General features: G+C 40.0%; 1 protein-coding gene and 1 long non-coding RNA gene across 4 annotated transcripts; both read right to left on the bottom strand.

Annotated features, from left to right (window-relative positions):
• Positions 1-17,404: 17,404 nt before the first annotated feature.
• Positions 17,405-25,713, bottom strand: LOC142842575 (uncharacterized). The gene is made up of 3 exons (XR_012909403.1): positions 25,439-25,713; positions 21,963-22,258; positions 17,405-21,872 (listed from the first exon to the last, which is right to left on the bottom strand). It is a non-coding gene; the product is annotated as an uncharacterized LOC142842575 (long non-coding RNA).
• Positions 25,714-119,621: 93,908 nt separating this feature from the next.
• Positions 119,622-251,931, bottom strand: Adgrg6 (adhesion G protein-coupled receptor G6). Of its 3 annotated transcripts, XM_075948572.1 has the most exons (26): positions 251,348-251,931; positions 242,260-242,360; positions 182,503-182,844; positions 180,419-181,042; positions 172,145-172,213; positions 169,886-169,969; positions 164,511-164,596; positions 162,704-162,756; positions 161,492-161,557; positions 157,955-158,097; positions 154,798-154,912; positions 153,758-153,813; positions 152,983-153,193; positions 151,563-151,734; positions 150,060-150,200; positions 147,693-147,812; positions 145,999-146,044; positions 144,634-144,740; positions 141,062-141,189; positions 139,692-139,960; positions 138,498-138,594; positions 136,264-136,547; positions 126,293-126,394; positions 125,540-125,692; positions 124,757-124,802; positions 122,440-122,514 (listed from the first exon to the last, which is right to left on the bottom strand). In XM_075948572.1, coding segments are annotated over exons 1-25 (3,585 nt in total). In that variant the 5' UTR covers positions 251,350-251,931; the 3' UTR covers positions 122,440-122,514; positions 124,757-124,788. The 3 variants fall into 3 exon arrangements, with proteins under 3 accessions (XP_075804665.1, XP_075804676.1, XP_075804687.1); XM_075948550.1 differs by lacking the exon at positions 124,757-124,802 and having other exon boundaries at positions 119,622-122,514; positions 251,348-251,923; XM_075948561.1 differs by lacking the exons at positions 124,757-124,802; positions 169,886-169,969 and having other exon boundaries at positions 119,622-122,514; positions 251,348-251,923.
• Positions 251,932-288,358: the final 36,427 nt, after the last annotated feature.

The following is a 288,358-nucleotide window of genomic DNA, read 5'->3' as shown; positions in this document are numbered from 1 at the left end:
ATAAAGAAACTGCCTTGGCCTTTTGATAGGGCAGCACTTAGGTAGGCGGAATAGACAGAACTGGATGCTGAGAAGGACAGACAAGCAGATACCCTGAATCTCTCAGAAGGCCTGAGACGGACACAGGTTAGAATCTTGCTGGTAAGCCACAGTCACATGGTGAACACAGATTAATAGAAATGGGTTAATCAAGATGTGAGAGTTAGCCAATAAGAGGCTAGAGCTAATGGGCCAGACAGTGTTTAAATGAATACAGTTTCTGTGTGATTATTTTGGGTGTAAACTAGCCGGGTGGGATGGAGCAGAGGGCCCTGCTCCCTACTACTCATCACCTCTGCTGTGTCCATTCTTTGGTTGAGGGACATCTAGATCATTTCCAGGTTATGGCTATTATGACTAAAGCTGTTATGAACATGGGTGAGCAAGTATCCTTGTGGTGTGATTGAGCATCCTTTGGGTAAACGTTCAAGAGTGGTACAGCTGTGTCTTGAGGTAGATCAATTTCCAGTCTTCTGAAAAGCCATCATAGTGATTTCCAAAGTGGCTGCACAAGTTTGCACTCCTAGTAGCAATGGAGAAATGTTCTGCCTGCTTCACATCCTCTCCCGCATGAGCTGTCACGTGTGTTTTTGATCTTCATCATTTTGACAGGGTATAAGGTGGAATCTCAGAGTCATTTTGATTTGCGGTTCCTTAATGGCTAAGGATGCTGCAGTTCCAAGTTTCTAAAGCGACCACTTACTTCTTCACTCTATTCCAGACTGGATGCAGACAGAAGAGCGAGAGGAAGGAGCCAGGTCAAAGTGTAGCTTCCATGGAAATGTACCCAATGACCGGTTGGCTTCCTCCAAGACTCCATTTTCCATAATTCCATTACCTCCCAGTATCTCCTTAAATATTTAATACACCAACGGATAAAATCATTCATGTACCGGCACAAAATAAAGGCAATGCAGATATCAAAGAATATTTACCAGTTTATTGTTAAACTTACTGAACCAAAGTTCCAGCGTAGCACAGGTAGCGAGGAACAAAAGGGCCGAGCCGCCTCTCCGCGCACCTTTTATTGGCAGGCATTCGCCTGAGGCAAACCCCGCCCTCTAAAGGGAGCTGATTTAACCCCTTTATCTCCCCCTTTTGTCTAAATAAGACACAACTAAACCAAATATAACTATAACAATAATAACAAATGATAAATATAACAAACAATATTGAGAGCAAAAGTTTTGCTAAAGAGTAACTACAATTAAATAATCTTCAACTCCATCAAAGATCTGAGAAGGGAGTAAATATTACTTAACAAAAAAGAGATATCCAAAATGTGCAACAAAAGACAGAGACAACTGACTGCCTGGGCAATCACCCAAAATCTCGTTTGCAATGTTGAGTCAACCAACTTTGGCTAAGGCCTAACATAACTGACATACCATTCTCAAATGCAAGGAACTTTCTTAGGATTATCCTACCCTGTCTTGGCAAGATAAGACAATCCTGTTTATATCTTAGTCAGTAGTTGAGGTATGGGTTTTTCTTAACCCAAAGGCCAGTTCTGCCAGGAAGACAAGCTCCCAGTGGAGTGTCTTTGGTGCTCAACGTTCTCTCGGGAGTAGAGTGGTGTTGCCAGGAGTAAATTGTGTCTCAATGGCACATAATTCTAGGTTAGATTAAAGGCCATTTTCTACAGCTCTTCAAAGAGGCTGAAGATTATACTATCTATACTGAAAATAATCTCTATGTATCTAAAAGACCTGATTAACCTAAAAATAATATGACAAACATGTAATTCTCAATACCTATCTAATTTGAAAACTAAGGGAATAAACAATTGTGCAATGTATGAAGACAATGATCTTCACTTGTAAACAATGTCATTACTTATCAAATGTAAACAATGTTATTACATAAATAGGACCAGAGGTAGAAATGTACATTGTGATATGATAGATGTATCCATACAATATAAGCATACTCTTATACCAAAATAGAGGTAGGAACACTCACATTCAATATTCAATATATCAATATACAAGAAACAGTACCAACATAATTTTCTAAAAACAGTAAGTCACAAATACCAATCATCCCATCAACCCAGTTAATCCCCCTCTTTTTTTTTTTATATATATATATATCCCTAATTCCATACAATATCTCCCCATCCCCTCACCCCTAAACCAACCACTAAAAGATGTCCCTAACCCTGTGGGCAAACTCTGTTGGGAGAGGGGACGTCGTCCTCTTAGATTGCTTCTAGCTGACATGGGGGCGACGTTCTTCTTAGGGGCCCCTGTGAAAGCAAACGATGGTAAAATTCCCAAATTAACCTTTGACTTAAGAAGACTATAACTAGTCTCTGTGTGTTTCGAGAAGGTCCGGCCAGAGCGTTGTCAAAAATGTGCATCATATGAAATTGTCTCTTGCAATTGGTACCAAAAAACAGATCCAAAATTAGTGCTTAAAAAAAATTCATGACGTCATAAAAACCAGATTGAGTTGATGTTGTGGGGCCCCATCTTCATCCTGGAAACTTCAAAAATTACTGTAGGAAAATATGTTGCTTGTTATGGGAAATTTAAACATTAACAACAAGGACTCATACTGACATATAAAGAAAGACACAGATGTGAGGGAAGGCAAAGAAAGTTTATCAAGTATAAAATTATTCTTATTCTGTCCCATTTCATGGCTCCTGACCTGAGACAGAAACTTTGAAATATCTCTTATCAACAGGCTTGGAATTGAAGAAGGACTGAGCCATAGTCCAACTCCAAAACCAGCTCTACACATTTATAAAGAAGTGTTCAATAAAACATATAAATATACATAAATATATATAAAACCAATACTTACGATACGTATAGAATTTTATTGTTGATGTTTAATGGGTCGTATCTATTTTCCATCCATCAGTAATTAAATATTCAGGGTCCCTCAAATTCTTTGGAGATGAATATTTTCCTGTGGAGATAAGAAAAGAACCCTGCCCCCATCCTATTAGTAATCCTTACCATCTGTATGTCGGTCATCCTTGTGAATGAATTGTTATTTATCTTTTCCAAGTGACTTCTCTTCCTCAAACCGAACCTTTATTAATTTTGACGGTATCCATAATTTTTCCTCACCTGTGGAGATAAGAGCAAAACCCCTTCCCCAACGCAGCACATCTCCTGGCTTCCATTGTGAGGTTAATACATCCTTGAAATAAACTGGTTGATTTAGTTCAGCAGACTTTTCCATTATCCAATGTCTTTCTGCAGCCGTCGTTCCCTTCTCGTTAGCGTTGAGAAAATTCAAGGTTAACAAAGCATTATGTAACCTATTTCTAGGGGTGTTTTCCACCCCTTTCTGTTTGTTCAACATATCCTTTATAGTTCGATTTGATCTTTCTATGACTGCTTGACCTGTAGGATTGTATGGTATACCTGTAACATGCTTGATATTGTAATGATCAAAAAACCGTTTCATCTTCCTAGAGACATAAGCAGGACCATTATCTGTCTTTATTTGTGTAGGTATACCCATGATAGCCATGACTTCTAATAAATGAGTGATTACTGAATCAGCTTTTTCTGAACTTAAAGCAGTTGCCCACTGAAAGCCTGAATAAGTGTCGATGGTGTGATGAACATATTTCAATTTGCCAAATTCTGCAAAGTGGAACACATCCATCTGCCAGATTTCATTTCTATGAGTGCCCTTTGGATTAACTCCTGCTGGCAGTGGCGTTTGGTTATAGAAAGAGCAGGTAGGGCATTTCTTCACAATCTCCTTAGCTTGTTGCCATGTAATAGAAAACTCTTTCTTCAAACCTTTGCTATTAACATGATGTTTTTTATGAAATTCAGAGGCTTGAAGCACACTACCAATCAATAATTGATCAATTTCTGCATTACCTTGTGCTAGAGGACCTGGCAGACCCGTATGGGATCGGATGTGTGTTATGTACATAGGGCAAAGCCTGTTCCTGATCAAATCTTGAACCTGGATAAACAATGAGGTTAGTTCTGTATCATCAGGTATAAATTCAGCAGTTTCAATATGTAAAATAACTCTTTCTGCATATTGTGAATCAGTAACTATATTAATAGGTTCTTTAAAATCTCTTAGTACCATAAGAATGGCATATAATTCTGCCTTCTGGACAGAATCATAAGGACTTTGTTCCACCTTACCCAAGTCTTCTGATTTGTAACCTGCCTTCCCTGATTTATTGGCATCAGTATAGAATGTACGGGCTCCAGTTATTGGAGCATCACGGACTATTCGAGGAAGGATCCAAGAAGTTCTCTTTATGAAGTTGAGCCGCTTGCTTTTTGGATAGTTGTTATTAATGTCTCCCAAAAAATTAGCACAAGCTCTTTGCCATGGTTCATTATCTTCCCATAATTTCTTTAGTTCATCAGCAGTGAAAGGCACTATAATTTCTGCTGGGTCTATGCCTGCTAGTTGACGAAGTCTCAGCTTGCCTTTTATAATTAACTCAGAGACTTTTTCCACATAAGTTTTCAGTTTCTTACTTGGTTTATGTGGTAAAAAGATCCATTCCAAGATAATATCATCTCTCTGCATTAAAATTCCTGTAGGAGAAATTTTCGATGGTAATATGACGAGAATACAATCGAGCTCTGGATTCACTCTGTCCACATGTGCCTGTTGTAATTTCTCCTCAATCATTGTCAGTTCCTTTTCTGCTTCAGCTGTTAATTCTCTGGGACTGTTTAAATCTTTATCACCATCCAAGGTCTTGTTCAAATGAATTATTAGATCAGGTGTTATCCCAATAGTTGGTCGTAAACTGGAAATGTCTCCTAACAGTCTTTGAAAGTCATTAAGAGTCCGTAAGCGATCTCTCCGAATTTGTGCCTTCTGTGTCTTAATTTTTTGCAAACCTATTCTATAACCTAAATAATTAACAGAATCTCCCTTCTGAATCTTTTCAGGAGCAATTTGCAATCCCCATTTAGGTAACAGTATCTGTATTTCTTCAAACAGCCTGTTCAAGGTATCTATGTTTGAATCAGATAACAATATGTCGTCCATGTAATGGTATACAATAGATTTGGGAAATTTCTTGCGTATTATTTGCAATGGTTGGTTCACAAAATATTGGCACAGGGAGGGGCTATTTAACATACCCTGGGGGAGGACGGTCCAGTGGTACCTCCTCGAAGGTTGAGAATTGTTATAAGTAGGCACTGTGAAGGCAAATTTTTCTCTATCTTCTTTTTGCAAAGGTATAGTGAAAAAACAATCCTTCAAATCAATAACTATGAGAGGCCATCCTTTTGGTAATAAAGAGGGCAACGGAATTCCAGATTGCAGAGGGCCCATAGGTTGAATAACCTTGTTGATGGCCCTGAGATCTGTCACCATTCTCCATTTACCTGATTTTTTCTTAACCACAAATACAGGAGAATTCCAAGGGCTGGTAGATTCTTCTATATGTCCAGCATCTAGTTGCTCTTGTACCAGCTGTTCTAAAGCCTGTAGCTTTTCCTCAGCTAAAGGCCATTGCTTTGTCCATATTGGTTTCTCAGTCAACCATTTTAGAGGCAAGGCTGTTGGTATTTCTGAAGGGACATCAATTGCTTGTTCCTGCACAGCCCTAATGGCCGGTTTTGTCCTTTTGTAATAACTTTTAATATTCCTTTCAGAAATATGGGCTCTAGAAGTAGCAGGAATGTTAATTTGAGTATTCCATTGTTGTAATAGGTCACGACCCCATAAATTCATTGCAATATTGGCTACATAAGGCCTTAATTTTCCTATTTGTCCCTCAGGCCCTATACATTCAACCCATCTCGTGCTCTGCCTTACTCGAGATAGGGTTCCAATTCCCAGGAGCTGAACATTTACATTCTGAAGAGGCCAATATGGATGCCAAGATTCTGGGGTAATGATACTTACATCAGCACCTGTGTCCAGTAGGCCAGTAATAAAAATGCCATTTACACACACTCTCAGCTTAGGTCTTTGATCATTTATAGAAGTTTGCCAAAACACACGTAACTCATCTTTCTGATTACTATTGCTTGTAACAGTAGGCATGTGGCTTTCTAATTGTCCTGACGAGGCATGTTCTCTGCAGAAACTGGGAATGTCTGAACCATGTTTGCCATGGGGGCCTGAGAGGCCCCCCCTCTCACGTTTCCCGTCTGTATCAGGTTGCCTTGTCTATCTCTTGTAGACCTGCATTCATTCGTCCAATGTCTGCCCTTCCCACATCTTCTACATAAACCTGAAGGCTGATTCCTTCTATTCCTGTTATTTCTAGAAGACGCATTATTATTATTTCTGAAAACCCGTTGTTTACAATTCCTTTTCATATGACCCATTTTGCCACAATTAAAACATTTGGTATTCTGGTGTCTCCTTTTACCATTGGAAATTGCTTCTTCTACCCATGCTTCAGTGCCATAGTCAAATGTGTCAACATCTAGTGTATGCAAGACCCATTCTTCCAAGGACGCTGATCTGAACATTAAAGGCCTCAAGATCCTTTTGCATTCCACATTAGCATTTTCGTAAGCCAAAGACTCAATTATTATACGTCTTGCTTCTGGGTCAGGTATCCCCATTTGTACAGCCTTAGTTAATCTTTGTAAAAAGTCACTGAAGGGTTCTCTCTGACCCTGTTTAACTGTGACAAATGATTCCATTCTCTGTCCTGGGTCTTGTACTCTGTCCCAAGCCCTTAAGGCTGCTGTAGTACACATAGAAAGTATGTTTTCATCCAAATTAGCTTGTTCCTGAGGGTCTGAAAAGAGCCCTTCACCTAGAATTTTATCTAGGGAAACGTCAATTCCCTTCGCCTTTTCCTGCTGTTCTAAAAGTCTAGCCTCTTGCCTGAATAAGCATTTCCATTTTAAGTGCGGTCCACTCTCAAGGACCGCGGAGCTCAGCTGGAGCCAGTCCAAGGGGGTTGCTTTGCTTGTTGTGGCCCAAGATTTTAGCATCTCTTTAACAAAAGGGGAGTGCATCCCAAAAGACATGATGGCCTGTTTAATTTCTTTGAGATCATTCATACGGACAGGCTCCCATGTATCTTCCTTGATGACCCTAGGGTTTCTGGAACCAACCACCTTTTCTGTTGTTATTACAGGAAAGGCATGTAGGGCTGTAGGTAGAGCTTTGTGAAAATTGTCCCGGAGGGATTTATCCACAGATGTAGTTAAAATTTGCCTTTCTACCCTTTGCTCTTCTTCTTCAGAATTTAGAAATTCCTCAATCTTTTCAATTCTATTCACCATTGCTTTTTGTAATGTCTGAATCTCCTGCCCAGAATTATGTTCTAAAGCCTTCATTGAGGATTCTAGAGTATGAAATTTGTCCAGTAGAGATAACTTGTCATCTTTGGACATAATTTTTATGGCATAAACCGTGCCTTCTTGTATTGACAATCTTTCCGCCAATCTGTCATAAGCTTTAGACAAAATTCGATTGTCACATTCAGCAGTTTTGATTCTCTCAGTTAACGTTTCAGTTCCTACAGAAAGGGACTGCTGAAACTTACGATCTAATTCAGCTGTTCCTTCTTCCATAGTAATGAATTTCTCCTTAACATCAACCTGTACTTTTTTTAGATTTTGCTCAGTTAACCGAGTCATGTTAAACAAAGATTTGTTTTCTTCCTGGAGAACTTCAAACTGATTCTTGAGAAGATTGTTGTCATTCTCAATAGTTTTTAAACGTTCAACCTCTGCCTTAAGAGATTTGATCATTTTCCTATTATCAAACCAAATAGTGCTAAGGAAAATTAAGAATCCCAGGAATATCCATATATGTGGTGTGGTAGACACCTCTTGTAAGATCTCCCAAATGGTGCATTCAAAAGAACTATTGAAATAGGCTGAGGTCACGTTGTCAGACATTATTTAGAAAAGAAAAAGTTCTCTTACCTATAATAACTGGTTCCTGCCAGTGGTGGCGAAAGAGCCCAGTTGAATCCACGTGTCCTAAATCTGAAATAAAAGGACTCAAAAACAAAATTGAAACAGACACCAAGCTGATAAGTATTTTTTGCCGGGGCTCTCAGGCCGCGGTCACGTGACCTGAGCGCTGGCGGCGGTGGGGGTGGGAGGGGGAGCAGACACAGGCAGCGCGCGCTCCGGCGGGCGGTTGCGCACGGGAAATCTGGCCGGGGCGGCTCGGAACTGAGGCTTAGGCGCTGTTAAAAAGGCTCTGTCGAATCAAACTCACTGCTTGATACTCTAACAAGCAGCAGGGAAAATCGAGTCGCTGAGAATCTCAGCTGTTTCAGCGCGCGCCCAGAGAGACCGCTGCAGCGGCTCGGGGTGCAAGAGACTCCAATTCGGGGCCGGTTCTCGGCAAAGCCCCACGGGGGAGGCGCCAGATGTACCGGCACAAAATAAAGGCAATGCAGATATCAAAGAATATTTACCAGTTTATTGTTAAACTTACTGAACCAAAGTTCCAGCGTAGCACAGGTAGCGAGGAACAAAAGGGCCGAGCCGCCTCTCCGCGCACCTTTTATTGGCAGGCATTCGCCTGAGGCAAACCCCGCCCTCTAAAGGGAGCTGATTTAACCCCTTTACATTCATCTGGTCAGAAGCTCAATATCCAATTGTCTTAGAAAACCCTCACAAGGAGATGTGCTCTATTAATCCTCAGTCCATTCAAGCTCACAATGATTATTTACCATCACACTTCATTCTAGATTATTATATGAGCATTAATAAAAAGTATATTTTTCAACTAATGCAATCAAGCAGTAGAGATAAATGTTAGGTTGCTTTAAACAAAACTCCTTACACTCCACAGTCAAAGTTTTCCTGCATTTCTATCATTTATTTTTAGCATGCTTTTTATTTAAATACAATAAAGTTGAAAGTCATCATAAATGGTTGAGAGTTTTTTCTTTTGGTGTGTTAAAGGTGGTGCCTTTCTTACACTGTATCTTATTAGATATTTGCAATCTTCCTTAATCATATTTTTCCTACTTGAGGTTTGTCTTTTCTCTCCATCTGCTTTTAAATTGCTTTTATTATTTCTGCCTTTTAGGTTTTATACACTGAAATTTGCTTCACCAAACCTTATCTTAATGTCCTAACCCCTGATGAGAAAGGATTGTTTGCCCTCCTAAGAAGAGAAAGAGTGGGGCTTGGTACTTGGCTCAGTGACTGAAATGTTTGCTGCACAAGCTTGAGACATGAAGTTCAAATCTCCAGAACTCCTGTAAGTACCAGGTCAACTTTTGATGTCTGTAATTCCAGTGCCTGGGAAACTGAGAGGAAATCAATGAAGCAAGATGGCTAGTTGGCCTAACTTTATCACCACGCCCTGTGTTTAGCTGAGAGATTCTGCCTCAATAAATAAAGTGGAGAGCTAGTGAGGAAAACTCCTGATGTCAGCCTTGGCACTCCACACACATGTGTACATGTATGTGTGTACTCCCACACATGGGAACAACTATATACACATGCATACACACCGCTACCACTTATTTTAAAAGGAAAAGAAAAGAAGAGGACATAACACTCTCTATTCACGCAGCTCCATCCATATGAAGACATGGAAACTGGCTGTCTGCTGCTCAAGGAAAGTGTCCCCACTAGACAGTGACTCCACTAGTCTCAGATTTCCAAAGAAAACAAATTAAAGCTATGTAAACCTCTCAGACTTTGATATCTTCTTTTAGCAGACTAAGCAGAGTAAGACATTAGCAATCTGCTTCTGTTATTAATTGATAGAATGGTTTTCATTCTCTGTATATTTGGAGCTCATTGAGCCTCTGGGAAATGTAAATTTATCATTTTCTTTAAATGCATAATATGTTTTGCCATTCAGTTTTTTTCCAACCTAATATTTTTATTGATTATTTGGAAATTTCACATAATGCATCATCCCATGACAGTCATATTGTAGTCCTCCCAGGTCCTCCCACTGACCCCTGTGATATCCCTCCCAAGTATAAAGAAACATATACCAAGTCCTATTTGTATTGCCCCTATATTCCCTGGAGCATGATCAAACTCTCAGCGACCAATCCCTTAAAGAAAACAGTCTTTCCTCACCCCCAGCCGCAGCCAGAAGCCTTCAACTGTGAAGAGCTTCACTTCATCTTTCCCACAATTTTTAAGAGTTCTCTTTAACAGCATCCTGTCCAGACTGTTTCTTTTTGAGGGATGGGAGTGGTGGCATGGGGGAGAGGTTGTCATGGATGCCTCTGTCTCTCATTCTCAACTGTGAGTCTGCAGTCACAGCAAAACAAAACAAAACAAAACAACAACAACAGAATTTTCTTGCCCCTTACAGTCAGCAGCAGCTTGGATCATGGCCTTCCGCATGGTTTCTAGTGACCACATGGACCACACACATCCACATGGCCTCCAGCATCAGCATGAGGCTTGGATCCCATGGTGGTACAGACCGTGGACATCAGCATGGCACCTTGCTGCATGATGGAACACTGACACCACCATTGCCCTCAGTGATAGTATAAGCTATAGACGCTTTCAGGTGGCAGATTGGTAACTCAGGCCACAGGCATCAATACATCCCCTGGTTACAGCAGGTCCGTTAACACCAACATGATCTCCGGTGGCAGCATGGGCCACAGACATCAACATGTATGTGTTGGTGGCACAGATCACAGACACCAATATCGCAATCAGCAGCCGCACAGAGCCACCACACAGACCACAGGCATCAACACTAGACAGGGGCTTCAGCATGGACCACCGACACCAGCATGTTCTTGGTTGTGGCACACACCATGGAGACCAACATGGACTCTGGGGACAGCACAGACAATGAAGATCTTTGGAGGAGGCCCGATCCAGAAAATAACAGACATCCCGTCATAGCTCAGAGTGAGGGAGGTCATGTTCCCCTGCCCAACACAGCATTCTCTCACATCTGTCCGTCACCACCGCCTTAGCATCTCTAGGTCCACCTCTCTTTACCACACATACTTCTTTTGTTCCCAAACAGCTTTACATGCACTCATTCCAATGAGTCGTGTGGTCAGCTTCAAGGTTTCTGGTTTCAGATAAATACTGGACCATTGCCAAGACTTATCTCAGATATCCTGCTGTTGCCCAGAGTCAGGGTGATCTTGCAGCTCCCTGCCCTCAGTGCTGGCTACCCTGAGGATCACCAGACTCGACCTTCGTGCTGGCAGCCCATGGACAATGCCGCAGTCCTGTGCTACCCTCAACCATTGTGCTTTCCTTCCCCCACAGTGCAATCAGCAGTGAACTACCGCAGTGGCAGCTCCATGCTTCGGACAGAGGCAGGCTGAGAACTGGCCCTGTTCAGTAATGGCATGCTTCCAACCCTGTAGCCCACTGGCCACGACTGTTGTGATTGCAGTCTGTGGGTTGCTCCAAGGTCCCAAGTTCTCCTTCCAGCAGGGCAAGCAGCAGTACAGCTCTATGCTTCGGGGTAGTCCGAAAAATGTGAAATATTTCAAATGTGTTTTCTCAATATTAGAACTCCATATACTATATCACATGTGTTATATTACGCAAATGTTGTATCAGAACCTTAGAATTCTATGTACTATATATAAATTATATATATATTCATGCCATTATCCATAGGGAGACCTATTATCTATATACATATATTTAATGCAGCTATACAATACTGAAGGATGATGCTCCCCTTAGAAGTCATAGATTATCTGACCAAAGCCCCAGCGCCAGTCAGAGGATACCACCCTGTGAGTCATTGGTAAAGCAGGGGCTTCCAAGAGATGCCCAGACAACATGCTATTTTGGTTGCTTGCCAGAACATCAAGGTAAATCTCTATTGATGAAGACAGCCCATACATCAGACACAGGACTTGGAGAACCCTAGCTGGTACTGACCTGGAAGCTTCCTCCTTGAAGGCTAGGTCTCAAAGTGTCACAAATTCCATGCAAGCTGCCAAAGGAAAAAAACTTATCAACAGTCTTGCCTAGTTGTAAAGCCTGAGAACCACAAAGAAAGGACGAGAATGATATCCCAACTGGTGGACTGCGGCACTTGCATCTTGGGGCAACCAACAGCTTTCTAATTATACCCAAAACCCACTCAGTTGGAGGGAACCCATGCCTGGGCTGTAAATCTAGCTAGAACCTGTAGATGAAGAAGTTGCAGGTCCTAGAGGAGAGCCTACCACTCCCATATTGCCAAAGTAATGCAGCTTCTAATCGCCTGCTGAACACTCATCCTTGTACCCATAAGTAGGTGTGGCTCTCACATTTCATTAAACAAAAAATAAAAAAAGTCTTTTTGAAGCAGATTGAGACTATTAGAGACCTGGCAAAATTACAGAAAATAACCAACTTTGGGGTGCCCAGCCCAAAATGGAACATCTGTAACAGAACCCCTACACCAAAGGCTTGGGAACATGACAGGAGGGGCAGAAGGAATGTAAGTCAGAGGAGCAGGGTGGTTGCTGTAAGACAGAGTCTTCTGAACAGGACAGAGATGTTTCTCTTGTCAACTCTCAACAGCATGGTTGCTGCACAAGACCTGCAAAGACAACACGAGTCCTCATGCAAACACGAGTAGAGGAAAAGTTCACAAGGCTCCACCCATGGATGGAGAGGTAAAGACAGTCAATGTCTGCTGAGGGAGGGGAAACCAATCCTAAATGGTCAACCCCCAAAACATGACAATTAGGGCAACATTAACATTCACACATATATCCACACATGTGGTTATACATATGCATATCTACAAGAAAAGTAGATGTAGAGGAGGTCATGAATTCAAGGTGACCTTGGTTGGGGGCCATAAGAAGAGTTGGAACAGGGAGGAGTGGTGTGAAAAGGAGGCACATACAGTGTACAAATGGATGGAATTTTAAAAATTGCTATATACTAAATTTTTGTGCCCTTCCTTTATATGTTATTGAAACATATAAACTGTGATGATATTTTGAGACTAGCCCTTTACAAGATAAATGATTGACGGAAGTAATAAAGTTGGAGCATATAGGATGGGACTGATAACCTTAATACATGGATAAAGAGGCCAGTGCTGTCCAGAGCCCATAGCATAACTGCACCAGGAAGCAACCATTTACAAGCCCGCATGGCGACCTGATACAGAATCTCCCACCTGTCATTCTCCAAATTCCCTGTCTCTAGAATTATATGAAAGGCCCGTCATCCACCTATGGTTACAGCACCTTGAGCTTACTAATGCAAGATTCAGTGTAATCACTGTGTTAATGTTTTCTATCAATTTTGTCATTGTAATTTCTGGATCTTTTCAATTGATCTCTCTTTATCACAAGTTATATTTTTTATACATTTAGTAATTTTCACTGGGAGTCAAAGTCACTGTGAGTTTTGCATTGGTGCATGCTAGGTATTTTACTAAAAACATCTTTGAATTTTACTCTGAGACAGAATAAAATTATTTGGTAATAGTTATTCTTCTGAGAGTTATTTTGGGCTTTATTGTATGGATGGGGGTAGCTGTAGCTTTAATCTTCATCTTTGCTTCAGTTTTGTCCCATTATAAAACAATATCTTTTGTATTCCCTATTCAGTGCCCTTTGAATTATGTAGTTTTATCCCCTCTTCTTGGATAAAACCCAACCATTTCTACTCTGTGTGAGTTTACAGATTACTTTTCCTAAAACTTTTTTTCTCCCACATCAGACCATTTCCTCACAGTTCTCAGCTAGAGACTCATCAGGATGCCCTAGGGCTCTCTGTCTTTGTGCAGACAACCTTTCCCCACCATCTGCCCAGCAAACTCTCCCTGCCTTGGCCTGTCTGGAGTTTCAGCTCAAAAGTCTCAGCGTTCATAGGTATCTGTGTTTAATTAGAGTTTTCTCTCCTGAACTATGATCAGAAAACTCCTTCCCAATTGCATGTTGTCTAGTTCATTAGGTTTATTTTGTCTTTATCTGATAATTGCTACATAGAAGTCATGATTTCGTGTACTCTGAAATGACTCTTTTTTGTTTGCTTGCTCCATTTTGGTGAAAAGAGAAGTTAATTTAATCTTATTTATTTTTGTTCTTCACCTTATAGTCACAGACATTTCATTCTATCCTTACTAACCTCCTTCCCTCTTGTTTTAACATAAACAAGTTCAGTTCCTTAATTGTCAGAGCCCACAATTTTGGATCTTTTTTGTCTTGACTAAAGGTCAGAGAGTTCAAACCTATTCTTGTTCCTCAAAGATAAACAAGAGTATGTTTGAACCAAGGTGTGGCTACTGGATTATTTGCTCCTCAAAAGCCAGACGTCAGGATTTATGATTTAGGGTATGGTTACTAGGTGATTTTGAGATGTAATTACACTTGCTTGTTGTTTGTACCATGGAAGTCTTGTGTCCTCCACTTTTGATTGGGGTGTATAAGGACTATGAGTAATAAACTCTGGGCCTTTTGTTACAACATTCACTGGAAGCCCTCCCAACTCTCTCTTCTGTTCTCTGTCTATTTCTTTCTTCAATCCACACTCCTCTCCTCAGGAACATACAGACAAGTCAGCTGGTCCTGACAATTAAGAGTCTTCAGAGAGACATAACTGATATGTAGAGAAGAGAGTGGATGATGTAAGTACAATAGTGACATAGATATATGTGGGAGAACAGCTTCTGTATGGGAATGGCTACATAGCTGTGGGGCACAGGTCCCTTGATATGTTGTCTACAATCTGGAGAACAAGGACAATAGTGTCAGTTCTGAACCTGAGAATGGAGCCTGAGAACCCCAAGGACCCCAAGGATGCTGAGGACACCGAGGGCTTTTGTTTCAAGTTCTACAGCCCATGACTGGAGAAAACACAATGCCAATGTCCACAATGTCCAGAGTCTAAGAGCAGGAGAAGATATTCCAGCTATGAGGGAGAGAAAGATAGAGATAGAGAAAGAGATAAAGAGAGACAGAGAGAGGGGAGACTGGTATAGGAGGTTCTTCTCTATTTGTGTTGCTTTTATTGGTTGAATAAAGAGGCTGCCTTGGACTTTTGATAAGGCAGCCCTTAGGTAGGTGGGAAAGACAGAACTGGATGCTGGGAGAAAGAAGGCAGGCAGAGAGAGCCTCCATGGAACCATCTTCCAGGTCAGACATGCTGAATCTTTCCCGATAAGCCACAGTCACATGGTGATACAGAGATTTAATAGAAATGGGTTGAATCATGATGTGAGAGTTAGCCAATAAGAGGCTAGAAATAATGGGCCAGGCAGTAATTTAATTAATACAGATTTCCATGTGATTATTTTGGGCATAATCTAGGTGGGCGGCCAGGAGCCAGGCAGGACGCAGCTCACTCCTCATACTACAGGAGACATATAGAAAGATAGTTATATAAAGAGAGGGAAGTTATATATGAGACTCTTTCTTCTGTTTTTTTTTTGTTCTATTAAAGCCTTTACTGAATTGGATGGATAGATGGTACCCACACATCATGTTGGACAACAGTAGATCTTCTTTACTTAGTCTGCTAATATGAATGTCAATCTCTCCTAGATACATTTTCATAGACATATTCAGAACTGATATAGTGCTAATGAAATCAAATTGTACCTAATTAACCTTTATAGTTAATAAACTTTTAAGGTTGATTTGGCACTTTTCTAGTTTATTATTGTCCTTTTATTTGTTTTCTCTGTCTGTCTGTCTGTCTCTTTGTGTGTGTGTGTGTGTGTGTGTGTGTGTGTGTATGTGCATCATGACGGCATGCATATGGAGGTCAGAGTTCAACTTCTGGAGTTAGCCCTATCCTTCTGCTATGTGGGTGCCTGGGTTGGAACTTAGATAATCAGGTTTAGTGACAAGTCTGTTTATCCACTGAGCCATCTTGCTCACTTCAGTACCATTTCCTTAAATGTTGCTCTTAAGACCCAGGTGAATTTAACCTTGCAATTAGTATTTCAATCATATAATTCTGAGGGCTGTGGAAATAGACCAGTCTATAAAGTGCCTGTGCGTTTCAATTATTTAATTCTAGATTTTTCTTATGTAATATAGTAGCTACTTCCCCTATATGGTTGTTGAGTGTCACAGGTCCAAATTGAGATGGGTCTTAAATACAAACACCTTTAAAATAATTTCTTACATCTGTTAACATTTGAATGTATGTTACATATAATGTTATATTTCCTTCCACCCTTTCTTCAGTGTTGAATGAGTGTGTTAAAAATAAAAAAAAAATTAGACTGTGGTTTGCATTATATTTCTATTGGGTGGTGCCTTCCAGAACAGTTTGGAAATAACTTGAAAACATCTGTTCTTCATCCTAGGATGGAAGTCTGCACTTGGAGTAGAGAAAATGTTTGACAATGCAAAGATGACTTGAGTTGTCAGCTCAGCTGTCTAAGAAGACATCCAGTGGCTTTCACAGTAACCTTGCCACTTTCCCATGGCTCTTATTTTCGGCCCCTTTAACCAGGCAATCTTCGTCTAGCCTTGCATCTTCTGTGTCATGTCAATCTAAATACCCCCGCTAGGAGAGTGTTTCACCAAGTGTGGTCTCTGCTGCAGCAACAATAGAATTATCTGGGGATTTGTGAGACATGGGAATTCTAACACAGAGGAGATTCAGAAACTGCTCAGGTAAGGCCTGGACCTCCCACTGTATAATTGTGATTCATACCAATGCTTAAGGAGCCTCTTCTAGGAACTGGTGTTCAACATACCTCACACTTGTTCTCCCCGAGTTCCTCATTTCTGTTAGCCTTTCCTCCTATTACCAAGGCAACCCATCCTGGCTCTTACACTCAGACTCTACCCCACAGCAAGTCATCAGCTCTAACCAGTCCGCCCTCCAAAGTCCTTAGCTTGAACTGGGTTACTCTTACTTAGTGTTTCTGTTGTCTTCCTCTTTACTCTCATTTTGCTTCTTTCTGGTTAAACTGAACTTTTTTCTTCAGTACTCCCCTCAAAGATCCATTTCTGTTTTCCTTGCAAATTCCTGTCTACCGATAAGAAACTGTGCTTCCACTCCTAAGAACCCACTGGAACTCCCTTCCTGAAGCTATGCTGAAATGCTGCTTCTGGATTGGTCTGCATTTCCCCACCCCCACACATCCTATTTTTCCAAGTTAAAGAAAAATACCTACCTCTTTTGAGTTATAATTTACTTCTCCCTCTTTTTATTAGAGTGGATGCTTTAACGAGTTTCTTGAGGGAAGGATTCAAGTCTGAATGATGGTGTTATTCTTGTTTGCAATTGAGGAAGATAAACTAATACTTCCCCCACAGAGCCCATTGACCTAGAGATTTTACACTTTCTCTTCTGGCTCAAATATCCCACTCCCAACATCCTTCTGGACCTTTTCTTCAATTGTTTTTAGTCTCTTTTCAAGCATCAGCTGTCACCTAGATAAATCTTACCCCATACCTTTCTTTAAAAAGAGTTTTCTTCTATTTTCCCCATGCTACTTATTTCTTCCAGGTTTGTATTTTTTCAAGTAATCAGAAACACAATTATTTATTTATGTGCATTTATGTATTGAATGAATGGGAAACATCCTTGCTTCGTGAGCTTCGATAATATATTTAGTGTATGGACAAATAGACTTAACTATTAAACGTTGAGGGAACAAGAGGGGTAATGAAAATACACCACATGCCATAGCATCTTGTACATCATGACACATAGTAACTGAAAACCATTATTGTTGCCATTATCAGTTTCTTGAAGACTGTTTTAAGATTCCTGCTCTTTCTCTCTGACAAACTTTATCAGGTATGATAACTTTGGATAATGAGTTTTTGTTCATCAAAAATGAAAAAAAAAGGAACATGACACAACCTAGCTAGATTTCAGGGTCTTGATCTGTAAACAAGGGAATGAAAACCTACTACATCCTTTTGGCCCCAGTGTCTGATTAGGGACACTCTCGACAGAATAGGCTCCTCTTAGTGACTCATTCCCTCTCTGAAACTTCACAATATCCTCAGAGAGATACAGTCATGTGCTTCTCGGAGCTGATGTTTACCAAAAGGCTCTAAATAGCCTCTTTCCTTTCTCTATAAAAATACATAAGTATAATTGTCTCCATTTCCTCCTGATTGAACACAGCTCTTTCTGTTTTTCTGGCCCCCACCCTCAATGTATTCTCATGAACTGACTTTTTATAGACCACAGAAATCTTGGTATTGCTATGCATTGTGCTTCAGTGTTTCTGTCACACTGTGTGACAATTGGGGTCTGTCATCTGCATTCTATATTAGGGATTCCAAGTGGGTTAACAAAGCCAGTTGTTCTCAGAGCTAGGCTAACATTCTTTCTCCACTCACGGGCAAGCAGGCACTCCTCATTGCTGAAATTTCAGTGAACTTTATTGCCAGCCCCTGCAGATTCTGCAGTCTGCCTATCTGACCAAAGACATCTTTGCCAGTTTTCTTGTGCCGTGCCATGGTTTCATCACATAGATGGTAGCTTGGTTGTTTGGGATGTGACCTTTCATTTGGATTTTCAGAAATGTCAGTAATGAGATCTGAGTTGTAATTGATTTGACCTGTCTGAGAACAGAAAGCAAGCAAATGGCCATTTCTGACTAAAAGGAGATTTTCTTCTTGGAATACCTGTAACTCTAAGATTATAGATGTCACCTTAGATGGACACAGAGGGTCAGAGCAGCATGTCCGGAGGCTTTTATGAGTCAGAATAGTGACAGAAAACTGTAGAGAGGGTTCGCCAAACAATTCTTTGATTCTCATTTGACATCCCTATGAGCCTGTGAGATTGATCCTAAAGGACAAGACTTACATCACAAAAGATTTCCATCCGATTCCATTGGCATATCTGATACTATTCTCTGCTTTAAAGATATTAATACATTAACCACATGTAAATGTATAAATATATTTATGCTTAATAATATACCCGGTCAAAATATTCAGATAAAAGTCACTTAACATACTTAAGTGCTCTATTTTCTCTCAAGAACAAACCATTTTGGATTTTTATCTTTTCTCCACTTTTGTCTGCTTTGGAGCTGTTCCATTTGACTTGAAGCACTCCCTCTTGGAGGAAGCAGAGAAGCTCACATTGCAGATGGAGGTTCATTAAATTCAGAACGTCTCAAGATCCACAAGTTCCCTCACCTGTGTTCGACATCAGATAGTAATTACTTCAGAGAGGAGGCTCTCTGGGCAGCACAGCTTCCTGTGAACCGTTGAAGGCAAGAACCTATGTGAGCTGTCATCCATGTCTGGAGGGGCCTTTTGGTAATAGGGCTGACTCAGCCATGGGTCCTTTGGTGATGCGGCTGATGCAGCGATGGGTCCTTAAGTCATCCTGGATCCTTGAAATAGCTCAATAGCCTCACTGGCTCTCTCATGTGTACTGGGTGGGATTAATTCCTAAGCCTGTCCATTTGTATCCTGTCTGGGATGAATAGGCATTTGTTCCTTTCTCCCAGGAAAGGCCACACAACATAATCTTGTAAACTCGTTTCCAGTGGCATCGATTACTTTACACATGTTGGCATTTAGAAAATCCACATAGAATTTCATCAAGTATAGTTTCTTCCACTTAGAATTTTCTAATTTGCTGTTCTTTCGGCCATATCTAAATTTCTGAGGTTGAAATTTGCCTCTGTAAATTTTAAGATGTTTGGTTTATTTTTGCTTATTACACTTATTTTGTGTATGCGTGTGTATGTTTCTGTGAATGCGTGTGTACAAACCCAAACTCACAGACATATGTGTGTCCATGTCATAGCAAATGTGTAGAGGTCAAAGGATAAATTTGGGGACTCAGTTCCATTCTACCACCATGTAGGTCTTAGGGACTTGAGTCAGGTCATCAAGCTTGAGGGTAAGCTTCCAAGTCAAACTGACCATTTGACTGTCCTGCAATCTTTACCTTTTCTAAAAATCTTTTATGATAAAATGTATAAGTTCATCTAGAAGTTTATATTTTATTATATGGTATCTGCATTAAATATATTTTGGATCCAATAAAATTCATTATGAAGCAGATAAGGGACCACTTTTGCTTGCTTCTTTAGTAAGTTTGGTAGAATATTAATGAGTTGTTTTCTCTATATATTTCACAATTGGGTTATTTAAAGGATTTAACAATTATATTATTAATCAGTTTTTTTTTTCATGAGAATCTGATCTCATTGTATGCCATGAATTCATTGTTCTTGATGGAACAAAGAAGCAATATGTCCAGAGAAGTGTAAGTGCAGCATACAACTGCACCTTAGACTTTTGCAATGTTTCTTTTCAGTGTAATTGTCTTTGGAGCTCGTGGGCATTAACTCAACACATATTTATTGAGCATTGTCTATGTTAATACTTCACTTTCAAATTATGTTCGTGGAAGACCTCATAGGTGATCAGGAAGACAATGCAATGTCACTCCTTTTAACATCTGGTGAATGGTATAAAGAAAAGGCTGGGTGCAAGGGCTGTGAAGCCTGACATAACCTAGTGGCCAGAGAGGACTTTCTAAAAGAAGGATATCTGACTGAGCCTGAAGGATAAGGAATAGCTACCCAGAAGACAGGAAAGGGAGGAGTGATAGAAGGTATGGAATGATCAATAGATAGAACATTCCAGGAAGTTCTATTCCCAAGTCATGGAGTGAGTGGAAATCTTGTCAAGGGATGAGCTTGGAGAAAGGGGACAACTGAGATCATGGAAGGTTACATTAATTATGATAAACTTTGACATCTGCTTACTAGGTGATGTGTGCTATGATTACCATTAATGAATAAAGAAACTGTGTTGGCCTGTTGATAGGGCAGAACTTAGGTAGGCGGGAAGGACTGGACTGAATGCTGGCAGAAAGAAGGATGGAGTCAGGGAGACGCCATGGAGATACAGGAGATAGATGTACTGAACCTTTGACAGTAAGTCACTGCCACATGGCGATATACAGATTAATAGAAGTGGGTTAAATTAATATAAGAGTTAGCCAATAAGAACCTAGAGCTAATGGGCCAAGCAGTGTTTTAATTAATACAATTTCTGTGTGGTTACTTTGGTTCTGGGCTGCTGGGGCAAACAAGTGGCCTCCTCCTACACCTAGGTACTGTGAAATGTCATAATTGTTTTTAAAAGAATGAATACTTTAAAAAGAGTGACATAGTAGACTCTAAAACCTATAAAATAAAAGAGCTGAAAAGTTCAAACTTGGAAACACAGAATCTAGTGAGGATTGGCTGCTATTGTGAAGTTGATAATGCTGGCCTGGCTTGCAGAGCAGAAGGAAAGCTGGATGCAGGTAGACCAATGAGAATGATATTTAGGGAGTAAGAATGATATTTAGGTGGCTGAGAAGATGAAAATCTCTAGGAATATCTTCATTTAGAATAATATTTACACATTTAGAGGGACTTGCTTTTGCATCTCACTGAGGCAAAAGCTTGTATTTAGTAGTAGATAATACCAAGTGTGGTTTACATAAGCATCTCTTGGGTTCTCAGTAAAGTCTTTGAATTCACTTATCATTTTCCTGACTTAATGTCACTTTATCACACCTGCCTTAAACCATGTGCTGCCACCCTTTAAGTTAAACTTTTGTGGGCAGGAGAGAAGAAAGGAAGAGATGAGAGAATTTGTTCCTGAACTTCAACCTAGATTCTTAACATAGAGCAAAGATTCAGAAAACATCCTAAGTTAGACAAAATCAGAAACTTAATCCTTTCTTCTCATCAGAGAACATATGGACCATCTTAAACAGTATTGTCCATTCCAGTTTTATATCTTACAAACCAAGTCAAGCGTTTAGCAAGGATTAGGAGGAGCAGTGAAATTTTGCAATACAGACATTTGAACTCATAATTGTGAGACCATAATGAATTCATTTGTCTGCCGAATCTGTTGAGCTGTGAATGGGAGCTGCCCAAGTCTTCTTCACACAGATATCTGAGAGGGAACCATTTGCTTGCCATGGAGCAGTCTCCAGTTTTCAGTGGACGTTCTAGCCTTACTGTAGAAAGAGAGTGAGATAATAAACAGCACATATAAACCACGGTTTTAAATAGTGATTTTTTTTCATGCTGTATTCAGTGATTCGTACCTGTGAGCTTAGTCTTGGGGAAGCTAAAACAGGAGAATCATAAATTCGAGGTATTCCTGGTATATATAATGACACTCTACAAAAAGAGAGTATAGATTTAGAGAGAAAATGGCCACTCATTCTCATGCAAAAGAGAAGAAAAGGTGGGGGAGAGTTGAAGGACTGGCCAGATGGTTCAATGGTTAAGCACATGGTGCTTTTCCAGAGGACTTGAGTTCAGTTCCAATCACCACAGCAGAGGGCTCACAACTGTCTGTAACTCCAGCTTTGTGGGTACCACACTCATGGGCACATACCTGCAAACACATAATTTAAACAAATTAAAAAAATTAATCTGAAAAAAACCCATCCTGGCTCTTTTATGAATGTATCAGATCATTATCTTAATACCTCGTTCATAATCTTTACGTTTTGGTCATTTAACACTAGGTCTCCATGTAGGTTTAAAAGAGGGTATTGATTGGCATTCACATAATATTTCAATCTCTCACCCATAGGACGGTCCCTCTAAAGTTTCATATAGAGGTCTCTGTCGAATTAGAAACAAAGTACAAAGCCTTCTCTATGCCTCTGACTCATTTCAGTGGAGGTCCTCGAAACGCTGGCCGAGTATCCTTCTCCAGGGCTTTTATTAAGGGGAATAAGTGCTCTGACTCAGGATAAATAGAGAGTTGGATATCGAAGGGAGGAATTAGATCCAGGGAAATCAGAGAAAACACTGTGAGAAAAGAAGCTGTAGTGTACTGGCTGACAGTTTTCCAAGCTGCTTTTGGTTTTAAACACATAAAACACAACTTATTATTTTTTTAATATGTAGGTGTTGGGAAGCATTTCCTCCCTGAGTGGGGGCGATTGGCTTCTATTTGCTCCCTCCAGAGCTGTGAACTCCCTCTAACTTGGAGACCAGTCTCCTCTCGCTATGTATCATTTCCAAACTTCTGGAAAAATGAGGTGTCAGACACCAACATGGTTTTAATTTGGCAAACAGTTCGGGAAACTGATTGCTTTGAACATCTCCGTCCCGAACAGCGCAATTGAGCACCACAGGAATGACTATTCATTTTAGAACAGGAAATCTAACCAATAGTTCTGAAAATATTTTTGATGTTCTTAACCTGGCCAAAATTGGTGTCTGTTCCCCTTCATGTCATCCTGGACACATTGCTCCATGAAATTGCTTCTAGTTTCCATTTGATTTCTGATATATACCTACAAACATTGACCCTCTTCCTTCCTTCCTTCCTTCCTTCCTTCCTTCCTTCCTTCCTTCCTTCCTTCCTTCCTTCCTTCCTTCTCTCCTTTCTGTCTTCTTTCTGTCTTCTTTCTGTCTTCTTTCTTTCTTTCTTTCTTTCTTTCTTTCTTTCTTTCTTTTCTTCCCCTCATCTCTCTGTTCTCTCTCTCTCTCTCTCTCTCTCTCTCTCTCTCTCTCTCTTTTGACTTTCCCCCTTTTTTTCCCTTGTGGCTTAGTCAATGAACAATCCATTCCTTCTGGATATGAATGAGGGCAAATGATATTACTAAGACAAAGAGTCTGCAAATGAAAAGAGAGCCTTTGGAATGCTAGGGAAAACAGGCATGTTTATAAAAGAATGCAATTTGGGGCAAAGAGGACAGATTCATGATGTAGTCATAGCTTTATAGCTGGGGATTTTCAGATCTTCAAAACCAAGTAAATTTGACTTGGATGCTTTCTCTTGAGTTTTGTGAGCTTCTGAGAGGCAATTTGTGCTGTTTCTCGGGGATCTACAGCTTGGACTTTCACCTTTGGAATTTATTATCCCAGATTTTCAGCCTATAGGTTTTGTTTATCTCTTTTGTGATGTCTTCCAGAAGTGCATGCAACCTCTGTTCTTTTTTTTTTCTACAGCAATTCTATTCACAACAGGCCTTCATATATACAGCACATTTTGCTAAATGTAACAAACTTTGATTTTAGGAGCTGAATGGACGTGCTATTTTTGTTTATAAAGATCTAGTGAGGGCCTGAAGAGATGGCTCAGAGGTTAAGAGCACTGCCTGCTCTTCCAGAGGTCCTGAGTTCAATTCCCAGCAACCACATGGTGGTTCACAGCCATCTGTAATGAGATCTGGCGCCCTCCTCTGGTGTGTGGGTATACACGGAGGCAGAAAGTTGTACATAATAAATAAATAAATCTTTTTTTTAAAAAAAAGATCTAGTGAAACTTATATATATCTTCTCCATCTTTTCTGCATTCTCCCATCCTCTCCTACTTTTGACTCTTTTATATAAGATAGAAAACCGCAATCTATTTTAGCCATGATCAGGCTTTATTCTTATGTTAAGTGCTATTTTTTGTATCAAGCTATTAAGCTGAAGATTTCTAATTAGTCTTTAGATGTGATATTCCTAGTTCAGGTGTTTTGTAAAAGACAGGGTAGGAAGTAGGTTTGCAGACTGAAGAATTCATCTGCCTTATAGGTCAAAGCTGAGACTGTGGAGCTCTGGTAGGTGGAGGTGGAGTAATGACACACATCCTATGAACAGGTGAACAGGGGAGGTGACATCCCAGTGGGAAGTGAAGATGGCAGAAAAACAGGTTTCTGGGCTGGAGAGATGGCTCAGAGGTTAAGAGCATTGCCTGCTCTTCCAAAGGTCCTGAGTTCAATTCCCAGCAACCACATGGTGGCTCACAACCATCTGTAATGGGGTCTGGTGCCCTCTGCTGGCCTGCAGGCATACACACAGACAGAATATTGTATACATGATAAATAAATAAATATTTTTTTTTAAAAAAACAAAACAGGTTTCTAACAAGCATGTTGTAGTGAGAGAGACTAAGCTAGGTTCCGTGGCTGGGCTCGATGTCTACGTAGGATACCAGATTCAGAGACATACAGAAGAGCAGAGGGGCATGAGGAAGAGTGAAAAGGACCAGACTCTGCAGTGATGAAGTAGAAGACGGAGGATGGAACCGTGAGCTAAGGCATGTGGGCAGTCTCCAGAAACCGGCAAGCACGGGGAAATGCTGTCTCCACTGCGTCTGGGAGAAAGAAAGTCGTGCTTGAAAAAAATTTAAGGAAGGATGTGTTCATCTGGCTCATGGTTCCAGCAGACACAGTTCGTCATGGCAGGAAAGCTACGGTGAGGAGCAGGAGGAGGCTGGTCACAACGCACCCACGATCTGCCATGAGGGCATCATACTGGGTACACAGACAAACACACTTGTGTCTTTCTGAAATGTCAGGAACTATTGAAGAACAATAAATTCACAAGGTTTATGGGTTTCGATGATAACAATTTGTTATTTAATCCGTCTACTTTAGCAGCCTGGCCAACGTGGACACACACACACACACACACACACACACACACACACACACACACTTCTCCCTCAGGCCAGCTGCCTGATATGTTCTTGGACCTGGTTTCCCTGGTACATTTTTAACGCACCACGTGCCCCCTACAGTCTTAATTTACCCCAGCGAACCCACCGGCCGCCTCTGTTTCTACTCACTCAGCATGCCAATTCTGGCTCCGCTCTGCGGCTGCTCTTATCCTTCTCCTTAAAAATGGGGCATAAAACGGAGTCTCCCAGGGGAGGACACAGCCTGGGGAAAAAAAGCAGTTTTCTACAACATGGAGAAACGTAGAGCAGGGTGTAGTAGCCTGAGTTCGACAGTCCGGAAGCAGAGAACGATGGCCTTAGATTTCTCCTTTCGATTCCGTCTCCAGCCCTGGTACCACCCACATTTATGGTGCGCTGTCATGGAGACCAAAGGGCCAACACTAATGTGTTACCTTGTTTCTTCTGAAGGCCTCTTCTTGGCAGGCAGAGAGCTGACCTCTCAGTGTTTTCTTACATCAGCTCCCCGTCCTCCACGCTTTAATCTCCTCTCCTTAAAGGGATATGAGCAGCTTGTGTCAAGACCAGTCTTAATGTTTAACTTAATTACCACTTTCAATGCCCTTTCACCACGTATAGTCACTTTGCAAGGGGCTGGAGATTAGGGCGAATAACACATTGGGATTGATAGGGCTCAACTTAGCTTAAAATAATGGGTAACTGTGGTTCAGGTGCAGGCAATGCAGGTCAGAGGAATAGCTGCAGACCATGCCAGTCAGAAGAACAGATAGGTGAACTCAGGCAGAGGCTCCCTGCTAGACTAGAGACCACACAGGCTGCCAGAACTCTAGATAGGTGGGCCACCCTGGGACTTCCTCCACTCTCTCCATGCCCCCCCAACACTATCCCCAATCCCCACTCCCCTCCTTATCACTGTGTTGTGTCCCCCCCCCCAATTCAGGAGGAGAACCCATGCTGGACCAGAGGCCTTGTTTGTTGCTAGAAGCCGAGCCTCCAGTTAGGATGGATACTGATTGCTAGTTGCCAGAAATCCAGATCACAAAGACTAGAAGACCAAAGCAGAAGCAGAAACCAAGAAAGAAACACACGTTTAAAAGGGACAAACTCAGAAATAAGCACCTAGACCTATAATCACCCCAAACTCAGATGCCTAGATGCCAGTATAAGACACAGTCAACACTAACCAGGGCAATATGTCACCACCACAGCCCAGCTATCCTACTACAGCAAACTCTGAAAATTCTAACACTGCTAAAGCACAAGAAAATGACCTTAGAACCAGCTTTATGAAGATGATAGAGGTCCTTAGAGAAGACATGAATAAATCCCTTAATGAAAGCCAGGAAAACACAAATTGGAGAAGATTAATATATCTCTTAAAGAAGCCTAGAAAAAAAAAACAGTTGGAGGAAATAAATAAATGTACAAGACCTGAAAATGGAAATAGACACAATAAAGAATACGCAAATCGAGGCAATTCTGGAAGTGGGAATTGTAAGTAAGTGTTTTAGTTAGGTTTCTATTGCTGTGAAGAGACACCATGATGATGAAAACGCTCATAAAGCAAACATTTAATTGTGGGTCACATACAGGTCCGAAGTCCAGTCCACCATGGTAGGGAGCATGGTGGCCTGCAGGCAGGCATGACACTGTAGAAACAGCTGAGTGTCCTACATCGTGCAGGCAACAGGAAGTCACACCGAGGGAAGCTTGGGAAAAAGACTTCAAAGCCCACCCCCACAGTGACACACTTCCAACAGAATGTGTAGCAGGTTAAAGGTGTGCCCTTCAGTCTCAAGGCCTGGATCAAAGGCACGTATCATCCAGCTTCCTCCAAAAACACCACGCTTTCCTCAACAAGGCGACACCTCCCAGTAGTACACTCCCTATGAGTTTATGGGGGCCAAATACGTTCAAACTCCCACAGTAAGCCAACAGGCAGGAGAGATGCAAGCATCATCAACAGAATATAAGAGATGGAAGAGAGAATCTCAGGCACGGAAGATATGATAGAAGAAAGATACACATTATTCAAAGAAAATGTTAAATCTAAAAAAATTCTAACACAAAATATACCGTAAATCTAAGAAACTGTGAAAAAGACCAAAACCTAAGAATAATAGCAATATAAGAAGCAGAATAATCTTAGCTCATAGGCCCAAAAAATATTTTTAACCAAATCATAGAAGAAAATTTTCCCAAAGAAGGACATGCCTATAAAGATACAAGAAGCTTACAGAACATCAAATAGATTGGACCAGAAAAGAAGTTCCCTTGCCACATAATAATCAAAACACTAAACACAGAACAAATAAAGAATATTAAAAGCTGAAAGGGACAAAGGCCAAGTAACATACAAATGCAGACCTATTAGAATTACACCCGATTTCTCAACAGAGACTCTCAAAGCCAGAAGGAATTTCTCTAGTTTTACATCTTACTTTGTTTGTTTTACAGTGACTTTGACAGTTTTATTTGAGAGTAACATGTTACTAAAGTTGTAAAAATTTTTTAATTTATTGAATTGCTGATGTAGATCATCCATAAGAAGATATGACATAAAATATTCATACTGATTTAGAATTTCATGGGGCTGGAGAGATCGTTCAGTAGTTAAGAGCACTTGCTGCTCTTGCAGAAGACCCAAGTTCAGTTCTCAGTACCCACATGGCGGTTCACAATGCCTGTAGCTATAGTTGTTGAGGACCTGATGCCCTCTTCCGAAATCTGTAAGTACCTGCACACACACTGAGCACACATAGACACACACACATGTACACATAAGAATAAATTTTAAAATCTCATATATTTACAAGACATGCTATAAATCATACACGGAGACAGTGTTTGCTTAATGTATTTAGAAAGAAGTCAGAATACATGGCATCTATTGCAACCAAGTAGCAATAATTAAATAAACAGTAAAACGTTGGGGATCATTTTGAAGCATCCTTAGAGGGCTATGTGGAAAATATTGAGAGACTGTAATCAAAGAAGAAAGAGAATACTAGTTAATCATTAGTAGAATTCTGCATATGTAGATCTGGCAAGCCTTTAACATACAAAGATCCTCCTGCCTCTGACTCCCCAGTTTGGGGCTTAAAGGTGTGTACCAACATTCTCAGGGTTTTTTTTTTGCATTTTTAAATTTTAATTTTTAAAAATTTGCCTTTTTCTTATGTTCTCCCTTTGTAACTTTGTGGGGTTTTTTGTTTGTTTGTCTTGTTTTTTCTTTTTGCATGGTGGCCATGGAGTCATGCTTCCTTTAATGCCACTAAAAAAAAAGGTATATGCATTTTTTATTTGTCTATTTTTCAATGACCAATTTTTCTCTGAAAATCTTTGGGACCATGTTTATATTCACACCTACTGATGAACCAGAAGCCAACTCTCAGCAATAAAAAATAAGATGGTCCTGCAGGAATGTTATTTGGTGTTAGGTAGGCCTTCTGTTAAAGACACCAAAGGGAAGATTGCTAGGTAGTTGGCTGGAAATTGACTTTAATTCATTGTGCTTTCTCTAATGGTTTCTTCACATGCTCTTGTATATAACCTACATAAATATGCTTTATTTAAAACTAGGGTTAATGTACACTGAGTAGTGGATATATATTCAGTCCTACCCAAGAAAACCTGAGAACTGGCAGTTTCTTTTGTCAACTCTAAAAAAGAGAAACAGATTTTACTTTGTAAAAATATTTGAAAACATAACGAGAAGGCATCAGACAGCGATAATTTGCCAATAGAAATGCATGAGTTTAAGGAAATGAGTTAGGAACCCTCTCAAGAACTCACTCATTGCTCTCTTGCCTTCCCAACCCTGGTGCTCTAACTTCCCATTGACTAATTCCTTCCCAGAACTCCAACCTGGTGAGTTCCAAGCACACAGAACAGCTTGTGCCTTTGACTATGGGCTCTCTGAAAAGTGCTGTGTACTTGAGCAGGGTGATGTCATTTCCTGGAGAATTCAAGGAGTCATTTTCTTCTAATTCTTTTTCCAACACTTCCAAAATGAGCAAGGGTTTTCTGCATCATCCTTTACTCTGAGGTTGGCATGACTAAAACATCTGTAACAGCAAAGGAAAACTAAAGCTCAACAAAGCCCAAACTCAAAGCCAGACTCCCAATCCTCGGGACCCAGGATGAGTGAAGTCTGTCATGCGATTCTGTAGCTGGAAGGGCTGTGAGGTGATTTTCAGGTAGGCTTCCCGCTGACATCAGGTCAGGTTGTCAACTCCATCCACACACTTGCTTTAAAGATGGATCAATGAGATCAATAGCATTTATCATGATGTCCACTACTTTATTTGCCTTTCATGTTGGGGGGAAAGTCAGAAACTTGGAAACATAGGCTTTGAATTTCAACGGGTCTTACCATACCCTTGGAAAGAGCCTGCTCCCCTTCCCCTGCAATCTCCTTTCTGGCAAACTGCAAGTCCTGCAGGAAAGTGGGTGCTTCTGGGGATGGTGAGCAGAGAGCAGCCAGGAGATGGTTTGGAAAACAGAATAGGATGTGGAATTCAGAACAAAGAAGTGACTGTCTCCACCCACTTCAGAGAAGGAAGTGGTTTAGTGACAAACATCTCAGGTGTGGGAAGGGAGCAGCGATGCCTGCCTTTGATTTTGTAGTGTGAGAATAACAGGCTCCTCATCATTCAGCCGTGCAGACTCCCCCACCCTCTCTCCTCCTTCCTGCCTCCTTCTCCTGCCTTGTAAGCCCAGTCCTTTAGAAGCAAATCTTGCCGCTCTAGCTCTAGCATGTTCTGATGTGCCATTGCTCAGCAATAGTCGGGACCAGGAACACAGCTCATCAGTAATTTAGATATTAATCATAGGTTCTGAACTTGAAATAGATGCCTGAACTCTGAAAAGTCTTGGCTTAAATAAATAAAATGTACCTAAGGGATTTCATCTGTCGTTCAAACTTTATCTTGTTCATTTGGTTTCCGAGGATGTGCATCCAATATGTTCTCTGGGGGCGCTTTGCATTTCGGTACTGGGATTAAAGCGGGACGCAGAGAATACATAAGGTTACCACTTTATGGTACCTCACTATGTAAAGTCTGTGAGTTTCAAAAAAAAGGGGCCACACTGAAGTTGCTCGGGGTCTTTTCTTCTGGGATTCACACCCATTGATAAAGCAGAAGCTGACTCTCAGCACTGGGAAAGCAAATGGTAGCGTGGGAACTTTATTTAGTGCTAGGTAGGACTCTTATTCAAGAGACCAGAAGGGAGAAGGCAAGGTAGCCGGCTAGAAATGCAGATAAAAGACGTTTCCAGAAGGTGGGGGGCAGACACTCAGCTTTTCCTCATGGTTGCTAAGTTATGTAAGAAGCAAGATCACAATCAGAATACTTCCGTGGCAAACACAGAACTAGGTTTAAAGGGGGATGTGAACGGTTCTCTAAAGAGTTTTTGACTAAGAGATGAGCAGTCTTGTTTACAAGGGAGGCCTGAGGGTGGCAATGGCCAAGAGTTCGCTCATCCACTTGTCCAGAACTCGCAAAGCCTGGCTCCAGCCTTTCTCCTAACGTTGATGCAGATTGTTTATGGGCGGTACACTCAACTTACTTTCTGAAGTTTAGAGCTCGACAGATTTATCCAGCAACCCCAGAAGGTTGCTGACTAGGCTCTGAGTTAGTCCTCCTCAACTTCTGGAGCACTGACATTTGAGAGGGGTTGCTTTGGATTAAAGACACCCTGCGCGTTATGGAAAAGCTTAGTCTTATCCTTGGCTTCCCCAAGACCGGAGCTCTTACAAGCGGACACCAGAATAAGGCAAGGGCCAGCTGGGGTTCCACGTTCTTGTGTCCCTCGGGCAGAGAGAAGCAGATAGGAATGGGACAGAGACAATGCATCATGTTTTACCCGCATTTTACCCTGCATGCCCTTCTAGTTCGGACCTGTATAAGTCAAACGTAGTCGGCACTCTTTCTGCGCATGCTCTTTAACATTCCAGTCTCGGTGGGGATGGGTTTAAACTGTTTTCTTTTTCTGTGTTAATTTTGTCCTCACTTTTTGCCCTCCTGCCACAATGCCAGTACCATTCTCTCCCCATCCCACCAGGTCTTAGCCAAAACAATGGGTCTAGAGTTTCTACGGCAATTTTAAGACACCCGTAGACACTTAAAATCTATTGGATGTTTTAGGGCGTCATGCCTCTTTTTCTGCTGACTTACTGTAATCCCTACAATCTATTTTTGAAGAATCAGAATTCATTGTTTCAAGCCTCTAGATTCCCAGCGACAAAGCACAGAAGAGAATAGAATATTTGATGCAGTGTTCAACGAGATAGGACAAAATGCACACTGTGCTGATCTTTTTTTATGAGCGGCAAATCTAGTCTCTAAATCAGATATTTATCTTTTTTTCTGTCTTCATGCATTTTAACTTCAGTTACTCTCCCTCGCTTGACACCTTCTCCACCAAATGCTGCCTGCTACCTGCCATCTTGTCTACCTGATATTCGTCCCAATCTGTTCCCGGAGCCCATTTTCAGGCAGGCACCGTTTAACAGTCTCAAATTCTCCAGCCTGCTTTCTCTTTATGTTAGTCATTTTTTGGAGAAAAATCTGGATGCCTTCTGAGGGAAAAAAAAGTTCTTTCTTTGCTTGTAAGCCACTCTTTTTTGTAGCACTGAACACATGGTATTGCCGACTTATGGGTCTCTTTCCCCGGAGAGAAAGCCACTTGAAGACCATGCTGTGGATATGTTTCACATCACCAAGTGAAGTGGTTAGCTTAGGGGTGACACTGCAAACATTATGAAATGGATTGCGGTAGTTCAGCTGCAATTGAAAAATTCATGGAGGCTGTATCATATACTAGAGGCTGCAGCAGAACCTGGCTGGCTTGGTTAGGAGTCACGGTGGCAAACTTGTCTTTCTTTCTCTGCCTTCCCATGAAGCCCAACTCCTCTGCTTGCTCCAGTTCATATGCTCAAGGGCAATGCAGCTTTGGGGGTTAGGGACTGATATGGTAATTTAGAAGTCAGAATTGCCTAGGTAGAGATAAACTCTATCCAGTTTAGAATGAAAAGTAGATAAAAGCCCAGATCCTTAAAATATAGCTGATTTCAGATTAATACTGCAGAAAAAGAAAGAAAAAAAATCAAAAGATAAATATTTGCCTCTGTAAAATACAACTTTTTACATATTTGTGTGTGTGTGTGTGTGTATGTGTGTATGTTTGTATATGTGTGCCTGTGTTGGAAGGCCAGAAGTTGAAGTAGGGTGTGTCCCTCAGCCCCTTGGTGAATATACACCTAATTGGATTAGTTTAGCCAGTCTGGCATGAGTCCTTAGTCTCTGCCTACCGAACACTGGGCTTTCAGGCAACACACTAGTCTGGCACATACATGAGTCCAGAGAAACAGAACTTGGTCTTCATATTTATAAGGCAAAAGCTTTATTCCCATAGCCGTCTCCTTGGCCATCCAATCTAACCTTTTTCAAAGGCTTCCTGTAGTGTTCATGAAATAACTAAAGCTCAGAGACTAGTTAAGGACAAAGCCTGTATGTTACTGAAAAGAAACTTAGCATCTAAGAATAAAATCTGTTAATAGAGGCTCAAAGATATGCAGAGCTCTAGACCTGAGTAAACCTGGCTGCCTTACCTGTAATGTGAACAGGTAGAATGGCTGACTAATGAGGTATATCTTTGCTCCACATCCCTTGAGATTTGGAGTCAGTGGAGGATGATTTGATTTATAAATAAATCAGGCAACCAACCAACCAACCAACCAACCAACCAATAAAAATTTTCCCCAAAGACTCTGCCATTCCTCTCAAATTAAAAATAAAAAGCCTACTTTCTCACGTCTGCTATATACTCTAATAACTGTGTTCTGATCAGGTGTCTTTGACTACAGTAGCGCTATGTGGCAAGTTTGAGAGCTATGCTGGCTAACACAGGTGTATCTTCAGAGTGGGGTAACTTGGCAGGAATTTATAAGAGCAAGACAAATACCAGGCATCCTACCTGGACCGAATACAAATGGAAAAAGGAGAAAGCCAGCTGAGTGCTAAGGTTCCCGGCTGCTGATGTGCTAGGATAAGAGAAAGGCGCTGCTATGGGGTCCTACTGCCTTGGCGCCATAGTCTGCCATTCCACTCCTGACCACTGTGCCTATGTAATGATTGCCTGCGCGAGGTGGATCCCATGTGGAGGACAAACATGCCTTCAGACAGTGCTTGCATGGGAAGGAAGTTTATTGGGAAGGGAGGGAGAGAGAGAAAGAGAGACAGAGTGTCCTGCCTCATCAGAGAAAGGGCAGAAAGAAAGCAGGTTGATAGACTGTCCTGTGATCCTAAAAGCTTTCATTCCTTGAAGTTGTTTCTTGTCAGGCTTTCGGCCACAGCCACATGAAAGTAACTGATGTAGTTATCAAGGGCTAAGAGTCATAATTTTTGTCCTCCAGAGAGAAAGAACATTTCCAGGTGAGGAAAAGCCCGTATCAGAGGTTCATCAGGTATGGCCTATCATACAGAGGATCATGTTCCATTACATACCACTGCCCTAGGGAGCATGCTCAAAATCAGGTGTCTATTCTACTCTCACAGATTGCCACTTAGAAATAGGGATGCTGAGCCCAGAGCTTAGAACGTTTAGCCAGCCATCCCAATAGTTCCAAAGCAGGTGGTTGTCTTGGACAGATCCGGTCTAGACGTTGAGTTGATTCTTGCTTCTCCTCCTTGGCGCAGGCCCTTCAAATTAGGCCCATTTACATTTTTTCATCTGCTCCTATTTTGATGAAGCCAGTTTTAGAATAATAATTTACTTCGAGCATGTACTTACTGTTATTCAAAATAGGATCGTTTGGCAAAGTGGAAATGATTTTGAGAAGAGGGAACATAAAAAGCTTTTGGAGAGAAAGCCAGATCATAGGATGGACTCTGGAGTAGCAGGAATAGATACGACTCTGAGGCAGTGGAGAACTGTAGCCAATGGTGGCTGTGAGGAACTGACTGAGGGAGGCTTGGGAGCCAGGGGGAAAGGAGACAGCAATGTGCTCTCCTCAGGAGTGAGATCAAGTGTTTGTTCTGCTAAAAAGCCTTGTGACACAGGGGGAGCCAGGTGCCTGGGACTAGGGCCTGCTCAACACAGGCCTTTATTCACTTAAGCAGAAACCAGGCCAGCTGGATTCTGGTTTCCAAGCCGGGAAGGAACATCCAGGGGGAAAAAAGCTGCCTGGATTTACAGGAAATCGAAAAGCCTTTGCGTTGGCATGTTTGGATCTTCGGTCAGAAAAGCTGAGCGACAGATATGTGTTCCCCATTATTAGAGGCATGCAGGGTGTGTAATGATCCAGGAAAGAGCCTTGAGCCAGCACACGAGGTGTGACAAATATTTGGAAGGAGCCACGTACAGACTGAGAGAGATGTTTGTGTCTCCTTTTCCGTGATAATAGTTTTAGTAAAACAAACAAATACGCAGATGCATATGAATTGACAGTTGGCTAAAATATGCCAAGAAACATAAAGAGTAGGGCAAAGGCCGAAGAATACGTCTGCAGACTGTTCTAGCAAGAACAATATTTGAATGCACAGTCACCCTAGGAAATGAGGACTAATTCCTATTAACACAATTTAAAAAAATAAATAACAGAGGCTGCAAACACTCCCAGTCCCAGTCATCCCTTTGTAATACACACTTAAAAAGGAAAATCTCTAGTTACTGTTGGTAAACCTCTAGTAACTTTTAGTACCTTGCCTAGGTCTCCGCTGTCTCTAGATCGCCATCTGGTGGTCACTACTGACGCTGCACTTCTTTTTCAAGCCTGCATAAAGTCCATCTGGGATTCTTGGAAGAAAGACTGCCCTGGGTCTCATTTCCAGAACAAGCCAGTTGTTTTCAAATACCCTTAGCAATGGCCTCTTTCCTTAAACAGCATCTCACTCAGAATCCCAGTTCGTAAAACAGGAGGGAGAAAGAGAGAGCGAGGGAGAGTGACTAGATATTCACCTGTTCTCCAACTGGATGCAGTTCCTTAGGGCACGGCTGGGCAAGCCCTGGGTTGAAATACAGGGACAATAGACTGGTGCTGGTCATCTTAACAGACATATTTTTTGTCTGAAGGAGCTGTCTTCACAGAAGCATGACTTCATCAGAACACTTTAGGTTGAAATGAGCAGAAACCAAACTCAAGCTATTTACAGAATATGGGAATCTTTTGGGTGCAGATCTTGATAAGGTTAGAGTATGTTCTGAAGGAGAATATGTGTAAGGACTTAAAGTGTGCATCATTTTGCCTTTGGCCATTTTTTTTTGTCCTTCTGCAGCACCCTTCCTGGTGCAAGGAAAAGGACTCAGGGGGTTCTGGTTCAGCCCCTCACTGCATGGGATCCTGGGTGATAGTCTCACTGAGGCATGAGCGGTGCTCCCTGTGGAAGAAAAGTCAACCTCCTTATCCCTTTTAATTATTGGAAAGAATAGATAATACAGAGTTAGAGTGAGCGCAGAGGTGACTGGGGATCCAGAAGTCAACACTATTGCTAGATATGCGGCTCCATGTCTGGGCTCTTGGAACTGCCTTCTTCATCGTTTCTGCTTGGTCTCTTAGATGACATCACATGTGCTAAGATAGCTGTGGGGGACCCTTAGGCAGGATGCTCTTCATTCAAATCACCTAGCAGAAGCCCCGGGCTGTGGCTTCTCTTTAACTAGATCAACCCAGGGAACACACATATGTCTGAGATGACCCTCATGGGAAAGACTGGAACATGGCTGGCTGATATGAAGAGCTCAGTGGATGTATTAGTTATGAGCTGGGAGGAAAGGAAGGAGGGGAAAGTGGGCTGTTCTTACCGTAGCGAGAAAGCCAACTTCACACAAAGAACAGAAGCCATTCGTGTTTGTGGGAAAAGCAAAAATGCCAGAAAAATGTATTTACAAAGATTTCTTATTCCTGTTTTGTGAGCAAGGGGAACAAAGCCAGGAGCCGGTGTGTAATTTCCAACCAAAATCCAAAACCAAGTAACCACAAAATCCCAAAAACAAACCAACAAAACCCTCAAAGATTGCAACCCAGATCAGTTTGGTCATAAACTTTGAAATTACTTCATGTGTGACCCAAAGAAGTCACACCCTGTGATAGCAGCCATTCTTACTGCCCATTCCGGATCAAGACTGACTTTCTCTCTTTCAAAGCCTTACAGGAGCCTTGCCTTGAGCTCCTCAAATGGGAGACAGTTTTAGGAACAGGTTACATTCACTACTTTTGAGGAGAGTCCCTGAGTACAGGAAGCCTTTGGTCTAAGTCAGCTTGGAACATATTGCCTGGGTGATGATGCTGGGAACCTGGAGAACAAGTTTTCAGCACAATCTCGGAGGAGAGAGCTTTAGCAAAGGGAAGAGTCTAGAGAATTGATGTACAATATTAGCAAGACTCCCCAGTATTCTAAAGGGATGTCTAAATTGACAGAGTAGCAAGAGAGACCTTCCAGACAAACAACAGCTTTCAGGCTTCCTTCTTTTTTTTTTTTTTTTTCAGGGAAAGTGTTTCAAGAGTCCCTCAGAAGAAGCTGCCATCCTCCAAACCCCAGGGAGCAGTTCAGTGCAAGGGTGGCTGCCTGGGGCTTCTCCCTCCATCCTTGATGGCAGGATTTGCCCTTCAGGCTCTTGAGTTTCCTGGGGGTTATCTCTGCATAATGACTCTGTGATCCAAATAGCTGATTAGAGACCCTGCAGTCCTGTCTTTGTCAACACGTTCTGCTTGGTGCTGCCAAGCACAACAGCTTTTTTAAATTATTAAAATGTTCGTCATGGTAGCATTTAAAGTGAATTTCAGGGCTGCGATAGTCACATTGTGAGAAAGGCATATGTGTTTACGTGGGAAAGTGTTACCCCTAGTGACTTCTCCGTTGTCCCAAAGATTCTTTCTAAGGATAACTAACTGTAAAGCTGCACCAAAGATCACAATGACTATGTCTCTGTGGACTGATGAGAACACTATTTCTCTCTCTCTCTCTCTCTCTCTCTCTCTCTCTCTCTCTCTCTCTGTGTGTGTGTGTGTGTGTGTGTGTGTGTGTGTGTGTGTATGTGCGCGCGCACGCCCACGTGCGTGTAGAGGAGCCACTAACCCCATTCTTATCATTTCATGTCCGCTTTCTTTTGTCAACTCCAGAGTCATCCAATGCAAAATCAGCTCAGCATATGCTATGGATGATTTGAATGTGATGCCCCAAAGTTCATCTGGTAGCATCCCATTCTGTAAGGATTCGAAGGCAGGGGATTTTGGGAAGCGGGATTAGTATCTTTATGGGAGACCCCAGAGAGATCTCTTATGTCTCTGTCATGTCACATTAGAGTGAAAAGATGGGCAAAGTGGTCATCACCAGGCACAGACTCTGCCAAGGACTTGACCTTTAACTGTCTCCAGAACTATGAGTGGTAAACTTCTGTTATATAGGAATGTACCCAATCTGTTTATTTTGATAATTTGTGATGGCAGCCCAAACTGAGGAACACAGTAAATATTATTGGTATCTGAAGCCTTTGTAATCAAATTTCAGTAATTTGAGAGTGTTCTGTTGTCAGAATAATACCCAAAACTCATTATAAACATTATATCTGATATGACCGTATGTATGTGTTCATGTGTATGTGCATATTGTATACATGCATACATGCATGTATATACATGTCTGTGGAAGCAGAGGGTGGTATCAGGTACCTTTGTTGATTGTTCTCCACTTGGTTCTTTGGAGAGAATATCTCTCATAGACACTGGAGCTCAGTGATTCACCATGACTGGCTGGCCAGGAAGTCCCAGGGATCCTCTTGCTCCCTCAGAACTAGGATTACAGGCATACACTGCCACACCTGGCTTTTGAAGGGTGTTAACACAGACCATCTTTGATAAACTGGTATTTTACTGACTATCCTGTCATGTAGATGGCCATGTCTGATTTCTATGAGGAGTCAGAGGGAAATTATTGAGAGAAAATTAAGCAGAAAAAGGCACTTTTTTTTCCTTTTAAAAATGTTTTATTTTCTTATGAAGAAATTCTGGCCAAGGTAAGTTGATCTAAAGACAGGGAGAGGACTCATTGTCTTTTCCATGGCTCATCTATTCCACCTGGAGACCCAACACTAACGGTTGGCCATAAATGACTAGCTGATGCTTCTGTATTGATTTGTGGTCTACAGCAACCTTGCTTCCTCCCCTTGGTGACATCATTTTCCTGTTCGTTTCCCACAGTTGCATATGTGGGTTTATGGGATGCAAGCTAATCCAACAAATGGAAGAAATTATACCTCGTGTCGGAGAGCTTTCATGCCCAGAATTTGGAACAAAGGAGCCAATACTTGACACATCCATAAAAAACCAAGAGAGTGATGAGATAATGGATGAAGAAGGCTTCTTAGCCTGAGACGAAAGAGTCCTGCTCGCCCAACGTGGAAGTGAGTGGTGTGGGGGTGTTCCTTATTACCCTGGGTCTCCATTCTCCTCAATATGGACTTCTGGGTCAGCGGACACATTGGACTAATGGACAGATGTTTATTCCACAATGCCCAAAGGGTTGATCAGGATTGAATATCCATCAGCAAGACTGAAGAAGGCTTCTTAGAGGTAATGTGGTGTGGTTTCAATGAACTGTAAAAGAATAAAATTCCAGAAACTATGATAATTAGACTTGTGGAGAGAGATAAAGAACGTTTAGAATGTTCTGTTCGGTCAAAAAGCTTTTACAGCAGAACTGTCTCAAGCTGCCAAAATTTCTGAAGTCACCAACTCCGACAGCTTCCCTCTTCCATGATTCCAGAAACAGTCTGAAGTATCAGGGGAGTGTCGCGGATGTCTCTGGACTAATGGCTCTTATACAGAAGGAGTCCCCCTTCTTTATTGTCTTTTTCTGCTGCCTGATGCCCCTCTGGAGACTGTTGGCTGAGGTCTTCTGCTGCACTTGCTCCTGGCATTCAAGCACCGTTGAACCAAAACTCTAGCTTTTTGCAGTGTGTCATTGCTGTTTGATGTATACTCATGCCTTAGGGTCCTCATGCATGAGGCACTATAGTGCCAGGAACTAGATGTACTTCCATTCCATGCTAACTGCTTGCACGAAGCCCACTTACCAAACAATTTTCACTCAGAGCTCACAGGATTGTCCAAAAGGGAGAGCACCTTTTAGAAGTTAGTGTTAGAGCTCCCCAAATGATGTCTTACTATCATGTGGCATTCACAGAGACTTAAAAAGGTGAGTGTCACGTGGTATGGAGCCTTGTTTGACCATGGAAAGATTCCCGGGTTATCAGTACATGGAATAAGAAAACTAACGATTTAGGTATCAAGTCCGTACAATACCTGTAAGTCATCTGTGATCTGTGCAGCGTAGGACAACGTGTAGCAAGGAAGATGGCATGAAAAGCAGCCTGGATAGGGCCTAGCGGGGATCTTCAGGCTGGGGCTGAGATACTCTCAGAGGGGATAGCAGGTGTCCTTGCAGTTGATGGAAAAAGTACCGCCTTATGCAGCTCTCTAACAGAAAGTGAACTCTTTGCCATTGGGAGGCAGAGCTTTGTGGTGGACTTAGGATCTTCACTTTACTCACCTATAAAGTGGGATAAGTCCTACAAGATCAAAACAACCACCAAATAAGACAACTGCAATTGTGAAAGCATTAATTTAATGGTTAATATTGTCCTGCAGATTTTCCTGTGTACTATTTAGATGTGTCGGTAAACACATGTTCATCTTCATCAGGTAAGGAAGGAAGATTTGGAGAAAAGAGTGAACATCTATTCAGTACATAAGGCATCCATAAGGGATGCCATGCTATGTACTGCTTGTGCTAACCCAGTGAGGTGGGAGTCTGTGACTTAGAAAACTTGTTTGCATCTCAGAGTGCTCAGAAGGCAGTAAGGGATGAATCCATGATTTAAATTCAAATTGATCGGATCCCCTAGCCTATGTTTTGCCATTTGAAACATGATACTCCCACCCCGTGGTAAGTGAAAATTGGGTGAGAAGTGTCTAGAATGGTTGGCTTTTCTACTTTTAGCGTTCAGTTGGGGGAAGGTGATTTTCCACCTGCTTTCAAGAGCCTCACATGAGAGAAAGGTGTGGGAAGCATCACAGGTAACATCATCCTGCAGCCGGTCAAACTCATCTTTAAACCAGTTCTTCTCCTTAGGAAGAAACAACTAATTTCTATATTTCACTATCAGGATTTTACTAAACTCCCATTTTAGCCATTTTTGAAGCACTCAGGCAACTGTAAGACAGGTTTTTATTTTTTGCATTATTTAAAAAATAAATTTGCAAGTATTGCTTTTTCCAAAAAGCCTTCCTTGTTTTTTAGGAATAAAAGAACTATCTATGGATACACATATGAATGTATATATGTTACAGAACTTAGTTTATTCCTATAATTCAATTGCTTTGCCAATATACTCATAGACAGGCAGACAGAAAGACAGATAAACACACAGACATACATGCTAACAAGAGGGGGTGAACAAGGGAGAGAGAGAGAGAGGAAGTGAGTGAGGGAGGGAGGGAGAGAGAATTCTATTCTAGAAATATTCCTGAGATATGTTGTAGAGAAGGGGTCACTTGTTGGTTCCCAGCTGCTTAGCCCCGAAATAATCACACAGAAACTGTATTATGGTAAAGTAATCACAGCATATAGAAGGAAATCCCACATCAGAGAAATGCTCAGAAAAAATTTTATTGGAAACCTAAAAATTCCTTGGCCTTATTAGTATTAATAAAATGTATACATGCACATAGAATATGCATGTTTATCAAGAATACACACACACACACATATATATTCCTGCATTTTATGATATTTAAAGACCTAGGAAAAAATTTGTCTTAATAATGTACAAACCCATTCCATTTTGAAAGCATCTGTTCTTTTACCTGTTAAAACTACATCTGCCTCTAGGCAATACGCTTCTGGGAAGATGACCCTGCCCTTTTGTTTTGAGATTATCCGGTCCCAAAAAGAGGAACATGAGATGTACTCACTCATAATTGGTTTCTAGTCTTAAATAAAGGACATTGAGCCTATAATTCGTGATCCTAGAGAAGCTAAATAAGAAGGTGAACCCAAAGAAAAACATATAGTTATCCTCCTGGATATTAACCTTCATCAGGCGATGAAAGGTGACAGAGACAGAGACCCACATTGGAGCACCGGACTGAAACCCCAAGGTCCAAATCAGGAGCAGAAGGAGAGAGAGCACGAGCAAAAAACTCAGGACCACGAGGGGTGCACCCACACACTGAGACAATGGGGATATTCTATCGGGAACTCACCAAGGCCAGCTGGCCTGGGTCTGAAAAAGCATGGGATAAAACTGGACTCACTGAACATAGTGGACAATGAGGACTACTGAGAACTCAAGAACAATGGCACTGGGTTTTGATCCTACTGCACGTACTGGCTGTGTGGGAGCCTAGGCAGTTTGGATGCTCACCTTACTAGACCTGGAAGGAGGTGGGAGGTCCTTGGACTCCCCACAGGGCAGGGAACCCTGAATGCTCTTCAGGCTGATGAGGGAGGGGGAGTTGACTGGAGGAGGGGGAGGGAAATGGGAGGCGGTGGCAGGGAGGAGACAGAAATCTTTAATAAATAAATAAATAAAAGATTATCCGGAGGCTCTTCTTGTGCAGAATCCCTCTTATTTTGTTTCAGAGGCACGAAGGGTGCAACCCACTCCTAGCTCTGATATTTAAGTGAGTGTGGCGCCTCTTCTTTAAATGAAGAATTGATGGAGTTGAAGACTGGCACAAAACAACCAAAATGAAGTCACTTCTGAGCTTCTCCATTTGCTCCTCATGCCCCTGGACTCTTTAAGAAACAGCTACCAACTATCCAAGCTCCACATGAGGGACGGAGGTGACAATGGTTCTATGCCAATCGTAGACTTCAGCATCTAGCTTTTTGGAGAAGCTTCTATTCCACTATCAAGGCAGGATCCATAGAAACTGCCACAGCCACTACCACTGACAAACCTGTACATTGAATGACGCCCTGCATCTCGTCACCATTGTTCACTTGTTATCCTCTCTAGGGTGATGTTGACAGCTTGTTTCGGATGGATCATTAAATCTGAGCTGACTGAATCGACCACTTTCTACATCATCTCTCTTAAAATATTTCATTCTTTATGAGTCATCTGTCTGCAGCAAAGATTTTCTTTTCAATCTCTTCCCTTAGAACTGGACAACTTTTGGTGGGTGGGCCTTGAGCCACATGTGAGAGAAATAAATAGACCAGAGCTGACTATATACTTCCCCTGTCCTCTGAGGATATGAAAGGGAATGCGAAGTTCAGACTTCACCACCACCACTATCAAACACAATTAGGTGTTCGCCTTCACCATTGTCACACTCAAACCTAACTTGTGAGCAAGCTGTAACAGAGCTCCCAAGGTTCTACTACTGTGAGTGACTTCTGTGTCATGATGAGCCATCACCCATGATTGTGACCAAATAAGCCCTTTCTCCCTTATGTTGTTTTTGTCAGAATAGTTAGCCATAGATGCAGGAAAAGAAACTGAGAGAGAAACTGGTACCAAGAAGTTGGACTATGAAAAACTGAACCACAGAAACTGGACCACATAAAGGACCACAAGGTCCTATGGAACAGGTTTGTTGAAGGGGTTTGGAACTTGGGGCTAGAAGTTCTACGTAGTCTAAAAATATTTAAATGCTGGAAGCAGAAATTAGTGGGCCTTTCTGTGGGGAGCTTTGATACCAGTAATGTTAGGAAAGACAGGAAAAGTGGAGATCATCAGGTTTCAGAGGGTAACAAGGACTGTGTCAGGAACTGGGCTAAGGGTTGTTTCTTGTGATATATTGACCAAAAATCTAGCTTCATTTTTTTTAGTGCACTGAGTTTGAATGAAGTTGAATGTGGGAAAAAGGGTGAAGGTATGGGTTAAAAGAGTTATGTTTGAAAGTCAAGTTGACAATGGGTGGGGTTGGAATTATTAACATTGACTGTCAACACCGCACCTATGAGACAAGCTTTCAAGCACATCTGTTAGGGGTTGTCTTGCTTATCTTAACTGGTGTGGGAAAAAGACTCTTTTAATCATGGGCAAGGTCATTGGCTGGTTTGAAGAGTCTGCACTGCCCCAAATGGAAAAAGCAACCTGAATACTCACATGCAAGTCATTCATTTGCTATTTTTATTATTAACGGTAGATGAAATATGACCAGTTCTCTGAAGCCACTGCCACCGTGGCTACCTTGCCACAAGGGACTCTAAGCTGGAACTGTGAGACATGTCACTTCTCTCTTCGGTTGCTTTTGTTCCTATTATATCACAGCAACCGTAAGGTAAACTAAGACACAGGGTTTGCACACGGTCAGAATCAGTCACCTCAATGCTCAGTTCCACGTTGCTAGGAGATATTAGATCATAAGAGTTGCCTGGTGCTTTGCTGTGGGTCCCACACCAAGTGAAGTTAAGGACAGAATGGTGAAATCTGTTACACACTTAATTGGAGCTTCGTGTTTGTTTGTTTTTCAAATCACGCACACTGAGAAAATGGCATTCTGAAAAAACAAATATAGACACCAGGCAATCAGCCCAGCTCCAGATTTTTACCTGCCTGCCATTTACAGGATGCCTTGGCCCACTCATAGCTTTGAACTTTGACGATATTTAAGAAACACTGATCTAAATCATCAATGGTATTCCACTTCTCATGGTTTGACTTAGGAGTTCTCAGCTTTGCGGTGATAATGTATCTTCCGTTTTATTTGCCTCCACGTGTAGTGGAACATGCTTTCCAAAGATGCTGGGAAAAAGCTACCTGTAGTTCCCACTCAACCATCAGATCACGAGGGGTGCACACTTGATGTGCCATGGGGTGCTGTCTCGCGAAGTAAAGATGCTTGCTGGGTTGTGCATATTATAATATACTAAATGCATTTCAGCTTAGGATATTTTCAACCTATTATGGGTTTGTCAAGAACAAACTTTATACTTAGTTAGCGAGCATCTGAACATATTGAACCACATGTGTACCTGCTGAGAAACCACTCAAGCCTATATCATATTTTATATGTCCCCAAATTAATGAGTGAACATAAATATTCTCCAAACTCCTAAGTGTCATTATTGTTCTGAATTTTAGCAGTTTTATTGACCCTGAAGGCACAAGGAGACCTCAGAGGAGCAGGGAATTGCACCCAAAACATATACTGGGTATTACTAAACCACAAGCTCCTAATTTAGCTGGACATTTTCTGTTTAATTATCTCCAAAGGATAAACCCTAGGTGATCCCAGAGAATAAATCAAGTTGACCTCAGAGAGAATCTCGAGGAGAGGAGGCCACAGAGCTTTGTCAAGGGTTGTTCCCACGACAGCAGCACTCAGGGGTTGTTTATCGTGGTTATGAGGGGGTAGACACAAACCACACCTTCCAGAAGAGTATTGCTCAGGAATGTTCCTGGGAGAAGTTCAGATTCTGCACAATAGAAATTTATTCTCCATAGCTCTGCAGGGTTGAGAAGTTCAAGGGCAAAGCGCCAGCATGGGTGGTTCTAGCATAGGCCTTCTTGGGGGTTTCTGACTGCCACTTCTCCAGAGTTCTCACACAGGAGCAACAAATGTGCTGCCCCAGAGCTCTTTATGAAGATGCTGACCTCATTGGTGGGGCGCCTCTCCAATGACCTGATCACTCTCCTTAGACCCCACTCCTAATGACATCGTTAGAGGGCTAGAACGTGAGCATATGAACTCAGGGAGGGCGCACACACAGACCACAGGGTCTAACATGATATCCTTCAAGAAAACGATGGAGCTGCTTCCTCCTAACAATCTCTCCTTTAGGCCTTTCTCAAGGAGCATGTTCTTCATTTTATAATTGTCCTTCATGTATCACGTGGCAGCTGTGTCTTCGTGTACCACATGGCAGTTGCATCTTCATGTACCATGTGGTAGCTGTGTTTTCATGTATCTTGGGGCAGCTTTGTCTTCATGTATCATGTGGCAGCTGTGTCTTATGTATCACGTGGAAGTTGTGTCTTCCTGTATCATGTGGGAGTTGTGCCTTCCTGTATCACATGGGAGTTGTGTCTTCAGAGTGCAAATTGCTTAAGGACTGGGACCATATCTCATATACCTTTTAGTCCAAAGTATTGCGCAAGTATCCAATAAACTATCAGATAATAAGGGACATGAGATTTGACACACTCTGTTGGATCCTATGGATCATGTCACCACGGCTGATAAGCTGACATGCTACAGTAGTTACAGGCTGCTCACTGTCTACAAACTTTCCGGTCTGAATACTCACTTCATTAAGTCATTTGTAGAGAACGTGAAGGTTTTTATATACCAACCACAGTTTCCCCTCTCTCTTCTCCTTCCTTCCCTGTCCCCATCCACTCCTTCTCGCTCTCTCCATTAAATGGGGCAAGGTCTTCCATGGGAATCAACAAAGCAGGGCATATCAAGTTAAGACGGGATCAAGCTCCTCCCCACTGCATCTTAGAGAAACGTTCTCATCAAGGTGAGTAGCTTCCTACCTAAGCTATGCAACTTATAGTAACTTAGACTGTTATAGGACGAAGACTAAACTAACAAGTTTAAAATCTGGATCCAGGAATGGCAATATCAGAATGTGTCTGTCTGCTCTTACCTGTACGTGATTGCTTCCTAAATGTCTTCGGAAGGACTCTTTGATAATCTACCTTTATCTTAAGGCATTGTTTAGTCTAATCTGAGATCTAAACTGTCCCTAAAAGTGCTGAACTTTAAGAATACCCCAACAAAACCCATCCTAACATAGATTTTTCTTGGTGTACAACATGTCATACATGTGCAGGACACGTTAATCAAAACAAGCCGCACAAGAAGGAATGTCTTGTCCATGAGAGGGTCCTCTGGGCTGCTCTGACTCCACAGGTTCTTCCTGGCGTTGAGGAGCTCCGGGCTCTCTCAGGGCTCTGTTATTTCATTCTGACTTTCCTGGAAACAGAGAGCATGTGCTGCCTGTAGCCTGGGCAGCAGTGACCCTGTGCGCCCCGCCTACATCATTTATTTATAAGTCGGCCAGGAAGACGTCTGGTACTTTCTGTGCTGAGGGAAGCTGACTAACAGCCCCTGCTCCGACACAGCCCTGGAATGTCGATGCTCTCCACCTTCAAAGGGCAGCTCCAGCCATGCCTGCCACCAGTCTGGAGGACCCTGGGGCTTGAAGGCTTGAGTTAATGACACACCATCACATGGTTGTGGTTACGGGCTGCCTTGCCAAAGTTGTACAGCTGGTAGCCTGTGTGCTGGAAGATGCCGGTGCCCCCTGCTGTACCTGAAGTTGCCAGAGGAACGGTTTCAGTGGAGTTTAAAGAGAGCTCAATTTATCTTTTCTCTGAGGCGCCCTTGTTCCTTGGCTTCTGGCAGGCCTCAGTCTGCTCGGTTGCGGTTATGTCTGTGTTAGCTACTAAGCCATCTGTCTTCCCCAGGGGCAGGGCTGATTTATAAGGCGAGGCTATAGACAGTGGTTGGCACTGTCCTAGCCTGGATTTTACTTCAGACTGGAACCTCCTCAATATTCCACAGTGTTCGCTTTCTTGCATGGGACAGGCGTTCCATGTGAGTCGGGTTTTTTTTTTCCAGGGTTGGAGAATTTCAAGTGTTTGTTTCCTATAGAGTTATATACACCACTTTAGCCATTTTTTTTTCAGTTCTTCTGATCTTCTCAAATGAAGTTTGATTTTACCTGCTCATCAGATTCTTTCTCTACAGCTAACTGAAGCTCTTCAAGTCATGCTTTTATTAAATATTTAAGCATACATTTCTAGGGAAGGAATGTGTTCTTCGCTCAGAGTAGCGCCAGAAGATGAATCTCCTCCACTGGAGGGGAGCTGGGTTTATGGAAGGCTTATGATATGTCGTCACATAATCCACCAGGAAATAGAGATAGAGACGGCTCTGTGTTATTTGAAGTTTCAGACAGGCCTTTATTCCTCGAAGATGCTTGGTATGCAGCAGCCTGGCCGGGCCATGAAATTCTAGGTCAACACGACAGAATTAAAACAGATGAATAATGCATGCGGACTTAAAGGAGAATCTGTACCTTCCGAAGAAGTTGATAACATTTAAATTCTTGCAACTCAGGCACACATCTTATATTCAGCGAATGGGTTCCCGCATGCAAACTTTGCAAATAAGAACAATTTTATCATTTATGGGAATGATTTGTCCCCCACTGTTCACTGAGTACCAGACATGTGCTTAGCCTGGTAACAGAGAAGGGAAGGATAGAGATACAGTATAAAGAAGGGTCTCTGGGATTTGGCTAGTGTGTCAAAGGCCCAGTCTAATCTTACTAGGGCATCATATGTTTTCTGCTGGGCTTTTCCCTGTTTTTGTTCACAGTTCCCAGAGTAGGCATTGCTACGTCTTTATAAGGAAAACACAACACAGAAGATGTGCTTTGAGAGAAAAAGAACAAATAGGATACAGGCATCATTCATACATGACATACACTGTTGTATGTATGCATAATAGAATGTATTATATACCTACGTACATGGATATTTATTGTAAGATATTAACCTGCATGATGGTGGAGGCTAAGAAGTCCCATAATCTCTCATCCACAAGCTAGACACTCAGTGTAATTGATGGTATGACTGGGAGGTCTGAGAACCAATGACAGAGCTCCGGTCTGAGTTAAAGTCTGAGAACCAAAGGAGGCTCTCTATTCCAACTCCATCATTGGACAGAGTGCACATTCATACTGCCTCTCTCTTCGTACTCTGTTCAGGCCTTCAGCTGATAGGATGAGGCACAGTGAGAACTCCCATTCCCACACTGTCTTTCCCAGTTGTTTAAATGCTTAGCAGTGATTATCTTTCTGGGAAATGCTACCCCAAACATACCTAGAATTACTGTTTGCTTCACATTCCAAGGCCCCTTCAAGTTGGCACAAAAAATTTACCAGGAAAGGAGAGGAGGACAGGAAGTTTGGTGTCCAATAAGTCAGCACCACTAGAAATTCCAGAAATTACATATAGCAAGAGAAAGAAGACAATCTTCAAATAAGCAAACTGACTTACTTGGCGCCCTTTAACATATCATACATTTAAACGTCCTAAGATGACAGCTCAAAGGACATGGTCATGCCAATCATCTGGGCAACCTCCTGCTCCCAAACCAGTTCCCTTTTTCATTACTCACAGGTTTACCCATCTGCCTGGACCGAACACCGTGGGGCCATTGATCCATGGTTGGAGATTAGTTACAACGTTCAGTCCTACCCTTGAGGTCCATTATATAGTGCGCAAACACCTGCTTTAAACCTTGAGCCAGCATCTTGCCTGCCCCTTCCAGACCTTTAAGAAGCTCTGTGTTTACTCTCATCTCCATCCCCGTGAGTAACTGTTAAGAGTTCTTCCTGCTGGCCCTTAACCTACCTGTCTGCTGCTCCTCGTCTGTCACTATGCCTTACAGCGCCTCGCTTTTCCCATGTCTGTTTTTCCCATTCTCAATTTTCACTGCCAGGTCTTCACTCCCAATACACAAAATACATTCTTTGCTTGCTATATAAAAATCTCTTGGTAAGATATGGAATGACTTAAATTAGATTTAATTCTTTCTCTACAACTAGTTGTTAGATATTGCCCAAAATCTTCAGCCCAAAATGATTAAAGACTCTTAAAAAGCTACAAAACAATTTTTTTGCATGGGGTTCACACACTTTCTACCACCTTGGGTTGCTTACTTTTTGTCTTATGAGGTTCTCGGTGGCTTTTCCCTGGGATCTCAAAAACCTTCCTCCTAAAGCAGTGGTTTTTTTCAGCCTTCGACTGCTGTGACCCTTTCATACAATTGCTCATGTTGTGGTGACCGCTCCCATAAAGTCACTTCCATCACTCCTTCAAAACTGTCAGACTGCTGCTGTTAGGAATTATATGCGAACATCTATGTTTTTTGATGGTCTTAGGTGACTTTTGGGAACCGGTGGTGAAACAGTCACTTGACTCTGAAGGAGTCACAATCTACATGGTGAAAACCACCTCCTAGATTAAAACAGCTCCTCTGAAGTGTCAGCTCCTCGTCCCAGAGCAGACCCCAGCTCTGAGGTTCTGTGTCTCATGTCTGATCACTGCCCTGGAAAGTCTAATGCTTATCAGGCCTCCGAGGATCAGTTTCCAGTGACGGTGAATGATGTAGCATCTTTGAACAAGTCCAGAGTAACTTTTACAGCAACATATGTTAATGCAAATTTAATTTCACACAGAGATATATTAAAAACAAATAACTTTTCTCACAGTCTTTTATTAATCTACTTGAAGAGACGAGCCTCTATACATGCATCAGTTCTGTGTGAGGGTGCTAAGTGAGGTGTGAAATCACACAGCCCTGTCGGAAAGAAACCAAGAAGAGCAGGGAAGTGTTAGAAGGTGGAAACAGGAATGGAGCTGGAAGAGCAATAGCAGGCCGAAGCCATCAGAGGCTGGCCAGAAGCAGTGCGGGTGTACAACTCTATCCGGGAATTCTCCCAGTCTTTCCCAGGACTTCGAAGGGGGGATTTAATCAGTTGAATAAAGGGAAATGAGGGCATGGATGGAATGGGAACATAAAGGGGCAATCCTGAGACAGTGAGAGAACCTCAAATAATAGAGGTAAAAGAAATGAGAAGGAGTTGAAGAATTCCTTGGGAGGAACCATTGTCAAAAATGTCAGAAGATGGGCTGGAGGGATGTCTCAGAAGTTAAGAGCGCCAACTGCATTTCTAGAAGGCCCTGTCTATTCCCAGCACCCACATGATGGTTCACATCCATCTGAACTAGAATTCCAGGAAAGCAGAGGTACTTTCTAGGCTCTGAGGGCATCAGGCACACACTTAGCACACAGACATACATGCAAGCAAAATGCTCATATCCATAAGAAAAAATAAAAATAATTAAAATTAAGCCCAGTGGTGGTGGTGCACACCTTTAATCCCAGCATTCAGGAAGCAGAGATAGGCAGATCTCTGTGAGTTCAAGGCCAGCCTGGTCTACAGAGTTGCAGGACATGCTCCAAAGATACAGAGAAACCCGTATCTCGAAAAACTAAAAGAAAAAGAAAAAGTCAGAAGATATAAGAATATACAAAACCTTAATAAGTATTAACTTTATATTATTTTATCAATGTGTTACATGCATTATAATCATGCCGGCAGCTGGTGTGTATTCTTGAACATTCTAGAATGTCATTCTTCACAGTTCTCAGAATGTTGTTCTAAGTTATTGCCTCTTAACAATGGAACAGTCTTCTTAGAGCATAATTTTCATCTGCAAAACAATGATACACGGCCGGGCAGTGGTGGTGCACGCCTTTAATCCCAGCACTTGGGAGGCAGAGGCAGGCAGATCTCTGTGAGTTCGAGACCAGCCTGGTCTACAGGAGCTAGTTCCAAGACAGGCTCCAAAACCACAGAGAAACCCTGTCTCAAAAAACCAAAAAAAAAAAAAAAAAAAAAAAAAGATGATACACATTTTAAAGAACTTTTCACCAATTAGAAAACAGGGCCATTAACTGATCACATAATGGGAGATAGGGAGAGACATAAAAATGGGACACAGTTTGTAGGATGAGGACAATGGAGAGTTCTATAAGAATTCAGGAAATTGAAGAGAGTTTTGTTGTTGTTGAGACTGGATCTGGTCTCTCACCCAAGGATCAGCAGCAATTTTAGTTAGCCTAAGTGGAAGTGCCTAGGAGCATGATCAGGGCACAGAGACAATTCTTGATCTGTGAGCTACTGACCCAAGTATGACCTCTCCTTCCATGTATTATAATTTCATGGAGTAAGTTGTGAGCATGATTTACTTGAGTGACAAATGTCATAAGACTGCAAATAGGACGGTACTATATATATCTGTGTTTACTCGGTTTTTGTTTGTAAACGAGTACACCTTATTAAAAGTACGAACTAAGTCCCTTAACTCTACTCATATAACTGCCACTAGCAAGCATACTTGCTCCCAGTTTCTCTACTACTACCCACGTGAACTTACAACAGTTTTCTATGGAGTAATCTACCAATCTGGATTCAATAGGGACTGACCAGGTATAAAATGGGAAAGATTTAATTTTCCCTGTTAAATGATGCCCTACTGTATTTCATATTGACTCAGTAAAATAATTAAGACATTAAAATTCCATCATTCGTGAGTATGTTCATAGGCCATATCCTATCAAGGCAAGGCATAGTCAACAGAGGCATGTCCCAAGGTCCTTCCTGAGGATCATTATTGGAGCTAATTGTCATTAGGGCAAGACACCAAAGACCTGGGCCTTGTCATAGCCAACAATATTGGAGCATTTTGGAATTTTGGCACAGTGCTATTTATACATATAGGGAAATTTTGGGTTCTGCATTTTCACCAAAAAAAAATAGCAATCAAGATAGTTTCATTTCATTTTTTTTAAATTTGAGTTTTATATTGTTCAGCTGACTGTAAGTGCTCACACACAAAAGTGAGAGTTTCTGCAGAGGCCAGAGGACAATGTCAGATATCCTGGAATTACAGGCAGTTCTGAGCTGCCTGATGTGGGTGCTGGGAACTCAACTTGGCTGCTCTAAACGATCAGCAAGGGCTCTTGCCCAAGGACCTGGCTCTAGACCCTCAAAGACTGCGAGATTTTATAGGGTGTCTTTAGACAACTCCCCATTGGGGAGCCCATATCCACACTTGGTGTATGCCTTAGTCTCTGTATGTCTTTCTGGAGAAATTTCTGCCCATCCTCATAGGTGCCTAGGTGCCTTGCCTTTCTCTTGAGCATGTCTCCATCTCCCAACCCTCTTCTTTATGTCTAGATTAAAATACTTCATCAACCCCCATTCTGCTTCAGTTATTTCAGAAGAAAAGCTGACACCAGAAACATGAAGACTAGAGGATATTTTTGACTTGGTGTAGAAGAAACACTGTATTGTAAATCAATATGAGAAGTCTAGATGTAGGCTTATTGAAAGTAAATGTTGAATTTATAAATCTATATCTTCTATGCTTAGGTGAGCTTGGGGAGTATACTTTGAGGCAATTTCAGCCTATTCAATAATTAAATAATCAAGAAATTTGGAATTTAGTGTATTATAGGAAAGTCAAAGTCTATTATTCATTTATCTATTTCAAGGCATAGAACTTGTGTTGCAGTAATTTGGATGCAGAATTGGGAATCCTAGTAGTTTTGAACCAGTGGTTGAACGGAGGGGAGAAATTCACATCCAGACATAAGACAGCCGCATTACCTCATAGAAGCCTCTCGCCGATCTCCTTAATTTACCCAAAGTGGCATAGCTATTATGAGTCAGACCTGGAATCAGATTTTCTGGGTCTCAAACATCAATTTCAAACTTTATATCATACCTTCACCCTGCCTGATCCTTTGACTCCCTCTGTAAGATCACTATGAATCTTCCTCTGTACTGCTCTCTGGTAATCTTTCAGAGCAGAAACTCAGGATGGTCAATACTTCCCTGCCATATGCATTTAAATCAGAACATTCATACTCATGCAAGTTTGCAACTTTAAGCTCAATGATGTGTACGTTTCTTTAACTAATAATTGAAAATAAGAATCATATGTCGCTCCAAGAAATGCTGCTATAATAGACAAATGAACTTTATCTTTCATGCCTATTGTTAAAACTAGTAAATAGTATTCAAGTAGTATCATGTTACCTTGGGTTGCTTCGGCAATTAATGAATTGCCTGCTTACTGTGGTTGACCTACTGTTTTCGTACACCGGAGGGAGTTCTTGCTAGCTTCTGTATCTATAAGTGCCTAAACTCTGTTAGCTTCCAGGGAGTGGTACAACACTGTATTCTGGGGAGGTGTAGGAAAAGGAGAGGGAGTTTGTTGACGGCAGTAGACCAGTGCTAGTCCCAGCTGGACTGAACTCAATGTCAAAACAGGATTTTTGAGACTGAAGAAACAAGACATAAAGGCCCCTGGTGCAATCTCACCTACAATGCAGAGAGAGGGAAAAGTTCAGGAGGAGGAGGAGGTGTAAATGAGGGCTGTCTGACAGGAGCTGCTGCCTCTTGGAAACAGACAAAACTGGGAGGTGAAAGAGGAACTCTAACAACCTTGCCTCGGTGTGGCAGCAACAGGTCAGGACCAGGAGAACCCAAACTTCTCTTGCTCCCCTTAGGCTCCTGTCAGAGTCTTCACATGGCTGACCCAAGCAGCAAGGGTGGCAAGGGGTTTGGGATGTAAATCTGGTGATCAGGTTCCGGGGACACTTAGAGAGGAAGGAGACCTGGGAAGGAGTGCAGACAGCCGCCGGCACTCGGAACTTGTGAATGCTGCAAGAAGCCCAGGCACATTTGTCTCTTTGTGATGTCTTCACTGTATCTGTTGACAACTGTGTGACAATTATGTTCTAAGCCAAAAGCTCTGCAGGGTAGAATCCTGTGGCTGATAACACACTGCCTTCTGAGGAGCAAACACTGCTGTCTTGAACCTTAAGTTTGGGTTACCACCAGTCTAACCTGCTTATCCACCGAGTGCCCTGGGTCTTTAGATATAGGGCTCAGAAAAGGGACCAACAAGGAATTGGTCACTTCTAATTCTTTTAGGGAAACACAAGAGTGGAATGAGTGTAGCTAATAAAGAAGGGAAGAGTTCTTCCCACTCAAGCTTCTATCTCTTTATAGTATTGGAAATGAAAGAGTTGTTTCTAGTCTGATTTCTTACAAATGAGCTGACAATATTTCCTTAAAATCAACTAGACTGGGCTGGGGATATGACTCAAAAGTAAGTTGTCTGTAGAGGGACGACTTGAGTATAGATCCCTAGCATCTATGTTATGAAAGCAAACAAAAATCCCGGTGAAACAGCACCCTTCTCTAACCACAGAACTGGGGGTGAGGGAGGCAGGTGGATCCATGGGGCTTGCTGGGCAGACGAAATAGTGAGTTCCAGGCTGAGAAAACATGTCTCCAAAAAGTAAAGTTAGGGAATAATAGAGCGTCCACTTTGTTCACACGTTACGCACTAAAGATAGACACACACACACACACACACACAGAGAGAGAGAGAGAGAGAGAGAGAGAGAGAGAGAGAGAGAGAGAGGGAGAGAGAGAGAAAGGAGAGAGAGAGAGAGAGAGAGGAGAGAGGGAGGAGAGAGAGAGAGAGAGAGAGAGAGAGAGAGAGAGAGAGAGAGAGAGAGAGAGAGAGAGAGAGAGAGAGAGATCCAATTAAACATCCCTCAGACTGAAAATAATTGCACACAATGGTTTTCTCATTTCAAATCAAGAGTTTCAGGTTCGTTTGTGAGAAATCAATGTAACCACATTTATCCTTGGCCTAGTATTGAGAGAAAAAAAAAGAGAGTTACAGTAAAATGATTTTGGTCTTTTAAACTGTGGGTAACTTGAGTGATTCTGACAGAATGGAAATTTCAGACTTGGGAATATGAAATTGCAATTCAGTAATGATGTGGGATTTTCTTCTGGAAGGTACATTTAATCTATAGCTGTGTAGGTAATTTATTTCCAAAAAAAAAGTAACTATATTCCAGGAAAGGATGTGACCCTGAGATGTCCATGCTGTGGGCTTGGCCACATTTCACAGTCCAGCATACTTTTAGTGCTATTAAATAAATGCTGAGGAATAAGGATCATGTTGATGACGGCAAGTCTTGCGAACACAGACCCAGGGTGCGGTGTTCTCTTTACCTCCTCTCAGAAAAGGGTGCCAAGCACTCATTTGCAATCTATGTCTTAATCTGTTTTTCATTGATGGCTCAACTGAGAGAGTTTTCACTTGGAGAAAGTTGAGCAGAGTCAAACTTCGTGCTCAGCAAACATAGAGTGGATATTAAAAAATTAGAATTTAAGCATATGCTTTGAATTTAGCAGGGGAATTACAGACTGAAAGGCAACTACTATCCTTAAATCACCCTGGGTGAGTGCATGCACACACACACACACACACACACACACACACACACACACACCTTGAACTGCCGTCTCTGCACTGGCTTCACAAGTGATCCCCTGACAAGGCTAGAATGACAGTTCCTATACACTTCTTAACAGATCCTGGCTGTTAGGGATACACAAGAGATAAACTCACTCTAAGTATGCTCTGAGAATTTGTACAAAGTTCAATAAGCATATCAAAGATTTCCCTAAAGTACCTTTAATCCTTAACACTTGAATAAATATGTCATTTTAAAATAAAAACAGGGGCCTAGAATAGAATATCCTGAAACCTAACACATTCATCCCTAACTGCTGTGTGCGTGAGAAAAATGGTCTGGATGAAGAGCAGGAATAAGAGGAACTCTTTCTAGAGTTATCTTGTATCCATTGCATGGTTGGTTGAATTCAATAACAGCAGCAGCAGCAGTAGCAGCAGCAGCAGCAGCAGCACTGGCTGTTTCTTAGGTTCAGGCCGGGGAAGGTCTATACACCAAGCTGGAGTTTCTCGTTGTGTTTTCTATATGTAATGTGCATCTGTACTTGGTAGATACTCTGCTGCTCTCTCAATGGATAGTTGTGTGGGGCTGGCATGTCTCAGTGAGCCTTTTCTGTAGCAAGAGTTACAAGTTACTGCCTCCTTCTACAACCTAACAAATATTCTTTTATCAGCTCTATAAAGTGGGGGGGCTTAGGAGATATGGCCTTGCTGGAAGAAGTTTGTTACTGGAGATGGCTTTAAAGTCTTGAAACCTTATACCATTACCAGTTCTCTCTCTCTGTCTCTCCCTGTCTCTCTCTGTCTCTTTCTCTGTCTCTGTCTCTCTCTCTGTCTCTCTCTCTCTGTCTCTCTCTCTCTGTCTCTCTCTCTCTCTCTCTCTCTCTGTGTATGTGTTTGTGTGTGTGTGTGTTTGTATGTCTCCATCACTATCTATTGTTAGGGTTTCTGTCCTGCCAGGTTTCTGCAATATTTAAGTCCCAAAGAAATCACACAGAGGTCTATATTAGCTATACACTGATTGACCCATTAGCTCAGGCTTCTTATTAACTCTTATAACTTATATTAGCCCATTATTCTTATCTGTGTTAGCCACATGGCTCAGTATCTTATATGGCAGGGCAGTCACATCTTGCTTCTTCTGTGACTGGTACAGGACTGCAGAATAGGACTTTTTTTCTTCCCAGAATTCTCCTGTTCTCGTTGACCTGCCTCTACTTTGTTTGGTTGTTCCACCTGTATTCCCTGCCTGGCTACTGGCCAATCAGTGTTTATTTAAAATATAATTGACAGAATATAGACCATTGACTCACACCATCTGTCTCTCAGTTTTGTGCTTGTGGTTGAAGATGTAAGCCTTCAAGTTCCTTCTCCAGTCACCATGCCTTTGCTCCACCATCATGTATGTTAACTCTCTGGAACAATAAGCCTTAAAAAACCTCTTTCCTCTACAAGTTGCCTTGGTCAATATGTTTGATCACAGTAATAGAAGAAAGGGCAGATATGGAAGTTGTTACCAGGAATAGGGTTTTTATGTGACAGGTACAATCATGTTGTTTTTGTTGGTGTTGCTTGTTTCATTGTTTACTGTTGGAGAGCAAGATGAAAGCAAGAAGACACACTGGGGAGCTACTTCAGTGATGTGGGATTTCCCTCTGTATGCTGTGAATACCATTGGTTAGTAAGAAAACTGTCTTGGGACTGTGCAGGGAATAGAGATAGGCAGGGAAAACTAAACTGAAAGCTGGGAGAAAGGAGGCAAAGTCAGAGAGAAGCCATGTAGCCTGGCCAGAACCAAGTGTAACTTTACCTGGTAAATCACAGACAGCGTAGTGATACACAGAGATCACTAGAATTGGGTTAAATTAAAATGTAAGAGCTAGCTGATAAGACGTCAGAGCTAATGGGCCAAGCAGTGATTTAATTAATATAGTTTCTGTGTGATTATTTCAGGGCTGAGAAGCTGGGAAACAACAAGCAACTCCTTACAACGCTTCAGGAATCCAAGAAAGAAAAGGCAGTATTTCAAACTAGAATTATGTCATTTCTGGAAATGACTTTACTCCCAAGTAGCTGTAGAAGTTTGAATGAGAAATGTCCCCCATAGACTCTATTTGAGCACTTTGTCTCCAGTTGGTAGATTGGGGAAGTTTGTGGGATTTTTAAGAGGCAGAGCCTCACTGAAGGAAGTGTCACTGGGGGCAGGCTCTGGGGGGTTAGAGCCTCACCCTGTTTCCTGTTCTTTCTTTCTGCTTCCTGTCTGTGAAGAAAAATAGCTTCCACTATGAAATCTTTGCCCATAAATGGAAGCTAAAGCAAGTTCTTTTTTAAATCGCTTTTTGGTCATGTTGTTTTATCTCAGTATCAGAAAGGTCATGACATTCAACGTCAGCTTGAATGTCAGCTCTGTGGGTCCATCTTAGCTCTCCATCCATGCTGGGACAAGTGTCCCTGATATTTGCTACTTTAGCTCCATTTGTACTTCTTATATTATTGTAAGTATGCCATTATATTTGGATTCATACATGTGCTGTCTTTTGTGAAGCCTTCAACCAAAAGTTATTATGAATGTTCAGTAATAAATGACCAGGGGGGAATTAAATGTTTATTCCCGCTGTATTGAGTAGCTGCTTTTACACACTGGTTTATGAGGTGTATCCCTGATTTGCACTGGCAAAGGCTGGAAAATGCCAGGAGAACCATCCTAGAGAAAATTCTCTGCTGCTCAGGATGGTCGTACTGGGGAAGAATGTGGCACGGTATTGTATCCTGCTTCTTGTAAAATGTGAGCCAGATAGGGAGGGAAAAGATGTGTCCTATGTGACTGAAAGGCTGGCTCCTCTGGGGACTGCTCTTGTCCGTCTCCTCTCTGACTTAGCACCTCACAGAGAACAAAGCATCCGTTCTTTCTAGAATTCCTTCACATCTGCTTGGAGCTGTCTACCTCACTCTGAAAGCCATTTCTTATCTGCAGGTCTTTAATTTGCTGAGATTTTTGGAAAAGATTTATAGGTTGTCAAACAATTCATGTTTGAAGGAGCTAATATCAGCGTTGTGTGTTTGCTGAATATTTAAAGTGTGAAACTAAGTGCTAAAAAGAAGATGAAATCATCTTTTGAGTCTTTCAAAGGATGAATTATGCAGGAATATGCAGTTCTTAATCTGCCAGGCATTCTGATTGTTCAAGTGGTCTCTTAAAATGATCAGTGTCTCAAACACCCTCTCTCGCTCCTTCCTAAGTTCTTCGTTCTTCCTCTCATAGTCCCTTCATCCTCGACAAATGGGAAGACATAAAGAACCATAGATAATAAAAGGCTTAGCTTTGGAATGATCAGAGAATCAGGATTAAGAAGATCCTGGTTACAGAACTGGGGGGTGAATATATGGAAATCTAAGGAAGTTGAAGATCCTTGAATTTTTTCCATGTAGTCTATGAAGAGAATCCTCTCTATAGAAACAACCCCAGCAGGCAGGACAGAATAGGGCAGTTGACATTGTCTATGCTAATTAGAGTCCAGCATTCAAACAACAGTGCTGGATTTCTGGAAGACAGAATGAAGTTCATGCATGGAGCCATCAATACATTATCCTGCTTCAAATTATTGTTCTAGTCACTCTGACAAAAATCCAGCCAACCAAGGACAGAGACAAATCTCTGGTGGTTTGACCTTCCACCTTCATTCGGTAATAGCATTAACATTTAATACCAACCACTTACTTGGTATGAAACTGAGTGTATTAACATCTTCTACTCTGTGAAGATGTTGGAAGGAATTAATCCACATTTCTTATGCAGGTTTACCATTCTTGCCAGCAGAATGTCACTGTCTGACAGCATTAGCATGTCATTACCCATAACGACATGGTCAGCTCTACAGCATAAAGTGGGTAAGTATTCTACAGAATCAAAACCCATCAGACTAATAGAGCGACAGAAACCTTGAAGAAGGCATAGTTGAGGAAAGCTGGGTGACATAGCCTAACAAGAATGGGACATCAGCCCTCTAGATATATGGAAGACATACACTAATAAATAGCCTGTATGTGTTTCTGTATATCCCCAACGGGTAAACTATTTGAGAACCAAAGCAGGGAAGCAACAATAACCTCTATTAGCACCAACTGATAAATGAGTTTATGGAATTTGAGTCTAGTTTAGATTCTGTAGGGTTTGAGGTCCTGATCCCTAGCGGGATATTCTTCTGTCAGGGAATACAACAGACATTCGTTTGAAGACAAGGCTAAAGCTACCATTTAGAAGCATCAGGCTCTTCATGTTGAGAAACCAGTAGGTAAAAGACTATTGTCTTCTGAAGGTCATCAACACTGGAACTGGTTATATACAATGAAACAGAGGGGGTATGCCTAATGTCTTACTTGAAAGTAAGACTGAACTCCCACCATCTTTGTTGATAAGTGAAAAAAAAATACATTCAGGTCAGTCTAATAAAGGCATGGTGATGAGGGCATAGACTCATCTGGAAAAACAGCGAATGTTACTATGCCTATTTTTATTCGTTCATCTTCTTGCTAGTCTGAGTTTTCATGACCAGTTATTATAAAGGGAAAATTAATATATAAAACAATTCAATATGGATTGGTGATTGTGATTGTATTGTTGTGTTTTGTATTTAATTAAATGGTTAGTTTAATAGAAAATTCAAAGGGTACTTTATTTAATAAATATTATTATTAGTCATTACTAAAATTTGCGTTACTTTTACTAAAATGTGCTAGGACTAGGAAGTAAGTAGAAAGAAGTAAAATAACGATGTCCTTATTTTCACAAGAGCTTATTCTAGAAATACGCTGATTTACATGAAGGGGAGTCAAGGGTTATGCTGAGAAAAACTCTGAAGAGATAAAATGGTGAAATAATTCACCGTCTGCAGAGCAACTTCCTGAAAAAGAAAGGGGAAGCTTCCTTGAGCTAACTGAAATAAGGGCCCACAGTACAGCCATCTCACAAGAATCATGACGTAACTGACCCAGTGAAGCACACAAAAGGACAACAGCCAACTTTGCAGGCTGATGTCACAGATGATGTCACCAAGAATGTTTTGGACTTATCCATAAAAGAGGAGGGTGTATCACAGGTGGACCTTGAGCAGACTGCATTCCAGACTCTTAAAAGGTGAGGGCGGGAGATCACCAGGGAGTAGAGGAGGAAGGAGAAAACACTGCCTGGCTCAGCTGGGCCAGAGGGGAGGCTCTGAAAAGAAAAGCTGGGGGAGCAGCCTGGAGACTCAGGTAAAAGCGAAACCTACACAGGAAAACTAGGCATTCTACAGCACAGATAGCCACCGAGGAACTGTCAGCAGGCCAAAAACATGAATGTGTTAGAACTTTAGAAGCACACTCTGATGCCTAAGCGGGAAATGGGCTGGAGATGGCAGAGTATAAGGTTCTAACTATATTTCACAATTAAGGATCCATCTGGAAAGCCATTTGGAATTGAAGGATTATATAAACGATGCTTGTTATGTATCTCACTTGTTTTTTTTTTTCTTTTTCCAGCAACAGACTCCATTTCATTCTTATAGCCACCTCCAGGGGCTGGTTGTTTGAGTATGGTTTGATTGTGTAACTCCAAAATACATACCCTGGAATATGTACTCTCAGTAGCTTTAAGTGTTGATTTATTTGAAGATAGGGTTATTGCTGATATAACTAGTAAGGATGAGGTCATATTTGAAAAAGAGTAGGTTTTTCAGTCAATATAGCTGATGTCCTTATAACAAAAAACTGTGAGCACAGGCATAAACACAGAGAGACCACGAATGAAGGTAAAGGCCCAAATTAGGGTCAAGTGGCAGATAAGCAAGCCACAAAAAAAGGAAGTGTGAAAGACATTGTCCCTCAAGGTCTTCAGAGGAACCAATCTTGCTGAACCTTTGATCTTGAATTTTAGCTTCTATTGTTTAAGGCAACCAGAGGTGGACAATTTGATATGGAAGTCATAGCAAAAATGGGTGTGGTCACTTTCCTCTGTCGTACGAAAGAAGAAAATGAAGTAACATACTCCTCAGATGCAAGGAGAATCCGAACGTGAACTGGCTCCCAACTTATCCGTGACTGTCCTATTTCCATCATCATAACATGCAACAATGCATTGCCAGTTACCATCTGTATAGTCAGCTCCACAGTGTTGCCCGAGGGGTCAAACTAGGAACTGTGGATGCTGGATTCTAGCATCCTAGGCAGCCACTATGTTGTTAGGATATGTTTTTCTCTTTAGTTTAAAGAACTATTCTATGTCTGTGAAAAACAGTTTTGTGATTTGCTACGAGCTTCGCCTAGCCAGAGATTTTTGATTTTTGTCCTCAGAGAGCACCCTTTGCTCTACCTAAGTGGCACTACATGCCACTCAAATCAAAGAGTGCGGCAGGAGGATGATATTTAATTCAACTCTCTCATTTCCATGTCTTTAGGGCTTTTGTTCTAAGCCTTGGGTATAATGCCAGCAAACGCCAACTTTGAAGATGGCAGAGGTTTCCTGTTTTTACCGAGTTTCTTTCTTTCTTCAAAAAAAAAAAAATTCCTTTCCTTTTGCACATTTACAAACCTAAGCTAGCACTTCCAATTTCCTGTAGCAAGAAGTCTGTCTCTTCACAAATAATATGGCTTGCTTTAACGAAGCCCCCAGAGCTTGCCAGCTGTCCTCCTTTATTTCAGATGGGTGGTGAGAGATGAAGCGAATAGGTGATTGATGGGCTCCTGTGGGGAGAGCAGGAAACATTCCCAAGTTTAATTTATTAGGCTTCTATTGACAAAGAAACTGTAAGCTCTTAAACGCTTATTTTATTCACATATTATTTGGCTGAAGAAAAGTCTCCTGGTTGCCAAATAAACATGCTTCCCTTATTTCTCCCACTTTTGCTGACATATAATTTCTTTTTGGAAAGAGTTAATTGAAATCAGAAAGCAGCTGATTCCGCCAGAAGTGTTGATGGGGACAAGGTGTTTGGTAGCTGGCTCGGGCTCGTGATTTTCCTTTTTTTTTTTTTAAAGATGTGATTTGCTATAGATGGGAATGAGGAGGTGCAGCTCTTTGGCATGAATGATCTCCCTTCACCCTTCAATCCTTTCATGATCAGGGAGAGGTGAAAAATGAGAGCTGCATACTCAGCTCCTGCCAGTGGGTACTGGTGACCTTGGGATTTTCAGAAAAATGAACCTTAGACTTTACGGTTTTTGGAATAACTACTGCAGTGGAAAAAAATTAATCCCTTATTAGGTTTTTTGTGCGTGTGTGTGTGCTTGTGCACATGCATATGTGTATACAAATGAGTGCAGGTACCCACAAAGGCCAGTAGAGGGCACTGAATTCTTTGAACTCCTGGAGGTGGAATTTCAGGTACATGTGAGTCACATAATGTGGATGCTGGGAACCAAACTTCTGTCCTTAGGAAGAACAGTGAGTGCTCCTAACCACCAAGCCATCATTTCTAGTGCACAAAGTGCATTTTGAAATCTTTCAGCCTTTCACATAGATCCAGAAAGAGTTAAAGATTCAGAGAAAATCTGTGATCATGGGTTTGGAGACAGATGTCAGCTTGTCCGTGCAATGCAGGAAAACTCTTATCTGTATGTAATTCCTTCTTGTATGACTGTTGTTCTTGATACTCTTGTATTGAGAACAATGTAGATAGTTCACTCGTGGAAACCAAATGTGTCCTTGGGGCTGGATAGAGGGACTGTCTTCAAAACGAAGGTAGCTGAAGGTCTGAAAACAATTGGAGAGGTGTGCAGTGCCAGTCATTCTGACCACCAAAAAAATCAGCCAAGTGTCAAGTGGAATTTTTCTTTTCTCTTCCAAAACATGGCCTCCTTGAACCTTTGTTCCCCATTTTCTCCTGAAGAGCTAATTTTTTTTTTCTGTGTGGCCAATGGCTTTTGTGTGTAGCATCAGGTGCACACACTCCCTCAGGCTTCACCTCAAGTTAGCACCTCCAACTGTCTTGGGTTTATCATGAATATTTACAAGAATGTGGGTTATCACTCTGTAGGTGCCATCTGATTAAGTCAGTAAAATTGCTTCCATCCTGGGGTGGGATACATGGTCAGCCTTGCTATGGTACTATTGAGCATCCTGGGGTGTAATCCCAACAGGTTGTGACTTTGTTGAAATAGCTGTATTGGAGGAAATGTGTCAAAGGGGATAGGCTTTGAACTTTCAGAAACTCAAGCCTGTCCCAGTGTCTTTCTCTCTTCCTATTGCCTTCCAATTCAGATCTAGAACTCTCAGCTCCTTGTGTGCTGCCATGCTTCCTACCATGATAATAATGGACTAAACCTCTGAACCTGTAAGTCAGGCTCAATTTAATGTTCTTCCTTGTAAGCATTGCCGTGGTCATGGTGTCTCTTTACTGCAATGAGCAATGACTAAGACAGGGATATTGGATCATGGATTAGTAAGTTAACTCTGCTCTAAATGTTATCCGTTGATGTTATCTCAAACGTTACTCATTCTTTGTTTAAGAGTTCACTGAAGCTGGTGGTTTGATAATAGTACATTCCAAAAGGCTTTGCCTGATAGAAGGATGTTAGGCAAGACATGGAGGTGGCCTATGGATGGTGAGTAAACAGACTAAAGATAACCCAAGATAATCCGGATATGGACCTGGAAGATTCCAGCTCCCACAATCATGAAGAATTTTCAGAATAGGGGTGTATTTTTCTAGACACTTTGGTCCACAACCAAAGTGATATGTTGCTTTTCTGACTGTGTCTGTAAAGGGGACTCCATGTTCTGTGTCTGAAATGGGATACATAGACTTCATACATGTGTTTTCCCCTTAGTTAGACTTGGGTACGATTTTAAAATACTGAAAATTGTAATAGTGTAAAAACGTGTATCTCAGGAGAAAGAAGACCCTATAGTTCCAGGGATGCAGTGGGATCTCAACATCAGAGCAGCAGGAATGGAATCCAGTGTTAAGGGGCCTCAGGGTTGGAAACACAGCTCTAAAAATAGAAACGTGAGTATGGGTGTCATTCCAGGAGACCACCGGTCCCCAAGGTTGTACTCTGTTTTAGGGTGTCATCCCAAAGCAAATAGCATAAATCACTGGAAATTATTCTGTCACAGTTCAGAGGTGAGGAGTCGGAAACTCGATGCTTCAGTAGTGTTGGTTCCTTCCAAGGTCCTGAGGGGAATGCTCCAGCCGCTTACCCAGTTGGCTTCTGCCTGTGGCTAAAGGTCCTCTGTCTTCCCTGCGAAATCCTGGAAAAGTGGCCATCCACTAGGATGCCACAGCGGCTGATCTGTCTTCGAAGAATGAGTGGTGAAAGATAAGCTAAAGGAAGAAAACTGGGACACAGAGACAAATGGGGCCAAGCAATAGGAATCACAGAAAGGAAAATCATTAGCCACCTCTCCCAGTGGATAAGTGTATAAAACCTGATTAATCATTAACACATTAATCTAGAAACGCATCTAGCACAAAGAACAGCTTAGCTCAGAACTCAATGTTGGCTCAGTATTAGAATCTGAGCCTGGATCCCCAGCCTTGTTATCAAAAAGGACAATGAATAAGAGCCTGTAATATCAGCAGTGGGGAGGCAGAGACAGGGATTACCTAGAGCTCACTGGACAGCCAGTCTAACTAAATCACCAAACCAGGTTCAATGAGAAAACTTGTCTAAAATAATATAGATGTCAAGGGACTGAGGAATTTATCTGACATAGATCTCTCACCTCCACAAGTGCACACATAAGCATACACTCATGGAAGTGCAAACACATACACACAAATAGATGCAACTTCACATACAGACACTACAGCAAATCAAAATACTTTAATATCGTAGTCAATATACAACGTTTTGAATTAAATTGAATGCCCTGAAGTGATTACACACACATACACACACAGACACACACACACACACACACACATACATACACACACATACACACAAATACACACACACACACACAGGGGCACATAATGAATTATGGATACCCTTAACAGATGGTTAAGGAACAGGTAGAGAATATATGACATTTCAGCAAGTAATACCTCCATGAGTGAAATATTCAAGTATTTTTTATTCTCTTTGAGACAGTTTTTCATGGCGTAGGCTAGGCGAGCCTGAAACAAGTGCTGAAATTGTGTGTACATGCCGCCAGACACAACTTTTGTGTTCAAGTTTTCCTGTAAGGTCACATATAACCTAAGGAAGCCAATTAACATACTTTTAGTATTGTTTTAACTTAACGCTGTACTTATTTTAAGCTTACAGAAATGTTGAAAAGTTAATACAGAGATTTTTCTCCATTTCCCTTCCTGAAGCTGCATTGATGACAACACCTCATATGAACACAGCGCAAAAAGCAGCATCAGACATGAACACTGGCATGTACACCCAGCTGAAGACTCTTAATTTCACCCGCTGCCTGACTTCTTTCTCTGTCGTCACTTCCTACAGGGAATTCTACACTACATTTTATGGTTTCCACGATGGTATGTATTTTCAGTGACATTTCCTGCTGCTGTGGTTAAATGCCCTAATAAAATTTTGATAGATTTAATTGGATACACAGAGCATTTTACTTGAACGGACGTTAGAAAAAAAATATTCTTTCAATCCACAGCACCAATATATTTTCTGTTTATTTGTATCTTCTATGGCTTCTCTAAATTATTTTACTTCCTTGACTAAATTTATTTTAAGTTAATTTTGTTTGATTGAATATAGAAAAACAGAGGTACTAAATACTTAATGTTAAAATATGCCATAAAGTTATAGTCATCCAAACAGCACTGGGATGACAAAGTCAGAGAACTCATTGGAACGGAATTAGTAGTCAAGAAACAAATCCTCATATTTATAGCCAAATGGTTGTTTGACATTCATTGCCAAGGATGCACAGTGAATAAAGAATAGTTTTTAAATAAATGATATCTACATTCCAAAAAGTGAAATTAAGTCATCACATTGCACATCATATAAAAATCAACTTAAAATGAACCAAAGACTTGCATACAAGATGTAAAATCATGTTTTTGATGAAAACCAAACATAGAACTAAAAGCTTGTAACATTAGACAGTTATTTTTAAAAGAAATTCAAATACAACCTCTAAAGCACAGATGATAAGGGTAAAGATGAATAAATGAGATTTAATAAAATGAGAAACCTCTGAATGTCAGTAGAAACAGTAATGAAAGAGTCAACATACATAGAGAATGTGATAAAATGCTTGCAAACTACATTGTGTGTAGAGTTACTATCCAAAAAATTAAATAAATAAAGTACTCAGCTCAATAATTAGAAAAGAAATAACCCAATTTAAAATGGACAAAATATCTGAGCAGAAATACCTCAGAAAAAGATATATAAACAGCCAAAGGTATGTGAAAAATAAATATGCACCATCATTAATCAAAGAAATGTAAATTAAAACCACCACAAATGTCACCTCAGACTTGATAAAAATATGATTATAAAAAATAAAAATAAGCATTTGTAAGGATGTAGAAAAATGAAACTTATACAGTGTCCATAGGATGTTAATTAGTATGACAATCATGGGTATAACAAGACTCAAGTAATTAAAAATAATCTACTTCATGATCAAGTAGTCTGTTTAATAAATACAATCCAAAAGATGTCAGAGAGATAGCTATGTTCTGATGTTCATGGCAGCAAGAGTCACAATTGCCAGGATATGAAATCATCTAAGAACCCATCCATGGATGAATGATAAGGAACATATAATGTGCAAACCAACGGAATATATAGTACATAGAGACAGTATGTACACACAGATGTAAAATATACCCATACATTCAAGTATCTGATATCTATCATACATAAAATAACTTTGTTGCTTTGAAAAATGTAAAGCAAAAGCAGCTGAAGGAAAGAAGAGTAAACTTTGGTTTATGGTCCCAGAAGGATAGAATCCATTACGGAAAGGAAGGCCTGGCAATAGACAGGAAGGGAATATGTTTAAGTTAAAGAAATTGTATCCTGGGGCAAGAGAGATAGCTGTTAAGAGTGCTGACTGCTCTTCCAGGGGAGACAGATTTAATTCCGATCACCTTCAAAAGTGATTCCCCTCTGTATACTGTGAATACCATTGGTGAATAAAGAAACAGCCTTGGCCTGTTGATAGGGCAGAACTTAGATAGGTGGGGAAACTAAAGTGAATACTGGGAGAAAGGAGGCAGAGGCAGAGAGAAGCCATGGAGCTGCTGCTGGAGACAGAAGCACTGAAACTTTGCTGGTAAGCCAAAACCTCATGGTGATACACAGATTAATGGAGATGGGTTAAATTAAAATGTAAGAGTTAGAATATAAGAAGCTAGAGCTAATGGATCAAGCAGTGATTTAAATAATACAGTTTCTGTGTGATTATTTCAAGGCTGAGTAGATGGGGGAAAAACAAGTGACTTCCATTACAATACACGACCATTTGTAACTCCAGTCCTAGGGGATCTGATACTCTCTTCTTGCCTGTGTGGGCACTGGGTACACACATGGTACATAGATATACATCCAGGAAAATCACCCATATACATATAATTAAAGTAAATAAAACATTCTTTTAAATAAATTATTTACCATGGCAGGGATATAGTCCAGTGGTAAAGGGCTTGCCCAGATGAATGAGGCCCTTGGGCTCAGTTCTTAGAGCCACAAAGAATAAAGTTTACCAATCATGTGTTCAATAGTTACTAAATGCATCAATGCATTAAAATGTTCCTGGTGGCTTATGTAGCAAAGTATCCCCATTTCCCAGACATGTGGATTCATGAGTGCTTTTTAACATTTTTCTGCTTTTTAAACTTTCTATCTTGTTTATATAAATTCTCTACATTTATGAAATGAAAATGTATTACTTTTAATTTTTAGGTGTTGTTCATGGAGTGGGAGAGGTTGTCTGCCTACGTGATAAACTCCCACAGCCAACAGGATGCCAACGTGGCCCAAGTCCTCCATCACTCACCCTAGCAGAGAGCTTACCCTCCATCTCTCACACACAAAACACAACGTCAGTGTTAATCTTCTCTGAAGCAAAATTCTGTCCCTACAGTGCGAGTCCTCATCTGGAAGTCACATAAAAGTGTGACAAGAATTGGTTATTTTCCAGTCCAGATCAGGAAATGGATGTGCCGTGATCTATGTCCTGCCCACATTGAAAGTCTTCAGCGGTCAGGTGGCTGCTCCTTCAAGTGGGAAGCTGCTGGCCATTTATTTGCTCATAAAATTTAATCTTCTCCAAAGCAAAATTAACGTTAAAAAGAAGACTCAGTCTTCTAACTGAGAAAAGGGAAAGCTGATGAATGTACTCTGTCTTTTTCCCCCTTTAAATTTTTTTTTTTTTATTGAGCTCTACATTTTTCTCTGCTCGCCTCCTTGCCTCTTTCTGTCTTAATACAGCATCTACAGTATGTTTGAAGGGCCACTTAGGATTATCCCATGATTGGAGTTAGTGTTTCCCAGTTTGATTACCTATAGGTAAAAGTAACCATTTTCAATTTCATGTGCTTCATGCCCTCCAACTTAGCTATCCGGCATTTCCACTGTAATCATCTCCAAAATTAGCCTCCAATAGAACACAAGCTTCCTCTCCAAATATAGCCTCCACCACCATCAAAATAGCAACTTTCTCCCCTTTCCTAATTTTTTTGGTCATAATCAGAGAGGAGAGAATATAGTAAAATTCTTCCCCATGAAGAGCATGCTATGCATAATTCAGATCCCACTGGGAAAATGACAAATTGTTACAGATGTGTAGCTGGCAGGTTTCTACCTACTACTACTTCATATGGTCACGGTTTCTACAGCTCTAGAATGGATTTTGGTTAACTGTGGGGACTTTTCTAGAAGCCAGCTGATGGGGACAAGGTTCTCAGTTCATTTCCTCCGTCTTTTGTCATTGTTATGGGCTTGAGGATAAAACCAATTTTGTGATGCAAAGCTTTGCAATGAGGAAGGCATGAGTAGAAAATCAAATTTAAAAAGTAGAGTAAGAGATGGGAAGAAGTGTCACGTCAATGGGGGTGGCAGAAGTGTTAACATTAACTATAAACACAAACATGGAATAAGATGGAAAGAGCAATTTTATCAGATAAGGCAAGTTATGTGTTGGATGACTGGCTCATTCGGCAAATGCCAGCTGTAGCCAGAGAGCTGTAGGTACAAAGGAAAGCTTTACAGAGGGATCCCAGGATAGAACATTAAGAACAGAAGGCAAAAGAGCTACGAGACCCCGTGCAAACTCAGATGCAGTACCTTTTTCTACCCTCAGAAGGGGGAATGTCATATTGAAACCAGCAGAAGAAATGCAGTTTTGGGATTTAAGAAAGCTTTGGAAGGAGCTTCTCAGGGTGATTTTCTTATGCTACCACATGCAGGATACTGATGCTTCCCCAGTGCCTCTGCCCCAGCCCGAGTCTCTGGTTTTTCTTGTGTGAAATGGGCATGTAGCACTCATCTCTGTGGAATGTAATGTCTGAAAGTGTACATCTCAATGCTAGATCTATGGCAAATGGTCACCAAATCAAACTTATGAGCATAGCAGAGCCTTAAATGTAGCTTTCCTTGAGTATCTCTGTTTGTTTTGACTTTGGAGAAAAGAGTTTGGAGAGTATTTTAATGAATGTCACAGTCGGCATTCTTCTCTCTAAAGAAATTGGACATGATTCTTTATAAATAAATATGCTGGAGAATCCATACAATTCACAGATGAGTTGAAGCATCATGATGGGTGTTAACTACTTTAAAAATATAAATATATTTGTTTTAGTTTATTGTCACTGAGGCTAAAAATAGGAAAGAACAAGATAAAGTTTTGCATTTGACTTGGGAGAAGATTTTTTTACACCCCATCCTCTGCTTGCCTAAGTCTCAGCAGTGGTGAGGTAGAACATCTTATTTATCAGGGCACATGTGAGAGAAAGCTGCTTACTTTATGGGGGGCAAGAATCAGAATGAAGAAGGTACAGGGAAATTGATATAACCTTCAAAGTCCCTAGTGACCTGGTTCCTCCAACCAGTCCCTACCTCCTGGAGCTTCCACAATCTCCCAATGTCATCTCCAACAATGCACTGATTCTCAGCACACAGGGCTGAGAAAGATGTTTCATTTTCAAAAAATAGCACTACACCCGAAAGACAGGCTCATGGCCACTTTGTGATGTGAAATGCATTTGGATGGCTCCAGGAATCCCCAAAATCTTAATGTTTAGGCTCCCCTGAGACTCTTTGCTGTGAGGTCCTATAAAAAAAAAATGACAAATCACATATTTCAATATTCAGTGGCACACAGCAAATATTCCAGTTCCAAGAAGAAGGGACAGGGCCATGGTAAAGAAGGATTGCATCATACTAAGCCGGAGATGCAGGGAGACAAGCATTCAATCCTGTGCCTACATGTCCTACAGCTGGGCTGGCGGTGTCACGACATGAGCAACAATGGGCTGGGTCAGCCCCACCCTGACAGCCATGCCATTTGCTTGCCACATGTCCTCGTCCTGGAGTGTCTCCACTCATTGTCTGGTCTGCAGCTTTTCTTGGCAGCCCTTCCCAGTTCCTGGCACCTCCACTGCAGCCTAGGCTTCATCTTCACAGCTTCACACATTGCTTCTCAAGAGCTGTCTCCAAGGACGCCAATCCCATTACACACTGCCTGGCCTTCCAGGCCTGCTGTTGAAATGTGGGTAGAAGTCTCCGAGGCCTTGTAACTCTGCACGTCTACACAGGCTTCACATGGACCATGCCAAGGCCTGCTGCCAGCCTGCCCAGTAGCTTCTTGCTTTGGACTATGACTGAAACAGCCACTGGTTAGCTTAGCTTGACCACGGTAAGAAGAATAACAGAGAAGCAATCTCCTTGGCACCTCTGGTACACAAGGCGACTTGAAAGCATTCTCTACTCACAGGAAATTCCTTCTAATGAAGCTACTCTTTCATGATCCTGACCTGCAATTGGCAGGGTGTGGCCACTCCCTGAGATGCCTTCAAAGCATTTTTTTTCTATTGTCCATATACAAAGAGCTTGGATTCATTTTTAAAACCAGTAATCTCTTCAGAAGCCATGGTTTCATTCGGCCCAACTTTCCCCCAGCCTTTCTAAGCAAAATTAAAAATGTAAAAGCCTTTCTGCTCTGATTTTTCTCCCTCCCAGTCCTTCTTATAAACACAGCAGAAATGCTGTGGTTTTAGCCCTAATTATGGGATTTCTTCACATTTTAGTTTAGATACATGTTGGTGACCACATTAGTTACATATGGATTGTTACGACAAAGCACCTGAGAGAAAAATGTAGGGAAAAAGGATTTATCTTAGCTCTCGGTTTCTGTGATTTCAGTTCCTGATTGCTTGTTATCACCTTCACATAGACAGAAGGTGCAGAACAGGATGGCAAAGAGAAGCATGTTGGGGAGGAGGCTTCCTACTTTATAGGGGCCAGGAAGCATAAAATAAGGAAACCGTTGGAAATCAGGTATAACCTCCAAAGTCATGCTCCTTAGGTCCCATTTCCTTTAGCTATGCTTCATCTTCCAATATTCTCACAGAGTCCAAAAATGGCACCTGATGGAGGAAGGTCATTGGTTAAATAAAAAGAAGCTGCTTGGCTCTCATTGGTTAGGAGATAGGTGGGAGGAGTAAACAGAACAGAACTCTGGGAGGAAGAGGAAGTGAGGTCAGACTCGACAGTTCTCCTCTCGGGAGCAGACGCCTTCAGAGAGACACCATGCCCCGCTCCCAGGCAGACACATGCGAAGCTCCGACCCAGGATGGACTTAGGCTAGAATCTTCCTGGTAAGACTGGTGCTATACAGATGATAAGAAATGGGCTAGTCCAGGTGCAAGAGTTAGCCTAGAAGAGGCTAGGTAGAAATGAGCCAAGCGGTGTTTAAATGAATACAGTGTCTGTGTAATTATTTCAGGGCATAAGCTAGCCGAGCAGGTGGCTGGGGTGTTGGGGACGCAGCCCCGCCGCTCTTATTACTACAATTGGCGCCCAGACGTGTGGCTAACTGCTTCCACATAAAGCCTGAGACAGCTTGGGAAGTAATTCTAGAACAAAATGACAACTTTGTGCATGGTTTCTTGGTAGCAGCACTCTCTCGGGTCTACTCTGCTTGCCACAGGCAAGCAAGCGCCTCATCTAAGAGAGGCTTCCTGACTCAGCTTTAGCTGCAAAGCCTGCAGCTCATTAAGAGGTCCTGCCACAAAACACTTAAATGGTGTTGACGAAAAGCTGAACACATGCTTTTCGGTTTTCAGCCGTAGCAGGAAAAAAGCTGTGCCATTTAAAAATGCCGGCTTTCTGGGCCATCCTGCCAGGGTAAACTCTGACTGTTTGAGGCAGGAGGCCCCGCTTCCGAGAGAGGATTTGAGTGTTGTCTGTTGTAGCTTGCTGGCTGGCAGGGACCTTGAAACGCCATAGAGGTGTGGCTATAAACATGGCTGCGGCCTATATATCCGCCATGAGGCTGGAAAGCTAAGGAATGTGCTACATCTAGCCCGCAAAGCCACGCCTTTAGTCCTACTGAGATTGCTTGGTAAATTAAAGACTCATGTGGTCAGAAAAAGAGAGATATACAGTAAAGAGAGATTCAAAGACAGTGAAAATTTCTGAATGGTTTAAAGTGTGTTAAAAATATATGCAGACTAAAAGTTAAAATTCTTAAAGTAAATCTCTGAGTTCAAGGTGTAGTAGCAAACGCCTTTAATCCCAATGCATGGGAGGCAGAGACAGGCAGATCTCTGAGAGTTCAAAGACAGCCTGGTCTACAGGGTTATTCCAGGTCAAATATATGCGCTCAAAAAGCAAAAAGTTAACCTAGGAATGTCACAGCTTAGATTCTTAAGCGCCTAGTGATTTAAAGGTGCAAATCAAAAGTGCTCCTGGATAGTAAAAAATTGCAGATTCACAATAGGACAGATTCAGACCACTAAATGAGTCACACTGTTGGATGAATGTACGTTGGCTTGGGAGAGAGAAGAAAAAGAATATAGAGAATAAAGTTAATGGTTTAAAAAAAAAGGTAAAGTCTTTAAAGAGTTTCTTATTTTGTTTTCACAGAGGATGAGACCCTGTTCATTTCTTCTATTCCGATTTGGTATGATAGACCACGACCTCCCGAAAGGTTCCTGTGAACTCCCTCAGAAAATTGCTTCACTCAACTGCCAACTGAGATGACCCTGGCACACAGGTTATACCATGAAAGACCTAATTAACGACGCCCCCATTCAGCAGGTAGCATGGTGTCTCTCCTGCGTCTGCTCCGGAGAGGAGAACTGTCGAGTCTGACCTCACTTCCTCTTCCTCCCAGAGTTCTGTTCTGTTTACTCCTCCCACCTATCTCCTAACTAATGAGAGCCAAGCAGCTTCTTTTTATTTAACCAATGACCTTCCTCCATCAGGCACCAGCAGGTAAAGATCAGCATTCAGCATACAACCCTCTGGAAACAGTTTCATAGTCAAACCATAAGAGTGACCATGGATAAAAGATGATGGATTCATGTCTTTACCTTGACTGGGGCAGAGTTCAATGCTTATATAAAAGTAACTAAACGGTCCAAGAGGAAGAATTGAAATGTCTCATGAGAGCATACACCCTCAGAGACTTGCCTTTCTTTCACTAGTTTCTGCTTCACTGAGGTTTTACCTCCTCATAACGCCCAGGGTGGGAACCAAACCTTCAGCATCAAGCTGTTGAGTAACATTCAAGATACAACAGACAGAAAAGTAGATACACATGTGCACACAGAGATCTGTCCTGCCAGTAGGAATGAGTAGTGAAGAGGTTGCACACCAACTGGTCTGATCAGTGAGGCTCCTGTTTTTCTCAACCCCAGTGTTTGTGATTATCTTGTACCATTGCTTGTATCTACCATGCCAAATTAGGATTGAAGCAGACACTCTCCAGGTGTCTCAGATATGACCTGGAATTACTAGTGGGCATTAAGCAACTGCTTGGATAATATCTGACTTACCATGTCTTTCAGTCTATTAATTATCTCCTTTCAGCCTAAGTGACAAGGCTACCAGCCTTCCTTTCTTACATCCCTGATCTCACGAGTTCAGCCCAAACTGTCGCTCATATCCCTACCTAAGTAATTTGTACATGTTCACTGGATCTCAACTTCAATGGTGGTTTTTCTATGATGGCCTCTCACTTTCCAGCCTCAGTCATTCCAAGGTATTTTCTTTTACACATAACTCTATCATAGTGTTTCTCATGCTATGTGCAGGCCTGAACTGTTTTCTAAATGTCAAGGTTTAATATTTCAGGATGAATATCATAATAGTATAATATATGAGACACTGGGCAAATGATGATTGTATGCTTGGGTAAGAAACCAAGAAAAAAAATCTGCCTTTCTTTTGCCAATGGAGGTTAAAATACTCTCTCTCTCTCTCTCTCTCTCTCTCTCTCTCTCTCTCTCTCTCTCTCTCTCTCTCTCTCACACACACACACACACACACACACACACACACACAAAACCTTGAAAGAATTTGTATCGGCTCAGGACCCCCAAGACCAAAATCTCAGCACAAAGGAGATTTTATTTTCCCCAGAAGGACAAAGGGCAGGGAATAAGAGACAAAGACAGGAGACAGAGGATGAAGGGAAAGGGACAAGGGAGGGGGATAGGGGTATTTATTCCAGGGTGTTTGGGGTGGGAGGGGACTTCTGTGTGACCCATAGAAAAATGGCAATTCAAAAAGGTAAATGGGAAAACCTTGTGTTAGGATATGGTATTTAATTTTAATTAGGCATGTTAATTAAGGCAGCGAAAAGGGGGCTTTGGATTGCTGGAATTCAAAATTTTGATAGCTGACCTTGGTGGTTGATCTAGGAAGGAGCAAATAGCCAAATACAGAAACAGACCTTGGTAGCTAGCTTAAGGAATGTAATCCAGCAGTTTTTAGCAAGGCAAAGGGAAGGGAAGAGAAGGACAAGACCTGCCAGAGCCATGTTTGCTCTGCTCAGGCTGGCTAGCGTCCCTTCATATCTAAGGCTTCAGATAGAGCTCAGTGAATAAACGGCTTGTTGTATGTTGTGTAATGGGTAGAAAAATCCCATCTTGAAGAGGCATTCTTTAAGCAGGAATGTAAACAACTCAAAATAGCCAGGAAGTCCCTGAAACTGAGCAGATTCACAAGACCCCTCCCTACCAGAGGAAACAATAAAAGCAGTGGGATTTTCCCTCTCAAAGACGTAAAGCCTCCCAAAGGAGCTGGACTGCCCAGACTCAAATAAATTGACCTGCAAATAAGACTCTGAGGGGAGAAACTTCAAAGGAGACCCTGAGACAAGACCAGCTACCTGGAAGAGGTTTAGAGCCACTTTTGAGGCACCTGGAAGAAATGCCCTCCTGATGGAGGAAGGTCATTGGTTAAAAAATAAGAAACTGTTTGGCCCTGATAGCTTAGAAAATAGGTGGGTGGAATAAACAGAACAGAATGCTGGGAGGAAGAGGAAGTGAGCTCAGACGCCATGCAGCTCATCACGAAGGCAGACACAATGAAGCTCCGACCCAGGATGGACGTAGGCTAAAATCTTCCCGGTAAGCGCACCTTGGGGTGCTACACATATTATTAGAAATGGGCTAGTCCAGGTGTGAGAGTTAGCCGAGAAGAGGCTAGATATAATGGGCCAAGCAGCGTTTAAAAGAATACAATTTGTGCATTGTTATTTTGGGTAAAGCTAGCCAGTGGCTGGGAGCTGGGTGGCAGGAACACAGCCACCCTCCAACTTGTTGAGCTGCCTGAAGACTGTGTGCTTTGCTCCCGGTTTTCCAGCTTTTGTGAGCTGTCACCCTTGCTGGGGTGCGCTTTGGTGATGATGCAGCTGTCTTTGAGTCATTTCTGCTCCTGTAAGTAACCCCTCAACATGTTTCTGTAAATTACCACAATGCAATTCACTGGTTCACCAAGTTGGACTTTTTCTCCATCCTTTAGTCTGCCATACTGGAATGAGTAGACATGTATGCTGTCTGCTCCCAGGAATAGTTTGTCAGACAACACTGACAGAAGGAGGTCCTGAGTTTGATACTCAAGAGAAAAAAAAAAGCCTGGTGTGATTCCACCACTGGGAAGGTGGAATCAGGAGGCTCCCTGAGGTCAGGTAAAAATTCCAGGTTAGTAAGAAACCCTGTGTCAAAAAGACAACATTGATAGCAATATTCTTAGAACAAAAGGCAAGGTGTTTTTTTGTCCTCTACATAAACATGAACACACATGCCCTTGCACATGAACACATGCACACACACACACACACACACATAGACACACACAGAAAACATGTTTACAGCTTTAAACGAATACTTAGCATCTTGTATTCTCCTTTTAAAAATTGATCTCACATCATCTTTTTGCCTCCAAATGAGAATATGGAATTGCAGAGCTGCACCTAGAATTCTTAGGTAATGCTTGGTTCCTTTCAAAGGTAGCAATTTCCAACAATTACGAATGAGAAGTGTTCTTAAGAACGAGACAGCACCCCAAGAGCATTGTTGAGGTTAGATGTCAATTTTAGCAAATAAGTGAAAGATTAGGAAATCATCTTAATTAAAGTGCAATGAGGGGGGGAGGGAGTACTGAAGAGCAAACCCAAGGCTTTATGTGACTTAGGCAAGCTCTCTACTGCTGAGCTACACCACTGCCTTAAATGCATCTGTTTTGACAGCTATTTTAAATGAGTTTCCCTTCAATTTCTCTTTCTCCACATGAATATTTTGATGTAGCCATTGAAATTTTTTCTATGAACTTAGTAAAATTATTTACATTTTTAAATGATTTTATTTCCATATATTTTAAACCTGACATTTTCTAAGGTCTGAGAGTAGCAGTATTACATTAAGTAATTAGTTCAAGGATTATCTCAATTGTGTATTTTCTCATGAACAGAGGTTGCTCATCTCTTTTCTAAACTTGAGTCTCCAGGGATGTCATTTTGGCTAAGAAGGCTCGGTTTCAATGCTGAACATAAGAGGAGGGGTTCCAGTCTTTAATTTTAATTTTTGTACATAAGCTTACAGTTATTGTAAATGTTACAACTCCAAAGGGAAAGTTTTCCCCAGTAGAAATATGGCAACTCTGAGGGGAGAGGCTTCCTCTGCGCAGGTGTTACAGCTCAAGGGAAAGCTATCCTGGCTGTCAGAGAGCCACAAAGTCACTCAGCACAACAAATTTCACACAAGAGCTTTATTGAGAGCACACAAGTGGGTGTGCTCAGGCGAGAAGCAGCAGGGAACTGAGCAGGGGACAAGCTTATATAGGGTTTCTTGGGGGAGGAGTTTTCCAGGGTGAGGACTGGTGAGATTTCAAGCTCTGAGCTTGGGGCAAATCCAGGCATTGGTGGGATTTCAAGCTCAGGGTTTGATGGGTTTTTGGAAGGTTTTTCAAATCTAGCTGTGGGCTTAGACCTTTTACCCTACAAGGAAAACATTCCTTTATTTTTCACCTCAGATGACTAAGGTATGGGATTGCAGAAATTAAGATGTTAGATATCATCTGTCAGTAATGAAACTGGTATTAGTTAAGAAAATGTCCACCTTATAGCATGGCCAAGTGTCCATTTGGTACTGAAAGGAGGTCTAAGTCGTTTGTTTTACTCAGGGACTTTGGGGGAAAGAAAACTTGACAGGGATCACCTACAGGCGTGGTCACACTAATAGCTGAAGAATCTTCCCACATGCGCATGCGTACTTCAGCCTTGTTTCAGATTTGAAACTAAAATGCTAACCATGAGGTAGGAGAGACACAGCATCATAACTAGTATTTTCCTTTCTATTATCACAGATGCTAAAAATTAAGAAGTGAATAAAACCGAAAAGAGTGCTCTTCCCCCAAGAAGTTTCCTATCTAGGTAGATAGGTCATGGAGAACTTACTGGATGCGTGAATATAATTTTATTTCATTTCAAACATCTGTAGCATCACAATGGAAACTAGGAAACTGTGATTTTAGAGAAAGCAACCTTTGGATGTGGTAGTGATAATGGGATTAATGTAAGCTGTTCTGAGAGAATCCTCAACAGGGATGTGGAGGTTTCAAATGAGAAAGTCCACTACTAGGGCTTCAAAAGGGTTAGGATTCAGGTTAGGAAGAGTAGACGTGAGGAAAACTAGACCAGTTGGGACAGAATGAATGTGACTATGGTGAGGAAACGACCAGATCATGTGACAGACAGACACACAGAAACATGTGTGTGTGTGTGTAACATATATGATGTATTTGTATGGTAACATACTGTGTTGGTAAGTATACATATATGATTTCAGAAATATCCTATTTTATTTCTCTTAATAATACACGATCTGGATCTAATTATGAGAAAAGACTAATCAAAATTCTTCAAAAACAAGTGATACATGATCTTTTAAAAATCTCAACATGAAAGACAAGGAGAGGCTAAGAAATTATTCTAGATACAAAAAGCCAAAATAGGGCTGGAGAGATGGCTCAGTGGTTAAGAGCATTGCCTGCTCTTCCAAAGGTTCTGAGTTCAATTCCCAGCAACCACATGGTGGCTCACAACCATCTGTAATGAGGTCTGGTGCCCTATTCTGGCCTTCAGACATACACACAGACAGAATATTGTATACATAAAAAATAAATAAACATTTAAAAAGAAAGCCAAAATAACTTCAATGAAAGGCAATGTATAATTTGGAGAATGGACTCTATATTAAGAGATATAGAGTTGTTATAAAGAACATTGTTGAGAAACTGACAATTAAAAGGAAATATAGGTGCAGTATTGTTATATTTAAAGTTCTAAGTTTGATCATTATATGCAGGAATAATTTTTAAAGATATCAATGTTCTCAGTAAACTGAAAATGAAGTATTTATAGAAAGGCATGAGAGAACAGAAACATGAGTGTTGGGATATAAGTCAGTGGTATCGAGCGTGCCTAATAGGTATGGGTTTGATCTCTATCACTAGAAAAATGAATGTGGTGACATATTAGTAATTGATAACTTAAGTAAAGTTAAATAGGATTTACCGAAGTATTTCCATTTTTCTCTGAGTTTGTTATTAGTTCCCCTCAAAAAAAGGTAAATAGACTTTTGCTCGGCTATTAGGTAGGGAGTCTAAGAGAAGAGTAGCTGCAGAAGAACCAGGAGAATTTGGCTGTAGTCTTTCATCTGAAAGTGTCTATAACATCTATGGTGATATTGGTAGCAGCAGAAAGGAAAGGGGGTAGAATATAATAAATCAAAACTTCTTGAGTGTTAGATGGGGTAAGATAAGGAACTAAGGAAAGGCAAAATATATAAACATCTTGAGTTAGTAATGGTACCATGTACTGCCACACGGTCTCTGTTGAGCTTGACTCTACACACATGGGCTTGATCTCTGAGAGCAATTGGATTGCCCTGTAAGAGGACACAGTGCCAGTGATGGAGAACAGGAGATCATTCTGGTAAACAAGTTCTCAAGGGGAAGAGAAAACAGGATTGAGTATATGTTGAGGGGTTGTCTTTCTACAAGAACAATGGTATTCTCAATGCTGTGGTGCCAGCAGAGTTGTATGGTCAGGATTGCCTGATTCTTCTGTTGATGGCTTAACCACAAACACTTCAGAATGTGACTGTTAGAAAATGGGACTCTTCAAAGAGGCGAAAAATTATGCCATATGAGGGTGAGAAGCATCAATTCAGTGTAACTGATGATATCATAAGAAAATATTGCCAGTGTTGGAGATTAAGAGTCCTGACGCTCCCTGCCCTTGTAGAGAACCTGGGTTCAGTTCCCACATGGTGGCTCACAACCACTTAGAACTGCAGTTCAAAGGAACTAATATCCTTTTTTGGTTTCTGTGGGCACCAACCATGCATCTGGTGCCTGTAGACATATGCAGGCACTCACATGTAAACATAAAATAAATAAATCTTTGTTTTTTAAAAAAGATATCCAGTGCCGGGCAGCTGTGGTGCAAGCTTTAATCCCAGCACTCGGGAGGCAGAGGCAGGCAGATCTCTGTGAGTTCGAGACCGGCTTGGTCTAAGAGCTAGTTCCAGGACAGGAACCAAAAAGCTACGGAGAAACCCTGTCTCAAAAAACCAAAGAGAGAGAGAGAGAGAGAGAGAGAGAGAGAGAGAGAGATCCAACCACAAATGCACAGAGAAGGGTAATAATCATACAGACTTGCTAACAACTTCACCTTGGTCTTCTAGGCTCAGGTATTGGGGAAGAAACTCTTCTGTTTCCTAAGACATCCACTCTGCGATGCTTTGTTGGGCTAGCCCTAAGTGACTGTTATCTGCTGTAACAGAAAAAGAGCATGAAGAGAGATCCAGGCCAGTGTATAGATCTAATGATAGGAAGTGAGAAGATTTCCTGTATGATTGTGTCTATGCTTTATGAAACAGGAGGTCAGAGCATCAGTTAAAAAATAAGGATAAGAGAAGTCGTTGAAAATTAAAGGAGGGAGGATGGTCAATCACGAAAACAGTACCTGCCAATCTTCAAAAAGTCAGTGAAAAGATGTTTTTCATGGGGTATTTTTATTATTTTGTTTATATCCATTTTTTGCAGATAGGTAAGAGTGTACCTTTGGACTAGAACAGAAAGAAATCCTCCCTCCCCCCCCCTGCTTTTTGTGACAGGCTTTTACTATGTAACCATGGAGTGCTTTTGGTACTCACTTTATTGGTCAGTGATGCCCTGCTTCTGATTCTGAGTGCTTGGATTAAAATCATGCACCGCCATGCTGACTTAAGTATCTCAGAGGCAGAATATGGAAACCTACCTCCTATCATATGAGCGATGCACAAGTCAGTGTGTACAAAATGTTTACCACTCTCTTCTTTACATGGACAGCAGCTGATAGATGCTGGTGAAAGATGAGTCCCCCACTACTACAGCACAAATTAAACAGCACCCAGGGGCCTGTAGTTATGGATGTAGAAATCCCAGTAACCTTTCGAAAACTGTTTATCTGATCATCTGTTTCGGTCTTTCTCCCAACAAAACATTTCATTTCTTTTTAATGGTATGTAAGAATACTAAAAAACTTTTGTTATTATGCACACGTACTTAGAAATTGTGGGTATTTTCTCTGGTGTCGTGATTTTCCCTTCACGGATTTAGACATATGAACACTCTATGGCTGTTTTTGTTAATAGTTTATTAATAGCTCTCTTTCCTGTCATGTCCCTATCTAGATCTCACACCGGGCATGGTACTCCCAGTGCCAGAAATTCATGGAGAGTAAAAGGATACTCGATTGGAAACCAGTAACAATGTCCAGACACACAAATTGGGGGTGAAGAAATCTGGACAGTTCTGTGCCCACCAAAATTTTTACAACATACAAAATTGCCTTGTTACAGCAATTTTAGTTATTTTTAACAATAAATGTTACAGTTATTTTTCACTCTGCTGTTGTGTGTAGCTTCACCTGACAACCCTTATAAACACATTAAGTCAGCTGAAGGGGACTTGGACAGAAGTTATCTTTAAAGGTACATCACATTTCATTCTGTACAATCTTAATTTCTTTTATATCTGTTACCTATAGCTACATCTTGTTTCCATAGTTACAGCATCTAAGTAAGTTATGTCTCCAATCCTAGATGTAGTGTTATATTTTTTTATGTCTTATCAAAGAACATTAACCTTGGGGTTTGGGGCTAGAGAGATGGCTCAGGGGTTAATAGCACTGACTGCTCTTCCAGAAGACCCAGGTTCAATTCCTAGCACCCACATAGCAGCTCACAACCATCTATAATTCCAGTTCCAAGGGACCTGATACTTATGACAAAACACCAATGTGCATAAAAATAAGACTAAATAAATACAAAACATTACATTTTCTGCAGAGAAGATATGTTCATAAGCAGAGTCACTTGACCCTTTTGCATCAGGCAAGAATAAGGGATAGCTTTGCAAGCCAGGACTCACACCTGCGGCAAACACCCCCCCCCCACACACACACCTCTCACAAAACAGATCCACCAGTCTCTTTGCCCTAATAAGTACCAATAGCTCCCTAACGACTCCTCTTTGCAACAAAACAGTCTGGAACATATCCTGGAAATAGAGGCAGCTACTCAGTCTATCCTGACCTGACTTGGGGTACATGCACAGTAAGTTCAACTTTGTCTTCTAAGAGAAACTTTAGGAAAAGTATTTGCTGTCTTACACATGGAAAGGATTGGACATGGGAATGATTAAAATCTAATGCATCATGGGAAAGGACATGAACTGTGAATGGCGTATATGACCCATGTCTATCAATCAAAACAGAAAACCATTGCACCCCTGATTATCAATTTCTCCACTTCCTGGACCCGGAAAAGAGAAGCTCCGAGCAATAACTCAGGGTGCTTAGGCAAATCTTGTTCAGATCCACTTCAGCCTGCAGTGTCCTCTGTATTTTAGCCCTGGCTTTTAAATAAAACCCCTTGCTGCTTTGCTATTTGTGTGTACTTGTTCGGTTCTTTGGCTAAGAGGTCAAGAGCCTGGAATCTTTCTTGTTCAGTCAGTGATCCCAGTGGCCCAGACATCAATCTATTTGGTGATGTAATTAGTATCTTCTCACACTTTTCATGAGGAATTTAAGAATCCACAAAGTCTGATTTTTCTTAAATACATGCAGCTGGGGAGTGGTAGTACCACACTCAGCCTGATCCTCCATGTCCCACCATTGGAACGTTGGGTGTTACTATATTAAACCTAGTATTACAGTAATGGAAAAATCACCAAAGACGCCAACCTAAAGAGAGATTTTGAAAGTATTTGTTGTTTGCACTGATAATGAGTGTCACAACTGGGATTAGAACACACAATTACAAATGAATAGCACTTATTTGACTACACCAAATACTCTCCAAATCCCAGTGGGCTAGGTGAACTACAAGACTTAAGGATGCATTGAAATATTTAAAAGTCACATTCATTCATTTAATAAAATTGCTATTTGTTGGTAAAAGATGTCCTTTTCTAAAAATCTAGGAAATTTTAGCTTTTCCACTAGTATGGGCAAATGTTTGAGACTAACAGCCTCATATAAAGTCTTCTGGTCAAGTCTTAATTTTCATATGAAAATGTCCACATGGAAGAATCCATATTTCACAATTGGAGTAACTGGGATTTAACTTATCCACCCACTGGAAAAATAAGGAAAAAAATCTTTACACAGAAAGCATGGGTTTTGTTTTGTTTTTAAAAATCTCTTGACAAAAGACAACTAAGAGAGTAATTCTTGAGACATAAGAATAAATAAAATCATTTTTATGACTACCTCAGCCTGTGGTCTAGTGGGATACTACCTATGGTCTAATGATGATATCTCCCAAAATTTGTATGTTAAAGCTTAATCTCCAAAGTAATAGTATCAATAAGAGACCTAAAGGAAATGATTATGCCAAGAAAGCTCTGTCTTCATGAATGGAATCTGTGCCCTTATGAAAAAGACCCAAGGAAATCAGACATAAAGGAATAAGATGATATCTGAAGTAGAGCAAAACCCCTCACAGGACACCAAATCTTCTGATACCTGATATTTTATCTAATAATTTTAGAATTATACAAATATAAATTACAAATATTTTGTTTATATGTGTATGTGTGTGCGCATATGTATGTCTTTCCCTGCTCTCCCCTTTCTTTCTCATTTTCTTTCTCTCCATCTCCCCTGCCCTTCGCCATCCCACATCTCTTTCTCTCTCTCTTTCCCTCCCCCCTCTCTGTCTCTGCCTCTGCCTGCCTGCCTGTCTGTCTGTCTGTGTTGCACACAGAAGCCCGAAGAGGCCATTGGACCCACTAGAGTTTGGGTTATGGGCAGTTGTGAGCTACTTTACATAGGTGATACAAACTGAACTTCAGTTGTCTGGCAGAGCCACAAGTGTTTTTGTCTACTGAGTCATCTCTCCAGTGCCGTTTGCATTACTTTTAAATTGCTCAATTCATGTGACTTTGATATAGAATCCCAAATAGATGCAGACAAAGGTTTTTCCAGGCTGTGGTGTAGGAGAGAGGAACGTCAAAGGAGCAGAAGAACCTCGGAGACCAGGAGATGGAACTTAGAAGAGGAGGGCATCTAGTTCTCAGAGAAAAGTGTCGGTTGGAAGAGCACACAGCACCAGATATGAATCTGAAGGTTTAAGAGTCCAGATGAGAACTATGCTGATCAAATGCATGAAAGGAAACTACCAGAAGCCATGAGGACTGGCTCATGGGAGAGCTTCAAAAGAACTAGTCTCCCCTGCTCACATGGGGCCAGGGACAGTGAGTGTCCGATGCCACCAGTCAGACTGAGAAACCTCATCATTCATGAAACCCTTTGCCAAATGTTCAGAAGCTCTTAATTAGCTTTAATGAAATAATTAACCTCGTAGCAGATGCTGCTGTCTTCCATTTTCACTTTAAACGTGTGCCATTCAAGGATTGAAGCATTCCCAAGTAATTAAGCCATATTCTGGAATAAAGCTCAAGAACTTTTATGAGCATATCAATTATTCCATACACAGCAGTGTGAAATTTAGTATCTCTCATTTACCAAAAGACATCGAGCATGCAAGGAAGCAAGGCCCATACTGAGGAGAAAAATACATAAAAAAAATGGTCGAATTAGTAGGTTAGAGCATGGTAACCATCCTAACTGTGTACCATGGGCTCAAATGTGAAAGAGAAACATGGTAGCTGTGAAAACAAGAGCTTGGTGACTTTTTCAGCCCAGTCTCCTCAGGCATGGCTACTTCTGCCACAGTCTTCTCCAACAATGTATCCCAGCCAGCAACACCCAGCTCATTAACAGCTCCTGGAAAACCCACTGGCCATTTCCTAGTGGAACATCTCTAGGCTAAGAATATCCCCTCCAGAAGCTTTTCCTGGCAATCAAGAGGTGAAATTCCAGAAAGTTCCATTTGTGCAGTTCCATAGCGACTTTCCTACCTGTGCTGAGTCACATGTCCTCTCCATCAGATGCTGATTGTTTTATTTTCTTTTTAGTTTCTTTGAGACAAGGTGTCACGTTATCCCATGCTGCATCAAACATAGTATGGAAGTGAGAATGACCCTCATCTCTTGATCCTCCTGTCTCTTCCTCTCAAGTACTGGGATTACAGGCACACACTGCCATGCCTAGCTACGCACTGATCTTAACATCGGCACAAGCTGTAGTAATAGGGAGTGGCGGGGCTGCGTCCCCAACACCCCAGCCGCCTGCTTGGCTAGCTTATGCCCCGAAATAATTACACGGACACTGTATTCATTTAAACACTGCTTAGCCCTTTAGCTTTAGCCCTTACTGGCTAATTCTGATATACCGATCAACCCATCTCTAATAATCTGTGAGCACCGGTCTTACCGGGAAGATTCTAGGTCGGAGCTTCATTGCGTGTATCTGCCCGGGAGCGGGGCATGGCGTCTCTCTGAGGCGTCTGCTCCCGAGAGGAGAGCTGTCGAGTCTGAGCTCACTTCCTCTTCCTCCCAGCATTCTGTTCTGTTTACTCCACCTACCTATGTCCTAACCAATAAAATGGGCCAAGGCAGTTCCTTTATTAGCCAATGACCTTCCTCCATCAACAAGCCTATTCCTGGGGTGTTGTATTTTCATTGTATGTAGACCTGCTGCTCTTTATACTTTATTTGTTTGGAGTTGTTATTAGTTTGCAGATTATTTTAATAGTTATTAGATTTTCACTGGAACAAGCAAGTTATTTGATAAAGAATCAAAAAGTGTACTGTAAGTCTTATTCTTGAATCACACAAGTTGTAAAATCAGTACACAGACGAATGAACAAGCAGAAGATGAAAATTTTAAAGTTATATCAAAACAACAATTTAGTGATAAACCAGGTAAAAATGGGCGAAGAGTTGAACCATAAAACTGAAAAAAAAATCCTGAATTAAATAACAAAAATTTAAGTACATATAAGCAAAAAACATGTAGGTGAGTTAGTTTTCAATATTGAGAAGGTAGCAATTCTTCTCAAAATAGATCTTCAGATTCCAATCAATGCCAAACAGAATTCTATTAGGTTATTGGAAACATGTCTGCAATCGGATTCTAAACTTATTCAAATGCAAGCAAGAAAGCTGATCTAACGCTAATATGAGGACAAATAAGAAATTGATGTCTCTCTGCTGTAGCTATCTCAAGACTTACTATAAGGTGACAATAATCAGCACAGCACTGTCATGAAAATGGTCAAATCGAGTGATGTATGATGTCACATGCTGATGATTGTAGCACATGAGAAATGGAACCAGGATGATTTTTGTGGATTCGAGGCCAGCCTGGGATACATAACAATATCATATCTCAGAGAGCCAAAGGAAAAAGACTAAATATATAAATGAACCAAATAATGCTGATAAATGGACCATTCATTCTAGACAATGACTCTCTGATGCAGTTATACAGGTAGTTCAGGGAGGAAAAAAATACATCAAATGATGCTAGAGCATCTTTTTCTCGGTATGGCCTTTGAGCAGTACATCCATAGGCAAAAATAGGTCAAATAGAATCAGAGACCTAAGTCAGAAACCTAAAATTATAAAACTTCCTGAAGAAAATATAGACAAGAGAAAAGAGTTATGACATATTAGGCAAATATACTGTCTTGGCTAGGCTTCCTTCCTTCCATTGAAGGCAATTCTTGAAAATTGTAATAGGGATGTTGACTACTATTTCCTCATAGATGATAGTTTTTGGCTGGAGTGGGGGTGGGAAAGGACTCGGTGTTCTTTAAGTGGCAATCTGTGAGTTTGATCATGCTCCACCGAGTATATGGGCAACACAATTTGGACTTGGTAATTTTTTTTGTTTTCCTTCTTTTGTTTTGGGGAGGTCACAAGGATTGTGGGTAGACCTAGGAAGACTGGGAAGTGGATGTAATTGTGGTGCATTAAATGAAATTTCCAAATAATCAATAAAATATATTAAAAAGAAAAAATATTGCATATTTAAAAGATGTAATTAAGAGGGCCTAGGAATATAGTTTTATCAGTAATCTTTATCAGCATTTGCTTGACACCCAAACATAAGAATCTGAGTTCAGTTCTTAGCAGCCATGTGAAAAGCCAAGCGTGGCAGTTCCTCTTTATAATCCCAGCATTGGCAAGAAAGAGACAGGCATATTCCTGGGGCTTTCTGGCTAGCCAGCATAGTCTATTGCATGAACCCAGGTCCTAGAGACAGACTTTATCTTAAGAAAGAAAGGCAGGAAGGGAGGAAGGAAGGAAAGAAGGAAGGAGGGAGGGAGGCAGAGGGGGAGGGAGAAAGGAAAGTGATGTCACCTGAGTAGAAAAGCATCCCAGGTTGAACTCTGTTGACCTCTTTCCTACCTCCACACACATGAGCACAGCTATGTGCATTTACACACATGCAGATGCATAGAATCACTCTATTAAGAGACTGAAATGAAAAACTAAAGAAAAATTTAGAAGTTATTAAAGATAAAATACTTTATCCATTATGTATTGAATCACTCATAGATCAATATTTTATTAAAAACCCAACATCTAAAAAATGGACAAAATAATTTAACAGACATCAACAAATATGCTTGAATTATAAATAAGCACTTGAGAAAGCTCTCTTTAGTCACTAGGGAAACACAAGCATAAACATAATTGGATACTTCAAGATACATAGTGGAATGTTTGAAATAAAAATGTCTATACCCAGCATTTTCAATGATGTGGGGAACTGGGATTCACCTTCCCTGTTGAGAATGTGAGAAGTGTGATTGTTTTGAAAAAGTTTGCCTGTTCCTCCAAAACTTACACCACATGACCTGGCCATCCTCTTTAGCTATTTAAAAATAAGAAAAGAATGTATGCACTCATACAGAGGGATATACATAAATGCTTGTAGCAGTCCTATTTATAATATCTAAAAATTAGAAATAACTCAAATGCTTAAGTATAGTTCAATAAATATTCTGTGGTTTCTTCCTTAAAATAGAAAACTATGCAGCAATAAACAGGGATGAACTATTGACCGTCACTGATGAATCATTGTGTGGAGGGAAAGAAACCAGACCCAAAGTCTGTAGGGATGGCCACCTATACAGAAAATTAGAGCAGCTGTAATCAAATCCAGAACAACAGAGACCAATTCAGCGGTAGCTCAGGAAGGAAAACACAGTACAAATTTGGGGATATAAAGCCTTGGACAATGAAAGGAACTTCAATAAGGAGGGGCATGTTCACTATCTTGTTTGTGGCAATGAGTTCACAGCTGGGCGCCCATCTCTAAACTTTAAAATTGCATGTATTTCACAATAATTTTTAATTACATATTTTAAATATGTGTGTTTAATTGGTTGCTAATTATACCTCCAGCAGATTATGAAGTGTGCGCATTAGTTCACAGGTGGGTGGTTTTTGCCTTCAAAGATGGGCAGTTACATGTCGGCAGACACATCCATGGATTATTCGCAGTAAATTGCAGTTAACCTGAATTCTCTTGTTCTTCCACAGACTTCTAGAAGCTCTTTTGCTCTTCATCCTTGGCTCTTGTTGAAAATGTGTTGCTTTCTACGACTGAGTTCATTGAGTGGTGTGAAGCCAAGCTGTGTGTCAGCCGCTATGACAGTCCCTTTACTTCAGGGCTGATTTCCAAAGGTCTTTTAAACTTAGCTACAGCTTCTTTACAGTTGGCTTTACCTTTAATAATTCATGAAGCAGACATAGGAGAGGAGAGTCAAGTACCTTTACCTTACATGTTACGTTGAAAGGAAAATGGCACATAAGATGTACTTAGCAAATTGCAAACTTCGCAGAGCCGGTGGCTTTTGTCACTATCTCTGCTTGACAGTGCTCTCTCCCATCCATCTGGATGTCTGTTTCTAGGTGACATGTATCTCCAATTCCTGCCCGTCTATAAACTACAAAAGTCCAGAACCATGTTTACTTACAGTTGTCCTATTACCTGGATAGATAAAATAATAATGTTAGGAAATAAATTATACAATTTCTTATTTGTTGTATTTGCTAGGTGTCTTAGTTAGGGTCTTTATTGTAGCAATGAAAGACCATGACCAAAAAGCAAGTTGGAGAGGAAAGAGTTTATTTGAATTATACTTCCATACTGCCCTTTATTAACAAAGGAAGTCAGGAAAGGAACTTAAGTAGGACAGGAACCTGAGGGAAGAAGCCAACACAGAGGCCATGGAAGGATGCACTTACTGGTTTTCTCAGACTGCTTTCTATAGAACCCAGGACCACTAACCCAGGGATGGCATCACCCACAGTGGGCTGTGCCCTACCTGTTGATCACTAAGAAATACCTTACAATTGGATCTCAAGGAGACATTTTCTCAGTTAAGGCACCTTCCTCTCTGATGACTACAGCTTGTGTCAAGTTTACATAAAACTAGCCAGTACCTTAGATATTGGAAATCATAATTTTGAATGCATGGTATTTTTGTATTCCCATAGCAATTATAAGACGATATTACCAGTGACTCTTTTATATGTGAGAACAAACCTAATCTACTAACAGGAAACCATTACAATCACTTCACCAAATAAGATTCATTCCAGTACAATACACAGGGAAATTAAATTGTATTCCCTAACCCCCAACCCATTCACATCTTGAAAAGTCAAGAGGTGTTAAGAGGTTGACAAGGATATGGGAGACCATAGCTCCTTCACACTGACAACGGGTTGTGGAGATTTCAGTGTGGAGTGGTCACCCTCCACCCCAGGCTTATGTGTTTGCACACCTGGTCCCCAGCTGGTAACACTGTTCGGGAAGTGTGTAGATCCGTGAAGAAGGGAGAGCCTCACTGAAGGATGGGGGTCACTGGTGGAAAGCTTTGGAGTGTTACAGTCCAGCCCTGTTTTCTGACTGTAGATGTGATCAGCCAGTTTCCTGTTCTTGTTAACACTACTCCCCGTCATGATGTGCTGTGTCTCTCTGGAACTGTGATTCAAAATAAACCCTTTCTTTCATAATTTTTTTCAGAGTATTTTATCACAGTGACAGAAACTTAACTATGATAGAAATAAAATGCACAGATGTTTGGAGAATCATATGGCCACTTGTACTAAATTTAAACATGCCCTATCTCAATATTCCTTTCATATCCAAGAGAAAGGAGTAAATATTGATTAAAAACTCTCCCATTTGTAAAATACCAAACTGGAAACATTGAAATGTCAATCAACTAGAGGAAGGAAAAAGTGAACTGCTATGCCTTTTTCTCATGGGATGCTACAAAGTGCTACAGTAACAAAAACAAAGTAACTAATGTATGGTGTACCACAGAGACTTTACCATGAACAGCAGAAGCCACATGCAAAAAGAAACATATACATCTTTCCATCCATGTGAAATTCTAGTACCTGTGTTTACAGAAACTAGAACAAATTTCTTCTTATAGAGGTGAAGCTAGTTGGCAAAGAACATAAATGCCTTTCTGAGACCATGGCAGTTAATATATAATCTGGTACATGATAGAAATCGAAATCATTGAAATTGCAGTGACTGGTTTTAGCACACATTTGTTTTCTATCTATCTATCTATCTATCTATCTATCTATCTATCTATCTATCTATCTATCTATCTATCTATCTATCTATCTTATGATATCATGACCTTGCTAGCTGCTTCCTTTGCTTCCTTGGAAAAGAGCAGTCCTGCTTGATTCCTCTGTAGTTCTCTGAATCATTTCCCACTGCCTTTGACTGCATATCCTCCTATTGCCAAAAAGCCAGATGCTCTGTCTTTGATCTGTGTTTGTTCAATGCTTGTATTGTGCATGCTCTTAATTAGCCAGTGGGGACCTATAATATTTATTTCTTCATGAGCCAAACAATACAAGTTCTACTGGGGGCAGAGAGCAGATGTTGCTATATTTTTGCCTACAGACCTTATTCTGGGATGCATCTGCCTGCACTTACATTAATCTTTCAAAAGCAGAAGTTAGTTGTTGTCTCATTTTTTTCATTGCTTTGCTTTCCCCCAACCCACCTTAATGCAGAAAACTCTTGAAACAATTTTACACAATAAGGTTGATGGTGATAAGTGTCTGTCCAGGCATATGCTCAGGCTTTTGATATGTGCTTATCTTAAAAATGTTCCTTGGTGATCATACCCCAGAATCTATGTGACAATACTACTGAAAAATTGGTGCTGATCCCAACCCAGACATCCCCACCCTCAGCAACTCTTCTCATCAGTGTCTGATGTTTCTGCTACTCCTTGACTGAAGAAATTCTCAGGTCTGCCTTCCTGTTTGCATGAGCCTCCAAATTTAGAGATATGGGTATACATGTTCAAAAAGTAGACCTCTTTCTTCACTTTCAAGAGGAAGTCAGCTGGAACCACCACAATTCACTGAGTAGCAGAGTCCAAAGAAAAAGAAAGCTAAGAAAAGGCTGACAAGCCAAAATTTTTGGCTAATGTCCATCCATTATTGTGCAAACAGGCTCAAAGTTGGGTGTATGAGCAACTGAAGGCAGCTATGTTAGCCATTCTGTTACATAATTCATGTATGTAGTGCCCAAGCCCTTGTGTCTGGAAGACATCTGGACTGTCCATGGGGCTCATTCATTGTGCTTTTAGAGTATTTTTTGAATTTGACCTGCTCAAAACTAAGGCGATTTCTATAATCTTCAAAGTCTCTAAAATGATGACTGAGTAGGGGAAAATAAAGTAGGATATTGAATTAGAAACAATTCACATGAGAGAATAAGTGTGAAGTTCTTGCTTCACCACCCCCATCCAAGGCCCAGATATTTGAGTTTTCATGTTTGAAAAAAGTCTACAAACTTTTTCCTTAGATGTAAAGCAGTTTGCTCAGATGCAGTCTAAATATAGAACACAAAAAAATTTTATTGACTATTGCTTCTATAAAAGATAAATGTATAGTTTTATGAGGAAGTAATAAGTTTATAAAAGAAAAATTTAAAAACAGGGAAAAGGAAAAATTCTCATAAACATAAAAGTAGTAAACCACTTTGGACCTTTGGTGCTATTTTCTGTGATGGATCATTTGTTTTTCAAAACCATCTGGCAATTCCTCCATAACCTTCCTTATGATAGAAAATTTAAACATCTGCTTTAGGTGTTATGTGGATCTTGGAGGAATGAGAGAGCAAAGTGAGGCTTGGGGTGTTGCTGAAATGTCTGTGAATCCCAATAATTGTTCCCTGAACTATCACTTAATGTCTGTGGGTCTCTTGTGCCACTGATGACAGTCCCAACCAAGCATGGGTAATGTGTGGACAACTATAGGACCTGAAAAAATGTGAACACACACACATGCATGTGCACAGATGCAGTAGAGAGAGGGAGAGACAGAGACAGAGATGGAGAATACAGATTTAGAAGATGAACAATGATCTCCAATTGTTTTCATTTGTGTCATCAGAAGATTATTAGGTACACACGTATTCTGCTCCAGTTATATGTATTAGAGATAGTGGCCTTTACCTAACTTTAATAATTCATTATAATGTTCAATTTGACTATAGATATAGAAACATCTAAGAGACATACCTTTCAATGGATGACATTGGAATGAGGGCTTTTCCAATAAGAACCCAATTAGGAGAGAAGATACCCTAAATACAGGGGACACTATCTCATGCGTTGGGAACCCAGACTAAATAAAAAGGAAAAAAAATAGAGGTGGAAAGCCTGAAAATTAACAACATTCCTGTCTCTGTGCCTTCTGATGATTGACACAGTGTGCCACCGTCTACCTTCTACCCTTGGGTTAGCTTAGCACTGAAGCATTAAAGTGTTGCATCCTGTTCACCATGCCTATTTTGTACATCTCAGAGAGATGGAATTTAAAAGTCTATGGAGACGGTGTCTGTAGGTGAGCAGTCTCAGGCTGGAGACATCTTGGGGGTGGGAAGATGCAGTTGCAAGTTTTGTCATAGACTTGCCAATAGCTTTTAAATACTCATATGCAGACTAGAGGAAGGGTTTACCATTTTGAGCCTGACCTGTACAGGGAAGTCTTTTCCATTCCCATGAGTCTTGTGCATTGGACGTTTGGTAAGACCATGATGATAATACATATTCACTCATGACTTCATCCATCCCTACAAATTCACTCCAGACTTCCTTTGCTTCCTTAATGGAAAATTATTTCCTTCTCATCAAGAGAATGAAAACCTTGGCATGATTAGAGCTGTAATGTTCCAGTTGGTCAGGCCAATGACCAGTTGTAGTGAATGACTGTCACCTAAGCCAAGCAGCCATTGTCTTGGGGCATTCAGCTGTACCTTCATGCAAAAGATCATTTGAGCTGGGTTTTTAGACAGCTTAGAATTATACATAGAAGGACAGAGGGCAGCATGTGTACCCGCTGATCTCTACTACCTGTGGCATACAACTCTGACTTAATTGCATGTGGCCTAGGGAAGAAACTCGAGTGTTTGGGGGATGCAAAGGACTAGATCTTGGAATCCAACTATGCAACTCCAGGAAATCCCCCATTCTTGCTGGTTAAAAGCTTCCCAGGTGTGGCCAGCTAGGGTGGGGAAGAGTACCTACACCCCTATGATTTACCTTTCACTCATGCTCTGCAATAAAGTACAATAAGATCATTAGTTCTCCAGAGTGAACGTTGAAGGAATCATACCCCAGTTTGTTGTTGGGACTTTAGGAGAAAGGGTAGATACTCCTTACCTAATACCCTGTGAAGGAATTTTAGGAACACATGGATAAGGGACCCCTACCAGGAAGGCAGGTTCACTTTAAACTATGCTAAAGAGGTAAGAGGAATTATTTAGATTTTTCAAATGAGGAAATGTACCTTTTCCCCCAGCATTCCTGCCCCCAGAACATTCTCTGCAATCTGCCATGAGGTTTTCACTGATTTGCACAAATTTTGGAATCCTCACTCAAGCTTAACCTCTTTTCTCTTCTTGTCTGTTTTCTTCAGATGCTGTCCAGAGCCTAAGTATGCTCTCCCTGGCACTATGGGCTTTTTTATTACCTATCGCTTCCCTGCCTGGTGCAGGGCTGCTTCTCTGCTATATATCTAACCTCTACGCTTAACTAAAATGTGTGACTTCCTCTCCATTCTCCTTTCAATGCAACTGCTGAGTTTAACAGCCTGCCTCCCTGGGGCTTTTTATTTTAAACTTTAACAAAAATTGTGCCCAAACTTATGTTTGAATCCATTCCTAAGTTGTTTTATTAATGAGAACAGAATCCCAAGGAAGGGGCACTTTCCTCCAGCATCACTTGCTACCATGACTTTCTGGGCATAATAGTCTCCATCTCCTTAACCTGTGGGCTAAAAACAAACCTAGCTTCACTTCATTATTTTTTGTCAAGTATTTGGTTCAGAAGTCAGAGTAGTAACCAATTTAGAAAAACAGTTCTAAGAAGAGACCATTGGCTGAAATAGTCTTGGCCATGCTTTGAAAATTGGTTGCCAAGAGGGATATGGAAAGGTTTAGAGCAAAGTCCTAGAGTACTGAAAAGCAGATCTTAGGGGAACATTCTGGTGGGAGTTGAGAAGCCAGAATCCTGATAGAGTCACATACAGAAATATTATACTCATAAATTTTTAAAGAGAAACAAGGACTCTGCCAAAAACTTTGTTAAAGTCTACTTACATTGCATTTGGGCAAATAATCTACCTCTATCTTGAAAAACTCAGGTGTGGTTGAATTCAAAAGTAGTAGACTAATTTGTTTGGCAGAGGAATGGTTACTGCTTGGTCCTGTTAGCCAGGCTTACTGTGCATGTATGTGTGCATGTGTGTGCATGTGAGGGGGGCAAGTAGAACAGAACAATTTGAAAGATGGGCATTATGATAATGAAAGGATGGTGAGAGTTTAACACTGCTTTCAAATGCATGCAAATGAACTATAATTATTAAAAGATAGTACCATTAAATGGAAGACAAGAACTTTGCCTTGGGACAATAGGAAAATCACTTTGAGGGCAAGACCCTACCAAGAACTTTAAGAGTATAACCATGCAAATTTTTGTAAAAGGAAAGTTCTAGAAAAGATAGTTTTCAGTGTATCTTGATGGAAAACTGATAACTGTGGAAATATTTCACAAGACTTACCAGAAAAGGCACACAAAGGTCACCAGAGGTTTGGCCGATGAGGGCTAGGTTGTATCTTGATTTGGCAACACATGATGGTATCCACATGTTGCCGGTTTCTCAGCCATGGGTTCATGGAAGTTTGGGTCATAGTTTCTCAGAAGGCCTCTGAGGCAAAGCAATTTGTGATAGGGTCAGATTACTCTAATGGGAGGATCAGAGTCCATGGCTGTGAGTTTTGAAGGTAATACTCATATGGCAATGAAGAGTCCAGGATATTTGAGATACAAAAATCTGGGGCATTTGTCAAGGAAAGCTGTATCTATGGGTATCTTAGAGCTTGTCTAAGAGAGAGGCCATATGCCTTACAAACAACATAGCTGAATTGTTGGTGTTTCCCAAAATCATTGGAGTTCAGATGATGTTATGAAAACCCAAATGCCAGATGTGGAGCTACAAGATTTGACACTTGTGCTTCTGGATTTAATTCTAGTCTGGTACTATTTTTTCCTATACCTCCATTTATTTTTTGGAATGTGATTGTTTAATCTATCCCATTGAATGCTAGATATATGTAAGTCCAAAAAAAATCTACAGGATCTCACAGTTAGGATATTACCCCGAGTCTCAGAGAATACTTTGTTAAACTTTTGAGTGTTGTTGGAATTGTTAAGACTATAGGCAATTAACTGAGTGCATTGTTGCATTATAAAATAGCCATGAGATTTTGAGTACCAGTAATGGAATGCTATGGCTTAAAAATGGGTGTTTCTGTGTCAAATTGGCAAGTGATGGGCTTGTGCTCATTAATAATTTTCTACTTGACTAGACTTTTTATCAGCTCAGAGACACACCTCTGGGCTCATTCTGTACATGGGAAGCATCATCCCAATGGCTGGGAACTAAATGTGGAAAAATGGAGAAAGTGAGAAAGCCTAGCCTGTGCTGTAATTCTCTTTTAGCTTCTGCTAAAAAATAAAATAAAATGAAATGAAATGTGGCCAGCCACCTACTGATACTTTGCTATCAAGAAGGACTATGTTCCTTCTAACTATGAGCCAAAATAAGTTCTTTCTTCCTTAAGTTGCTTCTTGACAGGTATTTAGTTGATGGAGGAAGGTCATTGGCTAATAAAGAAACTGCCTTGGCCCATCTGATAGGGCAGAATTTAGATAGGCAGAGTAAACAGAACAAAATGCTGGGAGGAAGAGGAAGTGAGCTCAGAAATCATGCAGCTCCTCTCAGAGCCAGACGCAATGAAGCAAGCCGCCAGGTCAGACATGCTGAATCTTTCCCAGTAAGTGCACCTAGTTGTGCTACACAGATTATTAGAAATGGGCTAAATTAATACGTGAGAATTAGCCTAGAAGAAGCTAGATATAATGGGCCAGGCAGTGTTTAAAAGAATACAATTTGTGTGTTGTTATTTCGGGGCATAAGTTTGCTGGCAGCCAGGAACTGGGCGGCAGGAACACAGTCCGCAGCTCCTACAACAATTAGTTACAATATTAAGAAAGTAACGTGTATACTAACCAATATTTGAATACAGCACTTTTTATGTATGAGGCTCTATTATAAATGCTTTTAAATGTCTATACACTTATATATTTAACAACCTATAGAGAAGTATTATTTCAGAGATGACTCTAGGACTCAAGTATTTGTCCCTGAATCTATATTCTCAATTTTCATTCTATACTGGCATTTGCTGAGTTTTTACATGTTATAAAAAGTAGCTTTCTTGTTTCAGTCTATTGCTCTTTACAGAAGTTGATAACCCTTTTAGGAGGTGAATATGAATAGTTGCTTTGTTATCTTCACACAACCTAGAATCAATGACAAGAGAGTCTCAGTGTGGAACTGTCTTGGTTGTATTGGCCTACGGGAATGCCAGTGTTTGGTTATTTCTAGTTGGGCTAACTCAGGTGGAAAGGGTCATCCTGAATGTGGGCAGCACCATTTCATGGGCTGGATTGTGAACTGCATACATATGGGGTCATTAAGGAGAGCACAAGCAAGTGAGTGAGTGAACGTGAATTCAAATCCATTTCTCTTTGCTATGGATGGTGGATGTGCTGTGACTAGTGGCTCCACCCTCTGCTGTTGTGACTCTCACTCAGTGGTGGACTGCAGCCTGAACTGGTGAGCATGTAGAACAAGTCATACCTCGTCTGAGGCATGTCAATTCCTCGTGATTTGTTGTGCCCCGAAATTACTTAAAATTAGAACAATAGAAAAAGAATCTCTATGTTTTCCAGAAGAGAAGACAAAATACAGGGCTGTAAGCCAAAATCAAATGCCAATAGCACCAAAATGCCATACACTGCTTTAATAATAAAATGTAAAATATCAGGGTCCCTCTGAGGAGTGCTTTTACTCAGAGGCAGCAGGCAAGGGTTTCTGAGGAGAATTTGGGATGGAATTTCTCAGTGTCCAGTGATTAATTGTGTGAGTCACTGGGATAAGGAATTTACAGATTGCTGAGAAAGTGTCTTTTATGTATGTATATATATATATATGTGTGTGTGTGTGTGTGTGTGTGTGTGTGTGTGTGTGTGTGTGTGTGTGTTTCCGGAAGAAACCAACATTTGAATGTGAAGACTTAGCAAAGAAGATTGCCTCCACTAATTCAGGTAAACAGGACTTGAGCTGCTGAGGGTCTGCACAGAACACAATGGGAGAGGAGTGGCAAATATTTATCTGCACTTCAGCAGAGTATCTATACTTTTCTGTTTGTAGACCATCATTCTGAAACTTAGGGCCTTCAGAGTGAGATATGGACACACACCATTAACTTTCTCCTTTGAGACTGGCATGGGGCTCTCCTTTCTCTCTTTACCTTGCCACTCTAGCATTCTTCCTTCTTTCCTTTTGTTCCTTATAATTATTTTCCTCGATTGGATTGAAATTGCATTAAAAACTCTTCTCAGATTGAGAAAAGGGCAAGTCATACTCACATGAGGTAATAATGCCATTGTTAAGTACCTATTTGGTACTGTTCTGTGCACTGTATTCCTAATTTTTTTAAAAAAAATTTACTCTAGAATGTAGTTAATATTAATCTTATCTCACAGATGTTGAGAGGAGACTTTCAGGGGTGAGGAATTTTCTCAGGGGCACATAGTTGAACTGCAATTAGAGGGGCAAAGGGAACCCAAAGGCCTGCAATTTCCCCAACAAAAGGGAACCCAAAGCCCTGCAGTTTCCCAAACACCCTAAGGTCTGTCTCAGAAACGCTGAAGACATCCAGGTTTGCTGTAGATTTGGTTTTTTAAATGGAGTATTTCCAGACACAGTTAATTAACTCAAGGGTAAATTGTTATTTCCCCTAAGTTCTTGGCCGCACTGACACTAAAGAGGTGTTGGATCCTGACTTTGCTTGTGAGCCATGACAGCAAAAATAATTTTTATGAGGCATGTGCTCTTGAAACCATGACTCCAAAGAGCCAACAAATGAGTTCGTGAAATGAAAGCGGCTATGCAGTGATCTCCTTCACCCACCTACGCAGCCTATAAAACATCTTCCAAGCAGGTGTCACGGAGGGGCACCACTCGGAGAGCTCAGCACTGAGTGTGTCCAGACATTTCTTAACCATACATTATAGAGATCCCTTAAGACCAGGTACTTGGAGCTTTCACTTTCTACTAAGTAATTAAATCAAATGAAGTTCCCTCGCCCACATCGACTCCCACATGCACACGTGGGTTTTGTTAATGGCAACACAAAGCACTTTAATGTGTTAGCAGCACCAGGTGTGGGGTGTAAATCTATCTACAGGAGTTAGAGACAAGGCGTGGAGGAAGAAACTTCTTCTTGTGTCTTTGACTAAGTTCCAGGAAGAGAGGATAATGGAGAAAAGGCTTTATTCCAACTCCTCAGTGCTTTTCAGCAGAGAAAATCTCCTTAGGCCAGGAAACTATGAGGCCCATGGTACTCTGGGTATTGTATTAACACCGTTCACTTGGCGGAACCACTACGGGGATCTGCACAGACTCACTTGTTACCTGTCTAGCAACATGCCTGAATTCATTCTTGACCTTTCCACCACGGTGCTGTGCTCTTTTCAGCAGGGATATCATCCTGGTTGTGTGGAGGTGTGTCATACTGTGTTGGGTCCTTGGAGTGACGGTTGTTCTCATGTAGTGGGATAACGGAACTTGAGATTAGCTGCCACCCTAGATGTCAGTGACCCTTAAACAGGAAAGTGTGGAAAGTAGAACAGCGACATTACCCTTGAGACAGATGGAATATGACAGGTCTCCAGATTACATCAGGTGCTACTGGAGAACCCCAGAGTTTTACTCCCTCTCTGTCCCTCCTCCTTGCTCTCTCCCTAGCACCTTCTCTTCCCTTTTCTTCCTCTTGTTTTCTATTTTTCTGACTTCTCTCCTCATTCCCTCGTCCCCTTATTTCTTTTCTGTGACTAGGGAAAAGAAGGAACCCAAGGACTAAATATTAGAATTAGCAGTTACAGATTAAAGAATCACAGAAAGATAGAAACATTTAAATAAAAGAATTACTGATAACAGGAAACATAATGCTCAAATATAAATACTGATAATACATTTCTGAGATTATTTCTGCTTGTGGGCGTGCATGCAATACCATCGACCCTTGCTAATAGTTTAACTGTAAAGTAATTGTGATTTACCCACTGTTTGTCATGAAATAATGTTAAAGTTTGAGCACAAAATTATAGTATTTTACTATGCCCATATGAAAACTGTATTCTCATTATGTTAACATAATCATTTAAATAATTTTAATTTTTTTATACAAACTGCATCAAAGTTTTCTGTAAGACTTTAACTCAGTTCCCAAGTGTCAACATCTGATCACATTTCTTTTTTATTCAAGGCTTTTTTTTCTCTGCAGATGACAGATAACTAGACAGATATATGACAGATAACTCAAAGGAAAAACCTCTTCTGCTGTAGACACCAGTGGGCTGCCATATCTGATTTCCCAAATCATGGGTTTCCTCACCAAGGAATTTCACAGTACCCTGCAGATACCAACTGGGTGACTCATGGTTCAACTCCATCATGATTTCGGTCCCTGAAGACTGTCCCAATTTCACATGCAACATGCAAACTTCAAGTCTCTTGCTGCCCTTCTCTCCTACCACATATAAATTAGGGTTCTAGGACTTCTTCTTCGGGTTCATTAATTTGCTCTGAGTGCACAGAAATCGAGAAACATTCTACTTACATTCATCAGTGTATTGTGAAGGAGAAAGATGGTCAGCCCGATGAAGAATTATGTAGAACGAAACACGAGGAGGCACACAGCTCTTATATGCCTGTCCCCAGTATGCTGCCCTCCAACCCCTACATGTGTTCAAGAGCCCAGAAATACCCCATGCCCCTTCTTTGGGGGAACTTTAAGGGGGTTCCATTATATAGGCATGATGAATTAACTGGTCATCCACCCCTGAATTAATCTCCAGCCCCTTTCCCTTCTCAGAAGTTGGGGTTGTGGGCAGAGTTGATGATTTCAACCCTTGGATGCCATGATTAGTTCATCTGGCAAACAGCCCATGGCCAGAAGCTACCTGGAAGCATTCAACAGGCAGTCAGTGCATTATCATGTGAGAAGAGACTTGATTTCCCAATGCCGAGATTCCAGAGTCTTAGCTCTTGTGCCAGGAAATGAAAACTAATGCCAGACGTTATAACAAAAGATGTTCCTAGACTGCCGTTTCCCAGTGCAGTGTACAATAACTTAGGAGCTATGAACCAGGAACTAGAGACATACACCAGCAACTAAGTTGCTGTGTATATGTGTGTATCTATATATTTATGAATATATATATTTAATTATGTGACAGTGTCTTAGAGGCATAAATTTCCCCCCAACATTTGAGAGTAGGCTGTCAACTGCAGCCATATCGCTAATTTACTCATGAATACTTCAGTGTCTGTTTCCTAAAAGTTCTCATATATAACTACAATATAACCATCAAAACGCAAGCAAGGAACGGTGGCACACACCTGTAATTCCAGCTACATCGGAGGCTGAGGAAACAGGACTGCAAGTTTGAGGCCAACCTGGGCTCGATAGTGACTTTGGAACCAGTCTGAATAACTCCTGGAGACCTTGCCTCAAAGTAAAGATGAAAAGGGGATGTTGCAGTTGAGGGGTGTTTGTCTGGCATCTGTGGCGCCCCTATGCTCTATCTGCACATCACCCAAAACATATTTTTTTCTTTATTATATATTTTGTTATTTAAAACATTTTTTTTAATTCAACTATATTTTTGATCATTTTCCTCCCCTGCCCCAAGTCTTTTGAGATCCTCTTCCCACTCTTCCCTCCCAACTTTAAGTTCTATCTCAAAAAAAAAGACACTGAAACCAAAACAAAAAAACACAATAGCAAAAACCCTAGAAAACAAGAAAACAATACCCAAACAGAAAAAATTTCACACCAACCAACAAAAACTTCCAAAGAAGCCCTTCAAATTATAACCAAATAAAAGCACATAAAACAACAGCAAAAGAAAACAACTGTGGAGTTCATTATATGTTGGTTAACTACTGAAAATTAAAACCCTTTTTTAAAAATAGACTATTAAAAAAACACCGAAGCACCCCGATACACCTGGCTGACCCTGCATAACACCTGAGGTGTGGGCTCAGTAAAGCTGAGCAAAGAGCCAAATGCCTGGCTTGAGACTAGAGCTGACACCAGTGTGCATTCTCAAACATTCCATAGAACGCATCCTTCTCATGGGGAGCATGCTCAGCATGTGTGTGGGCTGTGGAAGGACAAAATACCACCACAAACGTTATGGTGCTTCCTCGATTTCCACTTCCCTTCCAGTTGCACTTTGCCCTTTGATTCACCGGCTATTTGGACCTAGGACCCACTTCAAGCCTGTGTGCATCAAATTGGATTTTCCCGTTATGCCACTCAGAGAGACTTCAAAGCTAGTATGTATGCCACACCTGCCCCTGGCCCCATGTGTTTTCATGTCATGGACCTCAGTTTAAGAAGTGCTGCTTTCCTTGGGGCTGGAAAGACAGCTCTGATGTTAAGAACATTGGCTCCTCTTCTAGAGGACCTGGGTTCAACTCCAAGTATCCACAAAGTGGTTCCCAACCATTTGAAACCCCAGTTCTGGGACAGCACGCACCCTGTTATGGCCTCTGTAAGCACTGGGCACAACCATGCTGAATGGAGGAATGTAAAAACTAAAATATCCAAGTACAGGAAACAAAATTTGTTATTTTTAAAACAATTTTTAATACTTTTTAATAAGTGTTGGTCTCCAAGATATATACCTGATGGAATTGCTTCACTTTGAAAAGCTGGCAATAACTCTTTCTTGTACTTGAGGGAAAACATACTCCCGAACTGACCTTCAGGCCCGGTATTTCATGGCTCCCCTCCCACCTCATGGTCACACCCTGTTACTTAGACTCTACTGTTTCTCCCCACTAAGTATTCTTTCTTCAAACAATGCAACTCATAATGTGAACAGACTTAGAAGCTGTTCCAAGACTTAGAAACTGCACAAGACACAATAGGAAAGAGAAGGGGCCAGGAATGGTCCTTAGCCAGAGGAAAGAGAAACAGAGCAGAGAGTCAATAGACAGAGAAACAGGTAGGCAAACCCCTGCTGAGGTGATTAATTTTATAAAACAAATAAGCGTGACTATTTGCTCCACCAGGGATCAATAAACCTCCTAGCAAATGTTTTCGGTTTTGTACTGTTTAACTACTGCATTGACAGTAGGCAACTGAAGAAGACAGGTTGTGTTTGCATGCATGCTACGAATTTACAAAGGTTTGGACCTGGTCAAAACTCTCCAACCTTGGTGCTACAAAATGAAGCATAATGTATTCTTGATACTTGCTGTTGGATCAGCAGAGAAGACCCATCTGGGGAACAGTGTTTGAGCAGAGACTTTCAGGCAGGCCAGCTTGTTCTGAGAAAAGAAGAAGCAAGCATAGGGGCTCTGGCTGTTCCAAGGCCTGCCAGGTGGCAAGGGTTGGCTAGAGCGTGGTCATCCAGTTTCGATTAAAGAGAAACAGAAAAGAAGGAATATCTGCAGGGTTTGAAGACCAGTGTTAGGAATGTGGGTTTTTTTTCAAGTGCAAAAGGGAATTACTAAAGGATTTGAAAGTGGAGTCTAGCATATGTATTAAAAGATTCCAGTCTGTGGTAGAGAATGGACTGGAAAGAGACATGAGGAAACCAAGGGCCCAGGATATACTTGCTTGAATCCTATGAGCCTACTGACATTTATTTGGTGTCTATATGCTGATTTTATTCACCCTGTGAGAGCTTATAGTTCATGCAACACAGTTGCAGCTTCTCAAAATTAAGATGTAGGAAAAAAACCTGTTTGTCCAAAGGGAGGAAGACAAGTCAGAAAGTGGAATTCCAAAGTCTGAGCCACTGCCTGCAATTTTTGGTGTAAGTTGCTTTTCCCACCACTGTTGACAGCTGTGTGGTTGAACAGTTTGCAGCATCACCTTTGGCTTTGTGGTTTTTGTTGCTGAAAGCCCGTGTTTGGTGTCCAAGTGCAGAAGAGCTAGTGGTGGCATCAGCAACCCTCTCATTCCCAACATGGTGTGCCAGAGGAGGCGCTTCACGGCAGCTACTTAGAACTCCCTATACTGGTCAAATGACTAGTCAGCTTCCAACAGAGCCTGAGGAAGCCTAAGCCCCTAGGAGACAGAGAAAGGAAGATAAGCAGGGAAAAGAAGGAGAAACGGGGGTGGGGAGGGAAGGAAGGAGGAAGGGAAAGCAAGCACAAAGTTGAGGGGATGGAGATCAGGTGAAGGGGTAGGAAGGAAGATCTTGAGGAGAAGGGAGTGGAGGGGAGGGAAGAGGAACAGAGAGGAGGGGAGAGGATTTTCTTCAACTGTGCTGAGCATCTGAACACGTTTTTTAAAAGGAAGAAAAATTTACCCTGTCAAAAATGCATTAACTCACCTATTCTGATGCCTTAATATTTACATAAAAGTGAATAAAGACCTAGAGAGATCAGACAATATGCTGAAGATTCTGCAGAGTCAGTGTGAGGATGAGGACTAGAAAGTAAATGCAACCTATTACCCTGTGGGCCCTTTGGTACCATGTGCCAGGTCATTCGACTGATGACTGATTCAGCCCTCTCTAGATGAGCAGCTGAGCTGGCCATTTGGCCTTTGGAAGACTCCCTACTTAGAATTGGGTTTTAGCCCCAAGCGACAGCTCATGCTGGCATGGATGTAGAGCAAAGGGAACACTCCTCTATTGCTGGTGAATGTGCAAACTTGTACAGCCAGCCTGGAAATCAATATGGTGTTCCATATTGGGAATCGATCTACCCCAAGACCAGTTATACCACTCTTGGGTATATACCCAAAGGATGCTCCATCCTACCACAAAGACACTTGCTTAACTATGCTCACTGCAGCTTTGTTGATAATAGCCAGAAACTAGAAGCAACCTACATGTCTCTTAACCAAAGGATGGATAAAAAAAATGTGACACATTTACACAGTGGAGTATTACTCAGCTGATTTAAAAAAATGACATTATAAAATTTTCAGGCAAATGGATGAAGCTGGAGAAAAAAATCATCCTAAGTGAGGTAACCTGATGGAGGAAGGTCATTGGTTAATTAAATAAAGAAACTGCTTGCCCTGATAGGTTAGAACATAGGTGGGTGGAGTAAACAGAACAGAATGCTGGGAGGAAGAGGAAGTGAGCTCAGAGACGCCATGCTCCCCTCTCCCGGGCAGACGTGATAGCTCTGCTCTCTGAGGCACACACGATGAAGCTCCGACCCAGGATGGATGTAAGCTAGAATCTTCCCGGTAAGCGCACCTTATTAGAAATGGGCTAGTCCAGGTGCGAGAGTTAGTCAAGAAGAGGCTAGATATAATGGGCCAAGCAGTGCTTAAATGAATACAATTTGTGTGTTGTTATTTTGGGGCATAAGCTAGCAGGCGGCTGGGGTGCTGGGGACGCAGCCCCGCTGCTCCTATTACTATAGAATGGCCTTTACTACTACAGTAACCCAGACCCAGAATGATAAATATGGTATATATTCACTTATAAGTGGATGTTAGCTTGTAAGTAAATGATAACAAAGCTACAATCTATATGTAGACCCATGTAGGTTAGGTAAAGAAGATGGCTCAGTGGGTTCTGCATGGATCTCCTAAAGAAGGAGAAATAGAATATATTTTGCTGTTTGACTGGATCATATGGGGAAGGAAGCCAGAGGAATCATGTGGGGTGGGGTTTAGTGGAAAGAGAGAGTGTAGGGAGAGACAGCTGTGTAGATGGAAGTTTCTGTCCTGCCTGGTCCCACAGCTGTTCAGTCTCAAATAAACAGACAGAGGCTTATATTAATTATAAACTGTTTTACCTATTAATCAGACTTATTACTTACTAGCTCTTGCAACTTAAACTTACCCATAATTCTTTTCTATATTTAGCCACATGGCTTGGTACTTTTTTAAAGTAAGGCATTCCCAGATTGCTTCCTCTGCATCTGGCTTGTGACTGTGTCTCTGCCTTTCTTTTTTCCAGAATTCTGCTAGTCTTGTTGCCCTGCCTATAATTCCTGACTGGCTACTTGCCAATCAGCATTTTATTAAACAAATACAAGTGACATTTTTTTACAGTATACTAGAGCATTATCATGCAGCATGCCTGGAATTGGGAAACATTGGTGGTGTGGAAACCTATTGCAGTGGAGACTTCCTGGAATCTATGAGTGTGGCCCTAGTGAGGACTCCTAGTATTGGGAAGTCCTAGATGACCTTATCTGAACTGGCCATCTCTTGTAGCCAGAGAAGGCTCTCAGTGGCATCATGGGTTGCATTTGACTGAGTTATTGTTTAAGGGGGTCCCATGGAGATCCCCAAACAACCCATACTGATGTTAGGACAGAAGATTGCTCTCTGCAAATTAACAACAGGGTCCCATTACAAAGTACAACATCCACACAGTTCACTGAAGGCAAAGAGGTCAAGCTGCTACCTGCATGGAGACTTCACCCCTACATTCTGGTGTGAGAAGGTATTCTGCAGGCTACCTAAAGAGAAACATGGACATTAACCTGGTCATAAAACCTTTGACCTACAATCAGTTCTGTCTGCAAGATGTGCTGGGGCAATGGTGGTGCAGAACTTGTGGGAGTGGCCAACCAATGTCTTTATTTAACTTGAAGCCCATGCCTCAAGAGGCCCATGCCCGACATTGCCTGAGACTAGATAGCTCAGAGACCTAGGGTAGAACTAAACATGACTGGTCTAAAAAGAAAAAAAAATCAATGAAATGATTGGTGCCTTGTCCAGCATCAGAGAGGCGATGATGGCATCAGAGAGACTTCCTCTGTCAGCAGATGGGAGCAGATGCAGAAACTCACAGCCAGATACGATGTGGAGAGAATCTAAATTGGAAGTCTCCATTGGGTCTCTCCCCTCAGAGCTCAGGGAATCTCTCAGAAGAAGAGCAGGAAAAAAATGCAGGAAAGAATGTAGGTGTCAGAGAGGACAGGGGACATCAGGAGAACATGGATCACCGAATCAGCTAAGCAAGGCTCAGATGGGCTCAGAGAGAGGGAAGCAGCAAACTGGAGGTCTTCATGGACCTGCGCTAGGTCCTCTGCATATATCATATGCCAGTTAGCTTGGTATTTCTGCGGGACTCCAAACGTGGAGCAAGTGTGTCTTTGACTCTGCCTGCTGTTGGGATTGTTTTCCTCTTGTTCAGTTGTCGTGTTCAGTCTTGGTGGGAGGGCTTTTGCCTTGACTTACGCATTTTTTTCGTCATTTTTGGTTGCTGTCTCTGAGAGGCCTGCTCTTTTCTGAAGCAAGATAGAGCTGGCATGGATTCAGGGCAGGTGAGTGGAAGGGCAAGGGCCTGGGAGGAGTGGAAGGAGGGGAAACTGGGGTTGTGATGTATTGAATGAGAGAAGAATCTATTTTCAATTTAAAGAGAAAAAAGAAAAAAAAGAAATGTGCTTTGATTGTGTTTTGTTTTCCTTCCTTTCAGTACGTTTTTCTCTCAGAAAAGTGATTTTCATCAAGTAGGGAAGGGCAAGATGAAATTTGAAGATAAAGTCTGGACATTTCTCTTTTCTTCATTGCCCATGCATGTTCACCGGGAGCACGGAGCATATTTTTCAGCTGTTTGATTAAAGGCTGCCAGGCTGACACTGTGCAGTGGCTACCTCTACTAACCTCGGAGGATGGAAGGACCACGGTGTTCCAGGGATGTTAGCCCATTGCTAGTGGTACAGTGCCATCTGCTGGCGATGTCAGTATTTACAGTTAGCTACCTGAAATTGATAATCCTTGAGGTGATGGATGGATTCTCTTTGTTTTTATTATTGCTTTAACAGTGTTTAGAGGAGCGAGGGGAAGGAAAGGATAATTTCGTTGTCTTATAAAAGGGATCCTCTTAATTTCCTGTGAAAAATGACGGGGCCTGTGCCCTCACCAGAGAGAGTCCAACCAACCAGAGAGAATGTGCCTGAGTGTTCTGATGATTCGCCAGGAGAGAGAAGCTGAAGGAGGTAGCAGGGCGCCACCTAGTGGTCTCATACAGCCTCAGCAAGAATGGAAGCCTGCAGGCTGTGTTTCACAGATCTCCAAACCTTTGGAGAAACAAATAAAGCCCATGTATCCCTATCTATCTAGACTGCCACATCTTTAGAAGTGATGTCTTCCCCACTTCTTGTTTCCCAGTCAGTTTTTGCTCCATTAAGTATAGCGTAAGGGTTTTAAGACAGACTGCCGACAAGCGAGGTTTCTCTGGATTCATCCATTGGATTTTATTCATAGACGAACCTAGAAAAAACATCGAGGGTAGCAGGAGCTCGGACAAACATTAAATTCAACAAGTGCTTCCGTTTTTCTCACCCAAGAAGTGTTGAAATTTCCCAGTCCCGTCCTGTTTAGGGTGCGGTGTCTGTGAAGGAGGGTCCTGGCTTCACTAAGGACCTGTGCCGGTGTGGTTAAATCACAGTTTGAGATGAAGCCTCATCCAAGAGCTGTGGTTCTCAACCTTCCTCATGCTGACACCTTTAATACAGTTCCTGAGGCTGAGGTGATTCCCCAACCATAAAATTATTTTTGTTGCTACACCATAAGTGTAATTTTGCTACTATCATGAATTGTAATGTAAATATCTGGTATTTTGATGGTTTTAGGCGACCATTAGTTGAGAAACAGCTGTCCTACATTGAACAGGTGTGGTCACTGTAATCATGAGTGCCCTTGAGAACAGGGAATAGAAAGAGAAATATCAGAGATATTGAATGTGAGGGTTGAGGAGGAGGTTGGGAGCAGATAGCCAACCCTGCCCAGGCCTCAGCAACCTGTACTGCTAGAGGCAAAGACTAAATCCACCCTGGCAGCCTATGTCTTGATTTTATTCTCGGAAGATCCACTTTAGGTGTCTGATTCCTAACTTCAAGAGAATAAACTTTTGTTGTTTTAAATCACCGAGTGTGTGGTGATTTGTTTCAGCAATGGAAGGAATGGCTATTGTATATCTTCAATAAATCAAGGTTTTTACCTAACTGTTATGCTGTCACAAGATTATGAATTTCTCATTGCCAGCAGATATTGTATTCAAATTTCCTTGATTTTATAGCTCTGCCCATCTGTTGACGTCACCACCAATGTAAGATATCTGCTTTTCCCACTAGTCCTTGAGCTTGTCAAGGTGAGGGGTCCATCTGCCTAGAAGCAGATTCCTTACAGTGTCTGAATTCAAACATAAAGCGTGCACGTGTGCGTGTGTGCGTGCATGAGTGTGTGTGTGTGTGTGTGTGATAAGAACAAGCAGATTCAGTGCTGGAGCACTTCAATGGTACTTTTCATGAGCCTGGCTTATGGTGGGCAAGCACTCTACCATAGCACTGAAACAGAGCCCAAGACGTCAGAGAAGGAATTTTTACTGTCCTAGAGATTTATCTTTAATCAAAAAAAAAAAAAGAATTAAAGTTCTGAAACAGCAGGTTCGCACCACAGTTATTCTCCACTTCCGGTAAATTCACAACACAGCTATTCTCCACTTCCGGTAAGTTCGTGCCACAGCTATTCTATACTTCCGGTTCTGGTAAGTATGCACCATAGCTATTCTCCACTGCAGATAAGTTCGCGCCACAGCTATTCTCCATTACCCATAAGTTAGTTTCTTTTACAAGGAGATAACCATTCAGGATTTTCCTTTGCATAGAGAAGTTTATTGCTAGTTGAACAAGTTCCAAGCCTCGGATGCAGGGAGTTCTTGTTTCTGTATTGTGTGTACTCAATGCCATGATGTTGTAGTGTGTAGTGCTGCTTAAGATTTTTTTTTCATACTAAGAGCTGTTCTTATAAGGGATTGTGGTGACAGTAGATAAGGAAATGAAATGGTGCTATGAGCTTTACCTGAAAACATCTACTTCCAATTTCTGCATACCATCAGGGGGCTTTTTGAATTATCCCAGGTGCCATATAATTGTCCAAACATCAGAAGGATTGTTTACATAAATTGTAGACAACTTATCTACTAGTATTTTAATTGAAACTGTCCCTGGAATTTATTACGAATTCTGTTTTGTCATATAAAAATACCCAGAGAAAGATGGGAAAGCTATCTTGATCACTTTAGAGGAAAGGAATTTCAAGTGTGTTGGCCATCTCAGTGTTCTATATAAGACACATAAATATGGATCGAGGCTCTGTAATCCACAGTTGTGTTTGTCTTGAAAATGGGTTTTCTAGTGGAGTACACCTGTCTACTCAGTCTGAGCTGTAGTCTCTACCCTGGAGTCAGTTGCTTCTATGGCTGGGTAGGAAGCCCAGTGTCTGTGTGTATACATGAATGAATCCTGAATGCCCAGCTAAGTGCAGGGCTAAGTTCAGGTTGAGACCAGGCTGCCACCAGGAACACTTTTAATCAACTCTGCCACCCATTTATTGATATTTCTTCCGTGGCCTAAGTTTTAAACAAAAATGCTATCATCATACTGAGTCTGTAAGTAAAGAAATGTCATCAGAATCACTATGGCAGTTACTTGTCTTTTCCTCTCAGTAAACACAGTCCAAGTAAGAACGCACTAAAACAATGTTCCAGACACTGAAGATATGTTGCCAATCCCTGTGCATGAAACACATTCAGAAAAAAAAATATGACCAGTGGTTCTCAACCTTCCTAATGCTTGCACCCCTTTAATACCATTGCTCATGTTGTGGTGACCCCCAACTATAAGATTATTTTCGTTGCTACTTTATAACTAATTTAGCTACTGTTATGAGTTGTAATGTAAACTTCTGTTCTTTCCGATAGCCTTAGGCAACCCCTGTGAAAGACTCATTCGATCCCAAAGGGGTCCTGATGCACAGGTTGAGAACCACTGAACCATGACACTAAAGTAAACACTTGGCGTGAAGTGCAGGATTTTTGCTTGTTCGCAGCACTCAGATGGAATCCGGGGTCTTACACATCCTCAACAGCTGCTCTACCACAGAGTCACATTCCAAGTTCCAGAAGTTATTTTGAGCTGGACTTTTTATAACTCTTCACTGCCCAGAGATTAAAAAAATTATTCTAAAATGGGATATTGAGTCATGTGCTATCTATAGAATGATAGGATAGAGAGTACACACAGGTAAGTGAAAAAATTTAGCAATTTGAGATAGTGTTCTTGACAATGTTGAAAAAACAGAGGTCATGGCGTGGGAACGGCCAGGAAAGCAGGCAGACATGAAGGCAGGGGGCAGGTCACACTGACCCCTGGAGTGACTTAAGTAGCTGTGGGGAAGAAAGGTCTCTCCAGTGTCAGAAACACGAGACTACCAGGAGGATAGAGTGAACATCTTAGAAGCCTAGTGTGCAAAGTTGAACAACAGTAATAAAGACCACAGTGCATCTGAAAAATTCTTTATGAAAGCCTGAATCTCCTATTGCCTTGTTCCTTATCTAAAACTTTGTATGGGAAGAAGAGGAATATTGGTAAGACTTATGAAAAGTTTCCATGTACGTTCTGCTACTCCTCTGTAAGTATCTTTCTTTTGTTAAAAGGTTAGCTAAAGAGGATGACAAACACTTGAAACACTTTAAATCCCATTCTGAAGGGTTTTTGTCTGGGTGGTTGGTTGGTTGGTGTTTTTTTTTTTTTTTTTTTTTTTTTTTTGATACAGGGTCTTACTGTATCGCTCAGGCTGACTTTGACCGTGTGGCAATTTCCCTGCTTCTGCCTCCTGTGGACCAAGGAGTGTAGAAATCATGCATGGTTTTTCCCTGAAGCATCTTTATTTTTGTTTAGTGACCCTATGGATTTATGTTGAATTTTCTAATATATTTATTATTTTGTTTAAGGATAAGAATGTCCATAAACACTTTTTTATTCAAGGAGCTATGGGACTAGGTCCAAATGAAGCCATGGAACCAACGTATTGTGCATGTGAATACCATGTAATGGTGGTGGGAGGGGCTTCCTTCAGCCACTGCCATGCACTCAGCTTGGCAGCAGACACAGGTATCATCAGGTCAGGTAGAGGATCTACCTGGACATTGGCTACACCCATCTTTGAAAGGGTGACCGAGAGTGCCAACAGCCGAGAGTGGGGAAAAGTCTGTCTAGCCATAGCTTGTTCTTTGTATTTGATGGGGGTGGGTTAAAGTTCTATAAAATCTGAGCATATATTTGATCCTTGTATTTGTCCATTCTCCCTTATTTGTCATAAAAAGATTCAAGGAACCATGGGGTCTGGTAAGAAAGGGAAGAAGAAAGACGGAGTGATCAAAAGTTGCATGTGTTTTTCATGCAGGATTTTTATGACTCACTTTATCAGAAGAAATTTTAGTTATTGATTTTATTTTCCCTAGAAGATCATGCTGTCATCCATGAAAATCCATTTTATTAGCTTTAATCATTGATCACTAAATGCTGCAAAGGCTTCCTGGCCTATTTGGAATCAGGAGAATAAGCTTTGGACTGTTTTATTCTTGTTTATACTTTAGCACGTATATTGTAAGAGAAAGCTTGTAAAGGGTTACAAGTAATTTCCCAAAGTAAAGCCCAGGCCAACAGGCTCCTCTGGAAAACTGAAAAGAATAGAATGCTGGGCACCAAGAAGAAAAAGCACTGTCTTTTCATGCATTGATCACTGGTAATAACCGTGGTGAAATACACGAGGACGAGAACACAAAGGATGAACAGATAATCTGGGGCTCAGTTTCAGGGGTTTTGATTCATGATAGTTTAGCCTGGTGACTTTTATACCTCTAGTGAGACAGTACATTCTAGTAAAAGTTAGTGGCAGAGCTTATCTCTTGGTGGCAAGGAAACAGTAGTCTTCAAAAGTATGCATCAGTGACCCACCTCTTCCAATAAAGCCCTGCCTCCTTAAACTTCTTCTGTCATCTTCAAATGGAACCACAGCTGAGAATCAAACTGTCACATGGACATTCGTGTAACATTTCAGGTATAAACCATCACATTATGTGGGATGACTTCTGAGTTTACTAAGAAAAACGTATCATCTGTCTTTAATATATATATATATGTGTGTGTGTGTGTGTGTGTGTATGTATATATATCCTCTATTTACAAGATATTCATCAGCCTTGCCTTTCCTTTTATTGAGAGAGATTGGGTCTTATACTTATCATCTATTTATCTATCTTTCCATCCATCCATCCATCCACCCATCCACCAAGCCACCCACCCATCCATCCACCCACCCATCCATCCAGCAAGCCACCCACCCACCCACCATCCATCCATCCATTCATCCACCAAGCCACCCATCCACTATCCATCCATCCACCCACCAAGCAACCCACCCATTATCCATCCATCCAGCCAGCCAGCCAGCCAGCCAACCAGCCACACACCCATCCATCCATGCATCCATCCATCCACCCACCAAGTCACCCACCCATCCATCCACCAACCCTCCAACCCAGCCATCATCTATCTACTGATCAATCTTAACAAAGTCATATACACACATAGTTACATAAACACACTTATAGATGCACATTCTATTTGAAGCCAAAACCAGTTAAACATTATATTATCTAATATAATAAATATGTGGACACACACTCACACAGTTCCATCCATACTTAGACTCACACAAATACTTTCACACACAGTTGAACTCATACACTCAGCCATACTTATACACCTCACTCACACCTATAATACTCTCACACTCTAATACACATCCTCTTGATACACACACTCACTCTTCCACACTCACATAGACACACACATGAATACATACACTGCCATTCACAGTCATTCAATCACACATACACTTACACACATATACACACTCACACATTCACACATTTACTTCAACAACTGAAATGTGAAGTCTGTGGTCGTCACATGATGTCAAGGTTGGCTTAGATTAGGGGATATTAAATTAGATTAAGGGGACAAATGGTCCTTTCCAGGAGGTGCCAGCTGCCCCCTGGTGTCTTCAGGCTTGAAGTTCAGAGTAGAAGAAGAGTGAAGGCAGCAATCTCCTTTGGGGCTCAGTCCTGCTTTATTATCCACGAGGGACAGGCAACTGTCCTCTGCTGGGTACCCAGGCTCTAGCGGACCATTGTCATAGGCTTGGACAGTACGCAGCAGTTGTTAAAAAGAAGCCACGTTTCTTGGACTCTGTCCTTGCTAGGATTTTTGTCAACGTGACCCAAACAAGAGTTGTCTGAGCAGAAAGAAAAAGGAAGATCTGTCTTTTACATGTGAGTCCTGGCACATGGAGCCACATCAGTCCAGAATCTGATTCAGACAGTGAGGGAAGATGTAACTGAGGAGGGGAAGCAAACAGCTAGGCATTTTGAACTATAAGAGCTTTTGTTGAATAAATACAGACTGAGTCAACGCATAGAGGAAATGACAGAGGAAAGATCTGTGGAGACAAAAGTATTTACCAGTGATTTGGAAAATAAAAGCCACAGTTATGTTAGCCATCCCTTAAGAGGCTTTGTGGGTTAAAGAAGAAGACTCAATCCTGCTTCAGAACTGCTACTGACCTCTCCATTACTGTGGCAAAGTTCGAGGAAAAAGTTTTCTTCATTTACATGTTTGTGATACTTGTTTGGAAATATTCTGGAAAGGAGAGTGCCATTTTTAGATTCTGAGTACCCAAAGCTATTTTGGAAGATTTTTCTTTTTTAGTCTCACATTGCTTTTAGGGGACATTGCTTACCTTATTGGTCTTTTACTTGTATATTATGGTTTCTGATTTTGCATTTTTATAGGCTTTGTGTCTGTGTGTGTGTGTGTCCCTGTGAAGATATGTGTATGTGTGTGTCTGTGTGTGTCCGTGTGTGTCCCTGTGAAGATGTGTATGTCTGTCATGTGTGTGTGTACGTGCATGTGTATGTATTTCTAGTGTTCTTTCCTTGTTTCTTTTTGCGTGTTCATCTTGTTTTAGCCTTATTTATTTGTCTTTTTTATTGGCCTGTTTGTTTTCTTAAAAGAGAAAAACAACTTGGAGTTGGAAGAGTCAGGAGGTAGGGAATATCTGGGAAGAGATAAGGAAGGGGAAATAATGATCAGAATATGTTATATTTAAAAACCCTTTATTTTTAATAAAAATATAATAAAAAATTCTAAGTACTATTCTAAAGATTCTCTGTGTGTTGTGTAAACACATTTAGCATCATGAACCAAAATTTTTGAAGAAATGACTTACTTTCAGACTTACTTGACAAGCTAGAGATGGGCTTGTCAAGGTGCCAACCATTTGTTCCATAGGGCATAGTTTTCCCCTAAATATTAAGCCATTGGATGTGCTAATTTCCTGGTTGTTTAAACATCTTTCCCACCCCTCTCCACTTACTTGCACAACCATAGACCAGGCCCTGTGGTCATGATGTCTGTAATTTCGTATTTGAAACAGCTTAAAAGGAGATGTTCTGAGTCCTGAAAACCCAGTGGCATACAGCATTGGCCACTGAAGTGTTTCTTGGATCTCTGGCAAGCAGTTCCATGGAAATCAATGCCCCAGAATTTACACACAGCTGTCTCTAGCTTAAAGTTCTTCAGAGGAAAAAGTAAGAGCAGTTCTCCCTGCAGTGAGGCCCATGCTGTGTGCTTGCCAAATGGTATCCATAGATGTCCTCACATGTCCAGGGGCGTCCCTCCCCAACAGTGTCTACCTGGCCTATTATCTTTGCTGCTCTATGCTTTTCCTTGTGGACTTTGAGCCTTGCTGTAACCTACAGCCTGTGGGATGAAATGAGTTTTGTCTCTGGCGCTCACTTGGCAGTGGCAGCTTGCTAAACCATCATCTTCTTTGCATCTGGGAGTGAGTCTTCCTACAAACTCGTTCTTTAGAAAACAGCAAATATGCCTAAGGAACTAAATCGTGTGTGCAAAGACGACACATATTTTAGACATGAAGAAGTATAGAATAGATGTATTCTTTGGGAAAATCCACATTAAATAAAATTAAAACGCCTTATTGGGTATTAGGCTTTCAGCCGTTGTATTTTGTGTTTTGATGGGAACTGTGAGGATTTAAATACATAATGAAATTAAACATCGTCACAGGCGTAAAGTGCTGGACATACCTGTGTTGTTATTATCTTCTTGATTTCATAGGTAAACTAAGATGCCTAGCGGGTAAGAGATACAGACATCCCACACTAAAGAACATTCACTAACAGAGTAGGTGTTTTGTACAAAATGACTCTGTGACATTTGTTCTGCATTGTGTGACCCCCTTAATAGTGAACGTGCTGTTGGCTTTAGCAGAATGTGGGATCACTTTGCCTTTCTGAACCTCACAGCCCTCGTATTCATTGCTTTCTCAAGTTCCTCTCATTTAATTGGTTAACCCTGTTGAGACTTACCAGCTTCCCTGAAGGCTGTAAGGTGGCTTTCTCAGGCACAGAAACTTCTAGACAGATATTAAGAAAACCAAAACAAACATTAGGCTGAGACATAATTGAGATTTAATTGCAACCATCTATCATATATATATATTACATTTCATTATACTTATATTATTTTAAATAATATATCTATATTTAAATACATATATTTAACAGAAGTTCACCCCAGACTGTCTAAGAACTACTGTATTTTTTTTTGTTCTCCAATTGACCATTGTTCTCTAAGCAAACAAACCACCAAATTCTCAAGAATTTAAATTTAGAGATCTTCAAACCATTATTACATGGTATTGAGAACCAGACCTAAAAAATCATGGTTAGGATCCAAGACAAACTTGACAACATGATTCAGACTTCACAAAAATGTAGCTATGAGATGTGGAGATGGTTCAGTTATTAAAGGACTTGCTTTGGGAGTGTGGAGACCTAGATCTGGACCCCGGAACCAATGTAAACAGCTGGGTATGGCGGCACATGCCTGTAATCCTAGCAAAGACGAGATGGGAGGTAGAGTCAGGTGGGTCCTTGGGAGTTCTCTTGGCCTATATGGTGATGTTCCAGGCCAATGAGAGATCTTATCTCAAACAGAAAGGTGGAAGGTACCTGTCATGGTTTCACTGTAAAATGTTCCCCAGACCTCATGTAGATCGTGCTATCTACAGATAGTAGGTAGATCATGCTATCTGTAGCTGGTAGTGCTCTTGGGGAAGGTTGTGGGATCTTCAAAGGGTGGAACCTTGAGGCCACTGGTGGCAGGCCTTTGTTAGAGAGTATTATTTTAAGGTGTGCTACTTTTGTTTATTTTGCATTTGTTTAACTCTGGGAAGCTATGTTACTGTGCCTGTCTAAAACACCTGATAAAGAGCTGATGACTAATAGCAAGGCAGGAGAGAGAAATCGGCTGGCAGGAAGAGAGGATAAATATGAGGAGAAATCTGAGGAAGGCAATTTGGGAATGAGAGGAGTATAAGGACCTCAGGGGCCAGCCACCCAGTCACCCAGTCACCCAGCTACACAGCCAGACATGGAATAAGAAGGAAAGAAAAGGTATTCAGGAATAGAGAAAGATAAAAGCCCCGAGGCCAAAGATAGATGGGATAATTTAAGAAAAACTGACAATAAACAAGCCAAACTAAGGCTGACATTCATAACTAAAAATAAACCTTTGTGTATGATTTATTTGGGAGCTGGGTGTGCCCCCCCCAAAGCCAAAAGAGTAATAAGAGTAAAATTTCTGACAACCGGGCCTTGATGCTTTATAGTTTGGCTCTACTTCCTGTTCTAACTTTGAGTGTGGATGCAGTATGAAAAGCAAGGTGCCTGATCTTGCCACCATGAGTTCCCTGCTGACTGACACATCTTCCCTGACAGACTTTGTCCTTCTGGAATGGTAAGCCAACATAAGCCCTTTCTCTTTTCAAGTTGTTTTTGCTGAGGTATTTTATCATAGCAAAGAGAAAAGTAACTAAGATAGTGCCTGAGGACTAAGACCAGAGGTTGTCCTCTGAGCTCCACATGAGTGTAACCGTACCCTATGTGTAGTATGGAGCGGCAGGCTATGTTCCCGCCTGGATCTGACATGGCTAGCTTAGCCCCGGAAATAATAACACACAAATTGTATTCTTTTAAACACTGCTCTAGCCTCTTACTGGCTAGCTCTCACATCTTGATTAACCCATTTCTAATAATCTGTGTAGCACCATGAGGTTGTGGCTTACCGGGATGGATTCTAGCCTGCTTTCATCTCGGAAAGGAGAGCTATGGTGACTGCCTGACTCGGCTTCTTTCTCCCAGTATTCTGTTCAGTCTACTCGGCCTACCTAATTTTCTGTCCTATTAAAGGGCCAAGGCAGTCGCTTTATTTAACCAATGAAATCAACACAAAACAGAAGACTCTCCCACATCACCTATTGATGCACACACACACACACACACACACAAACACACACACACACACACACACACACACACCTATTACAGAACAGAAACCAAAGGCTGTAGGTAGGGCTATGGTCTGTCGCCAATGTGGAGAAACTAAAATTAATGAAAACCCTCCGGGGAGCTGGATGGTTTAGAAATTAATTTGTTCTTGCAGAAAACCTGAGTTTGATTCACAAGTGCCTGCAACTATAGCCTGCTTCTTCTGACTACCATGGGCACTTGCATGTAAGAGGCATTACACACACACACGCACACACGCACACACGCATGAGTGCGTGCACACACACAAACACACACTTTAAAAATCTTAAGCCACTCTCCAATCACAACTTTGCAAGGCTGATGGCAGAATCTAAATAAGCCAAACATTCTCTTGTCATGTGACCCACCATCATGGCTTCATGTTTTACCCAAGAATATGAATGATATGTCCACACAAAAACTTGGACATTAGACAATTAGAGCAGCTCTTTTCATAGCTGCCCAAATTTGGAAGTTGCCAACATGTTTTTCAGCAGGTGAAAGTCTGCCTGTGGGAAGAAAACTTTAAATCTTCCTTTTTCCTTTATAGCCTCTCAGAAAGTAGACTATAAATGAAAAAATTTGAAAATTTCACTTTTATTCTTACTTTTTTTCTCAAGGGAGACAGAAAAAGGAAAGGGTAACACAAACCATTGTCCCTGGAAAGGAAGGAAGGAGGGAATATATAAAGGTGGGAGATGAAGTGAAGAGACAAGTATGGAGTAGTGGGGGGAGATTAGTCAGGAGTGGGAGGGAGAGAGATTAGGCTGGATCTGAAAGAGCAGCATGTTATTTAACTGAGAACCCCGAAGCCTGGCCAAGGCGCTGGTTTACAAAGCCCAACTCATACAGACTTCAGAACTGCTATAAACTGGAATAGCATGGAAATCAAACAGGAGTTTCCTGTGAGCGCTCCACTGTTGCTCACCCAGGCCTTCAGAAGTGAGTGACCTGATCACCCAGGTCTGCAGATGGGCCTTGAGCAACTCCTGTTTTCTTAACATGACTTGGCGCGGAGTTGTAAACCTTGGCTCAGGAGGTCTGGTTTTGCAGTGACCTGCCAAAGAGCCTCACAACTTAGTGCTGGGCACACACTTCGCTGAGGAGCACCGTGAGCCAAATTGGCCTTGGCTCTGCAGAAATGAATGATTCTAAGTTACCAGAAAAAAAAAAAAAGGAAAAAAGGGTGCCTTCGTTCTGATCATGCAAGTAAAGTTAACTAAAACGGACCAGTTTCCACGTCTCCCATAAGGAAAACAGCAACTGTAGATGTGAGACACATACCTCAAGCCCCAAATTCTGCATAACACTACGATGTTCCTTTCCATTCTTTATTTTCATTTTCTTTTTCTGCTTTAGTCTTTTCTTCAAACTAATCATGCCTGAATTATGTTTATGCTGCCATACAGCCTGCCTGTGTATCAGTTATCCTGAGAAATTCTAACGTCAGAATACATTAATCCCAGAATCTGGATCTTCGTCGCATATTCATTCCTCGTGTTTTGGCTAAATCGCCCCATGTCATTGGATTTATTGGTGGCAAGGTTATTTTCCAGTTGTCAAATAACTTTTTTTTCCCTATTTAAGAGTCAGAAATAGAAACAGTCACTCATAAAGGAAGTGAATAATTTGGAACATGAACAACATAAGTATTTATTTGAAAAATCATTTTCCATTTCAGTTAAAATGGCAAATCAGCGTTAGCAGTTTCTCACTGCTAATTCTAGTTTGCCCTCACAGTTGCTTCTTTCCATAATATTCAAAGATACTGCTACAGAAACCTGTTTCACAACTTTTCTAGAAAAAATACAGTCTCTCTACTAGGAAGTTCATTAAAACAATAAAACTGGGCAATAGGAAGCTCATGTATTGAACAAAACTGACGTGAACACAAATAAATAAATATGTACAGGAGAGACATTGCCAATGACAAGGAAAATCTTTACACCGCAGGAACCAGTGACAAGAACGGAGATTGTCTCAGGACCCTAGAACAAAGCTCTGATGCAGCGCAGGGAAGAGAGAGGGCGGGGAGTGAGGAACCAGAGTCGGAACTGGTACTGTCTACAGGCGGGTGGAGGCCCGAGTCTGGGCCTCCAGTGGAATTCCTGCCCAGTCTTCTAAGGGGCCAAATGCACATGAAGCCACATACTTGGAACTGAAGGTAGAATTTGGTTCAGGCTTTGAAATCGACTTGCACCTATTTCTAGTCTGGTGTTTCTTCTTCTTCATCAAACATTTTTCAAGTGGAGCTGACATTCTTGCCAAATATGAAAAAATAAAAAAAGGTTTCTCTCTGATCAGAATACTTGTAAGTGAAACTCAAAAGCAAAGGCATTTTTGAAGCTATGTCATAACTTTTATTAACTAAACATGCACTTTGTGCAGAAGTCTCACAGTAGAAACCTAATGAAAATCTATCGTGATTTTCCTAAGTTTGGGGGAGAAGGTGAATATTTCGTGACTAGCAAACTTAGATTTCACCTGTGTATGTATCCTCTGGCACAGTGAGCAGCCTGTTGATACAAACCACAAGCAAAGGGCTGGCTCTAGTGCAGTAAATCTTAGTGACCTTACGATGTACTATCCACTCCTCCTAAAGGGCCTCCTCCTCTGTGAAAGCCAGGCCTAACAACATTCACGTCCACCAAAATGCCAGTCCAGACTGTTAGATAATGGACCAGCAACAACAACCCACCACTACATTCTATCATCTTTGGCAGCCTGGCAAACAGCTTTATGATTGACACTTGGTGAGAGGAGAGGAACCTTCAGCTGTTGCAGAGCCTGCAAGGTCATACATACATACATACATACATACATACATACATATATATATGTATGTATGTATGTATGTATATATATACATATATCTTAGCCAAGCACGACCTGCTTTCTGCACAGAGGTTCAGGTCTGGCCTCTGCCCTCCGACTAACTCTGCTAGACTCTCCCTTTTTGACATCCCTGTGTCACTGACCTGCCAAACCTGCAACATGGCAGAGAACCCTGAGCAAGGCTAACACAAGCATGTACTGAGGCCGGTGGATAGAATTCCATCACTTGAGAACCTATACCCTCCTTTGCAAGTACACCTTGTTTAGGGTCCTTCTGGAGTTTAGGGAGCTGCTGAATGCTTTGCATGACTTGCATGCTGCAGTCTGATCCATAAATATTACACCATAGAGTAGTATATCGCACCAGCCCTCCTTAGACACTCTGATTGCAGGACTCAGTGCAAATAGTTTTTAGACTAGCTGTTGTAGATCTACATATTTCTAAGTTATTTTGATGAGCCAAAACAGCTGTATGTCTCACTGTTTGTTCTTTAGAAGAAAATTATCACTGGGGGAAGTCAGAGGTCTCTGAGTGTATGCGATCTGAAATGTCTTAAAATCATTAAAGCAGGGATAGGCTCACATAGTCTCAAAAGTGTGTTCTCTCAGTGGTGAGACGTCATGGCATACAGGGTGCTTAACTGGAATTCTCATTCTTCTCTTGAACCTGTGGGCCCATTGAAGAGTGAAGGAGGACCCAGGAGGGTGTGAGGGAAGGTAAACCTATTCGTTCTTAACTCCCAGGAGGCCCACTTTATGCCAAGGGCACATTCAGCTGGATTCATGTGTGGGGGACGATGGTGGTGCTTAAGCTCTATGACTTGAGATACTAGAAATTTATACAGCATATTAATGAGATCAAATTTCTGAAATACTCTTTTAGCAAATTATTTTCATGAAAGTTAAATATTTGACATAATGGAAAAAATCACATTTAATATTATATGGGTCAAATATTAAACATCTTTTCTACTTATGTTGAAAATTTCACTGAAAAAAAAGAAAGAGATGCTGCTATATTCATAGAAAATAGCATTGGAACAGAACCCATGAGCATCCCAAATCACTACAAACATTAATTAGTGTGTTTTCTACGTAGTCTTTATGAAAGTCAGGGCACATCCAAGCATCTTACATCCAGGTGAGATGGGGTAGATGAGATCTCAACTAGAATTCACTCTTGGGTTTCTTCCTCTTGTATCTTCTGATTTTAATGCCTTTTCCCTCAAATTCTGATGATTTGATTGAGTTACTCATTCTAAGAAGTCCTGTCTCTTTGCGGTGTTCAGCGTGCTTTCAGTTCTGAAGTGTGATGACTGAAGCTTGTCCACAGAAGAAATATTCTGAAAAGATGAATGCTGGATCCCACAAGAGCTTCTCTAACAAGATCCAGTCCTCAAGGCTCCGCAGTTACCTAGGGAACAGCACACTGCCTTCTGTTGGGCACAGCTTTCTTTGCTTGTAAAGGTTTACAGTTCTCCAGACAGATTCTTTCCCCCCTCATACATTAAAACTTTGTACTGTGGCTGAATGTATCTGACAGGATAATATTTTTATAGAAGTTATCTGAATGAGCATTACAGTAACCTTTGACCTTATCAATAACCTGATGGACAGGGATGATTGACGTCTGCTCTCCACCAGCGTGGGTCAGTTTTGACAACGACTTGTCCATGGAACTGCTGTCTGTAAGAAAGGATACGAGAGATTCAGTTGCAGGATGAGCAAGTGACAAGGCTGAGCAGTGAAATTCAATGAGCACACCAAGGAGTGGGTGCCCTGGACTCCCTGACAGGTTAGGGAATAGGCAGCCCTCAAATACAATCCCCCTTCAAATGCACTTTTAATAGTCTTGAATATCAACTTACATTCAAGTAATTTCTGTCATGGCTTGTTACAACAAAATATTCCCTCAAATGCTGTTTTTCAGAGTTAATGAATAAAAGAGTTGAACCTTTTTTTTCTGAAAATATATGCACCAAATGGCCCCAAAGTCAGAAATGATTTAAAAATTGAATTAAAATAGGTTGAAATACTCATGAAAAAAGATGTGATATCTGAAATATGTTTTACAAATAATATGGAGTACGGAAAAATGAAAATATAGCTACCTCTGAGTTTACTCATGCATCTAGACTCACTACACTCTACTTGATATGTAAATTTGACACTGCCATAAACCTTTTTGACAAAATTTAGTTGAAGTGGTTTTGGAGGATAGATGTGAATTTAAGTAAACGTGAAAGACTACTGAGTGCGTTTCCTCGTGATTGCTAGTTGTGAGATGAATGGAAGAGAACAGAAACATTATGGTTATAAAATCAAAATTCTCCTCACTGGAAATATTCCAGAAGCAATAATATCAGAGACATCAATAGCAATTGAGGACCACTCAATAAACGTTTAGAATTTTTTTTGTCTTAGATAAGTATATTCTAGTTTTCTCCAGATTCAGAAACTTTAAAAATTGGTTCAGGTAATGCTCTGAAAGCTGAAAATCATACCACTCTTATTATCTATATAATCATTTGTGTTTCTATGAATATAATCAGCATCTCTCTTCCCACTCCTGGTACACTTTGGGAAAAGTTTTACACTCTGATTAAGCAAAGTACAAACTTCAGAGTGATGATAGAGAAAAACATGGCTTCATTATAGTCATATAGTCAGCAAGAAAATGCTGCCCCCAAACACTGATGTCAGTAGCCAGAGCTTCCTCCAAAATTGCAGTATTTATGGCAAGCCTTTAATGTTTTGAGTAAAATGGACCCCCATATGTGAAATGATCTGTAAAACGCATCAGTAAGTGACCAAAGTCAAAGTCATCTTCATGGTATCTGCTGCTCCACTACTGTTCTGTCTTAGGACAAACACCAAGTCAAAAGTGGCCTAAAACAGGAAATGGGTGGTGTTTTCCCCTACTAAAGGAGAAGGAGAGATGATTCATGGGAAGATGGGCAGATGGAATGACAGAATGACTGAAGCAAGTCCTAGCACTGATTAGAAAAAGCCTGGAGGGCCGCAGATAAGGTCCTGCCATGAAGCTCTCAGCAAGCTGACTCATTTTGTGCTTCCTTTGGGTTCCCAGATTCTCTAGCCACTGGTTTTCTGTTGAGGATTTTTTTTTCTTAAACATAAATAAGAAATAATCTGTGCTTGACTTTTTTTTTTAAATCAAACCACAGGTCCTTAGAGAAATGTTGAGGATGCATCCATTCTTCCTGGACAGTTTCCAAGGGCATGTATTTTTAGAGACTGTAACTGGCTCCATTCCAAATACACGGTCGCACTGGATGGCTCTCCATCCTCTACTAGAGTAGAACTCTGTGTTTATGTATCCAATACATCATATTCACACACAGTGTCCCATGGCTTCTGGCTAAATAGCACATTATGAGTAGCAAAGATTTAGATTGCATATCTGAAAATCAGGGGCTAGAGATATGAACCATTATTTGACATCTACTGAAGGCTCAAGCAGATCAAAATAATCACCACAAAGCAGCTTGCCATCGACCGATTTCTCATTCAGGACTTCTACGAATGTACCATGGCATACCCAGTAATCCAAAAGATATTGAAAAGTAAAAAAAGAAAAAACCTCACATCATAACAAAAAGTTTATTATGTACTTCTTTTTTTTCTGTCATTATATTACACGATATGTGACCCATTCTTCTGGAGCATGGGACAGATGGTACATTGCTTAGAAGGCATGCCCTGCACACCCCATGCAGAGAAGAGCTGGCACAGCCCACTACGGAAATGTCAGATTCCAGCTCAGTGCAGGAGTACCATTGTGCTAGCTGCGAAGTTCTGTAAAGAGAAAGCCATGGCGCTGGTGCAGCAAGACCCTTAGCTTAGTCCATGCAGACATTCTCATTACCTTGTACAAATTCATGCATCCAAGAGGAGCAGTATAAATTACCTGAATATTCCACTTTTGTTGAAGGAATTCTCTTAGGAGAAATTATCTACACCATAAACATATGAATATCTGGATCAGTTCCAAGAAATAAACCAACTATGTATTTCTGAGGTATTTCGGCCGCTTTCGGCACACCCCAAGCCAACCTCAGTAGGCAGCCATCCCACTAACAACTGGCAGGGATTAGACTTGCAAATAAACTATAACTCGAGGGTTTGCAATATGGGCAAGTATAGACACTTCACATATCATACCCCTTCTTTAGAAAAATGTCAAATACTAGTTTGTCCAGTGCCACACACCACTGCTCATGGGTAATAACCAAGTGGAGTAAACATTTTAAACGTATTTCTTTAGGAATACAGTGTGTGCCAAGATACTACAGCTGTCTGTCAAGGGCTTAATTAGTATTGAGAACTAGACATCCTCTCATTTCTCTTTGAAGTTACAAGTTTAAACCTGTCACATAGCTCACCATCAACTTCAAGTACTGCAAAACGTTATTTCCCGGTTGTCGGCAGGATTATTTGGGTATATGCTAGGGTCAGAACATGCAGCCACAGTAGCTGCACTGAACAAGCAGGACACAAACCGAAGCGACATTTCTGACAGTCCTTATTTTAAATTTAAAATTTACAACGATGCTGAATGAAGTCTCTAGGTGGATTGTTCAGTTCATGGGAATCTACAGCCACCCTCTAGCAGGGATCCACCCGTCAGCGTAAGTCAGTTTTGTGAGGGAAAGAACCAGGGAAAAGCTTTACATGGCCAGGGATGACTCACATGAGTGACTGTTTCTTTTGAAATAGGTGGTGGAGCTGGATTTTGATTTGGATGTGAGGTATGTTGAGTTGGAGCCAATGGAACTTGAAGATAAAGATTTCCCCAGGTTATCGGAGCTCTTCTTGATGATATTGGTAGCCGTCTTGCTCCAATCTGAAAGAACGAAGGAGAAGACTTTGTTAGTTGGCTTACAGAAAATACAAGCTGCTCAGAAACCCGTCACTGTGTCATTGATCTATCAAGAGCAGCCAGTTTCCCAGTACACGCAGCGACTTAAGAGATACTGACATGGAAATTGTAAGAGCCTGGGGACAGAGAACTGTCTCCTTCTGACCCCCATGCAGAGGGTATTTCGTCTCCCACTTCAATATCCTATAGGTGAGAAATATATACAGATGTTTAAAAAGTTAGTGGCATTTTCCTTCAAATGTTATGCACTCTGTAAACAGTCTCTTCACCTAAAATTCAACCGAGAGTCTAATACCATGGCAAGGTGGATCTACTGTAGTGGAACCTGCAGCCAAATTGTCAAATTAGATGTCAAAACTTGAGCAATTTTTAAACTTCTCAAGGATTCCTACAGCATTCAAAGATGGGGCCCAATACAGAATGTTCCAAGCTTCCAACTCGGCATCCTCACATACCCTGTATTGTAGTCTCTCGGGTGGGGAGGGCTTGCTGTTCTGACAGGGTAAGGCGGGCTGCTTATGGTTTCAACTGCTTCTCCAAACCCACTTAACCCGGTGCCCTTACCTGAATTGTCTGCTAGCCGAAACCTTCCACAGCACAGATGGCGCCTCCACTGTTTTTGAACATTCTCCTTCATGGCGCAGTGGAAGATAAATATAAATAACCCTATGATAAGAGAACGTGTGAATACTTAAGACAAATGGCACATTTTAAAGGATAAATATTAAGTCTGTGGAATTCTCTTCTTATTTTAGAACTAAGTCAATGAGAGACAAATATCTTAAGTAATGAAATCTTAGTGCATGCAGTAGGCAGTTCAGTCTTCTCCAGAAGAACACATAGACTTGTGTAAATTCAGAATGAATCCATGGACTCTGTCTTTGCCTGTTCTGCATCCCTTATGACTTAACTACACTCCTAAGATCCAACAATGCTTTTCATTGTTGACTTCATTCCCATCTCTCCACCACAAGATTTCAACACAGACAGCTTGTGAGATGTCTTGCCTTGGCTGAATCTTCTCCATCTCAAGCTTCAGATATTGACAGAAGTCATGACTATGACCCCCAACCACGTGAACACTCTTCTGTTTCTCAATGTATAAATAAGGCTTGTTCTCACCAAACACCATCCTGACTACTCTTTCTTCAGATCTTTAGTAATAGCCTTCTGCCTCAGATCACCCACTAACTCTCTAGAGAGGCCACTATCTGAAGTTATAATTCATTCTTAATTTAGTCCCCTACTCTTCCTCTTTTGTGCACACTTATCAATACATGGTGGTCTTGTATTTCTTGTATGGCCATTTGTTTTTATGATTCCAAATAGAGTTGCTCATCTGTTGGTCTGTGTGCTCTAGCTGTTCCTGGAATGATGCTAGGAATCGTATAGCAAATAAATGAATGTTTCCTTAACAAGTGAATAATAGCAACCAGGTTAATGAGATGAATTCAGCCTGTGTTCAATAAGTGAATATATGCTCATTTTAATGGATGATATGTGATTAGAAGTAGGGAGTCAAAAATAAGACCTATGTATGGTCTGGGGAGATTGCTGAGTGGGTAAAGTACCTGCTTTAAAACCATGAAGACAGGAGTTCAGATCCCTATATCCGCCATAAATGCTAAGTAGACAGGATGATGGAGACATGGGATCCCCAGAGCAAGCTGGCTTGCCAGATTAGCTATTCTGATTATCTTTAGGTTCAAAGGAGAGACCCCGCCTCAACAAATAAGGTAGAAATCAGGTAAGACATCCAATGTCAACCGTGGGCCTACACAGATGCATGAATATGTGTGTGTGCACATGTACATGTGCATGTGCAAATGCACACCATATACACTCACACCTGAACATAAAGACCATGCATGCATAGTAGCTGACAATGGTGCAGTAGGGGTACACACAAAACTTTGAAGACTGAATCAATAGGGTAAGTTCAAGGCTAGCTTGGGCTACATTGGGAAACCTTGTTATAAAACAAAACAAATAAAAATATAACAGAGTTTCATGCAAATTAAAGGATATAGGACAATAATGACAATGCTTTAAAGGCAAAAGTTTCGGAAAAACACACCAGTGAATTTTGAGGTAAAACCCTTGTTTTATACTATGCTAGTGACAGTGTTGGTATGTCTACATGAGGAAGGGCCTTACAGAAGATGCAGGCTGCAATGGAATCTTTAAAATGCTTAGAGTGGAAGGGAGGTAAAGGAAACTTCTAGAAGGTTTATTTGTACAGTGACTATCTTCAAAGCACTGAATTTGACATTTGGAATTTTCAGGAAGAATAAGGTTGATCCTTAATTTCATGGATCCAAGAATCTTGCAGAGTGTCATAAAAGTAAAATTATTATAGTATTGTTAAAGGACAATTAAGCTTATCAGTTGCTTTTGAATATGGAGTATTCCTTAAGCAAACTCAACTATACTCTAGCTTGCATAATTAAAAAATTGCGGGCAAGCAAAAGAGATTGCTCAGTGAATAAAGTGCTTGACACTCAAGGCTAGAGACCTGAGTTTGATCCTCAGAATTCATGTAAAGGTGGAAAGAGAGCACCAACTCTGTGAAGCTATTATCTGACCTCCACATGTGTGCTATACAGCATGTGTGTGCCCCTGAAGCATACACATACACACATACACCAATAATAAATAAGATAAAGTTTCAAAAAGATAGCACAAGAAAGGTTTGACAGTCCGATATGTATAGTTAACTTTGCAAAATCTTAATGTCATACAATTCAGAATTATATTTTAGAATAAATGACAACAGGGATGAAGCCCTCTGGATTTCTGTTCTAGCCTTGATATTAGCAGAATATCTCTGGCTGTCTTCCTCTGCAATTAGCTTCCTCTGTATTTTGTAACACATGTGTTTTTACATGTCAAACGAATGGGAGAAAAGAAACTTCAGAAGATGTTTATGAGTGTTTCAGGACACTAGAAAAGAGCTAAGCTGTAAATTTGACTTTTTGAACTTTTAAGGATCTAAAATATGAATTATTTTGAGAATTTCATGCAGACCATAGTCAAAGAGGATGAGTTCAAAGATAAAACGGACTCAGTGACACATTTTTAAAGAGCTAAAAACCTAGTGCAATCAAAATTTCCAGGAATCCACAAGGGTGACCCTAGCTAAGATTCCTAGCAATGGGGGATGTGGAGCTATTTGCTCTACCCAGGCAAGACTTTTCCAGTGGAGGAATTGGGACACCAACCCAGCTACAAATCCTTTGAACTACAATTTGTCCTGACTACAAAATGTGGAATTGTGGGAGTGGCCAACCAGGGAAGGGACTGGAAGGAGAGGAGGGAGGGGAATCCTTGGTAGAAAAGTGTGTGTGTTCCTCATTGTCCTCTATGTTCAGCTAGTCCGGATTTGTCCCATGCTTTTTCAGACCCAGGCCAGCTGGCCTTGGTGAGTTCCCGATAGAACATCCCCATTGTCTCAGTGTGTGGGTGCACCCCTTGCGGTCCTGAGTTCCTTGCTCGTGCTCCGTCTCCTTCTGCTCCTGATTTGGACCTTGAGATTTCTGTCCCGTGCTCCTCTGTCTCTGTCTCCTTTCATCGCCTGATGAAGGTTAATATTCATGAGGATACTGAGAACTCAAGAACAATCGCAGTGGGTTTTTGATCCTACTGCACGTACTGGCTTTGGGGGAGCCTAGGCAGTTTGGATGCTCACCTTAGGAGACCTGGATAGAGGTGGGCGGTCCTTGGGCTTCCCACAGGTCAGGGAACCCTTATTGCTCTTAGAGCAGATGAGGGAGGGTGACGTGATCGGGGGAGGGGGAGGGAAATGGGAGGCGGTTGCAGGGAGGAGGCAGAAATCCTTAATAAATAAATAAATTAAAAAAAAGAGAAAATAAAAGATAAAAAAAATAAAACCTTGAGGATAAATAAATAAATAAATAAATAAAGCAAAAAAAAAAGAAAAGAAAAGTGTGTGTGTGTGTGTGTGTGTGTGTGTGTGTGTGTATAACCAGGGTTAAGGACTAGCGAGATGAACAGACGATATCAGTTTAATTCCATCATCCACATAGGGACTAACAATTGTCTATGACTCCATTTCCAGGGGATCTGGTGTCTTCTTCTGGCCTCTGAGGCTAATACACACACACACACACACACACACACACACACACACACACACACACACGATACACAGACTTACATGCAGGCAAAACAACCATACACAAATAAACAAATATTTAAAAAGTAGTCTGGGAAACCTTGTTCTACATCACAATTATGTATCAAGAGCTGACACTGCATTTTTAACCAGCTTTGATTATAGTAAATATATAGGCATCAGTTAAGTTTAGATTAAATTCTGACACATCTCTAAAATTATATGTAGAAAAAAGTTGTATAAAAGCTCCATTTTCTACTACAAGTTTTGGTCAAAATTAGATAATAATATTGAGAAATGAGTAAATATTAGTAAGGATTTTATTGAAATTTCAATGCATTATATTTATTATAGAAAAAAAGCAAGAAATTTTCACCCTGAGACATCATTTCCAGGCTAAATCAGAATAAAAATCCTCTCATAGGTTGCTTTGTTCTTTGCAGCAATGAATTTAAGCTTCTCATGTAAATTTAAGCTAATCAAACAATGGATATGATAACAGAGCGTTTTTCAGGAAAAAAAATGTTTGTTTTAACGTTCAGCCATGAGAAATGTGATAGAATCCACGTTTTATTTTAAGCCTTTTTAAGAAACAGTATATAAAATAAAACCATGAGAGCTAACAACAGGTGGAGGCTAAGAAAGAAAACTGACCCATATTTATTCTCCCTCTCTCTTTCTCTCCCTCTCTCTTTCTCTCCCTCTCTCTTTCTCTCCCTTCCCTTCCCTTCCCTTCCCTTCCCTTCCCTTCCCTTCCCTTCCCTTCCCTTCCCTTCCCTTCCCTTCCCTTCCTTTCTTTTGCTTTTGAGACAGGATTTCTCTGTGTTAACAGTCCTCTGGAACTAACTTTTTGTAGATCAGATTGGCTTTGATCTCACCTGCCTCTGCCTCTGTCTCTGGAATGCCGGGATTAAATGTTTGTGCCACTACCACTCAGCTCTGTATTCCCTCTTAAATGCTGAGGTTTCCCCCATATACTTAGATATCATGGTACCAGAAGAAGTCAGCTTCACAATCATAATAGGGCTTCCATTGCATTCTAAGGAATCCATTCCATTTCCCACCCAATCTCCATCCTCTATCCACGTTTCTGCCTTTGAGGTTATTCATTCCACCTAGCAAACGTATGGTCCCCAGCTTTCTGCAAAGAGCTTCATCTGTGGCTGGAGTAGTAATGAGGAAGTTTCACTCCTCTTGGTCCCTTCAGCTTTACTGAACTGATGACTAAGAGACGTCTCAGTGAGTTTGGAAGCCCATACAGCCAAAAGATTGAATTCAAAATTAAAGCTTTTGCTTCATCTTGATTAGTAAGTGCTAAATTCATGAGTCCTTTCTATTATAAAACAAACAATAAACCAACCAAACAACAATACAAAACAAACAAACAAACAAAAAACAAGAGCCTACAGCTGCCCATTGTCTATTTGTGTGAATTTAAGCCTAGCCTGAGAGACTACCACTCAAAGGAATCCAAGCCAGGATTCCTTAGCAACAGTTGCTTCAACTTGTAAACTACCTTGCTCATCTAATTCGCCTACTTGAAAGCACTCCACGCTAGATGAGCACACCAGATTTGAAGCCACTCCCTTCCCTCTCATTTCCGTCACTCCACGCCTTCATTAGCACCCATCTTAGCATCCGTCTTCCACGAGATACTCACTTCACACCAACACACCACTATGACAAGAGAACTCAAAATTTCTTAATTCCCAGTAAACATGGCAATGTTACTCCATTTTAAATTAATAATATTTCCAGCTGGGCTGAAGAAGGACAAATACTGTAACGCATGTGGGCGAAGCAGGGCTCACTATGGGGATTCTGAAGGTAGAGAATGTAATAAATTCTACCTTATCAGGACCTTTGATAACCTGGGCTAGCTACGCAAACAGTGCAGGAAGATGGTGAGCGCTCTGATTCTGGGGAAAGGAAACAGTCTAAAAAAATCTTCTGAAGGAGTAGGTTTTGTTTCTTGTTCCTAATCCTGTCATCAAATCCAGAATCTTAGCCCCTTAGAAAAGAAATAAAACCTGGCTTTTAAATTCTGGCATCATATTCATTGTGGATTATATGACTTGCCTTTAATCTTGATCCTTATGGAGCTATTTATCTATTTTGGGGGAAAAGATATTTTCGTTAGAAATTTGACTCCCATGTAGAATTCATTCCCTTTGCTTCACGCAGGCAGAAACATGGCTTTCAGGAGTCCATGTAACATGAGTAGTTATTTCTGATGTTGAGTCCAATTATCAAAAAAACTTAAAAAGAAATGCCAGAAAGAGTTTCCCTAGATATAAGGGGGTAAAGTCGAAGTCAGTTAAGTGGCCACCTGTCACTGTTCCAAAAAGCCTCATGCAAGTCCAGATGGAGGTGGAGATGATAGTTTTGACTGCTCATCTCTTAGAGCAGTTTAGTATCTAGAAGCAAAAAAAACAAAAAAACAAAAAACAAAAACAAAAAAAAAACAACCCAAAAAACCAAAACCAAAACCAAAACAAAACATTCCAAGAAAGTAAACAACAAATTTGGACTAAAAGAGAAAAAGCCCAAACTGACCTTTTCTGAACCTGAATGACAAACCGATTGAAACACAGAGGGAAGATGTAAACTTTAACATATCATCATAAAAACAACTTCAGGGGTTTGAGAGAGGGTCAGGTGAGCAGCTGTGAGTGACTGGGTCTTAGCTCATGAATGTAAATTTTAGACTTTTGATAGAAAAATCAGTCAATAATTCATCAAGTCAGCTATTGGAAAAGAAGAAGCAGTGTGCGCTACATTCTTGACCCTTGGTGAAACAGCCTGGATGGCTTCTAAGCTCTGGAGGGACTCTAAACACAAGACTGACCACCTCCCAGGTGTGCTTGCCGCTCAAACAAAGCCAGCTATTGTTAAGTTGGGTTTCTGGCTGGTTTTGGAAATGTGTTTTGGCTTTTCCTTTCATACTACAAAGACTCCCTTTACAAAATTATTTCTCTGTGGCACGAAATGCCTGGTCAAAGGATGAGCAATATATTTCCTTGCAGTGTGTCACATTGCATCCCACTCGGTGTCGGTTCGGGTGTCTGGAGTTGAAAGGCGGGCCATCTTTACCTTGGCAGCTATTACACATGCGCATTGTGTGTGTTGCTGTGTCATAGCTTAAAACTTGCAGGAGGCTCCAACCGGGCAAGGGAAATTCAGCTGGCAATTAATTTAGTGCATGTCAAAAATCTAACTTAATGTCTCAGTCTGCCCGTGGGATCAAAACCAATGACAGTTCCTGTTGAATAACAAATTAAATTCCCATTAAGTTATTAAAAGTGTATTTGCTAGCTTTTTAATAAATGGAGGTAGATATTCACTTCCCAAATGAAGAAACTGACATGAACTGAGGCGTAATTAAGGAATTTGCTTTAGTTCTTTTTCTATTGAAAACTATACCTTTTATACTCTGTCACCTATTAATGTGCCCTTTAATTGTCATATATATATTATTAATATTTCATCGTCAGATCCCAACTGATCTTGGGAAAGTCATTGACTATCTTACTATAAGTCTACCCATTAAAAAACGAAACTATATCCTTTTTCTGAAGTTCCTGCTTTTCAGACTTTTGAGGCTGCTAGTAAAAGCACACATGTTAGATGGAAGTATTTCATTAACTCTCATGCACTACAAAAATGCACATGATTTCTGTTGCTCCAGGTACCTTAATGTTACAATGTGAGTAGTGGCAGACGTCTGTGGGCAGACCGATACTCCTTTATTTGTGTGTGTTCTCCATAGCACCTTCTGATTGCAGAACTATGGAATGCATGAATTATGTTCTCACATTTGGGTACATGAGAGGGCCTGGTTGTACTTGACTGCTAATGGATATTGTTGTCTATTTCTGGAAATAGAAAATGGAGGATCAAGTTTCAGGCATGAAACTTTTTAACTTGTTGAACTTGTTAGGAAAGTCGAAATTCTCATTATGTTGGAGAAGTATCAAAAGGGATGGGATCATACAGAATTTAGACAGCAGTTGAATCAAATCATCCTTTCTTTCTGATGTTCTTCATTTCAGAAAAAAAGAGAATTTTCTCAGTTTCATTCCCTCATGAAGCTTACTCTATTGCCCCTTTAAAAATAGAGCCTCCTTATGTAACTCAGAGTGACCCAGAAGTCAGTATCTTTCTGTTCCTGCTCCTGAACTATGGGATTACCACCCCACAAGACTCTACATGCTTCAAATAAAGCATAAAATTCTTACCAAAAAAGCCTCATGTTAAAGGTAAAAACTAGCTCACCAATGAAAGCCATTAAAAATGTATATACTGTTCCAGGAAGTTTTCATTTGGCCTGACTAGTGAAATAATTGTCCATAGAGTCATGTCTTCAGTATCAAGGTCTCTGCACTTAAATCTTGTTTAGGGGATGTTTTCAATATCCTCAGACATGGATAAAGTTGTTCTCAATGTGTATGATTTAAAAATCAGCCTTAAAGTCAGTGATTTATGAAGAACACTGACTTGATGAGGGCTGACATTTTCCCCTCTCATCAGGAGACCCGTGCTAGGAAAATCAAAGCATCCCAATTCTCATGAATAGAAACGGCCTGTACTGACAGCTGGAGCTGTTGAAGTTTACGCCAGGAAATTCTAACAGCGAACCAAGGTTGGGCTGGCAGATGACTGTGCCTTTCATGTACAGTCCTGAAATATAAAACCATGGAATTCCTAATGCGACTGGACACTCCTGTCAATATTTACTTGGGCACTTTTATGTAGTGTATCATAAAAGAGAATAAATGGAGGAATATTGCCTTTGCTGAGCCAGATCGCTGTTTAGACATATTCATACACTATGAATTTAACTTCCAACTTAAGGATATACTCTTGAGACTTATTATTCTACATATTCATGATAACAAGCCTGCATATTTTGCCTGTTATGAGCCTGAATATCTTTGCTGAATTAATTAATGAGTATTTATGCCAGAGGCATCTCAGATTGGATCTAGGCCATGCCTAGGAGAAGATCCTCTCCTTTCCCTCATCCAGCAATCCATGTATTTAACAGTCACTACGCATTTAGTTTGTGACAATTGTTTCAGTTCAAAAACCAGCAGAAGTTTAAGGGTGGTGAGTCATACTTTCCTTCAGAAAAGTGCAGATATCTTAGATACAGCAAGAGGGAATACCCAGTAAGGTGACAGAATTTTGAGGAGTACAACACTGCTTTCTACCCCAGCTCAGATTTGTTTGGATTTATTTAGGTGTTCTTCGGCACATCCATAACTGTATGAGTAGCTTTAGCAAAACTGATAGTGTTCTCACTGAAAATAGCCCAGGCTCTGAAGGTAGGAATGCTGGAGGCCTCTAATCCTAGCACTCAAGTGACTGAAGTAGGATTTTGAGTTTGAGGCCAGCTGGGACTGCACAGTGAAACACACACACACACACACACACACACACACACACACACACACACACACACGGTGAACATATCGGACTGTGTCGTTTAATTTCTTATGATGTGTTGTCCTCATGGTGCTTCAATACGCAAAAGAGTTTTGTCATAAGAATGGAGATTGTCTGGTGTCTTCAAGAATTTTATCGAAAGACTCAGAAAGTAGTTCAGAGGTGGACATGTGTGAAGCCCTAGGCTTAATCTTCAGCACCACAAAGGAAGGAAAGCTATTAAATTTTTCAAGTTGTAACTGAAAAACTGACAGAAGTCCATTTAGAGGAGACCAGACAGCTTGTCATGGAATCAAAACTACAATTGCATGGCCAGGTATGGAGATAGAGTAGGCAGAGGCAGATGGATCTCTGTGAGCTAGAGGCCTCTGGTCTATATGGAAAGTTCTAGACTAGCTATGACTACATACTGAGACCATTTCTCTCTGTCACTCTCTCTCTCTCATTGGTGTGTGTATGTATATATGTATGTTCTCTAAAGCAGAACATTTGTATGTTTGATAGGTTGAATTAATTTCTGTATCTCATAAAAAGACAAGTTTCTGGATTAGAGTTGGATTTCATTTTTAAACCTGGGGACCTTAGAGGGTGAGGTGAACTGCTGTACCATGAATGGAAAACCTACACAGTTTGCACGAAGGCAGCAGCAGCAGTAGCAGCCTGAACTAGAAAGAAGACAAAAGTTGACTGTGAGCCCTTAAACCTCTGGTTAGGTCCTCAGCTAACACTTCATGCTGCTCCATACTCCTTTGCATGATGCTATATTTATCTACCAGGCACTGTAGATTACCTGGAATATTCAAAGCTTTTGAATGAATGTTCATTTGTGCCTGAAACTGTGCTCGACATCTACAATAGTAATAGAAAATTGACCTGTTCTGTCAAAAGGGCAACTGTCCGCAAATATGATAAAATAAGAAAGCAGCCACTGCTCGGGTACCGTTCATCTTACCTTGTAAAGAATTGAAGATGGAGAAGAGGTACATGAAAGGGATATTTAAGGGTCCCCAAGCAAAGAAAGCAAAACCCCACGTCATGCCCAGCAGGAAGGTCAGGCTGACCACGCTACGCAGGTTCCTTAAAACCTCTTCTCTCAGGGTCCGGTTGCTTCTCTTTCCGTTCCTCCCACAGATCTGTACCATGACCACAATGAACATGGCAACGTTCAGGAAGAACATGATTCCAAAGTACCCGGCACAGCTCACATAAAATACCACAGGATCCTGAATCCAGCAACTTAAAGGAAAAGAAACAAGAACATGATAAAAGAGTTTGGCCACCACGCCCTGTTTACTCGTGACTTTCCTCGACCTGGTTTACACAGCTTGTAGAGTTCTTTCTGAAACACCTCTGAAAAGTCCGCTCACTTCCGTGGACTCCAGTTTCTGCTTTGATCCTTTCAAAGGTGGTTTTTTGTTCAGGTAGTTTTGGATTGCTGCTGTCTTAATCTCCTTATTTAAGTCAACATTAAAAAGCAAATGAGGTTGCTTGTTGAATTCTGATTGGTATGAGTGTATGCTTGTTTGGCTGGTCCTAACCACAATGACCCTCTTCCTCTTGTGTGTCCTTAGTCTAACAATGGGGATTTTCAGCACTCAGTTTTGCTGTCCTTTCCTGTCAAGGGGTGGCTGTGCTGACACCATTATAAAAAAAAAATAACATGGAAGCAGAAGTCTGCTAAGAGATTTTGTGAGAGCCACGGTATTACAGCTGTCTACTTATGCCGATGTGAAAGAAGCCAGGAGAGGTGCTGAGAAGTTGGCCTTGGTGGATTTTAGCCACAACATCAATGCTAGTAGTCACCTATATTTTTAGTTCCTTGTCATCTATGATTAGAAAATTTATACTTCTTTTTCACACTGAATTGAGAATTCAGGATACAAAGCGATTATTATTTATATTACTGTTCTAGTTGCAGCAAATATTATGGAATTAAAAGATTCATGTAGAGATATTTCTTGCACATAACTGTAAGGCATATGTAGATTATAACACCTCTTCATTAAAAGGATATACTTGATTTTCAGAAATATACCCGATAATAGATGGAAGAAAAATTCTAACTACTAGGTGTTGCGAAGTCTAACTAAGCTAAAGTTGAGAAGCAATACAATTTGCAGATGTTCTAGTGTTTCTTTAAACTATGGGAAATTTTAAGAATCTAAGAATTCAATGATTTCAGGAAATTAAATTTATCTTAAAACGTATTATCCACATTCTGGCTACTTAAGTGAATGCTTTCTGGAACATTCTCAGACCTTACAGCTCAACATGATTTCTAGCATACAATCAATGTTTACTAAATGAGATTTTGTGATGGCACAACTTTAAACAGAGCCTCAAAATCCTATGACACCCGAGGAAGATAGATTTTCCAGTCAGTCATTTAAAGCTGATTTAGTTTAAAATTTAGCATTTTTTATAAGGGTCCCCTAAATAACACTGCATGTCCGTGGCACTAGGATTTCTTTAAACATGGAAGTGTCACAAAGATCCTGGGATTCTTGTTACAGGTCCAACTTGTTAGCGTTCCATTGTGTTGATTCAGAAAAACAAAGGGGAGGCCATGAGGGAAGAGAACTGGTTAGGTATAGAAGCATTAGCTATCCCTGAAGTTTACACAGACATGACGTATTGGGGGTCTCACATAATAAAAAATGTTCATTAAGCAATCAGTAATTCTTCAAATCAGTCAATGTTGATGGTCCACATTAAGTGTCTTAATGAGGCACTTGAGAATTAATTGCTTAAGCAATATAATGACCTTAATCTCAATCACTTCCAGTTGTAAAGGAAAAATTCTCCCAGGAACTCAGGATCTCCCTGTTTTCTGTAAAGCGCTCTTATTGGCATTGGGTCGCTTCTTCTACTGTCGATATGTCTGGGTTGAGATAAGACAGAATCCCCTTAACTGAATGAGTTAGGAAGAGAGTTTCTCAGGTGTCTGCTCTCTCCAGACCATGTAGCACAGTGTTAATAAAATGAAGAAAGGCAGCTCTGTACACGGAAATGCTAATCTGTGGTAGAAGGACTTTTGACAGAATCCCACAGGTGAACTAGAGCCTTCACAATTGGGGCATTACTGTCGCTGCTGTAGCATTATGGTCACCATGCTACCTTATATTAAACCTCAGGAAACAAAGTGCATATCCCATCACGGTCTCCCCGCCAACAGGTTTTACTCACAATTCATCATCCTGCTCTTTGCCATAACTTTCCTTTCCATACACTTCATCTTGTTTTCTGCTCGCTAGAATAATTGACACCACCAAGGCTGGCAGACCTGTTATAAAAAGACCGTGGCATTGAGAGAGTTCCTGAAGACCCGGGGACTGCCTCATAGGACTGAAACTGTTAAGTGAGAAAAAGAAAACCCTCTACAAGAGAGATGCAGTTTTCTTAGAATGGCCAAGTTGCCTGGTTCAAACCAACAGCAAAATTCCCTCCTCAGTGTGTGACATATGACACTAAGTGGCAATAGTTAAAAACCTACTCTTCAATGATAAGATGCCTGAGCTTTCTTTGGGGTCTAGTGATGCTGGAGATTGAGACCCTGATTCTATGGGATGCAGCACTGACCAGTATGGTTGTTTAAACACTGGGCCACCAGCGTTCTGAAAGATAAGATTGAATGCAGCTGCTTTTACCCTTTTTTATATATGAAACGAAGGCTTGAGGAAAAGTAGGGGTAAACAGCAAGTGTATGATGTCTTTCCTCTTCAGAGAATCAGTAGTACTATTCCATATCTACTTCACTGAATCAACTCATGCCTCCTCAATTCCCCAAGAGATCCTTTGGTTTTTCTCATGGCAGTATGTGGAAAACTAAGGAATGGCTTAGCCTTGAATATTGCTATCTGAAAAAGATACGTGATTGAGCCTTACAGTGCCTAGCTTGATGCCAAAAATCCCAGAGAAAGAATGATTCTGAAACTGGCTAATATGGAAGGCCTTTGGATATCTGACCAAGGATCCATGCTAAAAAGCTAAAGGCAGTGCTTTCTTCAATGTCTTGATTGTACACATGAAAATTACGCTCTTTTTCTGGCTCCCACAACAGGGATGAGTAGGGCTAGGCGTTTAGCTGGCAACTATATTTGGAAGCATAATGGGCTGTCAGTTGCTTCTTTAGCCCTGGGTGGGCTGGCACTGGGCTCAGGAAATGAGTTTGTGGTGACCCAGGAGCCAAGGCTTTTCCTTTTACTCCTGAATTTAGTGAGTACTGGTGAGGGTTTCAGAAACATGCAGTGTTGGGTAATGAGGATGTCCCTCTGTCCCTTCTTCAGGGTTTTTTTTTTATCTGATGCAGGTTGGTAATCACAGCTTTTCTACGGGTCTTATAGTACATTGCATGAGGACCCACGTCTGGGGGAGGCTTACCCCAGCCAATGATGCAGAATTTTAGAATATACCGGTGGATGTAAGTGTTAAACACTTTCACAAGTGCAATGTACATGTGGATGGCTTCTAGCCCCATCCAGGTGAAGGTGGCCAGGAGGAAGAAGTGGAGCAGGGCAGCCACAGCTGTACAGAGGCCAGCCACATCGAAGGAAGTGATCCAGCCATCCAGGAGGAAGATGAGATTCAGGAAGAGCAGGGCTGAACTCAGGTTCATCAGGATTTTGGAGGGATAATCCCTGCGTAGTTTCCTAAGGGTGGAGAAGAGAGTTGTATGCAAGGAGCAACATTGAACACCAATGCTTAAAAACAGGAGGCAATTCCTGTTTCCTACCATTCCCGGTATTGATAAGTCCATACACAAGACATGGACCCACCATGTGGAGGAGTGAAGATTTTATGAGTATTTGCCAGGTTACAAAGACTGTGATTTTCCATTCAAAACTGTTTTCAAAACTCTCAACTTGTTTCTACAGAGTTCATATTTATTTATTCATCTGTTTTTGAGACAGGGTCTTCTACTGCAGCCCAGATGCCTTGCAATTCAGCACGTAGCCCAGGCTGTCCTTTACCTCATGGAAACTCCTCTGTTTGAGCCTTTTGAGTGCTGCTATTAAAGTCATGAGCTACCACACTCACAACTTTTTTTTTAACTTAGGAATTTTTCCAGAGTGACAAGGAGTACATATTGAATCAACTAATTTATGTGTTTGTTCATGTGTGTATGTTTGTGTGTGTGTGTGTGTGTGTGTGTGTGTGTATGTGTGTGTGTGCACCTTCACGGGAATGCCCGCAAAATCCAGAAAAGTGCATTAAAAGACCCTGGAACTATAGTTACAGATGGTCATGAGCAGTCTGAGGAAAGTGGTAGAATCTGAACTCAGGTCTTTCTGCCATAGGAGCCAGCGATCTAAACTGCTGAGTTATTCCTCTAGTCTGACATTTTTATTTAAAATGTAATTTCCCTAGAATTGTTTGACGTTTCTTGGTTTTTAATGAGTCAGAGACCCCTTTCAAAAAATTTCCTGTTTCAAGAATGCTTTTATACAATTCACGAAGCAAATATCTTTACCTTTTACAATGTAGCAAGTATTTCATGTCATTTTAATTTACCTAAGTGTTAATAATCTTGAACAGACTTGGATCCATTTTTACAAATAGAGATGTAGTAGTTATAAACTAAAATTCTATACCTGGAAAGTTCTTGGTGTATGATCTTATGGGAAACATTCAAAGCGAGACACCAACATGATTCATCATAAACTGTAGAGTTCTTTTTAAAGCTGAGGCATTTTTTCAGGCTTGCATTTGCAATTGTTAGCACCGAGCATGGCAGATGGAAATATACTTACTCAAAAGCAACATATGTCAGGAGAGTTGCTGCTGAGAAAATAGCCGATATTCCACACCCAATGTAGGTGATGAAAGTGAGGACCTTTGTGTTTCTTCCATCTATTTGTGAGGCACTTCTTGGGAGATCCTAACAAAACATGGGAGGCAGCTGTAAGTCTGAATCCCTCTTCTATAACAGTGGTGCTTGATGCCATTAGAAACTTCACAGTTAACACTAGAAAGGTTCAATGTCAAGGCCTAGAAACAGCAATGGCCACCAACATTAACTGATATAAGCACTTGCTGCACTCTTGTGGACTAACCCAAGAAAGAAAAATGAAGCATTATTGTGGAAGTAAGTGCACCCTGTTTTAAATCAGTACATCCTTGTCTAAGCTCTTGGTAACCTAATGTAAGTCAGAGTGAAACCACCGGAGGCCCCAATAGAAATGGTGGAGGGTACAGTTGTCTATGTTAACAATCACACCTGCTTCTGCAAGGATACAGGCATGAGTATAAATGGAAGCCACTATGCAAACATCAACAACTCCTAGGGCCCTAGATTGTGTGCTACCTGAGAGATGCCCAGCCAGGAACAGCCAGAGGCTGCTATTGGTAGTCTTGAGGTTTCTATGGCCATCTCAAAGCCTAACATGTAGGAGGTTGGGTTGATATGTGAAGCTATTTCTAAGAGTGAAGCATCTTCAGTCTTTATAGTTCTAGAAGGATTTAATTTGGAGTATCAGGAGTTGGGTAGAAGGGGAAGATAACAACATGGACAAACATGAAGCAGTAAGTCCATATGTTGTATTGAACTTGAAAACTCTGACCTCGCAGGCAAACCTTCCTTCACTTCCTAACTGGATTAGGTCAGAATAAAACCTTAGGCAAGACCACTAACCTGTACTGGCACAGGATGAAATTCACTTCAGACGTGCAGGTGTTTGAAAATGAAGGAAGAGATTTGCTGAATATACAATTTAAATATTTCAATCTTATGGCTAAAGTAAGGTTTTCTTTCTATATGTTTACTTCTTTTAATTTTTATCAAATGTCATGAAAACTGCTACTTTCCCACATTCCTACAAAATCAGTCTCTCTCTCTCTCTCTCTCTCTCTCTCTCTCTCTCTGTGTGTGTGTGTGTGTGTGTGTGTGTGTGCGTGTGTGTGTGTGTATGTGTGTGCATCTGAAAATATGCAAAATGAACAAACAGGAGTCACTTCTAGATACAACTAAGGCAGTAAGCATGTACAGTAGCTTGAGACATTGGCAAATGCACAGTGGCAAAACCCAGCAGAGTTGGGGGCTCTGGGCCAGGAAAAGCCTCCCCATTCCTCAGAAGCCCAGGAGTCCCTCAAAATACAAGAAAGACATGTGCCCATGGCATACAGGACAGAGTTTGAGTCATTGCCACTAGACTCCGGAGAGGTCCTATCTGGCACACTCACTGCAGTATCAGCGAGAGTAGAGAAATTAGGGGCTCTGAAGGATCACTAAGGGTGATGAACTCTTCAAAGTACTGTTTCCACCTAGGTAAGACAAATGGATGGTGACTAAATAAAGAATTTTAAAAAAAATGAAGTAATTTTATACACTGATAGCAAGTCTCACTCAATTCTTATATCCTGTGGTGCTTTCTGAGAGTGATCAAATGACAATTTTATCCTTCTAAGTTAGTCAACGTGAAGATAGAATAATGCAAAATAATAGGAAAGTCACTTTTATTATGGAGAAATGTAGGAAATGACATTAAACATTTTTCACATTTATAGATTAAAAGATATAATTGTAAGTTTACGTGTCATGGGAAGATTTAGACTATCTTCTACAAGTGAACAAAGAGTTTGTAAATCTAGAAGAAAAAGCTATGACTCAAGTGTTGGTGGTTTGGAAGAGCCAAAGGGATGCAGACACATTGCCAGAAAGGATGAAAGTGTTTCTTCCAGCAGTTTATAATCTTACAAAAGAGGCCAAAAAGGATACTGGAGGCATTCACTAAAATGCAAATCGCCACACATTTAAACTTTTACTCAGACAGCAACAGAAAACACAATGTGCATTTCTAAATCCATAACAAAAAATTAAGCAACACAGAGTGAAACTGGCCATCAGAGTAACGTGCAGGTAAAATCTGGCTGCATATAAATCACTTTTGAGAAGTCAATGTTCTTACTAGCATTTATTTATCTGTTAGAAACAAAACTCACAGTCATTTTCAAATTGTACATGCACGCTGTTGAAATATTTAAGAGAATTAAGCTAATTTATCTGAATGACTAATTATTATGCAAGACAAGCATATTCTGAAGAACACCTCTAGTCACTTTTAAAGAAAAGAGAAGATGAGAGGATATATGAATTTCTGAACACACTATAGTTCAGTTGTTTTTTTTTTAATCCCCTGAAGAAACAACGTATTTTGAGAACAATAAAAAGTTACATTCTGAGATTCATCACGTTTGCCAATGACTTGTTCTTCATGCCCAGAGCATTTGTATCCTATGTTGTCAGGAAATTCAAAACTTGTGGGTTGTAAATTTGTATGACAATGGTCATTTGCATAGGCCAAGTAGTTCATCAGCCAAGTACTGCAGCCCATGGTTGCTCACTGTTTCCTCCCAGACCCCACAGGAAGAAGGCCATAAGACTTAAGGGAGGAGATAAATACAACCTCGTGTCTGGGATTCCAACTGGAAAACCTGTATCACTTCAATTCCCATTTCCCCAATCTTCTATGAAAGAGCGGGTGTGGTAGATGCCTTCATAGAAACTTCGTCAAAACAATGACTGTGGTACAGTCTAGATGTTCTGCATAATGGATAGGTTCTTACACAACACAAGCATACCAGATGAAGGGTACTGACTCGTGGGTGAGTTCCAACACACCCTTGGCAGTAAGATGAGTCTTGAAAATTGAATGGGATAAAACAAATTTGCTCTAAATTTTTGTTCAAACTGTTGAGTATACTGGCCTGTGGATTTTTTTTTTAAAGGACAAGAGCAAGGAAGACTAGAAAAAGTTATATAAAATCTCCAAAGTGAGAGACCTCAAGTGATCATTTTTCTTGCAGGACTGAAGTTACTGACTCAAACTACTAGCTGTCTGAACAGATGATCATCTTCAGGGGTGAAATCAGTCAGCACAAGACACAACATCAACTGGCAAGCAAGTGTATTAAATAGCACATAAGGAAGAATACTCTTGATATGACTATTAAATTTTTTTTTATGGTAGCAACACCCAACACTTTCTTTTTCCATCGTTCTTTCCTTTTGTCTCTATCTCACCAACACTTTCTCCCTTAACTAAAGGGGTTCATGAGAATTCTTTTAGGTTCTGGAATTACTTCTCAGCACTGCTAATGCGACAAGGAAAATAAGATAGAGATCTTTTGTATGATGCTGTCACTGGTGTAAATCCATGACTTCTGTTAATCAGATGCTTCTTTAAGACTCAAGATCTAGGGTACACATGGGTATGCTTGGGAAACAATTCGAAAAATATATAATCTTTAGAAAGTAGATTTACACAGAAGAAGGGTGCCTTCTAAAGTTATAATGTGTCAAAATGAGCCGAGAAAGTCCCCTCACCATCAGGACTCCGAAGTGAGTGAAGTGGTTACACAGGCAGATGGTCTCGCCAGCATTCGAATCCGAGCTCGCGACACATCCCGAGGTGTTCCAGCCTCCAAAACTTGCTGGGGGAAGAAACAACAGCTCAGTGTCCTCTGTAAGGGGTGAGCCCTTCTTCTGCCTCAAAGAGCTGATCGTTAATACAGACATCATTCTTGAAGCCACCATGGTGTAGAATGATTTAGATTCCTGGAATCCTTGAATGTCATCTCAGGATTATTCAGGCAGAAGTTTCAAACTCTGTTCCATGGAAATACCCTGGGGTTTCTGAGGATGCTCACACTAAATTTTTACTAAAATTTGAATTCAACATCTATAAAAACTAAGATTCCTTTTCAAATGTTATATGCTAATGAGCTCTCCGAAGACCAAAAGCCCTTTCCTCCCTGGGATCAGACTTTTTGGGAAGATATCTGAGATCGGCTTTCTTAAAATATTCTGTGATACACACAGTGTCGTCATTATGAAGGCAAGGGCAAGTGGCTAGAACATATCTTACCTTACTTTACGGCATAATATTTGTCCATTCATTTAAATACAAGGTTAGGCATGAGATAATATGTTTAAGCAAGTATACAGTCAATCAGGATCTTAAAAAGGGTCCAATTACAGCACAACAACTAAACTATCTGTAATAAGAACTGATAAAGAGAGGTTTAGGAGACCACTAGGCTGCATTGCTCATAGGCAAAGCAGCCCGTATGGCATCCCAGTGCACTTAGTAACAATGTGGCCTTAGGGATCTAGAAGGAAGAGGACCCTTAGGGGTGAACGCATGAAGTTTCCTTCTGCACACCCCTTATTCATTTCCACACTCTCTTCCTGGTGATTTGTTGATTCCTTACAGGGTCCTTTTTGTCTTGATTTCTCAATATAATTTTGGAGGTCATTGTCCCTTAAGTAAGCTATGTTCTTTATAATCCTTCCTATGCTTATCTTTCTCAGTAGGCTCTTTCACCCACCTCATAATTTTTATGCCTTGTGAATGGCAACTCATCTCACCGGATATGTAATGGAATAAGCTTGAGCCTATGTTCAACTGAAAGTGACTGTACCACAAACAGATGCCACAACGTACATATCCCTGAAGTGAAAGTGGTTGATTCTTTCAAACTGTGAGTCAAATACATTTTTTTTGTAGTGACAAGAGTTATTTTAAAAACGCTAATTGATTTCCCAAGCTATCTAAAATATAGTTTAAAGCTCAGTTGCCCTTAATAAGTTGTAGTTTGGGGTGAAATGGGCCTGGGGCACTGGTAATATTTGGCAACACTTGAAATCCTATTCATGTATATTAAGTTCCGGCTGTATTTTACAACTTACTATTTTTGTTCAGATCCCAGAAGGCGCAGATGGGACGATACACTTCCTGTATCAACAGAAGAATAAACATGCACAACTGTATTTTAAACTGTTGAAAAGCCACAACTGAAATGCGATGAAAGAATGAGAATGTCAAGGGCTTCACAAAGTAACCGATCAACCAGACGTGCCAGCACCACCTGAGGAGGTCAGCAGCCTGGACGGACCTTCTCTCCTGGAGACGTCACATGAAACTCAACTAGGACCCCAGGAAGACTTACACTCACTTTTCTGCAGTTCTCTGTTCCACTCAAAACACTGAATCTCCTATCAGTCTTCCTGACTAGGAAAGATTTTTTATAACTTAATGTTCATAATGTCTTCAAATCTCCTCTATGTGCCTGAAATCAGGGCTTCCAGAGACAGTTGTATGCCCACAGCCAGATTACATTATTCACAAAAAATAGTCATAAAATAGAAGCAACCCAAATGAGCATCGATAGATGAATAAAGAAAATCTGTTAGGCCGGGCGGTGGTGGTGCATGCCTTTAATCCCAGCACTCGGGAGGCAGAGGCAGGCGGATCTCTGTGAGTTCGAGGCCAGCCTGGTCTACAAGAGCTAGTTCCGGGACAGGCCCCAAAGCTACAGAGAAACCCTGTCTCGAAAAAAAAAAATCTGTTATGTTCCCATCATGGAATATCAGCCGGTTTTTAAATCAGGCATGCTAGGCATTTGCTACAAAACAGATGGATTCTGGAGACTTTATGCTAAAGAATGTAAATCACTTCTGAAGGACAATTACTGTCCAGTTCTCTGTTAGAATCAAATTAGTACTTGAGGAGACTGGAATGAAAAGAAGTTGCTAGAGGTTTCTGGAAGGTAAGAACAGGGAATTGATGTTTAATTGGGGGCAGAGTATCAATTGGGAAAGATTAAAAAAACTAGTGGAGATGGATGGTAGACAAAATGCAATACATAAAAATGGGAAGTTCTACTAATTGTGTTTTCCAGGAGTCATAAACCAAAGTCCTCCTTTATGGCCAAAGATGAGCAAGGAGGTCTCTGAAAGTTCATCACGATTGTGGTGAATCTTTAATGTTTCAACTCCAGTCCTCAGTCCTTACCAGCCTGCTCACTTCCTGCCTGGCTATTATGAGACCATCACCTGGAAGCTCTACAGAAGTGGGAAAGCTTGTTTGTGAGCTGCAGGGGACAGTATGAACTCCCGACTCCTTGCAGCACATAACTGGATGGTAGAGAGGGCCCTAAGGTAAGAGCGCTAACACTTGGCATATCTTAAGCCACTGCACATCTCCCAAAGAACAAGTCTGTGCATTGTTGCCCCGTAAGCTTTCCCAGCTCGTTATCTTTGACTTTAAAATCACAAAGAGACAATCACAATTCCTGATCAAAACTTGTGCCTGCATCCCTGTATTTGAAGATGATCAAGCCCCGTCTTAAGAGCAGTATCTCTGTTGGTCACTTCCATTCTCTTCCGATTCTTGGGTACCAGGTAAGGCCAACCCACTGGTTGCTGCTGTCAATCATGATATTGATTGAATACTGAGTACTGTCCCTAGCCTGATCAGTACCTCTCCCTTCTAGAGGATAGATGTTGCCCCCTCATAAAGTGTGTTGGTTGCTCTTCATTTTGTACAGTTCTCTGAGACAGTGTGCACTCTCCAACTACTACTATCTGTGGCATCGTCTTACCTGAGTTCTGGTGTGTTTGATTTTGATTTGAACTGGATCTTTCAGATTCTGGATAGTAATGTTTCCAATGCTGCAGGCCATCACATAACTCACTAGGATTTTTCTTTGAGATCCAACATCCTTTTGAAAGACATGAACAAATCGCGTGCATTAGTCATAAGTACACACTTTTGCGCTCCAAAATAAGCAACCCGTCAGCAACTTTTACACTTAAGATCTTCAACTCTAGAACATCCTGTTTATAACTTCCATTCCCTGGCTTTCCTGAAGGGTCTATGCTATTTCCCTTATTATAATAAATACATTGCAGGGACAGCATGAACTAGTGTTATAAGGGAATGTTCACACACCATTCTCCATCACTGGGATTGATGTCAGCCAATTGACAACTGAAACAATACGAACTCGTCAATCACACAAACTCATAAAAAGCTGTGAAACAATTAGAATCATTTTATGACTCTAGAAAACAGATAAAGTTATTTACAATATAAAAATTAAGAAGCAATTCATCGTTCACACCTATGCCAACAGCCTGACATGTTTACCAGCTTATACCTAATGTAATTCTATTGGCTTGAAGTCCCACCCAGAACTCCTGCCTTCTGTTCTTGTGGACTTGACAGCAGATGCAGATTTTGCACAGAAATCAGGTGGCTAGGGGGGTCCCCAAATCTGTGCTTGCCAATGACATGGAGCACTAGCCTGCCTTTCTAACAAGTTCTCTAGACTTCTCTTGCAGCTGGGTTTCTTGTTAAACTATGAGTTGCTCTATACCACAACTTATACATCAGTTGTGCTAAAATTATTATAAAAATCTTTTTTACATTTTGAATATAATTCTAAAATATAGTTTTTGACTAATTTGTATGTTAGTTACTAACAACACATTTGACTTGCATTGGAGATAACCATTGCTTATTGAAAATGCTCCTATCTTTTCTAAAATATGGGGAGAATACAACAGAGTCTTTACCTTTAACTTTATTTTTTTACTTTTCTGTAAATTTACTTTTAAAAATCAAAAAATTGTACTAACATAAACACTCAAAATACATACAAATATCAGTGGAATCACAAAATAATAGGAAAGACCAAACACCAATTATACATTTTATGCCACCAAGTAAAAACTTCCAGTGCCATGAACTGAGTCATTAGCCAAAGTGGCCCCATGGGAACTCCAAACATCACAGGCTATCGTCAAGCCTATTGGTTGCTCTCCAGAAACTCTGGGCAAGGCCCTATTGGCTGAAGACAACACCTATCTCATCAAGCACGGAGAAGTCAAACTGGTCCCTAACTCAAAGCTTGTACAAAAGTCTAAATTCCATTTGTATTATACGTGGATATTTTACAAAGGCTGATCCTAAAATATTTGTAGATTATGTTTTTTAAGTTTTGAAATTACAGTTCACCATAATCATCCCCTGTTCATCTATCTATCTATCTATCTATCTATCTATCTATCTATCTATCTATCTATCTATCTATCTATCATCTATCTACCTATCTTTCTATATCTCTATGTCTTTTTATCTCTCTCCCTCTCCTCTTTTCGCCTGTCTCCCAAGTGCTGGGATTACAGTTTGGCAACAGCTCCAGTAATTTTCTTCTATAACTGAGTGATTTATAGGGTGGCCATATATGAAAAACTCCTATGGGTCTGAGACTCAAAATGTTCTCCTGCACAGGGCACACAGCTAGACAAACACTGCTGTCTTGAATTTAACTGGTAACTCTTCTTCTGAGGAAAGGGTCCAGCAAAATGCTCTCAAGGGGGCTGTCCTCTTCAAGGCCACCAAGGGTGACTCGTGTTTTCTGGCAGTATATCATGCAGCATCTGAGCTGATGCCAATAAAAATGATAATATGTGCTCAGCACAATGCCACTCTACTCTGCGGATATGAGAATGCCAAAGGTCATTTGAAATACTAATGGGAAAAATGATTAAAGCCAAGAATGCCGCTCATTATGTAAAAGGTGCTTCCTGCTGAGTTAAAAAAAATCCTTTCCTTTGGTGCACGAATGCTTTAACTCTAGAGACCTGGGCGGGGGAGGGGAGCAGGAGAACAAAAGGATTAACAAATAATAAATAGTGGTGTCATAACTAACTCAATTCCACATTATATAACACAAATCTTAGCCTGACAATTTGTTTTTAAAACCCAAGTAAGTAAACACTGTTAAAAGGGACATTAATTGAAATAAAATATTTGAACATTTACATATTTTTTTTAATCTTTGAAAACATAGCAGATTCATTTTTCTGTACCTGCTGGCATATTTCAAAAGAATCTGAACATTTTAGCCTTTGAGCACAGATAACTTCATTAGAAACTGGAAAAAAAATTAATAGGTTCTCACCTGGAAAAGTCCAGTTTTGTTGAAGAAAGTAAACTGTGCTCTTCTGACTAATACGGAATCTTCTTGACTTAAATTCTCCAGCAAGTTCGGAGGTAAAATCACAGATGCCAATGAATCTATTTGTCCGTTCTCAAAGTCCATCTGCCACACACAATACACCGGTGGAAAAGTCATCGTGAGGGCAATGGTCAGACTGTGTTAGATGAGACGTCTGAAAGGGCCACCTCAGCCAGAATCAGGGCTGCCCTTGACCTCTGCCAACATCTGGAATTCCTGGATAAATCCCTTGCCACTAGGCAGAGATCACATTAGGGGTTTACCCAAGAATACCTTGATCATAAAGCACACTGGCAATTCTAGAGACAAATGAATATCTTCATCTATGAGGGTGGGATATGAAGGCGTCCAATTTTGATCTTTTCTCCGTTCATCTCACACACCATAAAGCAATGATTATGGGCATAGACTAACTTTTTTAACAGCAATGGTTAGTTACCTCTGTAAAGGGGTGATAGTTGTTTTGTTTGGTTTTTTTGTTTTTTTAGTTGTTTTGGTTTTGCTTTGACATTGTAGCCTTCATTTGAAATGAGACAAGCAGAGTGACATACTTTGAATGGAGGAATTAGACAGCATCTCTCAGCCTTGATTGACCACCCTGCTCATTGCTTTATGGGCTACAGACTGAAAAAGAGCCAGGACCATGAATACTGTAATATACTATTTTTCTTGAAACTATAACTCAGGCCATAAATACTTCCTGGACTTAGTATGAGCGAGGGACTAATGGAGCTTGCACTGTTTAAATATAAAAAAAATCCTTAATGCCCCCACCCAGGTCAGGAATGGTGCTGTATTTATTGTGTTTGCTCTGCTTGCTAGCAATGCCTGAAACAGTAGAAACTTGCAAATTACTGGATGAACTGTGACTTTAACATATCCCAGACGGTTAGTAGACTCCCAGATGACTTGTTCAGCCTTGTCTGTCACCTGCCACTGCCAAGTCTCTGTATTTGTGGATCTGCACCACATGATCCATAGATCAGCAGTGTCAGTAACAACTGAGCCCTTGATTAAGCTGGACATGTCAGGACCCTACACAGAACATCATCTTAGAGGCTCTGAAGGCAAGGCTCAGAATTGCTCTTAGCACATCTTCCCTGCGGCACTAAAGTTCATTTTTACAAGCAGTGGCAAGGAGACAGCTTCTCCCTCATCTCTTCTAACCCAAAGTTCTTTAGTAAGACGTATCTTCCAATATGGTGATCTCTACCCACACGCTAACATTTCGCTCTACCTCTTCTTTTTTTAGAAGGCACCATTCATCATATGGACCTCTGTACTTCTGCTTTTTCTGTGCCTGCTGATGTCATCTTAGACAGTGTTCAAATCTGTCTACCATCACTTGGATTAAGACTTCCTTGAGGAATCTAATATTAAAGAACCAGTAAGACTGTTCTCTGTGTCTTTAATTAGGCAAAATGAAAACAAACATGGGTTTGTTACCTGGAAATAGGATTCATTATTGCTTGGAAGACCAATGCTAAAATTTGAAGGTGCATCCGTCCCTGGCATCAGGGATGATACTCCAAGAGCCAAATTCTGTGTTGCAATATTCACGTGTGGTGTGCTATTCAGGTCTATTTTGAAGGCTAGCTCATCAATTGTTTTTAAAGCTCTAAAGAAATGAAAATGGCATCATTGTTAAATTACACTGTGCTTCAGGTACTTGCCCCATGACAAAATACTAATGCAAATTATCTTTAAGTCCTCTGATCTTAGCATATAGGACATAACACCACCCTCAAACCCCAGGACTCTCAGCTGGAACACAGAATCAAAGTAACTGATGCATCCTCAGAAACACATCTTAAGCAAAATCAGTAACTAAGTCGTCAAAAGGTATTTTTGGCCACTGACATTGTTTGAGAAGCCAGAAGACACTGTAAAAGTTGCTGTGTGGTATTTGGTTTGTGTTCTAACAAATAAAGTTTGCTTGGAGTCAAAGGGCGGACCTAGCCACTAGTTAACCAGAGAGGTCGGGAGGTCTGGACAGAGAGGAGATAGGATATGATAAGGTGGGGCGGAGACAAGATCTCAGCCCTTCTGGACTGAGAAGCTGCAGAGGCAGGAAGCAATTGATGGCTGCTTCCTTGCTTCTCTGATACTTCAGGTTTGCACCCTGATCCCTGACTCCTGGCTTTAATTGCTAAGATTGATTATATTCACGCTTCAAAAGTTGTTTGCAGTTAATGTGCTAGAGATAAAATAATCTAGAGAATGTGTTTAACAAGCACATTTTATCAAAGAAATATTATTTAAAGAAAGGAATGAGGGAAGTGGAGAAAAATATATAGCTCAATAAATATAATAAAAAGTGAAAAAGCATGATTTAATTTTTAAAAATCAAAAAAGGAAATAGAAGAAATTAAAGACCCTACTATCAAGTGGAAAATAAAATATAAAGTAATGTTCTCTTACCTACCCTAGGCATTTTTGTTTTGTTTTATTTTTCAAGACAGAATTTCTCTGTACACAGTGCCCTGGCTATCCTGGTACTTGCTTTGTAGTCTCAGAGTTCTGCCTGCCTCTGCCTCTGAGTGCTGGGATTAAAAGCATGCACATTCACACGCAGCTGGACGTGTTTATTTGAGAAGCTCACATAGCTGTGACAATGTGCAGAACACTGTGTCAATTCGCAAGTGGCCAAGTTATTTTATATGCGGCCGGATGAAAACCCTAATAGCTTTGTAAACTATGCTTCTGAAATAATTAGGGAACTTTAAAGTTTACTTTGTAAATGACCTTGGGAAATACCCATGCACCTTCTCGAGTTGTGAATCATGGAGTCTGGGCACAAAGCGTTCAGAGAGGGAGCAATGATCTCATGACACATGGATGGAGCTTAACTCTTAGTTATACTTACTCAGAAGACGACTCAAGCAAATCACTATCCGAACTGCTTAGGATATTAGAAAATATATTCATTAGAGTGGAGCCGAGCGTTATATCAATATTTTCTTCTTCGCTCACTATCCTTTTGACCTCCTCTACAATGTTGCTAATATTGGCTGAGGAGAGGTTCTGCCCATCACCAGTTAAATCTAAAATAGCCTTGGCCTTTTGATTTGGTTGTCCTAAAAGGAGGGAAAGAAATAACACAAAGTTTGTCTGGGTGTTTTAGACATTTCTGGGAAGAGGCAGTGTGAATTGTCTATATATACAGGAAGTGGGATTCCCATGCATATCCCACCCCCATCTTTATAAGGCAACGTTTCTTTACACATTGTGACAGATTTCTTAAATATGATACAGATTTCTTGAATATGATTCAGCGGGTTTGGTGTTCCCTGATGAAAAGCATTGCTATAATAATGCTAAAATATGAAAAGCACTGATATAATAATGCGAACTATGAAAAACATTGAAAGAAGTAGCAACTTGCGTACTACTTTTAATCCTCTGCATAATTTTTTTATCATTTTTGTTTCCCTAGTTTATGACTATGACGGAAATTTAGAATGCAGAAAAGTATACTTTCTACCTAAAATATGTGAAAGATTCATTTGCCTGAGTTTTAAAATTATAGTAATATCACATAGCGTAACATCATGCCTGCAGAGAATGAAAAGCTCGATGATGATGATGGTCATGAGGTCATTACACTTTGTTTTGGGAAACGGAAGACAAATAACACTCACTTGAGCAATTGGAGGCGTCAACAGGGCTCCAGAAGGTTGATGTGGCATTAGAAAGGCTGTGACAATTCCCAGACAACAAAATAACATTTAAATACATGGCACCAATGACATTACAATCAACAAAAGCAATTCATAAGTTTCGGGATTTGCCTCGCTATCTAGCTAGATTCCCTTTTAAAAGAATACTAAAAAGGAGGATAAAAAATCCTCATTGAAAAATCAGTCAGGACTTGCACTCTTGAAGGGAAGCCCTGCCTACATCCTGCGTCCTGACCTCGCATACACTGTCAAGTGCTGCTTTAAGGACTTTACTGGAAAACTCACATTTCAATTTCACATAACTCTGGAAAGCAGATTTCAATCCACGTTTTTGAAAAGGGAAATGCATTTTAGAGAAGCCAAGGAATTTTCCCAAGAACTTGAGCCAGGAAGAGGTAGGGCCACATTTCAAACTTGAGTCCATAAATCTCCCAGCACTTGTCTTGCGTCCCCACCAAGTGTCAACGACAGCCCTTGATGCGGAGGACTCACACTTAGGCACTTTCTGTTCCTGAATTCCTTCCAAAAGAACTAGCTGGGCCCAAGGCAGAGGGTGGAGAACTAGACATGCAGGGAGCCTTGGCGGACCCCTCCAACTGTCTATCGAAGGCTTATTAGATGTGTAGGGAAATCCTGTGCCTTGGCAGTCTATGTCAGCAGGCTGCCCAACCTGGTTTTGGTCTTATCCTCCCTTTGCCAATTCTCTCCCCCACATGAGTAAGAAGTTCTAGGGGTCAGGGGCCTGTTCTGAGACCACAGTGGCCACAGTCTCCTCTGCTCTGGGGCCACAGTTTAGTTTCCAACTTCCTCATTCTAGGAGAGAGCTCAATTAGCTCACAGCTTAGATGAAAACAGCCATGTGGGTTGTTCTTTCCTCATCTCTATCCACCTAAGAGTGTGTGACTGCTTCCCAACTTCTTAAATCAGCTCGTGAATGAGTTCTGCTTTGACAGACAGAGAAAGCTTAGAAATGTAGCTTGCAAGTCAATGAAAAAGATTACCATGTCCGTGTTATGTAAGAGCCCGGCTTGTTCGGGCATGGTTGTTGAAAGGAAGAGCGTGAAGAGATGGCTGGCCAGCTAAAGCCCTCTGGATCCTCCTCGGCACTACACGTACCTAGGAGAAAGTTAAGAGTCAGAAATAGACAAGTCCTTAATTTTCTGAAGTTAAAGGTATAGGATGAAAACCAATGACAGCCCTGGGAATTCAGTAACTATTACATATACTACTAAAATACCAGTGTTTTATATTTAGAATTTTTAAAAATTATGAAAAGTAAACATATTTCAGATAAAAATTATTACATCTTACAAAGCCGTCTTATAATAAAAGGATGAAATGTCATAATGAAATATATATGATCATTCACGTAAACCATTAAGGTATGAGTTTTATTCGGAGAGTAAACATCATGGGAACTGAGAAAAGACCTGAAATTTTCAAAATATGTTTAAAACAGGGGAGGGGGCCCATAAATGAATAGTTTCATTGCTAAGTTGTAAGCACATTTTATGGAGTATTTTCTAGCTGTTTTTTTTTTTCCCCAACACAAAGTTTCTCTGTAGCTTTGGAGCCTGTCCTAGAACTAGCTCTTGTAGACCAGACTGGCTTCAAACTCACAGAGATCCACCTGCTTCTGCCTCCCGAGTGTTGGGATTAAAGGCGTGCGCCACCACCGCCCAGCCTAGCTGTTCTCATAGTGCACAGTCTCTAAAGCTTACTAGAAAAGGGAAGCAAGGAAGTTCCCCCTAGCCAGCCTTAGCTGTCTTGCCTTCTGCTCTCGCTCTCAAACCGCTCCACTTTTCGAGCGAAAACACTCCAGCTAATTGATTGCAATGGCAAAAACAATTCAGACTTTATCGTTTGAAAACGTCAAAGCCACAGCAACACCGACACTAAAACTTTCTGAGTGAGAAAGAGCAGCGAAAGCACTGAAAGATGTGGCCCTTCTGAGGACCTGTAGGTCCCGAGTGAAAATTCAAATGACTTTTCCAGTCTACCCTTTGAATCTGGGAGGTTCTAAGCTTTTGTTTTCAAGTGCCACAACCCTTTCTTCACAGTCGCTTCTAGAGACACAACATAAAAATCAGCAAATAACTGGTATAAATTAAATATCCATGTATGCACAGATGGCTGTCCTAAGATTGTCCAGCCTGTCAGGGCAGATTGGATTGGTCCCTCAGGGTTGTGTGGTGAGAGAGATCTTGACTGCCATTTGTCGCTGCTTCTTTGTAGAGACTGCCTGTGTATAAAAGGAGAGCTCTTGCACCCCTCTGTAGAAGCCCTGCTTGTGAGAAAGCGAATACTTTTGCAAAGCCCCAGATATTGTTTAGTAGGAATCAGCACTACTGTGGCTTCTCAATGCTTATCCACCCCTCTGAGGGTCTCTCTAGCTCTGCATGTTGACACAGTAGACAGAGATGAGCAGGCGCTCACACACGTGGGGGTTCATCACACTTGGATGTGGTCTTGTTTCTGTGCATGCTCTGGGGGGGGGGGTGAAGAGCACCTACATTCCCACTTCAGCTTCCTTAATGTATTGGAGGGAAAGCAGGAAAATCTTTTGACCCAATGCCTACCGAAGTCTCTAGTCAGACTCTAACTTTATACAAAAAGCACCAGAGCAAATACTTTTATTTGTATGTAGTTTTAGACATTTGCTTATAAAAAATACCTGTAGTGGCATTTCAGTTGTATTTTAATAAAGCTTGCCTGAAGATCCGAGAGCAAAACAGGCCCCTGGTCATGAGGTCAAGGTAAGAGTCAGTGACCCAATGCTTTGATTTTCAGATCTTCAGGTTAAACCCCAGTTTCTCTCTCTGAGTTTTTATTAACCGTGCTTCAAATACCTCCATTAAGATTCAGAGACCCACACTAGAGCACTGGACTGAGCTCCCAAGGTCCAAATGAGGAGCAGAGGGAAGAAGAACATGAGCAAGGAAGTCAGGACGGCGAGGGGTGCACCCACCCACTGAGAGAGTAGGGCTGATCTAATGGGAGCTCACCAAGGCCAGCTGGACTGGGACTGGAAAAGCATGGGATAAAACTGGACTCTCTGAACACGGCGGACAATGAGGGCTGCTGAGAAGCCAAGGACAATGGCACTGGGTTTTGATCCTACTGCATGTACTGGCTTTGTGGGAGGCTAGCCTGTTTGGATGCTCACCTTCCTAGACCTGGATTGAGGGGGGAGGACCTTGGATTTCCCATGGGCAGGGAACCCTGACTGCTCTTTGGACTGGAGAGGGAGGTGGAGAGGAGTGGGGGGAGGGGAGGGAAAAGGGAGGTGGGGAGAAGGCGGAAATTAAAAAAAAAAGATTCATGCATTCATTCAACAAGTATTCGAGTGCTGGGGGCTAAGCATTAAAAAAAATAAGATGCCATCTCATGCTAAAGATCAAAATATTTAAAGAAGACTCACATAGGAATGCAAATAAGTCCAATGAAAGACGATAGTCTTCCAAGGTATGTGAATCACAAGGTCTCTGAGCAACGTGAAGTAGAGGCTCAACAATGGTGATGTGTATTGTGCATGATGATGTCAGCAAAGACCTTAAAGAAGAGGTGGCTGTGTGGCTATCATCAAAGGTGAAGGTGAGTGGGCAGGTATAGTAGAGGGTGTGCACACCACCAGCTATGAAAGAGCATGGGAGCTTGGGAAAGTGCAACTTGCGCCATACGTCTCCTGAAAGCTTAGGACATGGAAGGTGTGTTGCTGAGAACTGATTCTAACTTCAAGATCCCTGGCTTAATGCTGTGAAGGCAATTAAATCATTAATGGGCAAAGAATACAATAAAAAGAAATGCTTTATAATAAAAAAACTTCTCTCATAATTTATTTCATGAGAGTTCTTGTAAATGCATATATGCATTTTTTTAATCTTGTAAGTGGAAGCCAATGATGGTCAAGGTTATTCCAGTACTTTGCTCCTTTGGGGATGAGAAAGGATAAATAAAAACTGCCTGCCTCCTTCACTCCCTTAGATTTAGAGGTATTGAGCTGATTTTTACGCAATGTTACATATTTTTTTTTAACAATCTCTGATATAACTAATTCCATCACTAAAATTCCATCACAGACAAGTAACAAACAAGACTGTTTGGGCTGTTGCATGCTTAACTCTGAATGTGTAAATCACACATACTGAACTCACGTACCCAGCTTATTCACATTGACTTCATAGAGCCTCAGGCCTTCATCTAATGATGCATTGTTGGATTTAATCTTCTCTTCGATCTTTGCTTCATCCAGGTTGGGATTATTGGTAGCATTGTAGACTAGAAGAGCCCACAGCACCACCCTAGAAAAGATGTCAGAGAGAACTATTGTTCCCAGGGTTGTTTTTTGACTGTTTGTTTTTGCCTGGGAGAAACAGAACCTGGATGCCAGGAGCTATTAAGACCGCAAAGACAAACTAAGAAATATTGGCCTTTCTTTCTCTGTTGTACAGATTATAATGTTCAGTCTGTCTCATCTGGAATAGATTTTTTACAACATAATTCTTTAGAATTTTTTCATAACACCCCACTTTTTCAAAAATATTTAAGTAGTATCAACAGTTCATATGCCATATAATAATACTTTTAACATCCACCAACAGGGGACATAGTACAGTTAATTCTATTTTGTTTACTTATAGGCAAAACTTAAAATGTCAAAGAAAATGGTTGAATTGCATATTGGACTCTTGAAACTGGTGTGTGTCATTGTTTACAAATGTGGTGCATGTCTCGCAGATGGAGTTTTTCCAAGTACTTAATATGGTGAAAATATATAAAATAAATACTCAAAGTGTACCCAGTTTGGCTAGTAAAATGGTTTTAGAAAGTGTAACCCTGAAAATTTCCTTATGGGAAGCATAGGTGTATATTTTAAGACCACTGTCAAAACATACAGCTAAGCCACGCTCGCAGCTCTTGTCAATAGTAAAATCTAAAGGCAATTCTGTACTGAGGCAGAGGTACATACTGTCATTTTGTCAGGTAAAGGAGATTTTTTTTTTTTGCTTCTTTATGTGAGTGTGCTGCATGTGTATTTCCTCTTTATTTTGAGAAGTGAAGAGTACAGCAGACATCACGCTATTATCCAGATGGGTTGATCATCACGTGCAAAAGAGGAGGCATGTGCCCTCAAAGTCTAGAGGACAGCACACTCTATTGATAAAATTTAGTCAGTAAGAATAGAAGTAAATACAGACATAGCACATTTCTGGTAATAAAAAACAAAGAATAGGTTAAATATTTTTTACTTAAGGTTAGGTGACGTAGTTGGATTTTGCCTATTTAGCTGGTCGGTCAACTCAAGGACAAAGTGTACTCTTCTCCTCTTTGACTCTGGAAACATTTTACCTCTAAAGTGATCTGCTCCTTAACACTCATACATCAGCCATATTTTCAGATGAGGCAAGTATAGATGCCAACATGTGGTGGACGGAGAACCCTTGGACCATTTTCTAAATGGCATATGATGAGATGTCCTCTGATTCAGTGACCATTGGGAGAAAAGCACTGCCACCATGGTTCCTGAGCATCCCTAGCTGTGTCCAGGACAGCATCAGTACAATGTATTGTGGGTATATTTAATACAGACTTAACCATTCAAGAAAGAGTCTGCATTTTCATAAGCCTTATCGTTGTTATTTTTCTTTCCCATCTGAAAATAGAAACTACTCTATGGTTCCACAGTGGCCAAGGTCTATCTCTTGTGGCCGTCTGCCATTCACCATTTGTTTAAGTCAGTCCCTCTGTGGTTTCAGGTTCCCTGCCTGTTTAGGCAGTGAAACATAGCAGCATTATCAGCTGCTTAAGCTGCAAGTCTGAATTGAAACGGAGAGTTCGGGGGGAAAGAATGAATGAGAAACTAATAGATTGTGGTGTGAGGGAAAACTACAAGAGAGGTTACAAAACCTTGTCAGTAAACATAAGAGTAGACAGAATAGGTTTTTCAAAAGAGAGTGAAGCTATAAAAAAAGGACAATGCTGAGAATTTACAACAAAGGAAAATGAAGAAAGTGGATTTTCCCACGAGCTAGATTGGTTCATTCTCCCTATGTTTTTTGGTGACATTATTCACTGGTTTGACAGACCAGGAAATGGAGATTTTATTTATTTAAATGTCTTTCAAACAAGAGTTCTGAGTGGCTGGCATACGCCAACTGTGGCTGATTTTAGTGCCATCAGTAATTGAATAACCTCCTGAGGAAGCTGATGGGATGGATGCTCAATTCCCACGGGCACAACTGTTCTCACTTCAAGCTACTCTTGTCCCAAATGCTATGTAAAGTACCCGCAGAGGATCCTAGCCACCGCTGGATCCATTATTGCAGTCTCATCATAATGTAGTAGTAGATGTGGGAAAGGGACATTTTCCTAGGAAGAGGAGAAAAGCCTTGTCACTTGCTATCCTAAAATAAGTTACTCTCTTTTCAGATCTTAAAGGAAAATGAATGATGCCAGAATAAAAACCTCCCCTAATCAGACAGTGTGATCCCCTTTATTGAATTTATGTAGAAATGACAAGTTGATAGTTCCAGACATTTGTTTTCTATATTTCCAGTATTAAATAGAAAGGGAAATTAATAAAGATCTCTGGTCAACTCTCAAATCCAATTTTATGTGTATCTTCTCATAGTAGCAATGCATCATGGCTGTGCTTTCCGTTTTATAAAAAAAATCTTTAATTATATTTTGGAGTGTGCTTGTGCATGTGTGTGTGTGTATGTATAGTGTGTATGTGGTGTGCATGTGTTGTGTTGTGTGTTCCATAGAGCACCTGTGGAAGTCAGAAGACAAGCTGTCCCATTCAGTTTTCTCTTCCACCATGTGGGTACTGGGCATCAAACTCAGGTCAACAGGCTTGGCAGCAAGCACCTTTGCTCAATGGACCATTTCATTGCCCAGTGGCTACATTTTCATAATGCCAAGTCAGTAAATTAAAGCCTAGCAAGGTTTCTAAGACTATCAGCCTTGATTTGTTACAATTTTATAGAGATACAACATACAATCCCAAGACAAGTATTTGTTTTTCACTCCAGGACTTAACGGGTTTTCATTCTGCAGCATTTTGAAAATCTGATCCTTATATGCCAACTGGTTGTGCACGCTGGGCATAGCCATTAATCACCTATGTGTTAAGTCATGATCCTGATACTAATTTAAAAATGGAGACTTTTAAAAATAAGTATGATTGTATATACTAAAAATATCTGGTTCATATTCTTTATATTTTTATATGCTATAACATATAATTATGACCTTTCTCACAATGGGCCTGGGTGGAAGGCAGTTGTGTGGCTAGAACGCAGGACCTAGCAATCCTAGGCAAGTGCTATCAATACTCCACTGAGATTTACCGCTTGCTCTAAACTCTTCCCTTTGAAGGTCTTTTTGGAATTTTGAATAAGGGATGATGGATTTTGAAGACATAGAAATCTAGCCCTGCTCACCCACCCCTCTCAAGTGCTCTGCTTCTCTAGGACTTTCCTTAGATTTACATTTCAACCCCACTTACTCTCTTTCTGTTTCAGATATGAGAAAAAGATGATTTGCATTCAAGCTGAAGAAATAATGTGAACATCCTAGGCAACTCAAAGGTCTTTCTCTGACCATCATTTCACACACACGCACACACACACACCCCAGACAGCAATGAGCAGGAGAAAAAACACTACACTTTCCAGGTCTCCTCTGTGTTACCTTTTGTCATCATCCAGGGTGTCTCTCTTGACCTTAATCCTGTCCTCGCCTGTGTTTTGATGAATACTGTAAAGACAGACATGTGTTTGTTATGAAGCTCACCCAGTGCATCCAGTCAAAGACAGATATATGTGTCAACTATCAATCCCATTCATTGTGTCCAGTCATAGACAGACACAAGTATCCATGATCAGTTTCTCATCCATTATGTCCAGTCCTCTACAGCAAAACTGGGAAAGGTGAAAAAAGCCGTCAGAATGGATATTCTAAGACTATCTTCCCAAGTCTGTGTTCTGCGGTTCCCAGTCTGCAGAGCCGGGTAACTGCATCTGTGCTCTCGTGAAGATCCACAGTGCATTTTAGTCGACCACAAACCCTAAGACATTCTGAAAAGGAACCTGATTGTGTTTGTTAAGTGAGCTACCTCCTGGACTTATGATAACTTGATGTTTTTCCTGGACCTTTACATCTCTGATATTTAAGAATGAAATTACAAAAGCATGATCGCAGGAGCCTGTGTGGGCATTATTTAGTAAAAATTTTAAGTAGAAAAAGTAATAAAAGCTAATTTTGTAAAAAGGTTGCAATAAGACTGTTGATATTTTATTTTGTAGAGAAAGTGGTCTCTAAATGTGGTGATGTAAACAGAGACTGTGCGTTCATTTTCTGGACACCCAGACCCAAATAATCACACAAAAACTATATTTATTACCATAGTTTGGCCAATGGCTCAGGTATATTCCTAGATAGCTCTTACATCTTAAATTAATACATCTCTATTATTTTATAATTTACCATGAGGCTCGTGGCTTGTTACCTCATATCTTGCTTCTTGGGCTGCTACATGACATCAGTTTGACTCCACCTTCTTTCTCCCTGCATTCAGTTTAGTTTTCCAAACTACCTATATTTTGCCCTTCCATAGGCCAAAGTAGGTTGTTTATTAACCAATATGGTAATAAAACATATTCCATAACATACAAGGGGAATCCCACATCATGGTGACATACCCAAAGCATCCTTACTGTGATCTTCTAAGGAAAGCCAAACAATTTCTGACTATGATTACCTTCTTGTAATTTTGTTACATTAGAACACATATTATATTGGTTCAGTTATGCACATGGAATCAATCACACAGGTGCTCAGATAGAGTCTGAGAAGGAACAGTAAATTAAATATTTCTATTTCTCAGATAATCAATGCATTTACCTTATATTAACCACATAAACGGTGTAGTTCCAGTTCTGGAGGGTTGAATTGAGCTGGAAGACACGATGGGAAAGGATGAGTTGCAGTAAAGCTTAAAAACATTTTTTTCTGAGTCAAGGTTGTCCCCCTTCCAAAACATGAGCTGTCACTGGGAAAGAAAAGACCCTGGGAAATGCTGCAGAACCGCAAGGGTGAAAGATAAAGGAAGGGTTGGTTGTTGGGCCAGAGAAGCCAAGGAAGTAATGAATGCCATGTCTTTTCATCCGTACATTAGTCACTGAATAAGACACTACATTCCCACACAAACTCCGCACTCTTGTTTATGAAGAAATAGAGTCTGGAGAGATGAAGTAGCTTTTTCATAACCATCTGTTAATCACCAGCAGATCTCACACTGGAACTCAAGCTGCTGTGGTGTGAAACACTGTCATTTCCTCTTTAGCTAACAGTCTACCAAACCCCAATAAACACTGTCATTTCATCTCTAGCTAACAGTCTACCAACCCCTTGATAAACACTTTCCTTTGGTTACATTAATTACTGAGATGCAATTGAACATTTTTTGTGGTAATTGCCATCTCATAAGAACATCAGTGATAAGAAAAAGTATAAGTAGAAAAATACATCTTTGATAAAGCCCCATGGTATTGGGATGATGCCAAAGTGGTTAAAAGTGATGGTATGGGTCAGAATATGAACAGCAAATTTCTATGGTGTAACCACAAGAAATCCTGTTACCTTTAAGTATCTTCCAAGGCTTATTTGGTCATATTTCGTACACATCTTTAGTTTTGATGTAAGCATTACTAAAATGCAATGCAAATTTTAAAAAAAATGGAAAAATAATGACAACTATTTTCTGTGTTCTTAGGATGTGTATGCTTTATCTAAGTTTGGTACTTGGAGCCAAAGTCTTTCAGATTTCTGATTATTTTCCCAGATCTGGAATATTTGCATGGACTTCCTAGTTTATCATCCTTAACTCAAATACTCAAGAGATCTGCCAGATTTTGAGTTTTCAGGTTAGATGATCCCTGTAAAGGGCGTTGGGGTGTGATGTTTTCAAACATCCACTTTGGGAACTTGTCTCACAAATGAAAAGGAGCTAATGAATTTTATCCTCTGATGACAATGATGTTGGGAGGAAAATTGCAAGATGCAAATGTCAAATTGCACCCTATCTAATGCAAGCCCACCAGTTAGTGCTCATTCCGTGATTAGTAATACCAGCCATGGCTTGAGAATGCAAAGAAATAATTTCATATTTATAAATCATTCTGCCCATAAAAGCAATAAAAAAGAGCAGTGTGGAAAGAAAATGGGTTGCAAAAAGGCATCCCTTCTCCAAAGCTTTCTTCCTGTCTCATCACTGAGCACATAATTCCTGTTCCAATCCAAGGAGACTATCTCTCTTCGTGAACATAAACAGAAAGCCTTGTTTCTGTCTCGTCATATACTTTTTAATTTTATTTCTAATTATGTGTATGTAAATGTGTCTATATGGGGGGTAAGCACATACAAGTGTAGTTACCAAGGAGACCAGAAGTGGGCAGCTCCCCTGGAGCTGGAGTTGCAGATAGTTGTGAGCCACCAGATGTGGATGCTGGGAACTAAAGCTGGATAGTCTTCAAGAGCAACCACACACTGTTAGCCACTGGTCCTCTTCTCTAGCACCTCGTTCATATATTTATAATGAGCATCACTTGTGCAGTAATAGTAATAGAATCTTCAGTTTCATTCATTATCTTTACCATCAATAAAGAAGCTGAAGTTTTAAAGCCAGAATCAAGGGAATCAGTTCACTTACCCACTCTGCTACCTTGCTCTGTACTTTTACTTCCGGGTGATTAAGGTCATTGTGAATCACAACAGATATTCTATACATTATTCCGTCTGCACATTGGAAATAGGATTAAAATATAATTATTTTTTACACTTGGAACAAACAATGCAAATTCACAATCACATCACTTCACATATATTTAAACACACGGGCACAGGGTGTTTGGGGATAAGTTTGATGCTAAAATTACTCTTACAACTGCTTAGAAGGAGCTATTGATTAGTTTACTCATAGATATTTTCATTGCTTCTAAGTCATCACTTGGCTATGACCATTGTAATACTTGCAAGCTAGTTTTTAATTCTATAGATTTCTGGTACCTAAAGATGATAAAGTGAGTTTTCCATATGAAGTTTGGTTTTAGTTAATAAGAAAATACACTTTTTTGTTTGTGGTTAAAAATGGTAGTTTGGGAATGTGAAACACGAAGTGATTCGAATCCTTGGCAAGATTGATACTGGAAATAAACAGGCACACACATGCCTCCTCTTCAGTGGTCCTTTCCTCCCTCCCTGCTTTGTTCTCCTCAGAGAAGCACTCACTTCCTGAAGTATTAGGTAAAATCTGACCAAACTTCTCTCATTTAAGTTTCTAAGTATAGCCCCTCTACCAAAATAGAGAGGAGGAGGGCTAATATTGACAGGCAGGATTTTAAGTGGTGTAACGAGCTTTATAAAGAAAGCCATACTGGAAACAAAGGTTCTGGTTTTTCATCTTAGTGGCTCTTTTAAGTAGTTGAGTCTTTATGTCCTCAAAGGTTTTGTTTGAGTAACTGGGTACCACACAGGAGCTAACTGTGCACCACACAGGACATGACTTAAAGTAACCAACGAAAGAAAACCACCCTTTTAAAATTGAATTTAAAGTGATGGGGAAAACAGATATCTATTAGTGTGAGCCACATTTGCGCATACTTTTTGGTAAGCCTTAAGTACAAAACATGAGCTATCTAGAAATATACAATTAAACAATGCTAAGGAGTACATTCAATGCAAATTTGGGGGAGTCAGTGCTAAACTATATATAAAAACATGTCTTTGGAAAGTCCCAGCTGTACCAGAAATGCAAATCCTAGTTCTGTAAGTCCCATGTGAAATAGTAGGAATTTCTACCTTATATAGTAATACAGATATGCAAAAAATATGCTCAAAGACCAGTGAGCTTAGTTTATACAGACAAGTTACTTCAGTGTCTAAAACTATTGTTTTAATGATCTTCATTTTTTTATTTCTTCAAAACATGTTCTGAGTGGAAACTATTTAGACTCATGTAAAAGCGATGACAATAACTCTGTTTTTTTAAAAACATATCCTACCCAACAGGACTCCTCACATGAAATCACGGACTTGCTGAGTGCTTAGAGGAAATTCAAGTTGCAGAGTGCAATGTCCCAGTATCCTGGGCTAGTCTAGGAAGCCAGGGAGGCTTGGAGTGTTTCTAAAAGCTACCACTAGATGGAGCACTAAATATAAGTCATTTTTTTTCTTAGCTTGAACATACTACAAAATGGTAAAAATGTAAATAGTTTAACTACTGACATTTCTGAAATTTTATGGAAACATCCAAATATTTAGCCCAGTTTCTTTCAATTTTAAAGGTTTCCCGTCCCCACTTTTTCCTTCAGTTCATTGTTTTCAGAAAATGAGACATTCAGCATCAGATGACCTTAGTACTTTTTAAGCACTATTTATGAAAGTTGTAACTAGATTAAGTTCTCAAATAAACTAGTGTCTCATACTAAGGCTCTTTTGCGTTATGAAGAATTAGTCTCTGCTCAGAAACCACAGATTACCAACTTAGTTAAAACTTAATGGGGCCTGCTTGTTACTTATTTAAAAATTTTTGGATAATTTTATGGGCAATTATGTGATGCTCAGGACAGGAACCAAAGGAATAAAAAATGAATGTCTCCTGGTGGACTGTTGAGAGGGATTTTTTATTGAGAAATTAATTTGCTTAAACATTGTTACTAGGGAAATGTCTAGGCTCCTCATGTTATCAGAGCAGCAAGTCATTGCCTATAGACAGAAAATGATATTCTTGTATCATGACCATCCACAAATCTTCATGTATCCCCATGACTTCAAAAGTTATTGTTCTAACAATTTCATATAAACCAGAATACCCTCTGATAAACTTAACGAGGTGTAAGCTAACTAAATAAGTATGTATGTATTTAATTTCCTGCCAAGTACCTCTTCCAGCCATATAAAACTTCAGAGAGCTATTGCAGATATGGTATTAGGCAGTATTTCATACTGTAGGTCTCCAGTTCACTATCCAAGTTCCTTGAGGAATACAAAAATCATCTCCAAAGTTGTGAAACATAGGATTGAGGTGATGAAATTGAATGTATTTATTTGAAAAGACAAATTAAAATCCGACTCACATGCTGTTTAGATTTCACATTATTCCTCCAAACCGTCAAGGAGCCAATTAGGTCAGCTGCATTTATACTATGAATGGCAACCTGCCTGCCCTTGCATGTCCCGTTCCTTTAAGACACCTGGCATATCAATCTACAATGACTGCTGGACCCACACAAAGGTCCTGCACGCGAATTTGTTATTTGACTAGCTAAACACATGAGAAATTGGAAAGAACACTGCAACTTGCACTGTGAACAGGATTTCCACAATAATGAGGACCAACGAAGCTAATTCTCAGTTGGGCTGCATGTGCCTACATCATCGAAGTTCACCAGGTAGTAGGGTTGGTGTTGATGCAAGCACAGACAATATCATTAGGAATGGAAATAATCCTTATTCCAGGAGCACTTGGGAGAAGGACAAGGAGATTGGGCAAAGATTCATTATTTGTCATAGACATCTATGACATCCTGAAATATCTGTGAGACGGTGCCTGAAAAATGGCACTCGTGGTATGTAATGTGAGGTAAAGAGATTTGCAAAGAAAAATAAGATCATGTCACAACAATCAGAACCAATTTGGTTGCTAAAACAAGGCAGAATATCTGATCATCAAGCGATCTAGCTCTCTCTCTTAAAACACTGGTAGATTATTATTGATAAACTCAGTAAAATTCATATAGCCCAGAGTAAAGAGAACTGGATAAGGTAGATAATAGACTTGGCAGTTGTCCCAATCTTCCTGACAATGGAAAGATAGGATTTACTAATAAATCAGATGCTAGCCTGAGAATGTTTACTGTACCAGCTTCTCAAAGAGTAAGAAGTTGCTGGTAGCATGTGAACGGCATTGGAGACTCCGCGACATGACATAACTGTGATTTTATTATAGTGAAAAAAAATCTCAGTCGTTTTAAATTTGAACAGAAGGAAAAACCTTATTTGAATTTTTTTGTTTGCGGTACTTTGTTACTTACTTTTTAGAAAAGATAATGAAAGGCTCAGACGGTGAGGGCTCAGAAATCCAGTAGAATAGAAGAGATAATTGTGGAACACTGTGGCACTGCACTTAATTCAAGTTTTTATTTCTGAGGTTATGGTTTCTTTATATAATAGTGAAATCCCATGTAAGTACAGATAAAGAAGGAGTCGGCCATTGTATAAAGAGCACATGGCTAGAGTACATGGCAAAAATTGCTAGGATGATAAAAAAATAATTGGAGCACAAAAGTTTGAGATGATTTTTGCCACACGGTGACATAATATTGAATGGCTAAAATTATATGTTAATCACAACAGTCATCTGAATTAGCTTCTTCTTTATTAATGTGGTTGAGATAAGCCATTTTAATGGACTGTAATATTTGCCTGCTTTGTTGAAACTCCAATGAAAGTTATGACGCAGAGATGAACGGCCTGAACAAGGCTCCCTTCAAGAGTGTTAGGCCCCGCATGAATCAGCGGATACAGCTCCAGTCCACCAAGTTATGGGCTCTGAAGTACCCATGTCAATGTTCTTGGGCAGCAGAGGACGTGCCAGTTCTGAAGGGAGAGCGCCACAGAGGCTCTTTGTGTGCTCATACAAAGAGGGAAATACTTAGTTAGAATTGTAATATTCCCATCTGATGGCAGGAGTCCATGTGAAGTATGCACTGGAACCTAATACTGCTGCTGCTTGCTGTGGGGGAGGAGGAGGTGCCGGAATCATAAATATCTGTGGTATAAAGCGAGCAGAATAACCACAAACATTTCCTTGAATTGATGTCCTTATTACTGTAACAAAATGTATATCCATGTTTCATGTAAAATTTTCCATACTTCTAATGTGAATGTTCTTACAAAGGAAGTTCATGAAATATCTAAAGCTATAAGAATAAGAGTAAACTAAATGGGTTTATTTTTCCCTAGGTTTTGGGTTTCTGGTGATACATTACAGATGTTTTGACCTTACAAACTACAGGACTGGATTTTATAAAACCTTTTTTGCCTCTAGTATCTCATATTTGAGAATATTACTTTGTTGAAAGCAATGGGACAATCACTTGATTGGAATGTGTCTTTATTATAAGACTCTGAAATCACTAACTCCAAATAGCAAACAAAATGTGACCCATATATGAGACAGAATTAGATAAAGAATTGGTCCATCTGGCTTTCCCTCTACTGGCTTCTTACAAGATATAGCTACCACAGTTGAACATTATGATTACTACTAATAGAAAAACATAAAAAGAAAAAAATAGCAGGAAATGCTGGAATTACTTGAAATTTTATCATTCAAAAATACGGGCTCTAAGGGGAACTCAGAGTTAGGGCACTTGCTTGATGTATGGAACACTGGATTTGAGTTCCAGGACAGCAAAACCACCCTCAAACTGATTCGTAACTTGACTGATAACCCATCCTCACCAGCGTTCTTCAAGAAGTGATAAAAAGGTACTAACTATTACCATGGCCACTAATACAAATCTCACAGTGTGTAAGCACAGAGCTGACTTCCACAAAACCTTAAATGCCAAGAATCAGGTTTCTGACACATCATAGCAAACTTTAGAAACCTGTTTCCTCAGGTGGTACCCTTTGCAGTGCACTGAGAAACCCTAGTTCTCAAACACACAGGAAGTTCCTCAGGTGTTTTAATTTGACAAAACACTATAAAAAGCAAAGCACCCCTTTCCCATCCTCGAGTGTATTATAGTGAAAATTAATTCCTTTCGATTAAATATCTTTTCCTTAAAATCTTCTCTGAAAGAAAATAGCTCATAGTGAAGAAAAGAAGTACTCGGCTCTACCAGTTCAGCGGGGACTCAAGACACAGTGATGTTTGTTTTACTAGTCTTTGGATGTGCTAATGAACCAAGTGTTGCCAATCATACAACTTTGCTGCAACAGTCTGTCTTTCCACTCTCAGAATACAGTTTTACATACTGTAGACATACCACACACAGGATCTTACCAAATGAGTCTTACCATTCTTTGGTTTATGGGTTCTGTTAGTAACAGGGATATTAGTGGTGACAGTGGGTGGTGTAGTACTAGGAGGGTTTACAGTAGCTGGCAATAAAGATGAGAAAGATGCAATTTTAAAAGGAGCATAAAACAGTTAATATGGACAAGCAATCTACAGCTACTATATGAAAATGCACAAGAGAATTGAAACCATTTCATGCTACTAATACAGTAGACTAAAAGCTTACAGAGCATAAAACGAAGCAAGACTTTCTATGGTACATTAAGAATCAGTTTGCATGGCTTTGGTACTACATTGCACAAAGGCTCAGAGCTGACACAGAGGGACTGGAGAAAACACAGTTGGATTCTATACCTACATCTGCAATTGAGAGGCTGGTAAGCCCATGGGAAATTACTCTTTCTAGAAACTAGTTCCCAGAGACCACTGAAAGAAAGTTAAAAGCAGGCAATCTGCATAATTTTACACCTTAGAAGTTATCTAAACTAAGTCAAGTCTGGACTGATGCACAGAGACAAGGGAAATAAAATAGCAAAATAAAATGTATCCCTCCTTATAAAGATAAATGAAAAAGAAAAACAAGGGGATGATGTGCGTGGACTAATCCAATCATTTGGAGGCCCTAGAAACGTCACAAACACTAGTGGGTGGGAAATATTTCATAAGGACAACCCTTAAAGGGAGGCATTTCATAAGTCCTATGGCTAAGCTGTTTGTCTGATACTTGAAAATGCACAAACAAGAAATCCTTTTGCATTGCTTCGACAGCTTCTTTCTTGGAGATTGTATGCCTTTGTAAGAAGAAAATTAACCAAGCACACAGCTGTCCTTCAGTTTATCTTATGGATGTATTTGTGTCGGAGCATAATCATGTATACAATGACTATCTGTTATATCATTTTAATTGTTACTTAAGCATAAAACAGTGAAGAGATGATCCAAAGAATTGCCTTCCAAAGACACCAGAGAAAATGCTGAACTCCTTGTTGTAAAAATGCGTGCAGTGACAATGATTTTCCATTCCAGAATAAAATAAAAACTTAAGAATGGGAACAATTTTCCTTTCTGTAAATCAAAACTGGGAATAATTGTGCTCACCCTAATGCAAATGCATCATGAAAATATTTGTGTTCATTAAGGAAAAAACGGGGACTACATGAGGAGAATGCTGAGCTTCTGGACCTTTGGTCCAACAGAATGAGTTCTATAGATACTTATATTAAAATAATAAAAAAATAATAAATTTTCAAAACCTTTGGATCAAAGGTCTTCTGCTATGTTTTTACAAAACTATTTCATAACTTCATGGAGTTCATGGGGAAAAAACAATGTCATTTTCTTGAGGAATTGATTGGTAATAATATTCATGTTATCTTAGAAGGGAAATCCAAAAATAGTGCGTTTCCTCCTTGCCCTGCCTGGCTGACCCTCAGACTGCAAAGAGCCTAAATTCTACTTGCATGATCTTACTTTGAATCTGTCGCCTCTGTGCCATGATCCTTTTTAACAAAGCCACCTTCTATGGGAAGGCATACCCACGATTCTAATGTGGAGCATAGAAGATGCTACTTTTTATAGAGGAATTCAGCATGACAATGGATAAAAACTGCTCACAAAAATTAGAAAGAGTAATGATAAGTTTAAGCAAACTATTTTTGTTATATATTGCATACATATGTAACTATATTATTAGCATACAACTACTTTGTACATAAAACAATTCTATCTACAATATAATCATCAATCATCAAAATAACATAGTAATATTAACACTAGATTACTTTAACAATTTTTATCTAAAGATTCAAGTTATACAATATAACACAAATTGACCCACTGGTTTTAGTTTTAAATCTTATCTAAATATTCAGTATAAGCTTTTCTATCAATTTATGGATATGAGCACCTCTTCAAGATACTGCACAACTGCATATCCAAGACACTTGCAATAATCTTGAGAAGAAAAGTGGGAAGAAATGAAACCAATCCATTCAAGCAATATATAACCATTCACATTTAGAAAAACCCTGCGTTTTATGGAAATACAGCCAATGTGGCCATTATGTCCTGACAACATTATTGGTGCACACCAGTATTGTGCACTCACACAGCAAAAATACACCTAGATATTCTGTTTTGCTGTTTCTGTGTTTCCAGGTGAAAATTAAATTACAGACCAAAGCACTGACAACATCATCCCTAAACAGCAAGCATAAGAACAGAAAAAAAGGTTGAGGAAGATGACATCGACTTCCTACCTTGACAGAGAGTCCCCAGATCCGAACAGTTCGTCAGCTCAGCTGCGGGCAGAGGGATCAGGTAGGAACCTAGGTCAAAACAGACACATATCCAAATTTAACTTGTGATTTGCTGATATTATCCAAAGAGTCAATATTATGAATCATGTAATTGGTAAGGTAGAAACTGTCCTCAGAGTCAACCGACAGTGTTCCAACATGAAAGGTCTTATAAGGGTACCTTAATTTCCTCAAATGCACAACTGAAGAATTGCCATTGTCCTCAAAATCTTGAGCTCTAATTTTCAGTCATTCACACATGAAAGGAAAGAAGCACAATTGTCCCTTTAAGTCTATGTAAAAACCTTTGGTGCCTTTTGGAGTAATGAATTATGAAACTCAGATGCTCTCTGTTGATCTACATCTTCATGGAATAACAATGGGCTTAACTTATTGCAAAATAGGGCATTTGTTTAAAGAAATAATTAACTCAAAGCTATACATTATACATACATCATACAGATATACTATATATCTAAATTTGAAAGACGTTTATGTAGTAGTGAATTCATTCAAATGTTTAAACATTTGTCCAACTTTCCCATGGGAAAACAATGTGGAGGCAGAGCAGGTGCAAGAGCTCACAAAGTGTGTTTAATTAGGTAAGCGGTAGACACAAACAGAAAACATCTAGCTTAATGGCATCTAGGGATGTATAATTTCCTTCTTTTCAGATGCCACAAGCTCCTGGCTCATGGAAAGAATTCCAGTACATCAGAAAGGACCAGCCCTTCAAGCAAGTCTATGATATGATATTTGCTGGTAAGAACTACCTCATGGATTCCTGCAACAAAGACACTTTACCTACAGTTGATGACATGTGGAGGAAAAATTCCTGCCACTACGCCGACTTTCTCAGAGACACCATCAGAAGCTAGCCTCACTGTAACATACGCCAAGGTACCTAGGGAAGAGTGTCAACCGTGGTGGTGGTCAACAGGAAGCTGTGTCATCAGCTTGGTGAGAAGAATGAACAGGAAACACAGCATTACAGGTACTGAGGTGGCAAGAGCTCTGAGGCCACAGGATTTCCCAAACATGTGCCTATGTGGTACTGGAGAGAGCTGGGAGTGCACACTCTTGGCACTACTGTATTAGAGTAATTACTGAAAACTGTGGGAATGGTCAGATAGATGCCAGTGCAGCATGTGCAAGGACTTCTAGACTACAAAGGGCTGGAACACTGAGGCTGCTAAGTCTTTCTCCCAATCCCAGATCCCATACAGTAGGTGCATGCTCAAGCTTCACTAAGCAAATTATGAATGAATTAATCCCAGTATGAATGACCGCTAAATTTAGCCTAAACTCTTTTTTTTAAAAAAAGCAATTGGAATAAACGAAGGGGTGCTTGGTAAGACTACAGACTGTGGTTTGAAAATAGCAATTTTGATGTGGGAAGACGCAAGAAGGTAAAGCAATATTAAACATTCAGGTTTGATATCACATGTCTCAAGAAGATAGACTGAAAGAGAGAGAAGGACACAAAGATTATGAAGACAGATTATGCAAGATTCAGTGACTAATTGAAAAGAGAAAGGGAAGGAGGGAGAACACTTTGCTGGTTTCCAGCTTGAGAAAGTAGGCATGATGACATCACAAATGGAGAAAGGAAACAGAAAGATCATGGATTCTCTTCTGCTATGTCTGGCAAGGAATGCCATCTGCCTGTAGGACGTCTATAGTTCACACGTGAGAAGCTGTCTTTCTGTAAGGGGACCAGTCAACAAAAGGTACCAATGAGACTGTGTTCACCCGAGTATGAGTTCAAGGAGAGAACAGATTAAACTTTAGCTATTGCTATATTTAAGTTTCCAATACAGAGATTTGGGGGGGGGGGGATAAAAGCAGCCCTTGGTCAAGGTGGCTTCACAGAATTTAAGTAAGGAAAGTTGAATGGAGGGTGTGGCGACAAGGAGTGGAACCGAAAGGTTGAAGAGATAAAGTCTGAAAAGGCCTCTAACTTCTCTGGACAGGAATCGGTGTCCGTCTCGTGGGAACAATGAAAGTCAGACTGCGGCCTCTGGAGACTGAATGTGGCAGGAGGAAGCCTGGCTGTGCAAGGAAGCAGAGATAGGAAGGGGGAGTTTTGAAGACTGAAAACCTAAGCAAGCATGTGCCCTGGGAAAGGCATGTGATGTGGCAAAGTGGAGGGAGGGCAGAGATAGATTGGGAACTTATCTTCAGAGTTTGGTGTCCCTTGTGCAGGTCCATTTTTTTTCAGACCCCCCCCCCACACTTTTACAGGCACTTTTAGCAAGGACTTCTGAAAACTAACAAGCCTATCAGACTCATGTGACTGGAGAAATCTCAGCCATTGTGACAGGGCACAGTGGAGACCCTTGGATGAGGTTCCCGTAGTTCTCAGATTACACACAATGCTGGCAGTCCAGGGATCCTGAGAGAGGCTTCAGAAACTGATATGGTATCTCTCCAAGACAAAGAGAGATAAGGGACAATGTTGTGGGAAAGAAGTTTCTAGGCTAACTACATTTCCACCCTAGTGTATCTAGGAACTCAGAGGTGGGAATACGGGGAAACATCAGGTGAGGGGCCATGATTTAGAACAAGATCTTGACCGTTTTATCAGAGTCATTGTATACATTTCAATCTCTGGCTTCCTTTCAGAAGAAATTATAAACATTTGCTTCTGAATATTTTAATTAGTTGTTCTTTCTAAGGGAAGGTCAAGTTTATCAAATTACCAGTGTTGTATAAATACTGAATAGATAGATACCATTGTATCTCAAGAGCACTAGAAATTACATATGAAATATTTTTACATGCAAATGGCATAAAAGCAAGTGCCACAATTTAATTAGAAGGTAATAACAATGGTAAAGGAAATCTCATATTACAAATACTTTGGACTATGTAAACAAATACATGAAATACAAAAAGTAAACAGTGCTAGGTATGGGGAAATGCCATTGTAGGTTTACTACTCAGAAGGAGTCACTCCATTTGTGCAGGTCATGTTAGCACTCACTGACGTGTAGCCAGCAGCGTATCTCACAGCCTAAATTAATACTTACAAAAATAGTACAGCAAGTTAAAAACGATTTGGAAAAATATAATCCTCTCCAAGTTTCTCTCTGTTGGTGTTACTAAGATGAATTTCATAATTTTCCATAAGTAAGTGTATTATAAACTTATTTTATGATTTTTAAAAACATTTCCCTTTTTTGTACTGTGTTGTGTATGTTCATGTATATGTATGTTTGTACAACTATGTGCATGTGTGTATAAAGGTCACTTAGTTGATGCCCGGTATCTTCCTGGACCGCTTTCTCCTTTATTTTTTGATTTGGAGTCCCTCATTCAACCTGGGTCTCACTGATTCCCCTACATTGCTTGGTTAGTGTGACCTTCCTGTCCCTGCCTCTTTACTGCTGGGATTATAGGGTTTTTGAGTTAGTGTCAAAATCCAAACTCAGGTCCTCTGAGTCACCTTTTCAGTTTTCTTTTTATGACATTTATCATTATTTTGTATTTAAAATTATTTCTGAAGATCACATAGGCTCATGAGTTTGAACACCCTCTACGAATAATGGGATGTCATGATAAAGCAATTATACTTTCCATTAAAAATGTTCTAATAATTTAACAATGATTAATGCAGTCGTTTGTTGTGCATGAAACTAAGGACCAGCAATTGAATTTCAGAGCTGTGAAAGCCAGGACTGTAGTTTATTAAGTAGATAATTATAAAAAGAATGGTATTTAGAGAGTAATGGGGCCTTTGTGATCAGGAGTAAAATTTTAGAGAGCCCTAAAGTCCAGAGAAAAATTAATAAATCTTAGAAAAAAAGCAACAACCAAGTTGGGTACTTTGGAACTTGTGTCTTATCTCTATCTTAGTCATCCACAATTACTAAGAGATGAAAGTGCTTTAGAAATGCTAGATAAATAAATGTAACTTGCTTGAACTTCAGCTGTTCATTGAGTTATACTGTACCACTCCTCAGGAAAGAGTAGCAATCAGTTAAGTAAATAAAACTAGACAGAAAGTACTGTCTGTTCTTTGTGAACATTGATGGGCATTAGCCAATGTCTTAAATGTAATCACAACCCAGGCAAATACTTGTGCCTATAATTAAAGGGTCAGCAAAGGAAATGACATGTTCCTGAGGGTCATAAAACTGGATATGCTTGAAATTTGTTCTAGGAAAAATAAAGATGCTATAATGTTAAAAAAAAAAACAAAACAAAACCCACTATCAATACTACTGCATTTGTAATGGTAAAGAACCGACCAGATTGACTTCATTTAAAAAAGATGAACTAGCCGGGGAAAAAAAAATTCTTAATTCGGAGGTAGTCTCCAAATACTTAAAAAAAATATAGAAAAACAAAACAGTGTGATTATAAAATTATTGAAACAGTTACTGATGACATTGGTTTTATATTTACTATGTGAGAAAAGTGACAGCATACTTAAACATTAAATGTAGTCTGTGCTGTCTAACCCCCTTACTTTCCCTTTATGTAATTTATCCAGCAACCCACAGATGGAAAATGTATTCATTTCCTTCCACAAGTGGATACTAGAATAGTCAATACTTGGCAGACATTGCCAGTCTCCTGGAATGCAAGGAATGAGCCTGCACTTTCCCATTGGTTACTGTACTCATTGAAAACGTGTGGAATTATGATGACCATAAGCAGCAAACCACAATATTTTCAGGGGGAGGAGGAGGTTAAAATGTTAATAGAACACACTTTATTTTTCTTGGTTATTGAAGTTTTGCTCAACCAATGTGGCCAAGATACAATCTTTGTACAGGTATTTCCCGTCCGTTCATAAGTGACTTGTCTTCTTCAGCCCCAGGCTGATGATTAAGTAGCAGGAAATTCCTTCTCCCACCAATCTAACTGACAGGCACGGCAAGACATCTGAGCACATATGGTCAGGGGAGGGGGGCAGGGAATAGGTCACCCTGTGATGTTAAAAAGACAGCTAGAAAGTTAACGAGGCTCAAACGCATTGAGTCTAAGACTGCGCTGCTCTTACGATGGAATCATTTTGCAGACTTACGGATGACTTGTTGATATGTGAGCCTGCATTTGATACATTCTGGTTATCTTAAGAAGAGAACCTCAAAGGTGGTGTTTAAGAAAATGGAAGGAATGCATGATCTCGCTTATGTGTGGAAGCCCAAGAGGTTGAAATCATAGAAACAGAGTAGAACGGTGATTCACAGGGCCTGGGGGGCAGAAGTAGGCCACATGGCCTTTACCAGCAGAAGTTTAGAAGCTCAGGAGTGAACAGTTTAGAGGATCTACTATTCTGCATGAGGGTTGTAGTTGAAAGTGATGTAATGTGTGTTTAAAACTGCTTAGCGGATCTCTGTGAGTTCGAGACCAGCCTGGTCTACAAGAGCTAGTTCCAGGACAGGCTCCAAAACCACAAAGAAACCCTGTCTTGAAAAACCAAAAAAAAAAAAAAAAAAACTGCTTAGAACCTGCTGATGGTATAACCAGTCTCTGAGTTCCATTCCTCGGATGCAAAACACTAAAAGGGATATGGTGAAGACTTAAAATCTTTTCACTACGAAGAAATGACAGAGTATGATGTTGTAAGTTGAACTAGCCACTTTGCATGCATAGAGGCAACATCACGCAACATGAATACATAACAATTTTGTCAATTATAAACAGTATTAATTGCTGGGCAGTGATGAAACATGCCTTTAATCCCAGCACTGGGGAGGCAAGGGCAGGCGTATCTCTGTGATGTGGGAGTGATTTCTTATTAATAAAGAAACTGCCTAGACCCATTTGATAGGCCAGCCCTTAGGTAGGCGGAGAAAACAGAACAGAATGCTGGGAGAAAGAAGCTAAATCAGAGAGTCGCCATGATTCTCCCACTCCAGGCAGACTCAGGTTAAGATCATTCTCTGGTAAACCACCTCGTGGGCTACCCACATTATTAAAAATGGGCTAGTCCAGGTGCGAGAGTTAGCCGAGAAAAGGCTAGATATAATGGGCCAAGCGGTGTTTAAAAGAATACAGTTTCCGTGTAATTATTTTGGGTATAAAGCTAGCCGTGCGGGCGGCTGGGTGATGGGACACAGCCCCGCTGCTCCTATTTCAACATCTCCATGAGCTCGAGGCCAGCCTAGTTTATAGAGCAAGTTCTAGGACTGTCTCCATAGCTGCTGGAAAACCCTGTCTTGAAAAACCAAAAAAAAATGTATTAATTAATTAAATATTTTTTAAAAGCTGAGGTTCCTAGGTATGAATTAATGATGTGTGTTAGCAAACTGATGTGTTTTTCTACTCTTCATTTTCTTCCCTATGTAAAGCAAAAGGAGTGGTCTAAATTGGGATCTGCACACTTAAGTGGCAGCCAGGGTGAGAACGTAAGCCTGAAGAGGAAGAAACAAACCAGGAGGGAGGATATAAAGGTGATGAAGGCTGAGAAGAACTCTAAGCCTCTTTAACAGGAACAAGCACAGCTCATCTCTGGCGGTGTAATCCATGCAGAGATACCAACCAGGTATTTGTGTTTACCCAAACAATTGAATTGTTCATTTTACTGGAAATCTAATCTTTCGATGTTAGAAATAATGTCACCACGGAAACTCACAATGTTTAACGAGTGCAGGCGAAGAGCACATATCAATCTATCTGCTCCTCCCAAGTGTAAGGGCGCACAGGGACTTGCTTTCCTACAGCTGGATGCCTTTCCCACTGCTGCTCACAGTGCGAGTCTCAACAATTCTTAGGGATCTTTGTGCTAGTTTCCGGCTCAGGAAACTTGCTCATGAAGATCAACAGGAAATATTTTAGGATGATTGGACTTAGAGGAATTGACAGCAAATATTTAAAGATAATGGGCCATGCCATATCTGTCAGTATCAAACAATTTGGCCCTGTTAGCGTAATCACAGTGACTTAAAGTATATAAATCTATAGACATAGCTGCGCTCCTATGAAATGTTATTTACAAAGATAGTCCTTCCACTTTGCCAAAGCTTAGTCCAAAGGATTTTTTTCTAATATCATATATGAATTCTTTTGAATAATAGCTCTCTCTTTAATAAGATGTATGCTACCAGCACCTGAGAATTCATGCTATGACATTTAAATCAATAACAGAACCATTTTCTGTAGATGTTTAAATCAGATCTATAATAAAATATAACTTCTAGAATTAACTTCTATGTTATAAAGAATACTGAATAGAAGTCTATTTCAATACACTTTCTGTTACATATAATCATTTTCCATAATAACTTGAATTCAGCTATTTCCAGTGATGTCACAATTAAAGCCTCCTAATACACAACCTAGAAGAAAAGAGTATTGTGATGGAGGTGGGTCTTGTATCTTATCTGTTGCTTTCATTGGTTAACTAATAAAGAAACTGCCTTGCCCCTCATAGGACAGAAAATTAGGTAGGCAAAGTAGACAGAACAGAATGCTGGGAGAAAGAAGCCGAGTCGCCATGATTCTCCCACCAGACACAGCCGCAGGTTAAAATCTTCCCTGGTAAGCCACCTCGTGGGCTACACAGATTGTTAGAAATGGGTTAGATCAATATGTAAGAGCTAGCCAATAAGAGGCTGGAACTAATGGGCCAGGCGGTGTTTAAAAGAATACAGTTTCTGTGTAATTATTTCTGGGCATAAGCTAGCCATGAGGGTGGCTGGGTGCTGGGGACGCAGCCCTGCTGCTCATATTACAACAGTATTGGAAATGAACCACAAATGTTTGCTGTCAAGCAAATAGTGATGTGTTAAAATAAATGCAGTAATTCTAGATTAATCAAAAATTACCGTACAAGGACAGCTGGATATTTGGCTCAGACTGAATAAGTGACTGTCTATTTAGGTAATACCATAGAAATTATGCTCCAGAATGAAAAAGGCCAATGCATTATGGGAACATTCTGATGAGTAAAATGTACAACTTGTGAATTTCTTGGGGTTCAAATCTAGTGCTGAAGTTTCAAGAGTGGGCCAATCATTTTGAACATTTCGCTAACGATAAATTAATAATGTGATGTTTTGTGACCCAGGGAATACTTAAGAATGGCAAGCCCACTTTGACTGAGTAAACATGGTTCATCATCAAATACACCCTGTAAAGGGCTGAACTGGTCATGGTTTAAAGCTAAGAGATCTTAGCGGTGGTTCTACGTACACATATGTATGCATCATTTCTTAATGACGAACAGATTCAGTGAACAACACTAAAGACATGAAGCAGGTTAAGTGTGCACAGACTTACCACAGCTCAGGTTGTTCTCGGCTTTGAGAGCCTGGGTTGAGATGCTCCAAAAGTCATTGTGCCAGTCCACGACATTCCCGGGCACACTACAGCTGAGGTTGGTGAGGGCCTTCGAATCCATTGTGAAATTCCAGAGTCGAAAGTTATAGATGCTGCCCTTTAGAGAGGCAATTTCATCTCTGTCGGAGCCCAGCAGCAATGCCCCATCCCCAGGTATAACTGCACTCATGGTGGAATCACATGGAACTGTTTCATAGCTTTTCTTGAAATTTACACCCACGGAGCCCCAAGTATTATTCCACACAAGACAGAGCTGCTCGAAGTTTTCTGTGAAGATGTCTTCATTTCCCTTCACGGGCAATGCACTGTTCAGCAAGCATCTCGAGCCAGAAATGGAGAGGAAGTAACCATTTTTGGCCTTCTCGAAACTGAGAAGCTGTGTGAGGGACTCGTTTGAGTAGGAGAAAGCTATCCAGTCATCATCTTCGCTACCAACTTTGGAAGCTTCAAAGCAGAGCGTGAAAGCACTGAGCTCAGGAATGGAGACACTTTTTGCCACTGATACCTGGTAAGCATCTAATGTCTGGGGCAAAATGACCTTTTGATTCCGTAAGGACACAGCAACTAGGAAAACAAAAAACATAAAGCCATAACATAATTCCAGAATATGAGCTGAGATGCAAAACGTCTAGTGTCTCTCGGTTCTATACCACTTCCTTTTAATTAACTTTTTACTTAATCTGTGAGCCTTTCTCATCCCCCTCTCTGCCTGTCTTTTATCACCAACCTTTCACCAATGCTCCTACATCAAAAACAACTATATGCAATCCCACCCAGTTCATCTTTAATTATGATTTCATTTCACAATGAAAGAGTGACAGCCCTGTTTGTATTTTTTAACTCTGTTCAAAACATTAATAATCAAAAAACAAAATTCCTGAATTAGAAAGACCTAGCTTCAAGATGATTTTGTTTGAATATTATGGATTTTTAAAATTTTTGTTTTTTAAATAGAAAACAAACTATCTTTTTTCATTTTACATACCAATCCCAGTTCCCACTTCCTCCCCTCCTCCCAACCCCTCCACACCACACCCTATCCACTCCTCAGAGAGAGTAAGGCACATTGCTTTGGAGGAGGTCCCAGGCACTCTCTACTATATCTAGACTGAGTAAGGTATTTGAAATAACACTATGTTTTACAATACTTTCTGAACACAATCTAGCTCTACTTGCACTCATAGTTGCCTGTTACCCTCTTAAACATTTCCAGACAAATCTCATCCCGTCAGAATGTCTGTGCCCTCCTCTTTCCCTTATGCACTAGTTTTGTTTGTCCTCTAGTAAAATTATTTTAAGGGAAGTATCTTATATGGCCAAACTAAAATCATTTCTAAATGGGTATGTTCAAGATTTCTAGTGGGGAGGTGTTAGAATTACAGATTTTCATTATTACTAGAAAAGCCCCGTTTATTTTATTTTATTTTTATTTTACGCTGTGCTGGGCATGTGCCATGCCTGAAAGGAAAAAGCTAGCATGTCTCTGTGACTTTGAAGCCAGCCTGCTCTCTTTAGCAAGTTCCAGGCCAGACATGGCTATAAAGTAAGAACTGACTTTAAAAAAAAATGAAGCTGGGGGCGGTGGTGGTGCATGCCTTTAGTCCCAGGCAGAGGCAGGAGGGTCTCTGTGCATTCAAGGTCAACTTGGTCTTCAAGAGCTAGTTCCAGGACAGGCTCCAAAGCTATAGAGAAACCCTGTCTCAAGAAACCAAACCAAACCAAACCAAAACAAAACAAACAAACAAACAAAAAACAAGCAAGCAAACAAAAAACATAAAATGAAAATAAAAGTGTTCTGCAGACAGATGATCCAGAATTCAGCTCTTCTGAAACCAGCATTTGGACCTAGTAGTTCTAGTTTGCTGCTGAGGATTCTCAGGGTCTATTAATAGGTTCTCACCCTTAAGTTCTGACCCTGACTATTCACATTCACATGAGAGTGTAGTTCTGTCCTCCAGCTTGGTCTTTACCACAGCACATGCTAAATGGAAGCAGAAGCTTGGCACCATCTGTGGTTTACATACCTCTGATGTAGCTGGCGTTGAAACCTTTCTTCTGGATGCTAAAGTCACTTGAAAAAGACACATGCATCTCATTCACAGTTGAGTTAAATGACAAGCCTTTGGCAGTTGCTCCACAAAATTTTGTCTGGCTCTCTCCATTATCAAGGGATAGTGAGTCATAGATGCAATTGGGAGCTTCTTCAATGTCGAAGTCATTAAACGTTATCTGAATGATGTAGCCGGTAGGGGCTCGGAGGGTCCACGAGCAAGACTGGGTGTTAGGGTAGTCGTTAGGGTAGCATGGAGAAGTAAAGGTTCCGGAAGGATTGGATAGGACAATCCTGCAGTTGCTACATCCCCACACTGTTGGTTAGAAACAAGAGAGAGAGAAGGGCTGGGATCAGATTTTGAATAATAAAACAAGGATACCTTTTACTGGAGGCAATCAAACAGTAAACATTAAAAAAAAATCATGAAAATCAAGAGGAAGTGAAAGCATCTCAGAGAGGAAAAGAAATGCCGAGAGTATTCCAAAAAAATAAAGACAAATACAAAATTTCAGAGAGCAAAGTTTGAAATTCTGAGAACCCAGCGAAGGGTAGAGGAACTCTCTCATGCTAGGGGCTCTGCAGGTACCACACATGGCAGATGATTCCAAAGAGTATACGAAGACTAAGGAGCCTTTGGGAGATCTCACTCAAGTTTGCCAGGTATGCTAGGAATAGCTACCTTAGAGAGGCACTTCTGGGGACAAGGGATATGAAACCATGCAGGTAGTACTCAATGTTAAATAAATATATTATATATATAGAGAGAGAATATATAAATATATATAATATATGGAAATATATAAAGAGGAACTCTTGGGAAATAAATGTTGAAATATAAAGCAGAACAAAAGAAGCATAAAAAATTAGACAGGTTATCTTTTAGTAGTTTACCTTTCAAAATCAAAAGACTCTTATCACTGTTAATTTTGTTTATTGTGGTTGGTGATTATCACTTATGTGATCATCTCATTTACTCATACATTCAGCAAATATTTATTGCCTAGTACATGCTAAAAATTGTTCTATACAGAATACCAAAAATCAAGACTGACGGTCTTTACAAATGAAAGATTAACATTTCATGGTTAGATCTAAAGGAGGTGGGCGGTCCTTGGGCTTCCCACAGGTCAGGGAACCCTGATTGCTCTTCAAGCAGATGAGGGAGGGTGACTTGATCTGGGGAGGGGGAGGGAAATGGGAGGCGGTTGCGGGGAGGAGGCAGAAATCCTTAATAAATAAATAAATTTAAAAAAAATAAAAAAAATAAAATTTGTAATCATATATAAAAAAAAGAATATCAAAAAGTGGTGTGAAAGTTTTAATTTTCAGATTGACACAATCCAGAATCACCCAGGAATATACTCCCAGCACAGGCTTGTCTAGACCAAGAGAGTCCGTGGGCTTGCTTCGGATATTGTCTTATTATGTAAATTGAGGTAGAAAGACTATCCAATGTGGGTGGCTCCATTCCCTAGACAGGACACACTGAACTATATGGAAGAATAGAAGGAGCTGAGGACAAGCATGTGTCAACTAATCCATGCCTCTCCACATCTTCACTATGGACACAATGTGATCAGTTGTCTCAAGCCCTTGCTACTAAGACATCCCTCCAATGATGGACGGTAGCCTGGACCTGTTAGCAGTATAAACCCATTCTCCCCAAGTAGCTTTTGGTCAGGGTATTTCACCAGTGTCAAAGGAAACACAACAGAGACAAATAGTGACAAAAAATGGGAAGAAGAGTAAAACAAAGGAAAGATGTGATAAAGGAGACATTGTGCAGTTCTCCAAAGGTGGCATTTTAACAGAAATCTTACTAAAGTTAGGGCTCTTGCCATATGCATTCTACGAGACAAACAACTTAGCCAAAGGACACAGCAAAAAGAAGGACCATTGTCAATGAATATTTTGTCTGACGTTGTACTGTCAGTTGCACAGGCCAAAGGCAAGGTCTCCTTTGCACACCACTATTTTCTCAATGTGCCAGGGGAGCTCACAGTCTGTTACTTGAGTGAATGTATGCATGTAAGAGAGTCTGGAATATTGAAGATCTTTTCTGGTATTCTGAACTATAGCCTGGCTACCAGCTGGAATGAGAAAACAAGGTCTCCTAAGTCCTCATCTACAACTGTTTCTTTAGTTACTATTCATGCTTTAAAAATATTTGTAGAGCCGGGCGATGGTGGCACACGCCTTTAATCCCAGCACTTGGGAGGCAGAGGCAGGCAGATCTCTGTGAGTTCGAGACCAGCCTGTTCTACAGAGCTAGTTCCAGGATAGGCTCCAAAGCCACAGAGAAACCCTGTCTCGAAAAACCAAAAAAAAAAAAATGTAGAAATAAGGCTAACAATCTTGTTCAAACAACATTCTAAATGAATTACTAGAAAACCAACACACGAAGCTTTAAATAATAACACCTTAATTCTACAGTGTAAACCGCTTTCCTTCCTCTTTGACCGGGTGGAGCAGAGTGACTACGTAACAGCTTTTCTCCAGGGGCAACTATTACACATGTCATTTATTCTTCTATGATTCAGTGATGCACTCAAAGCCTGAGAGGTGTTATCCTGCCCAAGTCAGGTTTTCCCTGCTGCTATTCCCAGGGGTTAGCTTGTGTTGTGCATGTTTGTAAACTGTGTTCCCCATCCGGTCGGTCTAACCCTTCCTCTATTCTTTCTGAGTCTCTGACAGCTTGGGCATGGTCCAAGACAGAAAAGAGAAAACAATCTATGATTGTCAAGTGTCTGTCTGAACCTTCTCTTATCTCTCCCGAGAGCATCATGTTCCATGCCTGTCTTTGTAGCACTACCAGGGGAGGTCGTGTTACTTTACTTGTGTGATTATTTGCTCACTGTCTGTCTTCTCCCATAAGTCTATAAACTCAACAAACAAAGGCTACTTACTTGGTAAGTTAGCTAGTCTTTTGGAAATACTCCAGGGTGTTCCTGACACATGAGACATCAAGTTTGTAAAGACATGAAAGAACAGTTTAAATGAACAGAAATACGTCCAAATTAAAGAATGACTACACACAGTGTATAAACCCAAGTCAAAGGAAATGCATGCTTGAAAAATGGGTGAAGAACGTGGGCTGTGGCACGTCTCCGGATAGGGTTTGGGACTCTTTCTTATAATTAATTCATGCATAACCATGACTAAGATGACTGGGCCTCTCAGACAAGTTGAATTTCTTACACTAAATCTTGGGCTCAGAAAAGAAAGAAGTCATCCTAACCTATAATTTATACATAGTAATAGACACTAGAGTTTTAAAAAAGAAAAGCAAAAAAAAAGAAGAGGAGAAGAAGAAGGAGGAGGATGAGGAGGAGGAGAAGAAGGAGAAGAAGAATTTAATATGCAAGTAACAACAGAAAACTCTACCAAGTTCTATGCTACTAGAGCATATTCAGACAGGGACATTATTTATCTAAGATGAGATACATTTCCTGATATCTAAGACCCAAGTTAGATGCCATACTTCCTGCATTCACTCATCAAATTCTTCCCTAAAAGCTGATTGGAGAGTTTGAAGAATTAAAGTTTGACTTTTAAAACTGTTTACATATATTGACCTAATTTTAAGAAATATTTGTGGTGTGTGTTTGTACGTGTGTGTGTGTATGTCTGTGTGTATGTGGGTATCTATGTGTGTCTATGTGTGCATGTCACAGTAAGCCTGAAAAGGACATAGGACAGCTTCCACTTTCCTTTCCCTGTGGGATCTGGGAATTGAACTCTGGTCCTGGTTTGTGTAAAAAGCATTTTTGTCCACTGAACTGTGCTGTTTGCCCCTGACCCAAGTTCGTGCCTCAGTTTCTCCTCTTTTGCACCACAGGTAATAAAGAACTAATACCACTCCCAAGGTTGTCAGGAGGGTGACACGGGTTAATAGTCAAGTATCTTGGGACTTGTGTAAGGCATGTGGTACTAACATTTAAGTGTTGAGTATCAAAACATTACTACAACTCAAAATCTATGCATAATTTACAACAGCTAAAATAGCACCCCTTTTGGTAGACTCTCTTTAGCCCTCAGAAAGTCATTTGGAAAAGAGACAAATAACATAGCAGTAAAGAAAATTAAAATTACTTTAAACCATCCTTCCACGTGACCCACCTCCAGTGGCCAGACAGCATCCCCAGATAATGCTAATGCAAAGCCATTATCTCAATGGATGGAATATCCCATCAGTTACAATAGCAATATAATCATCAAAGTCAAAAATCATTTCACTATGAATGGTTTTTGCTATATATTTTCTTAATCAACATCATAACAACCACGGAAGCTATGCCCACTTCCACCTTTGGTTGAAACAAATACCACTTAAAGAGATTATGTAATGTTCTCAGAGTTACAGCTCTAATGTGCAGCACAATCAAAATTCAAGCCAATTATAAAAAATATGAGCTTAGAAGATTTTGTGGAAAACAGATGGGCACAATGAAAACATACAGGGCAAAGTGGAAAAAGGAGATATAAGTTATTAATGGGAAAGTTCCAACAAGTAGTGTCATTGCATAAAATAAGTATAAACTTGAAACATTAGATGCTTTATAATATATTGCTTTTGATTTGACCATGGAGTAATCAAATGTTAGTTGATTCCTCTGCTGTGAATTATTCCATTAAAAATTAATTTGTGACTGGAGAGATAGCTCAATGTGTAAAGCACTTGCTTTGCAATCATGAAGATGTTAGTTCAGATCCTCAGCATTCATGTTAATCTGGGTACAGTCACATATATCGATAACTTCATATGCTAGAACTCTAGAGACAGGTAGGTCATGTAGGTACATTGGCTAGTGAGTCTTCCTGAAATAACAAGATTCATTTTCAGTGAAAGATATTCTAAGTTTGGGAAGTAATAAAACTCCCAGCATCAACTTCTGTCCTAAACATACACAGCAATGAATGTACTCCTATATACATATGCACCCACAAGCATCTCTCTCTCTTTCTCTTTCTCTCTCTCTTTCTCTTTCTCTCTCTTTCTCTCTCTCTCTTTCTCTCTCTCTAACACACACACACCATCTACACACATGTATATACAAGAAATTAATATATTCTCTTATACATAAGTCTTATAGAAAAGTCTTCCTAACAAGCTGGCTACTTAAGTAGCCACTGAGTGGGTCTTTGGTAAAACCACAGTTAAAATGTCTCCTTAAAAAATCTACCCAAGGGCTGGGCGGTGGTGGCGCACGCCTTTAATCCCAGCACTTGGGAGGCAGAGGCAGGCGGATCTCTGTGAGTTCGAGACCAGCCTGGTCTACAAGAGCTAGTTCCAGGACAGGCTCCCAAAACCACAGAGAAACCCTGTCTCGAAAAACAAAAACAAAAACAAAAACAAAAACAAAAACAAAAACAAAAAAATCTACCCAAGTAAAAGTCTCCAGCTTACTGTGTTCTCAAAGACATATATAGTAATGTGTTCTCCACTCTGGTTAATAAAAGAAAAAATGTTTTCAGGTAATGTTAACAATAACAAACCAAAGCCCACACTTAGCTCTTTGTGTGTGTGTGTGCGCGCGCATGCACACGCGCCTAAATAAATGCCTAGCACTAACTGGTCAGTACCTTATGAAAACTTATTCTTCAGTTAGTCTTAAACCATCATCAGGAAACCTGTGTGCCAAAACTCACCTCAAATAGCACTTGAGGAAAGACTTACTGACTAAATAAGCAATTTTCATTAAATTTATTTACTTTATTTCTGTGTGAATGCTTTGCTTACATGTACATATGTGCACCATGTATGTGTCTTGTGCCTGTGGAAGACAGAGGAGGGTATTGGAGCCCCTAGAACTGCAGTTACAGATGGTTGTTGAAATTGTATTGGTGCTGAGAATTAAATCCTGGCACTCTACGAGAGCTTCAGTTGTTTTTAACCCCAAGCCATCTCCCCAGTCCCAATGAACAGTATCTTAATAGTTTCTTTCTTGAATTTCAGAAATTTTTTTATCTTTCTTTCTATGAAATCCAAAGCACATGTTCTTTAAATTTTTCCTCGAGGGGAACTTCTGATCCCAATTGTTAAATAAAACAAATGAGAAATTATCTGTAGTTGATTTTTAAGATCTAATTTTTCTATCCTGTGCTAAATAGTAAACAAAACCCAGGTGTCAGAAACACCTGTGATCCCAGCATTTGAGAGGCAGAAGCAGAAGAGTCCAGAGTTCAAGGCCAGCCTTGGTTATGTAGAAATGTCCAGAACATCCTTTGCTCAATGAGACCCTATTTTAAAAGCAGCAACAAGAAAGCAAACAAAATGAATACACTTAGATGCTTTTATTTGAATTCTCAGATAGCTAGAGCTATTGGTCTGAGCAGGTGGCTCATAAAAATCATGTCCAGCAAAATGCAACTTCAGTTGCTTGCTTCATTCATAACTTTCAGTCACTGTTTGCAATACATGTGGTGATATATCAAGCTGTAAGGAAAAAGAGCTCATGTGTTGTTTTGTAGGTTTAAAATATCTGGTAGCTCTGGCTGCTTCCAAAGATCAACCCTAAAACCAACAGTTGGGAATTCTAGTGCCAGTTTAATCCTTGAAGGGTTAGGATAGTCACGTGTTTCTGCCAGTTCAAGTCAACAGCTGCCAGATGGAAGTCACATCAATGACATGTAAATAACATTCTAGATGCAGACATGGCCTGCATGTTGATAACATTCAGAATGGACAGCTTCATCCGGGCAACCGTTTAATTCATTTCTGACGACTAGGCACATTTTCAGGATGGGAAGGAACCTGAAGGCAATCTAGCTGTGACATCTGGGATTGTGTTAATGTGACAGACTTGGCAAGGAATGCAGCTCACCCTCACCACTCTCCTGAAGTTCTGCTTTTGGAGAGAGCATTCCCATACTGGGGAGGGTCTCTGGCTCACCAGGCTGACACTGGCCATTCTCACATTTTACTGGAGCTTCCCATGTGACGACACCGCTTCCCTCCTAAACCCTGAAGACACCCGTCCCCCCAAAGCTAACCAGATGATTGTTTCATTTCCTCTTGTGATTATTCATCCTCCAAAGCAGCATTCATAGGAAGTTATCACAATGATTCAAGCATGAGTTCAAGAGGAAATCATTTACTTGGATAGGTTCAGTTAGGTTTGACACAAGGAGAAAGCTAACAAGACGTGGAACTGAAAGTTCTACGATGGAGCAGCCTTCAGCTTGCTAATGTTTTCAGCTTCTAAATATATTCCCATGCACCCCACCCTCAAACACATCTTGGTCTTCTGTAACATTGCACATGTTTCAACTTCCAAACTTGTCTTTCGTTAATCCCCTTGTCAAAAGAACATTTCATACTCAACAGCAAAAGGCAATGTTTCATTAAGCAAGTGAACTGTTATAAATCTTACAAGAGTCATCTTGTTCTGTAGATACACACTGGGATTCCTTAAAGAGGAAGAGACACACAAACAAGTGAGTATACATACACACACACACACTCAACGTTTACTTTCATGGACATCTCTTCTCCCTCAAGTAAAGGCTGAATCTGCCCTGTTTCTCATTAGATAGATAACTTGAAGCAACATGAACTGAGTGTTATATTACACAATCTACTTCTTGACTAGCATATTCCCCCACTTATAGTCATAGCCTACAAACACACAACTCTGGATTAATCAAGTCAAGAACCTTCTACCAGATAATTAATAAGCTTCTAAAGTACTGCCGAAGAGACTGCTTACATTCATGATGATTCTTCATATTGAAGCTTCCAGTCTTGTGTCTCTCATGAGTCTCTTCACCTACTATCTCCTCCTACCTCTCAGCCCCCACAGCCTTCGTTTACTATGCTTCATCTTACTGCTCTTGTTATCGAGAGTATAGCCCTCAGGCCGTCAGCAGTAGCATCATCTCTGACACTAAGAACTGCCCAAACAAAACTTTTAGATTAAGATTTCCAAGCAATTCTAAAACATGTTTCTTTGAACAATAACACGAGACTTGCTCTGAAACAACAGAAATCTACAAAACACTTCCACACCTAAGGTTCAGGGAACACTGTAGAAGAGATGTGGAAAGATTGTATGAGCCAGGGTATCAGGGAGTTTGCTGCAAGATTGTCTCTTAGTAATGTCAGAAGCTGCACCCATAAAGTCTCAACAATGTGACTGTGAGCTGAACAAGGATGACACCAATGGACATGACAAACAGGATGGAGAAAAGCCCATGAGCCCTCAATGCTACACAAAGAACTACAGGCAACTGATGAAAGCTGAGAACAGGAGAGGTAACTTCCCCAGGGAAGAACACACCAACTGGTTCTCCAGAGGCAAATAGTCAGCCCAGAAAACAAACAAACATGTAAGTAACATTATATGGATTGAACTGGTATATTTAGGGTATGTTTAATATATATAATATATATATTTATATATTATATACACACACAATTAAGAAAAAAGAGGCTATGAATTTGAAGGAGAGTAGGGGCATGTGTATGGGAGGGTTTGGAGGGAGAAATGGAAAGAAAGAAACGTTAGATATACTCTCAAAAATAAAACTGAAAAGGAAAAAGGAAACAGCAAAAATATCCCTAAAGCTGGATCAAAGGAAAGAGGTGAAGGTAGACATAACAAGGTTTCATCAGAGACGACAGAACAGCTCCTCTCATTAATTGGGAGTGTCTGCAACTAACTCCTCCTTTGTTCACGTGGACAGGACGTTGTCATCTCATCACACGCATGAATAAATGAGCTACATCTCTTGCTTCAAATTCTGGAAAGAGGGACTCTAACGGATCAGCTAAGCCCATGGCTCGGCTCCTTCCTTTGGGGCAGGGCTCTGCCCACTGGAACAGATTGTTGACAATCTCCAGGCACAAGGTTGCTTCTGAAAGTGTCTGTTTCCTCTGGAGCCCTTATTACCATATTTGCACAGCTTGCCCCCGGGGTGGACCCTGACCTGATGGGAACCAAATCCCAGACTTCCTCAGTTAGATTTTCTTTCTGAGAAGTGGGAGATAGAGAGACAGGTCATTTATTTTGTCAGAGAATGAAGCCGACAGGCTGGCCAAGAAAGGGCAGTGGGGTGGGGACGAGGGGGTGGACATAGAGAACACAGATGACAGTGACGTAGACCCGAGAGGCTGACACTCTTTAACTGCAGACATTCAATGCCATTGCAGCCCCCATCCTGTCAAGCACCCCTCCCCGCCCAGCTCTTTCTCTCTACTCGTTCTCCCTGCATGATCATACATGAGCAAAGACTCCACAATGTTCCGGTGCCCGCAGCATACATCCTCACCCTTGCCCCTGCTTGCAAATGTCTGCTGGATAGCTTTACTTAGATATCTCACTGGTTCAATAATCCGAACACCATTCCACCGCTAATTTGTTTGCGTCTCCTCTGATACTGTTAGTAGCATGACAGCCATCCAGAATAGGACTCAGTGTATTCCTTCTCACTTCCTTTCCCCACATTTCACACATGTTATCATTTATTTTCTTTGCTTAGTAAATCCACCCCCTTCATCTAATTTTCTTCTATTACCATGAAGTTTAAGCCTCTTATCTTTTCTCTCTGGGATTAGTCTCTGTAGCTAGTCTCAGAGTTACTTAATACTCTTACCACCTTGAACTCACCATCCATATGACCACCAGAAAGACTTATCAAAATGCAAAATATAAATTTGAGAGTTTTTCATCTCTTGCTCTAAAATGCTTGGGTTCAACAAGTGAATAACCAGCATATCATTTCTGCCAAGGTCATAATTCCATTCCCTACATCAACTTATTCAATGAATACTTCTGAAATCTCTATGTGTCTGCAAAGTCCCAGGTTCTAAAGGTATAATAACATATAAGATAGCATTTTTTTACTACGTGGGTTATAGAAACTATTGGAATATATTGATACTAGATAGTGCTATTATTTTAACTGAACAAGTCACTGAAGGCAATAGCCTATGTTTGAACTTTGTAGAGGTGGTGCCATAATCAGGAGGGCTGGAGAGAAGGCTCAATAATTATAAGTACTGGCCTCTCGTCCAGAGGAGCTGGGTTCAATTCCCATACCCACATGGGGGATCTGGCTATTATGGAACACATGGTACACAGACAAACATATAGGCAAACACCTATACACATAAAATAATGTAATTTAAAAAGAAAGAAATGGTGCCACAGGGCTTGTGATGTGAACCAGGGGCAGACCATTTCACTAGCACTTGTAAGACCCTAGATTTGATCCCCGGCATTTCAGAAAAGAGAAAGAAAAAGATGAGTAAAAATGAGAAAGAAGAACTGGAGAAAAATGAGGAAAGAGAAGAAAGAATTAAGAGATGGAGGAAAATATATCTAACGGATAAACAAAAACCTGAGGCATAAACATGTATTTTTGGAAGTGGACCAAGTATAGAGAAAGGTAGGAGAAGCAGAGAAGTTCTGGTCAGTTGGGTCAGGAAGGATAACCATCTGTGTGTAAGGAAGCTGGATTGCTCCAAGAACAGAAAAGCTTAGTTCAGCTGAATACAATGTGTAACGTGGGGAGAAACAGTGAGAATAAGCAACAAAAAATAAATAGAAGTGTTGTTTGTAGGATTTTTACAAGCCCTGTCTCCCCAACAAAATCACTAAAAAATAAAATAAAAGAAAAAGAGTTTAATTATGGGAAAGTAAAATCCTCAGAGTTTTGTTTCACAACAATTGTTTACATTTTCCCATAGTTATATGAGCACAGTCCTCCCAGGGAACTAAATGCCTTTGATATTCACTGCCCCTTATTCTGAGGACTTGACAGAGGACAAGGAGTCAGCTACCCTGAAAATCTGCTTTAAAAAGAATATGGTGGTCTCAGTGGCAGGGCACACTAGTTTCACAAAGACTCAACTCACCAAAGCAAAACCTGGCCACTAAGGGACAGTAAAGTGACATTGAAGTGTTCATCAAAAGTCGGCTGTACTTAATGCCTGTGTGTCCTGTTACCTACAAAGAGCGATTGGAGAAATGATGGAGACGCTCACCCAATGTCCATCTCACCTGACTACCTCACAGAGAGAGGCTTTCCATGTGCATTATCCGGGCAGCACTGCAGGGCCAAACTGGCTTACCTGAGAAAACACTGCCAAATCGCACCACCATAATAAGTTGCACTCCTCCTTTCATGAAAGTTAATTGCCGCTCTTAAACCAGGAAGGCAATGATGTCATTATTGGCCACATAGCCCGTTACTAACTCGTTAGCTAGTGGGTTGTCCACCTTGGAACTACTCTTGGCCTGCAACGGCTGCTCAACTGTAGCATTTTAGAGATCCTTCCATTGTGGCTGTCATTTTATAGCACAATTTGTTAGCTATCGTCATTCCTAGCATTCACCCACCCACCCATGCATCCATTCAGCTTTCTGGGTGCCTGAGTTCATGATGGTTAGTCTTCTTTTAGACATTCGCATGCGGTCAACAGAGTGTGGTCAGAGGGGAGGTGTGGGCAACACAAACTTTAAGAGCTGGTGACTGTTATTACTTCCTATTGGTTCCATGTAATGCGGTGCAGGTGATGAACCTGAAATTAACAGCTAGGGCAAATTTGGGGTTTGCAAATTTACCTTCCCAATAAGGTGGGAGGGCGTATGTGAAGATGGGAGCTGGTAGGATAGGGCTGGAGGTTAGCTCAAGTTTTCCACTTGAGCCTTTAATTTGAGGCCATAATTATAAAAAGCCACTCCAGTTTGTGCACATAAATGGAATCACTTTAAACAGCGAAGGTTTGGAGGAAAGCAAACTGCAGGCACAATTGACATGCTTCGTCTCATTATGGACTATTTCTTTTTGCCAATTTCTTAGCAATAGGGAAATCTGGTGTAAAGATCCTATAATATAGACCTTTAAGTAGGATTTTTGTTCAGTGTGACCATTCTATACACAAGGAATTCTTGTTTAACTATGCTATCCATTTGTTTGTGTGCATTGACAGAATCAATTACTTTAAAAATACTGAATAATATAAATTTTCCATATATACATATGAAGGCTGCTTGTCTGTTCCTGGCTGCCCAGAACTGAAATAATCACAAAGAACCTTTATTAATTACAACACTGCTTGATCTATTAGCTTATGCATATTTCTAGCTCACTCTTATCTCTTAACCCATTTCTATTATTTTATATTTTACCATGAGGCTCATGGCCTACAAGCAAGGTTCCGGCTGGTGGCTTCCTTCTTTCCCCTCTGGCAGCTATATGTCTCCTGACTCTGCCTTCTTTCTCGCAAGCATTTAGTTTAGTTTTCTCCGCCTAGATTTGTTCTGCATGCTATAGATCAAAAGCAGTTTCTTTATTCATTAACCAATAAAAGCAAAACATATACAGAAGGACTTCCAACATCACACACACACACACACACATACATGTGTGTGTGTGTGTGTGTGTGTGTGTATATATATATATATATATATATATATATATATATATATGCAAAAGAGTGAAAAAGGTGATTTAAAAATTTCCTGCAAAGTCTCAAAATGGATTTCTGAAAGTTTCTTCGGACTTTCTTCTAACTATATCACAGGGCCTAGCTGATACTAAATATTTTCCATCACTGTGAAAAATCATAGTGTGGAGGACAAATGCAATCAGAAAGCTGAGCTGGAAACTCCCCAGCTTTTCTCTGGATCAAAAAAAAAAAAAAAAAAAAAAAAACCCTTTGAAGGCCCGGTCTTTAAAATCAGACCACAGTCATGGAATCCCCTACCATACTGTCATGAGACACAACACAAGAGAGGCAGAGAAATTAATATAACAATAAACAGCATTTAGTGAATTATTACTGTCCTTCAGATGAGTGAAGGCAGACTGAGTCAACTTGAAACCATCTATGCGGACTGTGGGAGTCGGCCATATTACCAGCATATCATAGAACCTCTGATTTTGGCTTTTCCATTAACCCTCTTCTAAAGTAAGCAGCCACAGAAGACTTGGTTTCCAAACCTCAAAAAAAGAGTTTTAAAACCCTGGTATGGGTTATAGGTTCAGTCTTCATGCACAACAGAGCCCCAGCTCTTTCGTTGCAGGAGAGAACATTGCAGAAGAATTACAAGGATAGCTGGCATTTCCCTAAGGAACAGAATCATGACACACAGTTTAGAAGGTCAGGAGGCAAGAGGGGCTTTTTGAGGGTTCATGGGACCCAGCCTATTTATGTTCATCTGTCTACTTGAAACCCTAAGTCCAAGTCCCGAAGGGACAGCCAATACAGGTTGAATACAAGTGAAGCTAACGGCAAGCAAGCATCCTGGCTCCAGGAGTACATCGCTGCTGCACAAGAAATTTTCCACATCTTGCTAACAGTACTTATTGTGCTATTTTGAATATTGCTGGCTTGGAATTATAGAACAAGCCATGACAGATCATGAAGATTTAAAGTGTGGTTACATCAGGAAAAAAAGCAGCTCCTTTCTACTTAATATAGCTAAGTTAGTGTGTTCTCCATGCCAACCAGTTCACTTTACAAAGAAAATGGTTTATGACTTTCATGGGCTTAACATGCCTATTAAGAAGCAGGCTGGACTTGGGTCTGCCACACCATGGCTGAAATGGTTATCTAATTACAGGTTGGGGGCCAGGTGATGGAGGTGCTAACCCAGCTCCTGGCAGGTCACAGACACAGAGGCAACCCACTAAACTTGCCTGCATTTCGACTGCTTTCCCTGTGCCCCAGGCTCCTCCACATCAATGCCAGGTCTGCAGCAAAAACACGCTTGAAAAAGTTCATACAGGTCACGGACGTTTATAATTGTAAGTTTCCAGGAGTGTATAAAAATCTACTTGCTTACTGTCTTCTCTGAGCCAGTTGTATTTTTAAACTTAAGGAAAATGGTCGGGAGACTCATCCTAGAAGGGTAAGGTCACACCTGCAGGCAAACAGGACAGAAGCCAAACCACCAAAAGTGGGTGGGCTGGGTGGTCGACCGAGCAAACAGCCTAGCGTGTTTCCAATTGAGGCCCGGGCCTAAAAGCAGAAGCTCATCAGAGCCTGGGCCGTCCGGGTGGAGGCAAACCTCACTGTTGCTAGGAGCGAGTGTAGGAGGGCCCAGCTAAGGGCATCTGTTTCCCTTTCTGCCAGAGGAGGTGAATTTACAATTTCAGCCAAATCACCTCTGTGCTCTGCATTACCATTTAGGTTTGTGGGGGTGTTTGCAGAAAGAAAAATATTAATAGATTCCTTTCATGGTCCTCTTGGAACATCAAGTAGGGGAGTGCTGGCTGGTAGGAGCTTCTGGGTGGGGACAGTCTGTAACACAATCCAGTCTTCCCATTCTCCATGATGGTAAGCAGATGAGAATGGACCCCACTGTTTCCTGGAATTACACATCATAATTATGTACTTGAGGTGTTTATGCATTATGTAGGGAGCTCTGTCTTAGAGTATGAGTAAAAGGAAATTTCAAGCAAAGGCAATTTAGTTTCCCAAATTGAGGCACATATATTGTTTCCTGGGGCAGGGGGTTTATGACACCTTTGATGGCAAGGATACTCAGCCATCAAATCTTCACAAGAAAAGATAAAGAACCTGAGGCATGGATTCTCCACTAATAATGAAAATAAATAGGTATTGACATGACAGATCTTTCTGAAAGTTATGTGTTAAAATAGTAAGTTCACTCTCTACCCAAGGAAGTCAATATGATTTTCTCATTTTTTTCACTCCCTCCTTGTCATGTGTGTGTGTGTGTGTGTGTGTGTGTGTGTGTGTGTGTGTGCTTAGATATCGAACCTGAGGCCTTTAACATGCTAGGCTTTCATTTGCCCTTTGTATTTAATCAATCATATTTCAGGTCCACAAAAAAATCCCTTTGTACAGGAGACTATGCAGGGCGCCAACTTCGGGGGCATCTCACCTCATCATTTCAATCTTCTATATTTAAACATCTGCTCGGAGGAGAGTACATATTAAACACCTGTAGCTCACGTCCACCAGTCTAAACGTCTCTCTGAACTGCTTCTATGTTGCCCCAGCTCCAACATCTCCACAGCTGCTTCCAGCATGGAACGTCTCTGGCACTTGAGTGGAAAGAGCCCACTGCCTGCCTGGAACTTCCCACTCAGTGTTTCAGTGAAAGACACCACTGTCCTCTGAAGCACATTATTCAACCATTAGATTCGGGCTGCTGGAGCTAGAGACAAAGGCAGTACTATGCCCTATCTCCCTCTACCCATGTGCTCGTGAGTGATGTCAGTTTTAGGTACTGCCTTTCAATTCAAAGCATGGATTTTTGTACAAGTTCTAGTGATGTTAAAAGCCAAATAAAAAGTGCATACCCTCTCCTGCGGGTCACTCTTGGCTTGAAAGAATATCTTAAACTCTATCATTCTCTTGAAACAAGACTATTAATAAAGGCAATTTTTAACACTAATAATATCTTAATAGAAGAACCTAACAAATCTTACTCTGATAGGTACTATATCCAGGAAATACTCATAAACAGATCAGTGGTAGATTAAAAGAGGTCAGAAGTTAAAAATAATAAGTAAAAGATGATAACAAATATCAGGGGATCTGACATAGAGTTTTAGGGGAAAGCCGGGAAATCTTACCCAATAAGACTTTTTTATGTAAATCATTATTAAATCATTGTAAGATGAGTGAATTTTGTCATATGTCATTAGACTTGCATTATGGTTGAGTACAATATTGCATTTTACTTGTTATCTTCTTTAGTCATTGACAGTAAGAACATAGGAGATTAAAAAAAATAAATCTTGGGCATAGATTAGGTGGGAACCCTTTGCTGTCTACTTTCCTTTTGCTTCTCTGGGTTTTAGCCAATCAAAACAGAAGTAGAGGAAAAAGAAAAACAGCAAGTAGCTATCTAAGAGATAGCAGTGGTGTTATCCCGAGTTCACACTGTGACACTGGATCATGGCAGAACAGTTTCAGATTTCCTTGTCCCACGGGGAAAGCCTGGAGGTTTCTTGTATGAGGGAGGAGGGAAAAGGAAAATAGAGATTATCTAAGCACAGTGCCACACTCTCTCTGAAATTTAGCACAGCTTTCCTTGGCATGCTTCCCCTAATTTATTTCTTGCTTGGTTATTTTATTCCCTGATTGAAGACGAAAAACTCATAGAAAGAAGTCAGGTTTTAAAAGAATTCTTTTAAAGGAACTTGTATGCTTTCAGGGTGTACTGAGGTGCCTTGAACACTTGGTTAATTTTAAACATCCAGTCCTTGGCATTCTACCTGACTTTCAAATGTGCAGCAATTGAGAAAAATTATCAAAATATACATTTCATCCACATGTTTCTGCAGTTGATAGATATATATTGAAAGATGTCTTTGAGATAAGTTGGGATTTTGTATTTGATAGAAGAAATAATGAAGTTGAGAATATCCACCTTCTGCTGCTCATAATAGTTAAGTTGAATTCCATCCACAGTGGACACTATATTTGCTTTTATGTAATGTGCACCTATCCCATTATAGAAACTTATGCATTCTCAGAACATATATTTATAGAGGCACACTCTATAAATATCAAGGAGAAGAAGGATTTACTGTGGGAAAGACAGGAAGCCATGGGTGTAATGCTGTGAATCTCCCAGCAGAGAAGGGCCCCTAATATAAGGCTGGCTACTAACATTGTTTTACCTTGAACCACTTAGACCTCTACCATCAGCAACAGCTAGTCTGTTTATTTTATTTTTATTTAAAATATTATATAATTTCACTGTTTTCTGTCCTCTGTTTAACTTTTCCCGTAGCCCTTGCCACCCATTCTCAAATTATGTTTCTTTTTCTTTAATTATTATCGCTTTGTATACAACACACAGAGTCCATTTAATTTTGCTTAAATGTGTATGTTTTCATGGATGACCAGTTGGTATTGAATAACCAACTACGGAGCTCATCCCTGGAGAAGGGTAATTTCTACTCTGACTAAGACTGTCTATAGCTCTTCATCTAGGGGTGGGGCCTCTGAGATTTCCCTCACCCACATTGGCATGTCAACTGATATTGTCATTGTTCAGGTTTTACTTGGGTAGACAAATTGTTAAGATTGTATGGGTGCAGCATCCCTGGCAAATCTAGAACACAAAATCTTGCAGCAGGCTTTTTGGCTCTTAAAATCTTTCCTCCCCTCTTCTGTGATGTTCCCTGAATCTTACGTATAGGAGTTGTGTTGTGGATATTTTGGACCTGGGAACCCCATATTCAGTGTTCCTCTGCTTGTTGACCAGTAGTGACTTTATGTAATGGTCTCTGTTGCAAAAATAAGCCTCTTTGATGAGGGATGAGAGATACACTTCTCTGGTATCAGAATAAATAAGTGTTTATAATTTAGTTATGAAAGTAGGAAAGCAGTAGGTTGTTCTTCAGGACCCATGACCTCACTAGCCACAGACCCATTAACCACAGAGAGTTGGCTAGCTTTACACTGTAAACTTTACAGTATCAGGCATAAATTTCCTTCTATTGAGTGGGCCTTAAGTCCAATCAGACATTCGCTGGTTACATCCAATATAAGAGTGCCATTATTACTTCTTCTCAATAGCTAGCCATTTTGGTCATTACTGAGGTTCACAGGCATCATAGGTAAGACTATTGATTGGTTTCTTCAATTGACTTCTTTGGCAGTCTACACAGCACCTTCTGGCCCTATAAGAGCTAGTTCCTAGAAAAGAGGCTCTCAGATCAGAGCCAGCTCGAATTCTCCGAGGGCTACATCCAAAGTACGCAATGTCTTCAGGAATAGTGACTTGCCTTCTGATTCTGGCAGACAACCAAAAGCAGCAGAAATAACCTATATTATTTTGAGAGTCTCTTGGATTGCCCTGACCAACCACAAAAAAAAGAAGTTTCTCATGCCTTGTATAAAGAGATGAACAAGAGTGATAGGAAGAAAGACATATAAAAAGGACAGGGACTTTAACTGGGGAGCGGGTTAGGACAATACAGAGAGAGAGGGGGGGGTGAATGAATAACAGTAAATATGCTTGAAAAGGACCTAGGCAATCATATCATCTTATATTTACCTAACATCATATATACTACATGTAAGAATACACACACATCCAGTTTAAATGAAATGACGTCATTTGGGTTGATAATTCTCCCCTAGGAACCATAGCTTACCTAACACTTGTCTGTTATTGTTGGGGTATGAAGCTGTATCATGGACCTTTCATCTCAACTTCACAGGTAAGAAGGTTAAGGTCCAGAGATAATCTACTGACCTGCCTAAGGAGAAAGTACTAATGGAAATAAAAATCACAAATAAGGTTACTGTGTTCCGAGGAAGGTCAATGTAAGGTCTAATATTCTTATTTGTACTGAATGAAAACAGAGAAAATAGACCTTAGAGTGTCTAATAAGTAATCTTGCCAGAGTAAATTAAATTATTATAGTCTCCATATGGAGTGGGAGGTGTTAATGAGAAAATGGGGTTTGCAATGAGTTATTTTGCTTCTTTAGTCTAGTCCGTACCCTAAAGTCAGGGATGACATCTCATGTGGTTTAGTTAGTATTAAGCACTAAATCACTCTCTGGTGGAGGTAGTATTGGTGGTCTCAGCATTAACAATGATAACACTTCAATAGTCAAACTTTCTTCAGAATTCAATGATTCCCAGACCCTTAGAGCTGAGATCATCCGTCACTCCATCTCTTATTCCAAAACAGCTTCTAGGAAGAGCATCGTGAGCTTTGGACTTGTAATATGATTTTCTCCAAGTCTAATTCTGCCTCCTCTTAGAGCAGGGGCTTTTGCTGTGGTTGCTATGTGAGCTAGTGATGCCCTACACAGAGTGAATTAGTCGGCTGTGGGCATAGAGCACACATTCCATTAATCCAGGCAGTGGGCACACAGGCCAGATCAGGATTCAAGATCTTCTGAGACTGATAGAGCTCATGGTTTAGTATCCTTTGGAAGACAGCCAGCAAAATAAGAAGCACCACCCTTAAAGAATATTTTCTCCCAGGAGCACATCCCACCCAGCGACTGAACAAAGCAGGGTGTTCAAGGCCCAGTCCCCTTGTCTAAGGAGTTGGTCCAAAATTCTTAGCTGGCAAACGTCCATCTTGAAGTCTGGCATTCCTGAAATTTTAACTCGTAATCTCTTATTATTTGGGTCCTATATTTAACTGAAACAGGAGACACCAGGAATGATCATGAAAGAACTCTGCTCAAACTACAGTAGTGGAGAGGAGAGAGCAACTTGAGAACCAGAGATGTGAGCTCTGATTCCAGTCATTACTTATAGCCTGGCTCACGCCTTTTTAAAGGTTTTAGAATAGGATAGCCTTATAACTTTGACACAAAGTTTAGCTCCCTTCATTTTAGAACTCTCTGTATGCCCAATGGTTTTCCTCAGACTAAGAAAAAGCTTCTATTTAAAACATATCAATAGCTATATATACTTTTTTAACAAACCTTAATCCATGCTTACAACAAAAAATTAAGGATGGTTGTTCAATGATTTGGAACATAGACTTTGTATATTAATTTAATCATTAATTCATTTATGATTAAATTCATTAATTTATTGTAGAATACTGTGATAATTGACACTCAGTGTCAACTTTATGGGATTTAGAACCCTCCAAGGAGACAATCCTCTGAGCACGCCTAAGCAGGACTATCTAGAGTCACTTAACTGAGGTAAGAAGATCCACCTTAAGTGTTGGGTGGCACCATTCCATGGGCTAAGGTTCCATAGTGAATGAGTGAATGAAAAGGAGAATGAGCTGAATGCACGCATTCATCTCCCTCTGCTTCTTGGCCATATAGATCATATGACCAGCTTTCTGGACTTCCTGCCTCCATGATTTCCCCACCACAGACTATACTCTAGGACTAGGAGCCAAAACAAACCATTCCTTCCTTAAATTACTTCACTCATGTATTTGTTACATAAATAAGCAATGCGAACATTACTTACAAAGAAATAAAGTTGCCTACATCTTTATCAAGACTGAATTTTAGGATACCATTTTTTTCTGAAAAGTATATCAACAAAATATTTCATAATCAAATATTGTTTTGATCATGATCCAAAGATACATCTTTTAAGACATATACAGGGAGATAGTTACTGAACTATGCTGTGTATTCCTAATGAGGAAGCGGATACTGTTCCAACGGTGCTATATATAAATGAGGAAGGGTCTGGTCTAATAATGTATGGGAAACTAGAAAATGATGCTTGCTTGCCTTCCTTTTTAGCCTAATCTAAACATAAACAGCATCAAACCCCAACTCTGCAAAGAGTAACTTATCTCATGCTTGTGCGGAAATATTGACTTGCATATCAGATCTTTGAACATGTTATGTCCAGTTCATAAGAAGGCTCAATTGATCAAAGCTGAATTCGCATGTCCTTTTGATGTATCCTCTGCAGGGTTTACCAAATCCCATTTTAAAAATATACTGTGCCTAGAGCATCAATCTATCACTCATGTTTGTTTTTTATTGAATTTCTGGTAAGCGGGGACTGTGATGATTCTCAAAACCTTAATTCCACCACTCCATTACCATGTAGCTAATGGGTTCAGAAAAACCCAACCACAAAAAACATAATCACAGTAGCCCTCTGTAAAGAGGTACCTGAAACCTCATTGATTACAACACTTAAAATGTTCCCCTTGAAGGTCAAACTCAAAATATATTTATGAAAAATAAACCTTTATGTTTATATTTTAAATCTGTTGGCCAGAAAAAACATGGCAGTTTGGGCCAGAGTATAAAAAGCTAACATAGGATTCAGGAGAATATTTAGCTACTTTATTCAAATAGAAATTTGTCAGCACTTGGGAGCCATGATGAAGATTTCCCCAGGAACACAGGTATTGCATTGTGCTTTGATTACTAAAAGTTAACTAATCTGCACTGACAGCAAGGGACAGCTGTCTTAGAAGAAAATCTTCATGGGAAGGCTAAGACTTGACCGTTTTCAGATAGAACATGGAGAAGCACGCTGAGCCCAGTAAAAGTCAAGACTCAGTGAATTTACTAGTCATGTCCACCCATGATCTGTAATGCAGCAGAAAGCAATGGTCCAGATTTTATGGACCACTGAGAAGATCAAGCCTTTCACCTGGTGGATTCTGAAAGCTCACTTGGTTGATCAGTATTAAAGATTGGTTCGTCTTGACTGCCATTCAGTTTCCTCCATAAATGGGATGGTCTATTACTCCTGGTTCCTCTATAGTGTTATTGTACTTCATTACTTAGTATCAACTGGCCCATTAAAATTTGGTTTCCTGAGTAGAGATGGAAGCCTCATTATAGTGCTGGAAACACAGGTAACAGCAAATATACTTAACAACCTGAAAGAGCATGGACGAGGATCTTGATTAACTGGAGTAGATGCTGACATGGAGGAGAGACCACTAATAAGACTGCATATCAGATCAGTCTACAAGGTTTCTGGACTTTCCTTGGCTTGTGACTAAACGTTTACTTGTTCACCATTGCTCTCCTCAAACGTTGGGCCTGTGAGCACAGGGATTACACTGCATTTATTATTGTTTCTTCAAGAAAAATGACGGGTAAAATGCTTCACCCTGAGAATTCATAATCAGATACATACATAATGTCACGCACGAAGTTTAGTCTAGCTGAATCTACATTTATTGAATGACGTCATTCTCACCACCTTGTAATTAACAGAAAGGAGGACTAGTCTACAACAAGGTCTCTGGAGGAAGAGTTTACTCAGCATCTCTCCATTATGCTGCTCCACTTGGACATGGGCAGTTGTCCCAAGATCATACAGCCTTTCATTTGACTACAAACCAGAAGGAAAACAGACCCAGAATAACCTTTAGGACTCAAAGCCCCTCACCAAAGGCATTGACTAATGCCTTTTTCTAAACACAACTTCCTTTAAGTCTAAATCTAACTAATTTAATAGATTAATGTAATAAGCCATTTTGCTCTCAATTAAAGTCTGGATAGTACTTACATGTTTAATTGTTGAAATAGCCAACATTACCTATGTAGAGGGGAAACATTTTTTCTTTTTAAATTTGTTGTATTTTAGCCTCACCCTTGCTGCAGTCAGGAAATATATTTTTAGTTGATGAAATGACTTGATCATACATTTACACTGCACAAAATAAACTATCTCAGAGCATAGTCCAGAACACACTGTTGGAAGATGGAAGAATGAATGTTTATGATATTCTGTTTCCGTTCTTTGTGGATGTCAGAAACACCCACTAAAAACTGGGGCATTTATCTGATATGTAAACCAAAAGATCTATTTTTGAGCTCAAAGCTGATCGTGTTGTGGATAACACTTCTAAACCAAAAGGCTAGTTCCTTAATATAGTGTTTAATCTTATATTTGCAAACTAAACTTTTCTCCGGTGTTTCCATTATGTATACAATGTTTATAGTCATCAAGCAGTAAGTATGGATAGAGAAGACTTTTCTTGGCCTGCCAAAGATATCAAGATACTATTTTCAACTTTCTCATGTTTTCCACCAAGTTATTTCCTAACTGAAAATAAAGATAATTAAAGGCAGAAGAAAGTTTGTGTGTGTGTGTGTGTGTGTGTGTGTGTGTGTGTGTGTGTGTGTGTGTGTGTTTGACTGAGAGAAAAAGAGGTAGGGAGAGAAAGAGAAGGGAGAGAGAGGAGGGAGGGGGAAAGAGAGAGAAAAGAAGGAGGAGGAGGAGAAGGAGGAGGAGGAGGAGAAGGAGGAGGAGGAGGAGAAGGAGGAGGAGGAGGAGAAGAAGAAGAAGGAGAAGGAGGAAGAGGAGGAGGAGGAGGAGGAGGAGGAGGAGGAGGAGGAGGAAGAAGAAGAAGAAGAGGAGGAGGAGGAGGAGGAGGAGGAGGAGGAGGAGGAGGAGGAGGAGGAGGTCCTACATGGCACCCTGCTAAACTGACTAGCAAGAGTCAGCCCTCTGATTTTACAGCCTGAGCCATCTGGCCAAGCCTGGCAGTTACATTTTGATATTAAAAATATTAACTCCTCAGTGAGTCTCTGGTACATATCTTATTCCTTTGCTACTGTGTTGAAAACTCTGTGGTGTGAAACTTTAAAAATACAAAATGAATATTCCCCATATTCCATGACCTTAATAATCAATGCTGCTTTAAATATCTATTATTGAATGACCCATAATCTTGAACTTTTTTGGACAGACTGGATTCTCAGTTATTTACATCCACACTATGTCCTTCCCATGTTCTGGCTTTCAGGGTTTGCAATTAGTGGAAGAATGGGTAGAATCAGTTCATTTCCTGACATCCCTACAGATAAGGAGACTTTTAAACATCCTCATAATCATCACAGAATCTGTTGCAAAGTCAGCTCGTAACTACAATCAGATGCACCTTGAACATCACTGTTTAAAACATGATTCCTGTACAAGTACTCTCTAAGACTCTTTCCTTCAACTCTCACCCTATGAATTATTTCTTCAAACAGAATGGAAGTAGGAATTATGATTTACTGTTTAAAACATTAAATTACTTTAATAGATCAGTTGAAGGCTGAAGTACATGCCACGTCTAAAGAAACCATCATAATAAAAAAAATTTAAGTCTTAACAACCAGAGCACTTTATTTTTCCTCTCTCTCTCTCTCTCTCTCTCTCTCTCTCTCTCTCTCTCTCTCTCTCTCTCTCTCTCTCTCTCGCATCTCGCTGTTTTGCCTGAATGCACATGCATCACGTGCGTGCTTAGCGCCTGAAGAGCCCAGAAAAGCGCATCAGGTCCTCTGTAACTGGAGGTATGGATGGTTTGTGGGTGCTGGGAACCAAACCTAGGTCTTTTGCAAGTGCTCCTAACTGCTGATCCAGCCCCATTCAGAGTGTTATAATTGTTCTTTGGTACTATTTTATTTTAAAAATACGTTTTTAAAAATCCAGTTATTAATGATTTTGAATGCATTCAAAGAAACAGTCACATCAAAATTATTTAAGATTTTGCCTGGGTGGATTGAAAACAGAGTAGACATAATTCAGAGTCCCATGGTAAGTTTGTTAAAACTGTAACATGTGCAGACTAAATAAGTGAAATTGTCCTTCTGACTATTACAAAATTATAGTGAGAAGAAAATCCTACGTGCATCCTAACACCCATTAAACAGGGTTTCCCAAGAATTGACTCCGTTTACAATTTGGGGCTCACATAATATTTCTTATCACTGGTACTTTGGAAACAAAACAACCAGCGGCACCACTGACTGAATAACTTTTTTTCACATTTCACAGAGCAATGAATCTAGAATAATAAATTATATAAAGCATGTGAGCTGGATCTCTCTTATGTCGCTCCGAGCACTGGTTCAGTTTTTCAGCCAAAAGAAAATCCAGTAGGAACTGTAACTATCATTCAGCAGAATTTTCTCTCATACATTTCATGAGGCATTTGGACAAGCTCTAGGAACAGAAATCCCGTGTTGTGAATGTCAGGAATTGATGAACTGCACCAAACTAAACACTGCAGGGTACCATGGATCTCCGTCTTTCAGTGCTGAGGCATATATAATGATATTGCCCCGCTTTTAAATTTTGTTTCCTTTCATTAGACCATTTTTCTTAAGTTTTGACTTTCAGTAAGTACATTACTGAAACAAGTGAACTACACATTTCCATGGCTTTAGATTTGTCCGTGAAAAAAACTGTGGGAGCACTAATGTTATTATGCATAAAACTAAATGTATTTTAGAATTACTTGATTATTTCTCCTTTCCAATGTTAACTGTAATATTAATAACGTTTTCCTATTATCCTAATTTTAAAACCTATAATTTAAAAAATTTGTAAATTCATAATCTCAGAAGGAAATTGAACTTAGAAGCATATAGTAAAATATGCATCTCCAAATGCTGTGAATATTTCCATCTTTCATCTGAAAACCAATGTAACAAGAAATAAGTATAAGTCTTTATTTGGAAATATTGATATCAAGTCTCATTTTTATTAAAACAAATTTATGTAATTTGTTTTTCTGGATGTCACGCTAATGAGATAGAATTTATTATTTAAGCTTCAAGCTGGTTCATACCCTCTGATAATAGTCCTTAAACATATGTTAATTTCTTCCTTCCGTGTCCTTATTTTGCTAAGGTATCTGAGTTGTTTTGGTTACGTGTTTGATGACAATGAAAATGCAAAGGCACTCATTTAGGTGACAGAGTAAAAGAAGTAGAATAAGTGAAAAATGAATATTTTTGTCAGAAATAGACAGCATATCATATAGAGATATCCTATGTTTTATAGAGCTAAACTGATATTTTATACAGTTTAAAATAAATAATGTAATATATGTACCTAAGTTTATATTGCAATATAGATAAAATTAATGCAGTGTGAGGAATGTCAGCTGTATTAGCAGCAGAAACTTTACATACCCAAGTGTGTTTTTGAAACAAACAAAATTCCACTACTTAATCCCTTAAAACAACGTTGAAAGATAATAATTTATGTCAGATGTGCATATTTTCATTTACTTCTCAATTGTGTGACTGACTTTGTTATGGAGTTTGGATCATTTTAAAGTTTCTTAAAGGATTTGCAAAGTCGTAAAGAGATTATCGCAAGATTGCACTGGAAAGAACAGGGTCGTCAGCATGCTGCTTCTGAATATCGAGCTGAGTAAAGCAGCGTCATGGCTACCATTCATGGTTTTATTAGGTGGCAATATATCAGAAATGCTGAGCAAATTCATGGACTCAAAAATAAATGCTGAAGTTAATGGTAGACACATCCAAAAATCATTTAAAAATAATATATACATTTAAATGCATATACAGCACACATATACACACAGTTCACACACACACACACTTTATTTGAAGGAACAAAAAGACAATGAAAGTAATCTGCACTTCCTCGTTAGTGCGGGCTATTAAAATTCCCAACTTGAGGAAAAATCCTAGCTGTGCCACACAGAAAGTGTGGTCTAGAAGAGCATTGTGGAAATGGACCTCCTTGGAACGCATCCCTGAGATAAACTTGGCTTCTCCTCATCTTCCTCTCTCTTCTGTTCTCCAGCCTCCTGGGGAGATTTTTCCACTTGGTTAGGCTGTCTCTCTCCAGGGGTCACATGGCCCTGGCACACCCCCTCCTGTGCTCGCATTCCCCTCCTCCCCATTCCTCCTCTGCATGCAGGGTCTTCCTTAGAATCTTGTGCATCTCAAGAAAAGTGACTGCAGAAAAAAGTATTTCCTAGACTAACTTTAAATAGTGACCTTGGGACTAAAAGGGGTTCCAGATTCTAATTTTTCCATTTATAAAACCAAGTGTGCCTGTGCAGTGGGGGGGGGGGGACAAATTTCAACAAGCCAGGTTTTCAATTGGTCAATTTTTAAAATTTATTATTCATTTGCTAAAATGCTCATAGAGTTACAGAATTCTCATTGGAATAGAACTAGAAAGCATATAGGCAGCCATCTTTGTGTTAAATTTAGCAGGCACGGGAGGGGGAGGTCCAACCTGCCCAAGGTTACATGATCATTCAGTAGCAAAATTACAGATGGGATCCTGCTCACTTCAGAAATATTCAGGAAAATATTTCTAAAAGAGCCACAAACCAATACTATGGTTTCCCATCAAAGTGTATAACAACCCTACTAAACAGCTGTATTTGGATTAATAAATCCAAAGTATGGAAGAATTAAATAATTTCCACGTCACAATTCAGAAGATGTGGAACAAGGATTCAGACTCCATGAGTCTAGCACTTGATACTTTTGTCTTACACAGTGTCGCATCCCCGTTGCTATGGAAACACCACCGCCACAAACATTGAAAACTGAAGTTAACTCAAGGCTCTGTCTTTCGCCTTCTAGAGAGTTGTTTTTGCTCAATAGTCTATAACAAGAAGGCTACTATTTTATTACATTTTTTTTTATATTTGAAGCTCATTTTAGTGTGTGTGCATGCGTATGCACATGCACACCCATACATACACGCTTCATCTATGTGGAAGCAGAACAAAACTTGTAGAGTTAGTCATCTCCTTCTTCATTAGATGTGTCCTGAGTACCAAGACCAGGTACTCAGGTTTCAGCAGCAAACGCCTGACTTTACATCAGCTCTCTTTTTAATTTAATTTTTTTTTTTGAGACAGGGACTTTCTATTATGTACCTCTGGCTTTACTGGACTTTCGACATAGACCATGCTGGCTTTAGACTAACAGAAATCTATCAGCCTTTGTCTCCTGAGTACTGGCGTTAAAGGAATAAGCCATTCCCACCCCAGCTTCTTTTTCATTTTTAGAGATGTGCTTTCCTGGCAAATTTCTACATACACTGAGACTATCATTCCCCATACATATTAAAATGTCATAATCTAAGCGATCCTACAGTGTCTTAAAGCCCAAGGTAGCCAGTGGAATTGATGTAGTAAGCGGTCCTCTAATTCACTGTGAGTCTGTCCTCAGAGACCTTGGCTAATTACAGAACCCCAGACTGCAGAGTTAGACACAAGTTAATGGAAATTACCTACTTGCTGAAGTCCAATAGCTTCACTAATTAAGAGTTAAAGATTTATCTTATTATACTTGAAGAGGCTGCAATTTGAAAGAGCAATGAGGAGTATAAGGGTGGAGTTGGAAATTATGTTATTACATTATAGACTCAAAAATAAGGGAAATGATAAATAAAAACAAAAGAGTATGCCATTTATAGAGCTTCAGAATAAAAAGAATGGAGATCTCTCTGCAGTGTCATTTCAATTGTATTTTAATAAATAAAGACTGCCTGAAGATCTGAAAGTAAAACAATCCCACAGGTCTGGTGTGAGAAGTCCTTCTGTATATGTGTTGCTTTTATTGGTTAATGAATAAAGAAGAGTAGCTTAGTAGAATAGAGCTCAGCAGGGAAAACTAAACTGAATGCTGGGAGAAAAATGGCAGAGTAGATGAGATGCCATGGAGCTGCCAGAGGAGAAAGATGCAAGTTGCCAGCTGAAACCTTGCCAGTAGGCCATGAGTTCATGATAAAATATAAAACAATAGAAATGGGTTAATTTAAGAAATAAGAGTGAGCTAGAAATAAGCATAAACTGTTGGCCAAATAGTATTGCAAATAATATGGTTTCTGAGTGATTTGGGGCTGAGCAGCCTGGAACAAACAAGCAACCTCTGCCAACACTGATCAGCCTTATATACCTGGTTATGGTAACACACACCTTTAATCCCAGTAGCCATAATGACACACACCTTTAATCCTAGTAGCCATACTAGTTGCCATAGAAACTGGGCGGTGCATACCTTTAATCATGTTAGTACACACATTTAATCCCAGTCCTAGAGAAGATTATAAAATGGAAGGAAACGGTCAACACACAATCTCATTCTGAGATTCCTGAAGGCAGGATTGCCATTTCAGACTGAGGTCGAGGTAAGAGTCAATGATTGGCTGTTATGCTTTTCGGTTCTTTAGGTTGAACCACAATTTCTGATTCTAAGCATTTATTAATCATGCTTCATCTCTTCTTACATTTCATCTTAATTATGGAATAAGGACATAATTGAGATGAATTTACACAATACACACACACAAAATTATATGTTCCGAAACTGTTTATATCAATATTTGCATCAATTCTTCCTCATTTTATCACTATAATAAGCCTGTTAAATTAAACGTAAATACTGGTACTTGAATAAATACAAAGTATTAATGATCAGGAATGTTTGTATTTAATATTTAGTAAACATTTGGCAACAAGTAAATTGCGGTGAACAGAGTTCTTCTGGTGAATACATCTGTATTTCATGTTGTTTTCTCTGCAAAATAATTTACAGTTGTTGGTGTGTCAGCAATCAGCCCTTGTTAACCTAACTCGCACTTCTAATCTTCTTCATTCCACAGATGTGGAGTGACTTACAGGGGAGACAGCCTGGTCCAATTGTGTGCAAAAGCTCGGGTTAATATCCAGTATTTTTTTTTTTTGTTAGCAAGGTTGTTGTTAGCAAGGTAAAATAAGAACTTCATTAAGCACACCCATCTACATCTCATATTTGAAGACATTTGTGTTTTTGGAGAAGAAACCTGAATTCCCAATGCCAACCACACCTGCAATACAGATGTGCAATGAGCAAACAAAGAAGGGAATACTCAGCCTACTATGTTGAAAAGCAATCCACTAGAACAGAAGGGGGTAAAAAAAAATCACATGGTTTCTAAGGTTTCCATGATGAAATGAAATCCAGACACAGCCACCTGGTATTAAATGTAGAAAATTGCAAATAATACTTGATGCAATCCAATTCATTTTAGATTTTCTTCTGAACACAAATGATCTCTGAACTAAGAGCATTCTAGAAATGTGGATAATCTGGAAAGACCTGCTTATCCATGCCAAGAGTAAGAGCACTGTGTCTGTCTAGCCCTTGCTACCATGAAGGGATTGTGTTTAACAGCACGGATTGCTAGTGACAATCCACAAAATAAATCCTGTTGCTCATACAGTAGAGAGCAAGAAATGGCCAGATTCTTATCTGCTCTCATACTTGGCAATGGGAAGGAGAAGAGGGATTTTAATTTTTATGTTGTTTCTGGAAAGCTACAACATCCACCCTGATTGAAGGACGCTTGGCAATTCCTAAGAAAAATCCTAATTTCAGTGCCCATCCTGCCAATTTTTACTGTCTTCAAGTCTTCAGTTTCTTTGGAGGCATTCTCAATGTTGACATGCTCCAAAAGCTAATGGACGGTCTGTAATTTAAGTGGGAGTCTCTGTCTGGCCATGTCTTATGTGTACCTGCTTCAGTGGTATTTCGTGAGAGAGTGAATGATTAGAAGATCTTGTGCATAGGAGGACACTGGGTTCTTAAAAGCAAACCTTATTTTAAAATGTAAAGAATACCACTAATTGACAGTGCTGGGAGTGGAACCAGACACTCATGCTTGTAAGAACATCCAACTACTGAGCTGCTACATTCTCCCTCCAAAACTCAAAATTCATATAAATAGTAAATAAAATTAATATCTCATATTGGGCATGCTTGTAACCCCAGAACAGGGAAGAAGGAGACAGGAGGTAGTTATTAGTTTAAGGAGAGCCTGAAAAACATAGCAAAACCCAGTTTCAAAAGACAAACATTCATATACACAAACAGACACACACATATGCACCATATATGCTGAAATGTGGACTTGTGCTGTGGCTGGATAACATAAATTAAGAATTAATGACTACCCTGGAGGGGATAATTTAGGGAAATAAAAATAGAAAATTCTGCCATTAATTTAGATTATTAGCACAGTATAAATTATACCATGAAAAGTGTGGAACACATTGTAGAGATAAAGGAAGAAATGTGGTAAATATTAGAGCAATTTGTTAGCTGCTGAAAGAAAACTAGATTTATGTTTTCATTATTTTAAGTATGTGTGGGGGTTGAGGACCGGTGGTAGAAAATGGAAAAAATAGATGGATAGATGAGTGTGTGTTTCTATAGATGACGTAACTTTAAATTCTCAATTATATAGGAGAAAGAGGTAAAAAAAAATCACAATGTACTTTATTTCTTTTAGAGGATAACAAAATCATGGGTATAACAATTTTACATGCTGCTGGAGTTCCTACGTAAAGTAACCCATAGACTCAGACGTCTGAATCATGGATGTAGCAATGTTGCCTACAGCTGCTGCTGGGATGTAAAGTATCCCCACAGGCTCAGGTGTTCTGAATGCTTGGTCTCCAGCTGGTAAGTCTTTTTTGGGAATCTTTGAAACTTTGGAGGTGTAAGGCCAAACTGGGGGTCATGAGGTTTATGGACTGCCCTTTTTATCCTGTCACTACATCCTCGTTTGTTCAAAGATCAAGTAGTTGCCTCTTGCTCTTGGCACCCCTGAACCTCCTGTTACCCTGACTCCCCAACATGATGGAAAATATCTCTTCAAATTGCCAACTAAAATTAAATTCTTCTCCCTTAAGTTGCTTGTGAGGTATTTGGTCACAAGAACAAAAAAGTTACTAATAAAACTACTTTATAACTACTTACAACATGGTAATTACTTCATTAAAATTTTATTGATTAATACAACATTTAAAAATCAGGTAAAATAAATTTTGACATAGAATTTTATATCCAAATGAATTTGATGCTGAGGAGGTACCTCAATGGCTAAGACCATGAATGTCACAAGAATGAGTATTTAAGTTCAAATCCCTAAAATCTATGTGAAAAAAAAATGTTATAGTCATGGATGCCTGTAACTCCAATACTATGGAGGAATAGAGACAAGAGGATTGCTGTGAATCGCATCCTGCAAGCCTAGCTCCTGATTCAGTGAGAGACCCTGTCTTAAGGAAGTAAGGCCTACAACTATAGAGCAGGACACTTGATGTCTTTCTCTGATCTCCACACCCACACATAGGAATGCATACCTGCACACACATGTGAACATGTACCATACACATACAACACACAGGCACATATACGTACACAACTTAAAAATAAAGTAAGTTTAATGATATATAATGTCAGACCACTAAACACTATTTAATCATGAAGTATTTGATTTAAATGGCCAAATTTATGGAATATAATGAATCCTCTCATTTTAAAAAAGACAATGTTGAATTAAAAATGAAAATAATCTGAACATAGTTTAAGAAATTATTAAACTCAAATTTTCATTTTTATCTTCATATGATTATCAAATATAAAATGTTTTTGCTGGGATTATTTGTTCATTTTCAATAGAAATACATATAAATTCAGGATTAGATTTAGTTGTTTTTGTTATTTTTTTTTTTATGACAGGGTTTCTCTGTGTAGCCCCGACTGTCCTGGAATTCACTTTGTAGACTAGGCTGACCTTGAACTCATAGAGATCTGCCTGCTTCTTCCTCCTGTGTGCTGGAATTAAGGTCATGTACCACCACACCAGGCTACCAGGATCATATTTATATATGGTCTGATTAAATATGAATTCTTGACTATGTCTGTAAGGGACCCTGTCAGGACCTATTCTTCTTTGCTAAGTTTTAGACAGAAAAGAAATTTAAAGTAGGTACATAGTTATTATGTTTCCTTACATAGCTGGGCCTAGTCCCAGGCCCCACAGAGTTCTGATAGCAACAATTCATAAAACGGTATTGGCAGACGGATTTGAAGAAATAAACTGGAACACACTGGAATGCCCTAGAATGTACTGGAATGTACTGGAATGCACTGGAAAGCATAATCCCCCCACCTGCCTTGGTGGGCAGATGCATCCTTAAAAGAGGTTAGACAGGCTGTACTGTTCACAAATGACTTTTCATTCAAGCACCCAAGGCCCTTTCCCCATCCCCCAACCCCAGGACTAAAAGAGCACCCTTCACAAGGTTTGCTATTAGTGTCTCCCCTAACATCCCCCACCTGTGTTTACCTAATTTGTTTTGGACTTCCTGCTTAAGTCAAACTACAACATTCACTCACACAATCCCTATAAGATTAAAACTGAAAAAATGCTTGGTTGTTTTAATTCAGCCTTCAAAAGACAGAGTATGAAATTCTTGTAAAATCTACTAGCAGAGCTGGGGAAGTGGCTCATTTGCCAAGGTCTTTGCTTTGTATGTGTGAAGAAGCATATATAGGGACTGTTGTTTTAAAAAAAATGAGCTATTTGAACCAATTTATTTCAGTTACCTTCAAAATCCCGGGCAGCAAACAATAAGGACCAAATATTTACACACTAATCGATCAGAATCTTATTTGTGTATTTGAAAAACAGTTCCAAAGTCATATGGAAGACAAGGCTATTCTACACAAGACAGCATTTCAGACATAAATGAAAGTTCTGTCCATATAATGCCCGTCATCTACTTCTCTCTTCTTTAATGAAGCTTGGTCCAAGACCATATAATGATCCCTAGTTAAAGTCTATCCTTGACAGAAGCATGAACTGCCATGCAGTGAGGAATAGTTTACATCTGGGCAGAGAGAAACACCACAATCATCCAGCAGGGAAAAATGAAGACTCATACAAAGTCCCTTGGAATAGCAAACATCTCCTAATTTCTTCTCTTGCTATGGTATGTTCTTCCATGTTTACCAAATAGTATTTTCACCTGTGTTTGAAGCTCTTGGGTTAGCATGCTTTTTAGAAATGGACATCTTGGGACATTGTTAACTTCAGCTCTTCTGTTTCTCATTCCCACCTTTGCTGGCTTCTCCGAAATCCCATCTCTTGGTTTCTTCTTTATCCATCACAGTTTGTTCTCACCGTCTCTGAGTTACCTCTTCCGTCTTTACCCCTCTCTTCTCCTGCTGCCCATCCTCCAGGTCAGATGTCTCTTTTCTTTTTCTCCATACGCTTTGTCTTTGCAGCTTCAACAGTTTTCTTGACTTCAGTTCCATTTGCCAAACAATTCCTGAATCCATGCCTCAGATGCCCGATAACTGGGTCATTTACTAGCTCTGCATTGGGAGCCGCTAATGGTTGAGACAGGCTTCCTTGCCGCTGAAATTTCCAAAACTCTCCTTCCTTCTCTTTCTCATTTCCTGGAAGCCTGCTCTGTCTTTCAGATGTTGAATCTTTTTCTTTCTAATTCTCAAACTTTTCTTATGGCTCCTCCTGTGCAGCCTGACTCTTAGCACTCATGAGACAAGCCTTACTTTTGCTCATCTAGATGCTTTATTCTCGTCCCTCCCAATCTGTCCCTTATCTCATTTACTTCCTCATTATGACCTTTGCCTCCTGTGGGATGACAGGAAGGCTGCCGAGTCCACTAGCCTTTTTTAAATGTGGTTTCTGGGGCTCTGAGCTTTACTTGTAACATTTACAGAGTAAGTATTTTATCTGCAAAGTCACGGCCTTAGCCTTTTGGAGTTTCTTTATTCATGATTTTTTTAAATTACTGCATTCTGTATAAACTTTTTTTCACTTCCTAAGATTACACAAATTCCAACAGAGAGATTCCTATATGAGCTTGTGCCCACTGCCAACTTTTCATTCATTCTTCTGAGATTTATGGTTGTCGTCACTTTTCACAGCAACACTTTCAGAAGAATCTCATACTTCATTTTCCCTTCTAAAATAGGTCACCTTGAATTTGATCTCCTTCCTTTTCCCAAAGATTATCATGGTTAACCATATTTGCTAAGCTCAAGTCTTCCCCAGTGTGTATTGAGAGATATTTATGAAAATCTGTGGGAGTTTTAATATGAAAGAAAAATAAGGTGTAACCAAAACAACAATAGAATCACAAATCTTGGCAGGGGACTTTCAGATTCTTCTGATTCAAACTGTGACACATGTTAGAGCCCCTCAGTGACAGTCCAGCCACAGGATTTTTGAGCCATTACCTGATGCTGTGGTTAGGGAGAGACAGCTAGGAGAACAGGAAATTCCATTGCCTGCAGCTTTGCCTTTCCCTGGGCCAAGACATACTTCCTGTTAACCTTGCCTTGTTACCCCCAGGCACATGTCTACAAACACCTGATCTTCTCCACCTTGTCAAGTTTCAGACCCAGATAGAGCTCACCCACAGAAGCTATAGAGTAGGTTGTCTGAGTGGTCCAGCTACTATATCTGGTGATGTTGAATAATCGTTTTGCTTTCTATTCTGTTTTTTTGTTTGTTTTTTTGTTTTTGTTTTGTTTTGTTTTTTGTTTTTTCAAGACAGGGTTTCTCCATAGTTTTGGAGCTTGTCCTGGAGCTTACTCTGTAGCCCAGGCTGGCCTGGAACTCACAGAGATCTGCCTGCTTCTGCCTTCAGAGCGCTAGGATTAAAGGCCCTATTTTTTTTCTTTATCATTTTGTCCTTATCACTAAATACTTTGTTTTGATTTTTCTGCTTTTAACATGAAATATTTTTTACTTTTTTTTTCTAGACAGGGTTTCTTTGTGGCTTTGGAGCCTGTCCTGAAACTAGCTCTGTAGACCACCAAAATTATTTTATTTTTATATAGGTATGCTTTTTTTTAGTGACCTTGCTACTTTTAAATTTCATGTTCAGCTGTTATATATTATGATCCACAGAAGCAGTCTAAAATTTCTACAGAACAAACTGACAATCTCATTGGAACCAGTTATTAGAAACATTTATTTCCCACAAACAATGGTATATATTATACCTGTTCACTTTCAATAAACACCAGTATTTGAGCCATTTAAAAATCTCCAGGTGCATCTGAACTCAGAGGAAGGACAGAGTGAACTGATAGACCCAGAATCTGGACAGAAGGCTTCCGGTGAAGGTCATTTCTGACACTGAGTTCTAATAGGATGATGGACAAACCAATGAACTTCTCAATTTCTTCAACTCGACAAGTTTTTCAATTTCCCCCATGCCAGGCAAACCGGCAATTTCCTCATCTCTCAACAATAGCAAACGATATGTCCCTAAACATCAAGTATATTGTTTCATACGTTCTGTAGTATACCTGATATATTATTGGCACCATTCTCAAAAAATGGGGCCATTAACTAATAGTTCTCATGTCCCAGAGGCTGTAGCAGAACAGTGGAAGAGGTGAGTGATAGATGTGCATGCTAGTGTAAGAGGGCAAAGTAGCTGAGAGCCAAGGTCAGCCAGACTCATCATCTGAAGCGTAACAACTAGGGGACAGTAACATTATTGGGAACTTAGAGCTGTGACAGGACACACACACACACACACACACACACACACACATACATCTTTACATAATTAAACAAATGCAGCAATGTAACACACCTTTACATAATTAAAGTATTATTCTATTCCACAACATCTTGTGTCATGTATTTTCTTTAGTCTGAAATTTGATAGGGCATGACAGGATCATGTTCTTCTACAGCATGGTAGACACTGGTGGCAATCTGTGCTGTCTAGCTTGTGAAACAGAAATACTGTAAGTCAGGAACTAAATACCATGCTTCATTTGTACTCAGTTTCCTAGTGTAGCAAGACTTCAAACATACTTCCACAACACCCTGGACACTGCCACATGCTTACCTCTCTAAGCCCCAGGACCAAAATCATCCTCCAGGAGGTTCATAGGCTCCTCTGGGCTGCTATACCTGCCATGATGCTTCAGCTCTTTACGGTTTTCTCTCATAGAAGAGAGGTTCAAGGATATTCGCACTCATTTAGAGCCCCAAAGATAAAAATCAAGGAATATAATCCAAAAACCATCTTCTGCCATTTGCAAAAGCAACCATTCCTGGTTCTCAGTAAATAATAATGTTTTCGGTCTACACAACATCCAAGGACCACAGCAAGATTTATAAGGAAAGGAAGTTGTTTCCTAGAGAAAGTCTTGGAATGAAATGGTTCATTATGTGTGCCAGCGAATGTCAACCCTGCTAACCCAGGCTTCCTTCACAAAAGCACAAACACATATCCTGGTCAAAAGTGTTCTGGTTTAGTGGAGAACAAAGAGCCAATTAAGGTCACTAAGTCAATAGTTTGTAATTTTTCCTTTCATTAAAAATAAAAGAATGCCAGTTCCCATGTAATGGCATCTAATAATTATATATAATTAAATATCTGTAAATTGAATTAGAAGTAATGTCACTAATATTTCTAGTACTGTCTCTGCACTCCTGACTATGTTGGCAAGAACAGCCCCGCTGTTGAAGTTTGCTATTTAAACCTTTCTCAACACCTAAATACGTTATAGATAGGACTATTTTCATAATCATTAATGGACAATCATTGATACCTAATTCTGGTCCATTTGTTTTCAGAAGAATTGTATGTTACTACCCATATTTATTCATGCCCTTTTCTTTTCCTAAAACACCAAAATTTACATTTTAGATTTGACATGTTATCCTAAAAATTTATATTTAATTATCTTCTCATGGGGTTCTGAATGCCCCAGTCCTGCTGATTTATAAAAATGCATTTAGCTTTTTGAAGGGAGCCTTTTTTTTCACATCTCATTAAAAATATGATGCAACAATTAGACAAAAAAAAAAAAGTTAACCACAAAACGTGCCAAATTCCACAAGCTGTGAATAAAGATGATTAGTTAATAGGGGGAGGGAAAGAGGTGGTTATGCATATTTCTCTACTTAGTCACAAGTATACTAAAAATAAAAAAGCAGTTTACCCAACGGGGAGAGGGGCAATTACTTCCTCCTATTATTCTGCTCCATTAACTAACAGTCAATACTGTTACTTTCAGTTTTTCCTTTTTAAAAATCTATAACCACATCCAGTAAATAAGACTGAGTTTCAGGCCTTATTTTCCTCCAAGGATAAAACATGAGGACAAGTTGACAGCCTTTCTCGAAAGACTTTTTGCATCTTTTCAGAGGGCCTGTCATTGCTGGAGTCTCACTGTCTTTTGCTCACACAGGGTGCTGACTGCACAAGTCAGGCAAACACAGAACAGAAGGGTCCCTTTTCATTTCTGACTCGGCACGATGAGGTCACAGAAAGTCTCACACAATGCCCCACAGGCTGCGGGACATGTTTCACTGGGCCTCAAAAGACACAGTGCTTTTCACTGGGCCTGGTCTTTGAACTGCCTGCTCTTAAAGGAGCCTTAAGAGTCAAGGAAGGAGGGGAAGGGGTAGAAGGGAAGAAAAAGCCGAGCCCGTGTATCTGTCCCTCCAACCTAGACCAGAGGAATGGCAAAGGTTAGATCTTAGATGGGGAGACCAAGACAATTGAAAACACTAGTTTGATAGTTTCGTTTTTATTGCCCCTTTCTATTGAATACTCTGCTATGTTCAACAGAATATGTTACTCACAGTTATATCTGCCCTTACTCCAAATCCCAGGCAAAGAAAAGTTCTACTTTTGAGCCCACACAGCAAAACCATTGAATGCATCTACTTCTGTAAACAGACCTTTAAGAAGCATTTTTAAAGCAATGTTCGAACATCCTTTACATGGGCAAGGACTTTCCACCCTAATAAAATGGTTGGACTGTGGTTCAGCTCCTCCAATGTGTAATAAATTGAAAATGTCTTTTCAAGCTGGAAATATGCTTTAAAGTTGCAGATTGAAAAGGAAAAGAATGTATTATAACTTCCTCCTTCTCAGTATATCAAATTCACAATCAAAAGGCATATAATACATGGTCAGTGTGCAAGCCCCTAAATGCATTCACAACTATGAGATTTTGATAAATCAAAACTGAGCTCTTCATATCCATATTCTATCTCTTTATGTGGAGGGAAAGGCCAGGCAACAACACTTGAACACGCCATCTGTTTCATGACTGAAGAGCAGACAGAAAGGATCTGGCGACCCAGTGTATTACACGAAAGGTTAGGGAAAGCCCTTTCCTGAATATGGTTTTCATGAGTAAGGGACGACATTGCCATGCTCCCTCCCACACCAGCTTGCATAAGCCCTTTTGGCTAAGAAAGCCATCCTGGAGAAAGAATGTTTTCCCAGTCTCATTTGTAACCTCCTTATTGTTCTGCTTTTCAAATGATTGCAGGGGCAAACAGCAAGACTCTCCCAGAAGGGCACTTTTCCCTAGCCGGAGCCTGGGACAGACAAAATGAGCATGCTTCTGTGAGCTCTGGGATGTGGATTAAAGTGAAGCTCCTGCTACAGGTGGCATCCACGCTTGTTGCAGTGCCCCTGCACTCTGGCCAGCTCCTGAGGAGCCTGCAATCTTGAGGAGTAGCTGGGAATGCCTAATGATCGGTACCGGAATACTTGTGCTTAAATGAAAAAAGAAGTCGGAGTGCAAAAGGCAATTGGCCATCCACATGTCTCCTCGGGCTGCTCACAGGCAAACAACGAAGGTTTTTTTTTTTTTACAAGAAGAGAATTCAATGTTAGATGATGTATACTAAACTCACCTTGCTGAATTTCTTTTTTGTCAGGAAGGATAGTGATATGGCAGTAGACTGACAAGAGTAGATAAAAAAGAAGTTATGAGGATGATCGGATACTTCAGTAATCTATTTCCTTCGCTTTGAAATGTGAATGTTTTAGAGAAAAAGTGAATGTCATTTTCAAATAAGTTACCCAGAACAACATACTCCCTATGCCTGCCTTTAGTTATTAACAATAATTTTATTAACACAAAATAAGCATTCAGAATGAATGGAGCCCGCTAATGGGACATGGCCATTACATACTACTCCAACTGCAAAGTCTTCTAAACTGGTTGTTCTCCAAAGAGATCGTTTTCAAAGTCCTTGATTAAAACTTAAAACATCTTCCTAAATAGTATGTACTTATTCACTATGCTAACCATTGTGATGACTGATGATAACAGTCATGACCTAGGTGCTCCGTTTGGAGTCAGACTCCCCTGAAAACATTGGGTAGATTGATTTAGTTCTCGGCGATCTGACGAGTTTGGAGCTCTCATTTCAGAACAGCAACTTTCCTAAGTGCATGCAACCTACAAGTAATAAAACCAGTGTTCCAACTCACAGGTAGTCTCTGGAGAACACCTCCTAAGTAATGTACAGTTCTATTTCACATAGTCAAGGAGGGGGCGCAGACATAAATAACTGAGTATCTTAAATGCTGGGTTAACTCCTTAATTACTCAGCAAAGGGAGGGTGGGAATTAAGCCACATTGGCCTAAATTCTAATTGCAGTGACTAAGATTTGAAAACTGTGGCCCTCTGACCTTAAGCTTAGATGCAGATTGCAAAGAGGGCTGGTAAAGGCAGACCAAGAGAGTCAGCTTCTAAATTTCCATTTCGTAGGTCTAAGATGGAGTTCCCAAATTTGTATTTGCACAATGTTCTCCCATAGTATTGCCCCATTAGTCTCAAGATCAAATCACACTTTCAGAACCTCTGTTACATGGGCTGGGGAGATGGCTCAGTGGATAAAAGCACATGGACACACACACCACCACCGCCAACAACAACAACAACAGCAACAACCAAAACAATTAAAGGGGGGAATGGTACAACTAGTATAGAATATTTCTTTGGAAATTCTTATAAGTGAGGCATGGTGGAGTAATTGCATTGAGCACAATTACCGGGTTAAAATTAAGTTTAAAAACCACATCCCTCATGTTAGTTATCCAAGTGGAATAAATAATAATCACGTGAGGTCAGGCAGTATTTCACAGCCTTGGCTTGATAGCTGCAGGTTCCCTGAGAAGCTGTGTCTTAAAAAAAAAATGAAAGAATGATGATACAGGTCTAGAAATCAGAAAATCTGCATTCTGCTTTTACTGCACACAGCTGTCTGTCACTCAACTGTTCCTAATTCAATCTATCCTCATTTATTAAAAAACGAAACAGAGAAGGGAAGGAGGGAGAGAGAGAGGGGGAGGCAGGGAGGGAGAAAGGAAGGAAGGAAGGAAGGAAAGAAGAAAAAAGGAAGGGTAAAGGAGAGAGAGAGAGAGAGAGAGAGAGAGAAGAGAGAATTAATTCCCTTCTCTATGTGGTGGGTGTTTGTAATAATCTCCTGAGCAGTTGGTGAAATAAACCTGATCCTACACACTCAAAAATAATATGAAAGACAAAGTAGCATTGATAGCACTGATCACATTTGATTCAACCTTAAAATACAGGTTGAAGACAATTAAGTTCTCTATTAGTTTTATTTAGCAATCATTACCATGAGGTTTTGAAATTCAAATATCCCCTGAATAGTCATAGGAAGAAATGGAAGGGACAGTGAGAAACTAGTCATCAAAACTTAACCTTTTACAGAAAACAGACCTTTGAATTCAGTGTCATTTAATCCTCTGCAGAGAAAACCAGGGAGAGGATATAAAGAAGTCTGCATTTATGACAATTACAGAGAAGTTCCCTTTAAGTGTCTAATAATTTACATTCAAGCTAAACTGAGAAACAGAACTCAGCTGCAGACGTTTAACACATTGTCAGCAATAAGTGAAACCTGGTTTTCAGACAGAAACAGCACTCCCTACTGTGGGAAGTCATCTCCTTTCGCTAAATTTGAATCGGGGATTTTTTTTTTTTTAGTTCACAAAACCATTTCTGCTGTCATATTTCCAGTTCCTTCTAGAGCTCAAAACATTATTTTTTAAAATTCCTCTTTTTCGTTTCTCTCTGTCATGAAATCATGCACTATTTGCTTTGCCTTTTATTTTTATGAGGCTTTAAACAATAAAGTATTTTGAGAAAAATCGTAACCATCCCACTGACAGATGCGTTACAGCTGCGAGCAACAAAGTTAATAACCCCCCGAAAATATTAAAGACGGGATCCTTGCTTTTCATAATCAGACCAAGCTGAGAAGTAATACTTTCACAATACTCAGGATTTGGTACTGAATCACTAAATGATGGAGTAGGATTTTTCTGGATGTTATCAGTTTCTGAAAGAATGACCTATGTCAATTTGTCTTTGGAAGATTCTTGACGTGAAAAACCTTACACGTCAAGAGTATGCGAATACACGTGCAAATGCAGAAGTTCACAAAGGGTCCCCAGCCAGCGGAGCCACCCTTCCTTGCATCTGTGCATACACACTGAGCCCTCCCCTCCCCAGCTCCACTGTATGGCCCCCTCTGCAGATGTGATCACTTCAGACATGAGGTCTGTCTCCACCTAATAACAGTTCTGATAACAGATGACCTCAGTCTCATAGAATGAGTTTGTTCTTGCACCATTAATTTAAGAGCTCAGTGAACAGTCAGGGGGCACAGAGGAACAAAACAACTTTGTTCTGTGTGCTGAGGGAGGAGGCGCTTTCAGTGTGACACCCATCTTGAACCATATTCAAAGGCAAAAAAACAGTCCCAAGCCTCAGAAATTATGATACTGTAAATAATTAGGCACCATGAGATATGGTGATTGTCTTTCTAAAATTCGAACTGTGTTTTAAGTGCCCATCTGTTTCTCCATGCGGCTTTGAAAATTTACGACTTGCAACAAAGATGAGAAAGGGAAACACCACTACTAGGAGTCACTGGGTAAGAACAGTTTCTTACTAGGCAGGATGCAGAGGAAAATAATATGGGTTTAGTTCACCCTTGTTGCTGGGTATTGGGGTTCCCATTTGTGGGCTCTTATTATTCTTAACAATGGAATTTAAAAGTGGTTTAGAAAGAAGCAAGATGACTATTTCATTGGCATTTGAGAGACAATGGGGCCCACAAGGCTGTAAAACCTGACAGCAGCGTGAGAGAGAAACTCATGGCTTTTTGAGTTAGAATCAAAAACACCCAGTTCACCAGTTGAGCTGAACGACAGGGTGGGTTGCGGAGAGCAAGGGCAAAGAATGGGTGACAATGTGTGGAGGGTCATGGAAATAGTTAAGGAGAGGAACCATTTGCAAGGACAAGAGGAGACAGCCCCATGAGGCAGCTGAGCCTTAACGAGACAGTGGCAGAGCATACTCCTCTGGCCTGTTTGCAGATCCTGGTTTGTTCTCCCTCGTGTTCTGTTCCCCACATGAAGCCCAGGTGGTGATGGGCTTCGTCTGCCAAGCACCTTCTCTTACACTGTTAATGATGATGCAGCGTTTTCACCTTTAGCCTCTCCTCTCCTGCACATCCTGAATGCACTGTTGCAAACGGTCCCCTAACAGTGTTCCAGAAGGAACTTGTAGAAAACCTGAGTAGAGTTGTTTTAATAGTACGTTTTGAAAAATTAATAGAGCCAGTATTGTTAGTCCCCTTGTTTCTATTTTAATGTCTGCATGTCACATTCCCTTCATTTAGATACATGTCTATTTTGCAAACATAGATATATCCAATAGTTAGTATTGATATCTTATTGCAAACCTGTGTGTTTCTACCTTACAATTTGTGTTAGATAGGGTTCTTCCTTACAATTTTTCTATTGCTGTGACAAAACAAAAAAAAGCAAGTTGTGGGGCAGGGATTTATTTGGCTTGCACTTCCACAGTGCGGGTCATCACTGAAGGAAGTCAGGACAGGAGCCCAAATAGTGGAGGATCTTGGAAGCAGGAGCTGATGCAGAGACCATGGAGGGGAACTGCTTACTGACTTGCTTTGCAGGACTTGCTCAGCCTGCTTTCTTCTAGAACCCAGTACTACCAGCCCAGGGATGGCTGTATCCACCATGGGCTGGGCCCTCCCACATAGATCAGTAATTGAGAAAATGCTTTACAGTTGGATCTCATGGAGACATTTCCTCAAATGAGGCTCCTTCCTCTCTGAGGACTCCAGCTTGTATCAAGTTAACACACAAACTCACCCAGTAATACTTGTAGTTATTTTCCCATTGTTCATAAAATTTTTCTGTATTAGTGGAATTTAGCTGTTACTTTGTTTTTCTGCAGTTCACAGTATTAAAGTATTATGAACACCATTCATATGTAAAGCCTTGGTTTCTATTATTTTTATGCGTACCTTCCAGTAACTAATCAAAAATATAATAACATCTTCCTATATGAATAGTCTATGAAGTTATAGCTATAAAAACTAAAAAGTTAACTAATTAGAAGATAGATAAGTAATATTTCAATTCTGAAAGTGCTTAAGTGGGAAGAAGTCTAATAAATAAAAATTGAAAGATTAGCATATAGTGTGTCTAAATGATGACATAAATAAAGAAAAGGATATTTTTGTCTTAATTTAAAGAATGGGGCAAGGAGTTTTCATATAGCTGGTCTTTGATAAGCTTAAAACTCAACTAAAATATATTAATTCATCATGTTTCAAAAAATGTGGTTCAAGTTTGTTATTTGGACTTTAAAATCATTTCCCCCATGGAGATAATATAAAATTCATTTATAACCCTAGGCCAACTCATAACATAGTTAAAAAATTAATAACAGTCCTAAGTCCCAACTCTGCATTGCTCTCATGGAGGTTCAACTCAAGATTCTGCTAAACGTTCATCCTCTTGGAAGGTGAAAGGTAGGGCTGGGTGATGGTCCCAGTACCTCTGACCTCCTAAGAATAGGGGAGAGAAGTTCCTTAGAGCCAGGGGCAAAGGACATAGTGCCTCGGGGATTGCTCAGCCAGGGAAATACTGGAAGTGAGCTTCATGACCATTTTTAGACATGTTGTCTCCAACTCCAGCATTCTGATATGACCAACTGCTTGAGAAATTTTTCTTAAGGTTAATAGATTTTAGGTGTAGCTGTTCCTTAATAATCACAGAGCAAAAATATTCAAGAAACAAAATTGTACACTTTGTTCTGGTCATTACTCCCTAAACAATATGCCATAACTTCTTACATAGCAATAACATCACCATTAAGTATCATAAGTAACCTAGATATGCTCTAATGGGGAGGTTTTAATTTCTGTGCAAGTACTATATCATTTTATATAACAGAGTGGAGCATCTACAGATTGATACCCACTGGGACTCAAAAAACAATTCCATCTGGATAATAAAGGACAAATGCATAGATAAACGGAGATACAAAATGAGTGAAACTCTAATTATCACTTATTGTGATGTCTCGAAAATTCACAGCCTGCTGAATAAGTCAAGCAATTTTGCTCCCAGTATAACCAAAATGCAGGTGGATCTTGCTGTGTTTGCTCACAAGTCTATGGATAGGAGGGCTAGCCCTACTTACAAATGCCTCCCTTCACTTCCCTCCTGTGCTTTCATTCACTCTTTGCACAGAAGATGGACTTTCTTTGTTTTATGAAGAAGATAAAAATAAAGACACACCCAGTACCTTTAGGCCCGGTAACAAAAATAGAAGAAAATATAAACATATTAATAATTATAAGTTATAATATGTCAATACACACTCAAAAGTACAAAGTTGCATGACATTCCAAAAGTGATATGTAAGGGAATAGAGATTTGTAAAAATACTTTACTTCTCTTTTTTCTAATTTTAAAATGCTATAGCATGGGTTTCTGGGTAGAGATTAAGAAGAAAGCCTCTACTTACATGTCTAGCCTTGTTTTACATAAGGATATATTTGAAAAAAGTCTTAAAATAAAAAAGGATTTTATGAGGTTCCAAAAAAAAGCAGAAAAGAGTGAAAAACACAGATGTGCCTTTGTAATCTATCATTATACATTGATGACTTATCTGGAGAGTTAAATAATTGGAATTTCTGATTTCAAGAAATGTAATGGTCACAAAGTACAGTATTTGTATCAGCTATTGTATATGCAGAGAGCACTTGGGTATTCATTCACTGGTGATGCTCAGTAAACCTTCTACATCTATAAAACATATGTTCGAGCAGCTGTTTCTTCATTAAAAAAAAGTAAAAATTAAAAAAAAAAAAAAGAAAACAGGAATGCATATGGAATGTCAAAGAGAAAAATGTTTCCCAATTCCTTCATGCCCTACATTATATATAAGCAATAAAAATGCTTTTGAAAATATTACTTGATCAACCATGACAGAAAAGAACTTTGAGCACTAGTCAGGAAGGGCCTTCCTTAATTCAGAAATTAAAAATGTCAATATTCCCAGGCAAATCACACTTTAAGAAATCATTGTATGAAAGTGGTTTCTTGCTAGATTGCCAGTGCCATCAATCTCTGCCTTCATGAAAGGCAAGACAGGCAGCCCCAAGGGCCTGCACTACAATGAAGTTCATCTAAAAAAAAATAATAACAAAAAATTAACAAAAACAAAGAAGATAAACAAAAGTTGTTAGCCACCACATCAGCAGGCTAGATTTCACACAGTTGCTGCCAAGAAGGTGTCAGAGATAATCTTTGAAATGTTGATTCTGTGTGAAAAGAAAATGACTGTGGTATGAATGACTTGCGAGGTTAGGAGGAAGTTTAATTTGAAGAGCTGAGATTGCTAGTCCAGTAACTCCCAACCATGCACAGGTGATTGACTGATATCTTCTCACGCCTTTCTCTATAACATGTACTGAATATGGATTGTGTGACTGATAGATTTTACCTGTTTTCAAACTTTTACTAGTTGTACTTCATATTATGGAAATATAAGCCATGAAAATGTGACGGTAAAGAAATATGTAATTCTGTGTAAGATTACTTTAATAGCTAAGAAAAATATAAGGATGACGTTTATTGATGAAGATTTAAATTAAATACTGATAGTATGACCTTGAATAACTCATGCTAAGGCTCATGAAATAATGATTTTTAAAGTCCATCTTTTTCATAAATGGAGCTGAAATTTAAAAATTACCAATGATGACTCAAGAAGATCATTTAGACAACAGGAAGCCCTGAGGTCTAATGAGGTCTGTCTATCCACAGCAAAAATGACCTGGCTCTCCAAATGGCTGGGAAATGAAGGCAAGCTTGCATTTTAGGTTCAAACACTCCTGATTTCAGCCATAGTTAAGTAATTAGTATTGTCTTTTCCCTTGTATCATGAACAATAAAAGTAAAAAAAAAGATATTTTTACTGTTTTTAGTGGTAGGAAAAATAAATAAAACTGATTCTTGAGAGAAAATAAGTCCATGGGCTAAGCACCTTATCTTCTCCAGTTTTCTTTCAAGGTGCTGTTGAGGTGCAAATAAATAGCTGTGGTTTTGAAACATGAAAGACACATCAATTTTCCTGTTCTCTTATCACATAGATTAGGTTCGAAGGTACCACTGGGTCGTTCATACTTCATAACATTCATACAGTTCTATGAGGATCATTTTCCTCCTCAGTAGATAATCAATGAAACTAAGCTATTGTCACAGATCCTAATAGCAAGATATCGGCTGGATAAGCTTACTTTTAAGCATGTATGAAACTCATAAATATGAGCAAACTATAAGATATGGAAATTGAGCTCCATATTTTCAAAAATAGTTATTGAAGTTCAAAATTATATTGTTTTCACTTTGGGGATTTCTTGCATTAGGTACAGTACATCCTTGCACCATTCACGCAATGCCTTTCAAGTTCACATGCTCTTGGTCTTTTCTTTAACAATCTGTGGATCATTTGGGACATAGATATTAAGAGCTGATGATCGTAAGTCCCATTATTTGGCTTCCATCAATAGCTTCATTTTCCTTACACTCGTCATAATGAAATAATGACCTTTAGCAATGAGATGCGCATAGCAGGTGTTCTTCAGAAAGTAGACCATCTTGATTGATCCTTTCAACTCTCTACTTAACAAGTCATGGCTCTAGCCAGTAACCACGGAAGAACAAACAACCCCTCAGTAACCACTCACCAGGTGCTGAGTCCACTCTAGACGCAGAAATCTCAAGTGTTTGACTGGAATTTACATTCTGGTCCATACCTTATATTTGTTGAGTAATTAATCTACTTTACCATGGCATTTGTGGAGGTTTTGCAAAGATCATGGTTTTTCAAAAATAAAGATTAATGACTTATAGTAAACAAGTGAAAAGCTACTTACTACAGAAAAAAAAACAGGTCAAAAGTAAGATAAAAAATATATACAATAATAAGCAGAGGGAGTGTTCATGGACCACCCCCTTTTAATCATTGATTTTAATTAATTTGACAAACGGAAAATACCTCTCAGCCTCACGTTAGGCCTACTAAAAGGTAAAATCTACTCTATGAATATGAAAAGATAACTAATACAAGAGATATGCTGATTATTAAATTATCTTGGTAAATCAAAAAAGGAAACTCTGAAGGAAGGGGACTCCAAACAGAGTGACGTGGCCACTTGGACTTCCACTGAGAGTCACTGGCCTTTGCAGGCATTGCTGGTCCCCACCCTGATAACTATCCATTTTCAATGCATATGTGGATGAACCTCACCAACACAAACACAGTAATGCTGCATAAGCTCTGTCAAACAGCAAAGAAACAGTGTTTTAGCCTGGTGGTGGTGACGCACGCCTTTAATCCCAGCACTCGGGAGGCAGAGGCCAGCCTGGTATACAGAGCTAGTTCCAGAACAGGCTCCAAAGCTAGACAGAAACTCTATCTCAAAAAAACAGGAGGAAAAAAACCCAGTATTTTAGAAGCTGTTTGAGCCAGTAAAATACAGATAATTCTTAGATTCTTAGGATAATGGAATTCCTATATACTAAACCAATTTCAAATACGTTTTTCAATCTACTTAATGAGATTTCTTAAGTTGAAGCACAAGATTCATATAAATATATACATATATCACATATATGTGTATCTTACATATATAGCACACACACACATATATATATGTATACATACCACATATAAATATATATGCATAACAAATGGTGGAATTACAAATTTAAGTATACTGTTTGATAATAATATTTATTTTCCCGTATTGTTAGACAGTTACCACCATTTGGAGCTTTCTGTCCACTCAGCCTATCTTACTGTCCCCTTCCAGTTGGTTGCTCTGTACAGGCTGTGATTTCCTGATTTTATCACCGCACTCCGTGGAATGGAATCACAGGGTTTGTACGCTATGTCCCTTCCTTTCTTCAACATGTCTGAAAGATTCACAGCTCACATGGCCACGGGTCTCCATAGGTCACTTCACTCGTGCTCAGTAACACTGGATTTTATGAGAATAATAAAATCTGTTTATCCATTTACAAGATGATGGGAATTTGAATAGTTTTCAGCTTGGGGACATAATATGAAATATGGTGTTATGAAACCCTTGTAAAGTTGTCTTTTGTGAAAAGTGTTTTTGGTTCATTTAGCTAATTAATCAGAGATACCATAGTGTGTGTGCGTGTGAGTGTGTGTGTGTGTGTGGTGTGTCTCTTTAACATAGAAGAAACAATTCCATTCTGTTCCTTTGATCATACTGTTTCACATTTGCACATGCAAAGCATCAAAATTACACTACTCCCACATCCTCATGAACAAGAGTAACTTTTGGTATTTTTGACCTTAGCCAATCTTGTAAAAATAAATTAATACTCCAATCTTTGAAAGCAAGATTATTTCTATTCAAATCAAATTTCTTACACAAAATATTAACTACTAGAATTTGCTTAGGTAAGCAAGATAAATATACATTGTATACATGTATGTGAAATCAAGCATTACTCATATATGCCTCAAATTATAAGAACAAAAATTTGCACTGATTTTACATTTTTATGAAATTAATATTTACTATTGAAAACATAGTTCTGTACAAAAAGAAAGAAATTGTTGAATTGTTAAAAACATGGATTGCTATCTTGTTTCATTTCTTATTTATTCAATTATTTATAACTGGCTATTGTTTTGAAAATAAGACAATTCATAATTTTATATCACCTTTTTCCCACCATGGTTGAAAAGGATAGGGATATTTGGATCCTTAATAGTGAAAATTAAATATGATAATTAAAACCTTTTTAATTTTCTCAGTGGGAAGGTGTTAGAACCAGGTTTGTGATGACAACTCCTATGTGGTGTCATTCTTAGCAGCTTACTTCCAAACACTTTCAAAAAGCTAGGATAATATCATGAAATTTACTGTGTTTGAAAATGTGATACAGCCGGGCGGTGGTGGCACACGCCTTTAATCCCAGCACTCAGGAGGCAGAGGCAGGCGGATCTCTGTGAGTTCCAGACCAGCCTGGTCTACAAGAGCTAGTTCCAGGACAGTCTCCAAAACCACATAGAAACCCTGCTTTGAAAAACAAAAACCAAAACAAAAAAAATGTGATACAACATTAGTATATATGCTTATAGGAAGATCAAAATATCCAGCTTGTGGTCCTCTCTTACCCTGTGTCTAAAGTTCATGGTGTCTTCAGCAATAGGGACTTACCTTCCACTTCTGGGGGCAACCAAGGGAAGAAGCAATCATCTGTAAGGCTTTGGTAGTCTCCTTGACAACTCTGACCATTGACTTAAAAAATAAATAATTTTTGGCATGGTGCTTGTTGTTGTTAGATGGGCTATGGCTTATGGTAATTTTTCATTTAAAAACATAAATGAGCATATACCAACATCCATGCGTTATAGGCATATTTAGGTAGACAATTAACAACTGGGTTTCTTACAGTTTTTTCAGACATCTTTAGTGCTGTTTAACCCTCCATCTTTTATTCAGTATGAAGGCTTCCCCTCCCTAATTAGAGCCCCTCCCCATTTCGCCCTCAGATCCTCTCTCTCTTGCCCCCTGCCCCAAATGAATCCAGTTTCCTTTCCTGTTTCCTGTAGTTACTCCAGGCTATGTACTCATAACCGAAGGTTTAGAGCTGGGAGCCTCAGATGAGAGAGCACATGCAACATGTGTCTTTCTAGGTCTGAGTCATCTCACTCAATATGATCTTTGCTAGTTCCATCCATTTGCCTGCAAATTTCATGACTTTATTGTTTTAACAGCTGAATAGTATTCCAGAAGCTACAGTCATGAAACCTCACCAGTTTGGCTGGCTAAACATTACCTGAATACCAATAGACAGGCTAACATGAATGGGGGAAGGCTCACGAGGCCTCAACCCTACACAAAGTATTAAAATCAACTAAGAGTGCTGGGAGCTGGAGAAATAGTCTTCCCCAGAATAGAGCATGCCAATTGGTTATCAAATACCAAATGCTCATCTTTGAAAATGTATATATACGCAATTAAAAGATTGAGAAGGCTCTTATAAATATATGCATATATATTTATATATATGTGTGTATGTATATATATAAACAATTAAAGAAAAAGAGGTTATGAATTTGAAAGAGAGCAGGGGACTGGTACATATAAGTGCTAATATGGAGGAAAGGTAAGGAGGAAATGATGTAATTATATAACAACCTCAAAAAATTATTTTTAATTATTTTTTAAAAGATCAGAATATAACACAGCAAATGAACTCACAAAATCCTTTCTCAACTTACTGGAGAATTTCAATTAGCTACACATCATAGTCATTTACTAAATAAACCAAAATGCAATCTTTTTAAAAACTAAAAAATTATTTAGGCAGCAGTATGCTTTGGCCCAAACTGACCTAGACCTAGTAATTCTGCTTTAGGTTCTCAAGACTGCTAGTAATACAGAGATGGGGTGTGAAGTCTACTTTTGAGCCTGTGATATCTGGAATATCTAGCGAGAAAACATGAAATAAAACAGAAATTACTCAATATCACCACTATGAAACCACCTCTGTCTGATTTTGTCAGCACCAGGAGCAGAATAACTCATAGACGTTTATCATGTTAATTAATGATATTCTTCTGCCTGCAGATCAAAGGGAATGAAGCTCCTGTCCACTGAGAAGGTCTTTGAGTTTGTAAAGAACATTGTTACATATTTCCATGTCAAAATCCGTGTTTTACCCTATGTCAGTGATTGCTCAAGTTCAATGGGATCTAGGTAGACCTGAGACTGATTTGTGAAACAATTATTCTCTCTCATCAGCTTGAATACGTCAACAGACTTCTTGATGCCTGATCATGTAGTTCACACTGACATAATATCCAACAGTTTTACCTTTGAAAACATTTATTCCTTGAAGGCCATTTTTCTCCTCAACATCATTAGTTATGCTTACCTACAAAGTCTTATTTTTGCGGCTCTTTCTTCTGTTTCTAGAAAACCCTTTTCAAGGCATCTACATTTGCACCAGCCCATTCCCCAGTCTGGATGCACCTTTTTCCACTGCCACACCCATTCCCGTGATTCATACTTTCGGCTATCAGTGAAGGTCAAGTTGACACTTGGTGGATACAGTACACTCTCAGGGCATCAGTTTTAGTTAGTCATCGGTCAGTCAGTCATTTTAATTGAAAAAAAAATCTGTTAGAATGCTCAGTGATGAAGGCATACAATTTTTACATGTTTCATCCATAGCTCATACTGGAGGGCCATTTTATATTACTCCTTCCCCCGAAAACTTTTCTGAGATGTTTACTGTCATCAATTGATGTTATATTTACAATTTTAGTAAATCTAATGTCAGCCTACATCCCACTATTATATCTCCTGTCAGTCTCACTAAAAAGGTTATGATTTCGCTCTGTAGAGCTAAGAAAAGAGTCTTGGAAAGAAAAAAGAAGGGAGATAAGAAAGAAGGAAGGATAAAAAGGTAACCTAAAGCATGATGGTATTTTGACACAATCCCTAGATTTTAAAGTTTATGAATATCAATATTACCTCTAAAACTTTAATAAGAATGAGGGAAGGAGGAGACTCTGATATAGTACACCTAACTTTTAGACAAACCAAGTTTTATCTTGCTAGGAGAAATCCAAAAATCTCAATATAGCAGTTTAGAAAGCAATTCAGTTCCTTTTGAGAAGGTTTACAGGACACATCTCCAGCGGTGGAAGCATCTGCATAGTGTTACATCTGCATATGAACACCAGCTTAGAATAGAAGAAATGACTTAACCTCCAAAGCATTGTTTCTTCAGACCTAGCTCCAGAAGAAGGGGGCCTCTCTAACATGCCAGTATTTATTACATGTCAGGAAATGAGAAGGAATGAGCATCTAACTACCCACCAGCTGTGATGTCAGGTCTTATAAAAATGAAAATCAAAGAGCCCGCTAGATAAAAATTCCATGACCTAGTTTTGGTTGAAATGTTAAGATTTTACTGATATTGAAACAGAAATTTTGTGGTCATGACCTTCTCCCAACCAATAGATTTTCAAGTCACTATTGTCAAGAATTGATGAGATTTGGAGTCTGAATAGCAAGCTAAAACTTCTGTACAGCCATCCAGAGATCATACACAACCTGACTAGGAGAATTCAAGGGAATAGAGGTATAACACAAGGGTACATTGTCTCTAAAGGCCTAGCCAGTGGTACTCCCTTGATCAGAAAAACCTCATTTTTCATCTTTAATTGTGTTTAGTAAGGCTCCAATTCATCAAAACCATTACTCATCCTCAGCAGAGGCCAGCATCAAAGATGCATGATATACACAATTTATGGACATACAGTTAAGAGATCAGCAAATAAAAGGAAAGGACAGAAGAAACTGAAGATGCACACAAAAGTGGGGGATAATGTAGATTCCTGTTTGAAGTACTTTCCCTTTTCTGGGTCTGTATTTTAGATAAATAGTAGACTTAAAAGTTCTAGTCAGGAAAAAATCTTCTAAAAGGGGAGTTGCATATATTATGAGCCTTTATCTATTCTTTGCCATGTCTCAAACCAAGAATAACGTCTAGTTAATGGAAAGTGCCTGCTTATTTAAATGGCTGACTCTTGCTCTTCATTAGCTTCTAGAGCAAATGCCCTCTGTTTTTCTAAACCAGGGGCACGAGTCTTGAAGTAGAACGTGTTTGAGGGTGCACTGTTATAGATTCACAGTAGTTTCAGTTTTGTAGAAAAAAATTAATTATTTTTAAACAGATTATTTCTAAACCACAAGTTTGGGTGAAATTGATTTGGAAATGACTTCAAATAAAGATATTTTGAGGTAAATATTATGTAAATATTAAGTTGAACCATCTTCTCAAGAAAAAAATCCTAGAAATGATTGAAAATATCTTTATAGAGTTATTTTGATTTTTTTTAAGCAAGAAAAATAGCTTCAACCACAAAGTCACTACATGACGTAACTCCTTTTGTGCTAGTTTATTGCTCCTGGAGTGTGAGCTTTAGAAGAAAGTTAAAGCTAGCCTGAGCTGACGACAGGAAAACCCACGGAGCAAGCAAAAGCCTTGTTTTCTTTCCAGGCATTGAACTGCTATAGTTCAACGGGGGCAACGGGTATGGATGTGACTTCATCACCCACCGTGGGTTGAGTATATTTTCTCACTTAACCACCAACGTTCTTCCGTTAAGCTGTATTTGCTTTTTAAACCTGGACTGTGTTTTCTCTCCATGTGGTTCCTTTCCATTTACTCTTTTCCACATTCTTTACTTCCTGAGAGCCATGGTATTACAGCCTTCAATGAGGACAGTGTCAAAAGCAAAGTCTAGAGTTTGTTAAGTATATTTTGTGCAAGAAAGTTAACTGTCTGTCCATCTCTAGGACTAATTCATCTTACAAAATGATACAGTAAAATGGAGCAAAATGACACATTCGAGAAAGTTCTGAAGTAAAACAATTATATATCTTCATACAGAAAACACCTTCTGCCTAACTCACACTCTTTATAGCTGGTGAGAAAGCCAAAGCCGTGCTCAAGACTTCTAGCACTGGCTCCTCCCAATGGGAGTTTCCATCCTGTGCCAAGTAATGATAGGGAATAAGATTGACAGCTTGTTTTATTTTCTTGGTAAGCAATTGTTAAGAGAGTTGTATGTGACTTGCAGCAGCGTCTGTCTGGGTTGAGATTTGCTCTTAAGGATAAATGTCTTCCAAGTGACTACTTTTCTCCTATAGCCTAACCACCAGAAACATTCCAAAGGACCACTTTTCAATATCTAGACCACCTTTTTATTCCTATCAACTCTACTATCCCAGAGCATCATCCCGGTGTGTGTGTGTGTGTGCGTGCGCGCGCACGCGCAAGCATGTGCACACATGTGTGCACATGTTGGTAGAAGCCAGAGGTTGATGTCTAGTGCCTGACTCAATTATTGTCCATCTTACTTTTTGACAAAGTGTCACCCACTAAACCCGGAGCTCACCAGTGTGGATAGACTGAGTAACCAGAAAGCTCCAGGGAATCATCCCCTGTCTGCCTTCCCAGCACTGGGATTATGAACAGGCACCTCCATATTCAGCTTTTCCCTGAGTACTGGGAATCCAAACTCAAGTCTTCCTGCCCTTGCAGCAAACACTTGACCACAAGCCCCCCCTCATGCTTCATTTTCTTTTAAGTCAATAAGCTTTTTGCTTAAAAAATAAATCAGTACTGATACACACACACACACACACACACAATTTTTTTCATTATAAGAAAGGCATCCACAGTTGCATGTGCAACCCCTGCCACACACAAGATATGGCTCAGAGCTTACTATAGGCAGAGAGAACGCCCTGAAATATTTCTTAAATGTCTGGCAATACACCCATGCCCTGACTTCTCTAGTCCAGATAGTTCTGGGTATGAATTCTTTCTAAAGGATGACACCTGTAATGAGGTAGGCCTGGCCTGAGCAGGGAAGGGGGGATTCTATGTCAATATTCCTTTCTGCATCACACCATCTATGTGGTGCTGGTCTCATTGGAGACTCCATAATACTGGTTATCCACTGGGAACTGACACTGCGGTAAGAAATAAGTCACACCCATTGCATTTTGAAGTAACTGACTTTGCAATCTTTTCTGCAGGGTTTCCTTTTTGATTTCATCAGACTCCACTTTCTAGGCTTTATTCGTCCAATCACACTGGCTCTTTTCACCTGAGGTCTGGCGTGGGAAAATGGTCCTTTTAGTGCTTTGGTCTAAGAGAAAATCAGAGCACCTTGCTGAAACATGTGTGCACTTCAACATACGTATCAGTGCCTGCAAAAGCATTTTGTCACTCTACGTATACGTTAAGACTAAAATGGCTTAGATTTTGACAGATTCATAAAGATTATTTCTCTGGACATTTTGGATCAAATCTTAAAATATGTACAGTATCATTTTCCTATAAACGCAGACTTCACTGCAATAGATATCTAGATTGCACTCGCTCATTCTGTGATCATGAAAACGTTAACACTCAAGCAATAACAGAAAGCACACATTTTGCCATTTGTCTGATCATCTGCCTGATAGAACTATGTTTCACACTTGGACAGAAAGTACTCAGAATTTGGGGCCGAATTTACTTTCATAATTACTTCTCCTTTCTGTAGATGAGGTTTCTTGGGTGTTAGACACCAACCTGCTGATGCCACTGGTTTTCAGGGGAGGAGGGAGGGGCCTTCCTCAGTGCTCATGACTAAGTCTATCTGTGTGGAAACTGGCTTTTGGTTGCTTAGGAATTCGTTGGCTTATGGCTGTTTGTTCCGTATTCTACTTGAAGCCATAATTTCTGCCTGCTCTTGTATCATTATTTATCTTTAGAGTCATGGAGCATCATGCATAAAGAGAAGTCATTATCTGGAGCATTTCTAAGAATCTTCAAGTGAAGAAAGAGTAACAGTTAAGTAACTCGGGAGATTAGTCATGGTCTGAAGCAGTCACTCTGACCCATTTTTGTGTGGCTCTTTAAAAAATGTAAAACAACCAAAATTCATTAAGTTTTCTTCAAATTGAATAATTATGCAAGCTCACTGTAAAGTCAAATCTGAGACAGTGAGATGCTTTCCGGAGTAAAGGCACTTGGTCAAGCCTAGTAACATGCATTCTACCCCCAAGACCCACACAGTGGAAGGCGAGGGCAGATTCTCACAAGGTAGCCTTTGCTTCCTATATGCCTTTCTCCTACCACATACAAAAAAGGCTTAATTATCTTTTAATGCACAAGTATATAAATTATCACTGTCTTTTCCCTTCCCCAGGAGAGTACTCATTTTGAAAGCTTGGTGTACTTTGCTTCATGTTTGATTATGTTTATGAAGTCATACAAGCATACAGATATAAAATGCTTCAGTTCTATAATATTATGGGCCCATTAGAATGTGGGATAATTTCATATTCCTCTATAATCTGATTTCTAATTACCCATTATTATCTTAGACAAGCCATCACAGTAAGCAAATATGCATAGTTTTGCCTCATTGTTTTAAATAGCTATGCAGTATTTCATTGTATGAATGTTAAAATAATTCATATAACCATTACATTGCTGATGAACAATTAGCATTTTCCAATTGTATGTTATTAAATTAGCACACTAACACATATATTTACACATGCTTCTTTTTTTTTTTTATAGGACAAACATCCACATGTAGAAGCGGCATCCAAAGATAGCATATACCTTCTCTAGTTTTATAACATATTTTTCAGTCACTTTTATGGAAAGGTACTAATGATGTTGTTTTCTCAACACCTTCAAGTTTGCTGGATATTGTCAAATATTTTAAATGTTGGTAAGCTAGTATGTAAAAAATTCATTTGTTGTTTGAATTTTCATTTATGTGCTACCAGCTACGTTGCAGTTCTTATCAAAGTTACATTCATCCCTAGTCAAGAGAGAATGAGTTGCTTTTCAATAATTACTTTTTCCATGAAAACACATTGCTAACCTACCTACTAGGACTCTTGACATCGCCTTTCTGTTATATAGTGTAGATGTCACTAGAAATAAACTATAAGAGTTTAACATTAATCATCTAAACTGTCACTTTTAACAGTCTAAAAAGATCTGTCAATCATCCACCCTTGCTATTACAATCAAACCAGAGAAACATTTGCAATGAATATATTCCAATAGGAATATATTATTATTAAGAGTAATAGAGAAGAATGAGAATGGGGATCCTCTGAATTTTGAGTTGGGAAGGTATCATCTGATAGAGCCGTGGCTCCCATCCTGTGGACCACAAACCCATTGGTGGGTCCAATGAGCCTTTTATAAAGATCACCTTAAGCCCATTGAAAAAATCAGATATTTACATTACAGTTCCTAACAGTAGTAAAATTACAGCTATAAAGTAGCAATGAAATAATTTTATGGTTTAGGGGGTAACCACAACATGAGGAACTACATTAAAAGTTTGGAGCATGAGGAAGTATTGTAGGAGCCTGCTTGTTCGTTCCTGGCTGCCCAGACTCAAAATAACCACACAGAAATTTTATTAATTAAATCACTGCTCAGCCTATTAGCTATAGCTTTTTTATTGGCTAGCTCTTACATATTAATTTAACCCGTTTTGATTAAACTATGTATTGCCACATGGCTGTGGCTTACCAGTAAGGTTCCGGCTCTTCTGCCCCTGGTGGCTGCTACGTGGCATCTCCTTGGCTCCGCCATCTTTCTCCCAGCTTCAGTTTAGTTCCCCTCCCCCAGGCCTAGCTCTCTGTATTCTGCCTGTGCAGGCCCAAGAAAGCTTCTTTATTAACCAATGATATTCACAGCATACAGAGGGGAACCCCACATCAAGAAAGGTTGAGAACCACTGTGAAAGAAGAACATTTACACAGACAAGAGCATAAAAAGAAGCAGGTATATTCTTAGAGAGAACATGGGGACTGTGGAAAGAAGGTGAAGTCAAAGAATAGATGTGTGTCTAAGAAACAGAGCGTTGAGAGAACTTAAGGTAGTGTGGTATATTGTAGAGGCTGCCAAGGAAATAGACATGGAACTTTGTGGGGGGACTGGAAATCATCTATGTGAAATCTGAGAGGTATTCTAAATCTAAGGAGAAGCCATCAGCAACCACACTAGTGGCTCTAGGATTAAGGACTGAAGATGAGGATTTAGGAAACATTAGCATCAAGCTGCCATTATAAACAACCCTGAACCTGAGATGATCTAGTCATAAGCAAAGGCAGGAAAGGCTGGAATGTGCACATAGGGAACATTAGAGTTAAGCACTAAATGTTCTCTTTAAATACAGTGTGAAGCTGACTTCTGCGAATGTCAAGATTGAAAACTAAGCTTCTCTAAAGTTGTAATCTGAATCATTTTAAATGTCTGTGAATTCCTTTTAAGGCACACCACTGCTGAGTTAGTACAAAAGGCAGGAATTTTATATCCAAATGTCTCTAATAACCTCTAAAGCCTGTGGGGAGTTCAGGTATTTGTGTGTGAAGTTGTGGCACATTATGAGAGAGAAGGGTAGAGAAAAGTAAACACAAATCCCTCCATGCAAAGAAACCATATTTGATGCACTCTGGGAGCAAGTCAATAGAGATACTTGATAAAAGAATAGATACTTGCAGTCATAGAAGAACTTCGAATAAACTTCAGATTGCTTGTCTCAGATGTGGGTGCCTCCAAACAGCCTGTACCCTCTAGGCTTTTCTCATCCCAGCCCAGCCAGCCTGGATGACTTATTTCAATTTACTTCAAAGTATATGTTTCCTTTTACTTATTCAAGAGACCAAGCTTCAGGAATGTGTATACGTTAGTTAAAACTATGACATGTAAAATACAAAAGCCCAATTTGAGGTACGCTGGTTTGCAGAAATGTTGAAAGTTTACAAACGCATGACCTCACAGAAACGAAAGTAAACAGACCTCAACTAATTTTCACCTCATAATTTATCTTACATCATCCAACTGGTTCTTGAAAAACCACTTTGAAGGTTAAGAAATAGTTCAGCACTATACATCACAGAAATTCCATCTCTGTCTTACTTTCAGATCCCTTTAAATGTGCTTTCTTTTGGCAATGACTAAGGAAGAGAAAGACTGACTTTACACAGATATTCTAGCGAACACACGCAAGAATGCACCCAAAAATCAGTTCTGTTTTGAAAATTTAAAAAAAAAATGCCAGGGATTTTCCAAGCAAGTAGATGAAAAGGCTTAAAAACACATGGTTACTTGGAAAACAGCCTTTATATACTGAGAAGAAGTTGAGTGTGTTGGTTCATGAGTAAGCAATTTTGGTGAATAATCTACTTCAAAGGTGCCTTAAATATATCATTTATAACAGTATACCCAATAACATGATTTTCCTTTAAAACATTAGTCACATGGCATAGTCTAGGTGGTTTACTAATGCAGCGATTTGTAGAAAATTATTTTCAACAACCAAAGAATCCTATTTCAAAGATTAGGAAAAGCTTCAATTATAAGAAAATAAACGTTTTAATTATTTTTAAAAACTGCAAATAAAATCATTTTTCCCATACCAGATAAATAAATAAATAAATAGCCTAAATAAACTGTGAGCTAAAAAGCATCATGGCAAATTCCGTCATTGAAAATTACAAAGTCCATATTGAAAGCAGTTAATCAACTCAGGATTGGTAAAAATGGCAAAGTTTGCATTTTTCTTAAATGACGATATGAAAACTTGGAAGGGGAAACAAGTGCAGTATATTTATTCAACAGAAGAAACAGCCAGTGTTTTATCCCTGTCCATTATGTGGTTAACTCGTCACTCACTGTGGGCTAAATAAACAAATAAAATGAGAAGGAAGACAGCTAAGATTTTTTAAAAAAAAAACTCATCAGGAAACAAAAACAATGATGGCAGTGATAGGATTCACAGAGAACAGGGATAAGATGGAGACCAGAGACCCAAGAAAAGCCCAGAAGCATGGAAATGAGGTGGAGGGGAATGGAAATGATGAACATTAAGGTCATTTCAGTAAGCTGCACCCTTCCAAAAAAGAGAGTGAAATCATTTCTAATCCGGTTCTGACTAGAGTCTTACCTGAGCAGGGGACACACATAATCCATAAAGCAAATGGGAGCAGAAGGGTCCTCAGCTTCCACCTCCAACGGCAGCACCTTATCCCCTGTGTATCAACCATCCTGCAAGTAATGACAAAAGTTCCAGTCAGGGCAGATACCCTTCAGTTACCAGCAGGCAGAACTTTTCAGTCTTGTTTGCTAATCAGGGACTTAATATATAAGAGATAGAACCCAGAGCCCCAGGAATGGGAAGCAAATTGTTCTTGGCCATGACCTCAGAAGAGACTTGAATGACAGTGAAGACAAAATCATCCTCTTCAAGCAAAAGAGAAAGACATCCAGGGGCTGGGGAGTTAGTAAAGTGCTTGCTAGGCAAGCCTAGGGAACTGAGTTCAGATCTCCACCACTCATATATATATATATATATAAAGTCAACCAGTGCCTGTAACCCCAGTGCTGAAGACACAGAGACAGAAGGACATTGACCTGAAGGACTGGCCCACTGAGGGAGCTTCAAGGTCAGCTACAGATCCAAAAAAGAAAAAGAGGTGAATAGTGATGAAGGACACAGGATGCTGACCTCTGGCTTCCACAGGCATCTGCACACACATGTATGAACAAGTACACACATACCCTTATGCACACATACATACATAGTAAGTTCATCCATTTTATCTGTTACCTGTACACTTGTCCAGGTCCAAATTTGAATTCTCTATTTAACAATACCTGTATCTTCTGTCTCCTGCCTGTCTCTTGCATGAGTCAGAATCTGAAGCTGTCTAAAAACTATCCTATGAATCTGTATTTCCTGTCCCTGTGTCTGTCTGTATCCGTCTATGTGCGTATCTCTCTCTCTCTCTCTTTCTCTCTCTCTCTCTCTCTCTCTCTCTCTCTCTCTCTCTCTCTCTCTCTGTGTGTGTGTGTGTTGTGCCTGTGTTTTTGATGTGTCCAAGTATGATTGGTGTCTGTCCCTACTGATCATCATAGGAAGCATCATACAGGGAAGGAATGGGATACTTTACATAAATCTTAAACAGAGTTTTAAAATAAATTAAGTCATAGGCTCCAACTGACCAAGACAACAAAAACCATTATCAACCAATATCCATGCATAGTGGCTTTTAAATTTTATGCTAGATTTCGGATGCTGCTTTCAAGTTCTGGAATTTGTGGATTTCAGCAAATGATGTACATACATTGTTCTGGGCTTGGGCCTGGAGGAACATAATTTAAGATTTTAGCTATGCATTGGCTTAGGTTGTGAAAGCTAATTACAAGGGAAATCCAAGACAAGTAAGGTTAGTTTTACATTGTTCTCTTAAAGGCAGGTTAAATAAACAGGGCAAGTATACAGTAGGATAGCAGTCCTATGTCTTGAGTGACCTCAAGGTATATAATTAACTCTGGTCCAGCATAAGTTCCTGTTTCTTAGAATGTAAGGGATATTTTCAGAAAAGAGTGTCACCACACACTCCTTACAAGAATATATACGGAAGGCAATTTAATGAAGATGTGCAAATATTCAAATTATTCTAAAAATAAGGCAGAATTCTTTAAGAAAATAAAACTATTTCAGCTTTGACCTCTGCAACAGCAGCAGATATGTATGTACATCTTATAGATAATTATATTATTCTTCTCTGTATTGTTTTAGATCTTTTGTGGGGTGGGTGTTATTTTAGATCTTAAGAATATGTTTTCCTATGAGAACTTCTCTTGTCAAAGGGTAATATTAAAAATAAAATTAAATTTCTCTTCTTTCCCTAAAATGAAACACTGAAGTATTAACTTTCTAGGAAAAAAATTAACCCATTATATGTAACAATATCTCTCAGTGTTTTCAAATGGTCAGTAATCATCAAGTATTTCAGAAACTACTAAGTAATGTTAGATGCAGGTGAAAACATTCCATCTTTGTGTATCAATGTTTTCATTCTCTATTTTAAATGACACTGATTGATTGTGTGTTTGTGTATACCTGTACACATGTGCAAGTAGACATCAGAGGGCAACTTCTGGGAGCTAGTTTTACCTTCCATCATGTGGGTTCCAGGGGTCAAACACTTGGGTCATGAGACTTAGAATCAAAGGCCTTTACCTGGTTGGCAGCCCATCTTGATAGATCACAAGGTGAGGCATATCTAAATTGAAAGATGTATTTACTAAAGAAAGGTTCCATGCTATCACAGCTCACAACAGATTCCACTGAGTCAGCATCATTAAAAGACGAAAGCTGTGGAGGCTGCAGTAAGAATAAAAGCTGTTTGTTCAAGGGTCCATAGAAGAACTGATACTGAGAGAGGCAACGGCAGGCAGGCAGGCAGGCAGGCAAGCATGGAAGCAACGGGAATAAATCACCAGGGCTTCAAATACCCAAAGAGACACCAAAGTTGCAATTACTACCAGAGAGTAATTTTACTTCTAGAAGGAAAAGATACTTTTTAAATCCCTAAAATTTGCTTTTGTGGGTCAAGTGTGTAACACTGAATGAGAAGTCAAGGAAACACTCAGGTGAGAGAACCTGCATGAAAGGATTCCCATACTTGCCTTAAGAATACATTTAGAATCATTTTTTTTTTTTGTAAATTGTATGAAAGGAAACATGGGTTACAGTAAAAGAGGTCTGGGTTTGCTATCTAAGACCTGTGCAATCCCAAATTTTATGTGACCTCTTATATCTGTGTGTCACTTGTAAAGAACAGCAGGGCACCTAGACCACAGACCCACTGATGAATACCTTCAAAATAAGATGATGTCTTCAAAAGTCAGTACCTGATATCTCCCAAGCATTCCGTAAATAACAGCTGTTATTATAATTACTGTCGAGCCAGGCATGCTAATGGAAGTGTTTGTTCTACCCAGTGGATAAGAAAAGGAAGACACTTAAACAATAGCAAATGATAGGCCCCATTTTTCTATGCCAACATCCATCAAGAGACCCTAGAGCCACCTAAAGCATCACCTGAGTATACTTATTCATTCTGGCTATGAAAGAATACATTTTACGTAGTGCCTGAAGTTCATATCACAATCTTGTACTTACTCCACATTCTACAATTCCAGCTACAGGTAGCTAGCTGTACATTTGGAATTTCTAAACTAAGACAAGAGTAAGACCTGAAGAGGAATTTTTTTTGTAGGCAAAACATGTTTTCAGATATTGTCATCCAATATATTTGAAGGTAAAAGTTGTTACCGATAAAGAGGAACAGGTTTGAGTCAGTAAAAACACTAATAATAATTGCTATGGACTCTGGATTGGCAAGGGCTTATTAAGGTTCCTCTGTTGACTGATTTGGGGGATGATCACTTTGAGAGGGGATACTTAAAACGATGAGCTTTGTCACTCTTCTGTAAGTGAGCTACTACAGCCTAGAAAGAACTGTTACCTCTAGCTCAGTCAGCAGGGGATTCCACAAACTATGTAGTCTGTCACAGAGAAAGGGCACTTATTTGGAAGAACGGGCCTGTTTCCTATTGATGTTGCAAGAATGAGGTGTTTCTCATTCATTCTGGGGATGAATCGGCTGTGCTTCTAAAACAAAAGAACAATTACAAATTCAAAGATGTTTAGAGAACCAGAAGTCCAAAAGATGATGTTCAGCTTATGAATTTCACAGAAAAAACTGAGGTTCAACAATATAAAAAAGAACAAACAAAGCTGACTACCACCAGCCTTTCTAAGTGCTTGGTATCTAGGCTAAGGAATGTGCTTCTGTTTGAGAGAATATATGAATTTAAGAGAGGGAACATTGCTCATATATTGATGGAGGAGAATCTCTCTATGACACATAGAGTAAGAAGCTAAAAGGGTGACATAACTCTTAGAAAGGCTGGTGGTAGTCAGCTCTGTCTGTTCTTTTTCATTTTGTTGAACCTCAGTTTCTTCTGTGAAATTCATAAAGGACTCTGATCCTTGAACTGTTTTTACCAAAGCTGCCTGCAATCCTATCAAGCAATAGCTGCAAATGAAGACCAGGGCTTGACACATTCCAGGACTCCCTCACTTTAGACACAAAAGGAGCCAGGACAGAGAAAACACTTGTAACATAACATAAACCATGTGACAAGCCAACTTTCATCTACTTTACTGTTTACTGAAGAACAGAAACAAATAAATTTAGAACAGGGGAAGGAAAGCACTATGGTTCTTCTCAGGGGATCACTTAGCAAAGATACATCCCTGAAATTTAAACAACTTTCTCAAAAGAATGGAAAATCCCAAGCAGGGTTACTAAGGTTCTAAACAGGAACTTCAACTTGGTACAGGCTTCACTGCGGTCTAAGAATTTGACCAAGAACAGAAACTTTTTTTTTCAAGATTTACTTTTATTTTTATGTGCTTCTGTCTTTGTGTGTATATGCCAGGTCCATATGGGCACCCATGGAGGTCAGAAGAGGGTGTGTGTTGAATGCCCTGGAACTGGGGTTATAGGTGGTTGTGAGCCATGTGATGTGGATGATGGGATTGGACTCTGGTTCTCTGGAAGAGCAGCAAGTGCTGTTAACCATGGAGTCATCTCTCTAGGCCCCAAGAAACGTGTGTTAAAGGAACATAGAGTCATAGCCTTGTATAATTTGAAGAGAATCCTTCTCATTCTGCAAATTAAACTTATTATCCCTCAAGTAAGAAAATTAGAGATTAAACTATTTGCCCAGCTTTCAGAATCAGTAGTAAGATCCAAACCCTTTGTGTCCTCTGGCTTCCATTTCTGATGAGGACCAGTTTACCTTTGCTGCAATCCTACACCAAAACAATAGGCTACAAAATACAACACACTTGAGCCCCATTTCCAAAAGTTTTGGAGAACAAAAACATTTCACAGGAATAATTTCAGCTAGATGCATAAGCACTAGCAGGCATGACTTTAAACTGAGCAAAAGATTCTCAAAATCTACCATTTACTGCTACTTTCAGTGTTTCACTCAAAGACACAATTTTAAGTGAAGCTAGTGAAGACATTTTGAAATTGATAGAGAAATTGTCAGGATATTAGTTCTACTAATATCAATAGTCAGAATTAAATTCCTTGGCCATATTTCTTCTATGTGTCTATGACAAATCTTTTCATAAAAAGGTTTGGAAGTGGCAGAGAACACCTTGAGATCTAGCAGGATAAAATGAACAGTTATTTAGCATATTTGAGCCTGCTCATAACAGCGTTTCTTCTTTCAGTGAAAGGTCATATTCCTGAGACTAAGAAAAAAAAAAAGAGTGTGCTATTCTATTACTGAACTAAGACCCTTTCATTAGGTTGGCTTCCCCCTCTACAAAAATCTCACTTACTCTTCAGGTCTTCACAAAGCTTGTCTCATTTGAACAAGGATATGCATGACTGATTCATAGCATAAAGCCAACGTGAGAACTTAGACAAATGTATCCTACACACACACACACACACACAGAGGTACACTGAGGTGCAAACACATGAGTGCATGCATAAATAGGCACTAGATAAACTGGGGCAAAGAGAGAGAGAGTGAGGGAGAGCTGTAATTTATCAACATCCTATTTTTATTCTGCTCTATAGTTGTGTAAAATGTTCTTAATGAAAACTTAGCCAAAGGATATATGTGATGTTGTTGTATTAAATTGTTTACAACTGTAGCAGTATCTGCATTTATCTTAAAACTTTTCATAAAAAGTAAACCTCTAAGCCTTGACACAGGCTAAGTTTCAGAAGATTCTAGAAAGACAGACTTGTGGGGGAGGGGTCCAAATGGAAGGATCAAACAAATAAGGCTAGCATTTAGAATATATGAATATTGGGAAAGGATATTCAGTTGTTCTTTGCATTTTTAGAGATTTGCTTTATATTTTATATGTGTGTATGTATGTGTTTATGTGTGTAAGCACCTGTGTGTAGATGCCTTTGGAGGCCAGAAGAGGGTGCTGGATCCCTAGAGCTGCAATTATAGGTGATTATGAGTTGCCCATCTAACTGAGGACTAGGAACTGAACTCCTGACCTCTCAAGAGCATTAAGGTCCCTCAGGGCTGGGCCATCTCTCCAGCCTATTTTGTATTTTCTGTTTGAAACTTCTTATAAGCTTACAATTATTTTTTAAAAATTAAATTACTCCCATTATCCACTGGGGCAAGTCCGCGCCGTGACCCCTGCTGGTGAGTGCCATTGCTTTGATCTCTGTCAGTTGACAGAAGTGTCTCTTTTGGATTTCCTTTATTTGGATTGGCAGGACTAAGTCATATACATACTTCTCAATTACAGTATAAATATTTTTCTTTCTGATTGTGTTTTTTAACCAATTTTATCACAAACATGTAAGCTTTCATTATGTCTGCCATCTTTTAAATAATCAAGAAAGACATTCCTAAGAATTGCCCTCTGAGTAAAAGGGAGGTAAGATGATTCCAGGTAGCCCTACTCATTAAATTGGAATTCTTAGTTTGAGTTCATGCATCCTTTAAACATTATCATTTCCACCAAGCAGTATGCCTCTTGATGTCAACTAGCATGGATGAGGTAATGATGTCATTCAACTAGGAATAAACATGGAAATATACGTCTGGTCACAAACACCACACACACTTTTTATTTAGTCTAAGTACTAGTCTCTAGAAACTTCTACTCCTTTCATCAGAAATGTAAATTCTATATGACATGTGGACAGTTAGAAGCATGACTGTGTCTGAAGACATTATCATCAGTTTATTTTCTAATATATAAATGAGATTTCTCTCAAATCATTATTTCCAGAAATCCGAGTGACACTTCAGTCAGACAGTAACAACCCTGAACTTCCAATATTTCCCATAAGCAAACAGACAATAGCCTCATTCACCATTCACATTGGACAGGCACAATGACATGTAACTTATATAAGCCATAAATGGAACAGCAGTTTCATGCACTGTGAGACCAATAAAAGCCAGCCTTGCAAAATCTACTTAATTTTTTGGAGCATGCAAAACATGCAGTTGTTGCAACTCCAAAATATATTCATAAAGTCTATAATTCCAAAATCTGAGTGTAGCAATATATAAAGTTGTTCTCCACAAGGAAGATGTGACCAAGACATTCAAGAAGCCTGAGTATTTTTACTTACTGCAATTAAAATTTGAAAATATAGTTTAATTTACCATTTCAATATTTTCAATAAAATAATAGGAATATTTACCTTGGGTAGATTGGCCCTATCTCCATGTTTTCTAACTTGTCCATCAGCCAAAATGGGTTAAAACATCTCAAACCATTGCCCAGAAAATATGCATAATGCTCTTGAAAGACACAGAAAAAAAATCCATCAAAAGAATTTGGTAAAGAAATTTAAATCAATCTTAAAAGCCTTTGATGACTGCTTATTCATGATTCTACCCTGAGAAGTCATAAATTTACTCACACCGAATTCAAATGGATTAACTAATTTAATTGCATTATCAAGAAAAATTTACATTACCTGTTGATGAGTTTCACAACTTTTAGGTAATCGTATTCGCGTGCAGTCGCGCACGTTTGTGTGTGTGTGTGTGTGTGTATGTGTGAAAGAGAGAGAGAGAGAGAGAGAGAGAGAGAGAGAGAAAGAGAGAGAGAGAGAGAAAGTGAGAGAACGTGTGTGCACGCACACGCATGCGCGTGCATGCCTTACGTGGCCGTGTGTGTGTGTGTGTGTGTGTGTGTGTGTGTGTATTGCTTTTAATTCCATGAACTCTAGATGTCCAGGGAGGCAGTTAATATCCAGGGAGGCTGAAAGAAAACTGCCTAAATATCTCCTGTGAAGAAGTGGGGGTATGTTTTCAGGAAAACTGAAGTTGGAAACGAACTTAACAGTCCTTCAAACCTGTTGCCTGCATAGGGGAACGAGTCTTATGGTAGATAGCTGGCTGTATCCCAAAAGAAATGCTTACAAAGTATCCATTTGCCTATTCCACTGCCATAAGCAACTCTGTAAAACTCACAGGTGTGGCATTTCTTCACATGGAGTTTTAGCAAAAATAAGTGATATTTATTACTGGGCACAGTGCCAAGATCAGAGCTGCAGCGTGGAGGGTGAAGCCGGCGTGCTCTGTTGCATCGCCCACCTTCTAATGTGTTTGGGGTTGCCGAGAGAGACAGAGCAACGAAGAGGGCAAAACGACCCAAGACCCTGGCTGAGTGCTAACTTGGAAAAGGAAATAGAGGTGGAAATAAGTAAGGACGGAGTAGTGGAACGAGGGAAGTATCAATTTCTGTAACTCCTGAACAAGTTAGTGGAAGTGGGTAAAAAGTCTGTCAGGTGTCTGCCCAAAAATAAATAAAACGGCAGAGGGTAAAATTACACACCATGAGAAAAAACAAAATAACCGCTAAGTTGGCCGCAAAGATAAGTGTGGCCCTTGTGAGAACCATTGTCCAGTTTGGAAGGCCAGGCAGTGCGCATGGCCGCTCTTTCCTAGGGTGCCTCGGAGCACTTCACAGCTTGGGTGGCAATTCCATCCAAGCAAAACCTGGGGTAGCTTTTCCAGACTATCTCACCCTCTCCCCCATGCCTCCTACTTGTAATTTTACAGGAAGCCCCTATCACGTCCCTTAATTACTTTTTTTTTATCTACGTAGTACATTGAGACAACTTTTCTGAGATTTCCAAAGAAAAAGATCCAGGGCTGGAGAGGTCGCAATGAGGAAAAAGTCATTTAAATATCTTAGAGATCTCAGAAGGACTTCTACAAGCAAAGGTGACAGCGCAAAGCCAACATCTGCCCCGCTCAGCAGTACCTTCCCAGGCCCCAGGTGTTGATCCAGGGAGCGCTGGCTCCGTAGAGCCAGGGCTGTGCAAGCAGCTGCACCGTCGGTTAGTTCTTGTTTAATTTGAACCAAAAACCACGTTCTCCCCATACTTGAAGCCCTGCCCTTCTGCTGCTGCTTTACAAGGCCTCCAAGTGAAGAGTGAAGTTTACCTCTCTTTAGGGGAGAAAGGGAGAAACCAAGCAAGCCACACACACACACACACCAGCCGCATTTGCTAATATCCAGTCCCTGGTGCCTGGAGAAGCACCCTGAAGCTTCAGTTCCCGCAGTTGGTACCTTTCAAGGAACCGCTGAGCTGAGGGGGAGAAGGCGGACATAGACGGAGGTGCGAAGGGGTCCGAGCTGGGAGGCGACTTACATGCTGGCATTACTGCGCAGAGGTCCCCAGAGGCTACACGCTCATCCTTCTCCTTCACCTCTCTGCTCTCTACTGTCTGCGAGCTCCACCGAAGTGGGGATCGGGACGGCCGGGACCGCGCCCCGCAGGACCCTTCGTCACGCCCTTTCTGGAGAGTTCATAGGGTTTCCCCGCAGCTGCTCCTCGCCTGCGCGCGGGGCGGCGCAAGGTGGACCCCGGGCGCGCGCGGCGGAGTTCAAGAGCGCGGGTTCCGCGCGTAGGGGCGCGGCCGACGGCGGCAGGTTCCGCCCGGCGCAGAACTTTCCCAATACTTGGGGCCGAGGGCTCCGGGGAGTCGAGCCGGGTGGACGGCGATTCAAGCCTGCCGGGCTGGAACGGTGCGACCCGCGGAGTCCAGAGCCTGTGGCGAGGCTCTGGTCAGCCTCCGTTTACCCCGGGGCTCAGGTGCGGCTCCGCGCTACCTCTCCGCGGTGGCCCTGGCTCTAGGCGATCCGAAGGCAGAAGACAGTCCTGAAAGCTCACTTGCCCCACCCTGGGCCGGCCACCCGAGGGCAGAGGGAAAGGGAGAAGTCGCCACGCGGGGCGGGACCGGCACGGGCGGTGGAGTTGGGAGACTGGCACAAGGCCAACCTCAGCTCCGTGGAGGGGACCCAGATGACCCCGAGGTCACCAGCCTGCTGAGAGCGCCGAACCCCTCAGAGCCTGGGTGAAGAAGAGGAGCTCGGATTACAGGAGCACAAGCGGGCTTCTGCTCTGCTTGCAGCCAAGCACCCCTGGCCTCCCCTTACTTTTCTCTTCTTAGCTCTCCCCTTCCCCCTTCCGTGTCCCCTGACCTTAAAAGAAAGAAAAAGGAAAAAAAGGGGGGGGGGGGGAAGAAAAGTAAAGAAGGGGGATGGGAGCAGAGGAGGGTTTGGTATGCTTGGGGCGATTTGCTTGCTTTTTTTTTTTTAACTTTTCTTTTTGAGCAGGATTAATTTACCAATGCAAATCCTGCTACTCACTAGGTAATGTCAAGTCAGAAGACCAGAGAATCCCTTCACACTGCATTGCCAGAGTAAATTCACTGAATGTCAGAGATGGCCTTTCCAGACTTGGATACACATTCAGAGGCGAATAGTCCTGCTTGCATTGTGTGGGAACACATACAAATGTCATAAAAGCAGAGTAACGTTCATTGGTTAGCGGTAGAGAAGGGTAGGTAGGGGAAAAAGAGGTAAAACAGGATTTGAGGACAGACAGTTACAGGCAAAGAAAGAGGAAGCTGGAAGGCCGCCAGCAAGCCAGACTACTTCTGGGCCAGTGTGTGTTCTTGTGATTTTTATCAGTATTTATTTTAATGAAAAAAAAAAGGCGGTAGAATTAATAGAGACTTGAACTGCTCCGTTTAAGAAAATCAGAGACCCTTTGGGAAAGACAGGCGGGGCAATGAGACCCAGGGAGGCAAAGTCGGCACAAACTGTTTAGAAAAGACCCAGACTTTGAGAGTCAGGCGCACAGACTCTCAGTTCAAATCTGCTTCTGTGTCACCAGATCTGTCCGAAGGATATATTTAATGTTCCACGCAGAACTTTTCAAAACAGCTTAATTTCGCAGTTTTGTGGGTCTAGAATCTGGGTGCAGCTTAGCTCCGTGTCTACCACAGATTGTAATCAAAAGAGGAATTAAAGCTGCATTATCGTCTGAAAGCTTCACAGGGAAAGAAAGGGGCCACGGAGAAGCGCTTCCATGGAGGTGTTCCATCGTAGAATTCCATTTTGCTTACTCTTTGACAGTGCTTATTCTCTTCCCTTCTTTTTTCTCCTTCTCGTTCCTATTGACCCTAGTCCTTTTTCCATTGCCAGATTCGAGGCTTTTTTTGTTTGGTTCTGTGACCCCTTTAGTTTAGCCTCAGAGAGTCACCACTAAAAGCTTTGCCTCCCTACTCCTTTAACTGACCAGAGGCAGTGTTTCTGGAGTTAGTGGTAGAGCATCCTGCCTGATTCCTCCTCCAACCATGTATGTCTGTTGATGGGTGCCCAACCTTCCAGACAGGATATGCGGACTTATGGAATAGTGTCGTTATTGCTGTGGAGGCAGCAACACTCTGCTGGGAGTTGTGGCACTTGTGAGGTTGAGACAAGAGGATGGAAGGAGTTGGAGGCCAGCCTCAGATCCTCCGTGTGGGTAGAAGGAATTCCTACTGACTGAAATGTTGTTCCCTTTGATTGACAGCTCCCCATTCACTGATCCCTAACCTTTGACAACCATCTTCCTACTCTATTTCTTTGAGTGTCTACTACGTTATGTTCTCCGTGTAATTAAACCGCATGCCATTCGCCTTTGTCCTTCAAAAGATAAATGGATTATTGGCTTAATTAGGGTTTTCTATTGCTATAAAGAGACACCATGACCATGGAAACTCATAAAAGAAATCATTTCATTGGGGCTTATTTACACATTCAGAAGTTTAGTCCATCGTCATTAGGGCAGGAAACATGGTAGCTTGCAGGCAAACATGGTGCTGGAGAATGAGCTAAGAGTTCTGTATCCTGATCCACAGGCAGCAGGAAGAGAGAAAAAGACACTGGCCCTGGCTTGATGCTCTGGAAATTTAAAGGTCACCCCTGTGACACACTTTCCCCAACAAGACTACCCCTACTCCCGACGAAGCCACGCCTCTCAATAGCAACTCTCCCCATGTGACATATGGGGGCCATTTCCATTCACACCACAACAATAAGGAAAATGTAACACACACTCATATGCACACATACGTTCACATATACACACACATACCACAATAGGTAAAATAAGGAAAATCTTCCGTTTGGAAAACAGATGAATCTAGATGATGCCATGCAAAGAAAACTGATTTAAATGTTAATTTCATCCTCAAGGCACACCCAAAATAATATCTGACCAAATATCTAAGCACCTGACCAAATCAAGCTAACAGATAAAATTAATCGCCACATTAAACAAAACCAGGTGAAATGATTCGAGGAAATAGATAAGTGGCTATTGTGTGAGCTACATGATTCATGTCTTAAGTTTCTACAGAAAACAAAAATGTGAGTCACGGGTAAAATATTCCAGTGTGCCTTTCCTGGCCATTGGCCAGTACGTTAGGATTATCTGTATGTTTTGAAATCCTTTCTCACAAAAAGGGTTTGTTCTTTATTGTTAGAAGAGTCTGTGAGGGAAACAGTGTGTGGTGCAAAGTACAATCTTAAAGCAGTAGGCCTGAGTTAAACGTCGACCGGACAGTTTACCATCACTGTGAAGTCTGCGGTTTATCCTGATTTAGAAAATACGGGCAACTAGTGAGCATGCTTCAGTCAGATTCAATAAGCTAAGGACACAGAACACTCAGGGATTTCCCGGAATTTGGTGATATCACTTGCGCTGCCTGCTCCACATATCATATCATCCTCAAGTGGAAAGTGCCAGGAGCACACTCCTCTGCCTTCAGGAATCTTCTGATGGCATTCCAGACAAAAGGAATTTTGGACATCTGTGCAAAGCCTTCATGCCGATGAACACTTGGCTGTGCGAAACTTCCTTCTTCTATTGATGGACTTAAACATTCCTGCCTTGAACATCCATTCACAGCCAGGACATTCTGCCTTGCCTTTCACAATGAGTCTTTCAGATATCGGAGGGCAGTGATCATTTCCATGTTCAGCCTTTCTAGACTTAGTGTTCATAGCACTGGATTTTATTTTAACTATTTAATGCCTGGCTTTTCACTACATGTCTGATTTTCTCTTCCCTGTCTCCAAGTAAACTGACATCAGCACTACATATTCAAAGTGGTTTAGTCACCATAACTATAGGATCCTTTTATCCCCTGTACTGGGTACAACTCTTATATATAAATCTCAGATCCAGTCGACTTTTTGAGAACAGATGGAAAAATGTAGCAGAAATAGTCATTATATCTATAAAGAATTTTTAAGTTAAAATTTTCAAAAGATGTATCATAACTTGCAAATATTAAAACACAACTGGAAATTCCTGGATCTCCTATTCTTCTATAATAATTATCTCATCCCTTCTCACCAAATTTATTTCTTTCTTCAGTAAGGAAGAAAGAAAAAAAGCTAATAATTAACTCGCCTGTCCGTGGATTGTTGTTTGTTGTTTTCTTTTTCTGTTTCACGTTTATGGCTCTTTCTCTTTTGGCCATCACAGACCTGCTACCCATCTGTCAAATAGATCACATACATGGATTTTTTTTCTTTTTATGAATGCCCAGACTTGTTTCTAGCTAGCTTTTCTTAACTTAAATTAGATCATCTTCTTTTTGTGTCTGAGCTTTTATCTTTATCATATATCATATATTACATCTTACTTCATGGCTTGTTGTGTAGCTGAGTGGCTGGCCCCTGGAATCTTCCTCTTTCTATTGTTCCTAGATCTTCTCCTCCCATATTTCTCCTCCTATTTATTCTTTCTGCTTGCCAGCTCCACCTATCTCCTTTCCTGCCTTGCTATTCAGCTCGTTTTTAGACCATATCAGGTGTTTTAGACAGGCAAAATAACACAGCTTCACAGAGTTAAGTAAGTGAATGCAACATAAAAGAATGCAACACATCCTTGCATCATTAAACAAATATTCCACAGCATAAATAAATGTAACACATCTTAATATCTTACAACAACAGATATCAACCTGACCAGTCCCTAGTAATTGGTCCAGTGAGGCAATTCAAGTTTTTTCTTAATTCCCTGATGGCCAACCGCTGTCTTCATCAGCCTGGCACCTCAAAAATCTTCACTCATCAGTGAAGTCTCTCTTTGAGGCAGGAAGTCAGTTTCAAGACTCTTGGGAGCCACTCAGATCTCAAATCTTACAAATTGTCTTTCCAGTCACTCCTTCTTTCTTCTTCCTTCCTTCTTTCCTCTTTCCTTCTTTCCTCTCTCCTTTTTGTATGCACCAGCTATAATACTGACTGATGAAAAAGAAAAAGGGAAAATACGTGTGTGAGGGGAGTTAATCTCTCAGAAAATTTGTAAATTCACAAAATCAAATTTTCTGTAAACAATTTAGTACTCCCAATTTGAAAATAGAAAATTAAAGTTAAAAATGAGTCAATATACCTGTTGCACCTTTTTTTCTATTGTTGTAAAACACTCTAGGCAAGAGTAGCTTAGGAGAGACAATGCCTTACATTTCCAGGACATAGTCCATCAGTGAAGGAACTCAAGGCAGGACCTTGTAGACAGCTTACTATTACAAACTGCATTATCCCTGAATGAGGAACTTACTTCACAGCCAAAGAAGTACAGAATGAAGGATGAGTGAAGTTCTGTGGAAGATTCTGCTTTATGCATGGCCATGAGATTTATTCTCCTTTGGCTTTTTTATATGGTTCAGGATCACCTATATAAGGAATGGTGCTGCCCACAATGGGCTGGGCCTTCTCATTTCAATTAATAATCAATTTTCATAGATTAACCTGATACATGTAATTCCTCAAACCAGGCTCTTAGGTGATTCTAAGTAGTAATAGGTCTGCATTTAAAACTAATTAGTAGAGGCACAGAAGGAAGAGTAGGCTATGTGCTGAATGTCTTTAATAACACTCTAACTTTGTGTCCGTTCATCACTATAGCTCCAAGTGTTTTGATGTAACTGTCAGAAATCTCAGGGAATTGTGTAAATTATCTGAATCCCTATACAAGGAGCCTAACCTGTTTTGTTTTGCTTTATTTGACCTAACATATCAGTTTGGAGCAATCAGTATGAAAATTGATTCTTCCATCAACTCTAGCAGCATTTTGCAGTTACTTTGTTACATAAAAATTTAGTAGTGCTTTTTTTTTTTAATTTAGGTCAAATAACAGTGTTGGCCCATTGAGGTACCAAGAGAAGCTGCCGTCTAGGTGATGCTGATCACTAATTAGCTGTAGTTAATCAATGTTGGAGGCCACACATCTTCAGTCCCTTGTTAATCTATCTTGTCCTACATCTTCACAAATGAATCCCCAAATTATCACAGGCAATTACATAAACCAAAGAGTTCTATTTTATATCCTTTAGATCTATTATGTAAACCTTTATTTATCCAGCCAGAACATGAGCTTGGGATCAGGAGGTGTCCCTTGTTCTTTGTGCATACCTGATAATTCTCGTTCATTTCTCAATCTTCAAATATTCCCAAAACAGCATGGTGTTTTATTTATTTTTTTATTTTTTGGTTTTTGTTTCCATGATTCTTTTTTCCTATTAAAAAGAAAAGAACAACTTATATATTATATTAAGGTTGTCATAGCATATGTGGCAAGTCTAGTCTTTAGAGTTAGGTGAGAAATGTAGGTTGGAGAAAAATAAGAATGACAGCTGAAATGAAATGTTTGGGGAAACGATTTCTCCAGTTGATGTCATTAACAATGACACTTGAATTAGTTGGGAAGAGACATCATTATGTGGAGTAATCATGTTTCAAACAGGGAGAATGAAGTGGAAAACTAGCCTGAGGGGAAAGAGCAAATGAGATTTAAGAGTGGAAAGAGCCAGGGAACAAACTTGTGCCCAATAGATCAGTCAGCAGGTTTATTGCAAAAGCAGTTAGCAAAAAGGATGGGAATATGCTGCCCCCAAATGCCAACCCTGCATAAAGATTACATTGAAGCAAACACAATTAGGAAGCAGCAAACACAAAAATAATTCTTTGTCCTCTATCTATTTACCCAGTGGCAGATCATAATTTTTTACACCCATTTTTCCTTCTTTCTTCCCTTATATCGGGAGGAGCAAAACAGCTCTTTCCACTGGAGACAGAGCAAGCATCTTGATATACACCTGCACAAATTTGACCACAATAGTTGTGTTTCCATCAGTTTTTCTGACATTTGCCTTCCCACAATTCACTGTCTCTAAGAACTCAAACATTTTTTCCTTTGCTTTTCAACTCTGAACAAATGTATGACCCTTTCTGAGATAGTATATAAGTCCCAAATTCTATGCTTTGGAGTAGCCCTCTGTGCATGAGCTCATTGCATGAACAAGTAAGTCCCGAGGCACAGATTGTTGTTTTCATTAACCTTTATTACTAAAGTTTAATTCAGGGAACTGAGTCACAGAACCTATAAAGGAAATGGAAGGTTTTATTTTCTCCCCTGTAGAAGTCTTTTCGTGACTTTGAATAGGCAAGAACAATATTACATTTATGAGAGACAGACACAAAGTAGTTCAAAGATTGGGAACAGGGAGACTTCTTACCTGGTCATTGCGCAATCCAGGTAAGAGACACCAATGGATGCTATTAAACAGGGATGTAGAAATGGAAGTGGTTTAATTCAGCGTATTTTGAAGGCATTTCTCAAAATCACATATCAAATATAAAAGAAAGGAAACAATTCATGGTTTAGATTCGTGCAACTTTGCAAATCTGGAATATTTAGTGAGGAATGGATTTAGCAAGAAAACCCAGAAGCTCAAGTTAAATATATTAAGTCCAGGATCTCTATCAGTCTAATATATGCAACTACATACTACCTAAACTTAATAGGTGTTTAGGTAACTCTTAACTGAGCAAATATTTCATTCTGATGGTTTGTCTGAAATCAATGTCAAGTTCCTGATTGGTTGTTTACAGAATGGACTTTCATAGTGAACTGAGATTTTTAGATCCACAGTAAAAATTAGGAACACCAAAGCAACTTTAGCCACAGTGGAGGAGAAAATGAAAACTAGGAAAATATTTTCCCAGAAACTTAGCAAATACTCAGGCTGTAGTCAGGGGTTTTAGAGGTTGATGGTATTAGAAGGTGGAAGTTTTTTAAGCTAAGGATAGGAGTTTGCCTTAATGCTATGGTAATCACTGAACCAGGCATATTTATGTTCAGATATTTATATCTAGGCTTTTATTAAGTTAAGGAAGTCACATAGTCAAGGAATGTTACAGGGGTTAATCAGGATAGATGTTGTTAGAGGAGAGCTTTGCAAAAGAAGAAGGTAAAGAGCTGCTGTGAAGTGCAGGTAGGACAATAAATAATGTGACGCCATTGGAAATGCCTGTTAGTGTTCCTGTCACTCCGAGCAAATACCCGGCAAGAATTGACATAAGGGAAGATGGTGTTTGTTAACATGCTATGCAAGAAGGGACGTAATACATTATGGGAGAGAAGCCATAGCAACAGGAATATGAGGCAGTTGGTTAGATTACATCAGCCAGCAGGAAGCAAAGAACAATGAATGCTGATGTACAGCTTGCCTTTCTCCTTCTACTTCACAAGGGCCCTAGCCCACATGCTACCCATAGTCAGGGTGGGGCTTCCCTCCTCAGTAAAAGCTTTCTGGAAACAGCGTCATCAACGCACCCAGAGCTGTGTCTCCACGGAAATTCTAAATTCAGTCAAGTTGACAGTGAAGATTAACTATCACAAACTATGAGGTCAGCGATGTTTGAGGAGGAAAGGTGAACTCAAGGAGTCATGGTTTTTGTCTAGTCTATCCCTGGAGGGCAGGTATGAGAACCTTTTACGCCTGACATCACGTAAACAAGGTAGAGTTAGCAGATTCCTAACCATATATGGAATCACACACAGACCTTTCCTATTCAAATGTTATAACTGTGAGAATTATAAGGGACATTTTCCCAGGGGGAGTTGGAGTTTGTTATCTCTTCTCTGCAAATGGCAGAATGTGTCTTCTTTTTTTTTCTTCTTCTTTGACTGCTTCGACATGACAGTTAGTTGCTTTAGCAAAAAGAATGCGATCATCCACACATCACAGTAGGCCAGAACATTGAAGAGTGCAACTCATTCTCTTCTTTTGCTTCTGTCTTAAAATATGGCAGTATTGTAAATGGTGAAGATACCATCCACCTGGATTTCAGAGTGGAGGGTATATGTAACAGGTACTCGAGCCAGCTGGCAGAGAAAACTGTTCAAGTCACACATGATTGGATGCCATTTGTCACTAAGATTTGGGCTTGTGTGTTATCAGGATATAATTAAACTGTTTGTATCTCATGCAAGAACTATGATGTAGTGAATAAATTCAGCAAAAATGTAAAAAAGAATAAAGCAACATATAATCAATTACCAAAGGTATTGAAATAATTTAAAGTATTTATTTTATATGAAAACAGTACTTTTATTATTTCTGATGTACTGAGCAACTGATATACCACTGAAATATGATAATATTCAACAAAGGACATGCATGGGCATGAATAGTAGTTTATATCATATTTGGCTTTGTTGATTTGATTTTTTTTTAATTTTTTTATTGATAAAAGGAGAATAAAGAAAAGAAAAAAGAAACAAATTTCCACCTCCTCCCACCAGCCTCCCATTTCCCTCCCCCTCCTCCCACTCTTCTCCCCCTCCTCCCACTCTTCTCCCCCTCCTCCCACCCCTCTCCCCTTCCCCCCACTCCTCTCCCCCTCCCTTTCCAGTCCAAAGAGCTGTCAGGGTTCCCTGCCCTGTGGTAAGTCCTAGGTCCTCCCCCCTCCATCTATATCTAGGAAGGTGAACATCCAGACTGGCTAGGCTCCCACCAAGCCAGCACATTGCGTAGGATCAAAACCGCGTGCCATTGTCCTTGGCGTCTCATCAGCCCTCATTGTTCGCCATGTTCAGAGAGTCCAGTTTTATCCCATGCTTTTTTTGGTAACAGTCCAGCTGGCCTTGGTGAGCTCCCAGTAGATCATCTCCACTGTCTCAGTGGGTGGGTGCACTCCTCGTGGTCCCGACATCTTTGCTCATGTTCTCACTCCTTCTGCTCCTCATTGGGACCTTGGGAGCTCAGTCCAGTGCTCCAGTGTGGGTCTCTGTCTCTATCTCCATCCATCGCCAGATGCAAGTTCTAGGATGATATGCAATATATTCGTCAGTATTGCTCTAGGGTAGGGTCATTTCAGGTTCCCTATCCTCAGCTGCCCAGGGAACTAACTGGGGACCTCAGCTTGGGCACCTGGGAGCCCCTCTAGGGTCAAGTCTCCTGCCCACCCTAAAGTGGGTCCCTTAACTAAGAATTATGGTTCCGTGCTCCCCTATCCAACCTTCCTTTATCCCGATCCTCCTGTTTCCCCAAGTCCCCCCTCCTTCCCTTCTACCTTTTCTCTCCCCATCTCCCCTAACCCCCATCCCACCCCACCCCCAAGATCCCACTTTTCTCCCCGGCAATTTTGTCTACTTCCCTTAGCCAAGAGGATAACTATGTTTTTCCTTGGGTTCACCTTCTTACTTAGCTTCTTTAGATTCTCCTATTGTAGACTCCGTGAACCCTATTTATGGCTAGAAACCAATTATGAGTGAGTACATCCCATGTTCATCTTTTTGGGTCTGGGATACCTCACTCAGGATAGTGTTTTCTATTTCCATCCATTTGCATGCAAAATTCGAGAAGTCATTGTTTTTTACCGCAGCATAGTACTCTAGTGTGTATATATTCCATACTTTCTTCATCCATTCTTCCATTGAAGGGCATCTAGGTTGTTTCCAGGTTCTGGCTATTACAAATAATACTGCTATGAACATAGTTGAACAAATGCTTTTGACATGTGATAGAGCATCTCTTGGGTAAATTCCCAAGAGTGGTATTGCTGGGTCCAGGGGTAGGTTGATTTGATTTTATGCAAGTTTTTTTAAATTAAAATGAAGTAGTTCTTTAGAAACCCAGAAAATAGGAAGTATGTGTCAGGTGAATGGGGATAATGACAACAAAAAGAGGAAGAAGAGATCAAATTTCCCACAGGAGACAGGCAATATTACAGTTGAATCTACAACTGTGAAACCAATGCAAATGTCTTCTGTTTGAAACTTCCTGGTAAAGAATTTAATATCAGACATACTTTTCCCCACCTGGAGAAATTAATAAAATTTAAAAGAATAGATTACTCTTTAATGCAAAAAATTCTGTGCCATTTTATTTAGAACAGTGCAGCTCAAAGTATATTTATAGATGTGAATGGGTCAACTTTAGGTTTAGAGATACTGGCACACATTTTCTATTACTTTTTAAAAAAGGAATGTATTAGGGACCGGCAGAATTAGTTAGACTAAACTAAGTAGCCAGTGTTTAAAATAAGAGAAAAAATGCATTTTGAGAATGAAGGGTTGTAATTTAATGAAATGCCTACAGAAAATAGAGTGGGAAAGGAGGTTAGATCTCTGCACGAAGCAGAATCCTTTGGGCTTCAACTTAGGGTCATGCATTCCTTGTTACTTACAGAAAATACATAAGGAAGGAAAACACTGTAAATTTTATTTAAAGTGCTGTGGTATGCTACAAAGGGGTTTATTAGGGGTTTGACCATTGAGTACTAAGTTGAGGATAGATTAGAAAAGATCAATAATTAAAAAATGATGTGACAGTTATTTTACCTGTCAGTTTAATAGATTCACATATGACCCAGCTATTTGGCCAGACATTTTTCTGGGTGTTTTTAATAAGGTATTTTTTTGTTAGATTAAAACTTAAATCAGTGGATTTACAACAGATTGTCCTCTATTAAACGGACTCTCCTCTAATCAACTGAATGCAGGGTGTGTGGGTGTATATGTGTCACTGTGTGAAGTGCCATGAGTGACAGAGGAATCTACAAGACCAGATCTCCCTACATTTATGACAGACACCTTCAGAGGCCAATTGAAACATGGCTCTTCTGTGTCTCCAGCCTTCCAGACAGACTCCAAAGACTCATGAACCAATACAAATACTTCCCCACTCTCCCTTCATTCCTCTAACTCTTTCACTCTTTTTTTCCTCCATTCCCTCTCCTCTAATCTCCTTTCCACCCACTCCTCCATATCCACACCCAGCTTTCTTGCTATTGCTCCTTACTCTTGATCTCTCCCTCCCATTCTCTTCTCTCTCTATTCTATTGGTCTTGTTTCTCAGGAAAGCCCAGACTAACAAACAAAATGATCACTTGGGTAGGTGCTACTGTAATCTTGGTGGATGGTAATGATGGATGGTAATTCAAGATGAATTGTACAGGTAGATGATCAGATTCATGATGATTTGTATTCAGGAGCATGAAGGAAAGAGAGGGACCAAGAAGAACACTCGTGTTCTAGATTAGAACAGCTCCACAGATAAGCTGAAAGTTCACACAGCAGGAAGAGAAATTTGGAAGACTGAGGATGTGCCGAAAGTAGGTTGCCTGAAGATGTCTGAAGAAATCACGGCGATCATTGGCACATCTGTCTGGAGCTTAAGGGGAATCATCAACATACAGGTGACGTTTCATGTGCCAAGAATGAGTCATACTCTATCTACAGGCACAGATAGAGAAGATAAAGGCATTGAGGCTGTGTTATGGAACAAATAGGTGCTCACAAGGGCTGAGGTGGCACAGGAGACTGAGAAGGAAGGCCTAGTGAAGTCATAGGAAAGCAGGAGTTGGACAGTAGAAGACATTTCAGGAAGGAAGGAGGACTTAACATTGATAGCAATGCAAGGTAAGGCCAGAGGACACTTAGATATGGACACAGAGAGCTCCTGAGTAACTCCAACAGAAGAGGGGGTGGCATGATGGAACCAGAAACCATGACAGAGTAGCATGAGATAATGAGCTGGGATAATATCCTTTTACACAATGTCTTCCAAATTCTGTGCTGTTAAGATTCTTTTCTCTTCCTTCAGAAAAGTATATAATCCACATATACAAAAAGGCTATAAACAGTCAAACTCACAAAACTCTCACCCCAGGGTGAAGCGGGGCCAGATGTGATGAAGAGAGGAGACACCCATCAATACTCATGAGTTTGAGATAATCAGGAGGAATCTGTTAGGATTATTATTATGTTTTTGAGGGCCGTTGTACAACGTGACAATCATAATAATAATATTTGTTTATTTCAAGGTTATTTGAAAGCAGAGCATGGTTGTGGAGGCATTCTAACCTGAGAACCTAGGCTTCAGTATCCAGTGTTTGTGTGAAAAGGCAGGCAGAGTGGTGTGTAGTTGTGAACTCAGTTCTTGGGAGACAGAGAGAGGAAGGGTCTCTGGAGCTTGTGAGCCAGCAAGACTACCCTAGTTGTCAAGTTCCAGGTGGCAATAAGAGACTCAGTCATAAAAATTAGGTGGAGGTCTCCTAAGGAATACCACTCAGATTGACCTATGGCCTTCATACACAAACACTTGCATGCACATATACAAATACACAAATTACAAAAGGAATTTAAAGTTTGTTCCTACCAAAAAAGAAAAGGAAGTTCACAAGATGATGGATATTGGAATTTTCTTGATGCAATGGTCTTCAATATATATATATATGTGTGTGTGTGTGTGTGTGTGTGTGTGTGTGTGTGTGTGTGTGTATACATATATATATTACATTATACCCCACAAATATAAGCAGTCATTATTTTTCAATGTACAAATGTACATGAAAGAAGATAGACAATTTGATATAATCAATTTTTACAGTAAACTTAGCTCTAACATGGAAAAACAACCGATGAAACATTAGACACATTTTGCTCTTCCAAAAAAGATACAAAGTGTGAAGACTCTGGGATAGAAAGACAGGATGGAGAAGATATCATAACAGAGGACATATATTACCATGTCTGTCTTTGTTTGGACTTCTTCAGCTTCCCAAGAGTTGACATTACAGGGCTGCATCACCACAGCCCTCTTCTATTACATCTCACTGTAATGCTGCTAAATGATCCTGAAATAAGCAAGTGTTATGCCAAGTTTTCTGTCATAAAATATAAAATAAATAAAAATCAAAGCTGGTGAATTGCTCATATTTCTAAAATCCTTGCAAATATCACAAAAATGTATATAGTTTATAAAATTATATTAGCATTTAGAGAAAAAACTCACCAATGTTCTGAGTTTGTAAGTGGAGACTGCTTCCTTGTTTCCCAGCCGTCCACACCTAAATAATCATACAGAAATTATATTAATCACAACATTGTTTGACCAATGACTCAGGCATATTACTAGCTAGCTCTTTAATCTTAATTTAACCCATTTTTCTTATTTTGTGTATCACAACAAGGCTATGGCTTACTAGGTAAGGTTCTGGCATCTGTCTCCTTTTGTTGCTAAATGGCATCTCCATGAATCTGCCCTCTCTCTCTCTCTCTCTCTCTCTCTCTCTCTCTCTCTCTCTCTCTCTCTCTCTCTGTGTGTGTGTGTGTGTGTGTGTGTGTGTGTGTGTGTGTGTGTGTGTGTGTGTGTGTTCAGATTTACTGCCAGGCTTTATTCTGCTAAACCTTGGCCAAAATAGCTTTATTCATTAACTAATAAAAGCAACATATATAGAGAAGAACATCCCATATATTCTCCCCTTTTCTGTCTAAATAAAAAGAAAGATTTTAATTTTAACATAGTAAAATTACATATACAAAACAGTTAACAAGCAAGAATTATAGTCATATTATTTAGTTCATTTACTGTTTGGCAAATTAAGAAAAATACTCTATCATCTATCCTATCTTTGTTAGTCCAAAGTTTTATATCTATTTTATCTTTTATCATAACTAAGGAAAGCTATAATTATAACCATCTATTCTTCAACTCCATCAAAGACTCCAGAAGGATATAGTATTACCTAAGTAAACAGGAAAAGAATTATAAGCAATTTCCAAAACTCTAGAATTGACAGAGACATCTCACTACCTGGATAGTCACCCAAAGTTCTGCTGTAACTTTGGAGCATCCATTTTCAGCCTACAGGCCCATAGTATCTGGCAGACATTTTTATGAAGCAGTAAATTTGAAGATCTGTTTTGCCTTACAATGGCAAATCCATCAGTTGCTTTCTTCTATATACTGAAGAATGTCTGACACTTTCTTCTGTGAAGCAGAAACACGGAAGGACCATCCTCTCTTTTGGAAAGTACAGTAGGCACTTTCCTGTGGGTCCTACATGTCCAGTTCATATAGCACACCATCAAGCAGCCAAGGCAAGACCCGTTTCTTAAATGCCTAACCTTGTCACATTGAAAGCAAATTCCATAATGAGATTCTTCAATGCCTATCAACCTCTCTGAAGTAACTGATGCTACCAGAAGCAGACAGGTCTCACTGTCAAAAAAAAAAAAATACAAGTTCTTAAAACCTTTTATTTTTGAGACAAGGTTTCTCTGCAGCTTTTGGGGCCTGTCCTGGAACGAGCTCTTATAGACCAGGCTGTCCGCAAACTCACAGAGATCCACTTGCCTCTGCCTTCCAAGTACTGGGATTAAAAGCATATGCCACCACTGCCTGACTCTTAAAGCCTTTTAAATACCATTTTCTGTAGGCCTTTGAAGTGTTAAAGATTATCTATCTAACTGAAATATATCTCTGTATATCTAGAAACTTAAATAATATGACTACAAGTTTGACTATTATAAATGACTATTAATCTGCAATTTTTAATTATGTATTACATTTTTAAATGAGCTATATAAACATAATACCTTAAGCAAGAGTAGAAATATACATATAACAAAATTGACCTTAAATTTGTATCAAAAGATGCATAACAATGCTGAGTATTCATTTCTTTATCACATACCCCTTTAAATAAAAACAAACATTTATAAACAATTATTTTGGGAATTTGAGCATAGTTTTCTCCAAACTGCTTTCTACTGTTTTTTGGGTGAAGTATTTTTAGGGGTTATGAAGACTTTGGAGGGTCTTGATCCATCAAACCACATTAGCTTGGAAGAAATCCACAGGTTCCCATCTTCTGTGGAAACAAAAGCAGAACCTCTTTTCTAAAGTGACATATCCTTAGAGTCAAATTTTGAAGTTGAAATACCTTTATGTTGGTTTACCTTAGCAGCCCACAAAATCAAATGTCTCTTTGCAGTCAAGAAATTAAAAAAAAACACAATAATATACATAATCCAAACTCTCTGTATATTCCATCTTTGAGTGGCCTATTTTTCTTTACTCCTTTAATCTATGAGTGTCTATACTCTTTTATATTACTTTTACTATCTTTTAAAGACTTTGTTTTATTTTTAAAACTTTATTTCTTTTTATAACTCTCTATACTCTTTTTTCTTCTCTCTTCCAAGCCTATGTACATTTTTAAAACATACTATGACCCATTCTGAGGTTTATTTGTGTCTGAATCTGTTTTTACTGTGTATCTGCAATCATTTTCTGACAGGGAGTGCCTTTAAAAAAATACGAAGTAGGCATAGTTAAGAACAATTCCACAGCCCTGCCTATTTACTCTACCCAGTCCAACATGGTGGAGGTATGTTCACTGTCTCTGTGAGCCCTGCTCACCACCCCAGCTCCAGGGAGGCAGCAGGTCTATGTTTTCACTAAGCAACAAGTAGCATGCTGTTCACAAACCCCATTTAAGACAGGATCTCCCCAAACAGCCAGAGCTAGTGTTGCCAGCACGAACCAGGAAGTTGTCTCTTAAAGAAGCCATGCAGTTTTTGCTTTTAATGCTGAGTCAGGAAGCCTTCTCTAAAAGGAGTCATACCTCTAGCAAACAGAGACCACCTGAGAAAATGCTGCTACCAAGAAGCCAAACTCTGCTTTTTTGTGTCTAGAATTTCTCCCCAAGCTCCCTTAGGTTTTATGTGGATGTAATTGTCCGTGATGGTGTCATTTTATAGCCAGAGACTGCTCGTTGGTTTTCAAGCCACTCAGACTTGAATAATCACACTGAATTTTTTCCTAGCTAGTTCTTATATCTTACAGTAAGCCATTTCTATTATTTTATGTTTTACCACAAGGCTCGTGGTTTGTTACCTCTTGCTTCTTGGGCAACTACATGACGTCTGCCTCCTTCAGCAGATACATAGCACCTCCTCAACTCTTTTATATCTCTCTTCAGAATTTCTGCCTGGATTTACTCTGCTAATTCATTGACTGAAACAGCTTTATTCATCAACCAATAAAAGCAACACATATACAGAAGGACACCCCACATCATGAGTCTACATAGTCTTTGTTGGCTTAAAAAAAAACAAATGAAAAAATTGAAAAATTAATGTCTTGGCACTAGAGATGACTCAGGCTAGGAGTACTACTGCTCATGTAGAGGACCCCATTTTATTTCCCTGTACTCTATTCAGGAAGTCCACAACCTCCTGTAATTCCATCTCTAGGGGATCTGACTTGATCTTCTGACTAATATAAGGGCAATCATACACTTACACAAACACATAAGCATAAAAATTTAAATAGAAAGACAAAATCCCCACTTCTTTTTCTTTTTTCTTTCTTCTTCTCAGAAAAAAATTACACCATGGAAATTTAGAAAATTTTGATGATTTGCATGTTAAAGATCTTTGAATGTCTCTTTCCTAAAAGTTCATGCCTACTTAACTTCTAACTAGATCTTTGATTATCCATTTGCCATTTGTCATGCTGTGGCCAGAATTTGATCATTTTAATTTCTTTAATAATGGTTTTAATCATATCTTCTCTCTGCTAGTCTTGAAGAAGCTAATTTTATTGTTTAAATTGTCTGCCAGGGACAGAACAATTGGAAACAGAAAGCACAATCCCAGGCCAAGAAATGTGATTGAAAACATGAGACTTGACTATTAAGTGGGAGATGAGAATGGTTAGGAAAAGCTATGTGGAATCAATTTTGCTTGAATTGGTTCACAAAAAGTAGTTGCTTATGAAATGTAATAGATGTCTCAAAAAGTAAGAAATCAAAAGGTTCTGAGACATGGAACTAGTAGAATGAGTGAAGAATTTGGGGCTCCAGAAGAACTAAGGACCCTATAAGGAAGGCATCACTTGAGAGTTACAGGAGCACAGATGTAACACAAGTTGTGGTATTCACTAAGTGGCCTCCAGTGAAGGTTCTCCCCACCAGGTCTAGCTCCATGTGTGTAGGCTGGAATAAAGGCTACTCTGCCTGGTTGATTGTTGTGTTTTCATAATGTTAGTAAAATATGGGGCAAGACAGAAGTTTAAAAATAATAGGAATGATCTTTAGCAATTTCAAAAATGAATCGGGTTTTCTATAGGAAGAAAAACAAACAAACAAACAGAAAAACACCTCAGATCCCCTGAGTGAAGAAAGCAAAAGCTCATTAACAGAATAAACAGGCAAAATTACTTACTAAGTCATTGCTGAATTTTGTAATTTTGTTTTGGGTCTCTATATCCTCACCACGGAAATGGTTGGTAGTTTGCATTCCTAAAATTGTGGTATAAAAGATTTCATCATCTCAAATTTTCATGGTTTGGCCGACCCACACTGGAGTAAGGATATACTACTTGGATTTTGGATGTGTGCTGCAATCTCTAAGGAGACAATAGAGTTAGTTGGTAAGTTTCCACATTCACCAAACAAACACAGAGCCAGATGATGTGGGTGTTCTGTACATCTTTCCTCATCTTCATAACCTACGTTTTCTGGGTTCTATACAAACTGCCTTCATATTTTAGGAGAAATCAAGCAAGTCTTGTTTACGATTTCTCTATCTTTCTTTGTTTATTAGCTGCCTATGTAGCACATAATTATTTTATAGTTTTTGTTTTTAGTGAAGAATTTCAAAATATCTTTTCAAATAACAGTTAAAATCATATATTGGCATTTTGCACCCCTTTTTATTATAGTAAAATACAAACAGCATAAGGCTATTTATATTAACCATTTTAAGTGTTAATTCTAATGGTGTTCACATTGATATCAGCCAGTACCATTATCCATCTCCTGAACCTATTAATCAACCAAACTAAAATTGTAAAGTTCTTCAATAATAAAACTTTGCTTTCTCTCTTCCAACCCCTAGTGATGTGTATTCTGTTTTCTAGCCCCATTCCTTTATCTGTTCCTGAAGTTCATATTCTGAAATTATACAATGATTGGCTGTTTATGTCCGGTAATTTCATTAGTTCATCTGTGTTATAACTTATATTAGACTTTCATCATCTTTAAAGGTTCTATGAGATACAACTTTTGAAGATTATTACACACACATATACATATATTCTGAAAGAATGAAAGAACACAAAAAAGACCCAAACTCCCATCTCTTATCCTTACTGTGCATTTTCATTTGCTAGCATTAAATATTTGAGCAAAAATAAAAAATTATTGGGGTGATTGTAATGCTACCTGGTAGATGAAAAAGAAAGGTAGAATTCTACAGAATTAAAAACAACACCTTATTCCTAATGAAAGCTTTGGCTTTATAGCGTACTTAAAGGTGACACATAATGAACAGTTATGTTTCTAAGGTGGATAGTGTAAGACGAGACAAGTAGGGGTGCCTGTCATTAAATTTATAACTAAAAGTTGTTTCAAAATATAACATATCATTAACCTGTCGTGCGGCCATGGGGCATGCCTTTATCCTTTAATCCCAGTACACGGGAGGGAGAGTCAGGAGGATCTCTGTGAGTTTGAGACAAGTCTGGTCTACAGAGAAAGTTCCAGGACATTCAGGATAGCTAGGGCTACACAGAAAAACCCTGTAATGTGTGTGTGTGTGTGTGTGTGTGTGTGTGTGTGTGTGTGTGTTTTATATACAGCCTTTGAGCAAATAAAGCAATCTTCCTTTGAGTCTCACATGGGAAACACTAATGATCTCAGTAACAAAAATTTTTACATGAAAAAAAGTGCTAATGGATTTGGACATGAGCAGCTGTTTCTAAACCATGCTGAACCAACCAATGAAATGGTTTTTGGAATGTGTATCATTAAAACGGTATCTTTTACTATGAAATTAAACTGTGCCCACACCGACTTTTGTTAATTAAATTATGCTGTATTAATAAGCATTGCTATCAATTTCTTATCACCCTCTAGAAATATGACCAGCATCAAGGAAAATATTCTTATTGCAAATCAATTTTTGTTTTACTTTGTTAGCATGCACACAGCATATGGTGTGAAATTTACTAACGTTGACTATAAAAATCTAAAATCCCTTTCCAGCTTATGGAATTGTACTGTTTTCATATGTCATCGAGTTAAGTGAAAGCTGTTGCCAGGATTAATAATGGTCATATCTGTGAACATGTAGTTGTGTTTTTATGGTTTCCCTAAGTGAATATGAATCATAGATTACACTTTCCCAGATCAGCTACACTCAACAGAGTTCTACTGTTATAACCGAGACCTAGGCCATTGCTGGATGAGGAACTGATCCCAGGAGATCTCAAGGGGACCATTGTTCCGCTGCTGGTAGGCCTTATGAGGAGGTCAGTCTCCTCATGCTGACACAGCACAAAACCAGATTGCAGGACTAAATTTGTTCTCCCAGTATACACGGTACTGCTACTGTCTCTTCAAGGAGATGTTTCCTTTTAGTGGGCCACTGTAAAGAATAAGCAATGTTTATAATTGTGCTCTTTTGTGCTTAGCTTTTGGAAGTAGATTGAGGAATACATTGGGAATTTTAATTTATAGTTATTAGCAAACTAAAATGTCCTGAGTTATAAAGCATACAGAACTTGTAAGCTTTATTTGGTGATGTTTTATCTAAGACAACATAATGATCTGCGAATGAAATACTGGTTCTGTCTGTGTGCTCATTTTAAAGCCATTCACTTTATTTATTTATTTATTATGTATTTATTTATTTGCTTTTATCTATATTTATTTATTTAACAATCAGTTTTTGCGGAGTTAAGCAAAATTTCCTTTTTTAACTATAATTGAAAGTGGTGATATATCTAAAGCACCTGCTAACTATGCGGTCTGGCCGAGATAGATGTTAAAGAAATTATAGTGATTATTACTGCTAATAAAAGGACTAGAATTAATTGCCATCATAGTCTTTTATTCTTTTTAAATAATCACCAATAAGTGTCTGCTATCAAATGAATTAATTTATTCCACTCACTTTCTTCCTCTGACTTTCTTTCTTAGAAGGTCAGCTTATTTCTTTTCTAATTTTAAGATGGAAGGGCTGAAAAGATCCTCCATTTGATGGTAGCATCAAAATGCTTATAATGTTGAGACGTAAGAGAGGTGCTGAATACAGGGTGCTCACAACCACTGCAAGAGAGAATGCGGAGTTCTCGGGCAATACTGGCCAAACACTGAGTTCTTCAAAGTAAACAGCGAGCCCAAATATAGAAATTAATGTGTTGCTGTTTGGAAGTACCAGTTTGGAGTTGACTGGACAATCCTGAAACATGTGAACTCCGCTTACATGAGGAGATGCTGAGTGATACAACGTAAAAACATGACATTATGTGTTTTAACCCAGGGGCACAGCAGAGGGTGGAACAGTTTTCAGAGACCAAGAGAGGTGCAAGGGTCAAATTGCATTAGACAAAGCAAAACACATTTGTAATTATAACACACATACACACACACCAAATCACATTAATGTAATTTTTTAAAAATTTAAAAGCTATCAGTATTGGAAATCCTACAGAAAAACACAAAGTATTTCAAAACTATATAGATGTTAATACAAAAACAATTTTATATATACATCTCCCTGAAGACAAACTCCCCAAATTAACAGAATTAAAAGATGTAGTAATAATTGAAGCCTTTTAAGATTATTTTATATCCCTCTTAGAATTTGATAGAGAAAATAACATCATGAAAGGTGTGAAGAGTTTGAAAAGTGCGATCAGTTGACACGTGTTGAAGATGCTGCAGAGTAGCCTCAGGAACAATCTTTTCAAACTTGTGTGGAGGGACACCCATAGAGTTGTCAGGCCACAGCACTGTTTTTAAAAATAAAAAGCATTGAAATCATACAAAATGTTAACCTTAAATTTAAAACAGAAACTTATCTGGAAATTACCCAAGTATTTGGAAGCTAAATAACATGATTTTAAGTAACACATTAGTCAAAAAAAATCATTTAAAAATATTTTGAGACGATTGATAATGAACTTATTTTATATGAAAATTTGTGCAATGAAATTTGTGCATGAGAAACTTATGGTATTCAATCCTTTTATCTTTATTTATTTATTTCTTGATTATCCCAAGCAGGGTTTCTCTGGTAAAAGTCTTGTCTGTCCCTGAACTTGTTTTGTAGGTCAGACTGGCCTCGAACTCACAGAGATCTGCTTGCCTCTGCCTCTCAAGTGCTAGGTCTAAAGGTGTGTACCACCATTCAACACTTGCAAAAAGCCAGAATTGACTGTGTCTGGTTCTTACTAAGGGCATAAAAAAGCTAAAATTAATTCCCATCTAAACAGAACAAAAGGAACAAAAAGACAGAGATCAGTGAAGATATCAAAAGGGAATATGACAGAAAATCTTCCACTGTCAGAGCAAATGTACACAGTTTTTTAAAACCACCAAAGGTCAAAACAAACAAACAAGCAAAAAAACATAACAAAAACAACTATTGAAGTCCTGTGTGGTGACATATACCTTTAAACCCAGCACAGGAGTTGGGAAGCAACTGAATAGTTGACAATAACTAGAAATGATGTCGCTATAACAAGATGTTTTCTGAAAGCAAAAATCCTTGTTGGCTTATGTGGCTTGAGGGGTATGTTCTGTCAAACATTTTAAAATAATGTTAAAGCCGGGTGGTGGTGGCGCACGCCTTTAATCCCAGCACTCGGGAGGCAGAGGCAGGCGGATCTCTGGGAGTTCGAGACCAGCCTGGTCTACAAGAGCTAGTTCCAGGACAGGCTCCAAAACCACAGAGAAACCCTGTCTCGAAAAAAAAAATAATAAAATAATGTTAATCCTACATAAATTCTACCTGAAAACCAGGGGAAGTAAATGATTTCCCAACTCCTTTTACAAAGCTAATTCACCCTAGTACAATTATCAGCACACAACAAACCACAAACACTACAGACAACAAAACTGTAGATTAATGATCCTCATAACGACAGTTCCACGCGTTTTTAGCAGTTCATGTGCAAATGAAATAGAGAGATAAAATGGTCCTGTCTGAGACGGAGCTCGAAGGTGAGGAAGGAAACAGGAAGGACAAAGCCTACTGTACGGAAGGCAGGTCTGTGACGTGCCTTTTCTGCTTTGACTCGCTTTGCATTTCTCAAGCTCCTAAATCTAAAGGAATGTTTTGGACTCTGTCTAAGTAAAATTCAGGGAACTTGGATTCTGAGGCGGAAGCAGGAAATAAATTTTCTCAGGTTTGGAGTTAGATGAACCACATGAGATGCTAAAGACATTGCAGGCATTCTTTTCTTAAAAGGGACCAAAAAGGCATTTTATTCTATTCTATTTTTTTATATTGCAGTGTAGTGAGTAATCAGCCCCTTCCTGAGATTGATATTCTCAGCATTCTCTAGAACTGTTCCTTAGCAAAGGCTTGGGTTGTTTTTCTGTTGTTTTTGGTTTGTTTGTTTGGTTGGTTTGGTTGTTTTTGTTTTCCCGAATTTTAGCTTTAGATAACATGCCTGTATTTGAAAAAGAAAAGTCTGTGATGTGGTGTGGTATGGTGTGTGTGTGTTTGTGTGTGTTTGAACTAGAGATTAACCAAATCCTGACATCAACACGGAATCCCTGGCTTGCAGTGAGGATAAAGACCTTTCCTATGCAAACATGATTCTTATTGTTGTTATTCAAACCACACGATGCTGTTCATGGATTATTTGCTTAGCTGGGGCTACTTTCTGGGTTACAGCACTCTTTTCCTACAGCCAAAGGCGGCTCAGATGTTCTATAAGCTTGAATCATTTGTTTTCAGAATGGACTTTGTTCTCCGATCTCGCCTCTTTGTTCCAGAATCCACTGCTCTGTAAATGGCTTCCCTCACATTGAGAAATCCTTCTTTGGAACTGGTAGAAAATAACAATACCAGAAAAAAAATGTAGAACATAATTATACACAAAGAAAAATCTAAAAGTTGTTTTAAAAAAATTATCACATGCAAAGTAGCATTTGGAACTATTATAACGTTAATTTGAAGTCTTACTAGGGTGGAAAATAGGAAGACATTGTCCTTGCAGCTGACTGGGCCACACTGAAACACTCTAGGAAGAAAGTGGCATTAAGGTAGTTCTTTTTTTTTTAATTTTTAGTCCTTCCTTCCTTCCTTCCTTCCTTCCTTCCTTCCTTCCTTCCTTCCTTCCTTCCTTCCTTCCTCTCTCTCTTTCTTTATTTCTTTCTTTCAAGATCATAATTAATTATATCATTTTTCTTCTTTGCTTTCTTTCCTCCAAATCCCATCATATACCCCTCTTTGCTCTCTTTCAAACTCATGGCCTCTTTTTTTGTTAATTAAATTTATCAGACCTAACCTCCTTAAACCCTTTCACCCCCGAGCTGACTAACTTTATGTCAACTTGACACAGGTCAGAGTCTTCTGAGAGAAGGGAACCCCACTTGAGAAAATGCCTCCACAGGACTGGGATATAGCCAAGCCAGTAGAGCATTTTCTTAATTAGTGATTGATGGGGCCAGGGGCCAGATCACTGTAGGTGGTGCTATCCATAGGCTGGTGGTCTTGGGTCTACCCAAGCTGAGCAAGACTCAAGGAGCAAGCAACTAAGCAGCACCCCTCCACGGCCTCTGCATCAGCTCCTGCCTCCAGGTTCCTGTCCTGTTTGAATTCCTGTCCTGACTTTCCTGCAATGATGTGGAAGTATAAGCCAAATAAATCCTCCCCAGCTTGCTTTTGGTCATAGTATTTCATCACAGCAATAATAATCCTAGCTAGGATGATTACAGATGTCTTCTTTGGGTATTTGTAGTAAGAGGCATTGAGAGAAAAATTGGTAAATATCTAGGGAATTTGGCGACTTCAGAAGATTTATAAAGGAGATTTTTTAAAGGCCTTTGGCAACATCTAATTAGTTCTGCCTGTGGATGTGACATTATCCCCAACCTCTGGCAGAATTCAAATACAAGGTCACTGGTATGTGGTCTTTCAGGAGATTGGTGTTCAAAATATCAAAAAATACCTCATTGTCGTGCAACATATCAGAACCGGTATGGAACTGAAGGAAACTATTAGAGGGTGTAGATTTAGAAAGACTGGACACGGTTTCTCACTAAGAAATGTTACCAAGAGAAAGCCTTATTTGTAGATCTCCTAGGTGTTTAGATGGTAAATTACAATCCCTTGATGTCTGAGTTGTTGTGAGATCTGAGTACTATAAACTGGGAACCCTAAATAACACATGTCATTGCCAAGACGTAATGAAGATTCCTCTATTTCAGCTTCTTGGTTCAGGGAGCAGAATATTTTGAGGATGCCCAGAATTTTAAAATGTTTCTGCCCTGTCTCTGATCTTAAGGACATAAAGGATATGCCCTGCAGATCCCTCCCTCGATCGGTGATTTTTTTACCAGGTGCCTTTTTCTTCTACTTTTCCCTGTTTACAGGAAACTTACCATTGGGCACCTGGAACTCATTGGAGCCCTTGTTTCTCTGCTTCCATTGAAATGTCTATGCATAATGGTCAGTTAAAAAATGCAAAAATATCCAGTTTCCTCTCCAGGAGGTAGGAGTTTTCATCAGCAATGCGGGCTGAAACATGTATTCTGCCTGAAAAAGAGGAACTGGTGGGTGGTCAGGACAACGCAGTGGTTACCATAGGAACCAGAGCGACTTGAGAAAACACTGTGGAAAGCACAGCGTGCGTGTCTGGAGATAACATTATGAAAAGACTTGTTTTGGGCAGTGAGCTTCTATGTAGCAAAGAAAGCCCTTTAATGGCGCCTTAAGACCGCATTCAGGTTTGGTTGAACTCTGAACCGCATCAGCAGAAATTGACTGGAGAAAGGATGAAAAACACTCAGCTAAGTTGTAACAGCAAATTCCTGAAGGAAGCAGAATAATGCACGTGTTTTTAAAATAAGGGCAAAGATTTGGTACAATATACTTCTACTAGAAAACTGAAAAGTCATGATCCATGTCTCCACTTTAAAGGGTCTGAGTTGCCATTTTCCTGCCTCTGAGATTCCACAAGGAAGGTACTGATAAAAGCCAACCTTCCTCAGGAACTTGTGAAACTCTCAGCTACTGATTCAACACCATCCCTGCAGGCCTGCTGCCATGTTCTTCGCCATCCACGATGGTCATGGACTAACCTTCTGAAACTGTAAGCACCCCCAACCCCATAAATCCTTCTGTAAGTTGTCTTGGCTATGATGTCTTATCATAGCTATAGGATAGTAACTAAGACAGCCTCCATCTTCCCTTTGTGAAGTCTTGACAGAGCAAAAAGCAAGCTGCCTTCCCTCAGCCCATCAGGAAGTAAACACAAAGCTAAAGACACACGAGTCAGCGTTCTCTGCTGGGATCATGACTCTAAAGTCAGAAAAGATAGTTGGAATTCATACTCTTTAGTCCTGATAGCTCTTTGATGAAGTCAATGGAACCTTTTATTGCCAAAAAAACCTCCAGAGTTAACAACTTCCTGAACTTTCTTTGCTAGGGTTCAGGGTTTCCCCTTCAACTCTGGAGTCATTAGCAATCTACAAAAGCCCACTTTCCCTATGTATGGTCCAGAATCTATTTACATTGCTTGTGACAGAAAGATTCTAACTAATCTATCAGGGTTTTTTTTTTTGGAGTCTTCCAGAACATGGGCTAGTATATTTTAAAAAGTGAAATGTGTATCATGCATGATTTATATACGGATGTGTGTATGTGAATGCGTATATGACTATATACACACAGAAAAGTATGGGAGAAGAGGTAAGGAGGGCGAGTGTATTATATTATCTCATATATATTGAGATAACAAATTAAAGTTTAGATCAAGTAGAAGCAAGCAGTTTGTGGGAGGTCTTTTGACTTTCCCTAGTGCCTTAGTGAGTAAACTATATAAAATCAATAATAGATTTCAAGCTTCAATCTTTCCACTTGGTTAGATCATTACTTCATTTTGTTATGTCACCTCAGATACATCCTGAGTTACAGTAAAAAACCAGCCCTTGTCCACGGGGTCTATGCTCTTACTTAGTCTTCCTTTCCAGTGAACTCTGTTGCTGTGATGTAATACCATTTTTGCCTTTAAATTTCTAGGTTATCTTATCTAATCACTTAATTAAATTAAGTCAAAATGATATGAAAGCCCAGGTCTTGTCTGATCTACGTGAATAAATCACCCATCCAGGTGTGTATGTTTGTGTGTGTGTGTGTGTGTGTGTGTGCATGTATGTGGTGTGTGTGTATGCATGTATACATTTGTATGTGAAGTTATACTTGTACATGCAGACTCACACGGAAACCAGAGATCTGGTGTTTTCTTAAATCACTCCCTAATTTTGCTGTGGTTTTGGGTTTGTTTCTTTTCTCCTTTTTAATTATGTACACATGTACATCTGTGTGAATATGTGTAAGTGAGTGCAAGTTCCCCTGGAAGTGGATCACATCAGTTTTGAGTTTCCTGACATGGGTCCTGGGAGCAGAATGTGGGGCCTTTGGAAGAGCAGTACACACTAGTAACCATGAGCCATCTCTCAAGCCCCTTCAACTTATTTATTATTACTGTTGTTGTTCTTACATTTAGATAAGGCTGCACACTGGATCTGGGGCTCATGGTTTTGGGTTAGACTACACAACCATAAAGCTCCTGAGACCTACCTGTCTGTACTCACCAGTATGGGGACTGAAGACTCATGAAGCTATACTTAGCTTTTCTGTAGGTTCTGCGGGTCCACAATCAGTCCCCATGTTTGCACAATAAGCAATTTACCTCTGAGCCACCTCCCCTACCCACCTATTAATTTCTTATGCCCAAGCTTTCTCATCTAAAATTCTAAACATATTTGGTTGGTGGAAGGCATTAGCTTTGATTTTTAAAGACTGGGTCTTGAAATTCCAGAATAATTTCAGTTTGACTAGAGTGGAAATCCTCAGAAGGTAAGTCTAAGTAATTGCTGCAGACATGTGGACCCCAAGCTAGCTATGGACATAGCCTAACACAGAATCATAATTACTTAGATTTTTCTTTTTGTAATTCAATTGCATGATTCTTGAGTCTGAACTTTTTAGAAAACAATGTTATGTTGCCATGTCCAAAGATCTCGTAAATCTTCACACTTCCCCATAACTACGAAGATTGAGTAGAAATACCAAAGCCTGTGCCTTGGTTTCTCACCAAGAAAGACATTTCTGGTGATGGACTTTGAAATGTCATTGAAAGCGAAATGAAAGTGCATGCAAATCCATCAAGCTTACCAAAATGCTTTAAAAAGGATGCAGCTTGCTTCACAGTCCGTCAAAAGTTCTATCCTGGTTTAAAATTGAATTCTTTACACGTTTTAGCTTTCAGAATGGAATCATGTTTTGTTGTTGTTTGTTTTCAGAAATATATTTTAATTTTTAAACGATTTAATTACTTTTTATTTGTGTTTTGTGTACTTGGTATATGTATATGCACTACATGTGTGCAGAAGCTTCAAGAGAGAGAGGGAGGAGGTTCTAGAATTGAAGTTCAGATGTTTGTGAGCCATCTGAAATGAAGGTTGAATACTGAACCCAGGAACAGTGAGTGTTCTTAACTCCCCAAAAGCCATCTCTCTGCCCCAGAAATATCCTAAAAGATTTTGTTTTGGATACCCTGACTGTAGAAGAAAAGAATCAAACAAACTCACCATGGAATAGAGTGATTCAAGGGCTGTCATCACCATTGACAAATGTACATTTTGTGTCATTGTTTGGTATGGCTAAGATTAGAACTGAGTCTATGCAGTTCTGTTATTTATGAAGAAGGCTGTGTTTTTCAGAAGAGAAAGAACTATCCATAGGGAAATTGTGATCTTTCAAACAGAAGAGTAATATGGGGCTCATGTTTTTAAAATCAGAATGAGTATGCTTGTCCATGAACAGTAAATAGCAATGCTTTGCCCTCCACTCTCCCCTGGCATGCACTGTTTCAGCTAGAATCACCCTGCTATGGTGATCCCAGTGCCCTGATTTGCAGGCATTGTATTTTATTCGTCCTAACACTGATCCCATGAGTATGTGTTCCTGTTATCTCCATGGTAGAGTCGAGAATATTTACTCTATAATCACTTACTGGAAAGTAACAAAGCCTGCTTTAAAAAATAATCAGGGACCAGAGAAGTGATTCACTGGGTAAAGGTGCTTGATGCCAAGGCTGCAGACCTGAGTCATATTGCCCAGGACCCCCTGGGTGAAATGAAGAGATGACTCACAAAATGATACACTCTAGTACTGTCCCACAAATAAATGAAATAAGATGTTATTTTCGATGGTATGTATGTACGTGTGTGTGTGTGTGTGTGTGTGTGTGTGTGTGTATGAGAGGGAGAGAGAGAGAGAGACAGAGAGAGAGAGAGAGAGAGAGAGAGAGAGAGAGAGAGACAGAGAGAGAGAGAGAGAGAGAGACAGAGAGAGAGAGAGAGAGAGGAGAGAGAGAGAGAGAGAGTCTGGTCATGTGGAAGTCATATATCAATCTTGCCTCCCACCTTGTTTGCTGCTTCTGGTTTGCTCAGTCAGGCTGGCTCGTCTGCAAGCTTTTTGGGGCTTCTCCTCTTCCCCCTACTATTTCACCATAGGAGCACGGAGATTACAGAAGTATGTGGCTTCTGGGGATTTGAACTCAGGTCCTCACACTTTTCTGGAAAATGTTTTATACACTGATCCATCTGACCAGCCTTAGGAATCAGCTTTTAAACACACCTGTCCAATATCAAACAGATACTTTTACAAACAAGTAACAAAAGCCCCTGAAAAAGAAACATGCATACATATTCTTTGACCCCAGGTCCACTTAGATGTGGATTCTGCTTTTCCACTTATTACCAAACGAGACACAACGCATGTTTCTGAGCTTTCATTTGCTCCTCTGTAAACTATTATTTATAAAAAATGATATACACAGTTGTTATTAAGATTAATGAGAAAAAACAAACTAACATGTAGCACTTATTCCATTATTTCATTCTCCTCCCTTGAGTACAGTTCTCAGCAGCTTTTAGTCTTGCTCTGACTTGAACGCGGTACTGAACGGAAGGGCCATGCTAAAGACAGGCAGCCTAACTTTGCAGTGCCCCGTCCTTTTCCCCAAGGGCTTGGTGATGTGTGGCATCCGTGTTGACCCTCCTTGCATTTTACAGTGAAGTACAGAGACACCGGTTGTGAATCTAGAGGATGGGACCTGATAACATGGAGGTGTGGGGGAGAGGGGTGAACTTAGCTTCTGATGCCACTGCAACAGCAGCAGCAGTCATAATAGAAATTGTGGAGTCCCTTAACTATGGTCCGAGTGTCTAGCAGGACAGTTTCATGGGATGACTTGTTTCGTTTGTATGGGCATTGGGTTTCCTGGTCTTTCTCTAACGCACATTAGTTCCTCCAGGTTAACTAACAACTTCACAGGCCCATGTGGTTTTTCTTTGATGAAGAATAGACGAAAAGAGAAGTGCTTCCTAGTTCTGTGCATATTAGGAACTGGCAGAAACTGGTGCTTCCTAGAAGAAGAAATCTTCGATTAAAGACCTCCAGGGCAAACTTCTGACTTGTCTTTCATAGTTCCTGTAGGTCTTTGTTATTGTTGTCCAACAAGACCCCTAGCTTATTACTCCACTAACGATTGAACAAGGGCATGGCCTTCAGTGTAGCCCACCTTGGTATGAGTAAGGTTTAGGAGAGCCCAGAGGAAGTTTCTCAAGAATGTGTGGGAGACAAAATTCCTCCTGCCCATTTGTGTATGGTTATTTAATTGAAGAAGAAATTCCACATGTTAGGATTGGGGATGGGTTCTGTGAAAGCACAGAGCTCACAAAATGCCTCTTGAAAATGAGGGGGGAAAATAGTAATGAAGACGTGAATTTGCTTTATAAAGCTCTTTGTTCTGTTTTATGCTTTTCAACATCACCATAAGCTGAGTGGTAACTCAGCAGTAGAACATGCACCTTGCCTTCTATAAGCAAGGCTCAGGGTTCAATCCTCAGGGATAAAAACAAACAAACAAACATAAAACAAAAACAAAACAAATTCACTGCGAATTTTTAAATTGGGATAGTCAGATGCTATTTCATTCTTTATACATTTCTCAAGATTGGAAATAAAATAAAACTTCAACACACTTCACAGTCATCATCTTGGAAATGCAAATTGAAATAACAAAAGACAAACCACACATTTATTAGGATGGCTATCATCATAAATGAAGATGCTGACAAGTGCTCAGAGGGTATGGGAGGAAGGCACCCTTGTCCGCTGCTGCCAGACGTGTGACTTGGTCTGATCATGATAAAGGTGCCTCAAAACACTAAACACAGCTACACCATGTGTAGTAATACCACTTCTGGGTACATGATGTGGGAGTGATTTCTTATTAATAAAGAAACTGCCTAGACCCATTTGATAGGCCAACCCTTAGGTAGGCGGAGTAAACAGAATGGAATGCTGGGAGAAAGAAGCTGAGTCAAGAAGTCGCCATGGTTCTCCCACTCCAGACAGACGCAGGTTAAGATCATTCCTGGTGAGCCAGCTTGTGGGCTACACAGATTAATAGAAATGGGTTAGATCAATATGTAAAAGCTAGCCAATAAGAAACTGAAACTAAGGGGTCAGGCAGTGTTTCAAAGAATACAGTTTCCGTGTAATTATTTCGGGTAAAACTAGCCATTCAGGCGGCCGGGTGCGGGGACTCAGCCCGCTGCTCCTACTACTACAGAGTGGCACCCAACGTGCTAATGAACTCCACATAAAACCTGAGAGGGCTTAAAAAGGAGAGAGAGAGAGAGAGAGAGAGAGAGAGAGAGAGAGAGAATTTAAGACAGCTTTTTGCTGTTTGTGGGTTGCGCGCCGCAAAGAAATTGTCCTGACTCAGCAGCAGGAAAAAACTGGCTGTTTTAAAATGCCGGCTTTCTGGGCTGTGCCGCCATTGCGATCTCTGTCTGGCCCCTGTGGGAGACAGAGCTTTTGAATGGAGCATTTGAAGTAAAGCTCTACGGCTTGGTTGATGGCAATGTGGACTGCTGTGTGCCTGGAACTGTGTGTGGCTCAGGGGCACCAAATGGCTCTGAGGCAGGAGCTGCTCAGCTCCGCCATGCTGAACTGTGCTGGTCTCAGGTAGGAACTACCGTAATTACCATAAAAACAGTGCAGTTAAGGTTTAGACTGGGCAGGAAACAGGCTGTACCTTATTACCGTATTACCTGTACATGGTGCAACTTAAGTTTTTAAGAACTGCTTAACATTTTAAGAAATGCTCCTGGATAGTAAAAAAATGTTACAGATTCACAATAAAACAGATTCAGACATAAAAGACCATACTGTTGGATGAATGTACGTAGGCTTGAGAGAGAGAAGAAAAAGAATATAGAGAATAGAGAATAAAGTTAATGGTTTAAAAAAAAAAAGGTAAAGTCTTTAAAGAGACAGAGTCCAGATAGTTAAGAGATTAAAAGAAATAAAGAAAAATAAGCCACGAAAAAATGGAAAATTCACAGAGAGTCTGGATTATGTACATTGTGCTTTCTTTAAAATTTTTGACTCTAAAGGAGCTAAGTACAGAGAGACATTTCATTACATGGGCTGCCAAGCTAAACCAGAATGGATATAAGGGTATTACGATTTCAGAATTTGGGTCTAAGGATATGATGCTTTGGAGAGGGTCTTCTTTTGTTTTCACAGAGGACCAGACCCTGTGGATTTCTTCTATTACAATTTGGTATGATAGACCACGCCCTCCTGAAAGGTTGTTGTGAACATCTTCAAAAAATTGCTTCGCTCAACTGCCAACTGAGATGAAACTAGCACACAGGTTATACCATGAAAGACCTAATTAACGACGCCCCCATTCAGCAGGAAGCAGTTTGAAGAGAAAAAACTGCACCCATATTCCCAAAAATTGTTTATAAATGTTCTTTTACATTTAAAGGGGGATATGATATAGGTATGAATAATTTGCATTGGTATGGATTTTAAGGTCAATTTTGTTATATGTATATGTATTTTTGATCTTGAATAAGGTGTGATTGTGTAGTTCATTTTTAAAATGTAATGTATAATTAGGAAATATAGGTTGTTGATGGATAATCATAAATAATAGTCAAGTTTGTAGTCATGTTACTTAGATTTTCTAGATATATAGAGATATATTTCAGATAGGCATTCTTCATATCTCTCAAAGGCTACAGAATATGGCATTTAAAATATTTTAATAACTTAGGACTTTTCATGACAATGAGACATGTCTGCTCCTGGCAGCACCAATCTACTTCGAGAGGAAGATGGGCATCGAAGAGGATCTTTATGGAGTTTGATAGCCATTTGGGCAAGAAACTGCTCTTGCCTGGACTATTGCATAAAATGGACACAGAGAATCCGCAGAGAGAGGACTGCTGAACTTGCCTAAAGGTGACGGTCTTTTGGGGTTCATGACTCATGAAAGAGTCTGCGAGACATCCTGCAGGACACAGCAGATAGTGACTGAACTGTCTTTGAAATTGCCTGCTTCATGGAAATGTCTGCTGGAAACTATGGGCCTGAAGGCTGAAGATGGATGCCCCAATGGTACAGAGGAACTTTGGGTGACTGTACAGGCAGCGAGATGTCTCTGTCATTTTCTTGTTTACTTAGGTAATATTATATCCTTCTGGAGTCTTTGATGGAGTTGAAGAATGGATAGGTAGTTATAGTTTTCCATTGTTATGATAAAAGATAAAATAGATATAAATATTGTAACTGTGATTCTTGCTTAATAACTGTTTTGCTATATGTAATTTTATTATGTTAAAGTTAAAGCCTTTCTTTTTTGTTTAAACAGAAAAAGGGGAAATGATGTGGGAGTGATTTCTTATTAATAAAGAAACTGCCTAGACCCATTTGATAGGCCAACCCTTAGGTAGGCGGAGTAAACAGAATGGAATGCTGGGAGAAAGAAGCTGAGTCAAGAAGTCGCCATGGTTCTCCCACTCCAGACAGACGCAGGTTAAGATCATTCCTGGTGAGCCAGCTTGTGGGCTACACAGATTAATAGAAATGGGTTAGATCAATATGTAAAAGCTAGCCAATAAGAAACTGAAACTAAGGGGTCAGGCAGTGTTTCAAAGAATACAGTTTCCGTGTAATTATTTCGGGTAAAACTAGCCATTCAGGCGGCCGGGTGCGGGGACTCAGCCCGCTGCTCCTACTACTACAGGTACACAGTTGAATGAACTGAAATCTTTGCATGGGATGCTAGGCATGTAGCTGAGTGGTCAAGTTTGTGCCTAGAATGCATGGAGCCCTTAGTTCAATTCTCAGCAACACAAAAAGCCTTGGCGAAATTGAAAAGATGCCTGTAACCCTCTGCTTACAACATGATTCACAAAACATAGAGTCAACCTAAGCCGGTTGAATCATCACCGTGGTTGAATAGTTGTGTTACATATACACAGCAGAATACATTTGGCCCTAAGAAGTCATGTCACTTCTGACAGCAGGATGGTCCTGAATGACATGCTACGTGAAATAAACCGGGCATAGCAATCTAAATACTGCATGGTCCCTCTCACCTGTGCAATCCAAAAATAAAACGAATTTACAGAAACAGGCAGCAGAGTGATGGCTACCAGAGATGGGGAGGTAGTGGCAGGGAGGGCAAAAATACAGGTTTAGTTACACAAGTGAATATATGTCATTGACATTATTACGCTACATGTTATTATAATCAGTAATAATATAGTATATAGTTGAAATCTGCTGAGAGTGGATTTTATGTGCTCTCTTCATAAAAAGGAAAGTTGATATTCTAATTGGCTTGTTTTAGTTCTTCTACAATGTTCATCTATAACAGAATGTATTCTACTCCACCAATAAATACAAATATTGTTCATTAGAAATATAATTTTTAAAAAACACAAAATGTGTCTCATTCCACTCAGAAGACTATAAGAAGGCTTTCTCTGACCATGTCGTGAGGTAACTACTTTCTAATTTTGACAAGTACATAGAATCTTCTAGAACAGTGGTTCTCAACCTTCCTAAGCTGTGACCCTTTAATACAGTTCATCATGTTACAGTGACCGCCAACCATAAAATTGTATTCCTTGACACTTCATAGCTGTAATTCTGCTACTGCTATGAATCATAATGTACATATATTTTAGAAATAGAGGCTTGAAAAAGAAGTCATGACTCACAGGTTGATAACCGCTATTCTAGGACATGGACTATGAATGGGAGGGATTTTGCTTAGTTTTGCTTAGTTCTGTATCCCGACTCCTAGTACAATAGAAACTTCATCAATTTTTATGAAATTAAATAATAATTTATAAGCTTTTATATCAGTTTCTGTAACGATGGCCTGTAGCTGTAACCACATGCTTCTGTTAACTCCACTTTTTACTTGATTCAGTCTATTCTTTGGCTGTTACTCCACAAGGTCTTGAGGGTCTCCACGGTCTCACTAATTTTCCTGCGTTTGCTTACGTGTTAGCGCTCTCATAATGCATGTAAGCCACACCCTTAAGAAAGAGGAAGTGTCATTACATTAATTTTTAGACCGGCTTAAAGGCCTAAGAAATTAAATTTCACGCTTTCTATAAATATCTAAAGTTTTGGATGTCTGTGAGCCATCTAGTTTTCTATACACATTTAAAGGTGACCCTATGTAGTTCCCTCTGCAGACACTGCAGCATCCTGGGCAATCTTACACCTCTCTTTTGAAAGAAACTGACTCAGGATGTGGTCATCTCATGTTTTTTGTAATTCCTCTTTAGTTTTTATGTGACTGAATGCAACAGGTTCACAACTTGCTTAGTGCAGATCCAAAATAAGCACAGCAAAGAGATGAGAGTGGTGAAAGATTTATCATTTAATTAGCAAAGAGAGCTCTGAGTCCTTGCCAAAACAATGCCCTCCTCCAAGGAAGGATGGGGGATTTACTCTGAGGGCCTAAATCCCTATCAAAATTGATCTATTCCAATGTATGCTAAATTTAAAGTCATAAGTGAACGGGCAGGAGTGCTTCTGGGCATGGTCAGTATGCTTCATGAAGCTTTAGCTGAAAATAAAGGAGAAGCCATTCTGAAGGTGTGTTACTTCATGCGCCTACCCTTTCGTCTGCAGAAACCTGCTTCACTTAGTGGCATCACAATGTAGTTGTAATGAGCTGAATGCTATGCAAGAATGTAGTGCACTTTGTGATCTGCGTGTGCCTGCAGCTAAGGTGCAATCATTTGTGTACAGCTGGCTGCCAAAATGTACAGGAATAGGGAAATATAGCTCTTACATGCATATTTTTTTCTACTTAATATTTCTCTTTTCCATTCAAGTGAGTAAGATACAATCTGCAGTAGGGTTGCATAAACATTCCCTATAAAACAGTTTGTTCAACCCTCTTGTTTTTTCCTGCCACCCACAGAGTGGTAAGGAAAGATGTAGAACTGGATTTCCTTTCAGGTATGAGTGTGTGTGTGTATGTGTATGTTTTTTATTCAACCAATGAAAGCAACACATACACAAAAGAACTTCCTACACCACACTTCATATGACGGTGACCAATGGAAGAGGTGAAAGCCAAAGTCTGCCTAAATTCAGGTAGAAATTTCTAGGTGGTTATAATAGGTTTGAATAATTAAGTCACCTCACTAAATGGATAAAGTTATCTCTGTGGAAGGTTTGGAATTGTATTATGCTATTTCAAACTGACCTTAAACAGTAACATTCATAAAAGGAAACTTAAGTTTCAATTTGAAATTTTTAATTTTACAGATGAACACAAAGTATAAAGCACATTTATCTCTAATGTTTTTGCGTTGATATAAAGGTAACATCAGCAATCCTACATAAATGCACCCAAATCACTTATATCTAGTAAGTATGTTGTAATCAAGTTATAATATTCTATCTCCATCGTGATTTGGAAAACGGTTTGAAAGTGGCACCTTCAAGGTATAATTTTCAGCTAGCAAGTATCTGTAATCAGGAGATCAAATGTGTAACTTTCAATAATACTGAAAATTTGAAGAGAATGAATAGGAATTTTGCATCTCGGATCTCTTAAGTGAAGAATAATCAAAGACCTTCTCTCCCTCAGGACTTCAGCAAACTGCACATGCTACTGTATTGAAATAAGTGTGTATTATTTCATTAATGTTGAGAAGGTGGTCCAATGGAGATCTACAACTGCGTTGGTAAATATGTTGTGGGCATCATTTATCACCATTAGCTGAAGTATAATCAGGTCTTTTTAACCTCTGCTGTTTCATTTATGCAAGAAAGGAAGGTTTAAAAATACATCCTCCTTATAGAAAAATA

The sequence above is a fragment of the Microtus pennsylvanicus genome, chromosome 1 (genome assembly GCF_037038515.1).
Source record: "Microtus pennsylvanicus isolate mMicPen1 chromosome 1, mMicPen1.hap1, whole genome shotgun sequence".
Classification (NCBI taxonomy): domain Eukaryota; kingdom Metazoa; phylum Chordata; class Mammalia; order Rodentia; family Cricetidae; genus Microtus; species Microtus pennsylvanicus.
The sequence above is the reverse complement of the archived record's forward strand: the minus strand, read 5'-3'. Positions and strand labels throughout refer to the sequence as shown.

Bases quoted from the DNA above. Each gene is read 5' to 3' on its own strand.
- Adgrg6 (XM_075948550.1), bottom strand. The intron at 169,970-172,144 runs GTAGGAAGTCGA...CTTTATTGCCAG, and splicing joins TCTGGGGACTCTCTGTCAAG to CTACTGTAAACCCTCCTAGT. The intron at 122,515-125,539 runs GTGAGTCATCCC...CCTTTCTTACAG, and splicing joins CAAAAGAAACAGTCACTCAT to ACAGCAGTTCCATGGACAAG.